General features: G+C 37.3%; 2 protein-coding genes, 1 non-coding gene and 3 pseudogenes across 7 annotated transcripts; 3 read left to right on the top strand and 3 right to left on the bottom strand.

The window, feature by feature from the left end:
* The first annotated feature begins 5,304 nt into the window (after positions 1-5,304).
* On the top strand, positions 5,305-60,384 carry LOC123776419 (splicing factor 3B subunit 4 pseudogene; annotated as a pseudogene). The gene is made up of 3 exons (XR_015722931.1): positions 5,305-5,443; positions 57,172-57,253; positions 58,446-60,384. The product of XR_015722931.1 is annotated as a splicing factor 3B subunit 4 pseudogene (transcript).
* JAK2 (Janus kinase 2) lies at positions 5,308-198,408 on the top strand. Of its 4 annotated transcripts, XM_045772374.2 has the most exons (26): positions 5,312-5,443; positions 16,995-17,064; positions 67,524-67,603; positions 113,683-113,933; positions 129,955-130,078; positions 137,582-137,699; positions 143,472-143,617; positions 149,940-150,261; positions 151,028-151,147; positions 161,730-161,887; positions 163,667-163,778; positions 166,091-166,277; positions 166,938-167,065; positions 169,365-169,499; positions 170,826-170,913; positions 174,466-174,593; positions 175,346-175,484; positions 177,196-177,347; positions 177,498-177,648; positions 178,459-178,595; positions 185,264-185,453; positions 186,038-186,162; positions 186,335-186,507; positions 193,463-193,580; positions 195,385-195,498; positions 195,759-198,408. In XM_045772374.2, exons 4-26 carry the CDS (start codon positions 113,708-113,710, stop codon positions 195,864-195,866), a joined length of 3,399 nt encoding a protein of 1,132 aa, XP_045628330.1. In that variant the 5' UTR covers positions 5,312-5,443; positions 16,995-17,064; positions 67,524-67,603; positions 113,683-113,707; the 3' UTR covers positions 195,867-198,408. The 4 variants fall into 4 exon arrangements, with proteins under 4 accessions (XP_087714938.1, XP_045628330.1, XP_045628331.1 ...); XM_087858812.1 differs by lacking the exon at positions 16,995-17,064 and having other exon boundaries at positions 5,308-5,443; XM_045772375.2 differs by lacking the exons at positions 5,312-5,443; positions 16,995-17,064 and adding an exon at positions 66,662-67,042.
* On the bottom strand, positions 83,556-83,663 carry LOC123776558 (U6 spliceosomal RNA). The gene has a single exon (XR_006775389.1). It is a non-coding gene; the product is annotated as a U6 spliceosomal RNA (small nuclear RNA).
* Positions 116,257-116,348, bottom strand: LOC123776569 (U5 spliceosomal RNA; annotated as a pseudogene).
* Positions 198,409-198,549: 141 nt separating the features above from the next.
* On the top strand, positions 198,550-217,552 carry LOC148107163 (26S proteasome regulatory subunit 10B pseudogene; annotated as a pseudogene).
* On the bottom strand, positions 215,312-224,414 carry INSL6 (insulin like 6). Its single transcript, XM_045772547.2, has 2 exons — positions 224,135-224,414; positions 215,312-215,670 (listed from the first exon to the last, which is right to left on the bottom strand). Exons 1-2 carry the CDS (start codon positions 224,412-224,414, stop codon positions 215,312-215,314), a joined length of 639 nt encoding a protein of 212 aa, XP_045628503.2.
* Between the last annotated feature and the right edge of the window lie 19,379 nt (positions 224,415-243,793).

The raw sequence follows: 243,793 nt of genomic DNA, 5'->3' as shown, positions 1-243,793 counted from the left end.
TTGGCTGGATTATATAGGTAAGTCACTTTTCCAAGAATCCTACGGGTTCCATGTGACCTGAGTTCTCTTAAATTTCGAGCATAGTATCCGCCTATTTAAACAACAACTTTGTAGTCTGTAATATTTCTGGATTACCCTTTTCCTCAGCACTTTGCAAGTATTCTTCTTTTAACATTGCTAAAGAGTTTTTAGAGACTAACTTGGTTATTCCTCCTTGTAGGTGTCTTGCTTCCTCTGTCTATATGCCTGAAATAGTCTTTATTCATGTTTGAAGTTCACTAACTTGGAATCAAATGTTGATTTTTTCTTTTTTTAACATTAGCTCTTCATTTAAAGAGCACTATGGGTTCTTTCAGTCGGTTCTGCCACCATTTCAAGGAAAATCTCTGGTATTATGTTTCTGAATACTTATTTCGATTCCATCAGCTTTTGCAAGGGTACCAGTTATCCTTACAGAGGATTGTCTTTATTTTTCTTCTTATGTATCATCTTTTCTCTTAACTCCCTTAATTTCTTTGTGTTTTCCTTCTGCGTTAACTGATCATCTCTTACATTTCCTTCATGCCACCAATTCAGATTGTTATTGTTTCCACCTTTACCGGGATATCTTTCACATTCGATACCTTTTAAGAGCACTGAGCTGCTTTCCATCCACTTTTCCGTAGACCAAGACTATGGGTGTAGGTGCCAGGGAGGAAATAGCTGGTCTGGGCTGAGTGTAGTCTTTAGTTGGGTTCTGCTTTGTCGGCTGAGATTTTGTGGAACTTCAGAAGAGTGAGATGAAAGATTTCTCTCCACTCAGCCAATCATATGCTGCACTTCAGTTTCTCCGACCCAGCGCAATGCCCTTGTAAATGACAAGCCCAGGCTGCTCTTCCTGTCTCTGTAAATCCTGTCTTTGACTGTTTCCAGGCCTGCGTACTCTTCTTGTATTTCATTTGAACATTGAGCATAATTGCTGAGAGTTCTTATGACATTGTTGACTGACTTATCCTTAGGGCTCCCCTTATTTATTTATTTATTTATTTTACCTTGGTTACCAACCAAGTTTTGAATCTATGACCTAGATCAGTCTTCAATAACATTAAAAGTACCCATGGTGTTTTCTCCTATTTGGTTACGTACTTGGTAAATTTGGGGATTTTCTTCTCTATTTGTTTATTTCAATAATATTGCCAGTGAAGATTCTACGGACCTGCTTTTTATACCTTATGTACCTGGAAATCTGTTTGTGCCATTACTTAACATCTGAGGTCTGTTTTCTTATTTATACAAATAGGAGGAAAGCCAACCATTAAAAGGTAAAACGATTAAGTGAGACTTCTTGAAGGAAATTCTGACTCTCTAAATTGTTTTGAGCCTGGTAGTCCAAGTGTGGCTCCTACTAGGGAATTCTTTAATTCACTTGTCTTATCTCAAGAGCTTTGAGGTCTGTCATCAGTCAGCAGTAAATTCCAGATGTTGGTAAACTTTTTCTGTAAAGAGCCACATAGTAAATATTTTGGACTTTGCAGACCATCTAGTCCCTATTGCAACTATTTTACTGTACTGTTGTAGTATGAAAGGATTGATAGAGGAAATGTAAATGTGTTCCAATAAAACTTTATTTATAGACACTAAAATTTGAATTTCATATTATTCTCACGTCACAAAATATTATTCTTCCTTTGATTTTTTTCCAGCCATTAGAAACATGTAAAAAAAAATTCTTTCCAAATGGGCCATACAAAAACATACACTGAAGCAGATTTGACCCAGAAGATGTGGTTTGCGGATCCTGGTATATATTATCAACAAACACTCCAGGACCTTGCTAAAGAGAATAATCTGGACCCTTGTAACTCCTATTAAAATCCCTTTTGAGAGAAATGAACTTGGGAAATATAACTCAGAGGACATACCATCTATGCACTCTTCTATTAATTTTAGATTCTTTCTTTGAGTCAAGTTCAACCACTGGAAGAGTATTAATGTGGTCTAACCCAAGTCAACTCTAAACAAAATCTCCTTTATTGAATTAAATTTGAATATTATGCTTTCTACTTTTATGAATGGTCACTACAAGATAAAACTTTATTTCAGGGATGCCTGGGTGGCTTAGTTGGTTAGGCATCTGCCTTCAGCTCAGGTCGTGATCCCAGGGTCCTGGGATCAAGTCCTGCATCGGGCTCCTTGCTTAGCAGGGAGCCTGCTTCTCCCACTGCCTGCTGCTGCCCTTGCTTGTGCTCTCTTTCTGTCTGAAAAACAAATAAATAAAATCTTAAAAAATGTTTTTTTTGTTTTCCAGCTTTTGCACTTACCAGGCAACTGTTGTTGAAAACATTCTCCAACAAATCACTCAGTGTTTCTGAATAGTGTCTCCTGCAAGGACTTTCAGAATTCAGTACCAGGAAAACCTCTCCTTCCCTTCGGACATTTTCATAGTTCTTCATCTCAGCTAACTGCACACAATTCTTACTAAACTCTCCTCCTTCCCCTGGCTTCTGAGAAGCCTAGAGTCAGGTCTTAGTCTCTCATAGCAGCAGTGTTCACCCAGGGCCACTGCGAAGAACACCTCCAGGGGCCCCAAATTAGAAGGCTATTGTAGACATTTAGGAGAGAAAACTAATCTCTGGAAAAATAAAGGCCTTCTGAGTCCAGACCTGCTTTGAAGGCCCTCTTCCTTCCGCCTCTTACCCCAGGGGTCTTGAGAAGCCACTGTTCCTTGGAAGAGAGCTATCTTTTATGCTTCCCTAAAATAGATTATTATGTTCTCTTAGAGGAAGATGGCAAAGAACACTTTCTCTGGGAAAAAGATTACCTGAAGGGTCTCCCTGGAAGCTCATCTTGAAAGGACTCACTTTCAGTGTTGGGTTAACTGCACAAAGAAATGCTAGGAACAAGCTACAGGAAACATTTGTCAGAAGCTGGCAGGCCATAACTCTACTTTCTTTATGTTAAAGCGAAATCAGAACATACCTGTGACTCATCCTCAACTCCGAGAGGTCATACGCACACAGGTCAACCTTACTATCATGCAGACACATGCCCACGCCTGTGTAAGACTTGATTGTTTTTACATAAATGCAATCTGTAAATTTTCTAGGAAATGATACTCATTGACTCATCAAAGATTTCTGCAACCCGAATCTTCTAGCGTCAAGGAATAATTGTAAATAGAATTTAGACTAATGTCTTCACAGTTCAGAAGATGATCAGTTGTGTGTGCGTGTAGACTTGAAAAAAGCATAATTCTCTATCTTCATCTACTTTGAGTTTACTTTGTCCCCATATCTGGGTGAAAGGCTACCTCTTTGTTTTTCCTCTTCCTCTCAAAAACACCCCATCATCTCTCCTGAGACCTTTACCAGTGGGACTCTGGGTGGTCACTCTGAATTAGGCACCAGGCTTTCCATACTTCCACCTGCCTAGGTCAGCTGCTAGCAGGTCAAAAGCAAAATATGACTGGTCTTTACATTTGTGGGATTTGTCAAACTCTTCCAAGGATGGAGCGTTCTTAGAGAGGCTCCAGCTCGTTTTACCCCCGAGAATCAAATGTATTGGGACAAGTTTAAATCAGAGGTTAGGAAGGCCTTTCCTTGCATTTGGAGTGAAGATCAGTGTTCATTCTCTCTCCTATAAAATGCCTGCTTACTTGAGTCCAACAGTTTGAATTGAGCTGTTGGCATTAGTTTGCTTCGTCCAGCCTATTTGTGGCTCATTAATCTACTTTGGCTTGACTCTTGGTCATGTGGTCACCTACATGCTGCTACATTGAGAGCGCTGAGCCTTTTACTTGGGAAGAAGGGCACCCTGTACCTACCTTTAGAAAGTCAAGTGGGAACCAGAGAAAAAGAGGCCTTTGGGCTACAACTCTAGGGCTTTCGGAGAATCCCTCTTTTCAATGATTTCCCTTGGGTTTTATTGTTCCTCCTTTCTTTGAGTTGTGGGCCCTGGGGAATTGGGCCAAGAAGGTGATTTTGCTGAAGTTTTCTCCAAGGCACTTGACTTGCTTCTAGTCCAGGCAAATGGAGTCCTCCCAGCACACATACCATGTCATCCAGGTCACTGGGTGTAGGGCTGTAGAGTTAACACCCAACTAGTAAGAAGGGGCAAGTGTGTTTGGGGTCATCTTCATCTGCTCCAGCATCTGTGGTCAGTGGAGCTGTCAGTAGTCCTGGGATCATCAATCTTCAACCTCCCAATCTCTTTTCCCCTGTTCCTTTCTCCTTGTCTTTTCTCCCTCTTTCTGCTCTATCCATTAGAAGCATAACTGATGCCATGTATCGTCTTCCTTCCCTGCCATGTTCCTCCTGTGTTGCTTGTCACAGTGAAGGTGCCACGTTTCTGCTGAAAGCAGACCCCACCATAATCCATGTTTCTCCCCTCCTCATCAAAACCCCTCAAGCTCACCTCCTCTTTAACTCTCCTCTGTCCACTCCTCTTGTCTCCACCCACACCACCTCGAGTTCATTCCTGTCACCCCCACAGCAGCTTCCAGTCCTGCCCCTCCTCATCTTCAGGCCTCCCCTACCCTGGGAACTCATCCTGTTCCTGCAGGACACCCAAGGGGCTCTTGTCTGTGTGCCCACAACACCCCGTGTTTACTCGTGCTGTGAGCAGAACTCTACCCCCCCCCGCTAAACAATAAGCTCATTATTTCTCCTCATTCTTGTATCCCCAGTGCCCAGCCCAGACCTGACACATAGCAGATGCCCAATAACCAGCTGATGAGTGAATGAATGAGATATTTAGGAGAAATTCAGAAAGTTGAGCTTTTACTTGAGGAGAGATAGTGAGGGCATTAAGATACTTTGTAATTGTCTCTTGCACAGGTGTTGAGACATGTTTAACATTGCTACCTGTCTTTATCTTTTTCAAGTTTATAGCACTAATATGTATAGAATTGATACTTTCTTATAATTACAAAGTGCTTCTTTGGCTGTTTTTCGTTCTGTAGTCTGCACTGTATTGATAGAGGGACTTGGAAAACAAGCATGTGTTTTGAATTCCCTTGATTCCTATGTGACTCTCATGGTGTCCCCCGTGGTGCCAGGACCAAGGCAGGCTTGCTCAGATCTGGGCAGTGGACAAGACTTGGCTCTTGGAGGAATTAGCCAGCTTGCTGGATTCGCTGGGTGAAAATGGTTCTTAGTAGGGATGCCAGTAAACGTTGGAAAAAGATCAGTGCTGGGGGAGCCAATGTGGGAACAGCAAGCCAGGAACCAGGAGGGAGATGGACCATGCACACAAGGCTTGTCAGAGACACAGATTCCAGCCAGAGCAGCAGAGATGATATGACCTCCAAAGGATCTTAAGTCTGAACCAGGATTGGGCCATGTATTTTAATGCTGGTTTATGCAAATGATAAGGAGTCCTATAAAAGTCTTGGCCCAGGGAAGCCTGCCTGTCCTGTCAAGCCTTAAAAGAGCCCATTCCAAGGATGGCTAAGGATTTCCAACAGGTCCGTACCATTCGTTCTATTTTACTAGATGCTGCATTCAAATCACATTTGTACTGATATATTTCTCACGATGTATTTTCAAAAAAGGATTTGAGGTGGTTCAGAATAAAAGTGCAGATATGCTAAGATCAACACCAGTAATACAGGTTAAAAGGCAGAAATCCAAGCAGAGAGGAGGAAAACTAATACTATCTTAAAAAATCGTGGCTTAAGGAAATGACATCATGAAGAGCAAAATTTGGCCCTGGGCTTTCCTACAGCGTCAGCAAAATAGAAAGTACCTGGGTTTTATATTTTTTAATCCTTCTTAAATAGTTTCAGAGTTTTGTGTGACTAAAAAAGAGTATCTGTTCATCAGGAGAGGAAATTCTATCTTGGCTATGAGCTCTGAGAGGAATTGCCCTGGAGATCTTTATCTAAGAGGTAATGAGCAATATAATAAATTATTCAGATCTCTAGTATCCTTATTAATGCTCTTTTTGATAATGTTCTGAAAGCAGAGGGTTAAAATCTCTTAATCATGGGTTACATTTCTGCCTTATTTCTATACATTTTTATCTTATATATTTATTGCTATATTTAGAGCATAAATTCAGGATTATTGTTTTTTACCATGATTTATTATGGCTTCTGTTAATAAAATGTCCTGATTTGTTGCTGTAAATGCTTGTCTCTCAATGCTTTTTGCTATAAAATCAACATGATCGGATACCTTACTTGAACCCTTAAAATGTCATCATGTGTCTGCTTATGTTAGCCACATTTCGAGGGATTATTATCACAAATCTTTGCTCAGTTGGTTTGAGTCTCTTCTCTTCCTCCCACCACTGTTTTTAGATTTTATGCTGTCTTTACACATACATTGTTCTCATTCGTTACTGCTGCACATCACAAGTTTACAGACTTTTTGAGGCTCTTGAACTTTTAACTTTCCAGATGGAGTGTGCCGTTTAAACTGGGCACCAGCCCTGTGTGTATCAGCTTCAGGCAAAAATTAATTTAGAGCAGAGCTCTGACATTCCTTTTCTATTCTTGTTTTATATATAATCTGACAAGTGATGCTAAAAGCTAACTGCTTTTTGTAATAACACCGTTTACCACCTTTTTTTAGATGCCTCACCAATGAGTTTTTCACATCTCTGCCTACTCATATTTAAATTCCTGATCATAATCATTACTGGAGATCTCATTCATTTTCTTTAAGACCTGTTGCAACCTGAAGTTTCTGCATCTTTGTCCACAAAACTATGTGATGAAATCATTTTATTTACATATAATTGGCATCATTTTAAAACTTATTTCCTTTGGACTCACAAATGTACTTTGTCAACTTTATTACGGCTTGATACTGGGAAAGGGAATGATTTGGACTTCAATGTCAAAGCAGTCAAGATCTCATATGATTTATTCCTGAATTACCAGGCACAAAGTCTCACTGAAATATTGATTGTTATATTTTATGTACTGCAGCCAAGATGTGGAAGTCAGTCTAGCTTATTACATGAATATTTCTGGATCTGTACTTGGATCTGCAGGAACATGAGAAATTAGGCAAAAGTGGAAGTGGTAATAAGAAATATTCAATAATTCAAAGGATCTGATGAGAGCATCTGGGTCTTTGTGGGAGAGCCTTGGAGGAGTATCTTACAGGCTGAAAAAATATGGCTTATGAAAATGTGGTTGGATACGGAGACCCTCTTGATAATGAATGTTGTTAAGTCTTAATGGAATTTTCTTCTTTAAGAGAAGAGATCCACAACTGGCAGGATGAACTGTAGGGTTTTACTACTCCAGGTGTGGTCCGCAGACCAGCCACATGTGTATTACCTGGGAGCTTGCTGGAACTGCTGGGACTCCACGATGGATACAGCAGTCAGAATCCGTGTTTTAACAAAATGGCCAGGTGGTTTGTATGCACATTAAAGTTTGTGAAGCAAATTGACTTGGAGCACTGTTCTTGATGGTTGCATATCAGAATAAACTGGGGAGTGTGAAAAAATGCTGATGCCTACCTCCAGAGATTCTGACGAGTAGGTCTGAGACGAGGTCCTGACACTGGGGATTTTAACAGTTCCCCAGGTAATTCGCACCTGGGTGGCGCAGTCAGTTGAGCAGCCGGCTCTTGGTTTCGGCTCAGGTCATGATCTCGGGGTCCTGGGATTGAGCCCCGCATCAGGCTCCCCTCTCAACAGGGAGTCTGCTTGAAGGATTCTCTCTCCCCCTGTCCCTGTGCCCCTTCCCCCACTTGCACGCACACTCACTCATGCTCTCTCTCTCTTTCTCTCTGTAAAATAAATAAATCTTTAAAAAAATAAAAAATAAAAGTTCCCCAGATAATTCTAATGTGCAGCAGTTTCCACTGCCTTAGACCTGCCTTAGTGGCTTCTGGGAAGCCCACTGAAGCCCTGACTCAGACAGCCTGGTTGTTTTTATTTTTAATTGTGGTAAAAAAAAAAAATAAATAACATAAAGTTTTCCATTTTAACCATTTTAAGTGTACAGTTCAGTGGCATTAAGTACTTTCACAATGTTGGGTTAACTATCACTGCTATCCATTTCCAGAACTTTTTCACCATGCCAGTCAGAACTCCATACCCAACGAGCAGTTATTCCCCATTTCCCCCTAACCCCGGTCAGTCTGCTTTCTGTCTTTATGTATTGACCTATTTGGGAAAGTTTCACATAAATGGAATCACACAATATGTGGCCTTTTGTGTTTGGTTTATTTCACCTAGAGTGTAATGTTTTCAAGGTGAATCCATATTGCAGCATATACTAGACTTTCCTTCCTTCTTACTGCTGAAAAATATTGCATTGTATGGATATGCCATATTTTGTTTATCTATTCATCTGTTGATGGACTTTTGGCTTTTTTGCACCATATGGCTTTTGTAAACAGTGCTGCTATGGACATTAGTGTACAAGTATTTATTTGATTACTTGCTTTCAATTCTTTTGGGTATATATCCAGGAGTAGAATTGCTGAATCATTTGCTAGCTCTGTTTAGCTGTCCGAGGAGATGCCATACTGTTTTCTATGGTGGCTCCACCATTTTAGTTCCCCCCCAAAATGCATAAGGGTTCTGATTTCTCTACATCCTCTCCAACACTTGTTATTTATTATTATTATTATTTTTACAGTTGCCATCCTGATTGTTTTTTATAGTTAATGTTTATTATATGGGAATAGTTGCCACATAAAATATTCACATGGGTGACCTGCTGACCGTGGATTCTCTTGAAGAGCGACGTTGTGTAGTTGCAGTGGCTTTTGCTTGGGTATGGCACAAACACAGCTGTGGCCCACCACCCTGCTTTTAGCAAGCAGTGGGAGGGAAGCAAGAAGAGCAGTGCTGCCTCACTCTTCTTAAGGGGTTTTACTTAGAGACCCCTAGGTGTTAGGGTCCCAAAGGAATAGATTACTCCCTTCATCCCAGGCCTCCCCAAGGCAATGGTGGCATGTGAATTTCTTCAGGGTTAGAAACTACTCAACTGGTGGGGACTCAGCAGCCTATCGTGTGGGTGCAGGGAGGTAATTCACTTGAATTATCTCAAGTAAGAAGGAGGTATTTTATTTTATTTTATTTTATTTATTTTTTTATTTTTTTTTATTTTTATTAATAATGATTTTTTATTATATTATGTTAGTCACCATACAGTACATCCCCGGTTTTCGATGTAAGGCTCGATGATTCATTAGTTGTGTATAACACCCAGTGCACCATGCAATATGTGCCCTCAGAAGGAGGTATTTTAAGTATAGAGGAGGGGTTGCATCATTTAGCATTCAAGAGAAAACAGAACAATGGAGCCTCCCGGAGACGGGAGCCAGAGGCTGGGTCTGCATCCCGAGACGCTCTGGAGGCCGTGAGTGGAGCTTTCCTATGGGCTTCCATCGTTGATGGATCCTAGCTGCTCTTCGAAAGTCTGTTTGTTTCTGCTGTGCCGTTGTAGTCTTTCTCTTTTTGATGACTGTATTTCCTCTACCTCAACTGTGCTTCATACAAAGCGCAAGTCTTCTCAGGCATTTTTGCAGTTCCTACAGTTGCTGTTGCTAGCTGCCTCATTCCCTTAGTCAAAATTCTCTGGAGATATCAGAAATCTGATTGGTTCAGCTCAACGCCCTATACCGGGTGACGTCAGTCACTGTCAGGCAGTGGTCCTTCTCCTGGTCCAACCAGCTGGCCTACTTGGTGTCCTCGGGCAGGGGCGGCGGTGTGGGGCAGTTGCACATGGAAGGGCGGGAGCGAAGGGCAGACACGATTGGTGCGTCCTGAATAGAATGTGACCCAGATTTGGCCTCTCTGTACCTACTTGCGAACTCAGGTGGATAGTGAATGGTTTTTTTCCATGGGAAGGTACTGATTCATCATAACGCCTGACTTTCCCACCCACTTGTAAAGGCAGTAGTAGACATTTAAGTAGACATTTAAGAAACAGTGAATGGAAGGGTCCAAATCTTCCTATGACTGGTAGGGTTGCCAAAAAGAATACAGGAGACCCAGTCAGATATGAATTTCATATAGGCAATGGATACATTTCAGAGAAGCAATGTTTGTGACATCTTTACACTAAAATAATTGCTCATTGTTTTTGTTACCCTTGTTTTCTAAATCGGGCAACCCTAACTGATAGGAGGTTTTTCAAAGAGAAAGCTACTCTTGAGGTGTGCTATGAAAAGGTCAAGAAGTAGGGAATGGTCTGAGTTATTCCAACTACCTTCTGCAGGTGGGGGGACTTATTTGCACTACAGTATGTCTTTTGCAGTGTCTGTGTTATAATTCGTTTGGTGCTTAACCTTATGCTCTGAAATAAATCACGGCTGCTACTGACAGCTGCTTTATCCCGTGGTGCAGTCCAGCTGGGTAATCTGAGGAGAGGCTAACAAAGGGACTATTCACAGTGCCATGGAGAGTGTGCGGGAAATCACGAGGAAGGAGAGGGGCAGCAACCCAAGGCAGGCACAGTCACCTCATCTCAGCTTTGAGGTCACCTGTCAAGGGACCTCGGCAGCCCAGTGACGACCCTCTTAGATGGGGACCTGGAGAACATATTCCTCGCCTTCCCTCTCCTGCCGTCCTGGGGCTCCCAGGTGACCAAATCCCAGCAGAAGCCTGCACACAGGGAGGTGGAGAACAGGAGGGAAGTGTACAGAGGTTCAAATGGGAAGGAGTTAAGCTTCTCTGCACCAAGCCCTGTTCAGCATCTAATACGGTCACCTTGCTTGATCCTCACAGCAGCTTTATAAGGAAAGAACAACGAGGGTCCCCTGTTACTGATGTGGTAAAGGATGAGTGATACTGAATAACCAGCTCGTGGTCACAGAGTTAGTGAACAGTGTTGGAATCCCAAACTATCCATTCACCTTCGTATCACTGCTCAAGACTTTCTGGTGACATCTTTTCGTTGTTATTATTATTTTTTTAAACTTTTATGGTGTTTTAAAATTGTCGATGTTGCCAACTACTGAAATACTACCGCAGACCTGCTTACAAGCTGGTGTATAAAAGGTGCTCACTCAGTGTTTGTTTACTTTTGGTTTGATTTCAGGCATTGGGGTGGTAGCAGTAAGGGGGGCAGATTTAAATGGGGGCTCCTGGATGTCTCAGTGGGTTAAGCACCTGACTCTTGATTTTGGCTCAGGTCATGATCTCAGAGTCGTGGGATCGAGCCCCGTGTTGGGCTCCATGCTGAACGTGGAGCCTGCTTAAGATTCTCTCTCTCCTGTTCCCTCTGCCCCTCCCCCCACTTGTGTGCTCACTCTCTCTCACCCCCTCCCAAATAAATAAATAAATCTTAGAAAAAAAAAAAGAGTTGGGTCAGTGTGTTGTTGCCTTGTGGGACAACTGATGGAAGGAGGCACCTACTTGGAACCCATGGTTCACTGGCACAAGGCAAGGCCTATCCAGTCAAGGCTCTCCAACATCCCAAAGAGTAATTTTACAGAATCTTGGACTTGCAAGGGACCTTTAGAGGTGATGTCACCTACCACCTCTCCCTAATGCGTGATTCCTCTTCTCGATTTCATCAGTCCTTTGTCCCTAGGGTTGCCTCCGGAGTAAACATACTGAGAGAGTGTCTAATCAAGAGGTTAGGGGAAGGGTCTCCAACTCTCCTGAGTAGTTCTTCTTGCAGCCTAAGATTTCCATTTCACAGCTGAACTGTGATGAGTCTCGGTTTGTCCACTGACACCATGAAGATTCATCTCCATAATCTCCTTGAAAATTTGTAATTTTTCTTGAAGAAGGTGCCAAGTTGTGCTGTTGAAATACATAGTGACTAACTTAGACCCTCCTCCTAATTCAATTAGTTAGACTTCTGATATCTAAAAGTCAGAAGAAGGGAATGTAGATTCAAAGGTTTAATTGTGAGACAAAGCATGAAAGATGATTCAGTCAGTATGTTATTATTGGAAAGTGGAAATAATGGAATGCAAACAGTTTTTATTTCTGGGAAATGAAACAGAAAGAGATAAAAAAAAAAAAAACACCAAGTAACTTAAAAGAAAAAAAAAGTCAAGCCCATTGTCCATGAAAGCTGAAGTCTCTCCTTTTATTTGGAGTTTTGAATCCTTATTCCCCCAGAAAAGTAGTTTTTATTGAGTTTGTGGTTCCCTGAGAATTGCATAAGTTATTTATGCTATTAAGTTTAGTTCAATTTTATATATTTCACAGAACTTATATATATTTTTTCTTCCAACTTTTATGTTTAGAGCTTTTTAGTAGTCAACGAAGATATTTTGAGTTCAAAAATTCCATTTCAGAGGGGGGTTAGGTAAAGGGAGAATTTTGCTCTTTGGACTTGGTTTCATCTCTCAGCCTGTTTCAGGGGCACAGGTGTTGTGGGCCTAAGTTCTGTGTTCACCATATCTGTCCTTGCAACCCCTGACTTCCCCTCAGTCCTGTCACCAGGGCTTCCCCTTCCTGCGCCCGGACACGCGTCTGTACAGCACACACTTACTGCAGGCATCTCTCTCCGACCTGGACTGGGGGGCCTATGGGTAAGAAGGATGTCTCATTTGTCTCAGGAGGCCAGTCTGCTTGGCTCATAGTAGATGCTCAAAAATGTTTGCTGAGAGAAAGGATTCTCTCATCTCCCTGATGGAAGCTTCCTACTGTGGGAGCTTCCCAGTACGCTCTGTATGATTGGGGTGGGGGAGCGGGGCCTACTCCACTGTGGGGCCATGACAGACTTCCTGCTGTTTAGATTCCTGAAATTTCTTACTTTATGCCTCCTTGACTTAAGGCAAACATTAAGGAGGGCACGTATTGCATGGAGCACTGGGTGTTATATGCAAATAATGAATCATGGAACACTACATCAAAAACTAATGATGTACTGTATGGTGACTAACATATCATAATTTTAAAAAGGCAAACAGGAGCTTTACTCCCACTTAAAATGCATATGTCCTCTGAAAAGGTAACTCTTTAAACTTTTTAGAGGCATAAGCCTTACTCTAAACCTTGCATGTTCATGTAAATCCAGAAGGTTAGTGATAGAAGGAAGGTGCCGATGGCCTGAGGGAGGGTGCCAATGAGAGGAAGCTGGGGATAGGGAGGGGAACCTCTAATTAATTTCATGTCACCCGCACCACGCTGGTTTTTAAAGCTTTTCAAAGGGTTCCTTGGGCTGTGAGATGAGAAGAATCCTAAAAATGTCTTCCTTTCCAGATTTAAGCTTTGTAACAAAGGTCTTTAAAGATAATGCCTGGGCCTTGGATGTCTAATTCCAGTGAAAAGAAACATAATCAGGAGTAACTTAACGAAGGTAGAAATGGCAGGTCAGGAAAGACAGTGCTATTAGAGTCTGCTGGTCGTTTGGGGCACAGGCAGAATGGCCTTTCCGACAGACCTTAAATCATGCCAAGTCAGTGAGGTAGCTTAGTCTGCCTGCTGCTAAGATTGGCCCAGGATAATGCTGTGATTTACTGTTGGGAAATAAGTAGGGCAGCTGACTGCCTGGTTAGTGCAGGACTGTCCCCATTCTAGCCCTGGGAGTTCCGTACCTCGGGAAACCCCCAGCCCCCACCAAAGCAGAGCATTTTGGTCACCTTATAAGACCCAAATGTAAGGCTGATTATGTTCTCTTAATTTTAACGATAACACAACTGCTAACTTGGTCTCCAGTGCCTGTGGGAAAAAGATAAATATTTAAATAAGTAAACAACTAGCCCAGTTTGGGAGGATGTCAGCTCTGCTATCTCATTACGATAAGGCAATCTTATAATCAGCAGAGAACTCCCCAATGTGGCTGTAAAAATAACAGCAGTTACATAATTAAACTTCCCTTGTTTAAACCGCTAGGAGACATGGCCAAATTTTAATTGAGGGTGGGAAGATAAATGCCTCACCTGCAAAGATGTTGCATCACACACACACATATACACACACACAATACATTTTTATTTTTCTGGTTTAGCACACTTTTGTTTTAATTAAGGTTCCATCAGTTTTCACCATATTAAGAGAGCACAGTGGGTTGTTCGAGCGGCAGAATATCATTTTAAATGGGAACCTGTAGCTATTGTTTGCTGAAAGTACTGTACTGTGTCATTTACTTTTAAAGTATATTTAGTGAGGCATCCTTTCATTTATAGCCTACCTGCACTGAATATAAACTTTTGAGAGTTAGCATCATTTCTAGAGATGGGAATATGGAGACAGGAGATCTAGAGAGAAGACAGAGCTGCCGAATGACTGCTGGCCTCCTAGTGCCCAATAACACAGAGGCAGTAAGACGGCACAAATCAAATCAATAATAATACCCGCCAAAGTCAACCATCTAAAAAAAATTAAAAACATGTTGCTAAATAACTCTGGGGTTAAGGAGAAAATCAAATGGAAGTTACAAAACACGTAACGATGAAGGGACACAGAAGTATTCCTTTATAAAATCTGTGGTTTATAGTCAACACACTACCCAGAAGGAAAGCTGTAGCCTTAAATATAGGTATTAGAAGATGAGAAATTTTGAAAATAAATTAAGCATAAACTTTCAAATCAAACTTTAACACCTCAGCCCAACAATCAGTCAAACAAAAATAACAAAATGAACACCAAGAAAAGGGGAAAAGGTAAACAGTGTATTGGTAGGAAATCATGCAATAGAAAGGGACAGTGGGGGCAGCTGAACTTGAGGAAGTCGAGGAAGTCGTCCTTTCACGTGGATCTCAGCTGCCTGGATTCTGCCTTAGATACTCACCATCCAGCCCAAGGAATATGGATTAGGGACTTTGAAATGAAGTTGGAAGGAGGACTGCAGGAAATCCATGATGGCACCTCTGCGGGGAGGACTGCCAAGGGGAGGGTAGTAATCAAGATTTCCTAAGATCCATACATCAAGCTGGGCTTGATAATAAATTTTCCTCACTTACAGATGAGAACAATGAAACATTGGGTAGCTTGGTGATTTCATCACGTTCACCAGACAGCAAGTAACAGAGCTTGGATTTACTTGGATTTGAACTCTAAAGGGGCTGTTAATTAGAGTTTAACTTACCACATATTGTCAGTCAAAGATGCCACTGGTTTTAGAAACATCATGTTTTGAAACTCATGTCTGTCTGGGAAGGTAACGGGCTATCGGTCGTTCACATTTTAGAGTGAAATGGTTCAAATGGTTGCTCTCCTCTCAACACCTAGCTGAGGTTACCTGTATTAAAAGAATGGGACATCTGAAATGGTTGGAGAGAGAGGAGTTATACTGTAGGAGGGGACCTGCTTGGAGGTGAAGGCCCTCTTCCGAATATGGGGCAGCAGAGATCTGGATGAGATGGTAAGCAAAAGTACAGAAAGGGAAGTGGGAAGATGCCCAAGATAAAGTCTGACTATTTCAAAATTCTGGCGAGTGTATGCCCCACCCTCAGGAAGAGAAGGACAGCTTCTTCCTCTTTCTCTGTCCTGTACAGATGAGTCCCCTCTTCCTAGGCCCAAGGGAGCCAGGTCCACAGGCTGTGCCAGGGAAAGTAGAGTGGGAAGGGACTTTGAAGCCATCCATCCTCCTCAGTACCAGGCCTCCGTCATACCTATACATGACCCCAAACTACCCCCAACCGTCTTTGCCAGAGCACGGTGATATGAAACTTGCCCCTTCACCAGACAGTCCGGGTGTGATTTGGATTTGAGCTAATTGCTACAGATTTCTTCCTATCATTAGCAAAATCTTGTCTCCTTTAAACCTCCCTTCATTGGTCCTGCTTCTGCCCTCTGTGAGTTATTTGTTCAAATGGAATTTGATCTGTCATGTACTGTTGTTTTTGGCTGATTTGCTAAGTTGATTAGATCCCTCTATAAACTCAATGCTTTTGGATCAAGCTAAATGCTGATAAAATGTTCTAGCGATTATTTTTTCAGAAAGATTTTGCCACTGCTCTGTTTTTTTGCCCATTTTTTTTTTTTTTTTTTAAGAATGCTCCGAGGGACTCCTGGGTAGCTCAGTTGGTTAAAAGTCTGCCTTTGGCTCAGGTCATGACCCCAGGGTCCTGGGATCCAGTCCCACATCAGACTCCCTGCTCAGCGGGGTGCCTGCTTTTCCCTCTGCCTGCCGCTCCCGCTGCTCCTGCTCTCTCTGTCTCTGCCTCTCTATCTCTGACAAATAAATATATAAAATCTTAGGGGGGAAAAAAAAGAATGCTCCCAACTTACATACTCATTCTGCGAGAATTGGTTTATATATAAATCTGTAAAATAACGCACATAAAGCATCCACATAAAAAAAGAAACAATAAGCATATGTTTTCTTATTGATAGGCACGGTTTGAAAGGTACTTCAGTATTTTGTGGTATAATAAAGTAAATAGATCTTGAGAAAAAGAGATTATCTACTTAACCAACATGGGAAAATATTTCACTTCACTTTTAATTCAAAAAGTAACTAATAGAAATGATAATAAAGTACCTTTTTTCTCCCATTCATTTAGCTACAAAACAAAGCAACATTCATAATAATATTGAATATTTGTTAGGAAGGGGTGAAACTAGTACTCTCATACATTATCATTGGTATTACAAAAGTCTATTGGAAATTGATTTAGCAATATCTATCAAGGATTTTAAAATAGTCATATCCTTGGGCCCAGTAGAATCTTTTGGGAATTTGTACTAAAGAAATAATAAGATTAAAAAAATATATGACGAGAATGTGTAACCCATTACAGGAAAGTTATGTGTAATAGCAAAAATGTTGGTCACAGCTTACAAATCCAACAGTAGGAAATGGTTGATTGGATTATGGTACATCCACTCTCTGAGAGATTAGGCAGCCATTACAAATGATGATTATGGAAAAACACATTGTGTAATCTAGATGGTCCTAGTGGAAACAGCTTTGTTAAGTCATTACTGTGAAAGCAGAAAAATACTGAGACTTGAAAATGTTTGTAACCCACAGGAAAAATTCTTACAGTATATAAGCATCATTTATAGGAGACATAACACTGAAATTATTCTTATGGTAGAAAGCTGGGAGTAGAATTTTATAATTAACCAAGATAATAGCTCAATGCCTCATTTTTAAACCAAAAGTGCTATGTAAATTAATTTTCCTCTAGACTGTCGCCAAGAACTGCATCGCTAACCTTGACCAGCAGAAACACAGATCTATTGCTATACTACGCAAATGTAAGTGTAAAAATCCCCTCTCTGAAAATAAGCCTCTCAGGATATACCCAACCTCTGATTCCTCCCTGTGTTGATCCTCCATCAAACTAGAGAGAGACCGCAGAGAAGAACTTCCCAGAGGCAGATTTTTGAAGAACAAGATACTATCGCATCAACCCATCTCCTTTTCTTTGGGATAACAGAGAATACCCTGTTTCCTGTACCCTGAGCTCTGGATGGAAGGAGCACTCCTGTAGCTAGTTGCAAATGAAAGAGGGGGAGAGAGAGGAGACTCTGGCACAGTGAAATTCTTCAGGCCCTGTGACACCCAGAGAGAATTCAGAGTTGGATTGTACTCCGATTCTTTGGTCCGTGGAGTGGAAAGCAGATGGCCTGGTTAAATACACACCTTCTTTCTCTCGCTATTTCTATTCAACTCCTATGGAACCTTTAGGACTTTCACACATTTTTTGTTGACTCTTTGACTCTATTTTTTTCCCTCCAACTTCATTATGGAAGATTATCTAGAGTGTCTGATTTGTCTGGGGTCTCCATTGATAGTAACAAGAAACACTGGCCATTGGGATCTGCAGGATTGTTTGAGTCTCCATAGCTTCTGGTCATTGCAGGTTTGGGGACCAAGAGTTAATTTAAGGATATGAGTGTGTTAGTCAGTTTTCACACATGTGTATGCCCCTGAACACGCGAAACTAGAGCTGAGTAACAAACAGCCCCCAACACTCAGTAGGTCACAAAAACAAGCATTTATTTTCCCTTGTTCATGGGTGTGTAGATGAGCCAGGGCTGCTCTGTTTCTGTTCCAGGTCAGCTAGGTTTGTATCAAAGCTCCAGGTTGGGATCACGTGTGGTCCCTCTGTTTCCAGAATCCTATTAACTGCCCGACACATTCTTTTCCTGGTGGATCACCAAGTACAAGCAGCCGAGTCAAACCACTCAGTTAAGGCCCGTCCTCATGCTTGCTATCCCTCAGTGCGCCAAAGCAAGTGGATGCGTGGCTGTACCCAACATCAGTGATGGGGAAGCAATTCTCATTACAAGTTCACATGAGGGAGGGGCTGCAGAAGTGAGAACAATTCTCTAATTTACCATAGGGGACAATGTATCAACAGATTAATTCCGATACTTCAAAAGGAATACCTACTGACTTTCAGAATAAATAGAATTAGGTCCATGTGTAGAAAGTATCTCATTTTCCAATTAGAGTAATGAAAACTTAATAAAACAGCTCAGTTACCACATGTTTTTAAAAAGAACAGACAATATCATTGTGTTTTAATGACAGTTCCTGGTTCTGATTATGTTGGGTGTCTAGCCAAGTAGAAACTGGTTTGATGGGGCGCCTGGGTGGCTCAGTCGTTAAGCGTCTGCCTTCAGCTCAGGTCATGATCCCAGGGTTCTGGGATCAAGCCCCGCATCGGGCTCCCTGCTTAGCAGGAAGCCTGCTTCTCCCTCTATCACTTCCCCTGTGTGTGTTCCCTCTCTCGCTGCCTCTCTCTCTCTCTGTCAAATAAATAAATAAAATCTTAAAAAAAAAAAAGAAAGAAAGAAACTGGTTTCATTGTAGGTGAGCTTTTGATTTTGGAGTTACACGCACACACACACACGCACACACATATACACACACCCCACTTGTTTTTAGGAGTTTGTAATCAGTGAGTAAAATGTGCCCTGAAAGGAAATCACTTGGTAAGAACCCCTATTTGGTAAGAAAAAGTGACTCAAGAAAAGAAGTTCCTTGTGGTTTTAAACATGAAAATGTTACAGGTCTCTACAAAAATAGGACTTCCTTTAAAAAATAGGCTGATTTAGGGCTAATGTTATAAACTAGAGGTTTCCATTTTAATTTTGCAAAATGATAACACTTCTTGGAAAATTTTTGTATTTCTTTTAATATAAAAAGCAAAGGCAAGGGGTAAATAAAATCTGAGTTCCAGCTAGATAGTTTTGTTCCCATTAGAACAACTTTAAACTCTAGGAAAGAAGAGCTGATAGCTCAGAAGAAACGTGAGAAATGGACTCAAGGAAAAATTGGCTAGGAATTTTTTTTTTCTGTTTGATTTTTAAGTTAATCTTTCTCCAAAATTTTCATGCTTTTCTAAAGACCACCATTCAACATGGATGAAGAGAGGGAAATAGCAGACTGAGTATCATGACTTTAATTTTTCGAAGTGCCTTTGTTTTCTTGTTTTTTAAAGATTTTATTTATTTGTTTGAGAGAAATTGAGCGAGCAAGAGAACAGGAGCAGGGCGGTGAGGGGGATAGGCAGAGGGAGAACCAGACTCCCTGCTGAGCAGGGATTCCAGTGTGGGCTCCATCCAGGACTCCAGGATCATGACCTGAGCCGAAGGCAAAGGCTTAACCGACTGGGTCGCCCAGATGCCCCTTCAAGGTGCCTTTGTATCCATCATTTTATTTTATTTCACAGTATTTCTAAAATGGGCTAGGAATTTTAATATTCATTTTAAAGGTATCTCTAATAGAGAAGTTACATTTTCTAAATGGAATCCAGCAACTACTTAGTGGCTATGATGTAACTAGGCTGTGAGGCTCTTGAGGACATCTAAAATCAGACTCCTACCATCCATGCAATGCCCTATGAATGCTCAAAGAAAATGTGCTTCAAGTAATTTATCCTTATTAAAATAATTTCCCTATGGCGCAGTGATGTTCATTTTCTCATGTCTTTAGTATAAAGTTTACCTTTATAATGGATTAATTGTTTAGCTAGAAAGCTATGTTCTGCTGATTAGTATATGATGAAAAAAACACTTATTTTTTTTTTCTGCTTCATGGAAATGGTAGGAAGTTTTAAAAATATAAAGTGCATTTTTTCTTTATAAAATTAATGTGTACTATTAGAAATAACTTGAAAAATACTCCAGAGTTTTGACATCTGAAGTCAATTGTGTTTCCTTTTATGCGTAACTTTCCCCCAACATTTTATTATGAAAACTGTCAAATATACTGAAAAAGTGAAATATCTGCACAGTGAATTCATGTATACTCACCACCTAGATTCTACGATTAGCAGTTAATTTGCTTCATCACATATTTATCCAACCGTCTATCTGTTGATCCCTCTATCAATCAATCCATCTTACTTTTTTAAAGATTTATTAATTTATTTGAGAGACTGAGTGTGAGCAGGGGGAGGGGCACAGAGAGAGGGAGAGAGAGGATCTCACACAGACTCTGCACTGAGCAGAGAACTTGATGCGGGGCTTCATCTCAGGACCCTGAGATCATGACCTGAGCCGAAACCAAAAGTTGGATCCTTAACCAACTGAGCCACCCAGGCGCCCTAATTCATCTAATTTTTTAAATACATTTTGTAGTAAGTTGTAGACATCAGTATACTTCATCCAGTACTTAGCATGCCAGTCATTAATTAGAGTTCAATATTTACTTATGTGTTTTTGTGATGTAAGCTTTACATATGGTGAATGTCTTTAGTGTGCTATTCAATGAATTTTGGCAACTGAGTATGCTTGGGTAACCCAAAACCCATCACAATAGAGAATATTCCCATCTTCCCAGAGAGTTCAGTCATACTCCTTCTCAGATAATCCCTACATGTCCATTCCTCAGTGTTGTTCAACATAGCTTAGTTTAATAGCAGCATATAAGAATTTCAATTGTTGCACATCTCACTGATATTTGGTATTGTCAGTCTTCTAATTTTAGCCACTCTGATGCATTTACAGCAGTATTTCACTGACTAATTATTTTTTATAGTAATATTTTTTTCTTATATTATGTTAGTCACCATACAGTACATCCCTGGTTTTTGATGTAAAGTTCCATGATTCATTAGTTGCGTAGAACACCCAGTGCACCATGCAATATGTGCCCTCCTTACTACCCATCACCAGCTTATCCCATTCCCCCACCCCCCTCCCCTCTGTAGCCCTCAGTTTGTTTCTCAGAGTCCATAGTCTCTCATGCTTCATTCCCCCTTCTGATTACCCCCCTTTCTTTATCCCTTTCTTCCCCTACTGATCTTCCTAGTTCTTATGTTCCATAGATGAGAGAAACCATATGATAATTGTCTTTCTCTGCTTGACTTATTTCACTTAGCATTATCTCCTCCAGTGCCGTCCATGTTGCAGCAAATGTTGAGAACTCGTTCTGATAGCTGAGTAATATTCCATTGTATGTATGGACCACATCTTCTTAATCCAGTCATCTGTTGAAGGGCATCTCGGCTCCTTCCACGATTTAGCTATTGTGGACAATGCTGCTATGAACATTGGGGTGCATATGGCCCTTCTCTTCACTCTGTCTGTATCTTTGGGGTAAACACCCAGTAGTGCAATGGCTGGATCATAAGGTAGCTCAATTTTTAACTTTTTAAGGGACCTCCACACTGTTTTCCAGAGTGGCTGTACCAACTTGCATTCCCACCAACAATGTAGGAGGGATCCCCTTTCTCCACATCCTCTCCAACATTTGTTGTTTCTTGCCTTGTCCATTTTTGCCATTCTAATTGGCGTAAGGTAGTATCTTAGTGTGGTTTTGATTTGAATTTCCCTGATGGCTAATGATTTTGAACATTTTTTCATGTGTCTGTTAGCCATTTGTATGTCTTCATTGGAAAAGTGTCTGTTCATATCTTCTGCCCATTTTTTGATTTGGTTATTTGTTTCTCGTGTATTGAGTTTGAGAAGTTCTTTATAGATCTTGGATACCAGTCTTTTATCTGTAGTATCATTTGCAAATATATTCTTCCATTCCGTGGGCTGCCTCTTAGTTTTTTTTGACTGTTTCCTTGGCTGTGCAGAAGCTTTTTATTCGATCAAGTCCCACAAGTTCAGTTTATCTTTTGTTTCTCTTGCCTTTGGAGATGTGTCATGAAAAAGGTTGCTTTGGCCGATGTTGTAGAGGTTGCTGCCTATGCCGTCCTCTAGTATTTTGATGGATTCCTGTCTCACATCGAGGTCTTTTATCCATTTAGAGTTTATCTTTGTGTATGGTGTGAGAGAGTGGTCAACTTTCATTCTTTTGCATGTAGCTGACCAATTTTCCCAGCACCATTTATTGAAGAGACTGTCTTTTTTCCACTAGATGTTTTTTCCTGCTTTATCAAAGATTAGTTGCCCAAAGAGCCGAGGGTCCATTTCTGGGTTCTCTATTCTGTTCCATTGGTCTATGTGTCTGTTTTTGTGCCAGTACCATGCTGTCTTTGTGATCACAGCGTTGTAGTACAGCTTGAAATCTGGCATTGTGATGCCCCCAGCTTTGTTTTTCCTTTTCAACAGTTCCTTGGCGATTCGGGGCCTTTTCTGGTTGGTTGTGACCTCTCCCTTTTCATTCATAATTTTATTAATTTGGGTCCTTTCTCTATTTTGGATAAGTCTTGCCAGTGGTTTGCCAATTTTATTTATTCTTTCAAAGAACCAGCTTCTAGTTCTGTTGATCTGCTCTACTGTGCTCCTGGTTTCTAATTCATTGATCTCTGCTCTAATCTTGATCAACTGCTTTCTCATGCGTGGATTAGGCCTGTTTCTCTTTTATAAGAATATAAAAACTGCATTTTAGATTTTTCTATTCTTTTGAGTGAGGCTTGGATGGCTATGTATTTTCCCCTTAGGACTGCCTTTGCAGTGTCCCGTAGGTTTTGGACCATTGTGTTTTCATTCCCGTTGGTCTCCATAAATTGTTTAAATTGATTTTTGATTTCCTGGTTTATCGAATCATTCTCTTTTTTTAATGTTTTTTTATTATATTGTTAGTCACCATACAGTACATCCCTGGTTTCTGATGTAAAGTTCGATGATTCATTAGTTGCGTATAACACCCAGTGCACCATGCAATATGTGCCCTCCCTACTACCCATCACCAGTCTATCCCATTCCCCCACCCCCCTCCCCTCTGATGCCCTCAGTTTGTCATTCTTGAGCAGGATGGTTCTTAGTCTCCAAGTGTTTGAGTTTCTTCCAAATTTTTCCTTGTGGTTGAGTTCCAATTTCAAAGCATTGTGGTCTGAGAATATGCAGGGAATAATTTCAGTCTTTTGGTATCGGTTGAGACCTGTTTTGTCACCCAGAACATGGTCTATTCTTGAGAATGTTCCATGGGCATTAGAATAAAATGAGTATTCTTTGGTTCTGGGGTGTAGTGTTCTATATATCTATGAGGTCCAACTCGTCTAGTATGGCATTCAAAGCTCTTGTTTCTTTGTTGATTTTCTACTTAGGTGATCTATTTATTGCTGATTGTGGAGTGTTGAAGTCCCCTACTATTAACATATTATTATCTATATGTCTCTTTATTCTGGTTAAGAGTTGGCTTGTGTATCTTGATGCTCCCCTGTTAGGGGCATATATATTTATAGTTGTCATATCCACTTGTTGGATACATCCTTTAAGAATAATATAGTGTCCATCTGTATCTCTAACTATAGTCTTTAGTTTAAGATCCAATCTCTCTGGGGGCGCCTGGGTGGCACAGCGGTTAAGTGCCTGCCTTCGGCTCAGGGCGTGATCCCGGTGTTATGGGATCGAGCCCCACATCAGGCTCCTCCGCTAGGAGCCTGCTTCTTCCTCTCCCACTCCCTCTGGTTGTGTTCCCTCTCTCGCTGGCTGTCTCTATCTCTGTCAAATAAATAAATAAAATCTTTAAAAAAAAAAAAAAAGATCCAATCTGTCTGATATGAGAATTGCTACCCCAGCTTTCTTTTGAGGTCCATTGGCATGAAAGATGGTATTCCACCCCTTTACTTTCAGTCTAGATGTATCTTTAGGTTCAAAATGAGTCTCTTGTAGATAGCAAATGGATAGGTCATGTCTTTTTATCCAATCTGCAGCCCTGTGGCGTTATGGGAGCATTTAGGCCATTTACATTGAGAGTGATTATTGAGAGATATGATTTTAATGATGCCATGTTGCCTGTAAAGTCTTTGTTTCTATAGATTGTGACTTTCTGTTCTGTATCACTCTTGGGGCCTTTTTACTTTTATAGAACCCCTCTTAATATCTCCTGTAGGGCTGGTTTCATGGTTACGAAATTGGTCAATGACTGGCGATTCTGTAAGGTCTTTATCTCTCCATCAATTCTGAATGACAGCCTTGCTGGATAAAGGATCCTTGGCTGCATGTTCTTCTCTGAAAAAGCTTTAAAAATGCCCCCCCAACCCTTTCTCTCATTCCAGGTCTGTGCAGACTGGTCTGACGTAATTCTGATACCTTTGCCTTGGTACGTGAGAAATTTCTTTTCCCTGGCTGCTTTCAATACTGTATCCTTGGATCTAATATTTGCGAATTGCACTATGACGTGACGTGGCGTAGGTTTGTCATGGTTGAGCTTGGGAGGGGTCCTCTCTGCTTCTTGGACATGAATGCTTGTTTCCTTTGCTAGATTAGGGAAGTTTTCAGCTACAATTTGTTCAAATATCTCTTCTAGACCTCTGTTTTTCTCCACCCCCTCAGGGATGCCGACGATTCTGACATTGGAATGTTTCATTGAGTCAGTAATCTCCCGTAACCTACATTCTTGAGATTGGATTTTTTTGAGCCAAGTTTCTATTTTAGCTTTCTCTTGTACTAACCCATCCTCCAATTCGCTGATATGTTCTTCTGCCTCATTCACTCTGGCCGTCAGAGCATCTACTTTTAACTGCATTTGATTCATAGAATTTTTAATTTCTGCCAGATTCACTCTCATTTCTGCCCTTAGAGATTCTATATTCTCATTAATATTTTCGTTGATACTTTTTCAAGTCTACACATCATCTTGACCATTGTTACTCTGAACTCCATTTCTGACAATTTGGTTATATCCATATCCATCAGTTCTGTGGCAGAGACCACAGACTTATTGTCTTTTCTTTGGTGGGGGGATTTCTCCTCGTCATTCTGATGAGGAGAGGTTGTGGGGTTGCCCAGAGCCCAAATTATTGACCAGGACCCAGTCAGTGTGCACTTGTTTTATAGGGACCTTTGGGATGTGGGCTTCTTGATTTTTCAGCCTGCCTTCTGGGGGAGGGGCCTGCCACGCTGATACTCAGGCAACCCTATTTGGGTAGAGTCTCCGTGTCCCCTGCCAGGGGGATGGGGATGGGCCGGTATTTCCAGGCTTTTGTTCTCTGGCAGCTTTCCCTGGCGGTTTGCTGTGCCTCTTCTGAGAGTCAGAGCAGCAGTAGCCGAATCTCAGCCTCTGTCTCAGAACAGAGGGATTGCAGATGGTTCTCCACCCGGCATCTCTGGCCACTTTAACTCTGTTTCTGTTGGTGCTGCTAAACCCTACAGCATCCCGGGATGTGCGCCCCACACCCGGCGTCCCAGCCCTCACTTCCAGGGCCGGCGTGTCTCTGTCCTTTGTGTTTCTAACACCACCAGGCGCCAGCCTCCCCCCCCCCCCCCCCCCCCCCCCCCGCGCGCTCCGGAGCTCCGTTTCAGTGTGGTTCGCGCACTGTGGAGCTCGGTTTTCAGACTGGTCGCATGCGTTCCCTGGCTCACAGTCTCAGTCTGCTCTCTCGCGGGTGCCGGTCCGCGAGCCTGCCCGCTCCCCCGTGCAGGTGGCTACCACTTCCCAGCGCCCAAACGCGGCAGCTCCCTCCCCCTTCCGTTTATCTTCCGATATCTGTGCGTGGTTTCACAGCTTCCCGCTTCCTACCTCGGTACTTATCGCTGGAGATGTTCATTTGTAGAGATCCAGATGTATCTTCCTGCGTCTCAGGCTGATTCTGTGGATGTTCAGGATGGTCTGGTACCTATCCAGCTCGACTCAGGGGACCAGCTGAAAAAGGGGACCCCTACTCCTCTGCCATCTTCTGACTAATGATTTTGAGCACGAATTCATGTGTTTGTGGCATTTCTAGATTTTCCTTTGTGAAATCTCAGTTTAAATCTGTTGCCCATTTTTAATTGGGTTGTTTGATTTTTAATATTGAGTTGCAGGGCTTTACATATTTTGGATGACAATCCAATAGATACATATGTCTATAGACATAGATATATATCTATATAATATATATATGATTTGCAGATCTTTTCTCCTTGTCTATGTCCTACCTATTCATTTTCTTAGCAGTGGCTTTTGATGTAGAATATTGGTTCACTGGGTTATGTAGATCTTTCAAATGTTGACAGATTTCATTGTACAAATTTTAAAAATAACATTCTTTAATATCACTACCAATCTTAGCAGAAAAGTTTTAAAGTATTGAAAAACTGTCAAGCCTATGTTGGATGATACAAGGGTTCTAAAATTCTAATTTCTGCTCAAAAGCTTGAATTTTATATTTATATTGTCAGTTTTTCCTCTTAAAGTGACAGGCTTATTTACTTTCTTTTCAAGACAATGTCTGCCATTACCCAATTCTGAATTACCATAGTTTGTTTATCAGTCATTCTTTCAAGCAAAGATGATGCTCTGGTGAAAAAATTGGCTGATTCAGCTCACAACTCAATTACCCAAGTGTTTTTCCTCAAGAAAACCTTCATACTTCAGTGTTCAGCAGAAGTGCTTTATGTGTACTTCTGATTTCATCATACAGAATATTAAAAAGCTATATCTGGGGCCCCTGGCTGGCTCAGTTGGAAGAGCATGCGACTCTTGGTCTCAGTTTGACCCCCACGTTGGACGTAGAGATTACTTAAATAAATAAATAAATAAATAAATAAATAAACAAACAAACAAACTAACTAAAAAAAAAAAAAAGATATATCTAAACAATCCAATGAAAAAGTGAGTGCCAGATCTGAACAGAAGCACTTCACCAAAGAAGAGACAGAGATGGCAAATAAGTATATGAAAAGGTGTTCAAAATCTCATGTCATTAGGGAAATGCAAATTAAAATAATGAAATGTCACTACACACCTATTAGAATGGCTGAAATCCAAAATGCTAACATCACCAAATGTTGGCAAGGTTTGGAAACAACAGGAATTCATTCATTGCTTCTAGGAATGCAAAATGTTATAACACTCTGTAGGACATTCAGCATTTTGTTATAAATCTAAACACAGTCTTAGCATACAATCCAGGAATCACACTCCTTGGTATTTATAAGTAATTTGAAATCATGTCCATGCAAAAACCTGCATTTGAATGTTTATAGCAGCTCTGTGCATAATTGCCAAAACTTGGATGGAACCAAGATGTCCTTCAATGGGTGAGCGGATAAACAGTTATGTCAATATAATGGGATATTTATTTTTCAGCAATATAAAGAAATGACCAACCCATGAAAAGACATGGAAGAACATTAAATGCATATTGATAAGTGAAAGAGGTCAATCTAAAAAGGCTGCATCCTGGATGATTCCAACTATATGGCATTCTGGAAAAAGCAAATCTTTGGAGACAGTAAAATATCAGTTATTTCCAAGAAGTTAAGGGAGAGGGGAAAGGATGAATAGGTGGAGCATGAGGGATTTTTAGGCATTGGAACTCTTTATGATACTGCAATGGTGGATATATGACATACAAAACCCACAGAACTTTACACCTCAAACAACAAACTCTAAACTATGGACTTTAGTTAATAATAATGTATCAATATTGGCTCATCAGTTATAACAAATGGATCACGTTAATGCAAGATGCTAAAAATAGGGCAACTTTGAGTAGGGAAAAGAGAGAGGATGTGGGAACTCTTTGTAGTATGTGCTTAATTTTTCTGTAAACCTAAAACTGCTCTAAGAAAGTCTATTAATTTAAAAAAGATAAATGCTCAAGGGTCAAGATTGGATAAAATTAATAATTTTTACAGATTCATCAAAACATTCTTAAATAAAACCGGCTTTTTCTTTTTTAAAGATTTTTTTTTTTTTTTTATTTATTCGACAGAGATAGAGACAGCCAGCGAGAGAGGGAACACAAGCAGGGGGAGTGGGAGAGGAAGAAGCAGGCTCATAGAGGAGGAGCCTGACGTGGGGCTCGAACCCGGAACGCCGGGATCACGCCCTGAGCCGAAGGCAGACGCTCTAACCGCTGTGCCACCCAGGCGCCCCAGGCTTTTTCTTTTTAAAAAAAAAAGATTTTATTTATTTATTTGAGAGAGAGAGAATGAGCGATGGGGGTGGGGGAGAAAGGGAGAGAAGCACACTCGCCTTTGAGCAGGAAGCCCGACTCGATGCTCAATCCCAGGACCTGGAGATCATGACCCAAGACGAAGGCAGATGCTTAACCAACTGAGCCACCCAGGTGCCCCCCTTTTTTTGTTTGTCTTTTAAATCAGAGTTTTTGGTGGTATAGAGGATAATGACTGTTACTATACTATAGTTTGGTACCACTGCCTTGATTCATAGTAAGGTGCCAACAGTTTGACAGCTATTGCTTTTGCCTTCTTAGTGTAAATGTCAACCAGTGAAAATGGTGCATATTATCTCCATGTTATTTTGAGAAATTTGACCTTGTAAGACTCTACAAAAAGATCTCAGAGATCTCTAGAGGTCCATGGCTCATCTTTTGAGGTCTATTGGACTATGATGTTCCCAGGTGTCATTTTCTTCATATTCAACCTATTTGAAATTTATTGGTATTCTTGAATATGTAAGTTTATGTTTTTACTAAATATGGGGAAATTTCAGCCATTATTTTATCAAACATATTTTTTTTGGTACTCCACTCTTTTTTCTCCTTGTGAGACTTAATTAGATAAATGGTAAGATATTTGGCATCATCCCACAGGTCCCTGAGGCTCTGGTTTTATTTTTTTCCCCAATTTTTGTTTTCTCTTCTTCAGTTTGGATAATTTCTACTAATCTATCTTCAAGTTCACTGACTCTTTCATCTGTCACTGTCAATATGCTTTTAAGCCCACTCAGGAAAATTTAATTTTTTTCACATACTGTAGTTTTACTTCTAGAATACTTCACTGGAATACTTTACTAAAATAGGAAATGATAAAGTATTCTAGTAAAGAATATTTTACTTCTAGAATAGAAAATTTGGTCCTTTTCATAGTTTTATTTTTTTCATGAGATATCCTATCCATTAACTCATTATGAGAGTATTTTCCTTCACATCCTTGAGCATTATTATGATGGCTGCCTTATTTTTCTTTTATGTTTTTTATTTTAATTCCAGTTAGTTAATGTATAGTGTAATATTAGTTTCAGGTACAATATAGTGATTCAACACTGGCATACATCACCTGGTGCTCATCACAGTGCCCTCCTTAATCCCCATCACCTATTTTCACCTATCTTCCCTCTGGTGACCCTTAGTTTGTTCTCTGTAGTGTAGAGTCTTTTTCTTGATTTCTCTCTCTCTCTCTTATTTTTCCCCCTTTGCTTGTTTTTGTTTTTTAAATTCCACATACGAGTGAAATCATATGGTATTTGTCTTTCTCTGACTGACTTATTTTGTTTAGTATAATACCCTCTAGCTCCATATGATGGCTGCTTTCAGTCTTACTGTTTATGCCTATGGCTAAGTCATCTTGGTGTTGGTCTCCATTAATTACCATTTTTTGGGGGAGGGATCAGTCGCATTTTCCTGTTTCTTTGTATGTCTAGTAATTTGGAATTTACCCTGGGCATTGTAGATAATACATTGAAAAGACTTAAATTCTGTTATGTCCCCTTGAAGAGTTCTTATTTTTCTTTTACTTTTACTGGGTAGTTACCTTGGCTGAACTCAAACTCCAAAGTCTGTCTTTCCTGTAGTGGGCAACAGTTAAACTCTGAATCATTGAGCTTAGTTTAGCATGTGTGCTGTGCATGTGTAACTCAGAGGTCAGCAAGAGGCCTTGGGCAAAGTTGCTATGGTCTTTACTGGGATTTATCTCTTCATTTCAAGCTGCCACGTTTGCCCAAAACCATATCACCTAACTCTTTAAACCTGTAAGACTGCATGTTTTATATTGGAGTATTGGCTGCCCAGTTTGGCACTGACTGGGACTTGACCTCAGGCAAAGAGCTGTAAAACCAGGAAATTCCCATTGATATTACCTATTTCCACCTGTAGATTTCCCTTCAATTTCCATCTGCCTTTGCACCAGTGCTTTCAAGTAGTTGTTTTCTTGGTGGGTCTTGATGAATGTTTGTCAATTTTGTCAATGTTTTCAAAGAACAACTTTTGGTTTTATTGATACTTTCAATTGTTTCTATTCTGTATTTAATTTTTATCAGTTCTAATATTTATTATTTCCATTCTTCTGGGAGTTTTGAGTTTAGCTTGCTCTTTTTTTTTTTTTTTTTTTTTTGCCTATTTTGTTAAGGCATAAAGTTACATTATTGATCTGGTAACTTCTTTTTATTAGAATATAATATTTATACATTTTATTTTTATCATGAAGTGATTTCAAAAAGAAGAGAAATTGAGAGAGAGGGAGAGAGAATTATATCCTAAATATCAATATACAATATACTTACAATAAAATATTTCAATAGAGAACCATTCTGTAATCTTTCTGGATCTCATTTTCCAACCTCCCAACCAGAGTTAATCATCATTTTGAATTTGAAGTAGTGGTTACAAATTTTATTTATTGCTTTATACTTCATTATATATGTATACAAATTAAATTAAAACCATGTATATAGTATTGTTTTCTGTTTTAATATTTAAATTGTATCATTATGATGATTCATTCAGCTCTGTACAATTCATTTCCGGACCTGTAGAATGCCTTTGTGTATGCTTATACTAAAATTTATCATCTGTTCTTCTGTCAGTCAATAGACATTTAAATTATTTCTAAATTAAGATTGCACATACTGCTACTGTGAGCATTCTTGTACACATCTGTAAGAGAATATATTTAAGTGTTTTTTTAAGGCATAAACCTAGAGTGGAATGGTTGGTGAAACATATGCAGGGTTCAACTTTACTAGGTGTTCACCAACTTAATTTCCTCGTTTCTTTTCTTTTTTTTCTTTTTAAATGTAAGCATTTACAACTATAAATTCGCTGATGAGTGCTGCTTTCGCTATGTTCTTATAAGTTTGGGTATGTTGTTTTTTTATTTTCATTGATCTCAAAGTATTTTCTCTTTTTTCTTGAGCTAAATAAATGATTATTTTTTTCCAGTTTTATTGAGAAATAATTGAGCTGTATCACCAGCATGATGTTTTGATTTACATATATTGTAGTGATTACCACAGTAGGTTCAGTTAATATCATATAGATACAATGAGAAGAAAAGAAAGAAAAAAGGAAAAAAAAATTTTCTCCTTGTGATGAGAACTTGAAGGATTTACTCTCTTAATGACCATCCTGTATGTCATACGGCAGTGTTAACTATACTCATCATGTTGTGTATAACATCCCTAGCACTTATTTATCTTATAAATGGAAGTTTGTACCTTTTGATTGCCTTCAAAGTATTTTCTAATTTTATTTATGATTTCTTCTCTGACCCATAAGTTGTCTAAGAGTGTGTTGTTTAATTTCTACATATTTGTGAATTTCTATTTTTCCTTCTGTTACTGATTTCTAATTTCATTCCACTGTGGTCAGAGAAGATACTTTGGATGATTTCAATCTTTATAAATTTATTGAGACTTGTTTTGTGATCTAACTTATGCTCTAACTGGAAAATGATCCCTATACACTTGATTAGAATGTGTATTCTGTTGTTGCGTAGAATGTTCTACCTATGTCTGTTTGGTCTAGTTGATGTGTAGTGTTTTTCAAGTCCTTTATTTCCCTATTGGTCTTCTGTCTATTTGTCTATCCTTTATTGAGCATGGACTGTTGGGTCTCCAGCTATTATTGTAGAACTGTGTGTATTTCTTCTTTCAGTTCTGTCAGTTTTGGAGCTCTTTGTAGGTGTATGTAATTTATAATTTTTACAACTCCTTACTGGATTGATTGTGGTTATAATGTCCTTCCTTGTCTCTTGTAATAATTTTTGACTTAAAGTTCATTTTGCCTCATACTGGTATAGCCATCCCAGTTGTGTTTTGGTTACTATTTGCATAGAATTATATTTTTCCAATCTTTTACTTTCAACCTGTTTATGTCTTTGGATAGAAAGTTAGTCCCTTTTAGATAATATATAGTTGGATCATTTTTAAAATTCATTCTGCCAATATCTGCTTTTTATTTGGAGAGTTTGATGCATTTATATTTAAAATACTTACTGATAAGGAAATACTTACTTCTGCTATTTTGCTATTTGTTTTCTGTATGTCTTATACCTTTTCGTTCCTCAATTATTCCATTACTGCCATTTCTTTGTTTATATTTTTTCTATTTTATTGTTTTATGCCATTTTCATTTGTTTTTTTGTATAATTTTTATTTTTTTCCCTTAGTGGTTACCCTGGGGATGGCAATTGACATCTTAACTTTTAACTTCTTTATAAGTTTATAAACTTATATGATAAAGTTTGAATTTATTATCAAGTTAGTTTCAAGAATGTACACAAACTGTGTTTCTTTACTACTTTATCCCTTTCCTCTTTATGTTGTTATTGTTACAATCACATCTTTATCTATTGAGTGCCCATTAACATAGCATTATAATTATTGCTTTATGCACTTATCATATAAATCATACAGAAAGAAAGAAGAGGTACAAACCAAATATACAATACTACTGGTCTTTACATGTACTTATGTAGCTACCATTACCATTGTTCTTTATTTCTTTGTATGGCTTCAAGTTGCTGTCTAGTGTCCTTTCATTTTAGCCTAGAGAAATCCCCTTATCATTTCTTGTAGGGCAGGTGTACTAGTGACAAACTCCCTCAGTCTTTGTTTATCTGGACATCTTAATATGTCCTTCACTTTTAATTAGTGTATTTAGACCATTGATGTTTAAAGAGATTATTGGTATAGTTTAATATCTACAATATTGGTACTGTTTTCTATTCATTGCCCTTGTTCTTTGTTCCTATTTTTGTCTTCCACTCTTTTTCTGCCATTTTTGGTTTTAATTGCACATTTATTGTAAGTCCATTTTCTCCTCTTTCTTAGCATATAAGTCATACTTTTTTTTTTTTTTTACTTTGTTTTGTGATTTCTCCTTGAGTTTGCAATATATGTTTACAACTAATCCAAGTCTACTTTCAAATAACATTGTACTTTGGGGCATCTGGGTGGCTCAGTAGGTTAATCATCTGATTTCAGCTCAGGTCATCATCTCTGGGTCCTGGCATCGAGCCCCTGGTGGAGCCCCTTGTTGAGCCCCATGTTGGGCCCCATGTCGGGCACTGAGTTCAGTGGGGAGTCCACTTGTCCCTCTGCCCCTCCCCCCACTCGTACACACACTCTCTCTCAAATAAATAAAATCTTTAAGAAATAAATAACATTGTACTTCTTCATGCCCAGAACAAGTACTTTACAATAACAAAATATTCCCAATTCCTTCCTCTAGTCATTGCTATCATTTGTTTCACTTATACATAAGCATATACAAGGATATACATAATATTATATGCTTTATATTATATATATGGACATATATATTCAAATACATTGCTGTTATTATTTTGAACAAATTGTTATCCATTAGATCAATTAAGATAAAAAATAAATGTTTTAATTTTATTTTCATTTATTCCTTCTCCAATGCTCTTCCTTTCTTTAAGTAGATCCAAGTTTCTGACCTATATCATTTTCTTCTCTCTGAAGAACTTTTAACATTTCTTACAAGACAGATCTACTGGTGACAAATTCCCTAAATTTTTTGTGTGCAAAAGTTTCTATTTTTCCTTCACTCTTGAAGGATAATTTCACAGGGTACCAAATTCTTGGCTGATATTTTTTTCTCTCTCAACGCTTTGAATGTTTCACTTTCCTCTCTTCTTACTTCATTGGTTTCTTTGGAGAATCAGATGTAATTCGTAATTTTGCTTCTCTATACATGAGATATTTTTTTTCTTCTAGCTTCTTTCAAGATTTTTTTCTTTATCTTTGATTTTTTTTCAATTTGAATATGGTATGCCTAGGTGTAGGGTTCTTTTGTTAAGTTTTTTTGGTTTGGCATTTATCCTGCTTGGTGTTCTCTGAACTTCCTGGATATGTGGTTTTGTATCTGAGATGAACTTGGGGGAAATTCTCAACCATTATTGTTTCAAATATTTCTTCTGTTTCTTTCTCTTTCTTCTCTTTCTGGTGTTTCATTTCACATATACACCTTTTATAATTGTTCCACAGTTATTGGATATTCTATTTTCTTTCTTTCTTTCTTTCTTTCTTTCTTTCTTTCTTTCTTTCTTTCTTTCTTTCTTTCTTTCTTTCTTTCTTTCTTGTTTTTTCTTTTTTTCATTTTTTCACCCCAGTCTTTTTTTATCTCTGCTTTTCCATTTGGGAAGTTTCTATTGATATAGCCTCAAGCTCAGAGATTCTTCCTCAGCTATGTCCAGTCTACTACTGAGCCTATCAAAAGCATTTTTCATTTCTGTTACATTGTTTTTTATTTCTAGCATTTCTTTTTGATTCGTTCTTAGAATTTCCTTCTTTCTGTTTACATTGCCCATCTGTTCTTGCATGCTGTCTATTTTATCCATTAGCGTTCTTAGTATATTAATCATAGTTATTTTAAATTCCTCATCTGGTAATGTCAACATCCCTACCATATCTATATTTGGTTCTGATGCTTGCTGTATCTCCTCAAACTGTTTTTTCCCTTTCATTTTTTTTTAATTTTTAAAAAAGATTTTATTTATTTATTTGACAGAGAGAGAGAGAGAGTGAGAGAGGGAACACAAGCAGGGGCAGAGGGAGAGGGAGAAGCAGGCTTCCTATCAAGCAGGGAACCTGATGCGGGGCTCGATCCCAGGACCCTGGGATCATGACCTGAGCTGAAGGCAGACGCTTAACTACTGAGCCACCCAGGCACCCCATGTTTTTTCCCTTTTAATATGGCTTGCATTTTTTTTGTTCAAAGCCAGACACAATGTAATGGATAAAAGGATATTTGGTAAATAGGCATTTCATGATGTGGTGGTGGGTCTTAGTTTTTTAGTGAGTCTGTGCCAGTGGACTGTGAACTTCACAAATACTTCTCAGTCTCCCTCTCACACCCCATTAGGTAGGACAGGATGGCTAGAAAGGGCTAAAATTGGTTATTTCCCTTTTCCCATGTGAAAGGCTACAATAGGCTGGAGTTGCATATTTCCCTGCCTCCAGGTCGCTCAGGCCTTGATAAAACCCCAATAGCTTAGGCTTTGGTAAAATAGTTTCTCTTGAGACAAGTCTTATTAAGAAAAATAGAATGTTGTGCCATACTTCAAAATGGTTACCTTTCCCCTCCTCCTGCCAGAAACTAAAGGGGATTTTTCTCCAATATTCACTTGAGAACCAAGTCAGTTACAGTTTAGGTTTTTCCTTCCCTGGCACTGGTTCCTTTGAAGATTTCAGCTTGAGAGTTTCTGTTCTAGTTAAGTTTTGATTCTCTGTATCTGCCTGTGTCTTCCATGTTTTGGGTGGCAGTTTGCCCTGTGACCTCACTTCTGTGATGGATCAAAGAAGAGTTATTGATTTTTTTGTTTGTTTGTTCAACTCTTTACTTGTTGTTGGGATGGGGTGATAACGTCCAAGCTCCTTACATGCTGGACTAGAAACTTGCTGTTTCTCTTTGATTTTTGAAAAAGAGTTTTTTAGATATAGACTTCTTGGTGGACTGTTTTTTCTTTCAGCCCTTTAAATATGTCACACACACACACCTGCCCCCACTGCCTCATGGCTCCATGTTTGTGACTGGAAATCAGCTGTTAACCGTATTATGGGTCACTTGTACATGATGAGTTCCTTCCTTCTTGCTGCTTTCAAGATTCCCCCTTTATTCTGGCTTTTGACAATTTGACTTTTATGTGTCTATGTATGAATCTCTTTTAATTTATCCTGCTTGGAATCTCTGAGCTTCTTGGATGTGTGGATTTGTATCTTTCATTGAATTTGGGGGCTTTACAGCTATTATTTCTTCAAATATTCTTTCTGCACCTTTCTCTCCTCCTCTCATTCCAGGACTCCTATTATGTGTATATTAATATACTTGATGGTGTCCCCAAGGTCCCTTAGGCTCTGTTCTTCATTCTTTTCTCTTTCTGCTCCTAAGACTAGATAACTTCAAATAACCTATTCAGATTCATTAATTTTTTTGCCAGTTCAAGTATGCTGTTAAACCCCTCTAGGAATTTTTCCTTCCAATTGTTACAATGTTTAGCTATAGCATTTCTATTTCTGCTATGGATTGAATGTTTGTGTTTTCCCCAAACTTATATGTTGAAATCTAACCCCCTATGTGATAATATTTAAAGGTGAGCCTTGGGGTACCTGGGTGGCTCAGTCGGTTAAGTGTCTACCTTTGGCTCCAGGTCATGATCTCAGGGTCCTGGGATTGAGCCCCTTTCCCTTCTGTTCCTGCTATCTCTCTCTCTCTCTCAAATAAATAAATAAATAAAATCTTTAATAAAAATAAAGGGCTTTTGGTAGGTAATTAGGTCATGGGGATGGAGCCCCATGGATGGGGATTAGTGCTCTTATTAGAAGGTGCTAGATAATTAGCTCACTCTCTTTCCATTATGTTGAGGATACAATGAGAAGTTGGCAGTCTGCAACCTGGAAGAGATTTCTCACCAGAACCTGACCGTATTGGCATCTTTATCTTGGGCTTCCAATGTCCAGAACTGTGAGAAATAAAGTTTTTGTTTATAAGTCACCCACTCTATGGTACTTTGTTTTAGCTGTCCAAACTAAGTTAGTTCCTTTTTATAGTTTCTGTCTCTTTATTGATAGTCTCTGTTGGGTGAGAAATTATTCTCCTGGTTTACTTTAACTTTTTGGGCATATTAAAATGTCGATTTAAAGTCTTTGTTTAGTAAGTCCTGAACTTCCTCATGGAGACAGTTTTTATTAATTTCTTTGCTTCCTTGAAGGGGCCCTACTTACTTATTTCTTTAATGCCTCATAATTTTTTGTTGAAACTGGAATATTTTGAATACTATAATGCAGCAACTATGGAAATATGTTTCTACCCTCTCCCCAGGATCTGTTGTTGTTCCTTGTTGTGGGTTGTTGTTTGCCTGTTAAGTGACTTTCCTAAACCATGTTTGGAAGTGTATTCTTTGTCATTTGTGGCTACTGAAGTCTGTGTTCTATATCTCGTGTTTTGGCAGTTACTCTAAGTCCCTAGGACAACAAAAATAAAAAAAGAGGAAAAGAACCCTCTTCTAGTCTTTGTAGGTTGGTTCTTTGTTAGGGCACTCCTTCAGTGCCTTGCCAGAACTTTGCCTTAGCCTTTGCTTTTTGCTTGCACAGAATTTGCAGGCCAGCTAGAGGTGAAAGCATTGGGTATTGTTGGGTTTTTTTCTGAGCGTGTGTGCTGCTCTGGGTATGCTCATGGCCTTCTTGATTCCCTGGTATACATGGGAGTTTTTAAATTCCCTGTTCCCCCATGTATCTCCTTTCCCAATCCCTTCCATTCTAGTCTGTCTCTTTCTTGTCTCAAGCCTGGTTCCTTGCTCCAGGCTGCTGTGTTTCATACCTTTGCCTTTAAATGCTTTCAGCATAAGTTACCGGGAAGTAGACCCAGCCCTGGGAATGCTCTATGAGTAGGATGGAACAAAGAGGAACCTTTGTGCAGTTCCCTGAGGGAGTTGCCAGAGAGGTTGAAACCCATAACCACGCTGCTTGGAAAATGAGGTTTGTATTTCTTCTTCTGGCACTCACAACCTGCATGAGGGTTGCAGACTGTCATCCTCATGGCCACTTATATTTTTGTTTGTTTTTCTTTATGGAATGATTTTTTTTTTTAGATTTTATTTATTTATTTGACAGAGAGAGAGCACAAGCATATGGAGTGGTAGGCAGAGGGAGAGGGAGAAGCAGGCTCCCTGCTGAGCAGCGAGCCTGACTCAAAGCTGGATCCCAGGACCCTGGGATCATGACCTGAGCCGAAGGCAGATGCTTAACCAACTGAGCCACCCGAAGGACATGGAAAGATTTTTTTAAACTCCAAATTACACTTATTGTATAGACACTGGGCTATTCATTTTATCTATTCTTTTTTTTTTTTTTAAAGATTTTATTTTTAAGTAATTTCTGCACCCAATGTGGGGCTCAAACTTACAACCCCATGATAAAAAGTTACATGCTCTACCTTCTGAGCCAGCCAGGTGTCCCTACCTATTCCTTCTTAAGTGAATTTTGGCAGTGTCTTTCAAGGAGTTTTTCTGTTTCATCTAAGTTATCGAAAGTACTGGTGTTGTGCTGCTCATTATATTCTCTTAATGTCCCTTTAACTATATGATGTGCAGTGATGCCCCTTTCCTTATAAAAGTTTTGGCAGTTTTTGTCTTCTATTTTCTCTTTTTTTATAAGTCTGTCTAAAGTTTATCGGTTTTGTTGATCTTTTAAAATAACCAGCTTGGGGCGCCTGGGTGGCGCAGTCGTTAAGCGTCTGCCTTCGGCTCAGGGCGTGATCCCGGCATTATGGGATTGAGCCCCACATCAGGCTCCTCCACTATGAGCCTGCTTCTTCCTCTCCCACTCCCCCTGCTTGTGTTCCCTCTCTCACTGGCTGTCTCTATCTCTGTCAAATAAATAAATAAAATCTTAAAAAAAAAATAACCAGCTTTTGTTTTTATTGACTTTCTCTACTCTTTTTGTTTTTTTCTTAAGATTTTATTTATTTATTTGAGAGAGAGAGAGAGACAGAGATAGTGAGAGAGAGCATGGACAGGGAGGAGAGGGAGAAGCAGGGTCCCCGCTAAGCAGGGAACCCAACTCAGGGCTTGATTCCAGGACCCTGGGATCATGACCCGAACCGAAGGCAGATGCTTAACTGACTGAGCAACAGGAAGCCCTATTTTTCTGTTTTTAATATCACTGTTTGCTAGTCTTATCTTTATTATTTCTCATCTTCTTTTTGCTTTGGTTTTATTTTGACATTATTTTTCTGTTTTCATGAAGCCAAAGCTTCTATTATTGATTTGAGACCTTTCTTTTTTTCTAATATAATCAATTGATGATACAAATTTCCCTCTAATTACTGCATTAGCTGTGCCCTAAAAATTTTGATATGTTGTGTTTTCATTTTCAGTCATTAGAGCATTTTTCTAATTTCCTTGTGATTTTTTGTTTGTTTGTTTGTTTGATCCATAAATGTACTTAAGATTGTGTTGGTTAATTTCCAAGTTGTCAGTGGGTTTCCAGATAACTTTCTGTTACTGATTTTTAGTTTCAGATGCTCAAAGCTTAATGTTTTTTCTATCTTTTTTCTTTTCTTTTCTTTTCTTTTCTTTTCTTTTCTTTTCTTTTCTTTTCTTTTCCTTTCCTTTCCTTTCCTTTCCTTTCCTTTCCTTTCCTTTCCTTTCCTTTCCAAGATTTTATTTATTTATTTATTTGAGAGCAAGAGCCAGAGAGAGAGCACAGCAGGGGGAACAGCAGAGAGAGAGGGAGAAGCAGACTCCCTGCTGAACAGGGCTCCATCCCGGGACCCTGGGATCATGACCCGAGCTGAAGGCAGATGCTTAACCTACTGAGTCACCCAGGCACCCCAATACTTTCTCTTTATATGGGAGAAGGGTGTGGGGGAGTAGGCAGGATTTCATCCTGTCCACAGTGGCTGCTGATCAGTAAGTGCACATCTATCCTACCATGGGATGCTCTCTCAGTTTCCTACTTAACCTCCGTTATTTATCGCTGTTAATCTGAGGCATGGGGGATGGGAGGTGGGCAATTTAAAACACTGCCGTGCTCTCTTAGCAATAAAGCAACAGCTTCTTTCTTTACGAGGTCTTCTGGTTGTGGTAAGCTTTTGAGCACAGCACAGAGCTGTGCAAAAGTTGATTCTGACTGTTTTAGCCAGTTCCGTAGTAACTTTTGCAGAGCAACAGAGCCCTGGATTCTCTACTCCACCATTTTCAGTTCATGTTATATATTGTAATGAACATAGTTTTGGTTTTTGAATAAAAAGATTGAATAAAAGTCTACCTGGTACATTGGCACAATTTACTCACACTTTTTCTATCATTGAATATTTAGCGTGTTTACAATTTTTTGCTATTTTAGATAAGGCTACAAGGAGCATCTCTGTACATAAAGTGTTTGCCATTTCATTGGATCTTTCTTTAGGCTACATTTCCAAAGGTCTGAGAGTATAACCATTTTAACATTCCTTTTTTTTTTTTTTTTAAGATTTTATTTATTTATTCGACAGAGATAGAGACAGCCAGCGAGAGAGGGAACACAAGCAGGGGGAGTGGGAGAGGAAGAAGCAGGCTCATAGCAGAAGAGCCTGATGTGGGGCTCGATCCCAGATCATCAGGATCACACCCTAAGCCGAAGGCAGACGCTTAACCGCTATGCCACCCAGGTGCCCCCATTTTAACATTCCTAATGCTATTACCAAATTGGTGAAAAGATCCTACCAATTTGTACCCCAACCTCGTAAGTAATTTTAAACTTTGAATTTTTCTACAGTGGTTCTCTTATTGGAAAAAGTCTTTATGGGAGGTAATATATATTTTAACTTAATGAAGTGTTTCTCACACTGCAATGTGCATAAAAATAAACACCAGATTTTGTTAAAATGCAGAGCCTGATGCAGTACCTCTGGGGTGGAGCCCAAGTTCCTGTTTTTCTAACAAGCTCCCAAGTTTTTCTGATGCTGCTGGTCTGGTCCCGTTGCAAGTAGTAAGACTTTTGAGGCTCAAGCTATGATAGAAAAGGAAGTGGGAAAGCCTTTCCTGAGTTCAAAAAGTGAAGCAAGTTTGAGAAATGTCACTTTTTTAAAAAGTCCCAAAGAAAGTAATCTCCCCAAATTGCCTAAATTAAATCACAGAAAAAAAACAAAAAAAAAGGATGAAAGTTTGTTAATGATATTAATGAAGGGAGAAAGAAAAGTAAAACTAGAGACACTGCCTGTGGTTTTGACTAAAATACTCAGGTTGGAGAGCCTCTCCCTGTAAGGAGTGTATTGAGGCTTGAAGCCTGATATTAAAATTGATGTTAAGATAATATTTTATCTAGATAAGTAACATTTTCAGTTTTGTCAATCAAATGCATAAGTCTCTCTGGTATCATGATTTTCTCTGTAGAAATTTCATATAGTACACAAATATACCTAAGACTGTTCTTTCCAAGATAAACAGATGTTTATAAATACCTTTATTTTTCAGTAGGCTAATTTTAAAGATTCTTGCTGTTCTAAACACATTCAAATTTCTTAGTGGGTATTTGGATATTTACTCAAGGCATTCAACCCATCTGCACCCAAGGCGTTGGCTAATTTAATCATCTGATGTCCTAAAAAATAAAGGATAAAATTATATTAAAAATTATTTTATGTTTACATCATTGATCATTGAACATCAAAGTTGTATGCATTATCATCATTAACCTAACAGAGTGACTTTCTTTTTCGTCCTCCCTCATGGGAGTGGGATAAGAGAATTTGGACATGCCGTTTGGCCTTCCTGTGTCTTGAGTCAATTCAATAAGTATTTCTTGGGAGAGTATTTAGGTTCTTTATTACTTTAACTGTGAAATAATTACCACATAATCTCTTTCAGGGAGCAACTTGGCAAACAAATCACTGTGACAGTCCATCTTTTGGTATTCTACAAGTTGTGTTGGGTTGAAATTAATATGACATATTAGAGATTGCAAGGTGAAAAAAATTGTCACTATTTTCTAGTCATTTTTAATTGATGACACAAACAAATGTCAAATTGTTTATTCAAGAAATAGCGGCCTTCAGATGCTCAACATTTTATAAATGGGCTTACCACTATGTTGGAATGGTGAGGACAGATGCCCTTGCAGAGTAATAGTTCTTAGCCTAAAACTTATGCCTCTTTTTAACAAACACAAAATCCCCCCCCCCCCACACACACACAGTTATACACACACACACCATCCAATGCGGCTGATAGTAATCCCTTGCCCTCTTTGCTAATGGTCTGTCTAGAAAGCTCTGGGCCAAGCAGGGTATGACAGTGTTATTTCTTCAGTAGTCAAGTTGTTTAGCTCCCTGAGGATTAAATATTAAGTATTTCAAACATGTGAAGAAATCTAAGTAACTGCATCTAGACTTAATTTAAGGGCCATGTCAATATTAAGAGTCATACTCTTAACATAGTGTTAATTTGCTGGTATTGGCATTGGTGCATTAGAGTTCCATGTGGGACAGTTCATCCCTCATGCCTGGGAGATAAATGAAGGTAAGAATGCTTTTGCTCTATTTTTAAATTCAGTCAATGATTCCATGGAAGTTTCTGCTTCTTTCTTGATACTTTCAATTATTTTGTGGCTCCTCTTCTAACTCCTAATTTTTGCCTTATGGACCTGGACCAGTGTAGTAGGCTGGGGATTCTTGTGCTGAGGCAGGCAAGGTGCTGAAAGGTGAAGAGGGATGGAGGGCTTTGTTGGAGTAGGTTGTGGGGAAGAATGGTCTGTGCTGGGTGGCTCTCTTTAAGTAAACTGGTGGCCTCTATCTGAGTCCTCAAGCCTTCGAGAACTGCTATAGATCTCCACCAGGGAAGAAATGATTGGGGTACAGCTGGCTATGCAAGACCCCAGAAATTAAATATCCAGTGCCTGCTGGATTCCTATATCTTATAGGTAAGAGGTGGTGAGGGCAGTTTATTAATTCTAGTCCAATATTATGCATTTTACCTTAATTTGAGAATGAGTTTATCCGCATCATATACAGTTGTGTTTCAACTGTAGCTCTCCATTGGGATAAACTGGGAAACTTTTTTAAAAAAAGATGTTATTTATTTATTTGAGAGGGAGAGAGAGAGAGAGAGAGAGAGAGAGGAGAGAGAGAGTACAAATGAATGGGGGGAGGAGCAGAGGGAGAGGGTGAAGCAGACTTCCCGCTGAGCAGGGAGCCTGACACAGGGCTTGATCCCAGGACCCTGAGATCATGACCTGAGCCAAAGTCAGATGCTTAGCCGACTGAACCACCCAGGCGCCCCTCAACTGAGAAACTTTTTAAAAACACCAATGCTTGGGCTTCTTTCCAGATCAGTTGAATCAGAGTCAAAAGACAGCAGTTTCCTCTTGGCCTTGGTAATTACCCAAACGCAGCAAGGAGGATGAGAAGCAGAAATGTAAATGCCATTTTCAATAAATTTAGGAGATAACCTATAATCATGTACCACAAAGTTTGAGGAAGGGCTGTGTGAGAGAAGAATCCTCATGGCTGCAGAACTCAGACCACGTCAGCAGAAGATAGTTCTCCAAAGCATGAGGCACACCTTGATTTGAAAGGTAAAAACGTGTTTGGATGAATAGGAGTAGGGTAGGCAAGCTGGCAGCAGAAGCTTCCCTGCAACCCTATTACCTTCTATAGTTCCACCTCCTCTGTATCTAGGTCCCTCCTTCAAGGATCCTAACACTAAGAATCCTTCAACAGTCCCCTACTGGACAAGCCATTAATACTTTTCTGTTGCCCTCACCTACCTCATATCTTCACTTCCTTGCTTACCCAGTTAAAATTCCATGATCGACTATTATAGTCAGTTATTTGCACACACCCTCAACTTCTCTGCCCTGTTTTCACTTCCTCTTACTCACCTTGGAAAACTCCAGCCCTGCTTTAATTGAACTTTCTCCATCCTGAGCTTTGACTTGTGCAGCTGAATGTGGGTGGAGAAAACCCCACGTTTCTGAGTCTCACTTCAATTTCTTGATGTCAGGCAGGCCCCTAACACCGCCTGGTTATCAAACTACATTTCCTTGGTCCTCTCAACCTCCTGCTCTTCTAGATGACTTCATTTTTATCTTCAAAGCCCAACATCTCCACCCCCTCCCACCCAGATTCACTGTCAGTTGATGACCTCATTTCCTATGCATAGAAGAAAAAGAGAATCAAATAGTAAATAGAAGACTCAGCTGTCAGTATGGTAGCCCTATAACCTGACTTCCTTTACTCTCTGGCAGCCATGCCAGAGGGAACCTGCTCGAGGGAAATTGCTGTGAAGTGTGTAGCTGGCTGACAGCCTAGCGCGTGAAGGCAAGAGAGCACGAGTTGTTGTTGTGGGGGGGGGGGCAGAGGGAGAAGCAGGCTCCCCGCTGAGCAGGGAGCCCAATGTGGGACTCGATCCCAGGACCCTAGGACCATGACTTGAGCTGAAGGCATATGCTTAACCCACCGAGCCACCCAGGCGTTCCTTCCCACACACTTCTACTGCCCTTCTTGGGCTTCTCCCAGCCAATGACTGAGAATGGCGAGAGTACTAGAGTCATGTCGTTTTTGCCCCACATGTGATTCCTCTGACGGGGAATCTCTTCTCAAACACTTCCTGTTGACCCATTCAAGACTTTCTGTGTAGCACTGCAGTCTGAGTCTCTTCCTACCCAATCCTCTTTTTTTTCTTTATTTTTTAAAGCTTTATGGAGATATAATTCACATACCATACACTTCACCTATTTACAGTGTTGTCGTTTCTATTATAGTTACAGAATTATGCAACTACCATCACAGTCAATTTTAGAACATGTTCATTATCCAAAAAGGAAACACACCCTTTAGCCTTCACTGTTCAAACTGCCCATCCCCTACAGCCTTGGACAACCACGAATTTACTTTCTGCCTCTATAGATTTGCTCCTTCTGGATAATTCATATAAACACAGTCTTGTAATATGTGGTGTTCTGTGACTGGCTTCTTTCACTTAGCATGTTTTCAAGACCATCCGTATTATAGCATTTATCATTACTTCCTTTTTAGTGCTGAATAACATTCCATTAAATGGATATACCACATTTTACGTATCCCTCCATCAGTTGATAGATACTTGAGTTGTTTCCACTTTTTGCCTATTATGAATAATAGTGCTGTGAACATTTGTATGGAAGTTTTTGTGAGGACATTTGCTTCCATTTCTCTCAGGTGTATTCTTAGGAGTGGAATTGTTGGTCCATAGGATAACTCCATTTTTAACCTTTCCGGGAACTGCCCAAATCTTTTATTTCTTCTTCTCTTTCACAGGTCTCAGACTCGCATCATGGTCTGAAGGCTCTTCTTACCTACCTTCCCACCTTTCTCTTTTATTCTTCACAAGCGTTTCTTCCCAATAAATCTCTTGCACATCTAATTTTATCCCTGCATCTGCTTCTCATAGGACCTAAACTTGCACATCCTGGATGAACGCTCTATGCTCCCATGTAAGGCCAAACGTTTCATTTGTGATCTAGATCTAGTTCCTCTTCCTATTCAAGGACACACATCCAACAATTTCCCTTCTTCCCTCATCATGAATTGTTGCCGGAAATGGCCAGCAATCCCTGTACTGATGGTTGAAAGATTACTCCAGACTTACTGTGAAAGAGAGGAGAAGGCAAGGGGGTCAATGCTCAGAGACGAAGACCTTTTGCTCTTCTTTGCTCCTGCTTTTATTGGTCCTTCAGGATAATCACAAATCCTTATCACTGTTTCTCAAGCTCATGATGTGTGACAAGGGGTCTTACTGGAACTAGGAGGATCTGTTTACGGGAAAGATACAAAATGCTCATCTGCGTGTTTTACAAGTTCTGCTAAACATGGTGATCTAAGGGACAATGCAGACATCCTTTAGATCACAGGGTGGCTGTTGGGGCTAAAAAAGCTTCTGGAAAGCAACTCCCCACGGCATTCCAATGGCAGAGTGGTCACGCAGTCCTCAGCATTTTTCAAAGGCCTGCGCCGTTCTCTGAAACCTTCCATTGCCCCCGGAGGCCTCTGTGTTACATTTTAGCAAGCCAGGTATTATGGCTGATTTCATGCTCTACATTAACTCCAACAATTTACCTTTCTGCTGAACCATTTCATTGGATTACATGCATGCTGTTATTTCTCACGATTAATTGTTTAATTAATTAAATCATTCTTCTCTTGGCTTTGCTTCGCCTTTCAGTACTTCCCACATTTCTCTCTTCTCCTTTAATAAAAATGCCCCCTAATAGTTGTCTCTATCTGCCATCCTCAGTATCTCTGCCCATTCTCTCTTGAATCTATTAGAGAAGGATTTTGCCTCACTAATCTGTAACTGCTTTTGTCAAGGTCATCATCAGTGACCTCCAGTGTTAAATAGAATAGACAATTCTCCATCCTTACGTTACTTGATATAGCAATATTTGATGTAGTTGTTATTAACTTTTCTTTAAAATACTTCATTCGGTTTCCAGATCACCATACTATATTGATTTTTCTCCTATTTTACTGGTCCCTCCTTGTCAATCCCATTTGCTGTTTCCTTGTCATGTCGGCAAACTGTGAACATTGGAGTACACCAGATCTATGTCATTGGACCTCTTCTCTTTTCTATCTAAATCCACATTCATTCTTTTGGTGATTTCACCTAATCCTATGGCTTTAAATATAATCTCTATGCTTATGACTACCAAATTTATATCTTTGGTTCAGACAACTCTCCTAAACTTTAGTCTAGTATAGTTAGCCCCTATCTGACTTCTCCTTTTGTGTAACTAATAAGCTTCTCATGCTTAACATATCCCAAACTGAACTTGTATACCTGCTTCTTACGCAGTCTTTTTCATCTCAGTTAAAGATAACCATCCTTACAGTAGCTCATGCCAAAATCTTGAGTCATCTTTGGTGGCTTTCTTTCTCTTACACCCTAGCTCCAATCTATTAGCAAATCTGTTGATTCTAACTTCAGAACATATTTAGAATGCTGTAATTTGTCACTACTTCCAAGGCTACCACTCTGGTCCAGTCCAAACCATTTCTCACCTGGCCTTTGTGATAGGCTCCTTATTGGTCTCCCCATTTCTACTTTTGGCAGTCTGTTCTCAACACAACATCTAGAATTATCTGATTAAAGTGGAAGTTGGCATACCAACTGTTAAAAGACCTCTTTGGGACAATCAGGTACCTTTTCAATATGAATTAGATAATACATGATATTAAGGAATTATTGGTTTCTTTGTGCTATGATAATGGCATGAATGTTATGTTTTTAAAAAGGGCTTACTAGTTAGAAATACATATAGTTAGAGATGTACACTAAAATATTTACAGGAAAAAATTACATGGTATATGGGGCTTGCAAAAAATGTAAAGGGAGGTAGATAAAAACAAGATTGGCAAATGTTGATAGTTCTGAAGGTGAGTCACAGGCTTAGGAAAAAATTTTTTTATCCTATTTCCAACACTAGAAGAGAGAAGGGAAATACCTCCAAAGTCCTCAAGGGAACTAAGGCACAACCAAGAAATTTATGATAACCACACTTGTTTGGTTTAAGTAGAGAAGAAACAAAAAAACATTTTTGAATGTGTACTACTTAGAGGCTGCTTCTCCCAAACCCTTCTTGAAGAAACCACTAAAGGGTGAACTGACAAATAAACAGAGAAACTATAGCAAAATGGCTGATGAATGTTCCCTCCCTGTTATTGTAGGGGTCAGAATACTGTAAACGTGGAGGTTATAGCTGCAGAACAGAATGTAATTGTTAAAAAGAAACCACGTAAGTTATGAAAACAATTCCAGTACTACCCATTTTTAAGCTCAAATGACATCTACTTTAAGAGAACATCCTTCATGGGGAGACAGCTAACTTCAAATAGCAAATTTAATACTGAGTGGTTATATCATTTTGGGCCAGTTAACTTCACTGCATTTCATTTCTTGTCTGTAAAATAGACATAGTAATCTTTACCTAATAGAATATGCAGCAAAATAATGAAAAGTTCATTCATTCGATAGATAGTTATTGGTACCTATGAGGTACCAGGCACTGTCCTAGGTGCTAGGTATACAGTATGAATATAACATATGTGGATCTCACCTTCTACCTGAGAAGAGACAGACAAGTAAATAAATGAACTATATTGTATGTGAAATGGGAAGAAGTGCTATGGAGAAAACCAAATCAAGGGGCTGGTTAGGGAGTGGAATGCTGGGGGCTGGGAGGCATTGCAATTTTGATTTCATGAATATTTCTTGGCACCTGCTATGTGTCAAACATTGAATGGTATCGGATATACACTGGGGAATGAGACAGGTATTTCTGCCTTCACAGTCTACAAGGGAGTCTTTGGGTTCTTATGCAATGAACTCTTCCTACACCTGTCCTACCAGATAAGAGATAGGTGCATTGCTTGGGGTGCATCATCTTTGCAACCTTTGTGACGTATAGAATGTGGTATTTAGACTTGATGATTGTATCTAATCAGTGACCCTTATGATCTGTAAGTTTCTTCAACACTTCGTGATTTTAGAATTTGTTTTATTTGTATTAAGTTTACCCAATGTTATTTGACTTCAGTTCATTGCCTTGTAACTTAATATAACCTTAATGAAGTTACTGACTTCTGTATGATCTAGGCATTATACAGTAACTGTTTAAATACGCACAAGTTAAATACCTAAGAATAATTGAAGAAAAAATTGGAGTTGTATTTTTTGTAAGGTTTTATTTAAATTTCAATTAGTTAATATACAGTGTAATATTAGTTTCAGGTATGCAATATAGTGATTTATCACTTCCATACAACACCCAGTGCTCATCACAAAAGTGCCCTTCTTAATCCCCATCATCTATTTAACCCATCCCCCCACCTCCCCTCTGGTAACCCTCAGTTTGTTCTCTATAGTTAAGGGTCTGTTTCTTGGTTTTCCTTTCACTCTATTTTTCCCCCTTTGTTTGTTTGTTTTGTTTCTTAAATTCCACATATGAGTAAAATCGTATGGCATTTGTCTTTCTTTGACTGACTTATTTTGCTTAGCATAATACTCTCTAGCTCCATCCATGTTGTTGCAAATGGCGAGAGTTCATTCTTTTTATGGTTGCATAATATTCCATTGCATAAATGTACCACATCTTCTTTATCCATTCATCAATTGATGGACACTTGGATGTTTCCATAATTTGGCTATTGTAGATAATGCTGCTATAAACATTGGGGTGCATGTATCCCTTTGAATTAGTATTTGTGTATTCTTTGGGTAAATACCTAGTAGTGCAATTGCTAGATTGTAGGGTAGTTCTATTTTTAATTTTTTGAGGAACCCCCATACTAGAGTGTCTGTACCAGTTTCCGGTCCTACCCACAGTGCAAGAGAGTTCCCCTTTCTCCATATTCTCACCAGCACCTGTTGTTTCTTGTGTTGTTAATTTGAGCCATTCTGACAGGTGTGAGGCGATAGCTCATTGTAGTGTTGATTTGTTTTCCCTGATGATGAGTGATGTTGAGCATTTTTTCATGTGCCTGTTGGCCATCTGGAGGTCATCTTTGATAAAATGTCTCTATCTTCTGCCCATTTTTTAGTTGGATTATTCATTTTTGGGTTGTTGAGTTTAGAAGTTCTTTATATATTTTGGATACTAATTCTTTATCAAATATGTCATTTGCAATTATCTTCTCCTATTCAGTAGGTTGCCTTTTAGTTTTGTTGATTGTTTCCTTCACTGTGTAGAAGGTTTTTTTTTTTTTTTAAGATTTATTTATTATTTGTTTTAGAGAGAGACAGAGAGAGCATGAGTGGGAGAGGCAGAGGGAGAGGGAGAGACAATCAGAAGCAGACTCCACGCTGAGCACAGAGCCCAATGCAGGACTCAATCTCACGACCCTGAGATCATGATCTGAGCTAAAACCAAGAGCTGGACGCTTAACCGACTGAGCCACCCAGGCACTCGTGTGTAGAAGCTTGTAATTTTGATGTAGTTCCAATAGTTTATTTTTGCTTTTGTTTCCCTTTTCTCAGGAGACATATCTAGAAGGAAGTTACTATGGCTGATGTCAAATAGGTTACTGCCTGTGTTCTCTGCTAGGATTTTAATGGCTTCAGGCCTCACATTTAGGTCTTTAATCCATTTTCAATTTATTTTTGTGTTTGGTGTAAGAAAGTGGACGAGTTTCATTCTTTTGCATGTAGATGTCCAGTTTTCCCAACACCATATGTTGAAGAGACTGTCTTTTTTCCATTGGATATTCTTTCCTGCTTTGTCAAGGATTAATTAATTGACCATATAGTTGTGGGTTCATTTCTGGGTTTTTATTCTATTCTATTGATCTCTGTGTCTATTTTTGTGCCAGTACCATATTGTTTTGATCACTACGGCTTTGTAATGTAACTAGAAGTCTGGAATTGTGATGCCTCTAGCTTTGCTTTTCTCTTTCAAAGTTGCTTTGGCTGTTGAGGGTGTTTGGTGGTTCCATACAAATTTTGGGATTGTTCTAGCTCTGTGAAAAATGCTGTAGGTTTTTTGTTTTTTGTGGGTTCTTTTGCTGTTGGTAGTTTGATAGGGATTGCATTAAATGTGTAGATTGCTTTGGGTAGTATAGACATTTTAACAATATTTGTTCTTCCAATCTGTGAGCATGGAATGTTTTTCCATTTCTTTGCATCATCTTCAATTTTTTTCTTCAGTGTTTTATAGTTTTCAGAGTACAGGTCTTTTACCTTTTTGGTTAAGTTTATTCCTAGGTATCTTATAGTTTTTGGTGTAATTGTAAATAGAATTGATTTCTTAATTTCTCTTTCTGCTGCTTTATTATTGGTGTATGTATAGAAATGCAACAGATTTCTGTACATTGATTTTGTATCCTGTGACTATGCTGAATTCGTGTATCAGTTCTGGCAGTTTTTTTGGTGGAGTCTTTTGGGTTTTCTATATATAGTTTCATGCCATCTGCAAGTAGTAAAAGTTTTATTTCTTCCTTACCAATTCAGATGCCTTTTATTTCCTCTTTCTTTCTTTCTTTCTTTCTTTCTTTCTTTCTTTCTTTCTTTCTTTCTTTTAGAGGGAGGCGGGGCAGGTGAAGAGAAAGAGAGAGAATCTTAAGTAGGCTCTACACCCATTTTGGACCCTGACACGGGGCTTGATCTCACAAGCTGAGATCATGACCTGCACTGAAATCAATAGCTGGTTGCTTAATCAACTGAGCCACCCTGGCACCCCACCTTTTATTTCTTTTTGTTGTCTAACTGCTGTGGCTAAGGCTTCCAGTACCATGTTAAATAACAGTGGTGAGAGTGGACATCCCTGGCTTGTTCCTGAGTGTAGAGGAAAAGCTCTCAGTTTTTCCCCATTGAGAATATTAGCTTTGGGTTTTTCATAGATAGCCTTTATTATATTGAGGTATGTTCCCTCTAAATCTACTTTGTTGAGGCTTTTTATCATGAATGGATGTTGTACTTTATCACATGCTTTTTCTGAGTCCATTGAAATGATCATATGGTTCTCTCTTTTCTCTTATTAATGTGTATTATGTTGATGGATTTGCAAATATTGAACCACCCTTGCAACCCAGGAATAAATCCCACCTGATCGTGGTGAATGATTCTTTTAATGTATTGTTGGATTTGGTTTACGTATTTTATTGAGAATTATTGCATCCATGATCATTAAGGTTATTGGCCAGTAGTTCTCTTTTTAAGTGGGGTCTTTGGTTTTGTCAGGGTAATGCTGGACTCACAGAATGAATTTGGAAGTTTTCCTTCCTTTTCTATTTTTTGGAATAGTTTGAGAAGAATAGGTACTAACTCTTCTTTAAATATTTGATAGAATTCACTTGTGAAGCCCTCTGGCCCTGAACTTTTATTTGTGGGGAGATTTTTGATTACTGATTCAGTTTATTTGCTGGTTATTGGTCTGTTCAAGTTTTCTATTTCTTCCTGTTTTAGTTTTGGTAGTTTATATGTTTCTGGGAATTCATCCATTTCTTCCAGGTTGTCCAGTTTGTTGGCATATAGTTTTTCATAATATACTCTTTTAATTGTATTTTTGTGGCATTGGTTGTTATTTCTCCAGTCTCATTTGTGATTTTATTTATTTGGGTCCTTTCTCTTTTCTTTTTGATAAGTCTAGCCAGGGGGTTATCAATTTTATTAATTCCTTCAAAGAACATGCTCCTGGTTTTATTACTCTATTCTATTTTTCTTTCAGTTTCAATATCACTTATTTCTGCTCTAACCTTTATTATTTCTTTCCTTCTGCTGGCTTTAGACTTCTCTTGTTCTTTTTCTAGCTCCTTTAGGTGTAAGATTAGGTTGTTTATTTGAGATTTTTCCTTCTTGAGGTAGGCCTGTATTGCTATATACTTCCCTCTTAGGATTCGCTTTTGCTGTATCCCAAAGGTTTTGGACCATTGTGTTTTCATTTTCATTTGTTTCCTTGTACTTTTTAAATTTCTTCCTTGATTTCTTTTTTTTTTTTTTAAGATTTTATTTATTTATTTGACAGAGAGAGACAGCCAGCGAGAGAGGGAACACAAGCAGGGGGAGTCGGAGAGGGAGAGGAAGAAGCAGGCTTCCAGCGGAGGAGCCTGATGTGGGGCTCGATCCCAGAACACTGGGATCACGCCCTGAGCCAAAGGCAGACGCTTAACAACTGTGCCACCCAGGCGCCCCTCTTCCTTGATTTCTTGGTTGATCTGTTCATTGTTCTTGGTTGATCTGTTTATGTATTTGTGGTCTTTCCAAATTTTTTCTTGTGGTTGACTTCTAGTTTCATAGCACTGTGGTCGGAAAAGGTGGATGGTATGACTTCAGTCTTTTTGTATTTTTTGAGGCCTGTTTTGTGACTTAATATGTGATCTGTTCTGGAGAATGTTCCATGTGCACTTGAAAAGAATGTATTCTGCTGTTTTGCAATGGAATGTTCTGAATATGTCCATTAAATCCCTCTGGTCCACTCTGTCATTCAAAGCCATCGTTTCCTTGTTTATTTTCTGTTTAGATGATCTGTTGATGTGAGTGGGGTCTTAAAGTGCCCCACTATTATTGTGCTATTATCAGTTAGTTCCTTTATGTTAGCTATTAATTATTTTATACATTTTGGTGCTCCCATGTTGGTGCATAAATATTTACAGTAGCTATTCTTCTTGTTGGATAGTCCCCCTTATGATTATAATCCCCATCTCTGTCTCTTTTTATAGTCTTTGAAGTCCATTTTGTCTGATAGAAGTACAGTCTTTGTTTAAAGTCCATTTTGTCTGATATAAGTATTGCTACTCTGGCTTTCTTTTGACATCCATTTGCATGATAAATGTTTCTTCACTCCTTCACTTTCAATCTGCATTGTCTTTTAGTCTAAAAAGTCCCTCTCTCTCTTTTTTCTTTTTTTTAGAGACAGATAGGAAGACAGCATGTGAGTGGGGGTAGAGGGGCAGAGGGAAAGAGAGAGAATCTTAAGCAGGCTGCACGCTCAGTGTGGAGCCTGACACAGGTTCCATCTCACAACCCTTAGATCATGACCCAAGTCAAAATGTACAGTCAGACGCTTAACCAATGGAGTCTCCCAGGCTTCCCTAAAATGAGTCTCTTGTAGGCAGCATATCGATGGATCTCGGTTGCTTTCTTCCATTCTGACATGCTATATGTTTTGATTAGAGTGTTTAGTCCATTTGCAAGAATTATTTATAGCTATGTATTTATTGCCATTTTATTACTTGTTTTGTCATTTTTTTCTGGAGATTTTCTCTGATCCTTTCTTGTTTTTGTCACTTTTGGTCTCTCCTTTGCATTGAAAGAGTCCCCTTTAATATTTCTTGGAGGGCTGATTTGGTGGTCACAAATTTCTTTAGTTTTTGTTTCTCTGGGAAACTCTTTATCTCTCCTTTTATTCTGAATGATAGCTTTGTTGGTTAGAGTACTTGGCTGCAACTTTTTCCTGTTCAGCACGTTGAATATGTCATACCACTCCCTTTGGCTTGCCATGTTTCTGTTGAGTAATCTCTAGCTTGCCTTATAGGTTCTCCCCCATGTAAGTTAAGGACTTCTTTTGTATTGCTGCTTTTAAGATTTTTTTTATCACTGTATTTTGCAAATTTAATTACAATATATCTTGGTGTTGGCCTGATTTTGTTGATTTTGATGGGAGTTCTCTCTGCTTCCTGGATCTGGATGTCTCTTTCCTTCCACAGATTAGGGAGGCTTTCAGCTATTATTTCTTGAAATAATTTTTCTACCTGTTTTTCTCTCTCTCTTCTCCTTTTGGGACTCCTATAATACAAATGTTATTATGTTCAATGGAATCACTGAGTTCCCTAAGTCTATTCTTGTGTTGCATAATTCTCCTTTGTCCCTTTTTTTCGGCTTCATTATTTTCCATTATTTTTTCTTCTAGGTCACTAATTCGTTCCTCTGCTTCTTCCAGCTTGCTGTTCATTGTATCAACCCTGTTTCCTTTTTTTTTTTTTTTAAGGTTTTATTTATTTATTTGTCAGAGAGAGAGAGAGAGCACAAGCAGGGGGAGTGGCAGGAAGAGGGAGAAGCAAGCTCGCAGGGAGCCTGACACGGGACTTGATTCCAGGAACGTGGGATCATGACCTGATCTGAAGGCAGATGCTTAACTGACTGAGCCACCCAAGTGTCCCTTTTTTTTTTTTTTTTAACGTGTGTGTGTGTGTGTGTGTGTGTGTTTTAAAGATTTTTATTCATTTTAGAGAGAGAGAACGTGAGTGGGGAGAGGGGCAGAGAGAGAGAGAATCTCAAGCAGACTCTCCACTGAGTGCAAAACCCAATGTAGGATTTGATTCCATGACCCTGAAACCATGACCTGAGCTGAAGTCAAGAGCTTAACTGACTGAGCCACCCAGGCGCTCCTGAAGCCTGTTACTAACCTTGTTTATTGCATTCTTCATCTCTGATTGATTCTTTTTTAACTCTTATGTCTCTGTGGTGAAGTTCTCACTGATGTTTTCTATTTTTTTCTCAAGCCCAGCAAGTGTCCTTATGACTGTTGCTTTAAATTCTCCTTCAGACATGTTACATATATCTGTTTTGCTTAGATATCTGGCCTTATCTTATTCTTTCATTTGGGATGAATTCCTCCATCTTGGCATTTTATCTAAGTCTCTGCGTTCTTCTCTGTGTTAGAAAAGGCTGTTATATCCCCTGCTCCTGAAAGTATTGGCTTTATGAAGAAGAGGTCATGTAGTGACTGTTGCTTCAGGGAGTGTCTCTGGTGTGTGCTGTGTGCACTCTGTTGTTATGTTTTGGCTGTTCTATCCTTCAGGCTAGTCATTTGCAGAGGCTGTCCTTGCCTGCTGTGGGCAGTGTTTGGTCCCTGGACTGAATGTGGTGAGTTTTAACTAGGTGTGCTCTGATCTGCTTGTGAAATGAGAGCTGACACCATCTCCACCAGAACTGATGCCCTTTAGAGCTCTCTGGTCTTAATACATGATATGAGCAGGGGTTTGTGTTGGTCCTCTCAGGGAGGGGCCTACCATGCTGGGACTGAGGCAAGGTTGACTGAGAGCGAATAATTTCCTTACACTGTGCCCCAGGCATTTTTTAGATGCTGTTTCCAAGCTGTCTGCCCTGGGTTATCTGCCTGCCTTCTTCCCAGGAGCAGAGCAGTACCCTCAGGGCTTTATCCCACTCAGGCTCACTGACCTTTAAAACTCAGGCTTTAATCCCTACTGGTTGCAAGAACTCATGAAATTCAGCTCTCGCATTTTCCAAGCCAATGGCTTTGGGGAAATGTTCTCCTTGTACATTCCTGTGTATGCTCCTCTCTCTCTCCCTGTCTCTCTTTCTCTCTCTCTTTCTCCCTCTCTCTCCCTCTTGCCCTTTTTTGTGACCATAGCTCCCTCCCCTCTGCATTGTGATCTGATTCTTCTCTAAAACATGTCTCTGCACTTCTTACCTTCTTCAGTGTGGCCTCTTCTCTCCCTTTAGTTGTGGAGTTTGTTCTGTCAGTCTTCAGGTCGATTTCTGGGGTATTTAGGATGATTTGATAGTTATCTAGTTGTATTTGTGCGACAAGAAGAGCCTAGGGTCCTCCTAATTGGCCACCATCTTGAAAATCGAGTTGTTTTCTTAAGGGCATAAAAGTGCATCTAATTTATAACATAAAGCAAAATATTTTAAAACTATCTCTCTCCATCCATCTCTTGTTTCCCTACACATACTGCACCGGCATGAAATGAAGATCTCTTCTTTTTGTTCATCCCTCAAGTCAGGTTCTATATTTGGCCCTTACATATCTTTCATCATTCTCCCCTCCCTCTCTTCTCTGTACCATCTGTTTATTCTGAAAGTCAGTCTAAGCTCATTGGCTGTTTTTTTCTTTTCACTTTATCCATTACATGGATTCCGTACAACAGCAGTTCTTAAACTTTTACATACATCAGAATCATCTGAAAGTCTTGTTAAAACACAAGTGGCTCAGCCTGACCTCCAGAATTTTATACAGGAGATTTGAGTTTGGGCTCAAGTATTTACGTTTCTGACAAATGCCCAGGTAGTACTGACACTTCTCATCCAGGGACCACACTTTGAGAACCACTGCTCTACAACATAGGAGCGTCTGGACCTGTTGCAGCAAACAAGAATCTGTCCCCGGGTAGAAGCCTTAGTTATACATTATGTGTAAATAATGTTACCTGATTCCTTTAGAATTTAATGAGTCACCTTCCATCACCATATTTAGCATTCTTTAAGTAGGAATGTGTATGCAGTAGACTTTGCTATAAGATGACAAGAATAAAGGAAATAGTATTTATTGCTTGATTGCCTATTGAGTAGATAGTAGCGCGTGATAGGCTCTGAAACCAGGCCTTCTAGGGTTCAGTCCTGGCTTTTCAGGATTTCAGGAAGACCCTAGTAAAGTTATTTTGTGCCTCAGTTTCTTCTTTTTGAAATGAAGGTAATGAAATGAAGCATCTCATAGATTTAATTTAACCATCTCAAATGATTTAATATGTGAAAGTCCTTGATGAATGACTGGTGTGTTGTATGTACTCTGATGTCATCTATTATTATTATCAGGAATTTATTGAGTACTTTTTTTTTAAGATTTTATTTATTTATTTGACAGAGAGAGATAGTGAGAGAGGGAACACAAGCAGGGGGAGTGGGAGAGGGAGAAGCAGACTCTCTGCTGAGCAAGGAGCCTGATGCGGGACTCAATCCCAGGACCCTGGGGTCATGACCTGAGCCAAAGGCAAATGTTTTACTGACTGAGCCACCCAGGCCCCCTGTTGAGTGTTTTTAATGTGTTATCTCATTGTAACTTAAAATCAGTCCTAAAAGGTAAGCACCCTTAATATTCTTATAGGGGAGACTAGGAGATAGAAGTTTGGAAAGGTTAAATAACTGATCAAGGTCCCCCGGGGAAGTAAAAATCCTGTGTCTTTGTATGTCACCAGTGTTTGCCCAAAGAAATCATTTTCTCCCATAAGAAAAATGGTATAAGGCAGCTAATTTCAGAACTATATTTAAATGTGATTCAATAATTACTTGCTTGGTCAAGATGGTTGGTGAATTTTATAATCTAATGTTATTGTGCCTCCTCTAAAGTGTGTGAAAGACAAGTGGAGGCAACGATGGGTAGACATACCAGCGAATGTGTGACATTTGTGGAGCACCTGTCACATAACAGGTATTTAATAGATATTTGTTGAACTATTGGAATTAATGTGATTTGGAATAAAAGTTACCTAAAATTAAAAATTCACAATATCCAGAGTTAGTGAGATTATAGAGAAATGGGCATTGATATGTTACTATGAGATTTTTGAAAGTCAATTTGGCAAGAGCCCCCAAATTTTAAATATGTATTTCCTTTGGTCTGGACAGCCCAGTGTCTATTCTAGGGAATACCTCTGTATCCATGAAATATATGTATAATGATGTGCAAATTTAGTACTACTTGTAATAGTGAAAAATTACAAACCTAAATGTTGATAAATGGGGGCATTATTTAATAAATTGTGAGTCACCTGTTTTATTGAACACCATATAAGAGTAAAAAGGCACGAGGGACAGAAGTACATGTTGAATGAAAGATCTCCAGTATGTGTTAAGTGAAGGAATGGTCACAGAAAAAAGTGTAGAATTATCCATTTTGTTTACAGAGCCCAAAACTACATCTATAGGAGATATGCAGGAAAATGCTTAGGAAGAAGTCGGAAAGTGACACACCAGATAGTCATCAGTGATTACCTCTGGCAAGTGAGGAGGGCCAGGAGGAACTTCTCCTTTGTACACTTTACAGTCTATATTATTTGGAACATTTACTTGTGAGATCAAAAAAGAAAAAAAGTAGCTCGCTCAACAAATGTTCTTAGTCTCTTAATAAGGATAATAGATAACGGGATAATAAGGATAATAGATGCGTGATTCTTGCTAAATACTTTATTACTTGTAGTGCTGTTGATTCCCAGAACAAGAGTAGTGAGTAGTACAAGAGCTGAATTGGCGTCTGAGTGGAAAGCACATGAAACTAAAATCTTCATAGTATTAGACTGCCTGACCAAGAGTTTGCCTTTGGACTATTACACCATTTCATGCTTGCTCTCCGACGGATGAAGGTGACGGTGACAGAAAAGAAAGGAAAAACAAAGACAAGCACAAGTAAACAAAAGCACCATTATGCAAAAGGAGAAAGCAAAGAAACAGAATTTTTTTTTTTCTCCAAATGACTGGTCATATCAGTGTTCACTTGGAGACAGTATTAGGTGTGGATAAGAGAAGAGAAAGTTATTCTCAAGGCTTTTCTCAGTTATTTCCTGTATTGCTGTAACTATCACAAACCGGGTGGCTTAGAACAACAGAAATTTATTTTTTCACAGTTCCGGAGGCTAGAAATCTGAACTGAAGGAATTGGCCATGCCATGCTCTCTCTGAAGCCTTCAGAAGAGATTTCGGTTTCTGGCAGCCCGAGGTATTCCTTGGTTCAGAAGCGTCACTCCACTATCCAACTCTCTTTCACGTGGCTGTTTTCGCTTCGCGTGTCTGTCTGCTCCACTTCCCACAAGGACATCGGTCGTGGTGCACCTGGGTGGCTTAGTTGGTCAAGCATCTGACTTCAGCTCAGGTCGTGACCTCAGGGTTCTGGGATCGAGCCCAGTGTCGGGCTCCCTGCTCAGTGGGGAGTCTGCTTGTCCCTCTCCCTCTGCCCCTCCCCTCCTTGTGTGCTCCTTCTCTCAAATAAATAAAATCTTAAAAAAAAAAGACTCCCGTCCTATTGGATTAGAGCCCCCAATGACCTCATCTGAACTTGATTACATCTGCAAAGACCCTATTTCCGTATAAAATCACATTCACAGGTATTGGTGTTTAGGACCTCAACATACCTTCTTGGCAGATACAATTCGTAATTCGTAATTTATAATTCATAACTGAAGTCTGACCAATCATTAGTAACAGTTATTAAAAGTACACGACTTTTGCATAAGACTTGGATTCGGTGGGCTTTAAAGTTCTTCATAGTGGAGACGGCGGTAGCGCTTTTGCCATGGTGTCCAGGCAGATCTCTGAGCAGAACTGGCATGCCACTGTCTGCGTGGGGGGCCTGGACGGGAAGGTTAGCCAGCCGGTGCTGTGGGGGCTAATCTTCCAGGCAGGGCCAGTAGTCAATACCCACATGCCAAAGGATGGAGTCACAGGTCAGCACCCAGGCTACGGCTTTGTGGAATTCTTGAGTGACGAAGATGCTGACTGTGCCATGAAGATCATGGACCTGATCAAACTCTGTGGGAAGGCGGACAAGGCATCAGCTCACAAGAACTTGGATGTGGGGGCCAACATTGTCCTTGGCAATCTGGACCCAGAGCTTGATGAGAAGCTGCTTTATGATATTTCCAGCACCTTTGGGGTGATTTTACAAACCCCCAAGATTATGCGGCACCCTGACACAGGCAACTCCAAAGATTAAGGCTTTCTTAATTTTGCTTCGTTTGGTGCTTTGGAAGCAGCTGTTGAGGCCATGAATGGGCAGTATCTCTGTAACTGCCCTATCACCGTGTCCTATGCCTTTCAGAAGGACTCCAAGGGTGAGCACCATGACTCAGCAGCCGAACAACTTCTGGCAGCCATCAGGTATGCCTCCTCCTTGGTCCCTCCCACCACCACTGCTGCCTCCTGGAGCCCTTCCACCTAGGATACCCCCAGTCATGCCCCCATCATCTACGCCTCCTGGGGCTGGAGGACATGCCCCACCATCCTCAGGAACCCCAGGGTCTGGACATCCTGGACATAGACACTCACATCCTCACCCATTCCCACTGTATGGGATGCTCCATTCAGGGACGTCTGAGATGCAACTGGCCTACCATGGCCCTCATGGCTTAGGACATGCCAGGCCTCCAGACTCTGGGGGGGCAGCCATCACCTCAACCACCACCTGGAATGCCTAATCCAGGACCTCCTTTAGTGGGCATGCCCCCCCTCAATGGCCTCTGTGTGGATCTCCCATGGGTCACCCAGGTCTGTAGCTCACATGGGATGTGTGGAACTTCTCACTGATGCCCCCTCATAGATACACTGGGCTTCCACAACCCCCACTGGATGACTACCAGTGGGGGCTTCTCCCTCCACCCACACCCACCCCCCGACCTCTAGTTCCCCTCCTGGCCCACTTCCAGGCTTCTTTCCTCAGTAATTTCTCATTCTCTTTCCTCCTGTTCTATCTTCCCAGTATCTTTTCAATTCCTTAGACCGATCAGAATTGTAGTAGCTCCCTACAGCTAAGCCACTAATCCCTCTCAGGCTTTTTTTTTTAAGCGTAATTTTTCCACAGGTTTTTTTTTTTTTTCCTATATTGGTCCTAAGTGTTTTTGCAAATGCACAGAAAAAATAAAACTAAACTCCTTCTTAAAAACAAATAAAGTACTTCATAGTCATTCAGCTACAATAATCTCAACAATGGCACAGAATAACATAGCTGTCTCTTCTTAAGAAAACATATTTCAAGTAAACAAATTCAGGCATGAGCCACTGATGGGTCTCAGGTCTCGGAAAGAACTGAGAGGACAGAAGTATGGATAAAGTAAGACCACCCTAAAGAAGGTGCCCCCTCGGCACCAGCCGCCTATGCTGGGGGGAAAACACTGGCTTTCCCTTTGCGCTACTCTCATCACATAGAGATAAAGAGATGCAGCCTCCAAACCTTAGAAGGAGAGGCATGGAGGAGAGACAGGGCGTGGGGAGTGGTCTGTTTGTTGAGCAAATATACTTAAGGACCCATTATAGACTTTTGGGGAATGTAGTCAGGCAGGAGTACAAGTTAAAGTTAAGAACTCTTTTATGCAGCATTTTTTGTCCAGCTATGTATTTCGTAGGTAAAATTGAAATACACAGTTTTTAAATACACCAGTATGATGCTTTAATATCAAATTAGATTTCCCTTGGGTCAGTAGTGTAGCTGAAGTGGAATGACCACTGGAGTGACCATGCAATTACTATAGCTATGGCCCAGAAGATTCACAAAATTTAGTTACAGAGAAAGTTGGGTGAAGCGAGTGAGAAAAGAAAACCCAACAACCCTGAAGGGAGTGATGATTTGGAGGAGGAGGTGAGGGTGAGGAAAATTTCTCTGCAGGGCATAGCCACCATATTCAAAGATAGCTTATTTTTGGCTAACCTATGGGTTCCATGTAATGTCTCAGATTGTGATTAATACTCATATAGTTATGCTTGGCTTCATCATTGAAGATAGACTTGCAAATTTGTGGGCAAATTGGATTTTTAAAAGACGTACATCTTCTGTGTTGTAATTTGAGAGTCTTTTTTTTCTTTTCTTCTCATCAGTGTGTTATGGTATCTGTCTTACTTCAGGTTACTTCGTTGTAAGTACTTCACACTAGTAGATCTAGCTTAAGTAAAAAGGAGAAATTTGTCATAAGGAAATATTTTCAAGATACCAAATACAGGAAGTTTCTTTGGGCCTTATAAGGAGGAGGAAACCGAAACACTATGAGGACTCATTCTTGGTGTGCTTTCTCTCTTTTTTCCTCTCTGCTCTCTTACGTCTGTGTTACTCTTTTTTCCCCACGGCAGATCAGTTCTCTTTGTATCTCCATGTACATAAAGATGGCAACACCACAATGGCAGGTTTAACTTTAGAGCATCAGAATCATCAAGTGAAGAGAAGTAAGGGAGACCCTGATTGGCTCAGCTTGAGTCAGGTGACAACTCATGATGCAATCAAGGGGTGTGGGGCCAGGGTCATGAACAATAACACGGGGGCTAGAGGTTGGCTACTCTGGGTGAAGGGGACCATTCTTAGAGAAAGAGGGCAGAATCCATAATCTAAATAAGAACTCCGGAATTAATGCCCTGTAAATGGTCTTTTTTGCCATTTTGCCAGGGGAATTTCTATTTTTAAGAGTGAATCATGATATGACTCCTTTTAGAAAGAAGAATATTTTTAGTGAATTGGTAACTATACCTCTGTTTTAAGTAAAACTGTTTTTGTAAAGTAGAGCATAACTATAATAGACATTTTGCATATTTCACCAAAGAATTACCCTCACTTGAAGGAGGTTATTAATTCCTGGTTTATAGAGAGGAAAACGTTCGGTTTTCATGCACCAAAGTTAAATGTATCTGGTTATCTCAAGGGAAGGAGGGATCTGTTTGCCAGGAACACCTTTATCTTTGGGACTATAAGGAAGGACGAGAGATTTGATGCAGAGACAGGGATATGCTGGAGTGCACAGGAGGTTTTGGACTACCCCACCCCCATATCTAACCAAACTTTGAAATGAATAATTCTAAAATATCTGGATGGTCCAAAATACAAACACATTGCTTGCTCGTCTGTCTGCCTGATTCACACTCCTGCCTTTGCTTTTTGATTTATATTACCAGACCTGGAATAAATCAGCCTCTCTCCATGGCTACTTCCCTTGCCTTCAGAAAAGTACTCTCCCCTATCTTGGAAAGAAACAAAGTAACTCCCAGTCTATCTCCAACCATTTGCTTGAACCTATTTCCCTTTCCAAGGACTTTTCTGTATCTTTTTTTTTTTCTCTCACATTTTTTTTGCCCCTCTTAAGAATGTTTTTATTATTTCATCATTTAATGCATAGTTTTTTTTTATCCAAATGCAAGTTTTTGCATTTATCTCTGTTACAACTCAGCCCTTATCATTCCAGCCCACACAGTTCTGTGGAATGTGATAAATTGTGACAAATGCTTCAGGATTACTAATAAAATCCAACATATTTCTTATACCTCTCCGCCTGCTGATATCTGTTAATTGACCTTACCACAACTGTAATACACATTTAATAGCTGTGCTAAGAGTTTAAAAATACTTTTTCATCTCGGGGCGCCTGGGTGGCTCAGTCGTTGAGTGTCTGCCTTCGGCTCAGGGCGTCATCCTGGCGTTATGGGATCGAGCCCCACATCAGGCACCTCCACTGGGAGCCTGCTTCTTCCTCTCCCACTCCCCCTGCTTGTGTTCCCTCTCTCTCTGGCTGTCTCTCTCTCTGTCAAATAAATAAATAAAATCTTTTAAAAAAATACTTTTTCATCTAATCTTCAAAATGACTCAGGGAAGATATTATTATCCCCATTATAGTGATGAAGAAATGGAAACTTAGAAAATCTAAATGACTTCCTTGGTGAAGGCTGGGATTCAAACCTGGGTCTGCCAGACTCTCAAGCTTAAGTTCTTAAACCCTTGGCCATGTATTTTCAGCCTTGGCTTTGCATCAAAACCACCTAAGAACTTTCAAAAGACACAGCAGCCAAAGCCCCATCTGACAACATTGTCACAGTCTTGTTGCAGAGTGGTAGTAAGGTCCACTGCTGCCACGTTCTGCTGTAGTGGAAGGACGAGATCTTACTGGTGTGCCATACACGTTGCCCCATAGGTGACAATTAGCTGCTAATTTTTACTTTTAGATATGGCCATGCAATCAGTTTTGAATCTAAATATGTAATCCTCCAACCCACTTCTTATTTCTCCATATTGTGTGAAAGAATGTCATGAAAGACTTGGTCAAATTTGTTCTCTTGGGGTGCTCCTGGGTGGCTCAGTTGGTTAAGCCTCCGGCTCTTGATTTTGACTCAGGTCATGATCTCGGTGTCATGGGATCCAACACCAAGTCGGGCTCCATGCTGGACATGGAGTCAGCTTAAGAGTCTCTCTCTTCCACTCCCTCTGCCCCACTGCCCCATAGTCTCTCTCTAAAAGAAAAAAAAAATTGTTCTCTTGGGATTCTGTTTTATCCTTATCAAAAAGAGGGGTATCAAAATAGGGGTATCTTCCTGAAATGTTTGCCCTGGGAGCAACTTTCTAGCTATGCCACTACCAGAGATCACTTAAAGAGCTAAAAAATTCTCTGCAGGGTGAAAAGAGCTTAATGTTCCAGGGCAGTATTGACTTAAAAATGATACTATCTTAGTGAGAAGAGAGGCTTCCACTCTCTGAATGACACTAAGCAAGTCACTTTATCTCTCTGGGGAGGTAGATAGATTTCTCAATTCTATAAACCCAAGAATAATGTATTTTCTTTCCAGTCCACCTGCCTTCCATATCCAAATAACTTTTATATAAAAAAGTCCCTTTGTAGAGGCTGCTTTCTGGCAAACAGGATTGAGCAGAATGTAGAAAAGGTCCATCAGGGGACCCACCCAAAATACCCAGAGCCCCTAACTGACCAATAGGATATTTACACGTAGGCACAGTTAACCAAAAAAGGGAGACTTCTATACGCTGCCATACCTCTTCATCTTCCCCCTTTAAAAAACACCCACCCACTACCTCCTTGTAGATAGCCCCTCCTTTGCTGTCCTCCCCACAGCTCCCTTTTGGTGTATTCAGTAAACTTCCATCTCCTTTGTTCCACCTTAGGTGAACTCCTTCACCTCTTGTGCCACCAGCTCCCACCTGATCTTCCCCCCACATTTCGGGGTCCCCATCCTACCGAGAGACACCCCATTTAGACACCACACCTTCCATCACAAGAAGCCCTGAATATTTACTTTTTACCGTAGCTTCCCCCTGTAAACAGGCAGTGGCCAGTAATGGTACCATGTCTGGTTGATTAAACATGTACTGTAAAATATAGAAACATCACTCACTGCAGTGAATGCATCTGTACTGTTTCAGAGTTCAAAAAACAGGCATTTTTTTTCTCACAAAAGAGAATGTTTCCATTTCCACGGTTCAGATAGATGATTTTAATCTTAGCTGTGACATGAAGGACAACTCTGCCATTTTATCTTCTTTGCATGGGACTGTGTTCTGGTTTCTACTCCAGTAACAGTTTTCATTTGCAGGAAAAGGGAACTCACATGGTGGTTGCTCTTGTGATTTCAGCCTTTATATTCTAAGCAGATTTTAGATTTGCCATTGACTCACAACTATTTCTGATTCCTTTTTAGATATTAAAAATAAGGACTCTCCAGCGTATTTTGCTTGTAAAACGGTAGCCATAGGAATGCAATTCTCCTGTAAATCCCTCCCTCTTATGAGAAAACAAGAGCCCTAATTCATTATTTACTTTAAAGGAGTCAGTGTGAATTCAAGTCATTTCATAGCCTGCTATCATTTGCTCAAAGACCTTTTGCAATGGGTCTTATGTAAGAAGAAATGCAGGAGTTGCTTTGGTGAGTTGATTTAAAGAAGTCATTAAATTCAAGTTAGACCTGAATCTCAGCATTGTCTGTGAATGGAGAAACAGGGGCTATAAATTGCATCAAGTCTTTCAGATAGAAAGAGGGCTATTAAGTGAAAAAGACCGTACATCGTTGGGTCCCAGGCTACTCCTTTGGACTCATCCCTTTCCACTGCCCTCTCCTTCACTGTCCTCACCCTAATCCTCTCCTTCACTGTCCTCCAGCCACAGTGACCTCTTTCCTGGTCCTTGAACTTGTCGAGCACATTTCTTTTTCAGGGTCTTTGCCTTTGCTAGTCCCTCTGCCTGAAACTCTCTTCCCATGCAGTCACAGGACTGGCTCATTTTCATCCTTCACATCTCTGCTCAAATGTCACTTACTCTGGGAGGTCTGTCTTGGCCACCCTCACTAAAATAGCACACTGCCTCCTCACTTTCTATTCCTTTCCTTTGTATTATTTTTCTTAGTTGCAATTATACACTGGCATATGATTCACTTGAAGTATGCTTGTCACTTTATCAGAATACATCGAACTTTACATCGGAAACCGGGGATGTACTGTATGGTGACTAACATAATAAAAAATCATTTAAAAAAATAGAAAAAAAAAAAAAAGAATACATGCTGTAGTAGAGCAAATAGAATGCGGGTTGCGATTACATAGCAGCATCCTTGGGGCCCTTGCAGCCCAGCACCGGGTAGATGCTATGCGAATATTTGTTGAACGAATGAATGGAGCTCCTGGGGGACGGTGGGCTTTGTTTCTCTTCATTTGCTGGGTCTTGTCGCCAATCCGCAGGCAGCTGGGCGCCTTGTCCCACCCTCACCCTTTTCTCGCAGAGGTGATGGATTGGAGCCAGGCGTTCGGGATTGCACCTGCACAGAACGGCGCCTGTGAACGTTGCCCCAACCGTCGGCGCCACTTCCCCTCGGCCTGGAGGCCTGGACTGGGGAAGGGCGGGTCTGATGCACGCGGAACGTGGAAGCGAAAGCAGAAGGGGAACGAACATCGGTGCACGGGAGGATAGCGTTGTGGTGCCAGGCGGCGTGCAGGGGGCGCCTTCCCGGCCGGGCTGACTCATTCCCAGCCGCCTAACGGGCGGGCGGCGCCCACACACACCCCCATCTGGGGAGGGCCGGGCCCAGCGCCGGCGCCGGGCTCCTGCTGGCTCTGGGGCCGAGGTAGACAGCTCCGGCTCAATTTCCCCGCGCGTTCACTCCCGGGGGACGCCCCGGGAATCTCCGCGCGCTCCCGACGACTTCCTGAGAAGCTTGGGTCGTGCGTGGCCGGTCTCCGCCAGTCGCGGCCAGCTCCGCCGCGCCCGCGCGCCCGGAGAAGGGCGGTGCGGCGGCTCGGCGCACGCGCGCACGCGCAGTCCGGGGGCGCGCGGCCGGGTCCCGCCCCCACCCCCGCCCCGCCCGGGGTCCGCCTCAGTCGGCAGTGAACTGGCCGCCTGAGTGGAGGCAGACTCCGACGCAAATAGGGCGTCCGCGCCAGTATCGCCGGAGGCGCTGAGAAGACGGTGTGGCCCGGGAGAGGGTGGAGACGACGCCTGTGACGACGGGCTTCCCGGCTGCCCGAAGTGGGAGTGGTGTGGGCTGGAGGAAGGAGAGAGGAAGAGGAGCCGAAGGGGGCAGCGGCGGCCGCGGCCAACGGCTTCCCTGAGCGCTGACAGGCTGGGCCGGCGCCCGGCGCTCGGGAGTTGGTGCTGCCGCCTCGGCCGCTCGGCCCCTGGGCCCGGACTCGCGGCGCGCGTCGGGGCGGAGAGCTGCTGCGGCCGCGCGGGGACAGGCCCGGGGCTCGCCGCCCAGGGATGTGAGTGGGAGCCGACCCCGCGCGGGAGGGCCCGAGAGGGCCCAGCCTGGCGGACGCCCGGACCCCTGCCCACGCCGGGGCCCCGCAGATCTCGGCCCGCCGCGGGCTCCGGGTCGGAGCAGCCCCTGCGGGCCTGGGGGCGCGTCCTCGCCGCCGGATCGGTGCAGCTGGTGCGTGCGATTGCTGCGTGGCCTCTGGGTGGGGGGCAGCAGTTGTCGGTCCACCTCCCTCCCACCTCCTGATCCCCGCTCTGCCCCTGCTAGTGGCAGTAAACTTCTCGGCGAGAAAACCTCTTAGAGGGGAAGCCGGCAACGGCGTGTTTTGGTGTTGCTGTTTGCATCCCTGTATGCCTCGTATCCGCCTTCCCTCTCCCTTTATACCTCTTTAAAATGTTCTAGACATCGGAACAGGCTAGGGAAGAGCATCTATTTCCCCTGGATTTCTGCGGTAATAACCGCTGCTTCTTCTTCTTTTTTTTTAGGTTTCAGAAGCAGACGAGGGAACAAGATGTGAACTGTTGGGCTTCTGAAGAAAAAGGCCCTTCCTCCGCTTCCCGCGAAGGTGGGTTTGCGATCCTGGGTGTTGTGCTGTGTCGCGGCGGGGAAGGCGAGTGTGGCGAGCCGGGCGTGCGTGCATAGGAAGGCTGGGAGCGTGTGTAGACAGGCAGGGCTCCTTGCGGTTTACTCCTCTGAAAATGGCAGTGCTGAACTTAGAATGTTGGTCCGGGAGGGCGATTCGGGGGTGTTTACTGTTGCTCTCGCGGATCCTTTAAGAGACATTCACCGCTTCTTTCTCCTCTGATCATACAAGTAACTAGGCTTTGCGGAAGAAGCGTTGCCAGTTACCCTCTCTCCTCGAGCAGCCAGAGATTGTTAATCTTTCAAGGAGGAACGTTTTCAAGTAATAAGAGATACCTACTGGGAGAACACGTTAGCTGTTCTTGCTGGGGTTTCTGCTACCGCATTGAATGCTTCCTGGGTGGTTTTATCTGCTTGAGTTTGCTGTGTCGGTTGAATTTACCCAGTTTGCTTTCCGGTGGTGGTTAATCAGTCAGGAGAAACTCCTTTTCTCTGAATGAAAGGACAGAAGCGGCTGAATATGTCAGAGAGGAGGAGAAATGTGGAGAAGGAAACTAGAAGTGGGAGTAAGAGAGATGACAATTGCTTTTGGTTTCTTAATAGGTTTGTACAAGTGAGTCGTTGGGCTCCTGCAATTATTCTATGCAACACCCAGCAGATTTGAAGATGAATAATCAACTTTTGACCTTTCTTTCCCCACCCCCTTCAGACCTTTTATCACGAGTGTGAAAATCACTAGCTGCATGTGCAAGTATCTGTTAGAGTGTAACATATCCGCAAACTGGATGTGACCAAGACTTGCCTTAATAGTATACGTACTTACCTGTAGAGGAAAGCTACAGTACTTGCTGACTACATAAGAATGTGAAGCTTGTTTTTGCTCGAACTGAATGTCCTGTGTTTGGAGTTCATAGCATGTTAAAATTAAACAAACGCAATAGTGTGTTTCATATATTGGGTTTTCCTAGTGACAGAGATGGGTATCTCAGGTATGGGAAGGGAACATAATATCTTTTCTCTACTTCACCTGGCTGTTGCTGAAAGGTGGGATACTTTTGAGGCAGAATAGGGAAGCGGATTGGCTCTGGAGTCAGATCTGGGTTTGAATCCTGGTGTTCCTGCCACTTAATAGTCTCACTTTTCTTAAAAGGTTGGTGAGGATTCAGGATTCGGTAAGATTATGCATGGGAAGTAGTACAGTGTTTGGTACTGTTGAAGTCTTGGCTATTATCATGGGTCAGGCAGGCAAAGGAGATGTAGAAAAGCGCAAAATTACTCTGCATAAGGGGGTCTGCCAGGGACCAGTGTTTCTTCCTCTTTAGGAGAAGGAGAAAAAGCTCTTACAGGTCTTGAACTGGTCTATGAGGTCTTAGAGCCTTTTTATGGAGAGGTTCCTCTCTTATCTCTCCTTGACACCCCTCCCCCCACCATTGTGCTGTCTCTACCAACTATTGTGCTGCCCTCTTGTGGTTAACTGTGCTAAGAACTTCTTCTGCTCCTCCCCTCTTACATTTCCCCCCCCTCTTTTTAGGCCCCTTGCCTTTGCTCCCAGTTTCCCAAACTGTGTGCTGAGGTGCCTCAGAGCAGCAGTGAACTCAGGCTTGAACTCTTAGTTTGAGGTAGTTCACAGTTTCAACATTTAATTGACACATTCCTTTCCACAATGTCCTGTCTTTGCAAAGCTGTTTTTTTTTAGAGGTTGTGCTGATAAAAAGCAACTACTACATGAGAATCAATGTGATACAGGAAATGAGAGTGTGATGTTGTCCAGTTTGATTCCAAGAAGTTGTACAAGGCTGGACAAGCACTAGGTTGTAAGGATATTAAATGATTTGAATTCACCTACCGAAGCATTTCTTTTGGCCTAGGAGTGCTGTGAAAATAGTACTAAAACTAAGAACTCCCTGAATGGAGAAAGTTGAGGAGCTTTTGCCTTAGCTTTTGGTTGACCTTTCTAATACACACAAAAAATTTTTTAAATGAAAAAACTGCATTTTTTAAATGTTGGTCACTAACTGATTCTTGTCCCCACCAAAAGTATTGGTACAATTACTGGTAAAATTACTGACACAAAGCTAGTACCAGCTGTTCATGGTTTAGTATGTTTCCTCTCCTATTTGATATCTTTATAGCATCTGCCCAGTTCTTTCATTCTGAAACAAATTCTGTTGCTTACTTGTTATTCTAGTCACTTCCTGGTTTTTCTGGTCCTGCTTTTCTAGTATTTTTGAATGTCTCCTTAAACTCACCATGTCCCAAATGAAAAATCATCATTTTTATTTTTATACCCCTTTGGAATTTCCTTCTCTCCTGGTCATATAGGTTTTAAATTAGGTATCATCTGGGATGCCTGGGTGGCTCAGTTGGCTAAATCTGCCTTCAACTCAGGTCATGATCCCAGGGTCCTGGGACTGAGCCCCACGTCGGGCTCCCTGTTCAGCGGGGAGTCTGTTTCTCTCTCTCCTTGCCGCTCCCCCTGCTTGTGTGCATGCTCTCTCTCTGTCAAATAAATAAATAAAATCTTAAAAAAATAATGTTAGGTATCATCTTTAAACTACCTCTTTTCATTCACCTCTTGTATTAACCCATTCAACATTTCCTGTCCATATTTCTTTTGTCCCTCATAGCTCTGCTTACCTCACTTTACCACCAGGACTTGTTTCCTCCACCTAGAATATTGAAAGTCACATCAGCCTCTCAGGATCCAGCATCTCTTTCTTCTGTTAATCCACAGTAGAAATGTCACTAATACTCCTTATTGTGGCATTCCTTTGTCCCCAAATCTTCAGTGGCTTTGCACACTCTACCTGTTAAATTTAACTTCCTCTTCTTGGCTTTCAGGATTCTCTGTCATTATTCCCTGCCCTATTTATTCAGTCTTTAGTCTAAGGACCCTCAAAGAGCACTCTCTGCTGTAGTCTTTTAAGCCGCTTTCCAACATTTTCTAATAATAGTTATGCTTATTTCAGCTTTTAATTTCCATTTATGTTTTCCATCCTTCTTCTACCAAGCCCAGTTCTATATCTGTACCACTCACTATTCCATAATGAAGTAGAGCCTCAGTCTCATATGAAAAAATGAGTATGACTGTAGTACTTTTTCCATAGGGTTGTAGTGAGAATGAAGTGAATTAATACATGAAAAGTCTTCAAGACCAGTGCCTGGCACATTAAACACACCTTAAGTTTTAGCTTTTATTATTGTAATTATTTATTATCACTATTTAAAAAAAATTTTTAGAGATTTTATTTATTTGTTTGAGAGAGCTAGAGAGCACAAGCGGGGTGAAGGGCAGAGGGAGAAGCAGACTCCCCACTGAGCAGGGAGCCTGATGTGGGACTCGATTCCAGGACCCTGGACCATGACCTGAGCTGAAGGCAGACGCTTAACTGACTGAGCCACCCAGGAGCCCCTATCATCACTATTATAATTACTACTGTTGCTATGACTCCCAGTTAAAATTCTACCTCATTTCTGAAACTGTTTCTCACTAAATACTGCTTTTTTCCTTTCTATATTTCTATTGTTCTTTTAAGTCATAGAGGATCTTCACATAGTTTATTTATATATCCTGCTTTGGTTGTTTGATAATTATTTCCCTAGTGTTAACCTTATCTTTTCTAGTTGATTGTATATGCTTTGAGGAACATCTACATAGAGTGCTGAACACATAAGGAGCATTCAGTAAATGCTGTGGATTAAAAAGGAACTTTAGTTAGTCATTGAACAAATATTTATTAATATCTACAATGTGGTAGGTACTTTGCTATGTCCAAAGAAATGCAGAAAAATATAAAGTAGGTTCCTTTCATTGAGAACTTAAAATGTAATTGGGAAGCTAAGTTAAATAATAAAAGTTACAGATATTTGAGACCACTTAGAGTTGAAGTGAGCAAGGAAGGCTCCAGAGATGAGGTAAAATCAAAACTAGGCACAATTTGATTTTGCATAAGTGGAAGGATCTTGTACAGGTGGTAAACAGAAGCAAAATACGCACAGCATTTTCAGAGCTGTACATAAAACAATTTGAAATGAAGGTTTGTATGGCAGGGTAGTAAGAAATCAGTTTGATAATATAGATTGGAATTAGATTATGGATGCCTTTAAGTGCTAGGATGAGAAGAATGTACATTGCTCCATAGGTAACAGAAGCTTTAAAAATTTGGATTGAGGGACGCCTGGGTGGCTCAGTTGTTAAGCGTCTGCCTTCGGCTCAGGGCGTGATCCCGGCATTGTGGGATCGAGCCCCACATCTGGCTCCTCCGCTATGAGCCTGCTTCTTCCTCTCCCACTCCCCCTGCTGTGTTCCCTCTCTCGCTGGCTGTCTCTCTGTCACATAAATAAATAAAAAATCTTAAAAAAAAAATGTTCCTAACATGAAGTCTAGAAAACTAGAAGAAAGAAGAAAATTGCTATAGTTTTCCCATGCAGAAATAGCCACTGTTAATATTTTGTTCTCTCAAGTAAAATAGATGACCTTTGGATTGGACAGTTGGGTGAATAATGGAGACTTCTATCCAAAGCGCTCATCACTGGGACTAAAGATGAGAATTTTAGGCACAATAAAGACAGGAATGTATTTTTGACAGTGATTGTCATTTATCTGTGTCCTTTCATATCACACTATATGGGTGGGTACTGCTATTCCTTGTGGGAATTAGCCTTACACTTACATTACTTGAATGAGTAGACAGACATTCAGTGGTTCTTACTAGACTTTCAGTGGTCTAGCAGGTTCGACAAGTGGTCTCTGGGTGTGTTCTTACTGGTAAAATCTGAATAAAATGATAAGGTATTAATCTGTAAAAGGAAAGAGAAATCCTTGGTAGATAACTTATAGAAGTGAAGGTGGCATGGTTAGAAGTGTTCAGATGAGCAGAGCTGGGAAGGGCAGAAGGAAGCAGTATCTGTTTTTAAAGCCTGTGCAGTATAGCTGTCAGAGGTGGATTAGGTTGAAATAGTCCCTGGGCTATCTCTTTGTTTTGCCGGAATGCTTATTTTGATTTCCCAAGGACATACTTTGGCCTGCTTTTTTGCTATCAGTCCTTGGGATTAGGGTATTCATTATTGCTTACCAAATGACTTTAATAAATTCTGATTATGAAATAAAAGGCCACTAGGTAATATTTTGTTATTTGAAAGTCAGTGTGATTTGAAGAAGTGCACTGTTTTGGAAATCGGGGGGATCAGAAACTGCTCTCAAAATGAGCTGGAGCAACTCTCATGATCATTGAGCCTTTCCCCCCCGATTTGGGAAATGAGGGAATAGAATAAATCTTTTTTAAAAATCTTTGTTTACTTAAGAAACATGGAGTTACATGGTAAAATGTGAATAAACTTAAGTAATGGCTAACTATGGTTTATAGCAAAAAATAGCCTCTTGCTCCTCCCCCATCTCTGATTCCTGTTTTTCAGTAAACCACTTTAGATTTCCTGAGTGTCTTCTGGTGTTTACCTCCACATTTCCAAATAAGAGCCCACCATCAGTAACACCCCTCCTCATCCTGTATCTGTGCCTATACTCTGCCCTTTTCTCATTTATTTATTAAAGATTTTATTTACTTAGAGAACAGGAGAAGGGGGAAGAGTGGAGGGAGAGGGAGAAGTGGACTCCCTGCTGAGTAGGGAGCCCAACGCTGGGCTGGATCCCAGGACCCTGAGATCATGACCTGAGCCGAAGGCAGATGCCTCTGAGCCACTGAGCCAACTGAGCCATGCAGACACCCTTGCCCTTTTCTCCTTTAAAATGAATGAATTGGTCAGTGTCTCATCTAAGTCTTCTCCATCTCCTTGTGTAGAGAAGCCCATCTCCTTTTGCCTTCAAAGACTTTGCTATTGTATTTCTTTCTTTTTCCTGCATTCTCAATTTTTCCCTCTTCTGGCTCATTTCCATGTATCCCGGTTGCTATTGCTGTTTGCTGCTGCAAAACTTAGTGATATAAAACAACTATTTTATTAGGCTCACAGATATTATGGGTCAATAATTCAGATAGGGTACACCAGGAATGCCTTGTTTTTATGCTACAGAATTCTGAATTTCAGAATTGTTGGCTAGGGGTAACTTGAAGGTGGGGGACTAGAATCATTTGGAGGTGCCTTCACTTACGTCATTGATAGTTGTTGCAGGCTGTTGACTGAGATCTCAGGTGGATCTGTTAACTGGAGTGTACATGGGGCCTGGACTTATGGGAGCCTCATTGTAGTTGGCTTTCTTACATGGTGAGTTGGGATTTAAAAGTGAGTGTTTTAGTGAACATGGGTGAGGTGGGGATTAGACTCCACCTGTAACTGGTCACATGTGAAAGAAAACATGTGGGGTGGGAGATATTGTTATGGACATCTCTGGACAATACTACTGCCATAGTTTGCCTTTTTTGGGTACACTTCACATGCGTCTCACATGCAAAATACACTAACCCCCTCCTCAGAGACCTCTAATTTACATCCCATAATGATATCAGCTCAGAATGTTAGTATTCTCATCATCTAAGTCAAGTCCAGATGCTGTTGAGGTTCCTTGGGTATGGTTTCTTGAGAATGATTACTCTTTAACTGAAGACCTGAGAAGAGACAAGGAATATGCCCCCATGTGATTAACGTACAAGATTGGAAAGGCACATGTTAATTGCAGTAGAATTCCTGTTCAAAAACAGGGACAGTTTCTAAATTGTCCAACAGTTCTGAAACCCAGCAGGGCATGTGTTGGCAGTTCCTTGACTAGGTCTGAGTCCTTCTGCCTATCAGTTGTTCCTGGTGGGCCATGGCTACTTCTTTGGTCGTTGATTTCACCTTCTGAATCATTCTTTTTTTCCAAAAAGAACTAATCCGTCTTTGTAGCCCAGTAACCATCTGAACTTGCTTCCTGCCTATAGTTATTCAGGGTCCAAAAGCCTCATTTTAGGTGGTTACTGTCCCTTTCATTCTAAGCTGATATAGCTTAGTTTGTGGACTTCCTGTGTATCAGTTCATAATCTACTCCATTTGACAAAAGCCATACCTACAAATCTCTCAGAGGAGCCTTTTCTTACCTTAGGCTCCCTGTGAGGCTGCTGTGGAACAGGACCCTTAAGATCCTTAGAGAATTTTTTTGCCTGGAAGGATCAGTAAAGTACTAACTTAGATCTTTCTGAGGTTTTAACAGTGGATCTTACAGTCACTCTAGATTTAGTCTTTGCCCTGAAGCTCTTTCTTACTTTAACAACACTTTGCTGGCTGAGAAGGATATTCTGAGCCCTTTACATTTACTTGAAATTGCATTAAAAAAGTGAACGGCTCATTCTTTAGTTCATCTCTCTACTCTCTCAGAAAGGCAGCTAGAAGAAGCCACCTGCTTCTTCAGCATTCCACCTGGAATCTCCTTAACTCATTAGCTATACATTATATTTTCCATGTTACTGTAGGTGATAGTTTTGCCAAACTTTTCACTATTGTATAACAAGGGTCTCCTTTTATTCAGCTTTCCAATAGCATTTTCCTTACTTGCCTTTAAACCCTCACTGACAGCCCTGTTGAGGCCTTTTTGCTTTAAGTCTCCTCAAGCCCCTTTAATTATGTGAACTCAAACCTCAGATGGGTCCTTACTTGTCCCTTGGCTGTACCAGAACTGTCCCCTAACCTGGGGGTTCTTATCATAATTACCTAGAGAGCCGATTGAAGCACAGATTGCTGGGCACCACCTCCAGAGTTTCTGTTTTAGGAGGTCTAGAATGGGACCCAATAATTTGCATTTCTAACAAGTTCCCAGATGATGACGGTAATGTTGGTTTGGGGACCAGACTGAGAATCACTGATTTGAAATGGGTTGGCACAGGAACAGCCCTTTTGTGTCTATGATGTTGCTGTTCACAGCTTTTCTTGATAGGCCTCGTACGGTCTTGGAAACAGGGTTGCTGTGTGCTGAAGAGTCAGACAGTAGCTTTTAGCCTTGCCTGTCTACCTAGTCTTAGGTAGTTCTGCTGTGCTCTTTTTTATTGGTGTACTGTATTCGATTTGTCCCTGATATCTTTGGAGTTTTCCTGAGAAATGAAGTAGTGTAGAATCAACTTATTAAAATACATTTTAAGCCTTTAAAAAAACCAAACAGGTGTTGACAAAGTTTTTCTATTAGGACCAGATAGTAAATATTTTAGGCTTTGTGGGCAAGATTGTCTTGTAGCAACTACTCAACAATACCTTTGTGGTGCACAAGCAACCGTAGACAGTACATAAATGAATGGACTTGTAAAGGTTGATTTACAAAAACAGGCAACTGGCGAATTTGCCCTGTGAGCTAAAGTTTGCCAATTCCCATTTTATACCACTACTTGACTCCACAGTCTCTTCAAGCTACTGCCCCATTGTCCATTCTCTTTAAAACTCTTTGAAAGAGTTGTCTGTATTTTCTCTTCTTTTTATTCACTCAAAAAATTTATCAACTTTTTAAAAAAATATTTTATTTATTTAGAGAGAGTATTTGAGAGAGGGGTGGGACAAAGGGACAGGGAGAGAGAAAATCTCAAGCAGACTCCATGCTGAGCACAGAGCCCATGCGGGGCTCAATCTCATAACCCTGAGACCATGACCTGAGCCAAAACCAAGAGTTGGGTGCTCAACTGACTGAGCCACCCTGGCGGCCCAAATTTATCAACTTTTTGAACAGGTCACACATTTAAATAGAATTCATATGTGTTTTAGAAAAGTGTTTTAGAATTCAAAAATTATTAAATATCTTTGTATCTATGTTAATTTGCATGTATGCAACCATAACTATAGATTAAATAGAAGAGGAATTGCCAATTCAGATGTGGTATATGTTACTAATTTCAATAAGTATTGTTGAATTGATCTTCATAGAAATGCCAGTTTGTACTTTTCTACACCTGTTTTCAGATGGTTTGATCTTTGTTAATTTGAGATGTAAAAAATGGAATCTTGTAATTTTAGTTCGCTTTAAATTTTCCTTTTCTGAGAATTGTTCACTCATATCCTGGCCCATTTTCTTTTCTTCTTCTTCTTTTTTTTTTTTTTTTTTTTTTAAGATTTATTTATTCTAGAAGGAGAGAGAGCCCTTGTGCAAGCACATGCATGTGAGTGAGGGCAGGGACAGAGGGAGAGAATCTCAGGCAGACTCTCAGCTGAGCGTGGAGCCTGCCTGGGGATTCAATCCCAGGACTCTGAGATCATAACCTGAGCTGAAACCAAGAGTCAAAGGCCTAACTGACTAAGTTACCCAGGCACCCCCCGGCCCATTTTCTTTTGGATTGTTGACCTATTACTTTGATTTGTGGGAGCTCTTCCTAGACTAAGGATAATAGCTCTGTGTTGTGAAATAAATTGTAAAATATTCTCTCAGGTTGTCTTCTTATTTTTTTGACTCTGTTCTGTGAGTTTTTTGGTCATGCACACATTTTAGGTTTTTATGCTGTTTTTGTTCGTCATCACATTTATTTATTTATTTATTTATTTATTTATTTATTTATTTATTTATAGGTTATACTTAGATCCCTCTTCTCTACTCTGAAATTATATTTTGAAAGTTTCCCATGCTTTCTTGATCCACCTGGAATTTATATTGGTGCAAGGTATAAGATGGGATCCGACTTTTTCCCTTCGGATGTTTGTTCCAACACTATCTGTTGAATAATCCATCTTTTCTTTTCTGTGGGAAATGCTAATGTTTTTTGAATTGTGTATATAGTTGGGTCCATTTCCAGCCTTTGTTTTGTTCCAGTGGTGGCTCCTGTGAAACTACTGTGATTTCTAGGTTAGGGAATGTTTCTATTAATTTCTTTATTTTCAGGTTCTATACAGTGTTTAGCATATGGAAGGAATTCAAATGTTTGAAAATAAAATGAGTAAGTCAACAGTTTAGGAATATAAGCAGATCTTCGTGCCTATTATTCAATCTAATTATTGAATTTCTTTCTTTACTTTTATTTTACACTTGGATTTAACCTTGGTTTTCTGTTTTTATTTATACTTTTTTGGCTTTATTGTGATGTGGGGTTTTTTTTTATAGTTAATAAATAGGTATTAATTTGTGAGTCTGCTCCTATTAATCTATTTTTGGCCTTAAATTGTTGAAAACTAACAATATGGTTTATCTCTTGTGTATGAAGAGAAGTTTGTCATTTCATAATAGCAATCCACAGGATAGTCCATTTGAGACTTGGATCCCCTGAAGTTCCAGTATATGGGTTTCATAAGGGTGTGACATGACAAGATTTATTAGGAGAGGATTTTAGGACTAGGGAGGGAATGACCCAGAGAAGAAAATAGTGAATTATAGTGTCAGTCAAATTAATGATGGGAAGTTGAGGAAGTGGAAATTCATTCAAAATAGAAAATGCTTCAGTGTCTAGAGAATTTCTGTGTTTATGCATTCCTCATTCTTTGCTTGTTTATCCATAAGTGCTTAATTTTATTTTTTGTTTGATGTATTATAATCTTTAAAGAGTTATTTCAGAGGAATATCTGAAATAATGGTCTTCTGGCGTGGTGTTTTTTCGAAATCATTATGAACTTAAATTCATACTGATTTCAATAACTTAGATTTTTTTTGAATGTCAATAGCAAATGATAGTGTTAAGTTCTTCACTAGTAGAATTAAATTTCCTGTACAATTTTATTTTCTATAGGCAAACTCATTACTTCTTAAAATTAAAAAAAATATTTAAAAAACTTATTGGTGATATAGGCTTGGCATATGATGGTTTTCAAAGGAGCTCTTAAAGGTGACCCCTGCCAACTTTTAAAATGTATTTGAAGCACTTTCCCCCATCTTTATTCACATTTTTTTCTGTGTGTTTTATTTTTGTACATGTATATATATGAAGTATATATATCATATATATATGTATATATATGTATGTATGTATATGTATATATATGCTAAGAAGTAGCTCAAAAGCTCCTCCTAAGACTAAAAATAGGGAAGGGAATGCATTTGTAGAATAATTTATATTTTTTCACCTTTCTGTTTGTGTGCAATTCATGTCTGGTTTCTCAGGAGGAGGTTAAGATTGTTGCCTGTTACATATGTTCCTTTTGTGACTGGCCTCAGGTAAAATGATGGCCTTAGTATCCCTTAAATGTGTAGCTGTTCTCCTTCTGTTCTTTTCCAAAGTTTAAAAATTGACTACGTATTCATCTTAGATCCCTTGCTTCTTATGTGAAAGAATCATAATGTTTTAAAAAATATATATTTGCATGTATTTTATATACTGTTCTAAGAAGCAGTAGTAGTTAACAAGCTTTGAAGAATATCCATTCAAATAGAAAGATTCAAGTGAATAAAAGGGGCTATTTAAAAATTACATTCATCAATCAAAGGGGTAAAAAGAATTGCAAGTGCTTCTTGTGATTGACAGAACTTGCTTAACAAGCTTTGATATCTTTCTGGATGTTTCTGTATAGTGACATGAATATAGAAAAGAATATTCTAATTTGAGCCTATAACTCAGCAATGTATTATGGAGATCTTTCCATTTCAATGATTAGAGATTCATTTCATTTTATGGAATACTTGTATTTTTTTGTGTGTGAAATGCCTGTTCATGTTCTTTGTTTTTTTACTGATTAATTTGATTATTTTAAACCTAATTATATTGAAACTTCATAGTATATGATTTTTTCTCAGCTTTTAAAAAAACTTTTGATTATGATGTTTATAATTTTATGTAGTCTTCAGTCTTTATTTTCTGTATTGTTTTTTGCTTAGATGTTAGGTTTGGAAATGGTATACATAGACAAAAGATTTTTTAGTATAGAAATAGTTAAAGTGGATGGATTTAAAACGCACCAAAGGAATTTACTGAAAATATCCAACTTCACATGTGTAAGGGGGCAAGTAAGAAGAACAAAAGTTAACAGCAGTGATTTTTAGAGTATTTACATATACTTGAAAATGTTTTAAGTCATTTTGAAGGAGTAGGATCCAAATATAAAGAGAAGTATAATGGAAAAGTGGAATAAATGCATATACTCATTGCAAGGATTGTTTCCAGTAACAGTTAAATGAACTTTGAAGTAATGTTTAGATTTTGTTATGTTTACTTTTAGTTGTTTTCTTTTTTTAATTTTCAAGCATATGTTTCCTTAAGGTCAGTTTTTATAAATATTCCATATGTGCTCAAAAATATATATTTGGTGGAAGGTTGTAATATATTGTAATTTTTCTAGTGGATTGTGTGCCTTTTGTTAGTTTATGGGGCCCTTAGATATTGAAGATACCTACTCCTTTTTTGATAAATGAATTTCAGATATTTTCTCTCAGTCCATATCTTTTGGTTTTATTTATGGTCCTTTTCTCTAGAGAGATTGAAAATTTAATGTAATAGATCTTTTTCTTTATTGTACATTTAGAAATTTGAATGACTTCACTGTCATTAATGTGTGTAAGAAGGCCAGTTATGTAGTAAGACAGTAGGGAGAAATGGAGACCTCGGGAAACTGGAGATCCATGTTCTGCCTAAGCCATTGAAATTCAAGTGGTTATAAAAAACACTCTATTTATTTATTTAAAAGATTTTATTTATTTGTTTGTCCGAGAGAGAGAGCGAGAGCGAGAGAGCGCACACACAAGCAGGGGGAGCGGCAGGCAGAGGGAGAAGCAGGCTCTCCACTGAGCAGGGAGCCTGATGTGGGACTCAAACCCAGAATCCTGGGACCATGACCTGAGCTGAAGGCAAATGCTTAACCAGCTGAGCCATCCAGGTGTCCCTAAAGAACACCTTATTAGCCAAAGTAAATATGGACTCATAGAGCCAGTTTGTGTGACTTTCGTTATTATGAGTTTTGTGTTTCTCATTTTGTATAACACAGTTTTTTGTTCCAGGCATAAGTTCTGTCAAAGATTCTTCCAGGGGCGCCTGGGTAGCGCAGTCGTTAAGCGTCTGCCTTCGGCTCAGGGCGTGATTCGGGGCGTTCTGGGATGGAGTCCTCCCAGGGCTCCTCCGCTGGGAGCCTGCTTCTTCCTCTCCCGCTCCCCCTCCTGTGTTCCCTCTCTCGCTGGCTGTCTCTCTGTCGCATAAATAAATAAAATCTTAAAAAAAAAAAGATTCTTCCAGTATTTTTATACTTTATTTTGGAAATATTTTATTTTGTTAAACATTTATTCATAGATAATTTATTTTTTTTAATAAGGTATAAGTTTAGCATGTTTTCTCTGGTTGTACTGTTATGCTAGTGCCTTTTGTAAAAAAAGTATTTTTTTACTGTATTGAAATGTCATTGTTATTATCTTAAGTTCCCATATACACTTGGATTTATTTCTGGATGCTGTTTTGATCCACTGATCTGTGTATGCCAGTACTGTTTTGGTACAGTTTTTTATAGTAGGTTTTAATATATGATGGGGTAAATTTCTACATTACCATTCCTAATGGTAAGAACTTTTAAATGCCTATCAAATCCACACAGAATTTAAAAAGGATCTGCATTTTAAAAAAATACCTCTTTTGCATTTAATCTTGTTTTTAGATGATAACACATGTCGCTATGTAATCAGTGAGATTCTTGTGTTATCCCAGACACTTCTTTATTAGTCCTTTTGTACTATTATAGCGTTTATACAGCTTTTAGAGCATAGTTTAGATAAGGAAAGAGTCTGTGTATGCACAAGTAAAGAAAGATCAGCAAATAACCAGCTACTTTTTGGGTACCTTCTTTTGGTTTAATACATCAAATTCACAAATGTTTTTCTTTAGCAAACATTTCTAGGTTTTGGATAATTAAAGTATGTGATACCTCCCCTCCCACAACCAAAGTACTGTGGTTTTAAAGCATTCAAATCCCCTGCCTTTACAAAATTTAGCTGATGGTTTCATACTAATTCTGCTTTATAACATTTTTGGTCTAATATTTACATTCAAACAAAATGTACAGCATAATGGATTGGATGTTGTGAATATGAGATAAAAACACTTAAAAAGTAGTCTCTTTTTAAAAGGTTTTTTTCCTAAATTAATTTTCCTGTATTCTAGATAACTTTATTTCTAGACTCCATTTTTCTTATGCCATGTTAGGAGGACATTCTGTTTTTGACAAAAGAAGAATGTTCACTCTCTCTTTAAAGAACATATAAAATTCAATCAGTTTAATTGTTATTAAAATTAGCGTAACTCAGTTTTCAAGCAGAAATTGAGGAAGAACAAGTTTTGGACCAAGTAGTCAATAGAGCATAGACCACATTTCCTTTTCTCCTTTTGTTCTCTTTAATAATAGCGTAATTGTATAGCGTGACTGTAGTTGATGCTGTAAGTGGTCCACCCTTATTCCCTGGGAGCTTCAGTATGCTTGAGTGAACTTCTGACTGTTGGTATTTGCATCTCTAACCTGCTGACTCTTCTTGGTAATGTAGGAAGCCATGCTTGCAGGGCTTGTGGCAGGCCAGGAGTGCTGTGAAATTAACACTTCTGGGTGCATCCCTCAGCCACTGACTCTTAGGGGTTGGTATTGTATAAATACTATAGTTGCTCCCTTGGGTGGAATAATTCTCAGACATGTTTTATACTGTTTCCTAGAGCTTTTCTGAGAGATTAAGCCCACAGGGTAGCTGGTTTAAGAGTGCAGTTTTATTGTCTGCCTTCCCTTCCCTATACCACTTCTCTGTTTCTCTGCCATTGTTACCTGAACTTCAAAACTAATCTACTTTCTTTTGAATTCTGTATCAGGTTTTGCTTCTAGGAATATTTAAACTAAGACAGCATGACTTTGGGGGTAGTGTGACCAAACTTCAATGAGAAGTTTCATTTTTCAGCAGTTTTATTTTTCAGCATATATGAATTGCCATACTTTTTTCACGCTTACTGCCTATATGATTGGGAAGGAAAAAAGGGAAAATTAAAGAAAAGAAAAGGAAAAAAGGAAAGAGAGAAAAAACAAAAGAAAACCTCTAGCATTGTCTAATACAATGTGAGGAGAAGGGAAGGTGCTTATCTCTGGGTGAGATTATTTCAGTTTATTGCATTTAATCCTTACAAAAATCCTATGAAGTAGTGGCCATTATTATTATTATTATTATTATTTTAAAAGATAAAAATTGAGCTCAGAAAGATTAAACTGATTTCAGAGAAACATCACAGTGGACAGGATTCAAACCCAGTTCCATTTCAAACTTGGATCCTAACTAAAAGGCTATATTCTTCTTTTCATTTTAGCATTTGAAAAAAATTTTTTTGAAATATTCTTAACATACGGGAAATTAAGAAAATAAAATAGATTATTAACCTGTATCTGCCATCTAGTTTTAACAATATTTGGCTACTTTTTGCTTTAGATCTTATTTTTTTAAAGAAATAAACATTGTAGATACGGTCAAAGCTCATCTACATATTCCTGCTCCTGTGTCTTCCCCATTGACCTCACTAGAGGTAACCACTAGCCTGAAGTTAGTATCATTTTCATGCATATTTTAAACTTTTCCTGCATATATGTATCAGTGAATAATATGGTAGTAGTAAATCATGGGTTTAAACCTTAAATAAATTGTATCATGCAAAAATATCAATCTCTTGCTACAACTTGCCTTTTAAGCCTCACTTATCTTTATGACATTCATTTATCCATATTTTGAGATATAGCTCTAGTTTATTCATAAAATTGTTGAATAATTATGAATTATGAATAATTGTGATTTATTCTGTTGAATAATTATGAATAATGTATGAAGATTCTACCATTTTTTTCTACTGATGAACATTTAGGTTATTTGTTTTATTTTATTATTAATTTTTCATTTTAATTTCAGTATAGTTAACATACAGTGTTATATTAGTTTCAGGTTTATAGTATAGTGATTCAACAATTCCATACATTTCTCAGTGCTCATCACAAGTGCACTCCTTAATCCCCATCACCTATTTCCCCCATCCCCCCACCCTTCTCCCTTCTGATAATCATCAGTTCTTTCTCTATAGTTAAGAGTCTGTTTTCTTGCTTTGTCTCTCTTTTCCCCCAGAAATATGGAATGCTTCATGAATTTGTGTGTCATCCTTGCACAGGGGCCATACTAATCTTCTCTGTATTGTTCTAATTTTAGTATATGTGCTTTTGAAGTGAAGCACTATTTCTGTTTTTTTATTACAAATAATGCTACTGTGAACGTTATGCAGTAGTACATTCATTTCTCTAGGGTTATAACTAGAAATGGAATTTCTGGTTTGTAGGATAGTTATATCTTCAGATTAATTAAATGCGCCTAATTGCTCTCTAAAACCAGCTGTTTGAAGGGTTCTACATCTTCTCATCCACACTTGGTATCTTCAGACTCCTTAATTTTGACAACCTGATGGGTATGATTTGGTATCTTAATTTGCATTTACTTAACTACAAGTGAGATCTACCATCTTTTTTGTTTATTGATCTCTTCATATCTTTTGCTCCTTTTTTCATTGGGGTTTCTTTTGCTTATTGATTTATATTTTGTAGGTACCATCTTTTAGTTTGGCTTATGATCACAAGGATTAGTACCATTTGGCACCTGTCAGCTTGATAAAAATGTCCTTTTTTGGTTAACTTTTCTGTATGGTTTTGTTATGTGTCTCTTCTAAGCATTCTATACCTTGATTTTAAAAAAGGAAATCTAGTCTGGGGTGCCAGGGTGGCTCAGTTGATTAAGCATCTGACTTCAGCTAAGGTCCTGATCTCAGGGTCCTGGAGTCCAGCCCTGCCTCGGGCTCCTTGCTCAGCTGAGAGTCTGTCTGTCCCTCCACCCCTCCTCCTGCTTGTATACACACACACTCTCAGTCTCTCTCTCTCAAAGAAATACATAAAATCTTAAAAAAAAAAAAAAAAAAGAAAAGAAATTCAGTCTGGTGTTCTTTCTCTTCTAGAAGGTGGGTTTCATTGGCTTATTATTTACATTATTGTATTTGTTGACATTTGGACTTAAAATTTTTTTACTATCTTTTCCTTTTAATTTTCTTTTTTTCTGCCTTTTTTGGTTTTTTTTAAGATTTTATTTATTATTTGACAGAGACACAGCAGAGAAGGAACACAGCAGGGGAGTGGGAAAGGAAGAAGCAGGCTCCCAGCGGAGGAGCCCGATGTGGGACTGGATCCTGGAACACCGGGATCACGCCCTGAGTCGAGTAGCACCCCCTTTTCTGCCTTTTTATAGGTTATAGATCTTTCCTTTCAACTGTTAAAAATTTTTAACATGTATACTTAAATATTCACTTTTATTAAAAAGCCCAAAGTTATTTAGTGTACTTCTCCTACTAATAGGCAAGGAGGAATCAAACGCCCTCTGTCATCTTAGTCTCATCTAAAGTTTCAGTTTTACATGTTTCTTTTTAAGTTTTCCATTTTTAAAAACCTGTCAGTACCTAATACCACTTTTACTGTATTTAGAGATCAGAATCTTTAGACAAAAAATTTTGTAGTAAATATTATGAACAACCTTTGCTTTTAAATGCATGTGAGAGATGAATTATAAAATACAAAATAAAATCCGGAACTTCATTTCCTGAAATTTTCTGATTAAGTAACCTGAAAGCACTCATTAAGAAGTGCTACATGAAATATAATGATCATCCTTTAAAAAAGCTTTTCTCTTAGGGAGAATTTTGAACATACAAAAGTAGACATAACAGTATAATGACTTCTTACACACTAATCACTCAGCTGCAGTAGTTCTTATTACCTGTGCCATCTGCCATCTGTTTTCCCATTACTGTTACTTTGAAGCACATTATAGATATCATATTATTTCTTCCATTAATAGTTCAGTATGCATCTCTAAAATATAAGAACACTTTTTAAAATTAAAGACATCATAATTCCTTAATATCTTTAAATATTCAGCAAGCAATCAAATTTCTGAATATCTGACATATCAAAAATGGCTTTTTAAAATGGTTTGGGTTTTTAAAATCGTTTGGTTTTTTTTTTTAAACTAGGTTTGTTTTTTTTTTCTAAACTAGGGTTTTTTTTTTTTTTTTAATTGCCCCTTGTTTTTTTTTCTTTTTTAACCATATTGGTTGTAGTTTCCCACAATCTGGATTTTGCTGATCACATTTTCATGGTGTAGTTTAATGTGTTCCTTTGTTCTCTTCATTTCCTATAAATTGGTATCTTACATACTTGATTGTATTAAAAAATGTCATATACTGCCAGAAAATATTTTCTTATATATTCTTGTCCTACTGTTTCTGCTTTTTCAGCTGATTCCCTTCCAGTCCTTCTTATAGGACCCTTCCAAATTCCCCTTTCCCTTACAAATTCAGTTTTCTATAGCATTAGTCTCCTGTTCTTTACCTTCAATGATGTTGCCTTTCCTAAAGCTATCATGTCATATCTACCCTAGGGTCTGGAGGAAGTATTTACATCGCTGCTTCCACAGGGTAATATTTATCGCTCTATTAAAAAAACAAAAAATCTTGTCCTTTGCGATTAATATGATACAGATTATGTCATCCTCAGTCGCTCCTGTTGTCCTCTGCTGCTCTTTCGTTGCCTACTCCTATGTTGTTAGTTGAGAATTTTTGGCATCTAACCTGGTTTTCCTCTAACCCTTTCTTCTGATATTATCATAGGTGATGTCATTATCCAGGTGAAGAACTCACCTAAAGACACTTTGAAGTTTCTTAATATATTTGACTCTGCAGTGTCCTCCAAACTTGACACCAGTACTCCTTTCTCATAACCTTGTTCTAATGAAACCTTGTTATTATCTCGTTTGTCCATCTTTGAATTTGTAAACTCTTAATTGTACCAATCTCTGGTCATGTTCTTCTGTTTTTTTAGGTCTTTTATATTGTATTCCTGTGCCCTTGATCCTGTCCCTGTCTGTCCTATGGCTATCGCCTTCCCCCCTCCTTCTTTCTTTGGTATTATTATGTTGGCTCCTGCAGTAGCTTAAGAATTACCTCTTGGCTTATTTTTTTGTTCTCCTTTGATCTTCGACCATTAGCAGCTACCGTCTCTTTTCTGCTCTTCACCCTTAAGAATAGCCTTGCTACCTTGATTTCCTTTTTCCTCATTACTCTCTTCTTAAATTTCCCCCCTAGATATTTCATAGACATTGGTTTAAAAAAATCAGATCACACAGAAGAACTTATAATGCAAAAACTATTACAATGAGAAGTTTTATTCTTCCCACTTCAGTTCTTTTCTCCAGAAGGAGTTAGTTTTGACTGTTAACTTCTTGTAGTTCAATCTTGATTTCCCCTCCCCATTTCCTCAAATTATTCATTTCACGTAAGGTAAAGTAGTATATTTAGAACTTGATTTCTTGTTCCAGAAACCATAGGCAGTATTTCTTGATTTCTCACTTTCTAGGATTAATGTACTTCCAAGCTTCTCTTTAGCCACCTCCTTGCTTTCACCTCTCAGCCTCCGGCATTTATATTTTTATGTCCAGATGAACATTTATATTGTGTCTAGTAACCATAATTAGCCCTGGAGTGCTTTGTAGACGATTCTAAATTTGCAAAGCAATGACAGTGCTTATATTATATTGAGGATTGTTACAGAGCCAAGAAGCATGCTATAATTTCGTCAGCTTTCTTGTCAAGTTTTCTTCCACTGGAATTGCCTTTTTTCTCCTTTCTTTTAGTTTTCCTTTTTTATCTTCTGTGGGTGTGTTGTGTTAATGTTGTGTTTTGTATTTGTCTTTAACTCCTTCATGGCAGCCTAGTACCCACTTTTTTCTGAAGTCTTCTTTCCAGCATCCCTTTGCTGGGCTGGGTGCTTTAGGCCTGCTGCCCAGCTGTCTGTCACCATGTGACTTAACTACACTACTGTCCAGGGTTGAATCTGTTTTCTGGACCTGATGTCATCTTTTTTATTTACTCCTGTGGTTTGATTGGTATGTTATATCTTAAGAAAGTAACTTCTGAAATGCTGCTTTTGAGGTAAACTTTGAATATTTAAATATTTGAAAAATCACTTTATTCTGCTGGGTAAGAATTCTAAGTTGAAAACCATGCATGAGGTTAGAAAATAAAAATAATGACACAAAATGAAAGGAAAAACTATGTTTACCCTTCAGATCCTTTCCCTAGTTTTTTGCTAACTTCTTAATTGCTAAATTCAGTGAATTTTTCCCCCTTCTGTTTCTGTCTTATTTAACCTCTTCATGGTATTTGACAGCTCTTCTCATGACACTCTTTTCTTTCTTTTTTTTTCTTTAAAGGAACTTTAGTTTTATTAAAATACATACAAAAAAGCACACTAATCAGAAGTATACATATAGCACAGTGAATTTTTACGAAGTGAACACTTCCAGCTTTTCTCCTGATTCTTGACCATTTCTTTTCAAGCATCTGCTACATTCCTCTTTATGTTCCCCCATTTCTGACAGTTCTAGATAGTTCTTTAATGTTTGGACTACAAGGACTTGGTCTCTAACCCTCTTCTCATCTTGTGTACCTTATGTATATCTTTATGCCTAATGGCTTTAAAAATCTGTAACAAAAACACAAAATGTTTCCCTTAGCCTTTAGAAATCTAGCTGCCTATATGATATCTCAATCTGGATGTATCATAGGTAACTTAGTTTCATTATGTGCCAAACTGAATTCATCATTCCTCCAAAGCTATTCTTCCATCCTACTCTGTGAATTGTGACACTGAACACCCAGCCTCTCAAACTCCAAGCCAAGAAATGATTCTTAATTCCTCATATAGCAAGCTGATAACTATTAATCTTCCTTGTAATTGTCTAATAGGTGCTTCATATTGCAAATATCTAAAATCCACTTTCCATTCAAACTTACTTTTCTTTCCTATCTTGGTGCTTAGCATTGCTTTCTTTATACCTAGTTGCTCAGTCGGAAATCTCAAATGCAGGTTAGATTCCTGCTTTTCTCCCCGATGTCCAGTTAGTAATAAAGGTAGATCTTTGCGGCAAATCTCTGTAGTACACAGCCCTGTCCTTTCACCCTGTGCATAGTTCCTGCAACACTTTATGTATCGTTTTATATCTGTCCACATTATTTCCTTTCTGCTCCAGATGAAGAGCTTTTGAGGCAAAAGGTTATATCTTTCTTTTGGAAAATGTTGAAAGTGTAAATGAACATGAGGTTAGCTGAATGAAGAGAGATGATATAACATGTAAACAGAAAAGTGTTGGAATACATTTAGACTAGAAAATTGGACATGAACAAGTTTAAAAATTCCAGAATTTGTCTTAAACCAACAAACATGGTACATATCTGTTTTATCTAGGTTTTGGCTGAATTACTCCTAAAATATCTTTGTAAAGAGGGGAAATATATAAGTAAGCACAGTGTAATGACAGTTTATCTTGTTTTGTCAAGGATTCATAAAGCAGCACTTTATATTTTACTGTATCACCAGGAAATTTCTTTGAGAGTTATGGATTATTGTGGTATATTCTCCAAAATAAACTCCATTCTTTGAACATTGATTTTAAGTGATTTTTTCTACTTTTAATTTTTTATAAATAATAATAGAGAATAATGGAAACCAACATACCCTTGAAGGAAAAAAAGCTAATTTCCAACAAATTAATTAGAATATATTCCAAATATTAGCTATTAGCAATCAATATAAAAATATTTTATGAAATGGATACCAGAGTTGTTTTAAAGTTAGCCTAAAGGCTAATTAGGACATTTTTAGTAGTATATCAAAGAAAAATTCTACTTAATGAAAGAGGTGATAAAAACAAAAACTAAGGAAAATAACATGGACACCAGAAAACAGGTTTTTAGGAAAGTGTCCTTTTATTTTAGATGGAAGTGTATAGTAAAGCCAGTTTCTTAAACTGACAAACAAAAGTAGGTGAGGCTAAAAAATAATTGATACTCCTTGCTGTTGCCTTTTTAGCTGTCATGCCTCAAGTGTTAGTTTAGCCTTTGAGGAGTGTAGGGACACAGAAAAAGAGGTACATTAATTCAGTAGCATTCTACTCCTGTAGTGCTCAGTCAGTGTTTGTCATTACTGTGGGAATTATATTTGATAAAAAAATATCTGAGACCTTTTTTTCACAATAGTAGCTGAAAAGTAGATCCAAATTCTTATTCACTGATGATTTCTGTTGAAGACATGATGTTCCCATTATCATTGACAAGAAGCTCAAATTGGACTTTCTTTGCCCTTGTGCAATTCATGTTATGTAACTTTTCTTGGCTGTCCCTATACTTGGATGTTTGATTATGGTTAGGGAGGTATTGCGTTAGATGTAATTGGCCAAATGTGAACTTTAAAAGTATGTCTGGCAGCCGCATATCTGGTAGAAACCAACAAATCTAAAGTAGGAATGAGAAGAGGTAAAGACAGCAAAAGTTTGTTTTGATGCTAACAGGTATCTGAGGGAATTGTTTCACATTTTCTGACTCTTCTAAGAATAGGCATACTTTTTTAAAAACAGTTTTATTCAGACATAATTCACATACCATACATTTTGCCCCAACCATACGTTTTTTGTTTTAAATTGTAGAAGTAAAACTAGAATCTATATGAAAATGAATAGTGAGAAATTGTGTTTAGATATCATCCCCAACTGCTTTAGTGATTTAGTGGTTTTATATTTTTCTCAGACCATTCTCAAAGAACTTTCTAGGCTTATTGGGTTAGGATGAGGGATTTAGAGGATGACAACCATTTGTCTTCTAGAATGGTATTGTAGATAAGGAACAGAAGGAAAGTTCTCCATGTTATAGGTTTTTCCATTCATAACTTTTTTCTTCACTAGTTTCTGTGACTTTGAGCTAAGAAACCACATGGGATCCAACAGGCTTAAAGAGTAAGAGTCTATTTTTGTGCTGTGCTTTAATATTTTTGCCTCTTTTATCAGAAACTGCTAAAATTAGTAATCAGACCTCGGGATTAAAATTGGTGAGGGAATATCTTTTTGGGTGCATTTCTTTTGAAAAACAGTGTGCTTTTGTGGGAAATCCTTTTGATTTAAACCTGTGTGGGCTTAAAGATAACATATCTTTTTGACTGGGTTTCCATGGAAGCAATACTTTGCATGAATGCAGGATAAGGGAGTCCTGGAAAGGCAGCAGTTCAAAGAAAAGATTTATTTACTAAAGTTTTTTTTTTTTTTTTGACAGTAGTTTATTTAATTTCATAGGTAGTTTTTGCTCTTATTATTAAATGCCCTTTTTCACATGACTCGATTAATTTATTTGGATTTTTTTTCCTTACATAGTGTAGAAAAGCTGTAAGTCCTGCTAAATTGCATCACAGAGATTTACTATCAGTTCAAAAAAAAAAAAAACAAAAAACAAAGCAAAACATAGTACGTAAAATTTGCCATTTGTTGATGTAAGGAATCAGCTCTACTAGTTGTAATTCAGTTGCATTAATTTGGTGAATTTATAGGGGTGGCTCCTGAAGTTATTTATTTCAGAGACTTGATACGGTTGGGAAGGAGTTGAATATACTAAAAATTATTCTTAAAACCAACCTTTTGAATATTTATTTATTTATTGGAAAGGAGAAAGCTGTCTTTATTCACAGATAGTGTATTCAAGCAATTACAAAAAAAATTCCAAGGAATCCACAAAATGACTAATAAAATTACTATGAGAATTTACGTAAGCTGTAAGGATGTGTCAGATCGCACAAACCAGTTGCATTTCTACCAATAATAAACAGTTGGAAAAAATATTTTTAGACATTACTTGTAATAGATTAAAAAGAAAAATAACAGAAAATTAATAGAAGATGTTTAAGACTTTTATACTGAAAGCTACAAAGCACCAGAGAAACAAATTAAGGAAGATATGAAAGTGTTTTAAAAGCTGAGATTTGGAGAAGCGCAGTGCATCAGTTTAGATTTGGTTTGGCTGCATATAACCAAAATTACAAGTAATAGTGGATTTATGTTTCTCTCAAGTAAGAGAAGATTATGCTGGACATTTGGCTCCATGATTATCAGGAAACTAGTTACCAGCTATCTTTTTCTTTTTCCAACCTTTACCCTGACTTCCATCCTCAGGATCACATTGTGGTTGCAAGAGGGCCATTATAGCTCCAACCATGGTGTGTTCATTCTGGGTAGCCTAAAGGAGGAAAGGGCAACAAAAAAGAATGCCACTTTGTAGCTAAATCAGCAAAGAGTGGAGGAATTACTGCATCATAGTGTGGATATATGTGTAGTCGGCACCCAATGGGTGCAAAAGCATCTGGCCCCGGGGTCCCAAACAGACAATTTCTGCCCTTCAGTGCTGACAAAATTAAAGGCAGAGAGATGAGAGGTAGTGAAACAAGAAAGTATCACTGGAAATAGAGTAGGCCAACATCTCAAAGACTATTTCCCAAGTCCTGAAAATACTTGTAGGTTTATGTAAGGCAAATGTGGGACAAAGGTAGGTGGGCAGGCGTGTGGGCAGTAAAGGTCAAGTAGATCATTGTCTTGGGGTCAGTCACGCAGGGTCTTGATGGCATCATGGCAGTCATTCTTGCTTGAGGGGGTGGTTTTGGTTCCCATCACAGGATGCTAACACCCCCCTGCCCCAGGTCTTTTCCTAAGTTAAAAAATAAGCTGGAAAGAATTTAGTCAGTTGGAAAATACACACTAAGGTCAAGTGGAAGTAGGTAAAGTCCCCTTTCATACGTATAACTTTGTAAGAAACTTGTCAGTTTTACAAAGTGGTTGCTCAGTTTTACATTCCCCTCAGGAGTGAGAGTTCCAGTTGCTCTACAACTTTTTTAACGTTTGTCGTCATTAGTCTTTTTAAATTTTTGCCATCCTAATGGGTATGTGTTGGTATCTAATGGTTTTAATTTGTATTTCACTGAATTGTTGGTATTTAGAAGTTTTTCATGGGGTTTTGGGCAGTTTTTAAAAATCTCCATTTGTAAAGTTTGTTTAAATATTTGGGTGTTTTTTTTTTTTTTTTACTATTGGATTATAAGAGTTTCTTCTGTATTCTAAATATAGATCCTTTGATATATGTATGTATTGCACATATTTTCTCCCCGTCTTGACTATCATTTTCTTAACAGTCTTTTGGTCAGCAGAAACTTTTAAGTTTTGGTAATATCTGACTTGGCACTTTTTTTTTTTTAAATGGCTAGTACTTTGTGTGTGTCTTATCTAAGAAACCATTATAACTCTAAGGATGATCAATGGACCGTATGTGTGTGGTTTTATTTCTGGACTGCCTGTTCTGTTCCATTAATCTATTTGTGTATTCTTATGCCAGTACCATATGTATTGATTATTGTAGTTTTATAGACAGTCTAGAGATCAAGTAGTGTAAATCATTCAGCTTTGTTCCTTTTAAAAATTGTTTTGACTTTTCTAGACTCTTTGCATTTCTGTGTACATTTTAGACTTAGCTTTTCAATTTTTGTAAAAATGCCTGATGGGATTTTGATGGGGATTGCATTAAGTCTGTATTTCAGTTTGAGGAGAACTGACAGATTAGCAAGCTAAAATCTTCTAGTCCATAAAAATTATTTAGGTTTTCTTTAATTTTTCTCAGGTTTTATACTTTTCATTTCATGTTAAATTAGAACATCTTTCATCATTTGTATCTCTGCATATTTCATTTTTTGGTGCTATCATGACTAGTATCTTTAAAATTTTATTTTGCAGTTGATTGTTGTTGGTATATACTTTAAAGTGTAGATTTTATTATTCAGGTATGGTGAGGCCAATAGATCAGGAGATAATTACCATTGATAAGATAATTGTTACATTCACAGATCCCAAGAGGAGGGGTTATACCATGCATACCAAGAGGGCCCACACGGGGAAACATCAGGGTCAGTCAGGATGCAGAGAGAGTGAGGGGAAAATGTAGACAAGAAGCTTTTATGGTAGTTTTTGTGGGACACGTCAGCTGAGGCAAGGTAAGCATGTTGAGGATTGGATAGTCTGAATAATTTCAGTGGGCTCTAGGGCATAGGAGCTGTCCCTAATTGTCTTCATACTTGGTCCTAGGAGGATTAAGGCCCAGAGTGTAAGAACTCGGTAGCGGAGGTGGTTGGGACTGTGGGCTCTGCACTGGTTGGTTTGTAGATGAAAGGTGCCCTCTCAAGGGAGTTCTTTACTATCTTTAAGAGTTGGCTAGGCGTGGAAGGGTAGTCCCTCCAGGATCAGCAAGGCCCGAAGATAATGAAAGTATCAAAAATATAGAATAAAGAGCATAATTAAAACAGTACATAGGAATACAGTTGGTTTTGTTTATTTTGTGATGTTGTATCCCATGATATTGGTAAGTTATAAGTTCTAGTAAATCCATTGTAGAATTGTATGGATTTTCTGTGTATACTACCATGTTGTCTGTATATAAAGATAGTATTATTTCTTTATTTTCAGTCTTTATGTCCTTTAGTTCTTTTTCTTACCTAATTGCATTGGCTAGAACCTTCAGTGCTGATTAGAAATGATGATCGTGGACATCCTTGCCTTGTTTCTTATCTTCTAGAGAAAGCATTCAATATGTAATCATTAAATATGATGTTAGCTTAAGATTGTAGAAGGTGTTTATTTTATTGAGAAAGTTCCCTTCTTTTCCTAAATTGTTGACAAAGATTTTCATCATAAATTGGTTTTGACTTTTGTCAAATGCTTTTATGCAACTATTGAAATGATCATGTGGTTTTGCTATATCGTGTTAATAAGGTAAATTACATTGATTCACTTTCAGATGTTAAACCAACCTGTATTCCTGGGGTTACCCCAGTTGGTCTTGATTTTCTGACTTTTTTATGTGGTGCTGGTTTCATGTTCTATTGTTTTGTTATATTCATGAGAAACATTTGTCTTTTGTGATACTCACATGTGGTTTTGGCATCAGGGTAATGATTATAAAATGATTTAGAAAGTACTTCCTGTTTCTCTGTTTTTGGTAAGAGTTTGTATAGAATTTTTTTTTTTCTTTAAATGTTGACAGACTTTACCAGTGAACTTGATTTGGTCTGGAGTTTTCTTTGTGGATAGATTTTTAATGAAAAATTTGATTCATTGAACAGATATGATACAATTCATGTTTTCTGTTTTCTTCCTATATCAGTTTTGGTAATTTCTGTCTTTCATGGAATTTGTCCATTACATCTAAGTTGTTGAAATCATTCGGCATAAATCATTATAGATCCTTTTCCTATTACTATCTGTAAGATCTGTAGGGATGTTCTGTTTTTATTCCTGCTAATGATAATTCGTGGGTTTTTTTCTGACTTTCAAAATTGACCATTCTGCTTAAAGATTTGTAAATTTTATTAGTTGTTTCCCAAAACTGACTTTTGGTGTTATTGATTTTCTCTGTTGTTTTCTCTGCTCGTCATGCCTACTTTCTTCTCCTTTTTCTGGTTTCTTTTTTTAGCTACTTAGGAAGTTTAGATCATTGATTCCAGATCATCTTCCTTACCATAAGCATTTAAAGATACACATTTCCCTTTAAACACCGTGTTAGCTGTATCTTAAAAATTTTCCTTTTTTGATGGTTTTTCTTTCTTTTTTTTTAGTATGTAGTAACATTTTTATTTCTCCATTAGCCAATAAGCAAAGTATAACATCATTTTCTCCATTTTCTTTGGATAATTAATCAGTTCTTAACATTTTCTTGAAAGGATTTTGTGGTCAGTGCCCAGCAGTAAAACTTCTTTTAAATTTTATTTTTAAGGTCGTATCTCTTCCAGCTTCATGTCCATAGATTCCCATTGTATCTGATGCCTTGCTTTATTTCCAAGACATAGAATGTTTCCTGGTACATAGAATGCACTCAAAAGTATTTATGAAGGAGTAAAGAAATGAATGGATCTTCCTAATATCTCGTCACAATGTCTTTACATCTCTGCTCTCCATTTTGTGTGAGGGTTATAATTTTGTATTAGTCTGGAGAACCAATCAAATTGAATAGGGTGTGCCCCACAAGCTGAAGCCCTGATTATGTTTAGCGTCTATCCAGTCAGGGTATGTTCCCTTGGAATGTAACCCTTATTAGGTTTACTAACAGTTTTCCGGGTATAAGGGAGGCCAAAGAGTCATTGTTCTAAGAAGAAACAGACAAATTTGGGACATTGGAAGAAGAGGAATTGGCTGCTTACCTGTGGAACTTGCCACAGAATCTCTTTGGCTTCACCATCTCCTCCTACTCTGAGTCCTGGTATGTCCTCCGAACAGTGAGATGTGAACTGGCCTCAATCCTTAAAATTATGTAAGTTCTATCTCTCTTTAGACATCTGTCACATCAAAGCAGCTTTTTTTTTTTTTTTTAAGAGTTTATTTATTAGTTAGAGAGCGCCTGAGAGAGAAAGTGTGTGTGTGCACACTGCAGGTGGGGACAGGAACAGAGGGAGAGGACAAGCAGACTCCCTGCTGAGCGTGGAGCCCTTTGTGGGGATCAGTCTCAGGACCCTGAGATCATGACCTGAGCAGAAACCTAGATTCAGGCGGCTAATCGACTGAGCCACCCAGGTGCCCTTCAAAGCAGCTTCTTATGATCTTTATATTTCATTGTGTCAATATTTGCTTTACCATTTTCCTTTCCCATTTTTGGCTGTTTGTGTCCTCTTTCCATTCTGGTCTTGAACTACTTAATTATTTTAACTTTCTACCCTAAGATCCTTGATCTGTACTGTCTAATAATTTAACTACCCAACACATGTAACTGTAAAATTTAGAGTAATACAATTAAATAGTTAGACTCCATATCTCAGTGGTAGTGGTCAAATTTTAAGTATTCTGTAACCACAGGTGTAGCAGTTATTGTATTGTACAGTACAGATACAGAACATTTCCTTTATCTTAGAAAATTCTATTGGCATGGTGATCTACATCTTATGTTTTTATTATTTTTTGTTGTAAATACTTCATTTTTTACTTCCCTGAATTAATTTCCTTTTATGGATTTCATCAGGTGATTTTCATTTTTTAAAACATCTTTAGCTATGTGCTTAATTTAATCATTTTAAAATTAATGTATATTTAAGACTAATACTTTCATGTGAATATTGTTTTAGGTTTGCCCCATTTGTACTTATACATAGCTGTATTCAAATGTTACTATTTTTCATAATGCACTGAAAAATGTTTGCGTCAGCTTTAAAAGAGATTTCCCCCCCTTAATTTTTAGTTGATAGATTGTTTTTTCTATGATTGTTGTTTTCTGGCATTATTTCATTATTTATAGGGCTGTTGCATATTCCTTTTTAAAAAAATATGAGGTTTTCCTCCATCTTGGTACATAAACCATTTGTATGCAGTGTCCATTATGCACTTTGAAAATAGATCTCTTTCATGGTATGCTGCTTTCATAGATAAAATTCTAGAGTAATTGTAAACTTAAATCTAATTTTGCCACTCCTGAATTGCTTTGAATGTGTTAGATGTTGAAAATCATGAAAGATTGAACTTTGATTTGTAATCCAATCTGAGATGATATATTTCTTCATTTTCAGTATTAATTGATATATATTTATTTTGGTTTAATACTTTCTTCATATTTAAAGCTACTTTCTTATACCCTATGATTTGTCTTTGCTTAATTGTGAATTGCTAAAATGTAAGGCACAAGGAGGCAAACCACTTCAGTTATGTCAACTGCTGTATCATTAGCACCTGGAATAGTGCCTAGACCATCACTGGTGTTGAATTTTGAGAGAGCTCACTGAATAACATCACTTTCCAGACTAGTTCTGAACTGAAAAAAAGGGAACTGGCAGGTGAGTGAGTATAAGTAGATATCATTTGTTTTTATTGACAGATCTGTTGAGGAACACAGTTTTGCTGTGGAGGAACAAAGGTCCTTAGATTGCTAATCCTTTAAAATATTAAGGCATTATTGAGGAAGCAGAATGCCTCCTTCCACGTAGCTCTTTGAGATCTGGGGGAAGAACCTATGGTGTGCAGTCACCCATCCTGAAGTCACCAAAGATACAAAAGTCATTATTCCTGCTTTAGTGAGAAGTTAGTCAATACATTTTTGCATGAATTACTGAATAATTTAGAACCGTTAATTAGGTTTTGCTAGTTCTTTTAAAGATTGCTTGTATTGCTGTGGTTTTGAAATGTATTTAATCCCTATTTTCTGAGATAGTTTATCAAGTTTATTGATCTTTTCAAAGAACCATCTCCTGGTTTCATTGATTTGTTCTATTGGTTTTTTACTTTCTGTATAATTTATCTGTAATCTTTATTATTATTTGCTGGGTTTAGATTTTGTTTGTTCTTCTTTTTCTAGCTCCTTTAGGTATATGGTTAGGTTATTTGAGATTTTTCTTGCTTCTTGATGTAGGCTTGTATTGCTATAAACTTTCCTGTTAGAACCACTTTTGTTGAATCCCAAAGACCCTTAAAAAAAAGATAAAGAACCAATCAAAGATGAAGAACACAATAAATGAAATAAAAAATACACTTGATGGAATAAATAGCAGGCTAGGTGAAGCAGAGGAATGAATTAATGATCTGGAATACAGAGTAATGGAAAGGAACCCAGCTGAGCAAAGGAGAGGAGAGAAAATTCTGCAAATTCAGAATAGTCTTAGGGAACTCAGGGACTCCGTCAAGCACAATAACATTTACATTGTAGGGCTCTCACAAGAAGAACAGAGAGGAAAGTGGGCAGAAAATTTATTTGAAGAAATAATAGTGGAAAACTTCCCTAATTGGGGGATGCAAACAGATATCCAGATCCAGGAAGCACAGAGATCCCTCCCTCACCCCAAATTCAACCCAAGGAGGTCCACACCAAGACACATAGTAATTAAAATGGCAAAAAGTAGCAATAAAGGAAAAAAATTAAAAACAGCAAGAGAAGACAGTTACATACAAGGGAAACCTCGTATGGCTATCAGTGGATTTTTCAGCAGAAACTTTGCAGGCCAGAAGGGAGTGACGTGATATATTCAAAGTGCTAAAAGGGAAAAATCTGCAGCCAATAACACTCTGTCCAGCAAGGCTATCATTCAGAATAGAAGAATAGATAAAGTGTTTCTCAGACAAACAAAAACTTTTATAAAGAAATAAAAGGATGTAAAATATGACATTACCTAAATATACCTGAAACTTTAGGGTGGGAGAAGAGGAGTAAAGAATGGGTTCAAACTTAAGTGACTATCAACTTAATATAGATGCTGCTATAGGAAGAAGTTGTTATGTGTGAACCTAATGGTAACCACAAATCAAAAACCAGTAATAGATATGCAAGGAATAAGGAGAAGGAAATCCAAGTATATCACTAAAGAAAGCCAACAAACCATGAAAGAGAGCAGGAGAAGAAAGAATCAGAGAAAATCTATGGAAACAAGCACAAAACAGATAACAAAATGGCAATAAATACATATCAATGTTAACCTCGAATGTAAATGGACTGAACACTCCAATCAAAAGAGATAGGGTGACAGAATGGATAAGAAAAGTAAGACCCGTCTATATGCTGCGTGCAAGAGACTCCTCTCAGACTGAAAGACACCTGCAGATTGAAAATGGGGAGGTGGAGAAACATTTATCATGCAAATGAATGTTAAAAGAAAGCCAGAGTAGCAATACTTATATAAGACAAAATAGCCTTTAAAACAAAGACTGTAATGAGACAAAGAAGAACACTATATAATAATAAAGGGGACAGTCCAACAAGAAGATACAACAATTGTAGAGGCACCTGGGTTGCTCTGTCATTTAAGTGTCTGCTTTTGGCTGAGGTCCTGATCCCAGGGTGCTGGGATCAAGGCCTATGTCGGGCTCCCTGCTTAGCAGGGACTCAGCTCCTCTTTCTCCCTCTGCCCTGCTTATGCTCTGTCTCTTTCTCTCAAATAAATAAATAAAATCTTTTAAAAAAAGGAGGATATAACAATTGTAAATATTTATGCATCTGACATGGTAGCACATACGTAAAAGTTAAGACATAAAAGTTAATAACAAAAAGGAAATAATTGATAGTAATACAAAAATAATAGGGGACTTTAACACTCCACTTATATTAGTGTTCAAATGATCCAAACAAAATCAACAAGGAAACAATTGTTTTGAATCACATACTGGACCAGATGGGTTTAATGGACATATTCAGAACATTATATCCTAAAACAGCAGAATATATATTCTTTTCAAGTGCACGTGGAACATTCTCCAGCATAGATCACATATTATGCCACAAAACAGACCTCAACAAATACAAGATTGAAGTCATACCACACCTTTTCTGACCAAAGCACTATGAAACTGGAAGCCAGTCACACGCACACACACACACACACACACAAATCGAAAGAGCACGAATACATGGAGGTTAAATAATACACTACTTAACAGTGAATGGGTCAACCAAGAAATCAAAAAAGAAATAAAAAAATACATGGAGACAAACGCAAATGAAAACACAGCAGGCCAGAATCTTTGGTATGTAGCAAAAGTGGTTCTAAGAGATAAGCTCATAACAATACTTGCAAAGAAAAATCTCAACGACCTAAATTTATACCTAAAGGAAGTAGAAAAAGATTAAGCAAAACCCAAACCTAGTAAAATGAAGGAAATAACGAAGATTAGAGCAGAAATAAATTATATAGAAACCAGGAAAAAAACCAAACAATAGAACAGACCAATGAAACCAAGAGTTGGTTCTTTGAAAAGATCAACAAAATTGATAAACCTCTAGTCAGACTCATCTAAAGAGAGAGAACACCCAAATAAACAACATCACTAATGAAAGAGGAGAAATAACAACCAATACAACAGAAATGCAAACAGTTGTAACAGAATATTATGAAAACCTATATGCCAATAATTGGACAACCTAGAAGAAATGGATAAATTCCTAGAAACCTCTAGCCTTCCAAAACTGAAGCAGGAAGAAATAGAAAAATTGAACAGACCAGTTACCGGCAATGAAATTGAATCTGTAATAACCTCCCCACCCCCGCCCTTGCCCCCATCCCCGTGCCAAAAGCCCAGGACCAGAGGGTGTCACAGGCACGTTCTGCCAAACATTTAGAGTTAATAATACCTATTGTTCTCACACTATTCCAAAAAAATAAAAGAGGATGGAAAACTTTTAAATTCATTCTATGAGGCCAGTATCACCTTGATACCAAAACCAAATAAAGACATCACAAAAAAAAAAAAAAGAGAGAGAGAGAGGAACTACAGGACAGTATCTCTCATTAATATAGATGCAGAAATCCTCAGCAAAATATTAGGAAGTCAAATACAACAATTCATTCAAAAAATTATATCCCATGGCCAAACAGGATTTATTCCTGGGGTGCAAGGGTGGTAAGATATTTACAAAATAACCAGTGTGATACAGCACCTCAATAAGAGAAAGTATAAAAACCATATGATCATTTCAATAGACACAGAGAAAACATTTGACAAAGTATATTCATTCATGATAAAAACCCTCTGCAAAATAGATCTAGAGGGAACATACCTCAACATAATAAGGACCTTATATGAAAAACCCGCAGTCAACATCATCCTCATTGGTGAAAAACTGAAGCTTTTCCCCTAAGGTCAGGACAAGGATGTCTAATCTCAATATTTTTACTTGCATAGTACTGGAATTCCTAGTGACAGCAGTTAGATAACATAAAAAAATAAAAGGCATCCAAATTGGTAAGGAAGAAGTAAAACTCTCACTTTTGCAGATGACATGATACTATGTATAGAAAACCCTAAAGACTCCACCAAAAACTGGTAGATCAGATAAATGGATTCAGTAAAGTCGCAGGATACAAAATCAATGTACAGAAATCTGTTCCATTCCTGTGTGCTAGTAGTGAAGCAGTAGTAAGTGAAATTAAGAAAAAAATCCCATTTACAATTGCACCAAAACTAGCAAAATACCTAGGAATAAACTTAACCAAAGAGGTGAAGGACCTGTGCTCTGGAAACTACGAAACACAGATGAAAGAAGTTGAAGATGATGCAAAGAAAGACAGGCCATGTTGATGGATTGGAAGAACAAATATTGTTAAAATGTCTATACTCCCAAAATGATGTATAGATTTAATGTAACCCCTATCAAAATACCAACAGCATTTTTCACAGAACTGGAACAAATGATTCTAAAATTGGTAGGGAACCAAAGAATAGCCAAAGCGATTTTGAAAAAGAGCAAAGCTGGAGGTATCCCTCTCCCAGATTTCAAATTATACTACAAAGCTATAGTAATGAAAACAGTATGATACTGGCATAAAAATAGACCTATAGATCAATGGAATAGAACAGAAAACCCAGAAATAAACCCACAGTTATATGGTCAACTAATCTCTGACAAGGGAGAAAAGAATGACTATACAATAGGAAAAAGACAGTGTCTTCAACAAATGGTGTTGGTGAAACTGGACAGCTACATGTGAAAGAATGAAACTGAACCACTTTCACTATACACAAAAATAAACTGAAAATGGATTAAAGACCTAAATGTGAGACCTGAAACCATAAAAATCCTTGAAGAGAGCACAGGCAGTGATTTCTCTGACATCAGCCGTAGCAACATTTTTTCTATGTATGTCTCCTGAGGGAAAGGAAATAAAAGCAAAAATAAACTATTGGGACTACATCAAAATAAAAAGCTTCTGCACAGCAAAGGAGACAGTCCACAATACTAGAAGGCCACCTACCGAATGGGAGAAGGTATTTGCAAATGACGTATCTGATAAGAGGTGGTATCCAAAATATGTAAAGAACCTATACAACTCACCACCCAAAAACCAAATCACCCAATTAAAAAATGGGAAGAAGACATGAACAGACATTTCCCCAAAGAAGACATGCAAATGGCCAGTAGACATATGAAAAGATGCTCAACATTACCTTTTATCAGGGAAATGCAAATCAAAATATATCACCTCACTTCTCAGAATGGCTAAAAATCAACAACACAAGAAACAACAGGTGTTGGCAAGGGTGTGGAGAAAGAGGAATCCTCTTGTACTGTTGGTGGGAATGCAAACTTGTATAGCCACTGTTTTCCATAGTGGCTGTACCAATTTACATTCCCACCAACAGTGTTCAGGGGTTCCCTTTTCTCCACATCCTTACCAACACTTATTTTTTGTCTTTTTTTTTTTTTTAAAGATTTTATTTATTTATTTGACAGAGACAGAGACAGCCAGCGAGAGAGGGAACACAAGCAGGGGGAGTGGGAGAGGAGGAAGCAGGCTCATAGCAGAGGAGCCTGATGTGGGGCTCGATCCCGGAATGCCGGGATCACGCCCTGAGCCGAAGGCAGACGCTTAACCGCTATGCCACCCAGGCGCCCCTATTTTTTGTCTTTTTGACAATAGCCTGACAGGTGTGAGGTAATATGTGTGTTTTGATTTGCATTTCCCTGATAATTAGTGATGCTCAGCATCTGTTCATGTTCCTGTTGGCTGTCTGTATGTCTTCTCTGGCAATGTCTATTCAAAGTCAAAGAGCTTCAGTCCATGTTTTCTTCTACTAATTTTATGGTTTCAGGTCTTACATTCAAGTTATTAACCCATTTTGAATTTATTTTTGTATATGGTGTAAGATAGTGGTCCAGTTTCATTTATCTGTGTGTAGTGGATTAGTTTTTCCAGTACCAATTATTGAAGAAACTGTCCTTCTCCATTATATATTCTTACCTCCTTTGTCATAGGCTAATTGACCATATATGTGTAGGTTTATTTCTGGGCTCTCTGTTTAATTCTTTTGATCGGTGTGTCTGTTTTCATACTACTGCTTTGATTACTATAGCTTTGTACTGTAGTGTGAAGTCTGGGAGAGTGATACCTCCAGCTTTGTTCTTCTTTCTCAAGATTTCTTTGGTTATTTGGGGGTCTTTTGTTGTTCCGTGTAAATTTTAGGGTTCTAATTCTGTGAATAATGCCTTTGGTATTATGATGAGGATTTCATTGAATTTGTAGATTCCTTAGGGTAATATGTACATTTTCACATTAATAATTCTTCCAGTTTATGAACAATATATGTTTCCATTTTTGTTTTCAATTTCTTTCATCAATGTCTTGTACTTTTCAAGAACATAATTCTTATAAATTCAGGCTTTTCAAATTTAATCTTTTCGAATTCACTAAATTTATAGATGAGACTGGCACATGATATAACAGTGAATGTTCCATGTGCACTTGAAGAGGATGTACATTCTGCATTTGTTGGATATAGCGTGCTGTAACTGTTTAGCTGGTTAATGATGTTCAGGTCTTCAAAATTCTTACTTATTTTTTCCATCTGTTCTATTTTTGTTAATTCTGGACAGGAGTATTAAAATTTTAGCTATTAGTGTTGTTTTGCCTATTTCTCTCTTTAGCTTTTTGCTTCATGTGACTTGAAACTATTATATGCATATAAGAAGTCTAATATATAAATCTATTTATTGTAGTTTTTTAATGTCTTGTTTTACGAGATGCCATGAAGGTATTCATTTTTTTCCTGGAATGTTTATTGTATGACTGTTTACATATTGGTGAGTTATCCATCTCAATATCATTGTATGGTATAAATTGGAGGTCAACATTTCTGTTTTCCCTTGCCATTTAAAAGTCATTTGACTGAGAAACTTTTATTGTGAAGACCAACATTTCTCCACCAAAATGCAGTTGATACATATGTTCTAAGTTAGGTTACCTTATGTGTGGATATTTTTCTCAACTCTGTTTGTTCCTTTGGTCTATTTTTCTGTATTTATGCCAATACCAACTTGACTTAATTACTCTAACTTCATAGTAAATCTTGATGTCTGGTCACATAAATCCTCTATGTTAGCTCTTCTAGATTATTTTGACTCTTGTAATCTTTTGTCTTCCATGTAGATGTTAACTTGTAAATTCCCATAACTGCCAAGATTCTAATTGGGACTGTGTTGAATCTATAGATCAATTTAGAGAGGAGTTGATAACTGATCAATATTGAGTTTTCCTGTAGTCTTATATCTATGTGTTCTATTCTTCAGCTGGCCTTTATTTTTTCTAACAATGTTTTATAGTTTTTATTACAGAATTCTTATAGATATTTCAATAGATTTATTCCTAAAGATTTGACTTTTTGTTACTATTGTTAGTGATACTGTTTTTAATCTTCATTTTTTAAGTTGTTTCTGGTATAAGGAAGTCAATTATTAAGTTTTGTATATTGATTTTGTAGGTACTATGCTTACTAAATTCACTTAATGTTATATTCTTTAAATTTTTCTGCATATGTAGTCATATCATCTGTGAATATGATAGTATTACTTCTTCCTTTCTAATTATACCTTTTATTTCTGTTTCTTGCCTTATTGAGCGTTAAAAGGTTGAGTGGAAGTCATGATGTTAGATATTAAGTTTTTGAATTCAAGAAGGATGAGATCAATATTGCACCATTAGGTATTTTAATTCAAGATCTTTCATAGTTACTTTTTATCAGAATGAGGAAGTTTGCTTTTTAGCTAGTTTAGCTGAGAGTTTCTAATCACAAACCATTATTGAATTTCATCAGTCAGTTTCTACATCTATTGAAATGGTCATATATTACTTTTCTCATGTATTCTAATATGTGGTAAATTCTGTTGATTGATTTTTGAATGTTAAAATAACTTTGTATATCTGGGGTACACGAACCCAGTCAGGATTTGTTAGCTTTTTAAAATACTACTAGATTCAATGTGCTAGTATTTTATTGTTTTTTTTCATATATGTTTATAAGAGATATTTACATATAATATTTCTTGTCACAACCTTATTACATTTTGGTATTATGTTTGTATCCTTAAAATATGTGGAGAAGTGTTTTCTAATTTCTAGTTACTGAAATAGTTTGTGTAAGCTCTTTATTCTTGGAGATGTTTGGAAAAATTCACTAAGAAAGTCAACGAGTATTAAATTTTCTTTGTGGAAGAGTTTTAAGATATATATTCAGTATATTTAATAAATATTAGAATTTTGAAATTATCTTTCTTCCTTTGTCAGTTTTGTTAAGTTGTGTTTCTCAGTAAACTTGTTCATTTCTTCAAAAATTTCAAATATTATGGAGGATATTCCTATATTAATATATATTTTTAATATTTGAAACTCTGATAATGGTGTCTAATTTCCAATTCTTGATATTGGTCATTTATGTTTTCTCTTTTTAAAAAATCATTGTTAGTGTTTTATCAATTTTATTAATGTTTAAAAAGCCAACTTTTTTTTTCACCACTGATTTCTGCTCTTAATACACTGTTTGCTGGGCCCTTGCTCTGAGAGCAGTTCCCCGACCTTGCCAAGGTCCAGGATACATGGCTACTCCGAGCTGAGAGCCCACTCCTGGGCTCACTGATGGCCCCCGACTTCCCTATTCTAATGCCTGGGAACTCTACCACACTCAGGCACCCCCGGTCTTCCTGTGACCCAGGGTTCCTGAGACCACACTGTCCCATCTAGGATTCTGCCCAACTTCACCAGCTGAGCACCTTTCAGGCAGGGACGTCCCTCACTAGAGCAGAGACTTCGGAAAGTTCTGATTTTGTGCTCCACTGTTGTATCACTTTCTGGTTAGGCTTATGGAGGCTCCCTCCCCTCAAGGTTTATCTTCCTCATATATTGCCTCGGATTCACTTCGCATCTCCCACCTTGCAGAAGGTGGTCTTTTTTCTATTTGTAGAGTTGCGCTGTTCTTTTCTTAGATCTCTGTTGAGTTCACAGGTGTTCGGAATGATTGCATAGCTATGTAGCTGAATTCCTGGGGCCAGATGAAACTAAGGTCTCCTACTCCTCTGCCATCTTGGACTATCTCTAAATGCACTTCTTAATTAATTCTCATCAGATTGTTAAGAGTGTTGATTCAGAGAGTAAAAAGAGTGGGTAGTGATAAAGGTTGGTTTCACTTTTTTATGTGATCTTCTCAGCGTTGTTATTTCTTCAGTATTTTTAAGAATTATGTAAATTAATCATAGTATATACAACATTAAGCCAACAGTATGGGTCTTATGGAGATAAAATGGTTGCTTGCTCCATTGTTCATATTTTGAGTATATTCCTTTAGTATTTGTTGAGAATTGCATTATAGTGTAACATGTGGTTTACTTTCAGGAATATTCCAGGTGCATTTGAAAAGGATGTGTCGTTGGTGTTCTCTTTTGACTATATTTTTCAGTGAAATATAGGAGGTGGTAATTAGGAGTTGGAGTGGCAGTTTTGGTGATAGAGGAGAAAGGCTAAGGTATGAGATAGTTTAGAAAAGTGGGAGAGTAAATGGATTCAGGAAATACAAATTTATAGGTGAGCAGCACTAATGGCCCATTTGTATGAATTTAAAGATAGACCAATCTCAGTGCATATGTATTTTCATGAGCCATATTTATATGTATAGGTGGAAGCTCTGAGTACTCAGAGTTAAAATTTGAACTCTTTTAGAGTTTCCTTGTTATCTTTGGTGTTCTGACTGTTTATTTTTATCTGTGTAAGTAAAAATCTTTTTAAAACCAAACCTTATCTCCTCTCAGAAGATTCTTTACTGTGAACCTAGGCATCTTTAACACCAGTGAAATTTCTTTTGATTTCTAAATGTTTTTTCTTGTTTATGTTCTTTTTTCTTCCATCTAGCGCTCTTAGAGTTACACTTTCTTGATTATTGCCCCCCTCTTTCTTAGTTTTTTGCTCATATTTCTCTCTCTTGATCTAGGAGATCAGGAGTTTGTCTTGAATTTGCCTTCCAAATTATTTGATATCTTCAGTTGTATTATTCAGTGTTTTCATTGAATTGTCATAATTTTTTTGTAGCTAACTATTTTCTTTATCTGCTCCTTTTAAATGAACCTTTAATGATGCTTTATGTTTTCAAAATATTCCTAATCTCTCTGAGGATATTAAGGATAATTTTTTAAATTTAAATTCAATTAGCCAACATATAGTACATCATTAGTTTCAGGTGTAGTGTTCAATGATTCATCAGTGTGTATAACACCCAGCGCTCAACACATCATGTGCCCTCCTTATTGCCCATCACCCAGTTACCCCATCCCCCCACCCCCAGCTTCCCTTCCGCAACCCTCAGTTTGTTTCCCAGAATCAAGAGTCTCTCATGGTTTGTCTCCCTCTCTGGTTTCCTCCCATTCAGTTTTTCCTCCCTTCCCCTATGATCCTCTGTGCTATTTCTTATATTCCCCATATGAACAATATGATAATTGTCTTTCTCTGATTGACTTATTTCACTTAGCATGATACCCTCCAGTTCCATCCACATCGATGTAAATGATAGGTATTCAAAACACTGTATTATCTTTGTTTCTTCTGGAGTTAGCTGTTTTGCTGCTCATTTTCCCCCTCCTCTTTTATGCTTTTTTTCCTGTCCCCCTTCACCTCCAATATATGATGATCCTTGATTATCACTGCGTATTTATGGTTTTTGTTTGTGTAGACTATTTTTAATGCCTGTTAATACCTTCTTCTGTGTGTATTTTAAATAGAGTCTTTATTTCCTCCATTCTACTGTCTCTGTCATCTGTTCCTGTCTACTTTTTATCTTCCATCAGTTCTTTGAAATTTCGGATTTTGCTGATAGCACTGTTTCTTATTTTTCCAAGCTCTCATGAATTTATTCACATGTACTTTTTATTTTACTCCTTTTCATCCTTTTGGCTACTTTTGTCATCTCTTTTGCTTTTACATCTATTATAAATTTCACTGTACATTGTTATCATGCTTTTAAACACTTGTTAATGGTCTTTTAAAGAATTTAAGAAAGGAAAGAAAAATAGAATGTTATAATTACCCACGTATTTACTATTTTTGAGGTCTCCATTCCATTCTACAAATCTAAGTTCGTATCTGGTATCATTTGCCTTAATCCAGAGAACTTTTTTTTAGCATTTCTTAAAGTTTGGGGTTTTTTTTTTTGGCGATGTGTTCTCTCAGCATCCATTTATCTGAAAATATATTTGTTTATCTTAAATTTTAAAGGTCATTTTTGTGGACTATAGAATTTTAGGTTAAACATCTCCTTTTCCTCCCCAGCAGCATATTGTCTGCCAGCCTCCATTGTTTCTGAAGAGATGTCAGTTGTAAGTCTTATCGTGGCTCTCCTGTATGTATGTGGCTACTTTTAAGATTTTTCTCTTTGATTTTTAGCAATTTGATTATGATATGGCTAGATATGGATTTTTACGAATTGGGGATACATGAACTGTTTGTAGTCATGGTTTGAGGTTTTCAAATTTAGAAAAAATTTAGCGAATATTTTTCCAGATATTTCTTCTGTCTTGTTCACATGTGTTAGATTGCTCAGTATTGTAGAAGTCCTATGGTTTCTATATCTTCATGCATTTATCTTTTAATGTAGATTCTTCTACACGTGTATCATAGTAAACATATTTTATAAAATAAATTCCAACATTTGAGTTTGCAGTCAGTCCATTTCTACATATTTTATCTCTTGACTCTATATCACATTTTTTCTTTATGTTAAATAAGTTTCAGTTGACTGTTGTCTGTTGTGGATGATATCTTGTATAAACTCTGGGTGATGTGGATTTCAGTCTTTCTTCAAAGTGTAGAGCTTTGTTCTAACAGCTAGAAGTTCACCTTGATCCTGTGGAGACTTGATATTAGGCTTTGTTAGGACTGTCCATTCCAGTTTTGTCCTTATTTCTGGTATGTGGCTCCTATTCCTCAAATGTAGCTTTTCTGGAGTTTCAATGAAAAGGCTGAGTGTTTACCAATTCTTTCTACATCCAAACTCTGATTCTCCAGGACAGGTAGCTAATGAAATCTCTTCCTATTTCTTTTAGATTTCTAGATTTCTTTTATTCCCTCTCCCTGGGCTTTTTGGATTTTCATCACATGCATGTGGATTCAGGAGTCAGCCCCTCAACTCTCTTTTTTTTCCCAGGATTTCTGCCTTCAATTTCTATCTGATTTAGCAGCTCCAAAGTTTATTCCTTGATTCTTCTAGCCAGTAAGACTACAGCTTTGTATAAGAGCTCTGTCCTCTTTTCCAGCAACCACTTGGGCACTACAAAGACTTTGTAGTTCCCTCAGGATAAAAGATGGATAAATGTGGACTTCAGTGTTTTCCCTTCGGTCGAGGGTCACATCTCCTCCAGCTCCTGTCTGCTTTTGTTTGCTTGTCAATGTCTTCAGTGTTTTTAGGGTAGTTTTGTTCTAGAGTTTATAATTGTTATCAGTAGGTTGTATGGGTTTGTATAGGATATCAAAAACAAATCAAGAAGAAGGAAGTATGTACACAGATACACAGAGGAATATTATTCAGCCTTGAAAAAGGAGTACACATTATTTGCAACAACGTGCAAGAATCTCAGGGGCAAGTGAAATAAGTTAGAATGACAAATACTGCATGGTACCACTTATATGTGTAATTTTAAAAGAGTCTAACTTTAAGAAACAGATGGTAGGAAAATCTTGCTAGGGGCTGGGATTTGAGAGAAATTGGTAAAAGGCTATAGATTTTCAGTTATAAGATAGATAAGTTTTAAAGATCTAATATAATTTGACTATAGTTGTGAAAATTGTATTGTATAATTGACATTTTTCTCAGAAAATAGAAGTTAAGTGTCCTCACTGGAGTAAAAAAAAGTACCTTCATGAGCTGACGGATGTGCTAACTCAGTGCTGGGGAATCATTTCACAGTGTATACAATGTAAATCATCATGTCATATACTCTTAGTGTCTTATAATTTTGTCAGTTATATTTCAGTATGGTAGGAAAAAGGTTTTTTTCAAACAGACTACAACTAAAAAATCATTAGGGCCTCGAGAGACTTACTAAAAGACACATTTCTTTTTTTTTTTTTAATAATAATTTTTTTTATGTTATGTTAGTCACCATACAGTACATCCTTAGTTTTTGATGTAGTTTCCATGATTCATTATTTGCGTATAACACCCAGGGCACCATGCAATACGTGCCCTCCTTACTACCCATCACCGGCCTATCCCAATCCCCCACCTCTCTCTCCTCTGAAGCCCTCAGTTTGTTTCCCAGAGTCCACAGTCTCTCATGGTTCATTCCCCCTTCTGTTTACCCCCCCTTCATTCTTCCCTTCCTTCTCCTACTGATCTTCCTGCTATTTCTTATGTTCCATAAATGAGTGAAACCATATGATAATTGTCTTTCTCTGCTTGACTTACTTCGCTTAGCATTATCTCCTCCAGTCCCGTCCATGTTGCTGCAAATGTTGGGTAATCTTTCTGATGGCTGAGTAATATTCCATTGTATATATGGACCACATCTTCTTAATCCAGTCATCTGTTGAAGGGCATCTCGGCTCCTTCCACAATTTAGCTATTGTGGACAATGCTGCTATGAACATTGGGGTGCATATGGCCCTTCTCTTCACCATGTCTGTCTCTTTGGGGTAAGTACTCAGTAGTGCAATTGCTGGATCATAGGGTAGCTCAATTTTTAACTTTTTAAGGGACCTCCACACTGTTGTCCACAGTGGCTGTACCAACTTGCATTCCCACCAACAGTGTAAGAGGGATCCCCTTTCTCCACATCCTCTCCAACATTTGTTGTTTCCTGTCTTGTACATTTTTGCCATTCTAAGTGGCGTAAGGTGGTATCTCAATGTGGTTTTGATTTGAATTTCCCTGATTTCTGCCCATTTTTTTATTTGATTATTTGTTTCTCATGTATTGAGTTTGAGAAGTTCTTTATAGATCTTGGATACCAGTCTAAAAGACACATTTCAGCAGAAAAAAGTTCAGAAGGAAAGCATAGGATCCAAAACAATGGTGAGCACAAATTGATGAAATTCTTGCAAATTTGCCTCTTAATGGCTAGGAGTTCATTTTAGATGGTGTTCTCTACTTGAGTAAAAAAGAGTGTAATAAATGAAAAAAAATTTTTAAAAATTGTTATTTTTGAACGAATTAAAATTGTTTAGGTTTGTGTATTCAATAGCAGGTGGACTTCAAAAAATCTTGTGGTTTTAACAATTGCCAGTTTCTTGTTTCTTTTTTCTCTACTCACTGGAAGTCCCCAGTTATTTGAAGAACTAAGTATTAACTCTAGTATTTCCTCTAATCGATTAAGGTCCTTATAGTTAGAAACAGAGCTAAATTTCACCTTGCGTTTCACTTAATCATAGTTTTTCATTCCTCTAATGTCTATACTTAGTATAGTGCTTGGCAGTCAGTAAATGCTGTATGCAGATGTTTGCTATCATTTTCCCTTTCTCCCTTCACATGGCTCTGCTCGTGATTTAAATGAGTACATCTGTAGGGGCGCCTGGGTGGTACAGCGGTTAAGCGTCTGCCTTCGGCTCAGGGCGTGATCCCGGCGTTGTGGGATCGAGCCCCACGTCAGGCTCCTCTGCTGTGAGCCTGGTTCTTCCTCTCCCACTCCCCCTGCTTGTGTTCCCTCTCTCGCTGGCTGTCTCTATCTCTGTCGAATAAATAAATAAAATCTTTAAAAAAAAATAAATGAGTACATCTATGCGAAAGGTGGTCAGATTTTTAGCTGTTTCAAATATCAATCTCATGTTTTAGCTGCTAGCTAAATTATTGTGTAATTGCCCTACTTTCATTTCTAAACAAAAGTGCGTAAAGCAGCAGTCTTGATTCTCCTCACCTGCCAGTGTCAAGGGGCAAAGTGTTCATTTCCTCGTTTCCGTTAATGGTATTATAGATCTCCCAAACCTGAAATCTTCCCGCTGTCTTTTACTCCTGGCTTTAAAAACACCTTTTTTAAATTTGAGTATAGTTGTACACAGTGTTGCATTAGTATCAGGTGTGCAGCATAGTGATTCAGCATCTCTATACGTTACGTTGTGCTCACCACAAGCTTAGCCATCAGCACTATGGCACTGTTGTACGCTGTTACAATAGTATTAACTGTAATCTCTGTGCTGTGCCTTTTACTCCTGTGACTTACTCATCCCATACCTGGACTCCTGGCTTCTTCTGTATTCAGTTTGTTACCAGGTTGCCTGAATTCTTGCTGTCACATTACCATTCATCATTCAACTGTTGGCGGTTTCAGTTCAGGATCTTACTACTATCCAGACTATTGAAGTAGCTTTTTAACTGTTTCGGTTTCAGCTTTCTCATTGATCATTGACTGTAGGATAATGTTTAACTTCTTTGATCTGATCTATTTATTTATGTATTTATTTATTGAGTTCCATGCTCAACGTGTGGCTTGAACTCACGACCCTGAGATTAAGAGTTGCACACTCTACCAACTGAGCCAGCCAAATGCCCCTTAAATTCTTTGATCTGATATTCAGAGTTTTCTTAGTTTTGCACGTTATAACAGTTAAGATTGCATTCATTTACAAATTATAAGATGTTTGGTGGTAGATAGGTGATTCTCGACATTGATTTGGATGCTTAAGTTTGCTAGGTCTTTTATTCTTTTGTCATTTCCTTCCTGGTTGCTTCATGGTTTTAAAGTGACTGTCCTACCCTATATTTATGCTCAGAGGCAGGTAGGAAGAAAGTAAAGGGGGGAAAGCAAAAAGCAGAAGGGAAGCCAAGTCAGCCTCCTTTTAAGGAGTGCTCCTGGAAGTACCACCAAGCAACCTCCACTTAAATCTAATTTGTTGAAACTGGTTCACATGGCTATCCATCTGTGGGGAAGTACAGTTCTTTGGAGAGTATGTTGCTCTCCCCAAAGAAATTGGGCTCTATCAAGGAAGAAGGAAAAATGTATTTTGGGTATGTAGTTGCAGTTTGCCACAAATATCTTTTTTAAAAATCCTTTCCTAAATGGTATAACTTCTTAAATACTGTACTTCAGCCCAGTAAATTAGAATAGATCTTGTACCTTCCTACTTCTCAGCACAGTTCTACTCTGTCATTCATATAAATCCAGTCTGTTGTACAGAATCAGTTTTTAAATGTGACCTCTCTAATAAAACTCACCAGTTTAAACCCAGTTTGAAATGTTATTTACCCCCTCTAGACACCAATGAGCAATTGTCACAGTAATTCATTTATTGAGAATTTATGTTGCCTAGTGGGATCCCTTCTCCTGTTGCCTGTGACTAATTTTGTTGTTTGTTTTGTTAATATTACATGTCTGTATTAGGTTTCCTCAGTTAAGTTGTAAACTTCAGCTTTATGGTCCTTGTCCACAGGAAGTTTATAATGTCAATGTCTCTCACTGTGCTTTGTATATAGTAGTACACAATATTTATTCAGTTAATGAATTTAACAAAGTCACTGCTTTCAGTGAAGCCTTCTTTGTATATGAGGGATGCCTTATCAGTATCACTTTCTTTTGTAACTTACTGTTTTTTTCTTAATAGGCAAATGTTCTGAAAAAAATTCTGCATGGGAATGGCTTGCCTTACAATGACAGAAATGGAAGGAACATCCGTATCTCCTGTACATCAGAATGGTGATATTCCTGGAAACGCTAATCCCGTGAAGGACATAGAACCGCTCCTACAGGTGTATCTTTATCATTCTCTTGAGAAAGCTGAAGGAGAGTATCTGAAGTTTCCAACTGGGGAGTATGTTGCGGAAGATATTTGTGTTGCTGCTTCTAAAGCTTGTGGTAAATACCTTAAAAAATTATTTTCTCCTTGTTAATAGATCATCACTTCAATTATGCTACTCTAATGCCATGTACATATATAATGTATTATTTTTTATCTTTAAAAATGCTTATATGGCAGTATGCTTTCAAAGCAAGAGCTGCCAGAGCTTGGAGACCTGCTTGCTGCCTGGTGCTGCCTCACACTGAGGGCTTTGTAGGTGCTGAGCTCCTTGGTTGCCCCAGGTGCAGCTCTCGAAGTCCAGCCGCTGCCCGCCACAGGGTTCAGGTGGTAAACCTTGATGGAGTGTGCGTTTCCAGCAGGGAAGAGTGCACAGGCCCAGGGAGCATGATTTCAAAGGATGGAGCCCCACAAATCCACTGGGGCTGGGCAGCCGGAAGCATTGGGGCTAACCTTTGGTAAAGCTACAAGGACAGAAACCTTGTCCCAGTGTGTCCTGTAGGCAAGACCTCTGCCCTGGTGGACAAGGAGAACAGATTGTCATGTCAGAGAGGATTATTCTTGAGCCTTAGGTCTAATGGAATTTGCCCTGTTTGGTTTTAGACTTGCTTGGGACCTGTCACTCCTTTTATTCTGCTCGCTTTTGGAGGAGAAATGTCTATCTTATGCCTGTCCTAGCATCATATTTTGGAAGCATTTAAATTGTTCGATTTCACAGATTCACAGGAGTGCAGTTTGCTTAAGAATGAATGGTACCTTGAGTCTCACCCAAATATGCTTTAGTTGATATTCAGATGAGTCTGTGAACTTGAGACTTTCGAGTTGATGCTGGAATGAGTTAAGACTTTTGGGGCTGCTGGATGGAGTGAATATATTTTGAATGTGAAAAGGATGTAAATTTTGGGGTACTAGGGCAAAATGGTAAGTTTCTATTGCTATGTCTTCACGTCTGCTTATCTTTTTTCTGCAGTTTTTACTCTAGAAGCTTTATTTGGATTGCTTTTTAATAATTTCCATTGCCTCATCATGTTCATGTTTTGCTCTACCTTCTTTACTAGATGAAATATATTGCAGTACCTGATTTAACTTTGTTAATTGGTAATTCTGCCATCTCTGTCATTTCCAGGTATCCTTCTACTGATTGATGTTTCTTCTGGTTTTAGGTCATATTTTCCTGCTTTTTTGAATGCCTACAATTTTTGGTTGGATGCTGGGTATTGTGATATAAATTTGCAATTTACATTGTTGCCTGCTGGATTTTTCTTTTCCTTCTTTCTTTCTTTCTCTCTCTCTCTTTCTTTCTTTCTTTCTTTCTTTCTTTCTTTCTTTCTTTCTTTCTCTCTCTCTCTCTCTCTCTTTCTTTCTTTCTTTCTTTCTCTTTTGTTCTTTCAGAAGTAGCTTTTTTTTAAAAGATTTTATTTATTTATTTGTCAGAGAGAGAGAGAGAGCATGCTGCACAAGCAGGGGGAGAGGCAGGCAGAGGGAGAAGCAGGCTCCTCACTGAGCAAAGAGCCCGATGTGGGACTCGATCCCAGGACCCTAGGATCATGACCTCAGCTAAAGGCAGACACTTAACTGAGTGAGCCACCCAGGTGTCCCTGTTGTATTCTTTAAATAGTAATGGACTTCGTTCTGGCACGTGGTTAGGTAATTGGTGATTTACTTAGCTGCTTTTGAGATCTTCTCCTCCTTCTCTTTCTTCTTCCTTCGTTAAAAAGTCCAATATTTCTAGTATATTCACAGAACCATGCAACTATCATATCAGTTTTCAGCACCCCCGGAAGGAAACCACTTACCCATCGAAATTATTTTCCATTTCTTTCCCAGCTCCCCCAACAACAACTCTACTTATATCTCTAAGAATTTATTTGGAACATTCAAACAGAATCATACCATATGTGTTTTTTTGTGACAAGGAGTTGAATTCCTGAGTCATATTGTAACTTTGTGAGGAACTGCCAGAATATTTTCAAGGCACCTACATCATTTTACATTTCTACCAGCAGTGTATGAAGGTCCCAGTTTTTCTGCATCCTGGTCAACACTCGTTATTACCTGTCTTTTTGATGAATGACATACTAGTGGGTGTGAAGTTGTATCTCATTGTGTTTTTTTGAAAAAATGTTAATGATAAATGATTCACATATCATACATTTCATACTTTTAAAAGTGTACCTTTCAGTGGTTTTTAATATCACCAGTCACTTTTAGAACATTTTTTCACCCCAAAAGAAACTCTGTGTTTATTGGCTATCACTCTTCAACCCCCTCATCCCTCTCCAGCCTCAGGCATCCCCTAATCTATATTCTGTCTCAATACATTTGTTTGTCTAGATATTTCATATAGATGGGATCATATAATATGTGGCCTTTTCTTACTAGCTTTTTATACTCATATATAATAGCCCCCTGCCATGGAAATCTTTAGTAAAAGGTGAAAGATTTATGTGATCTGAAGAGAAACTCCAGAGTATTTTACTCATACAATTTTTGTGAAGTTCATCCATATTGTACCATCTGTCAGCACTTCATTCTTTTATGGCTGAAGAATATGCTACTGTATGGATGATGCCACACATTATTTAACCATTGATCATTTGCTGGACATTTTGGCTCTTTTAGTCTTTGTCTATCATAAATAATATTCCTGTGAACATTGTGTACAATGTTGTGTACAGTGTGGACAATTTTACTTCTGTGTGTATACCCAGAAGTGGAATTATGGGTCAAATGGTAACTCTATGTTTAATTTTTTGAGGAACTCCCAGACTGTTTTCCAAAGTGGCTGCACCATTTTATATTCATACCAGTAGTGTGTCAGGGTTCTGATTACTCCACATCCCTGATAACACTTGTTATATGACCTTATAAAACTTATATCCATTCTAATGGGTATAAAATGCTATCTTATTGTAGTTTTGATTTTTTTTCCTGATTACCAATTTTTTTAGTATCTTTGCATCGTTTATTGGCAGTTTGTGCGTCTTTGGAGAAATGTCTATTCATATCCTTTGTCCACTTTTTAAAAGGCTTTTTGTTTGTTTGTTGTTGAGTTAATAGTTGTATTTTCTAGATACAGATCTGTATCGAATATATGATTTGGAAGTCTTTTCTCCCATTTTATGTTTTGTCTTTTCACTGTCTGAATCTGGTAGTGTCCTTTGAAGCACAGATTTTTCATTCTAATGAAACCTTGTTTATTATTTTTGTTGTTGTTGCTTGTGTTTTTGTGTCATATCTAAGAATCCATTACCAAATCCAAGTTCATGAAGATTTGCCCTTGTAGTTTCTTCTAGGAGTTTTATTGTTGTAGTTTTCTTCACTTTGAGTTCATTTTTGCAGCTGGTTTGAGGTACAGGTCCAGTGTCATTCTTTTGCATGTGAGTATCTATGTGTTACTGACTTCTTCCATTTTATATAGTGTTTCTAAGATTCATCTATGTCGTACCATGTATTAGTACATTATTCTTTTATGGCTGAATAATATTCAGCTAAATAGTATCAAATACATGATACAACACGGATGAACCTTGTAAATATTATAGGAAGTGTAAAAAGCCAGTAACAAATGGATATCTACATGCAAATCCCAGCTCCATTTGATGAAGAAGATATGATTTCCCTGCTCAGTAGTCTCAGAACCCTTCCAAAGTATCATTTGGCCATACATGAGTGGGTTTGTTTCTGGATTTTCGGTTCTGCTGTCTATATGTCTTAATGCCAGTACCATACTCTCTGCATTATTATAGCTTTGTAGTTAAGTTTTATAATCAGGAAGTGTGAGTTTTCCAACTTTCTTGTTCTTTTTCAAGATTGTTGTATTTTTAATTTTTTAAAAATCTCTTTTATTAGATGTTGTGTTAGAGTTTTTGTACTGTTCTTTTAGGGTTACCCTAGCTATCACAATGTACATTTTTGGCTTATTACAATCTTAAGCCTAGTGTGTTATAATTTTCTAAACAAGTCAAGAACTTGAGAGCAGTTTAACTCCATTTACTTCTCTTCACTTTTGGTACTATTGTTGTTTTACTTCTGTAGACATCATAAACACCACAGGGCACTTACATTATTGTTGCTTTAATAGTCATTCTTTTGTATTTACCCTTTCCCTTGTTCTTTATTCTTTCCTGTACTCCCATGCTTCCGTCTGTCATCATTTTCCTTCGGCCTAAAGAACTCCTTTTAGTATTTCGGTATTGCAGGTCTGCTGCTGACAGACACCTTCAGCTCTTATTCATCTGAGAATGTCTTTTCTTTTTGCTTTTTGTTTTGTTTTGTTTTTGTTTTTGAAAGATATTGTCACAAGGTATAGAATTCTTGGTTGGCCTCCCCCCCCCGCCCCGCCCTTTCATTCAGTGTTCTTAACATGTCCTATTCATTCATTGTCTTTTGGCTTCCATGGTTTTTGTTGAAAAGCTACCTATTAGTCTTTTATTTCTTCTTTGAAGGTAATATGTTTCTATGCTCTGGTTACTTTTAAGATTTTTCTTTCTGTTGTTCATCTTCAGCTGTTTGTGGTGTACCTATGTGTTGTTTTCTTTGTCTTCATTTTGCTTTGGGCTCTCTGATCTTGCTGAATTTGTAGGTCAGTATCCGTTTAGCTTTGGAAAATTCTTGGCCATTCTGTTACATGTGAATTAGATCCGTTTGACAGGTCTTAAATGCCTTTTATACTCTCTTCAGTTATTTCCGTTCTGTTATTTTTTTGTCCTTCGATTTGGGTACTTTTTATTGACTTGTTTTCGTGTTGACTAATTCTATCTTCTGTAGTATATTGTGTGCTGTTAAATCCATCTATTGGTCCATGGTTTAGTAGCATCAGTATCACCGGGGAGGTTGTTAGAAATGCATTATCTCAGGCCCCATCCCAAATCAGTGAATAAGAAACTTTCTTTTTCAACAAAACCATGCTTTTCAACATAAACCATGGAACCAAAAGACAGTCTCCAGGTTGTTATAATGATGAACATTAAATTTTGAAAAGTACTGGTATAGCTCATTCTAGCTCATTTAGTTAGGGAGAAGAAAAAAAAACTATTTATATAGTTTATGAAGCCCAGTTAGAATATACTCTTGGGTTCTTTACAGTGGAACCCATGTTATGTGCCATGTACTTTGCTAAGTACTTTATTCATATTATGGCATTTTATCCTTCTAACTATCCTGTGAATTTAGTTTTCTGTCCTTATTCTTTAGATGATGGAAGTATAAGCTTAGATTAACTACCACAAGTTTGCCTAGCTAGTAAATGGCTGAGCTCAGACTTAACTCATATCAGACTTTAAGCTAATGCTATATAGGTTATCATTGTTTAAACTGGCATACTTTTGAGGTGAAAAGATATGCTGTTAATAATTATGCTGGAACAGTAGACAAACCAAACCTACCGTGGTCCAGCCAGGTTATATACTCATCCTGTCTGTAGCTCTATGCCATATAGCACCTCTCTTTTCTTTTCTGTTTAGCTGTTTTAGCTTCAGGAGCATTTACAGCTGATCCTCTGTGTTTGTATACATTTTATGTATTCTGCCTGCAATTACATAGAATAACTAAATCCTCATGTGTTTTCAGTTTATGTATTACCTCTTTAGAAGCCTTTACTGAAGTCTTTACTTCATTTGACTCTCTTGATAAATGCTTTTACCTCTGTTAAAACCAGAGCTGAATAGAAGTTAAAGGGATGAAAATGTATTTTACTTAATAAACCATTGTAATAGGGAAGATATTCCAGTATAGAAGCGAGCTTGACTGAATACAGCCTGAACAGATGAGGTTTTATAGCCAATGAGAAAGATTGACGGGGGCATTGGTGAATGGAAAATTACTAAGAGTAGACATCAAGTCTGGGGGGGATTCTGGGTCAACCAACCTAATATGATTCTTGCTGTAGGCAGGCCAAGGTGATCAGATATCATCTGGTGGATAATAGAGGTGGGGAGTTTGATTGGATATTAAAGGTGGGGAACTCTTGCTAAATACACTTAGCAGGATTCTTGCTAAAACTTGATTCTACATGGAAGAACATGTATGAGCCTTGTTGGGGAGGGTTCAGAGGAGCCTTGCTAAAATTTGGTCAAGCAAAGAATCTTTCATCTCTCCCCTGTACTACTTTGTTTTCTTATGGTCTTTACTGTCATTGCACTTACTCTTTTGAATTGTAGTTCCCCAGTGGCGTCACTGAGTCATCTGCTACAACATGAGATCCTTAAAGTTGGGCACTATTTTTAGTTTTGTATTTCCTGTACTCCTCCTGTGCTTATTATGGAATAGGGACTTTGTTAATATTAGTGGGATGATGACTATTGCTCTAGAATGATATGGAACTGAATCACAGTTATAATGGCTTGGAAAATAAGAAGCACATTAAAGTGCTTTTAATAAGTAAAAATACAAATAATTTGGACTTGGTGTATAGGGAAAGAAAGAGTTAAAAATGACTAAGGTTTCTGTGTGGTCCTATTTTTTCGATATAATGTATATCTCAAATACAACGTCATTGCTTTTTCATGCTTTCTAGGAAAACCCAATTAACATGAACTAAGAAAAATGAAATAAGTATTAATATATAATTGCCATTTTGGAGTAAGATACCAGTGTGACTAAACATGACTATAAGCACTTTCTTTTGTTATTTGTTTGCAGGGCTGACTTGACCATTTTTCTTTTGGTGTGTATCCCACTTTTTCTGACCCTTTTGTGCCAATTTATATAAATACATTCATAATACCTATAATTAAGGTATGCAGTCCAATTTGAAGAAATCATTATTCATCATTTTAAAAAAATCCTGGTGATTCATTGATATGAATTCACTTTTCCTGCTTTGTATGATTATGCTATTGTTTGAAAATCATGACCATTGTCTTCTTTTAAAAAAATCCCTGTTATCATATGCTAAGAGTAATGGTTCCATATACGGTTTTGTTTGCATGATTACATTTAAACTAAATGCTACTTTTTTGTTAAGATTCTCTTCCCAGTGTTTTCTCTTCCCAGGGTCATCTCATATCAGGTCTATTATGGCCCTTTCCTGGACATTTTCATCCCTTGCTCTGTCTCTCATATACCTAGAACACTGGCTGTGTGAAGTATTTTGTGGGGAGAGGAGAGGTGGTAGGTAGATAAAGGAAGTAATATGTGCAAGGCACTGAGACGTGAGATTACCATGCTAACTACTTCGTTGATTGGATGATGTTATTCAAATTTTCAAGTTTAAAGTATTTTTTAGTGCATAATTAGCCTAGATCAAAATAGTATTCAGATAAAATAACTATTTCTCAAGTTATTTGAATGGCATTATTTCCTGTCATGGTTATTTTAAAATTCAGAGGATGACAAGCCATCATTCTCTATAGTTTCAAGGTGATTTATGTGATGAACTCTTATTTTCGTATTGATTAGTATCTTTTTTTATTTCTTTTTCCTGTTTCCTTTTTTTTTTTTTGACAAGAGGACTTACCATTTTTATTTAATGAATTATTTTTTAAAAAGAAGGTTTTTCTCTACTGTACTCTTAACCTTCCTTTTCCCTCTGTCCCATCCTAGTAACCGGGGCAATAATCTCTTGTGATTCCTTCTATAGTTTTTTACATGATCATATAAATATATATAGAAACATAATCCCCCTCCCTCCTATACACACAGTCATTAGGATTTTTAGGTTATTATTTTATAAAATAAAATCATATTTTATGCTTCTTGCCTTTATCACAAAAACATACATTGTGAAAAATCTGTTTAAGCCACACACTTTTGCACTAATTCTTTTTATTGAGTTTCCTAATACTTTGCTCCATGGATTGTACTACCATAATTTTTTCGATTTTTCTACTCTTGATTTTACATTCTCTTACTGTACTGTGCTTTGAGGGGTACATTGCTGGGTTGAAAGGTTGACATTTCTAGCAATTACATAACATAGTCCCTTTACACTATCACCTAATCAGACCTAGATGTTATCCCTCTTATTTGTGCTAGCTGAATCGTATAAAGTGATATCACATAATTTTATTTTGCATTTTTTTTCAATACTGGGTATTACCATCCTTTCACATGTTTATTAATTATTATTACTCATGTATTTGCTCTGTTGTGAGTAACTTATATCCATTTTTGCCATTTTCACTTTTATTTTGCATTTTTTAATAATAATTTTTTATTATGTTATGTTAGTCACCATACAATACATCCCAAGTTCTTGATGTAAGGTTCCATGATTCATTACTTGCGTATAACACCCAGTGCACCATGCAGTATGTGCCCTCCTTAATACCCATCACCGGCCTCCCCTCTAAAGCCCTCAGTTTGTTTCCCAGAGTCCATAGTCTCTCATGGTTCATTCCCCCTTCTTTTTATTCCCCTTCCTTCTTCCCTTTCTTCTCCTACTGATCTTCCTACTTCTTATGTTCCATAAATGAGTGAAACCATATGATACTTGTCTTTCTCTGCTTGACTAATTTCACTTAGCATTATCTCCTCCAGTGCCGTCCATGTTGCTGCAAATGTTGTTTAATCGTTCTTTTTGATGGCTGAGTAATATTCCATTGTATGTATGGACCACATCTTCTTAATCCAGTCATCTGCTGAAGGGCGTCTCGGCTCCTTCCACAATTTGGCTATTGTGGACAGTGCTGCTATGAACATTGGGGTGCATATGGCCCTTCTCTTCACTACGTCTGTATCTTTGGGTAAATACCCAGTAGTGCAGTGGCTGGATCATAGGGTAGCTCAATTTTTAACTTTTTAAGGGACCTCCACACTGTTGTCCACAGTGGCTGTACCAACTTGCATTCCCACCAACAGTGTAAGAGGGATCCCCTTTCTCCACATCCTCTCCAACATTTGTTGTTTCCTGCCTTGTCCATTTTTGCCATTCTAACTGGCGTAAGGTGGTATCTCAATGTGGTTTTGATTTGAATTTCCCTGCTGGCTAATGATTTTGAACATTTTTTCATGCGTCTGTTAGCCATTTGTATGTCTTCATTGGAAAAGCATCTGTTCATATCTTCTGCCCATTTTTTGATTTGATTATTTATTTCACGTGTATTGAGTTTGAGAAGTTCTTTGTAGATCTTAGATACTAATCTTTTATCTGTAGTGTCATTTGCAGATATCTTCTCCCATTCCTTGGGCTGCCTCTTGGTTTTTTTGACTGTTTCCTTGGCTGTGCAGAGGCTTTTTATCTTGATCAAGTCTCACAAGTTCATTTTTTGTTTGTTTGTTTCTCTTGCCTTTGGAGATGTGTCATGAAAAAAGTTGCAGTGGCTAATGTTAAAGAGGTTGCAGCCTATGCAACCTCTCCTCTAGGATTTTGATGGATTCCTGTCTCACATCAAGGTCTTTCATCCATTTGGAGGTTATCTTTGTGTATGGTGTGAGAGAGTGGTTAAGTTTCATTCTTTTGCATATAGTTGTCCAATTTTCCCAGCACCGTTTATTGAAGAGACTGTCTTTTTTCCACTGGATGTTTTTTCTTGCTTTGTCAAAGATTAGTTGCCCAAAGAGCTGAGGGTCCATTTCTGGGTTCTCTATTCTGTTCCATTGGTCTATGTGTCTGTTTTTGTGCCAGTATCATGCTGTCTTTGTGATCACAGCTTTGTAGTATAGCTTGAAATCCGGCTTTGTGATGCCCCCAGCTTTGTTTTTCCTTTTCAACAATTCCTTGGCGATACAGGGCCTTTTCTGGTTCTACACAAATTTAAGGGCTGTTTGTTCCAGTTCTTTGAAAACTGTCATTGGTATTTTGATCGGCATGGCATTGAAAGTGTAGATTGCTCTGGGTAGCATAGAGATTTTAACTATGTTTATTCTTCCGATCCATGAGCATGGAATAGTTTTCCATCTTTTTGTGTCTTCTTCAATGTCTTTCAAGAGTGATTTGTAATTTCTAGAATATAGATCCTTTACGTCTCTGGTTAAGTTAATTCTGAGATAATGTATGATTTTTGGTGCTATTGTAAATGGAATCGATTCCCTAATTTCTCTTTCTTCAGTCTCACTGTTCATGTATAGAAATGCCACTGATTTCTGAGCATTGATTTTGTATACCACCACATTACTGAATTGCTCTATAAGTTCTAGTAGTTTGGGGGTGGAGTCTTTTGGGTTTTCCATATAGAGTATCATGTCATCTGCGAAGAGAGACAGTTTGACTTCTTCTTTGCTGATTTGAATACCTTTTATCCCTTTTTCTTGTCTGATTGCTGTTGCAAGGACTTCTAGTACTATGTTGAATAATAATGGCGAGAGTGGGCATTCTTGTCGTGTTCCTGATCTTAAGGGAAAGGCTTTTAGCTTTTCCCCATTGAGAATGATATTCGCTGTAGGCTTTTCATAGATGGTTTTTATAAAATTGAGGAATGTACCCTCTATCCCCACAGTCTGAAGGGTTTTAATCAAGAAAGGATGCTGTATTTTGTGAAATGCTTTTTCTGCATCAATTGAGAGGATTATATGTTTCTTGACTCTTTTCTTGTTGATATGATCTATCACATTGATCGATTTGTAAATGTTGAACCACCCTTGTATCCCAGGGATGAATCCCACTTGGTCATGATGGATAATCCTTTTAATGTACTGTTGAATCCTATTAGCTAGGATCTTGTTGAGAATTTTGGCATCCATATTCATTGGGGATATCAGTTTGTAATTCTCCTTTTTGATGGGGTCTTTCTGGTTTGGGGATCAAGGTAATACTGGCCTCATAGAATGAGTTTGGTAGTTTTCCTTCTGTTTCTATTTTTTGAAATAGCTTCAGGAGAATAGGTATTATTTCTTCTTTGAATGTTTGGTAGAATTCCCCGGGGAATCCGTCAGGTGCTAGACTATTGTTTTTGGGGAGGTTTTTGATCACTGCTTCAATCTCTTCATAATTAATCAGTCTGTTTTAAACATCAGTTTCTTCCTGTTTAGTCTTGGTAGTTTATAGGTTTCCAGGAAGGCATCCATTTCTTCCAGGTTGTTTAATGTATTGGCATTAAACCTGTTGATAAAAGTTTCTAATGATACTTCTTCTTTCATTGGTGTTGGTCGTGACCTCTCCCCTTTCATTCATAATTTTATTAATTTGGGTCCTTTCTCTATTCTTTTGAATAAGTCTGGCCAGTGGCTTATCGATCTTATTTATTCTTTCAAAGAACCAGCTTCTAGTTCTGTTAATCTGCTCTACTGTGCTCCTGGTTTCTAATTCATTGATCTCTGCTCTACTCTTGTTCAACTGCTTTCTCCTGTGTGAGTTAGGCCTGTTCTGTTCTAGCTCCAGCTTCTTGAGGTGAGAATATAAAAACTGCATTTTAGATTTTTCTATTCTTTTGAGTGAGGTTCGGATGGCTATATATTTTCCCCTTATGACCGCCTTTGCATTGGCCCATAGGTTTTGACTGATGTGTTTTCATTCTCATTGTTCTCCATAAATTGTTCAAATTGATTTTTAATTTCCTGCTTTACCCAATCATTCTTGAGCAGGATGGTTCTTAGTTTCCAAGTGTTTGAGTTTCTTCCAATTTTTTTCTTGTGATTGAGTTCTAATTTCAAAGCATTGTGGTCTGAGAATATGCAGGGAATAATCTCAGTCTTTTGGTATCGGTTGAGACCTGTTTTGTGACCCAGTATATGGTCTGTTCTGGAGAAAGTTCCAGGTGCATTCAAAAATAATGTGTATTCTGTTGTTCTGGAGTGTAGTGTTCTGTATATATGTATGAGGTCCATCTGGTCCAGTATATCGTTCACATCTCTTGTGTCTTTGTTAATTTTCTGCTTAGGTGATCTGTCTGTTGCTGATAGTGGAGTGTTGAGGTCCCCTACTATTAATGTATTATTATCTATATGTCTCTTTATTCTTGATAAGAGTTGGCTTGTGTATCTAGCTGCTCCCCTGTTGGGGGCATAGATATTTATAATTGTCATATCCACTTGTTGGATACATCCTTTAAGAATTATATAGTGTCCTTCTGTTTCTCTAACTACAGTCTTTAGTTTAAAATCTAATCTGTCTGATATGAGAATTGCTACCCCAGCTTTCTTTTGAGATCCATTGGCATGAAAAATGGTTTTCCATCCCTTCACTTTCAGTCTGGATGTATCTTTAGGTTCAAGATGAGTCTCTTGTAGACAGCAAACGGATGGGTCATGTCTTTTTATCCTGTCTGCAACCCTGTGGTGTTTTATGGGAGCATTTAGGCCATTCACATTGAGAGTGATTATTGAGAGATATGATTTTAATGATGTCATGTTGCCTGTGAAGTCTTTGTTTCTATAGATTGTAAATTTCTATTCTGTATCACTCTTGGGGCCCTTTTACTTTTATAGAACCCCCCTTAATATCTCATGTAGGGCTGGTTTGGTGGTTACGAATTCCTTCAGTTTCTGCCAATCTTGGAAGATCCTTATCTCCCCATCAATTCTGAATGACAGCCTTGCTGGATAAAGGATCCTTGGCTGCATGGTCTTCTCAGATAGAGCTTCAAAAATATCCTGCCAACCCTTCCTGGCCTGCCAGGTCTCTGTAGACAGGTCTGACGTTATTTTAATATTTTTCCCTCTATACGTAAGGATTTTCTTCCCCCTGGCCACTTTCAATACTGTATCCTTGGATGTAATATTTGCAAAATGCACTATGATGTGACGTGGTGTAGGCCTGTTCTCATTTATCTTGGGAGGGGTCCTCTCTGCCTCTTAGACACGAATGCTTGTTTCCTTTGCCTGATTAGGGAAGTTCTCAGCTACAGTTTCTTCAAATATCTCTTCTAGTCCTCTATCTGTTCACCCCTTCGGGGATGCTGATGATTCTGACATTGGAACGTTTCATTGAGTCAGTAATCTCCTGTAATCTACATTCTTGAGATTGGATTTTTTTGAGCTAAGTTTCTGTTTTAACTTTCTCTTCTACCCTCCCATCCTCCAATTCACTAATTAGTTCTTCTGCCTCATTTACCCTGACCGCCAGAACGTCTAGTTTTAACTGCATTTGATTCATAGCGTTCTTAATTTCTTCCAGATTCGCTCTCATTTCTGCCCTTAGAGATTCTATATTTTCATTAATATTTTTGTTAATATTTTTTCAAGCCTACACATCATCTTGACTATTGTTACTCTGAACTCCATTTCTGACAATTTGGTTATATCCATATCCATCAGTTCTGTGGCAGGGGCCACAGACTCATTATCTTTTCTTTGGTGGGGGGATTTCTCCTCCTCGTCATTCTGATGGGGAGAGGTTGCGGGGTTGCCCAGAGCCCAAATTATTGACCAGGATCTAGGCAGTGTGCACTTGTTTTATAGGAACCTTAGGGATATGGGCTTCTTGATTTTTCAGCCTGCCTTCTGGGGGAGGGGCCTGCCACGCTGATATTCAGGCAACCCTGTTTGGGTAGAGTCGCCGTGTCCCCTGCGAGGGGGGATGGGGATGGGCACAATGTGAGCTGGTATTTCCAGGGTTTTGGTCTCTGGCTGCTTTCCCTGGTGGTTTTCTGTGGCTCTTCTGAGAGTCAGAGCAGCAGTGGCCGTATCCTAGCCTCTGTCTCAGAACAGAGAGATCACAGTCTGCTCTCCACTCTGCTCTCTTGGCCACTTTAACTCTGTTTCTGTCAGTGATGCTAAAAACCCTGCAGCATCCCGAGTTGTGTGCCCCACAGCCGCTCTTCCAGCCCTCATTTACAGGGCTGGGACTTCTCTGTCCTTTGTGCTTCTAACACCGCCAGCCGCCCTGGTTCCCGCGTGCTCTTGAGCTCCCTGTTTCAGTGTGGTTTGCGCGAGCTCCGGAGCGCCGGTTTTCAGTCAGGACGCGCGCGTGCGCTCCTGAGCTCTTGGTTTCAGTCTAGTTCGACTGTGGGCTCAGGAGCTCCGGTTTTCAGTCTGGATGCCTGCCCGCTCCCGAGCTCGAGCTCCCGCTATCAGTCTGGCTCCAGTGAGCGCTCCAGAGCTCCAGTTTTTAGTGTGGTTGCGCGTTCCCGGGCTCACGGCCTCAGTCTGCTTTCTCTTGGGTACTGTTCTGCGATTCCAGCCCGCTTCCCAGTGCAGGTGGCTACTGCTTCCTGGCGCCCAAGCGCAGTGGCTCCCTCCCCCTTCCGTTTACCTTCCGATATCTGTGCGCGGATTCATGGCTCCCCACTTGGTACCTCAATACTCAGCGCTGGAGATGTTCGTTTGTAGAGATCCAGATGTATCTTCCTGCGTCTCAGGCTGATTCTGTGGCTTTTCAGGATGGTCTGGTACATATCCAGCTCGACTCGGGACCAGCTGAAAAAGGGTCCCCTACTCCTCCATCTTTTTTCCCAGTCCTATTTTGCATTTTTAATCCTGATTTTTATTGTAAAATATTTAAAGTAATACTTTGCATAGAAGAATACAATAAATATCAGTATAGTCACCACACAAGTTTTCAAATTTATTATTTTGCCATTTTCGGACATTCCTCTGATTCATTGTTGTGATGAATTACATTAATTTTTCCAATTTAGCCATCTCTGCTGTTGTAAGATAAATTAACTTTGTCCTAATTTTCTTTAAAGAAACATTATGGGATTTGGTTTGCTGATAATTAAAATGTTTTGGATTTTTATATCTATTCATTTATAATGTCTGGATGGTTTTGGGGTCACAGTCAAAGTGAACTCACAAATTATGTCAATTTCCCTGTTCTCTCTTTCTTTTCTCTGTAATAGTACACCAAAGACTAGAATTGTGGTTTTTTAATGTATTGAGTTAGATAACTTAGATCATTCTGGTATTTTGTGATACAATCAGATTAAAGGTACAATTTTCCCTCTTAAGTATCAGTTTGGTTATAGCCCATAATTTTATTTTTATTTATATTTTTTAAAAGATACATTTAGTTTAGGGAGAAAGAGAGTTGGGGGGGAGGGGCAGAGGGAGAGCATCTTCAGGCAGACTCTGCGCTGAGCACAGAACCTAACACGGGCTCTGTCTCACAACCAATGAGATCATGATCTGAGCTGAAACCAAGAGTCGGCCACTTAATCTAGTGAGCCACCCAGGTGCCCCTGTGCCATAATTTTTAATACATGTTATTAATCATCATTTATTATAAATGCTGTTTAGTTTCTGTTATAATTTCTCCTATGACCTATGAGATATTTAGAAGTGTGTAAAATACAAGAATGAATGCAAGGATACAGTTTAAAAGTTGTTACTTTTATATGTAACTTACTGAAATTATTACATATCTATGAGTAAACAGTTGTGAGAATTTTAATAAAAATTTTAAATCCTTGTCAGTGTGTCAAGTTGGTGTCATTTTTGTCTACAGTGGAAAAGAATGAAAACATGACTTGAATAAATACACTTTGGTTTTTTTGAGGCATATGTTTTTAAATACATAGGGTTAAACATGTTTTTAAGTATTCATTTCTGATTTAGTTGAAGTGTAGTTAGAGAACATGGTATGTGTGATTATTCTCTGGCACTTTGGGAGACTTATTCTTAGACTCCAAATGTTTGGGATGTGTGTTTGTATATATGTGTGAATGTTCTCTGTGTGCTGAGAAATAATGTGCATTAATTAATTGTGTGGCTTTGCTGTTTTATATGTTTTTTAAAAAGTTCAGTAGCCTTCAAACCTTTGTTAATGTATCTCCTAAAATAGCTTTGAAAAAAATCACATACCCTTGCTGTTTAAGTTGACATTTAAAATTTTTCATCGTAAGTTTAAATAGTGGAGAAAATATAGTTACTAGTGCACTGTGTAAAATTTGACATTTAAAAATAAAACTGTTGTGCTATTCTCTTAAATGTATCCAGTGACCTCTAAATATTTTAGTTGATACCTTCATTAAAAACACACACGCATTTGAATCGACCTTTTTATGCAAGACAACTAAAAAATTTGGATAAAATGTTTTAAAAAAATCTGCTTGAAAGAGTTCCGGCAATCATACGTTAAAATGTAGGGAAAAAGATTTAATTAAGAATTCAGTTGTAAGCCATGTTGAAGCAAAAGCTGTCGACTGCCACTGCATTTGTGCTGATTAAGAGTGGTTATTTCAACGCCATTACAAATTACAGATGTTATATAAATGTACTTGTTACTATCTGTAATTGTTTCTTTTTCTACTTCTTTCCTAGGAATCACACCTGTGTATCATAGTATGTTTGCTTTAATGAGTGAAACAGAAAGGATCTGGTATCCGCCCAACCATGTCTTCCATATAGATGAGTCAACCAGACACAATGTACTCTACAGAATAAGGTACTTTCTCCAATAAAGTGACTCATTTAATGTTTGAAAGGCAAAGTGAGAGGAATTATCAAACATATTTTTAAATTGCAAGGTACTTGATAATAGAGACCAGAACTTCATTTAAGATATTTTGTCCACCAGAGGACATGTTTTTACTTATTTTTTCACTGGAATGCTCTGAGCTTTTCTGGTAGGATGCTACTTTACCACTTATGATTATAATTAAATTTAAAAATGATGAGAATGGCCTTTACTAACAAAATCCTGAATGTTTGGAATATTGTTAGTTTCCCAAGAAATCCAGTGTTTTGTGCAATAAAATGTAATCTCTCATCTCTTTTTAATAGTTTTTTTAGAGTTGAAGTGAAGGAAAGATATGATTTTGCCAGTGTTTATTTACAGCCTCAAATTATTAGTTAATTCATTTCATGATTTATGGAAATATGTAATACCAATATAGAGAAATCCAGAGGTACTTTTCCACTCAAAAGAATAAAACAAAGAAATAAGTTTGATCTGTGGCTCTTATGAAATAGATTCATTCCATGCAGAGTCAGTGTTGCATAGTAAAAAAGCACATGGACTCATTCATGATCTTAAAAAGGAAAGAAAAGGAAGCCTTAAAAAACTAAGACTCAGGAGAAACATCCTTACTGTGGTAAAGGGTATTCACCAAAAGCAGGAGGCAAATAATATTTTCAAATGGTAAGATGTTAGAAGCAATCTCTGTAAAATCAAAAACAAGATAGAAAACAAAGATGGCCACCACCACTGCTTCTATTTAGGATTTTAGTGGAATTGCTAACAAGTACAGTAAGACAAGAAAAATAAATAAAATATTTAATAATTGAGAACAAGGAAACAAAGAGTCATTATTTAGAGATGATATGATTGTTAACATAGACAATGTAAGCAAATTTATAGGCATAAATAATAAACATTCAGAAGAGTGCTAGATCTGTATGATCAGTATGTTAAAAAAATCAACTATGTCTATACTCCACAAACAGAGAAGAGGTCATTTAAAATAACTAGTAGCAACGAAAAATGCAAAGTACCTAGGATTAAATCCATCCAAAGTTATGTAAGACTTCTATGCAGGTTTGAAGACTTAACAAAGTTGAATTTAAAAGAAGCATGCTAACATGCTACGTATGATTGACAAACTATCAGCATCTTAATAATATTTTCTTTATCACTTTCTGTAATGACTATACTTTCTGCAATTAGCAAGTGTATCTTTTGATTTGAAAAGGTCTGTGGAACAGAGGTCTATAGTCTAAAAAGATTTTTACAGAAAACTGTAAAAGACCAGTAGTTAATATTTTAGGCTATATTATCTCTGTTTTAACTATTTAGTTCTGTTATATAATGTGAAAGCAGCCATGAATAATAAGTAAATGAATGGACATGACTGTGTTCCAATAAAACTTTATTTATAAAAACTTAACAGTGGACCAGAATGGGACTGTGGGACAGAGTTTGCTGAACTCTTAAGAATTAAAAATTGTTTCTCTTATCAAATTCATGATTTTTTCCTATTCTACATGCTGTTTATAAGAGGCACACTTTACATTAAAAGCCACAAGTAAACTAAAAGTAAAGGATTGAAAAAGATATAAGAGGCCCTCAGTAACCAAAAAGGAGCTGGAGCAGCTATATTAATATCAGACAAGATTGATTTGAAAGATATAAATTGTTACTAGAGACAAAGAAGGGACATTTTATAATGGTAAAAGAGTTAATGAGTGAGGAAAACAAATAATATTTGTTTATAATTGTTATAAATTGTATCTGATGACAGAGCTCCAAAATTCATTAAGCTAACAGCTGACAGAATTGAAGGGGAAAATAGATAATTCCACAATAGTAGTTGGAGACTTTAATATATGACTTTCAGTAATGGATAGGACAACTAGACAAAAGACCGGCAAGATCAAGGAAGACTAGAGCAGCACTATAAACCAGTTAGATGTGCTCATATAGCACACTCCACCCAGCAACAGCGAAATCAACATTCTTCCCAAGTGCACATGGCACATTCTCTGGGATACACCACACAGTAGTCTACAAAATGAATCTGAATAAGTTTTAAAAGATTGGAATCACATAAAATTTGTTCTTTGACTGCCGTGGAATTAATTTAGAAATCATTAACAGAAGGAAAACTGGAAAATTCACTAATATGTGGTAATTAAAACAGTTCTGAATAACCACTTGGTCAAAGAAAAAATTCACAAGGGAAAATAGAATATACTTTGATATGACTGAAAATGAACACATCGACTTATGGTATGCAGTTTAAACAGTGCTTAGATGAGAATTCATAGCTATGCACACCTATATTAAAAAAGGAAAAAGTTCTCAAATCAAGCACATTCTACTTTAATAAAGTAGAAAAAGAAGAGTAAATAAAACGCAAAGCAAGTCAAAGGAAGGAAATAATGAAGATCAGAGTAGAAATAAATGAAAAAGAGAAAAGAAAACAACAGAAAATCAAGAAACCAAAAGTTGGTTCTTTGAAAAGATCAAAACTATTGATAAGTCTTTAGTTAGATTGACCAAGATAAAAAGGGAAGCTTAAATTATTAAAATCAGGAAGAGAGAACATCAATCACTGTGACATTACAGAAATAAAGATTATAGGGAGCAATTGAATGCCAATAAATTACATAACCAAAATGAAGTGAACAAATGCCTAGAAAGACCAAACTATAGGAACTGCCAAAAGAAGAAACAGAAAATCTGATAGACCTCTCGTAAGTACAGACATTGAATTAATAATTAAAAAAAAATTTCCCACAAAGAAAAGCTCAGGCCCTAGTGCCTTCAATGGTAAATTCTATCAAACATTTAAAGAAAAATTAATACGAATCATTCACAAAAAATGGAAAGAAAGGAACATTTCCTAACTCATTCTGTGAGTTCAGTATTACCCTACTATCAAATCCAGACAGACATCCAGAAGAAAAGAAAACTATAGGTCAATATCCCTTATAAATACACGTATAAAGGTCTTCAGAATACTAGCAAACCAAGCCCAGCAATATATAAAAAGGATTAAATACCATGACTAAGTGGGATTTATTCTAAGAAATACAAGGTTGCTTTAATATCCCCAAATCAGTCACTATAATGCACCATATTAGTTAAATAAAGGACCAAAACCACATGATCATCTCAATAGAAACAGAAAAAACATTTGACACTATCTAACACCCTCTTAGGATAAAAATACTCAATGGAGGAACTTCCTCAGTCTCATAAAGTGCAAAAATCCCAAAGCTAACATTATCCATGATGGTGAAAGACTGATTGCTTTCTCCCAGGGATCTGGAACAAGACAAAGATACCTGTTTTTACCACTTCTGTTTAACACTATACTATATATTCTAGCCAGGGAAAAGAGAAAGAAATAAAAAGGCATATTGGAAAAGAAGTAAAACAATCTCTTTATAGATGATATGATCTTGTATATAAAAAATCCTAAGGAGGAGCAGCACCTGGGTGGCTCGATTAGCTTGGTCATGATCTCAGGATCCCAGGCTCGAGCCCCAAGTCGGGCTCCACACTCAGTGGGGAGTCTGCTTGAGGATTCTCTCTTTTTGTCCGTTCCCCCATTCTCTTTCTCTCTCTCAAATAAATAATTCTTGAAAAAAATCCTAAGGAATTAATAAGCTACTAGAACTAAATAAATGAGCTTAGTCATTTGGAGGATAGAAGATCAATATACAAAAATTGGTTGTATTTCTATACACTAGCAGTAAACAATGCAAATGTGAAATTAAGAAAACAGTTCCATTTACAATAGCATTTAAAGAAGTACTTAGGCATAAGCCTCACAAAAGAAGTGCAAAAACTATCCATTGAGAAAAGTAAGATATCATTGAAGGAATTTATTTATTTTTTAAAGATTTTATTTACTTATTTGAGAGAGAGAGAGTGCACAAGCGAGAACACAAGCCGGGGGAGCAGCAGAGGGAGAGGGAGAAGCAGTCTCCCCACTGAGCAGGGAGTCTGACGTGGGGCTCGATCTCAGGATCCTGAGATCATGACCTGAGTCAAATGCAGCCACTTAACTAACTGAGCCACCCAGATGGCCCACTGAAAGAATTTAAAGAAATACTTACCTAAATGGAAAGATATCTCATGTTTATGGATCAGAAGACTTAAATATTGTTAAGTGGAAATACTCAAGTTGATCTGTATATTCAGTACAGTCTCTGTTGAAATCCTAACTGTCTTTACTGCAGAAATTGACAAGTTAGTGGTAAAATTCATATAAAAATCAAAAGGACTTGAAATAGTCAAAACAATCTTGAAAAAGAACAAAGTTGGAAGATTTACACTTCCTAATTTCAAAGCTTACTCCACATAATCCAGACAGTGTGGTACTGGCTTAAGGGTAGGTACATAGGTTAATGGAATAGAACTAAGAGTGCAAAAATAACCCCTGATATTATGGTGATTGATATTTGACAAGAGTGCTAAGACAGTTCATGGGGAGGAATGCTCTTTTCAACACATGCTGCTGGGACAACTGAATATCCGCATGTATAGTAATGAAGTTAGATCACTAACTCACATTATATACAAAACATTTACTTAAAATAAATCATAAACCTAAATCTAAGAGCTAAAACTGTACAACTCTTAGAAGACAATATAGGAGTATATCTTTGTATACTTAGGAGTAGGCAGTGGTTTCTTCAGTATGGTACCAAAAGCTCAAGTGACACAAGAGAAATAGATTAATTGGGATTCATCAAAATACATGTTTGTACATCAAAGGATGCTGTCAAGAATGTGAAAAACCCACAGAGAAGATGTTTGTAATCATATCTAATAAAGGTTTTATATCTGGAATACATAAAGAACTCTTGTTCAACAGTACAATGACAGATAACCCAATGAAAATATGGACAAAGGGTTTCAATAGCATTTTTCTAAATAAGACATACAAATAGCCAGTAAGCACATGAAAAGATGCTCAACATTATTATTCTTTAGAGGAATGTAAATCATAAACACAACAGGATACCACTTCACCCATTAGGATGACAAAGGTGTAAAAGATGGACAATAGTAAGTTATGAATTTTTCAAATTATCACTTTTTGAGTAGAGCAGAGGGTGCTACATAGTGATCCATGCTTCAACAACAGAGAACAAGAGAAACCAAAGTAGAAAAGTCCTGGAGGAAGTACCCTGCAGGCCTCCAGGGGCCATATGGGGAAATCAAGGCGGATTACAGAGAGAGACACAGGACCCAGGGCACATGCCTTTAGTAGGTTTTGTGGGTGGAGTGCTTTGGGTTCCAAATTCAATTCAAGCCAAAAGAGCTGGTCTTTGGAAAGCCACATGGGAATCTTATTGAAGGGACTTCTATAAGGGTTAGGTGCTGGGAGACAGGAGAGACTGTTGGGAAGTTGTATCAGAAACTTACATTTCCTTGTGACTCAGTGGGCTGTTCTCTAGGACATGCACTTGCATGAGGAGGCTAGTGTCAGTTTAAGGTCACTGCAGGCCTCTTGGCTAACCAAAACAGATGCCAAGGCAGCAATGCCAAAGACTAACTTAGCTAAACTCTCCACATGTGTTGGCAATGATGTGTACTATTGAGATGCTCATATTGGTTGCTTTTGGAGATGTGAACTAGTACAGCCACTTTTTAAAACAGTTTGCTGTTCCTCAAAAAGATGAACATAGAATTAACATATGATCCATCAGTTCCACCCCCAAGTATGTATGCAGGAGCAATGAAAACATACACACACACACACCCTTATACATATTGTTCTTAGCATTATCCACAATAGCAAAAAGATGGAAACAACCCAAGTGTCCATGAAGTGATGAATGAAGAAGCAAAATGCGGTTTATCCATACAAGGAAATATTAACTGGGCATTAAAAAGGAACAAAGTGCTTATGCTTGCTATAATGTGAATAGTCCTTGAAGATATGCTTAGTGAGAGAAGGTAGAAAAAGGCCACATATTATATGATTCCATTTATATAAAATGTTCAGAATAAGCAAATTTATAGAGAGAGACTAGTGGGAACTTAGGGCTGGGAAGTAGGTGGAGTGATTTGGGTGTGACTGATGATAGATACGGAGTTTCTTTTAATGGGGATGAAAATGTTCTAAAATTAGACTGTGGGGATGTTTGTACAGTGCTAGGAATATACTAAAAAGCATTGAATTGTATGCTTAAATGGGTGAACTTGAAGGTATGTGAATTATATCTCAATAAAGGTGTAAATAAAGCAATATAGAATATTTTTTGTTTCTTTGAAGGACAGGTTTTTTAACCTATTTTATTCATTCATTCATTTGCATTGAAGTGTAGTTGACATTAGCTGAAGGTAGACAACACAGTGATTTGACAATTATATATATTATAAAATGTTCACCATGGTAAATGTAGTTGCCATCTGTCACCATACAAAGTTATTACAATATTATTGACTATAATCCCTACGTTGTACTTTTTATCCCCATGACTTATTTATTTTATAACTGGAAGTTTGTACCTCTTAATTCCGTTTCACCTGTTCTCCCCTCTCCCAACAACCACTAGTTTTTTTCTCTGTATATATTAGTCTGTTCCTTTTTAACTTTTTTGTTCATTTGTTTTGCTTTTTAGATTCCACATATAAGTGAAATATGATATTAGTCTTTCTCTGACTTATTTCATTTAGCATAATACCCTTTAGGTCTACTGGCAACATTTCATTCTTTATGGCTGAGTAATACTCCATTGTATATATACACGATACCTTCTTTACTCATCTCTTGATGGACACTTAGGTTGCTTCCATATCTTGGTTATTGTAAATTATGCTGCAGTGAGCATAGGGGTGCCTATATCATTTCAAATTGGTGTTTTCATTTTCTTCGGATAAATACCCAGTAGTGGAATTATATACCCAGTTGTATGATAATTCCATTCTTAGTATTTTGAGAGCCTCCATACTGTTTTCCATTGTGGCTGTGCCAATTTACAGCCCCACCAATAGTGCGTGGAGTGTCTCTTTTCTGCACATCTTTGCCAGCACTTGTTACTTCTTGTCTTTTTGATACTGGCCATTCTGACTGGTATGAAATTATATCTTATTGTGATAACCTCCATTTCTTAAAAAAAAAGAAGCAATTATTTGTTTTTATGCCAAATTAGTATTTTCAGTTTCCTTTACTGATATTACTGGATTAATATTTAAAAATTTTTGTTAATATTTTATTTCTATGTTTCTCTGTTTCCTATTATTGATTCTGCATTCTGCACATAGAAGCAGGCAGCATATTAATTTTACGCTTAGGTTTTTTAATTTTCTGTTTACATTACCATGGTCTTATCCAGATTTTCTTTTGTCCCCAACTTGTATTTAACACTGTTAGCTGTGTTTTCTGGTTATGGGATAATATCTTTCAGTATGCTGGAAGCGGTTGTATGTACACAGTTTGTTTATATTTGAACTCTTTGGAGGCTGATTGAATGTTTTGTCTCATAGATTTTACTTTCCTTACTGGTATTGTAATGGCAGCAACAGAACCTATCGGCATGGAATATCTCGAGGTGCTGAAGCTCCTCTTCTTGACGACTTTGTCATGGCTTACCTTTTTGCTCAGGTATAATTATGTTATCTTACTTGTATATGTGTTAAATGTTAAGAATCTTGCTGTGTAGTATAGCTCTTCATCAGGAAAATCTTCACAGATGGGAAAACTGATGTTCTGTCTTGCATAGCAGGCACAGAAAAGTAACAAAGTTGAGTCTTTTTATGACTAATTTTTAATCCCATAACTTATAAATAATAGAATTTATTTTATAAAGGTTCCTTTAATTGGCCCTTCTGAATTTTTTTCTTTTTTAATGTCTTAGGACATTTTAAGGATTTCACAAAGTTTAGATTGAGTTATACAACAGGATTCATGTTGATATAAGTGTCTAGAATATAAGACAGCAAAATTTCCTCAGAGAAATTTTTTTGAATTCCTGAACAATTTCAGACTTAAATAGTGGATAGTAAAATGTAAAGAAAGTAAGAAACTCAATAAAAAGTGAGTTACAGTAGTTTGTTTAGGTCCTTGTAAGACGCTGACGTTACTTGATCTGAGAGCTGTGTTCCAGTTATTTGTTTATTAATACTATTATATTAAATTTTCATAGTGTATTTGAACATTTTGTAATGCTTTCTTATCTATTACCTTAATTTAAACAGTAATTGAAATGTTCCATCATTAAATAACTTGTGTTTTTATGTGCCACAAGACTGAGGAGTAGAAACTAAAGAAAGAAAAAAGATATTAGTGCTTTTGGGTAAGGATATGCTCTTATTATCCCCAAGATGTCATATTAAGGAGCTCTGAATCAGATTTGCTGATATCATAGGAAATTACCCCACAGATCCCCATGGCTTAGATTTTTGAGATGTCTAGGAAGACTGGTTCAGTTTGTGAGCAAGACATTGATAAGTATTCCTCTTTTTGGTGTATGAGAACAAGCAACTTTTTTTTTTATTCTGGTAAAATATACTTAATAAAAGTTACCATTTTAACCATTTTTAAGTGACAGATTGATGGCATTAAATTACATTCACAGTGTTGTGTAACCATCACCATGATTCATCTTTAGCACATTTTTCATCTTTTTAGACTGAAACTTCATACCTGCTAAACAGTAACTCACCATGCCCTTCTGGCACCTGGCAGCCACCTTTCTACTTTCTGTCTCTGTGGATTTGCCCATTCCCGGTGCCTCACATAAGTGGTATCATGCAACATTTGCTCTATTGTGACTGACATATTTCTCTTAGTAAAATGTCTTCAAGGTCTTCCATGTCATAGCATGTATTAGAATTTCCTTCTTTTTAAGGGTGAATAATATTCCATTGTAGATAATCATATTTTATCCATTTATCTATTAATAGGTACTTGGGTAGCTTCCACTTTTTGGCTCTTAAGAATAACACTGCTATGAACATGGGTATACAAATATCTCTTTAAGATCCTGCTTTCAGTTCCTTTGGATATATATCCAGAAGTGGAATTACTGGATTATTTGGTAATTCTATGTTTATTTTATTTTATTTTTTGAGGAACTGTACCCTCTTTTCTATGGCAGCTGTCCCGTTTTACATTCCACCAGCAGTGCATAAGTGTTCCAATTTCTCCACATCCTTGACAACACTTACTGTTTTTCTGGTAATAGCCGTTTTGTGGAGTGGGGAGTGATATCTTGCTGTGTTTTTGATTTGCATTTCCCTAATGATTACTGATGTTGAACATTTTTGTTAAGCTTTTTGACCATTCACATATCTTCTTTGGGGAAATTTCTGTTTATGTCCTTTACCCATTTTTAAATCAGGTTGTTGTCAAGTTGTAAGTGTTCTTTATATATTCTGGATATTAAGCTATGTGATTTGCACATATTTTCTCCCATTCTGTCAGTTGCCTTTCACATCTGTTGATGTGTCCTGTGATGCCCAAAGGTTTTTAATTTTGATGTAATCTGATTTCTTTTTTCTTTCTGATATCATGAAGCCTTCCCCCCCTATATTTTCTTTTAAGTGTTTGTTTTAGCTCTTATGTTTAGATCTTTGGTCTATTTTGAGTTAACTTTTTGTTGGTGGTGCAAGGTAAGGCCCAATATCATTCTTTTGCATGTGTATATCCAGTTTTTTCAGCTCATTTGTTGAAAGACTGTACTTTCTCTATTGACTGGTCCTGGTATTCTTGTCAAAAGTAATTTGACCACCACCCAACTTCTATATAGCTTCCTTTGTTTCAGTAGTCATTAAGAAAAGAGAAAGAGAGGCTTTTGAGAATAGATACTATGAGGTTATGACTTTCTGTTGCTTTTATGATTATATCGTCTGTGCTGCAGAACTGGTTTTATTTTGGTGGCATGCTAGTTTAAATCCCATTAATAAGACAGTTTTCCTAAACTGTTCAACTGCTTTACCGTAATACTGTGATATATAATACTTTTGATCTAGAAAAAATATGGATGATTTCTAATTTTAGTCTTCCTAGGAAGGATTTTCTCATCTAGGACAGCAAAATAATTTCACAATAGAATCCTAAATTGTATCTAGATAATAAATACCACATGTAATTTTTCTATTTCTTAATGTTTCTATTTCTCTAACCCTGTGCCCAGAAAATACAGAAGGTAGTAATTAACTTATCCAGATTATGTTGATATCACAATGGATTATATGCATTTTATAGAATAAATAAAGCATGTTTGACCAATGACATCATCAGAGTATAAGATTATGTTGATATTTTGAAATCACTAAAAATAGTTCAGCCACTAAACTATGAAGTACATTAAGACACTACAATAGAAAGGTGGATTTGGAAAAGGTAAGCCAATAAAAGCCAAAAGTTAGATGTTCCTTTTAAATTCATTTTCTTCTGAGGATTGCCTTGATATCGTCAAATATGGTGACTCAGCAAATAATTTGCTGCCATGTAAACAGTCTTTAATGAATTCATACATATTCGGCAAAAAAATGTATATTCACTCCATGTTGTTTCTTTGGTTCATTTCTGACCTTGTGACTATAACTGTTTTCTTATTTTTCTGGGTGAATGCAGATAAAATTTTTTGGTTCAAATGTTGTCAGCTACCCAAATGAAAAACTACTTTAAAAAATTTTTTTTATTTAAATTCAATTATCCAGCGTGTAGTACATTAGTTTTTGATATAATGTTTAACGATTCAGTAGTTGCGTATAACACCCAGTGCTCATCATATCACGTGCCCTTCTTAATGCCCATCATCCAGTTACCCCATCCCCCCACCCACCTCCTAGAGACTCTTGACTCCAGAAAACTACTTTTCTACAGTTACAATTAAAGGGATTTTTTATTGTTACACACTGCATTTTTTAAGGAAGGCTAGTTTAAGATAGTATGCTTTGGTATTTGGGACTCTTTCAATTGTAGTTTTTCTCTAATGGGCATTTGGTTGATTATGTCTTAATACTGCTCTTAATGGTTTTTCATATCTTTATTTTCTTTTGGGTATAAGTTCCACAGAATATCTTCATGAACATAATTTATTATACTCTGATCCTGTATAGAACATGGAACAAAAGCAAGGTATTACAAAGAATCTACCTAGCTATCAGTTACCTTTCTTTTTTAAATTTAAATTCAGTTAATTAACATATAATGTATTATTTGTTTTAGGGGTACAGGTCTGTGGTTCATCAGTCTTATATAATACCAAGTGCTTGTTACAACACATACTCTCCCCAATGTCCACCACCCAATTACCACATCCCCCTACGCCCCCTCCCCTCCAGCAACCCTCAGTTTGTTTCCTAAGATTAAGAGTCTTTTATGGTTTTTCTCCTTCTCTGGTTTCTTCTTATTTCATTTTTTCCTCTCTTCCCCTATGATCCTCTGCCTTGTTTCTTAAATTCCACTTAACAGTGAGATCATATATAATTATCTTTCTCCGATTGACTTATTTCACTTAGCATAATACCCTCTAGTTCCATCTACGTTGTTGCAAATGGCAAGATTTTATTTTTTTTGATGACTAAGTAATATTCTATTATATGTATATACCACATCTTCTTTATTCATTCATCTGTTGATGGACATCTGGGCTCTTTCCATAGTTTGGCTATTGTAGACATTGCTGCTATAAACATTGGGGTGCAGTTGCCCCTTTGGATCACTACATTTGTATCTTCGGGTAAATACCTAGTAGTGCAATTGCTGGATCATAGGGTAGCTTTATTTTCAACATTTTGAGGAACCTCCATACTGTTTTCCAGAGTTAGCCATCAGTTATCTTAATCAGAATAATTTACTTGCCCATTTCTAAAAGTGTGGTGAGATAAGTGTTGGCAAAACAAAATCTAACTCCTTCCCTGAATTAACTTTGTGTTACCAATATTAGACTTTTGTTTTGGTTAATACTGGTTATTTCATGGTTTGTGCCTTTTAAATAATATAGTTTCTTTTTTTTGGTACTAAAATGCCTTCTAATGTATTAATAGGAAGTTAATAAACAAATATACTTTTAAATGTGTATTTATTTATTTTAATAAAATTATTTTTTTATTTTTTAAAGATTTTATTGTTTGAGAGAGAAACATCATGAGCAGTTGGGGGGGGGGCAGAGGGAGAAGGAGAGCAGACTCCCTGCTAAGCAGGAATGCAGCTCAATCCCAGGACCCTGAGATCATAACAGAGTGAACCACTCAGGTGCCCCTATTTTTTTTTAATAAAATTATTTTTGAAGAATTTGTGTTAAACTTTAATTTTGTGAGATAAGTTGTCACATTAAAAGAAAGGAGATACATACATGAAATAAAGAGAATGGCTCTATATTTCTCTTATTCAGTTTAAAACCTTGGTTAACGGGTGCCTGGGCACTTCAGTCGTTTAAGCATCCACCTTTGGCTCAGATCATGATCTCGGGGTCCTGGAATTGAGCCCCCCCATTGTCAGGCTCCCTGCTCAGTGGGAAGTCTGCTTCTCCCTCTCCCTCTCCTCCTGCTTGTGCTCTCTCTCTGTCACTATCTCTGTCTCTCTCAAATAAATAACTAAATAAAATCTTTAGAAAATAATGAAATAAAACTTGGAAAAGTAAGTTGGAGTCAAAATGTAGGTACCCTTGAATGACTTGATCCTAAAAAGCAATAGACAACCATTTTCTTAAAACATAAGTTTCTCAGAGCACCTTCTCTTAAAGCATCATGCCTCTTCCACTGGTAGAAGTATCAATGATGAAAGTGCTTTAAGAAAATAAAGTATATTCAGGGAGACTCATTAAGAAGCTGCTGTAGTGGTTCAGATATGAGATAATAAGTATCTGATGTAGGGAGTTTTGAGTTTTCCATGAAATGTTCCCTGATTATCTCAACTGGGTATAGTTGCAACTCCTTTTACATTCCTGAAGCATCTGTTGTGTGGCACTTAGTATACTGAGTATCTGCATTATAATATTTTGTTTACGTGTTTAGCTCCCCTATTAGATTTTAGTCTTCTTGAGGGTTGAAGCCCATCTTATATTTTTTGTATCTCACACAGTCCTACTTAGTGTAATGCTTTGAACAAATTTAAACTAGGTACCTATTTAATTAGCTAATATCTATTTTAATTTAGGTAATTTTTATGTAGAAGATATAATTTGAAGATACAAGCAGTGAAATAGGTTGACATCATATGTACTATGTAATGGGGAACACAGTCTAAATCAGTTCCCATTGACAATAAAACTTTCACTAAAATTTTATGGCAAATAATTGAAAAATCAATGAAGGAGTTCTTTTTTAAATGCATATGTTCTAGAAATTATAGGTTAAAATACAATAGATTAAAATGTGATAGTGAAATTTAAGAGATATTTCCTTCTAAATTTTTTTCCTGTAGTGGCGGCATGATTTTTTACATGGATGGATAAAAATACCTGTGACCCATGAAACACAGGAAGAATGTCTTGGAATGGCTGTGTTAGATATGATGAGACTAGCCAAAGAGAAGGATCAAACCCCACTGGACATCTATAGCTCTATCAGGTAGTTTCCTTTTGCAAATTCATATACATAAATGTGAAAGTTGGAGTTTTTCTATATTTAATTGCATTTTCTGTGTCAAAATTTTTTGATTTTATAATAATTAAAAGTCATATGGGTAACTTTTCTTCCTCGTGTATAACACATAGTTTGTGAGGTAAAAGAAATTATTTTTTCTTTTTTTCTTCCAGTTTTATTGATATATACTTGTCGTGTAGCACTGTATAAGTTTAAGGTGTACAACATCACGATTTGACTTTCATGTATTTGTGAAATAATTACCAAAAAAAGTTTAGTTAATATCCATCATCTCATATACATACAAAAAAAAAAGAGAGAAAGAAAAAAATTTTTTTCCTTATGATGAGAACTGTTAGGATCTACTCTGTTAAAAACTTTAGTATATACCATATAGTGGTGTTACCTATAGTGATCATATTGTACATTATATCCTTAGTACTGATTTATCTTAGAACTAAAAAAAAATATTGAATGAAGTGGAGTACTACAGAAAATATCACAGATATTTGACACCTATTAATTATTTGATTCATTTATTCTAAAAAGTGTAAGTAAAGTTAGGGGAATGAAAAGAACACCTGGAGGCATAATTCTGATAGCAGATCCTCAAATTGTCTGTCTAAATAATTCTGAAGCAGTATTTCTCAAATATCGGCTCATATTTTACTTGAGTTAGTATCACCTGAAGTGCCTGTTAAAATTGAAGATTTCTGAGTGCTACCCAAGAATTTGGAACTAGTAAATCTGAGGGACAGCCCATAAATGGAGATCTTCACAAGCTCTGGGGAATTGTCCTTAAAATTTCCGCTTTATTGTAGTATCATTGACATATAAAATTGTGAGGTGACTGGAAGTGTCCATCGTGGTGGCTTGCTGTATGTATACACGCTGAAAGAACTCCCCCATCTGGTTCATTAGCACATCCATCACCTCACATACGTATCTTTTCTACTTACCTTTTTTTTTTTTTTTTTTTGGTGAGAATGTTTAAACACTCCTCTCAGCAAATTTCGGTTCTACGGTACAGTTTTATCAGAGTCACCATGTTTTACATTAGATCCCTAGACTTTATTCATGTTGTAACTGATCCAGCAGATTCTTTTATCAGTGATCCACACTCCACATTCTCCAAATTACTCTTGTGCGTATTGAATCTTGTCATGTCTAACAGGATTTTTTGAAATACTTCTCCTATAGCCCAGCTTTAATGGCTGTAAGACTTCTACTCTTTTTAAAGGTGCATATGATTATTATAAGAGTTTGTTGAGTTTTTTTTAAGTTTGAAGGCTAAACATATGCTTTACATATTGCATATTTAGGATTAGAAGTCTGAGGGATTAGAAGTTATGAGTCTGGTTAAAACTCCTTGTATTTCTTGAAATCCTTCTCTCAATAACTGGTTTTAGTCATTCCTTTACTAAGTGCCTTAAAAACAGTTACATACCCAAATTGAATGGTATCAGTTTCTGTTTCCTCTTTGGTTTTAAGTATTCTTGTTTTGTTTTCAGAAGTCTGTTAAGTCTTAACCATAAAGTTCACCCATTTAAAATGTACAACTCAAGATTTTTTTATTATTGAGTTGTAAGAGTTTTTACATATTTTGGGTACAAATCTCCAGATGAAAATTATTATATTTATAATTTGTGAATATATTCCTCATTCTTTGGATTGTTTTTTCACTTTCTTGAAAGTATCATTCATAATACAAAAGTTTAAATTTTGAGGTAGTCTGTTTTTTCTTTTGTTTCTTGTGCCATGACATTTTAATATTAGATAAATAATTTCGGCCTGTCCTGAAGCGAATCATGCCTGCCTTGCTTGCCTTTTTAATATAATTTAACTCAACTGATATTTTCTGAATTCACATTTAGTGCTTATTTCTGAGAAATAATCAAGAAACTCTACTCAGTGTTAAAATATTCAAGATTGATGGGAGAGTAGATAAATGATTAGTTGTTGGCAGAATGAAATAAACTGTTTTGTTCCCAGAAATACCCAGTAGGATATGGATCTCTGATTAGTATAATTAAATACATATTCCTTCCCCGACTTAAAAAAAAATGCACGTAAGGTGCATCTTCGTGTGTCTGTGCCTGTGTGTTAGCTGTGTCTGTGCCTGTGTGTTAGCTGTGTCTGTGCCTGTGTGTTAGCTGTGTCTGTGTCTGTGAGCACATGCCTCTGTGTGTGTGCATTAGATGCTTTTCTGTACGCCAACTCCTAATTGGACATTATGGCTTAGGTATTAGAGTACAGAAAGTAAAGGAAAGCATAAAATTTTTGTGTTTTCATTCTTCATCTGCTCTTTAAAATCCTAAGTCTGCTAAAGGGTGGGAAGAAGAGAACTGGAGAATGCAGAGAGCTTAAAGGAGACTGCTGAATTTGTAAACATTAAGCCTGGACCAAAGCCACTTACATAGCAACTGAGCTATTCACCTCATCTCGCTGGACTCCCTTTCTAAAAAACTAAGTAAATAATAACGTGTCCAGTGGTCTACTCCAACTATAATAATAAGATGCAGATTTCATTTTATAGTAAAAAGATAGTATACAGTTTCTAAGACAAGGTTCAATTTCAGAGCCTTTTGGAGCCTCAATTTTAGCATTCTTTAAAAACTCAATTTAAGAAAAGCATGAGGAAAAAATATTTTTTATGCTTCAAGAGTTAATAACTTTTCTCTTGAAAAAATTTTAGTGGTTCTAACAAGTCTGGTTCTGATAGCATGACACTGAAGTGGATTGACCATGTTCAAGAACCACAGATTCGGAGCGCCTGGGTGGCTCAGTTGTTAAGCGTCTGCCTTGGGCTCAGGTCATGATCCCAGGGTCCTGGGATCGAGCCCCGCATCAGGCTCCCTGCTCAGTGGGGAGCCTGCTTCTCTCTCTCCCACTCCCCCTGCTTGTGTTCTTTCTCTCGCTGTATCTGTCAAATAAATAAAATCTTAAAAAAAAAAGAAAGACATGCAGATTCCTGTGGTATTCCCAAAGGAGATATGTCTGGTCCCTTATGCAGGCATCAACGTGGAAAGCTTTGTTTTATGTTGTTATTTTAAACTCTTTTTATATCCAAATAAGCCTTATAAAACCTTATTAAAGCCTTATTAAAAAGTAGCCATTGGTGGCTATGTAATTTTGCATTTTTGTAAAGTGTTTATATAAATTGTATTCAGATTTAATGAGTCTCTTGGTAACTAATGTTTTTGACAGAAGAGGTTAAGCAAGAATCATTTGTATTCTGATTCTGTTTTTTAAGTCTTTTCAGTGTTTATTCTAAACTTCCTGAGGCTCTCCTCTATGCTCTCTAGACTTTTATTACATTTTATATATCTGTTTATTTAGAAATATATAATTGTTAGGAACAGAGTGTGACTTTTGAGATCTGAAAAAAAGAGTAGAATTTATTGGGCAGAGAGAGGGGAGTGATGGAGTGTGTAGAGACTCATGGAAAAGGCCTTGAGGCAGAAGGGAGCATGGGAAGAGTGAAGAGAGTCAGTATGGCACTAGAGCCCAAAGAGTTAGGAGGAGGCAAAGCAGGGGCTAGACCAGAACCTACCGAACTTTAGAGCCATGTTGACAAGGTTACGAGCACTCAGAAACCATGCAACGGTATTAAGCAATCGTGAAATGATTAGATTTGTGATTTTAATAGATCCCCATGAGTCCAGTACAGAAAACAAAATCAGACAGTGGTAAGAGTAAATGGAAATACCAGTTGCCCAGAGACTAAGGCCATTGCAGTATTTTCCTACAGGAGAAGCAGTTAGTAATGAGTTAGTAATGAAAAAAATGGGCAGCTAAGAGAAGTATTTAGAAGATAAACTCGGGAATGTGGTGATGAATGGAATAGTGGAAATCAAAGGAAAAGGCGGCATCAGGGATGATTCCTGGGTCTTAGGTGAATTGCAGTGCTATTTACTTAGATAGGAAATGCTGTAAGAGGATCTTTTAGGGGAGGACATCAGCAGCACTTGTGAGTTTGGTTTGACACATCGTTTATGGAGCTTTTGAGACATTTAAGGTAAATGTATAGATTGACTTGCCCATGGAAGATAGGGGTACAGAGTTTAGAGGTCCGTGCTGGAGACAGATATCAGAGTCATTTGCATGTAGAGAATCTAGAGAGAAAGAGTATAAATAAGAAGAGGAGAGGGCCTTATGTCTTGAGGAACTTCAAATTAGTCACCAGGTAGGAGTGAACCTGAAAAGAAGATTGAGAAGTATCCCAAGAGACAGGAATAAAGTCAGGAAAGCTAAGGGGAGAAAGTTGAAGGAGAGAATGGTCAGCAGTGTTGCATGCTGCTGAAGAATGACAAGGGAGATGAATATGGGTATTTGGTTTTAGCAACATGAAAGTTTTTCTTTATTATAGCAAAAGCATTTTCTATGAAATGATGGAGCAGAAGCCAGACTGGAGTGAATTGAAGAGTAGATGGAAATGGCTGTATGAACTCTTTCAAAATCAGGCTAGATAGGCTATAGCTGAAGGGATATGTGGGACAAAGAAATTTTACATTTAAGGTGGGATGAACGTTAGTGTTTTGTGGATGGAAGAGAAATAAGAGTAAAAGTCCCCAGAGGGTGAATGTGTATTAGAGGAAGAAAGAGGTTATAGGTAATTACGTGTCCAAGAAGTGGCTTTACCTTGCTGGTTTATACCTCATTTTTTTGTAACAGGTGGGGAGGAGGAGGGAATGAATGTAGTTGTCTGTAGATTTGCTAGCAGAATGTTGAGGGAGCTCTGCGTAGAGATGAAGTCATTTGCTGAATGTAAGGAGGAATACAGCTGAGGTTTAAGGCAGAAGAAAGGTAGGCATTTTGAGAAAATTGGAGAGGGTTTGACATAGTTGTGGAACTTGGGAGAATTAGTTGAACAGAGAAGTGTTGTAAAAGTGATGGTCTTCCTGAAAGCGTGTTTGAAATTGGTGATTACGAATTTATACTGCCCTGTCTACCTTGTCAAATGACTCTCCAAGCAGCTCTGCTACTTGAGTACAAAACTGAGTGTTCCTCAGCTTGGTTCAGGCAGAGTACAGAAGGGAAGAAGCAGTGGTATGCTAATAAATGCTTAACAACTGGTTGTTAAAAAAAAAACCCAAAGATCTGATTTGTCACCTTTGCTGATATCCATGGTGTAAATCCTGCCTATGGCCAGTTTCAGGGTATCAGCCTGATGTGCCTGAATGTAGAACTGGGAAGAGATGAGCAATAGCAAGTCTTTTTCACCAGTCATGTATGAGAGATGTAAACAACCTCAAAAGCATAGGTAGGTGTAAAATGTAAAAATTTAAAATGTAAAATAATTAGGAAATGATACATTTTGGGTTATTACCTACATTTTTATTATAATTTATTTGTAACTTTATAGAACTTAAATTTTAATGACAGCTCTTTAACAGTCAACTGAACAGTCTTAAAATGTAAGCCCTCAGCATGAGCCAGCTTGAACACTAGCTATAAATACTCAAATACAGGATAGAGTGAGAAGTGATATTATGGAGTGGTGCACAGAATACTATCAGACAAAGGGAGGGGCATCTAACATACTCACAGAGAAAGGTTGCCTGGATTTGATGATGCTTGAGCTGAGACTTTTGGAATGAGTTTAGAGGCAACCAAATAGGAGATGGGTGATGGGAAGAAGGATTAGCATAGGTGAAGGCATGGAAATTTAATGCAGTTGTACCTTCAGAAATAAAATGCTCTTCATTTGTCAGATATGACAAGAGGGAAGTTATCTCTCTTCTTTAGGATATTTCCCATAGAGATAGAAGTACAAAAGTGTCAGAACATTTCTGAGTAGAATTGTTTTGATGGCAAAGGAATTATTAAGAGTTATTGAAAAAGGCCTAGAAAATAATGTATACAAAAGAAGTATGTTTGCATAATGAACAACTGTAGCATCCATCAAAATGTAACAGTTTCCAGAATTCAGATAAATTTTGGTGTACAGCATCATAGGAAATATTTGTAACACGGTGCCAAAAAATTGATATTTAAGATAATCAGAGAAAATGAAATTTTAGAGACTCCATTATTAACTAGACTAAGTCTTCATTTCATTAGGGAAAGAGAATTAACATATCCTATTCCAAACATTTATGGTAACTCAAAGAATTTTTATATGTATTCATGTCATCAGACAAAACCTTCATATTGTACAGGTGGTGGCTGTGTCACCTTTCTCCACTTGACCACTGTGCTGCAGCTCCTACCTATCGTGGAGAAAGGTGGTAATTTCTCTTTCTTTGTCATTTTAGATTTATCTTCCAATTTGTTTTGTTTTTCTGCGTGTGCTCTTTATCCCCAGCTACAAGACATTCTTACCAAAATGTGTTCGAGCAAAGATCCAAGACTATCATATTTTGACAAGGAAACGAATAAGGTACAGGTTTCGCAGATTTATTGAGCAGTTCAGCCATTGCAAAGCCACTGCCAGAAACTTGAAACTTAAGTATCTTATAAATCTGGAAACTCTTCAGTCTGCCTTCTACACAGAGCAGTTTGAAGTAAAAGAACCTGGAAGTGGTCCTTCAGGTGAGGAGATTTTTGCAACCATTATAATAACTGGAAACGGTGGAATTCAGTGGTCAAGAGGGAAACATAAAGAAAGTGAGACACTGACAGAACAGGTAATCCTTAATGATACGTTCTCATTCTTTGTTAATTTAAGTGAATGGCAATAGAGCAGAGTAATTTTACTCATTGGAAACGTGGTCTTGCAATTCTCTTCTCTCATTGATAGAAGTGGAAGTTTTTAATAGTGTGAAACCATCAAGGTCATATCTGTAATTCTTTTCTCATTGTTCTTAAATGGTTTTTTATTTAGTTTTTTTTATGACAAGTATTAGTAATGGTATTACAGTTTTCAAAAAGGCTTGAATTCTAAAAGTGATTTTTAAGGTAGTTTTGCCTCTTTTTAAAATTTTGCTCTTATTGATAATAGTCACAATCATAAAATTTAATTGGAGAAGATTAATTTTAATTGATTTACAATGATGTATAAGTTAGTTTTTTTAAGTTTTACACTATAAGTTTTAAGTTTGTTCATATCTGTGTTGTTCTTAGATCGCTATTAGAGATTTATCTTTACCTTCATTCTTTGGTGGTTTGAACTTTCAGTTTTCTGACAATGGTTCCTATTGATGTTGATTGGATTGAAGGGAACTGCAGCATAGTTAGATTGCTGGTACCTTTTAATGCTCTCATTTTTAAGTCAAAGCAAGATAAGGTTAAGTCTTAGGGTTAGATTATTGAGGGAGAAAATCCGATTTGGTTATTGTCAATACTTTCTTATTTTAAAGAATTTGGAATGAATATTATGTTCTTTGTAAGTTTTGTTTTAAAATGGCTCCCTTAGTTTTACTTGTTTTTAATTTCAAATGCTCTTAATTATAGGATTTACAGTTATATTGTGACTTTCCTGATATTATTGATGTTACTATTAAGCAAGCAAGCCAAGAAGGCTCAAATGAAAGTAGAATTGTAACTATCCATAAGCAAGATGGTAAAAACCTGGTAAGTTTGCTTTATAACCAAATAATCATTATGTTTATTGTCAGAAATAAGTATTTTAGAATCTTAATACCAAAGTTATTTTCTCCTAGGAATTCTGATGATAGTTTTAAATATAACTCTAAACATAAACATCAGTTTAGTAAGGTTTTGGTTACATCTAGCTTTTTTTTTTTTTTTAAGATTTTATTTATTCGACAGAGATAGAGACAGCCAGCGAGAGAGGGAACACAAGCAGGGGGAGTGGGAGAGGAAGAAGCAGGCTCATAGCAGAGGAGCCTGATGTGGGGCTCGATCCCAGAACGCTGGGATCACGCCCTGAGCCGAAGGCAGATGCTTAACCGCTGTGCCACCCAGGCGCCCCTACATCTAGCTTTTATATCACTACCAACACTATCTTCCCAGAGTTTCTTGAACATTAATGTATTTCGTGTGTTCACATCTTCTGCCCAATTTTTGACTTGTTCGTTTTTTGGGTGTTGAGTTTGACAAGTTCTTTATAGATCTTGGATACTAGCCCTTTATCTATAATGTCATTTGCAAATATCTTCTCCCATTCCGTGGGTTGCCTCTTTGTTTTGTTGACTGTTTCCTTTGCTGTGCAGAAGCTTTTTATCTTGACGAAGCCAAAAAGTTCATTTTTGTTTTTGTTTCCCTTGCCTTTGAAGACTGTCATGAAGGAAGTTGCTGTGGCCGATGTTGAAGAAGTTACTATATATGTTCTCCTCTAGGATTTTGGTGGATTCCTGTCTCAAATTGAGGTCTTTCATCCATTTAGAGTTTATCTTTGTGGATGGTGTAAGAAAATGGTTGAGTTTCATTCTTCTGTATATAGCTGTCCAATTTTCCCAGCACCATTTATTGAAAAGACTGTCTTTTTTCCATTAGATATTTTTTCCTGCTTTGTTGAAGATTAGTTGACCATAGAGTTGAGAGTCCATATCTGGGCTCTCTGTTCTGTTCCGTTGATCTGTGTGTCTGTTTTTGTGCCAGTACCATGCTGTCTTGGTGAGCACAGCTTTGTAACATAGCTTGAAATCAGGCAACGTGATGCCCTCAGCTTTGTTTTTCTTTTTTAACATTTCCTTGCAGATTTGGGGTCTTTTCTGGTTCCATACAAATTTTAGGATTGTTTGTTCCAGTTCTTTGAAAAATGCCATTGGTATTTTGATTGGGATGGCGTTGAAAGTATAGATTGCTCTGGGCAGCATAGAGATTTTAACAATGTTTATTCTTCCGATCCTTGAACATGGAATGTTTTTACATCTTTTTGTGTCTTCTTCAATTTCTTTCATGAGTGTTCTGTAGTTTCTAGAGTATAGATCCTTTACCTCTTTGGTTAGGTTTATTCCAAGGTATTTCCTAATTTTTCTTTCTACAGTTACATTGTTAGTGTATAGAAATGCAACTGATTTCTGTGCATTGATTTTGTATCCTGCCACATTTCTGAATTGCTATATGAGTTCTAGTAATTTGGGGTTTTCCACATAAAGTATCATATCATCTGTGAAGAGAGAGAGTTTGACTTCTTCTTTGCCAGTTTGAATACCTTTTATTTCATTTTGTTGTCTGCTGATGCTAGGGCTTCTAGTACTATGTTGAACAATAGTGATGATTGTTGTGTTCTTGACCTTAAGGGAAAAGCTCTCAGCTTTTCCCCATTGAGAATGAGCTTTTCATAGATGGTTTTTATGAATTTGAGGAATATTCCTCTATCCCTACACTCTGAAGAGTTTTAATCAGGAAAGGATGCTGTATTTTGTCAAATGCTTTTTCTGCATCGAGAGGATCATGTGGTTTTTATCTCTTCTCTTTATTAATGTGTTCTATCAGATTGATTGATTTGTGAATGTTGAACCACCCTTGCATCCCAGGAATAAATCCCACCTGGTGGTAATGGATTATCATTTTAATGTACTGTTGGATCCTGTTAGCTAGGATCTTGTTGAGAATTTTGGCATCCGTATGCATCAGGGATATTGGTCTGTAATTGTCCTTTTTGATGGGGTCTTTTTCTGGTTTTGGGATCAAGGTGATGCTGGCCTCATAGAACAAGTTTGGAAGTTTTCCTTCTGTTTCTGTTTTTTTGAAACAGCTTCAGGAGAATAGGTATTATGTCTTCTTTAAATCTTTGGTAGAATTCCCCTGGGAATCCATCAGGCCCTGGACTCTTGTTTTTTGGGAGGTTTTTGATCACTGCTTCAATTTCGTTACTGGTTATTGGTCTATTTGGATTGTCAATTTCTTCTTGTTTCAGTCTTGGTAGTTTATAGGTTTCCAGGAAGGCATCTATTTCTTCAGGTTGCTTAATTTATTAGCATATAGTTGTTTATAATAATTTCTAATAATTGTTTCTATTTCCTTGGTGTTAGTTGTGATCTCTCCCCTTTCATTTATGATTTTATTAATTTGGGTCCTTTCTCTTTTCTTTCGGATAAGTCTGGCCAGAGGTTTATTGATCTTACTAATTCTTTCAAAGAACCAGCTTCTAGTTTCGTTGATCTGCTCTACTGTATTTCTGGTTTCTAATTCATTGAACTCTGCTCTAATCTTTAATATTTCTCTGCTCCTGTTGGCTTAGGCTTTATTTGTTGTTCTTTCTCCAGTTCTTTAAGGTGTAAAGTTGGCTTGTGTATTTGGGATTTTTCTGTTTTTTTGAGTGAGACTTGGATGGCTGTGTATTTCTCCCTTAGGACCGCCTTTGCAGTATCCTGTAGGTTTTGGACTGATGTGTTTTCATTTTCATTGGTTTCCATGAATTGTTTAAGTTCTTCTTTGATTTCCTGATTGACCCAAACATTCTTTTTTTTTTTTTAAAGATTTTATTTATTTATTCATTCAACAGAGATAGAGACAGCCAGCGAGAGAGGGAACACAAGCAGGGGGAGTGGGAGAGGAAGAAGCAGGCTCATAGTGGAAGAGCCTGATGTGGGGCTCGATCCCAGAACGCTAGGATCACGCCCTGAGCCGAAGGCAGACGCTCAACCGCTGTGCCACCCAGGCACCCCTGACCCAAACATTCTTAAGCAGGATGATCTTTAGCTTTCAAGTGTTTGAATTTCTTCCAAATTTTTTCTTCTGATTGAGTTCCAGTTTCAAAGCATTGTGGTCTGAGAATATGCAGGGAATAACGCCAGTCTTTTGGTATCGGTTGAGACCTGATTTGTGACCCAGTATGTGATCTTCTCTGGAGAACGTTCCGTGTGCACTAGAGAAGAATGAGTATTCTATTGTTTTAGGGTGGGATGTTCTGTATATATCTACAAAGTCCATCTGGTCCGATGTGTCCTTCAAAGCTCTTGTTTCTTTGTTGATTTTCTGCTTCGATGATCCATCTGTTGCTGAGAGTGGAGTGTTGAGGTCCCCTACTATTAATGTATTATTATCAATATGTTTCTTTATTTTGGTTAACAGTTGGTTTATGTAGTTGGCTGCTCCCATAATGGGGGCATAGATATTTACAGTTGTTAGATTTTTTTGTTGTATAGCTCCTTTAAGTATGATATAGTGTCCCTCTCCATCTCTTACTATAATCTTTGGTTTAAAATCTAATTTGTCTGATATGAGAATTGCTACCCCAGCTTTCTTTTGAGGTCCGTTGGCATGATAAATAGTTTTCCTTCCACTCACTTTCAATCTGGAGGTGTTTTTAGGTTCAAAATGAGTCTGCTGTAGACAGCATATGGATGGGTCCTGCTTTTTTTTTTTTTTTTTTTTTTTTATCCAATCTGAAACCCTGTGCCATTTGATGGGAGCATTCAGCCTTTTCACGTTGAGAGTAACTATTGAAAGATAGGAATTTAGTGCCATCATATTGTCTGTAAAGACCCTGTTTCTATAGATTGTCTCTGTAAATTTCTGGTCTATATTACTCTTGGGGTGTTTCTTCTTTTATAGGATCCCCCTTAATATTTCTTGAAGGGCTGGCTTGGTGGTCACATATTTTTTCATTTCTGCCAGTCCTGGAAGCTCTTTATCTCTCTGTCCGTTCTAAATGACAGCCTTGCTGGCTAAAGTATCCTTGTCTGCATATTCTTCTCATTTAGTACCCTGAATATGTCTTGCCAGTCCTTTCTGGCTTGCCAGGTCTCTGTGGACAGGTCTGACATTATTCTGATGTTCCTTCCTCTGTACGTAAGAAATCTCTTCCCCCTAGCCGCTTTCAAGACTGTGTCCTTGGAGCTAAGATTTGCGAGTTGTACTATTAATGTTGGGTCTTTGGTCTGTTCGCATTGATCTTTGGACACGAATGCTTGTTTCCTTCCCCAGATTAGGGAAGTTGTCAGCTGTAATTTGCTCAAATATATCTTTTAGACCTCTCTCGTTCTCCACCCCCTCAGGGATCCCAGTAATTCTGACATTAGAACATTTCATGGCATCATTAATCTCTCTCAGTTTGATCTCTTGGGCTTTTAATCTGTTTTTTCCGAAGCCTCTTCAGTTTCCTTCTTTTATATCATCTTATCTTCTAGGTCACTACTTTGTTCTTCTGCCGCATTTACCCTGGCAGTCAGAGTATCCAGTTTAGACTGTATTTCATTCATAGCATTTTTAAGTTCGGCCTGATTAGCTCTCATTTCTGCCCTATATTGTCTGTATTGTCAGTTCTATATTGTAGCTAATATTTTTCTCAACCCTAGATATCAACTTCATAATTGTTACTCTGAAGTCCACTTCTGACATCTTGCTTATGTCCTTATCCATTAGGTCTGTGGTAGAGGCCACAGTCTCTGATTCTTTTCTTTGTTGGGGGTTCCTCTTAATAGTCTTTCTTGTTGAGGGGTGGTTGAGGGAATGTACAGTGCCCAAAGTATTAACCACAACCCAAAACCCTGTTTTATAGGGACCTTAGGGTTGTTGTCCTCTTTTTTTTTCCCAGACTGTCTTCCGGAGAAGGGGCCTGTTGCACTGTTACTCAGGCAACCCTCCTTGGGCAGAGGTGCCCTGCCCCCTGTCAGGGGTGGGGGCGGGTGGTTTCTGTGAAAACCATTTTTTTGGGGCTTTTGTTCTCTGGCAGCTTTCCCTGGCAGCTTTCCACACCTCTTCCAAGAGTCGGAGCGGAAGTGACTGCATCCAAACCTCTGTCTCAGAGCAGAGAAATCGCAGTCTGCTCTTCACTGAGCTCTCTAGGCTACACTGTCTCCCATTTCTGTCTGTGCTCCTAAAAACCGCAGTCTCCCAGGTGGTGCGCCCCACAGCAACATTCCCAGAGGTGGAACCCTGGGCCGGGCACATCTCTGCCCTTTGTGCTTCTAAAACCGCGAGCCACCCTGGTTCAGGCGCACGCACCCACAGCTCCTGGATCCTGTCTGGGGGCTGCACTAAAGTCCTTTCCCCACTGCCGTGGGTCTGCCAGTCTGTGCCCGTCCCCAGCGTGGGACGCTTTTGCTCTCTGGTGTTATATCACCTTCCTGGGACCAGCTTATGGCGGCTCCCTCCCCCTTCTGTTTATCTTCGGATATCTGCCGTGCAGAATCACTGCTCCCCGCTTCATACCTCGAGACCATTGGAGATATTCTGTTTATAGAGATCCAGATGTATATTCTTACATCTCAGGCTGATTTTGTGGGTGTTTAGAATGGTTTAGTAGATATCCAGCTAAATTCAGGGGACTGCTTGAAATAGGGTCCCCTACTCCTCTGCCATCTTTTCCATCTTGGATATTACCAGTTTTTAAATATTTTACCAAACTGTTGGGACAGAAATTGCTATCCTGTGTTATATTTCATTTCCTTAATTAGAACCTGAGATGGAGAAATTTCTCATGTGTTTACAAACCAGCTGTTTGTATCTCTCGCCTGTGGATTGTCTTTCATATCCTTTGACTAATTTTCTTTTCTGTTTTTAATTGATTTATAGCTTTTTTTCTCAATATATATTGAATATTAATCCTTTGATGTACAGATTTATAATTCCCCAGTCTTTTAACATTATCTTTTTTAGTACCTATTTAAAAAAAATTTTTTTTTTGAGAGAGAGAGAGAGAGAGCTTGAGTAGGGGTGGGGAGGGGCGGAGGGAGGGGAGAAAATCTTTTTTTTTTTTTTTTATTAATAATGATTTTTTATTATATTATGTTAGTCACCATACAGTACATCCCCGGTTTTCGATGTAAGGCTCGATGATTCATTAGTTGTGTATAACACCCAGTGCACCATGCAATATGTGCCCTCCTTACTACCCATCACCGGTCTATCCCATTCCCCCACCCCCCTCCCCTCTGTAGCCCTCAGTTTGTTTCTCATAGTCCATAGTCTCTCATGTTTCATTCCCCCTTCTGATTACCCCCCCTTTCTTTATCCCTTTCTTCCCCTACTGATCATTCTAGTTCTTATGTTCCATAGATGAGAGAAATCATATGATAGTTGTCTTTCTCTGCTTGACTTATTTCACTAAGCATTATCTCCTCCAGTGCCGTCCATGTTGTAGCAAATGTTGAGAACTCATTCTTTCTGATTGCTGAGTAATATTCCATTGTATATATGGACCACAACTTCTTAATCCAGTCATCTGTTGCAGGGCATCTCGGCTCCTTCCACGATTTAGCTATTGTGGACATTGCTGCTATGAACATTGGGGTGCATATGGCCCTTCTCTTCACTACGTCTGTATCTTTAGGGTAAACACGCAGTAGTGCAATGGCTGGATCATAGGGTAGCTCAATTTTTAACTTTTTAAGGGACCTCCACACGGTTTTCCAGAGTGGCTGTACCAACTTGCATTCCCACCAACAATGTAGGAGGGATCCCCTTTCTCCACATCCTCTCCAACAATTGTTGTTTCTTGCCTTGTCTATTTTTGCCATTCTAACTGGCGTAAGGTGGTATCTCAGTGTGGTTTTGATTTGAATTTCCTTGATGGCTAATGATTTTGAACATTTTTTCATGTGTCTGTTAGCCATTTGTATGTCTTCATTGGAAAAGTGTCTGTTCATATCTTCTGCCCATTTTTTGATTTGTTTATTTGTTTCTCATGTATTGAGTTTGAGAAGTTCTTTGTAGATCTTGGATACCAGTCCTTTATCTGTAGTGTCATTTGCAAATATATTCTCCCATTCCGTGGGCTGCCTCTTAGTTTTTCTGACTGTTTCCTTGGATGTGCAGAAACTTTTAATCTTGATGAAGTCCCATAAATTCATTTTATCTTTTGTTTCTCTTGCCTTTGGGGATGTGTCATGAAAAAGGTTGCTTTGGCTGATGTCGTAGAGGTTGCTGCCTATGTTCTCCTCTAGAATTTTGATGGATTCCTGTCTCACATCGAGGTCTTTCATCCATTTGGAGTTTATTTTTGTGTATGGTGTGAGATAGTGGTCAAGTTTCATTCTTTTGCATGTAGCTGTCCAATTTTCCCAGCACCATTTATTGAAGAGACTGTCTTTTTCCCACCGGATGTTTTTTCCTGCTTTATCAAATATTAGTTGCCCAAAGAGCTGAGGGTCCATTTCTGGGCTCTCTATTCTGTTCCATTGGTCTATGTGTCTGTTTTTGTGCCAGTACCATGCTGTCTTTGTGATCACAGCTTTGTAGTACAGCTCGAAATCCGGCATTGTGATGCCCCCAGCTTTGTTTTTCCTTTTCAACAGTTCCTTGGAGATTCGGGGTCTTTTCTGGTTCCATACAAATTTAAGGACTATTTGTTCCAGTTCTTTGAAAAACGTTCTCGGTATTTTGATCGGGATAGCATTGAAAGTGTAGATTGCTCTGGGTAGCATGGACATTTTAACTATGTTAATTCTTCCAATCCATGAGCATGGAATATCTTTCCATCTTTTTATGTCTTCCTCAATGTCTTTTAAGAGTGATTTATAGTTTCTAGAATAAAGGTCCTTTACGTCTCTGGTTAAGTTAATTCCAAGGTAACGTATGGTTTTTGGTGCTATTGTAAATGGGATGGATTCCCTGATTTCTCTTTCTTCGTTCTCGTTATTCGTGTACAGAAATGCAACTGATTTCTGAGCATTGATTTTGTATCCCGCCACGTTACTGAATTGCTCTATAACTTCTAATAGTTTGGGAGTGGCTTCTTTTGGGTTTTCCATATAGAGTATCATGTCGTCTGCGAAGAGAGACATTTTGACTTCTTCTTTGCCGATTTGAATACCTTTGATCCCTTTTTGTTGTCTGATTGCTGTTGCAAGGACTTCTAGTACTATGTTGAATAATAGTGGCGAGAGTGGGCATCCTTGTCGTGTTCCTGATCTTAAGGGAAAGGCTTCCAGCTTTTCCCCATTGAGAATAATATTTGCAGTAGGCTTTTCATAGATGGCTTTTATGAGATTGAGAAATGTACCTTCTATTCCTACACTCTGAAGGGTTTTAATCAGGAAAGGATGCTGTATTTTGTCAAATGCTTTTTCGGCATCGATTGAGAGGATCATATGGTTCTTGAGTCTTTTCTTGTTGATATGATGTATCACGCTGATTGATTTGCGAATATTGAACCACGCTTGCATCCCAGGTATGAATCCCACTTGATCGTGGTGGATAATCCTTTTAATGAACTGTTGGATTCTATTAGCAAGTATCTTGTTGAGGATTTTGGCGTCCATATTCATTAGGGAAATCGGTCTGTAATTCTCCTTTTTGAGGGGGTCTTTGCCTGGTTTGGGGATCAAGGTAATATTGGGAGAGGGAGAAAATCTTAAGCAAGCTCCATGCCCAGTGTGGAGCTGGACATGGGCTCAGTCTCACAACCCTGAGGTCATGTCTTGAGCCAAAATCTAGAGTTGGACCCTTAACCAACTGAGCCACCCAGGCATCCCAAGTACCTATTTTTATGGCCTAATTGTGTTAGGTAAATACCTATTATAGTTCTGCTACATCACACACTCCTCTCATTATGCTTTTTGGTATAAGACTGTATTCTGTGTTCTCATTATGACTAAGTATTGTTCACTGCTGAGGCAAGTAGTATTCTGTAATCACATTTCCATTCTTGTGCAAGCTTTTGTTTTTCTGGGGGTTAATCATTACTTCAACTTTTTTTCCTTTGTATCTGTCTTTTCTCTGTATCTTGTTCTATTCCCTGTGAGAACTCTACGAAGTAGCTCACTTCTCTAGCTTTCACTAGCTTTCACATAGTCAAACATTATATCACTTCTGTTTCTTTCCTGGAAAAGTCCCTTCTTGATCACTGGTTTTGCTATCTCATCTGGACTGGAAGCTCTTTAGACCATGCACAGCTGTAATCCTTGGGCTTCCTTCTCTTATCATCCTGGGAATTATCTTGTCTCTCTTTTCTTGGACTCCTGGTTTTCTGAGTCTCTTATTTGTCTTGTTTTTCTGCCGGTACCTGTTGGTATTTTTGTTGGGATTGTGACTAATTAGAAAATTAATTTAGGGAGGATTTTTACAACTTTATGATGTTGAATTTTCCTATCCAAGAACATGGTAAATCTCTGTATTCAAATAAAAAGTTGCATTTTAACAATAGTGTTTTGAAGTTTTTCTAAAAATGATTTTGCACATTTTTTGGTGAAGTTTAATCCTAGATACTACTTGTGTGTGTGTGTGCTGGTATAAATGAGGCTATTTTTTTTCATTATATAGTCTAATCGACTATTTTTTATGTATGTGGAAACTCTTTTTTGTATCCTGCTATCTTAATGAATTATCTTTGTGTTGTAGTAGTTTTATAGTTGTCCTCTTTTGGGTTCCTCAAGTATACAGTCATGTAATCTGCAAATTGAGATAGTTTTACCTCCTTGTTTCCAATTTCTATTCTTATATTTCTTTCTGTGGCCTAATTATGTTAATTAAATACAATGCAATGCATTATTAAGTACTGGGCTTTCTATCTTATTCCTGATTTTTAGGAGAAGTCGCTTCTTCCATTAAATAAGGTGTTTTTCCATTAAATTAGATGTTGCATTTTAGACTGATTATATGCTCACTTATGTATGTAGGATACAATCATAACATACCTATATATGATTTTGGTTTATACTATATACCTTTGAACTTATAGGATGCATGTTTTAACCTTAGCAATGTATAGTTCGTATGTAAAAATAAATGCTCATTATTTCTAATTAGGACCAACTTTTATATCAGATTAGATAGACTTCTAATTGAGATGACTGACATATTTGTCTAGTAGGGTTATTGGAAAATATAGTTAAATCATGGATGAAAAGTGAACTGGAAAGATGTGATAAGCTCATATTTGAGAGGGTCTTAAATATCATACACAAGAATTTATAATTCAGATTGGGTAATTGGGAACCATAAAAGACATTTGAGCAATTTAGAAGAAAATTAATTTAGGGGAATTAATCTAACAACATGAAGTGAAGAGAATTTTCAGTATGTAACATGCAGTTGACTTTTTTATTTTTTAATTTTTTAAAGATTTTTAAAAAAATTTATTTATTTGACAGAGATAGATAGCCAGCGAGAGAGGGAATACAAGCAGGGGGAGTGGGAGAGGAAGAAGCAGGCTCCCAGCGGAGGAGCCCTATGTGGGACTCGATCCCGCTGGGATCATGCCCTTAGCCGAAGGCAGATGCCTAATGACTGCGCTACCCAGGCACCCTGCAGTTGACTTTTTAAATGATACTTATTATTTCCTTTTCTTTTCTCTGTTTAGGAAATTGAACTTAGCTCATTAAGAGAAGCTTTGTCCTTTGTGTCATTAATTGATGGCTATTATAGATTAACTGCAGACGCACATCATTACCTCTGTAAAGAAGTAGCACCTCCAATGGTCCTTGAAAATATACAAAGCAACTGTCATGGCCCAATTTTGTGAGTAATACCGACTTTAAAAGTAAATTTTTAAAAAAGTCAATGAGATACTGACAAAAAGAATTTTATATAGTGAAATGATACACATAAGTTTAGGAGTTGAGGAACAAAATACTACCTTAATGTGACTGAAATTTCTTTTTTTTTTTTTTTAAACAAAAGTCAATCAGTTTACATAATAAGTAGAATTATTTAGAATATCATTTGCAATCTGTATCCCAATCTATAATACTTCTAAATTGTACAGTCTGACATTTTGTTGCCTCGGTGCGTTTAAGTAATTCTCAGGTGTTAATTTTTTTTAAAAAATCCTCTAATTTATATTTCATTAATCTTGAAATACTGCAGAGGAACCGCAATGCAAAATTTGATAACCATTATTATTTTTGGATAATCCAGCTCCTTCTACTCAAAGCTTTGAATACAAGATGTATATGATATCCCTATTTCTAAGACTAATCCTGTGTAGTACTTTCTGCAAGATGAAAATGAAGATCTTCTATTTCTCTGCTGTGTAATACAGTAGCCACTAGTGTAACTGAGGAAATGAATTTTAATTTATTTATTTATCAATTTTTTTTAAGTAGGCTCCATGCTGGGTGAGGCTTGAACTCACAACCCTGAGATCAAGACTGAGCTGAAATCAGGAGTCAGATGCTTAACTGACTAAGCCACCCACATGCCCTAAGGAACTGGATTTTTAAATTTAATTTAGTAACTTTGTATTTAAATGGCAACCTGTGGCTACTAGCTACCATACAGATCTGCACAGTTGTAGACCTTTACTTTAATACTGGATAAAGCCAACTATCGTGCATAATGTCTGTTTTGCCCAAGTCCTAGTTATCTGTCAGCCAGTATATACTTAGCGATTGGCACCAGGCTTGAAAGCCTTGAGCAGAAGTAGTCTGGGTTTGTAGGCCTTAACCTACCCTTAATTAAATATTTGCAGAAACATATCCTGACTGATGTTTAAGACTTGATTCTGTCTATACCTCTTACCTGTTTAATAATAAGTATTGTTATAAAAAAGTTACACTACTTGAACATTCTATAACTTAGGTGTTTAGTATTTAAAAACTCCTACTATTCATTCATTCATGTGTTATTTATCCATACGTCAAGCATTCTTTCATTTATTTATAGAACATTTACTGAGTACCTAATATGTTACGCTGGTTTATGTATGAGAAATACAGTGATGAATGAAACGGATTTTTCCTGCTTTCATATAGATTACATTTTGACTTTTCTTTCAAGGTGTTCAGCTTCAATAAAACATATAGCACATTTTGAAAATCAGTAGTCTTTGTCACTTGCCATAGGTCTTCTATTACACTTTGGCATTATATTAAATGTTAAAATAATGCATATAAATTTTTATATTAGTAATTCACATGGTAGAAGAGACATAAGTGTTTTACAATATATTGTTTGCATGGTTAAATGAGGTTTTATGGGAGTGAGTATGGTTTTAAAATACTAAATTTTTAATTAGAAGGCAGAAAATACAAATGAATGAAATGTTCTTAGTGATTTTGTGTGTTGTATTAATACCTTTTATTTGTTTTTAAAATCCATTGAATTGGCTTGAACTTATTGCAAAATAGCTTGGTGCTGCAATGTTTGTCCTTGTAAGATAACTGATAAACATATAAAGTAGAGGAAACATAAAAATTCTGAGACTTCTAGATCTGACTTTTGATCTCTTAGATGACATTTTGGTCTTAATGTCATGGCACTTGCACATTATCATTCAAGTTACTTCTTTGCCTTTAGAATGGATTTCGCCATCAGTAAACTGAAGAAAGCAGGTAATCAGACTGGACTCTATGTACTTCGATGCAGTCCTAAGGACTTTAATAAGTATTTTCTGACTTTTGCTGTCGAGGTCAGTATTTCACATTAATGGTAACATCTTTTTTTCTTTTAATTTTATTTCCCATTCTACTCGCCTCCTCTGGCAAAGGTAACATCTTTATTTAGTCTGTGTAATTTCCCCTTCATATTGATCTACCACTGTGTCTTTTTTTAATACTCAGAGTTATAACTCTGGATATGGTAACTTAGCATAATAATGCTTAGTTTACCTCAGGGATTCTGTATCAGTAAACAAGATATAATTTCTAGGATTTATATAAAAATATGAAATTCTTTATCTTTATTTGGAATTTATTTTATTTTTTGATATTTGGATGTTACTATTTTTTCAAGTCTCTTCAAGTCTCTTTTTACAAAAATGAAGATCTTTACCAAAACACATAGAATTAAATGAATCAAAAGCAAATTTTGCTTTGACTGGTGATGGTTACAGGATTAGAGTGAAATAGGTCAATAACAAACATAGCACTTTTAACTAGTGGTTTTCCAGTATTAAGAATAATGCTCTACATTGTGTATATCTTAAGGATAAAACTACAATAAAACCACACTGTTGATACAGATAATTTTGGATCTTGTCTAAAACTGTTTATTACCCAAAATATTTAAAAAGATACTATCACTTATAAGGCAGTTTCGTGGTATAAATCTTGAGAAACCTTATAGCAGCTTCCAAAATTTATCTTACTCTTCAAAAGTATAGAAAGTAAGGATTTGGTTATTCAATTATTTTAATTTTTAGAAAATTCTTTCATATTAGCATATAGAGTAGATTAATTGTCCATAAATACATAAGGTAGGTTACTCAATACATTTAGCACTGTATAATACTAATAATCTATCCTAATTACATTGTATCTTTTTACTGTAATATGTAACAGTCCATTATATTCAGTTATCAATTCAAAATGTATTTTTTTATGTTTACTATATTTGCTCAGCCTAGTATGAGGGCTGTTATATTAAAGAGTATATGATATAACCCTGCTTTAAGAAATGTATCTTTTGGAAAAAGTAGGAAGATATACTTAAAAAGTATTAAATTGATCATTGTAATTATTCATTATAGACAAATGTAGACAATAACAGAAAGGGTTACCAGTAAGAAAGTGCTTTATTTTTTTTAAGATTTTATTTATTTATTTGAGACAGAGAGAGATAGTGAGCACAGGGAGAGGGACAGAGAGAGAGAGGGAGAAGCAGGGAACCTGATGCGGGACTCCATCCCAGGACCCTGAGATCATGACCTGAGCTGCCGCTTAACTGACTGAGCCAACGAGGTGTCCAGGCAAGCACTTTTAGGGTGGGAAGGACTTATTTTATAAATGGTTCCAAGGAGGTTGAATATACTAATAAGCTCAAAAAATGGATGAAGAAGTTCATAGTATAGTACATAAAACAAACATTGAAAAGCTGAAGAATATTAAAATCAGCGTATGAGAGGTAACTGTGCAGATACAGTAGTGGCACAATGATTGGGTAATCACCTTTGCTTTTGAGATGGTTGTTAAGAAGGGTTGTTAGGAAGGACCTCGCAGAAAAGATGGTACTTGAACTGAGTGTTAAGAAATGTCTAAAAGTCCATTGCTCAGAAGGAGAGAATGTATATTCATAGGCAGAGAGTTAGCGTGTACATTTTTTTTTTAAAGATTTTATTTATTTATTCAACAGAGATAGAGACAGCCAGCGAGAGAGGGAACACAAGCAGGGGGAGTGGGAGAGGAAGAAGCAGGCTCACAGCGGAGGAGCCTGATGTGGGGCTCGATCCCAGAACGCCGGGATCACGCCCTGAGCCGAAGGCAGACGCTTAACCGCTGTGCCACCCAGGCGCCCCTAGCGTGTACATTTATCAAGGCATGAAACAACATGGCGTTTGCTTGAAATTTTTAAAGTCGCTTAGTATACCTAGAACATAGGTTGTATGTTGGCACTGGCAGAAAGTGAAGTTGGAGATGGATGGAATCAGAAGCCAGCTCATGGAAGTCCTCATGTTCTAAAATAGTTTTAGATTTTATCTTGTAAATGATGAAAAACTGTTAAGGATGGTATTACTATTGTTAATTATCATTGCTTTCTTACTGGCTTTTTAAGAAAATCAACTGTTAAGCCATTTATGGTAGGGTACATAATTATAATCAGATTAGATACCTTTTTGAGGAACCGGGCACTCCTATCACCTTATACCAGTACTGTGTTAGGATTCACAGCTCAAATGTCTAAATGTTCTCTTGGCTGGTTTTATGATAACATTTTTGTCACAGTAATTACTGTTTTGACCATTGTAATTTTGCCCTCTGTCTCTTTATAATTAAACTTATATAGCGAGAAAATGTCATTGAATATAAGCACTGTTTGATTACGAAAAATGAGAATGGAGAATACAACCTCAGTGGAACCAAGAAGAACTTCAGTAATCTTAAAGATCTTTTGAATTGCTACCAAATGGAAACTGTTCGCTCAGACAGTATAATTTTCCAGTTTACTAAATGCTGTCCCCCAAAGTTGAAAGGTAAAATAATTTTCTTGTTAGTTGTAAAATACTGGTCATGGATTGTGTATATGGTAGAAGGCATCTTCAGTATATTGCTGTCAAAGGAAATATAAAAGAAGCAGCTCCAAAAACCAAATTTTGTCTCATTCTCTTACATAAGCATCGTCAGATAGAATTGTTCAGTTTGATTTAGGTTGTCTAGACATGACCTGAAATTCTATAATTCTGAAATGGCGTCTAAGAAATGGTAACTGCATGGTATAAAATCCGTCACTTACTTATTGAACTGAAAGACTCCACTACCAAATTCTCATATGTTGTTCTAAGTAAAAACTTTCATACTCTTTTAGAATTTTAATTTCTATAGTTTTAAAATAAAGATAGTAAGATTGGAAATCCCTTGAAGTAACAGGTTTATTAAAAATTATTAAATTATTCATGATGAATTGTATTAGTTAAGGAAATCATTACAATTTTGAATGTTTGAAATAACTGGTTAAAATACATCAAAGTGCAATGAGTAAATTCCTAAAATAAATTTATTAAAAAAATTAACAATAAGTTGTTAAGTGTTTCTTATATATAGAACACATTTTATTTTACTCCTTTGGAGCAGTTTATATCCTCAATGTGTTTTGGTTATATACATTTTTTCATTGTTTTTTTTTTTTTAAACAGATAAATCAAACCTTCTGGTCTTCAGAACCAATGGTGTTTCTGATGTTCCAACATCACCAACATTACAGAGGCATAATAATGTGAACCAAATGGTGTTTCACAAAATCAGAAATGAAGATTTGATGTTTGTAAGTCATTAGATGCTAATTATTGTCTTTTTTGTCCTTTTAAAGCAACTCTTTTCTTAATTTCCTATCCCACATTGCATTCATGTGACATTTAGAATTATTCTGTTATAACCTATAAATTCAAAAATTTATTTCAGTTTAAATATTTTTATTTCTTGTGTAAATGTGATTATCAAACGAGTTAGAAATTAGCAAAACTAATTATTTTAAGAATGGAATTTTATTCTCTTCTTAAGAATTTAAAAATATTCCTTTATGAATCTTAAGTTAAAAATTAAAAATTAAAAATCTTCGTCTACAAAAGACCTGTGTCTTAATTCTTTTTTTTATTGTTGTTGCGATGATTTATTTTATTTTTTTAAATTAAATTTAATTTTTTTTTTGATGTAAAGTTCAATGATTCATTAGTTGGGTATAACACACAGTGCACCATGCAATACGTGCCCTCCTTACTACCCATCACCAGCCTATCCCATTCCCCCAACCCCCCTCCCCTCTGAAGCCCTCAGTTTGTTTCTCAGAGTCCATAGTCTCTCTTGCTTCATTCTGAAGTTCTCAGGAAAGTAAGGGAAATGCAAGGGGTTAAAAATAAAGAAGGAACTGACAACAAAGAGTACATAAGAGCTGATGTTCAGGCTGCGGGATGATGTCCGGGGGTCGGGATTAGTTTCACTGATGGAGGGAATTAAGATCTAAAAGCAACACAAAGAAGGGCCAAGCCTTAAGACCTGCACAAGACCAGGAGTTAAAAGCGAGACCATCTGTTTTAACCCTCAAGTAAACGCATCCTCAGTGAAACAACATGGATTCTGAAAAATTGACCCACTAGAAAAAGAAGAAAAGGAGTTCTGTTTTAGTTGGGCTCTTGGCAAAAAGTCCCTCCTGAGAATTTGTAACTGTAATCTTTTCAGTTTAGATTTCTTTATACCATCTGCATAGTCTGAAAAACCCTAAGCCAATAAATTAAAATAAAAAGTGGTATTCTCCTAGTAGTACCCTGTGATGCTTGGAAGAAGCAAATACAAAATCTTTTTGGAAGAACTTACTCTTGACCTGGGTCATCCCAGATCCCCTCAGATAAACTACTCTAAACATGAGCTGTTAGTCAAAAATTTTAAAACATACAGGGAAATAACTCAGGATTAAATTAAGCAAGAGTCAGCAGACCAACAAACATCAAAATGAGACCTCCAAGAACTTCATAAAACAGACTTTTCATATTGACATATAAATGTTTAAATACATATATATGTACAACATATATGAATATGTATTTAAAGATACAAATGGAATTGAAAACGTGGAAGAGAATCAAGATATTATCAAAAAGACCAGAACAATTTGGAGGAAGAAAGTATAGAAATGAAAAAATATGCTCATTGACATTAAACAAAATAGGTTAGAAGGCAGATTACTCATGGTTGAAGGGAGAATTAGTGAATTGCAAAATAGACCTGAAAAATATTCAGATGCAGCAGATAGGGAGGAAGAAATGGAAATTATGAAAGAGAGACTAAGGGACATGGAGAGGGGAATGAGAAAGACCAAATGATGTCTGAGTCAAATAAGGGAACAGTAGATAATTATACAGAATTATAAAGACAGGCATCCTCACGTGAGTAACAGCAAACAAGGAGTTGCTCCATGACCTAATATCACACAACTAGAAACAGTAGAACTTCAGTTTGAACACGGGCAGCCCCGCTTCAGAGCACAGTCTTTCAACAATTATTTTGTAAGGATGTGCAAGAAATACTAGTAATAGTAGTAATGACCAACACTTACTGAGCATTTACTATGTGTCCTCAACTGTACTCAGTGCTTTCATGTATTCGTTCATTTATTGTTCATAACAATAATAGGGAAAAATGATTACCCCTGTTCCTCAAATGAGGAGACCAGGACAGCTGCAGCAGAGAGAGGTACAGTAGCCTGTCCAAGGTCACACCGCTAGCAAGTGGGGTAGGGACCAGTCTCCATTGTACTTCCACAGACCATACTGTACTGCCTTTCTCTATCATGAAAGGCAAACAAAGAAAAATATTCATATGTAAATAAGTGTGGGTAAACACTGACACTATGGAAAAGTGATAATGATAGTTAATTTCAGGGGGTTTAAGAACATGGTGGAACCGAAATGCACTTTATTCATTAATCCTTCTATTCTGTCTTTTATTACAGAATACAATTAATATTTGCTCATGGATTTTTAAAAACCCTGTGTCATTACACATACTTCCTAATTCCTACATCTTTTTTCATCTTTACTCATTCTTTTTTTCCCTTTTATCTTTTGAAGAATGAAAGCCTTGGTCAAGGCACTTTTACAAAAATTTTTAAAGGTATAAGAAGAGAAGTAGGAGACTATGGTCAACTCCATGAAACAGAAGTTCTTTTAAAAGTTCTGGATAAAGCACACAGAAACTACTCAGAGGTATGTATATTCTTTGTATAGCTCATGTAGTTTCTGATATTTAAACATATGCTCCCATATTGACACAACACATTCATGGATGCAGCTTTTCAAAACTGCAATTTTTAAAAAGTATATATAGCAAGTACCTTTCTAAGGATGCTTTCTGGGGGAGGCTATAGAAACTTACAGAATTTTTTTTTTAAAGATTTTGTTTATTTGTCAGAGAGAGAGAGAGAGAGAGCGCGTAAGCAGGGGGAGCAGCAGGCAAAGAGAAAAGCAGGCTCCCCACTGAGCAGGGAGCCTGACGTGGGACTTGATCCCAGGACCCTGGGATCATGACCTGAGCCGAAGGCTGACGCTTAACCAGTTGAGCCACCCAGGCATCCCTAGAATTTTCTTTTATAATAACTTATTTCCAAACTAATTACTCTTAGCCTTGTATTATGGGTATTACTACATCTCTGCATATATTAAGGCAGGAGCTTTCAAACTTGGCTCTCCAAAGTTTTATGGGTTCCACAGATTTCCTTCGCAGTTTATTTTTAAAAAGAATTTTGAAAGTCACTGTACTAAGGAACACTGTAGGTGAAATATGGGTGCCTCTGGGCATCCTCTAGAGATGCTAGCCAGCAGAAAGCCAGTTGTTAGTTGCCAGGGTCCTTCACGTAGCAAGGCATCACCAAACACGACGAAACAAACATTTAAAATGTCTTAATGACATGTCTTAAAATGTCTTACGTGATATTAGTGGAAGGTGACGTGAAACGTCCGAGTGAGAGTTTTTCTAATCCAGAATACCACAGTGTTGATGATTGTGAACTTCAACAACTGTACCCAGAAGTTCTAGTCAAAGGTTGGTTGAGTTAGAGTGATACTAATACCATGCCGGTCTCCTGACGTAATTGTCATGATATTTTATCTGCACAGAGATCATTCTTAATCCTTTGAGAAGTTATTTGAAGCTCTCATCCATTTACTTGAGTCCTTAGCACTGTCTCTGGTGTCCGCCTCCGTGCTCCACCCCAGGTGCTAGGGGTCCAGGGCCGTTGCTCCTACAGCATTCGTGTTGCCCTGTACCGCCATTGCTCTCTCTTTCTTTGCTGTCTCTTATTCCAGGCTAACTCAGGGGTTTCCTCAGAATGAACTCTAGCATCGCATCAAGGTTGTTAGCCGTCGCAGGTCCATATAAGGAAACCAAAGCATGTTGTAGCCTTATCTGTAGTCCTGCTGAGGATAGGAGAAAGTGCATGTCTCTTACAGCAGACAGTATCTTTCTGACCTATGAACTTTTATAGACACAAACAATAATTCTTTTGCATTTTTGTATGTTGTTCTTTTCCTTAGTCTTTCTTTGAAGCAGCAAGCATGATGAGCCAGCTTTCTCACAAGCATCTGGTTTTAAATTATGGAGTATGTGTCTGTGGGGAGGAGAGTAAGTAAAACTACAGACTGCTTAATGTTATGCCTTCTCAGAGCATCTGTTTTTGTCTATATAGAAAATTCAGTTTCAGGATCATAACTAAGTATCACTATAAACCATAATTTAAGAAGACTTAAATATTGTTGAAACCAAAAATATCGAAAACTGTTCAGTTATGTCTTCTAAAAAAAAAAAAAAAGGAAACCAGTGAATGAAAGTAAAATGCAGAAAATAGTTAATGTACCTTACGTTAAAATGCACAAACAGTAGAGTGTTAGAGTAAACAAATGTCTTACAACTTTCCTGGTAACCATAGCAATACTGATTATGGCTTTTTAGAATTATAAATATATATATATAAATAAATGATAGACTGAAGTTTTAATGAAACGACTAAAATGATGTTGATATTTGATATATTCTGTGTCTAAATTTAGACTGTTCATAAAAACTCATGAAGTTTACATTCAGAAAATTACTTATGTAATTCTTTTTCCATTAATAATGTGGATTAAATATGCATCCATACTTATGTAACATTTCTTCATATCTTTGAAAATTGACAGTCTTTCAAAGGCAGTGATTTTCAAGTCTGTTCTGTGGAGGTATTTCAGGTGCCTCGGGGTTGATGAAGTAAGAGTAAATCTAACTACAGTTGTGGAGACTTCTCACTTATTCCCAACTAGAGTAGTTCTGTATTTATCTTTTTAATTTATTGATATTTCTCATAATTTTCCATTTTGGGGAAGAAAGAATACATTTTTTAAAAAAAACTTTGAAAACAGTGTTTCAGAGCATGTAATTCCAGTTCTTATGCATGCTTTTATATTTATTTCATTGATTCTGTGATACACTTTTTTCACATTTAAAAATACCTGAAAATGGGAAGTGTGATATAATCAATGACATGTCATAATTTAATTTTTTTCTTTTATGACACATAAAATAATGAGACATGATAATCAGTGGTATCTGTGAAATGTTATAGGTCTTAAATGCCGCGTAAAAGGTTTTATTAAACTTTTGTTCATTGTAACTCTTAGATATTTATTTTTTTTCTTTTATTTCTTTTTTTGACACTTGCCATGACATAAATTTACCTGTGGTCAGTACTTAATTATTGGTATATAGATTGTTCTCTAAATTAACTTTGGGCAACAAAACATTCATTAAATTTGTTTTAGTTACCCAGCAAGGTCCAAAGTCACTAATTTTTGTTACTAACAACAAAGTTGTTATATACCAAGTGTGAACTAAGTAATTTTAATATTAGATCAAGCAGAATCACAATTTGAGGTAAGATCACACATTTTATTTATTTTTATTTTATTTTTATTTTTATTTGTGGGAGGAAGGGGCCAAGGGAGAGGGGGAGAGACAATCCTGAACAGGCTCCATGCCTAGCACAGAGCCTGACTCCGGGCTCAACGCAGGTCTCGATCACACAGCCCTGAGATCATGACCTGAGCTGAAGTCAAGAGTCAGAGGGTTGACCAACTGAGCCACCCAGGTGCCCCAAGATCATGCATTTTATTTCATTTTTTAATTTTTTTTTATTTTTTTATTTTTTTAAATATTTTATTTATTTATTTGACAGAAATAGAGACAGCCAGCGAGAGAGGGAACACAGGCAGGGGGAGTGGGAGAGGAAGAAGCAGGCTCCTAGCAGAGGAGCCTGACGTGGGGCTCGATCCCATAACGCCAGGATCACGCCCTGAGCCGAAGGCAGCCGCTTAACCGCTGTGCCACCCAGGCGCCCCTATTTCATTTTTTTAAAGGTTTTATTTATTTATATGAGAGAGAGGGAGAGAGGAGAGAGAGCACACAAGCAGGGCGAGGGGCAGAGGAAGAGGGAGAAGCAGATTCCTCGTTGAGTGGGGAGCCTCACGTGGGACTCAATCCTGGCACTCCAGGATCATGACCTGAGCTGAAGGCAGATGCTTAACCGGCTGAGCCACCCAGGTGTCCCAAGATTATTCATTTTGAAACAAATTTGAAACATAGGCATGTGTGAAATATAGGCACTTAACTTACTGGGCCAGGAACTAACATGGATTATGGTGTGAAAGTCTGTCAGAGTTTCTTTAAAGATATATACATCATGATGCCATGTTTAAATTTTTTGCTTGAATTTTTTTGGGTTTTTATTTTATCTTGATTTTCCATTTTTATAATTAAAAAATCCAAATCCTTTTTTTTTCTCATTTGTATAACTTATTGTTTATGCGTTAGAAACCATAAACTAATCTCAATAAATTTAGATTTGAAATTGAGAACCTGAGCTTACTGTTTACAAATTAATACTAGATGACTATAAATAAACCCTACACCCAGTTCAGTTATTAAACAGCATGTCTTAATGTAGAAACAGTCTTGGCTTTCAGGACCTTGGTCCATACCAGCAGGGCTGGAAATTTTTATCTGCTTTAAAGGTAGTCAGGACTGTTTCTAGAAGCAAAATATATCTTAATAGTGTATTTAAAATACACTTCTAAAGATAATGCAAAACTAAGTTTTGCTTTTTTGCAGCATAAATTAAAAGGGTGAATGGAGTTCAAACTCAAATTCTCCTTAATGCCTGCAAGAGTAGACATTGCTATAAATTTTTATGTGTAGAAGAAGAATTTCAGGAAGTTTTGATACCTAAATGCAGTATTCCCTCCTTATCTGCAGCATATTGTTCCAAGACCCCGCAGTGGATGCCTGAAACTGAGGATAGTACCCAGTCTTATATGCATGAAGTTTTTTCCTATACATACATACCTGTGATAAAGCTTACTTCATAAATTAGGCACAATAAGAGATGACAACAATAAGTATTAATAAAATAGAACAATTATAACAATCTACTGTAATAAAAGTTTATGTGAATGTGGTCTCTCTCAAAATATATTTATACTGTACTCACACTTCTTTGTCTTGTGATGATGTGAGATGTTAAAATGCATATGTGCTGAGATGCAGTGAGGTGAATGACGTAGGTAGGCACTGTGACACAGCATTAGGTTATCACCTCCTGACAGTAAGTTGGAAAGAGATCATCTGCTTCTGAACTTGTTGACTATGGGTAGCTGAAACCATGGAAAGCAAAACCACGGATAAGCAGGGGACATTACTGTAGTTTCATGGAAGAGAAATTAACTTGGTGAGAAATTTTCATCAGTTTAAAAGAAGCAGCTGTAATTCGGTACTAATACAGAAAGGTATGCTGGAGTAATATTATGTATATGTAAATATAAAAATATATAGTAACATTATGGTAATGACAGTATAAGCTTATAATATTTATTATATGTTATATATAATTATGTAATATATGTAATTATATATAGTATTGTGTATATGTAATTGTTTAAATTCATGTATCTTGCTGTTGTGAATAAACTAAACCCCAAAATACAATGGTATATAGCTGTTAAGCTTTCTTTTCATTAGTGAATTTTGCATAATGTAATCTCTTTACCTGTAATACCCACATGTAACTGTATATTTATAAAAGTTTAAAATTATATATATTTTTATTGTGTGTGTACTTGAGCCTTTTATTTTTATATTTTAATGCAGATATTCTGGTTCAAGAGTTTGTAAAATTTGGATCATTAGATACATATCTGAAAAAGAATAAAAATTCTATAAATATATTATGGAAACTTGAAGTGGCTAAACAGTTGGCATGGGCCATGCATTTTCTAGTAAGTAATAAGTATAATTTTTTATCAAAAACTTACTTTTCTATCTTATGGAGCAATGTAGAAAGGTTCTTGACTCAGGAACAAGAAATATGTAAATAAATGCTGAGTCATTTAAAATAATCTGTTAGTTGATGAAAGAGATTATTTTAGACATATATTTATTTATGTAAAATCATGTTTTTGAAAGAGTTTTGTCATTCCATCAATCTCTTAACATTACTGATGAACAGTCTATAGTTTGTGTCACTTGGGTTTAGAGAATTTAATCAAAAATATGCAGAAACTTGTGCTTGTTATGGACAGCAGAAAATCCCTTGTTATGGTATTTGTGGGCAGTTGGACATTATATCCAGTGAGAAAGCAGTATTGCCATAGAGGCAGAATACCAGAGGGCCAGCAGTGATCAGACCCCTCAGAGTGAGCCCGTATCTTCCCGCCAAACAGACACAGTATTTACATACTGTGTAGAAATGCGTACTGTTTAAAATCTCAGGTTTAGAAAGTGAAGTGACATTGGGTAGTTTTAATATATTCTTTTCATTATGGGCATAGGTTATTGTATCATTTGAAAAGTAAAACAGCACAGTGCTGCCGTAGACCTTTATTTCAAAGCGTGCTTCCAAATTAATGTTTATTAGTTAACACTGTCCTTTTTTTTTTTTTCTTTAAATCCATGTTGGGACCTTGGATATACTAAGTTTTCAAATATTTGTAGATTGATACTTGAATGTCTGTACATTTAACTTTAATAGGAAGAAAAAGCACTTATTCATGGAAATGTGTGTGCCAAAAATATTCTGCTTATCAGAGAAGAAGACAGGAAGACAGGAAATCCTCCTTTCATCAAACTTAGTGATCCTGGCATTAGTATTACAGTTTTGCCAAAGGACAGTAAGTACTACAGGAATCTCTTTAACTTTTTTTTTTTTTTAATTTGAGTATAGTCGACCCACAGTGTTACATTAGTTTCAGGTGTACACCACTAGCGATTCTACATCTCTACTTGGACAGTAGTATAAAAAGCATGTTGTTAATTTTTTCCTGAACCTCTTTTATTGACATGCTCTTGATTAACAATAAAATTTAACTACCATTTTTAGCAGTCCAAATTAAGTTATAGTTACATCCTAGTCTCTGTCCATTTTTTCTTTCTTATAGGCATTTTATCATGGACTGCAAAGTGATTGTTTAAAACAGTTTTAATCCCTACTTGAATGGAAGTTCAGATTTTATCCATTTTTAATGTGAAATTTTCTAATACATTCTTTGAGCCACAAGTAAATTATCTAAATTTTTCTTTCTTCAGTCACTGAGTAAAAATTTGAGAAGATACATTATCTACTTTGAGATCTTATTTAATTGTCCAGCTAATTCTGACTTTTAAAAACTTTTTGAAAAATCTTTCTTTTGTGTTTATTAGCCTTCTGTTTAATACTAATAAAGTAAAAATTTCAGTCACATAGTTGAGAGGGTTTTTTTGGTACAAATAATGTTGTAATTGTATCTCATTATCTTAGCTAATTTCTCTAATTGAATGTTCTAAATGCAGACTCTAAATTGATCAACTTTTGTGCATTGATTTGAGCCAACAGTATTGACCCTTGATAGCTTATCTGACAGTGAAAACAGGTAATAGGGCGGAAAATGTTACAGGATCTTAGAACCTATATTAAGGGAAATTTTACTCTTTGAAATGAAAATGAAGAAGGAGAAAATTTATTCGTATGGTTAAAGAGAAAGGAACCTGTACTGTTTAATCTCTTAATTATACAGCAAAAAGATTCATTTTGCTTTACCAAAATATACCAAAAGATGCAACAGATTATCCTTCATCCTTATATATCATTTTATTTACTATATCTATGTATTCATGCCAGGTTACCAGAAGGTGGATTTAAGATTGCTCCCTCCTTCCTTGAATGGCATTTTTCCGATGGGGTCAAAGACCATAGCAACTTTATTGGGAAATTCCACGATCTTAGCAGAAACTACTTATATCAATTCTGTATTCATAGTATCTTGGTATAACTCAGTCATTCATCTGCCTATTGGTCCTTGTTTTCTCATGTATAAGTTAGAATTGCCACTGCTGTTTAATCATTAGAACAGCTCAGAATGATGTTAACATTACCTTTACTACTTACACATCGTAAAGAAGTAAAAAAAGAATCTAAAGGCAGTTTAGAACAAATTTTATGGAAAAAACTGTTTTTGAATGCACAACTCATAGGAAGGGGTCGGGAGAGTAGGACACGAGTGAGACATGATGGCTTAATGGAAGGAGGTTTAGTTGATCCAGGATTTGTTGTATAAGATTCTAATTCTCTCCATGCTACTAGCAAATCTTGTGACTTTGGGCGAATTATTCAGTCCTTATGGGACTCAGTGTTAATCTTAAAGCTGAGATATTAAATTAGATGCTACCAAAGGTCCCTTTTAGCTCATAAGTGTATACATCTACTTGTGTGATGAACACAGCACACAACCCCAAACAAATAAAAAAGACCTGATTATTCAAATCAGTTTAAAAATTATTTGCATACAAAAGAGTTATTTACTTGTGGGAACTATTTCACCATACTTTGTTCCTATCATTTGAAAGTTCTTCAGGAGAGAATACCATGGGTACCACCTGAATGCATTGAAAATCCTAAAAATCTAAATTTGGCAACAGACAAATGGAGTTTTGGTACCACTTTGTGGGAAATCTGCAGTGGAGGAGATAAGCCTCTGAGTGCTTTGGATTCTCAAAGAGTAAGTTTATATTGACTGTGAAGTTGGAATTACTCTGTGATCCTTGATTTTCATTCGTATGACTTGATATCTTTTTAGCCAATCTGATGTTAAAAAAGAAGCTCAATATCACATTCTACAATTTATTCTCATCTGGTTCTTTAATTATAGAAGCTACAGTTTTATGAAGATAGGCACCAGCTTCCTGCACCAAAGTGGACAGAATTAGCAAATCTTATTAATAATTGTATGGATTATGAACCAGATTTTAGACCTTCTTTCAGAGCCATCATACGAGATCTTAATAGTTTGTTTACTCCAGGTATGTATTGATGGAATAGTCTTATTGATTTTCCAGATATCTTTCTATCTTTATTGTATTTAACAAATCTTTACTAATTTTGTAATCTCTTCCAAGAAGTTCCTTGATGTCTCCTTTTTTTTTTTAGTTTTTATTTTAATTCCAGTTTTATTTTAATTCAGGTGTACAATATAGTGAACCTTGATGTCTTTTAGACCCTCTTAGTTTCTTATGTTCATACGACTTTTCCTACTTTATAAATATTCTAGTCTTCTTGATTAAACAGTATCTCCATTTTTAACAGAGGCTTCTTCTTCAGTAACCTGGTTTTGGTTTACCAGTTAATGAATAGTGTACTATAGAAGTCTATTTGGCTTATTTGATGTTTTAAAAGCAATTTTTTAAACTACTCATATATTTTATAATTGAGTGGTTTTCTAGACATGAGGTAGATTTGTTTTTGTTTGTCCAGTCCTTTAAAATATGTAACTAAATGTACAGATGTCTGACCCAGAGGTATTTCCTATTCCAATACTAATTGCCATTCTCATCAAAAAAATCAAAGTAATGTAATCTTACTTTATAAATACTAAAACTACTTATTTTGGAAATTATTTATCCTTTGCAAAGTCTTTCTTAAAAGCCTGTTAGGTTATGGGTAATAAAAAGAGATTTGTTAATACAGCTTAAACTATTAGAGTTGTACTGTGTCAATTTGTATGTAGTATTTCTAACTCATTCTGATTATTTTGGTTAGCTTGAATATATATCATTTTAACTGAGAAAATATAATTTGCCAGCTCATGGTAGTAATATACTTTATTTCTCCAGATTATGAACTATTAACAGAAAATGACATGTTACCAAATATGAGAATAGGTGCCCTAGGGTTTTCCGGTGCTTTTGAAGACCGAGACCCTACACAGTTTGAAGAGAGACACTTGAAATTTCTACAGCAACTTGGCAAGGTAAGATGTCAGAAGTTTTTTAAATTGTTAGCGTATAATCCTAGAACATTTTATTTAGAAAATAAAGGCTTTAGGGACAACTGGGTGGCTCTCAAAGGTCCAACTCTTGATCTCAGCTTAGGTCTTGATCTCAGGGTCAGTAGTTCAAGCCCTGGATTGGGGCCCAGCATGGAGCCTACTTTAAAAAAAAGAAAAGAAAAGAAAGGCTCTAGAGATTCTCTAAGATTCGCTTTATACAACATTTAGAGAGTGTTTATAGAAAAAAGGTTTAGTCATCAGATGTTGGAGAAATGCTGTGTTAAATAAATAGCTTTTTTCACTGGAGAACCTCTTGGAACCTTTCACATGTAATGTGCATTGACCATCTTTAAAGGATGATAATTAGGCAGTATTTCTCCTATTGATTTGACCATGGGACTCTTTCTTGGTAGAGGTGCTTTGGTTATGCAATAGAGAAAGGAACAATTAAACCTTTCTACCCATCTCCTTTTTTAGTCATCTCAGGGTGAAATAATTAATCTCATTGTCCAGAGTCTAGATGTTGACTGGACTGTGTTTGTTAACAAGACAGAGTCTCTATCTGCTAAAAGTCACACAGTCATGCCTGGCCTATATATTTTAAGTAAGACCAGGAAAAGCTTAGTTCTTAGCAGGTCTTAAAGTGGTAAACTTTCTTTCTTCTCCTAAGTTTGTTAGTGTAGACTTCTGTACCTTGTGGCTTACAAATTGGAAAGAGAAGATTCAGGCATTTTGGGTGTATTAGTTATCTATTTCTGTGTAACAAATTACCCTAAAACTTAATAGCCAAAACCAAACATTTATTATCATCTAGGTTAGGAATTAGAAATTTGGGAGCAACTTATCTGGGTGGTTCTACCTCAGGGTCTTTCACTAGATTGCAGTCAAGTTGTTGTCCAGGCTTTGCAGTCTCATCTGAAGGCTTGACTGGGGGGAGATTTACTTCCAAGCTCACTCACATGGCTATTGACAGACCTCAGAATATCTGCTTCCCATATTACTTATGTGGGCCTTTCTGCAGGGCTGCCTCACAGCATGGCAGCTGAGAGCAAACACCTCAGGTGGGAGCCATGGTCTTTTTATAACCTAATCTCAGGAGTGGCATCTCATCGCATTTGCCATATCCTGTTCATTATAAATGGGTTGATACATTCAGACTATAATCAAGGGGAAGGGATTATAAAAGAGCATGAATGTCAAAGGTAGAGAACATTGGAAGATATCTTAGGGGCTGCCAGTCACAGTGTGCATCTTGGCCATAACTCTATGTTGATACTATTAATTTCTTGTTAGTATACATTGTGTCCAAAACTTACTAAACCTTTTTGTCATCTACCCCCCTGACGTTCCACCCGCCCCCCCCCCCCAGATTTATCTATTGACATCTCAGAAAGTGATCTTTAGGACAGTTTGGGAAGTCATGCTTTCAGCTTAAGAGTAACATCTTCATTTCACAATGAGAAAAATTAAGGTCCAGAGAGGTTAAGAAACTTGTCTATGGTCAAATAGCTAGGTAATAGCTGATGTGGGATCAGAACCTTCCCCTATTCCTACTCCTGTGCTATCTCTACTATCTCACTTATGTATTTGTTTTTGTGTATGTGAGTATGCTTCAGTTGCAGTATCTTCTATTGTTATCTTTTTGGGGCAAGTCATAGTATATGAAGAGATAAAATAATTGTTTTATTTCCACCAGGGATTACATTGCAAACAATAAATTGTTTATGGAAAAGGCAGAAATTAGTGTAACATGACTTATTCATGGGTTTATTGTTGAATACATCTTGGTTTATTGTTAATTATATGCAAATATTTTCATGACCAGAAACACTAGTCATTAGACTAGTCACCATAGTCACCAGTCACAAAATCATGAAAACCTTAAAAATTATTTTCTGTTATTCTGAACAAGCCATTTAATTTCTCTCATCCTTAGATCCAGCCTTTAATGTGTATTATTATATATCCTAGAGATCTTTTTTGATAGACTATACAGAAAGTTTTAGAAAATAAAATTCAACTGATTTGAAGTAAAGGGAATAATCTATAGGGAAATTTGATTATGTTCAGTTGATGTGGCTATTTTTAATAAGCTTAATTCTTATACTTTTATATTTTCCCAGCTATTAATGTGAACATGAATATATGAACATTTGTTTGATTAAGACCATTTTCTAGGAAAAAATCAGTGTTTCAAATTCCAAAATCCAAAGTAGATTCCTTCACTTTAGGAGTTAGAACTCTTTAAACCAGTGGATGAAAATCTAAAGGGCAATCTAGAAATGAGACATCTTTGGGAGGGTCTGAATTACTTCTAGATTTTTGGTTTTTTTCCCCCTGAAATGGCGTGGCTTTTATATGCAAATATTTGAGTTCTTACAAAATACGAGGTGCTCTGCTGGTCACCGTGGATATGGGATATAGCAGTTGCCTTAGTAGAGTTTACGACTTAGTTTGGAGGAGGTAGATTGCAACTAACAATTATAGAGCAGTGTGATAAGTACATACTGTATTTAAATTTCATACTGATCACAATTTCTAAAATTTTCATAATATGTGAATTGGTACAAGTGTCAGTATTGTAATTTCATGTATATTTATGAACTATTCAAATAATGAGATATCACATAGTATTCTAATTACAGGTTGCTTTTTCATGTAAAATTCAACTAACATGGGCCTTATGTAATTTTGGTTATTTTAAGAATTTTTTAAAAATAGGATGCAACACTGTGGTATTATTCAGTAATTGATTGGAATTTGGTTAGAATTATCCAGAAAGTATTCCTAAGTTAAACAGTTACACGGTAAATTGTAGTCTACTTATTTATTTAAGAATATTATAAAATTATTTTCAGGAATATTATCTGACATTATTAGGGTATGTTTCTTTTTTTAGAGAATTCCTTATTCTTCATAATTACCCCTTTATTTATCCTTTATTAAATGTTAATGTGCTTTTTCATAGACTGAGGTGGTATTTCATTGTGGTTTTGATTTGTATTTCCCTGATGCCAAGTGATGTTGAGCATTTTTTGAAACATAATTCTAAAAGTGAATATACTATATTTACAACATACCCCATTATTGCAGCTTTGAGTTATTTTCCTTTTGCTTTTTAGCATTTTTAGTTTTTTTCATAGTTCTTTGGATTTAACATTATTTTAAACATAATGTAAATTGAGGAGACTGTAAGGATGGCATTTTCAAAATATATTTACAACCAAGTATATTTCTCAGTAATTTAGTTCGTAGGAAATTAAAGGAAAATGGTATGGTCTTTAGTTAGTAATAGCTATTTTAATGTGGCTATTTCCTAGCTGTATTTAATACTATAATATTAATTTCATCTTTCCTTATTTGAAGAATTGATGTGTTCAGTGGGCTGTCTAGCTATTTGTATTGCTTTATTGAATCTAAATCCAAAATGCCATCCCTACAAAAGTGCTCACCTGTCACCTTTTCATTTTATAAAAACATAGCTCTTAGTATACTGTGTTCCCTTTTTCTTTTCAATTTGCAGCATGGTAAAAATATTCAAAGGAGGGATTTGTACTTAAAGTTATTTCCATATTTTTTAAGACAACTGAAATAATGGTATATTTTAATTTAATACTCATAAAAAGAGCTAAGAAAATATTGCAGAACCTTTCGTCTGCTACTTGAATTCTAAAATGAGTGTTTTTGTGATCTTACTTTATACTTGTGCCCTCATATTCTTATAGTCTTTACTCTTCACCTCATTTAAAACCTACATTTTTTGAAATCCTCTTTATTTCCTCTTCCTCCATGGTACAGATCTGGGACACACAGATCTGGACCTTGCTGCTACTACTCTTCAGACATCAGACTATCAGGCATCATTAACAGTCCTGTGTGAATATGGTTACTGTTCTCTCCTCATTATTGGCCAGCATCTTGGTCGATGCTCCACATTCCTTGAGAACTTGTGGTACTCGTTGTTTTCATCTTCACCTTGCCCCTGCCATTATTTTGGGCACCTGTTCGATACCCTTTTTAAATTCCTCAACCTCTCTACCTCAAATCTGTGTCTGTGTTAAATGAGTGCACTCTGAATTCTATAATCCCTTATAATAATCTTCCTTATGAAATATCAGACCCTGAAATCTCCCTCTCTGACTATAACTTTGTACCTTTAGTTTCTTCCCAACACATAAATCCTTCCTTGATAGCTCTGTTATTGCTAGGGTCTTTGACACTTTCTTCTTCCTGAAGCCTATTAGCTACCGTCTAGATTCAGCTCTCCTTTCCCACACTAGGTAGACCTCCTGGTAGACCATTTAAACTCTGCTTCCACTAGTATCCACAGTTCTGTCACCTTCCCTCCCTTGATGATCTGTTTTACTTTCCCAGTCGTTTCCTCTAGGAACAGGAAAATTCTCATTTTTTTTCTATCTGTGTTTTCATCTCTCAAACACTGAGAAAAAATCAGATATAAATGTTTATTGTCTCCATTGCAAACTGATTTCAAACATTGACTGGATTGGTAGTTCTTTTATTCTCCCTGATTTGATTTCTCCTGTGGTACCCATTCCAAACATTTTCATTCCCTTCTGGTTTCCTGTCCTAAATCTATTTCTTCACTCTCAGTGTTTGCCTTTATCTTCTTCCAAAAGAAAATAGAGGCATTCCAAATTAAAACAGTGAGGTTGATTTGTGCCTATCAACTTGACAAAGATTTAGAAAAATTACAGTGCTTAGTGTTGGTAGGAATATGATAAAATTGACATTTTTTCCATTGCTATTAGAACTTAAATCAGTGTCCCTTTCAAGAGAGCTTCTGCTGCAGCAGGTATCAGGGGCCTTTGAAATTTCCGTATCCTTTGAATTGCTAATTCCACTTTTAAGAAAAGTATCCTTAATAGAGATGCACACAGGTATTTATGAATATCATTGAAATGACATGAATATATTTTTAAAACTTTTCTTAACGTTATATATTTTTATTTTCAATTTAAAAAATCAGTACATTCATAATATACAGTAATTAAAAATAATATTTTCAAGAAGTATACAGTGGCATTGGAAAATAAATTTTATGGGTACATTATTAAGTAGGGAGAAAGAATATTATAAAACTCTGTTATTTCCCACTTGTGTTTTTAAAAATATGTTTTGGAATAATTTCTTAATAAGGAAATATGAAATAGGTATTTTATTATCCTCCATTTTAAGGCGGAGATAGCTGGTATTACAGAGGGAATGACTTGCCAGGGTCCCAGAGAGAATAAGTGGGGGACCAAGATTCTAGCCCCAATCATGAGACTCCAGAGTCGCAGGTCTTATCCACTTCACTGTGTGGTCTTTGTAATTAGAGACTTAATTCTGAGACTAACATATGGTCTAGTTTTTTTTTTTTTAATTGACTTTTAAGTATATAACTGGAAATACAGTCACTTAGACTCTTGTAGCTCCAGGACTACATTGTTTTTATTTTTTAGAAATGCAGTAATACCATAATATACTAGTTTGATTAATGCAAAAAACTAATATTTAATTTTAAATGTTATGTATCAACTTACCAATTCTATATGGATAATAAGTCTTAAGTAAAAAGAGTAGATTTCATTAAAGACTGACCTTTAAAAAAATGTGGGAACATCCCCATAGGGTAAAAATTTCTTCTTCTTCTTTTTTTTTTTTTTTTTTAAGATTTTATTTATTTATTTGAGAGAAGGAGGTGGGGGAGCCCAGAAGAAAAGTGAAAGGGAGAAGCAGACCCCTTGCTTAGTAGAGAGCCCAACATGGGCCTCCATCCCAGGACCCTGAGATCATGATTTGAGCCAAAGGCAGATGCTTAACCGACTGAGCCACCCAGGCACCCCTAAAATGTCTTCTTTCCTTGAGCAAAATAAATCAGCCTTTCTGTTAGTCTGCTCAGGCTGCCATAACAAAATACCGTCACTTGGGGCTTGAACAACAGATATTTATTTCTTGTAGTTTTGGAGGCTGAAAGCCAAAGATTAAGGTGCCTGCAGGGTTCAGTTTCTAGTGAGGACTCTCTTCTTACCTTCTAAATGACCACCTTCTTGGCTGTGTCTTCACATGGCAGAGATCTCTGGTGTCTTTTCCTCTTTTTATAAAGTCACCAGCCATATCGGAATAAGGCCTCGCCTTTATGATCTCATTTAACCTTTATCACCTCGTTGCTGGTCCTGTCTTCAAATACACTCACTTTGGGGGTTAAGGTTTTATCATAGGAATTTGGGGGGAATACAGACATTCAGTCCATAACAGACCCTTCCTTGTTCCATCCACTGTCAGTGATATCAAAGGGTATATTGTGAAGAAGCAAAGATCTTCCTGGAAGTTAGTGATAGAGATTTAGGAATTCCCTGACATGTCTCTTGGCTTATCTTAATTCGTGTTCATGATTTGTTTAAATGCTTTTTTGAAGTTGTTGGTATTTCAGCCTGTAATTTCTTTTTAAGAAATTAAATTTATAGATTTACTACCTACCTGTTAAAATATCATTTCCTTTTCTTATCCTGAAAGTTGCCTAATGTAAGTTTAGAGATAGATCTGCTAATTCTAGCTACTGTATACTGAATTGTCTGTATAATTTGAATTTATTAGTAATTTGTCGAGAAGACTTTGAGATCTCTCTCCTAATGTAATGTGTTGTGTAGGGTAATTTTGGCAGTGTGGAGATGTGCCGGTATGACCCTCTGCAAGACAACACTGGGGAGGTGGTGGCTGTGAAGAAGCTCCAGCACAGTACTGAAGAGCACCTGAGAGACTTTGAAAGGGAAATTGAAATCCTCAAATCGCTGCAGCATGACAACATTGTAAAGTACAAAGGAGTGTGCTACAGTGCTGGTATGTTGCCCATTGAAACCTAGTTTGAACTCAGGTATGTCCTTGGCATCCTGAATGATGGAAACATAAAATGTCTCAAGATCTGGACTTATCCAGTACCAGTGCCCAAGGAAAGAAGCTTTTATGTGACTGGAGATTGTGCTTGCAGATGGTGAGCTAGAACTACAGGAAGTCTTCTTTCCACTGAGGATGGTGCTTACCATGCTTGCTTCAGCTTACCAAGAGACTATCATTTTTAAATAAACAAATTGTCTTTGCTCACATTTTCTGTGAAAATATTTTTTTAATTAGATACTTTTTGTTCAATACAGATGAGGAGAAAGGAAATTTTCTCATCAGCTTATCTGGGTTTGCATAAAGGGTTACACAAGATTAAACCGTAACTATTTTTTGAGCTTCTTTTTATAACTTTTTGATTCAAAAAGCCTGTGTTCTTAACTACTACATCACTTAATTTATAATCAAGTTTTGTCATCTTAGAGTTTATAGATATTTTTAAGTCATTTGTGTATGGTTGTTTTCTAATATTTTATCAGTAAAATACAGCAAAGTAAAACATTGTGTTCCCATTTATATGTTAAAAGGTCGGCGTAATCTAAGATTAATTATGGAATATTTACCATATGGAAGTTTACGAGACTATCTCCAAAAACATAAAGAACGGATAGATCATAAAAAACTTCTGCAGTATACATCTCAGATATGCAAGGTACTTAATATCCTGGCTACTTCTCGTAAATAAAAAGAGCATGCTGAAGTAATTGTTGCAAAGTCCTCTAGAGTTTTTCTTATATAATTAAGGAAGTATATAGAGGAAAGACCATTTAAATTGTTTGTGTTTATAAAACTTAGCAGAAATAAAAGTGTTATTTTATCCATAGGGCATGGAGTATCTTGGTACAAAAAGGTATATCCACAGGGATCTGGCAACAAGGAATATATTGGTGGAAAACGAAAACAGAGTTAAAATTGGAGATTTTGGGTTAACCAAAGTCTTGCCACAAGACAAAGAATATTACAAAGTAAAAGAACCTGGTGAAAGTCCCATATTCTGGTGAGTATATTTTGGTACAATAAAGTAAGATTTTAGAGCATTAACTTCAAATTTTATTTTTATTAGTATTAATAGTTTGTCATTTATATACTTACAATAATAGCAAAAATTTATCATGCTTACATTGGGCTAAATACATTTCAAGGATTATCTCATCTAATCTTTGTAACAACCCTTGGAGAATATGTATTATTATCTCTGTCTTGAGTATGAGGAAACTGAAGTGTAGACAGGTTAAATAGCTTGCTCAAGGTTATATGACCAATAAATGGTAGAATTGGGATTCAAACCCAGATAGTCTGTTCTCAGAATTTGTGCTTTTAAGCTTTCTTAACTATGATGGTGATTTAATCTGGCATTAAATGAACATTTTGTAGCAGCTTGAAGCTAAAGGTAATTTTTGATCTTCAGTTAAAATTGTGAGTTGCAAGGAACATACAGACCTAATTTTTTATGTAGTATACATTGTTGTTTTATTGCTTTGTGCTTTGTTGCAAAGTCTTCTTTTTTATGTCTTAGTTCATTTATGGTGCATTCTGTTTTATAGGAATGAATTGCTGAAACTATATTTATTTTTTTATTTTTTATTTTTAATGATTTTATATTATGTTAGTCACCATACAGTACATCCCTGGTTTCCAATGTAAAGTTCGATGATTCATTAGTTGTGTATAACACCCAGTGCACCATGCAATACGTGCCCTCCTTACTACCCATCACCGGTCTATCCCATTCCCCCACCCCCCTCCCCTCTGAGGCCCTCAGTTTGTTTCTCATAGTCCATAGTCTCTCATGTTTCATTCCCCCTTCTGATTACCCCCTTTTCTTTATCCCTTTCTTCCCCTACCAATCATCCTGAAACTATATTTAAATGTTTAAATTTGGAATACGTTCCAAGTAGACTTTAATTCTGGTTTATTCATCTGAAATAATACTATTAAGATTACGTTGTTTAAATCAGATGTTAGTGTTAAGGGTTGAGTTTTATTTTAGTTAAGTATGTTTTATTAACATTTTGCATTTCTGACTCAAAAGTTAGAATTACAAATATAAACAATGTAGCTGTCAATTTATAAATATTTGTCTGAGATTCATCAGAATTATTAGAAATATATAGATTATTTAGTTAGCTACTAAGTTCATTGATCATCCATATATGTTAGTTATCTTTTTTTTTTAAAGGTGGTATTCATTTATTTGAATGAGAGAGAGAGAGAGATTGAGATCATGAGCAGAGGGCAAGGGTAGAGCAGAGGGGGAGGGTAGAGGGAGAAGCAAACTCCCCGCTGAGCAGGGAACCCCATACGGGACTCGATCTGAGGACCCCAGGATCATGACCTGAGCTGAAGGCAGACCCTTAACTGACTGAACCACCCACGCGCCCCGCTTAGTTATCTTCATTTATTTTGTATCTGTAAGTTTTACAACTTATCCCAGCTATTATAAATTGTTAGTCTGGAAGGAAATTAGGTAAGAAAGCACCAGTGATTTAGAACAAATGGATTATTTACACAGAAGAATAATATATAATGGCGTTGTGAATATTTTAAAGAAAAGTCCTTATCTTTTAGAGATGCATACTGAAGTAATTATGTTTGAAATTCTCTCCTGTCCAGAATTCATTTCCTATAAATCCAGTGCAGTGGAGATGGTGAACAGTCCATAAAACAAGGCAGGCAGTAAATTTAACTAAATGACATGTACATGGTTGTTTATTGTTCTCTAATTTCTGTGTGTTTGAAATTTTTCTTAATAATAACACTTCTGAGGAACATCTTGGTGATAATCAATAGCATTACCATCATCTAATTATTTTTAAGGTATAAGTGAAATTAGAAAATAAGACTCATTTAAACTTAACTATCTACTTTGGTTATATCCCCAGTGATACATGAATTTCATTCTTTTTTTCCAGGATGAGAAATTAAAGAAGTAATGGAACTATATGAATTTCCAGTGATTTGGGCATACTTAACGAATACACTTTAATAAACACTTATTAAGTACCTACTGTTCCAAACACCATAGAAGGAACTTGGGATATGAAGATAGGGTCAATATCAGGAAGGGGGGGTGGGGAAAGCAACTGTGCCCAGTTACTAGGAAGGCCAAACTGAAAGGAACGTTTGATGTGGCAGGCATATTCAGTTGACAGGTCCACTACCCACTATCCCTTCCCTTTAAGGCTCATAGTTTAGGAAAAATCAAATGTATGGTCAAACATTGCAATGTAGTATATAAGTGTAATAATGAAGAAGGCGATGGGAAAACATAAGAATGCAAATAATTCTGCTGAGGGTTTAAATTAATCAGAGAAAAGCGCAACTAAGAAATGACATTTCAACTATTGATTAATAGTTTACCGGGTAGAGAAGAAGAAAGGCATTCCATGAGGAGGGAGAAAACTTGTTTGTGTAAATAAGTAGATAGGAATGGAAGGAGTTCTGTTATAAAAATATTCATTTCTGTGAGTCCTTCTGAGATAAGTAGCAAAAAAGTATATCTGATGTACCATTAAAATTTATCTGTTAGCTGGCACTTTCATTTTTTTAGTTCTTTTTTGAATTTTATTGAAATTTATTGAAATTTTATTGAAAACAAAGAATTAAACCACTTGATTTTGAGAAGAGAAATCATTAGAGTTATTCCTTTTCTCAGTTTCTGGGGAGTATACCAAAAGTTTTTCAAAAATCTGACTTCATTTTTCAGTTGAAGTAAGTGTATTAAAATTGTGAAATTGTAAAATTAAAATTAAAAAAAATAAATCCAGAGCACATGTATAGAGGCATGTTTATAACAAAGCTAACAAAGCATATTCACCAGAGCACCTTTCTTTCAAGATTACTTCTTTTCTAATTTTAAATGTGCAGTTTCATGCTTAATTTTATTTTTTCTGTTATAAAGAAAGCTCTTAAGTTATGTAAACTTTCGGCCCTGTATTTCTCCCTGCATATCTGGAAATCACAAGGACAGTCAAGATAAACTTCAGATGATAAGTATAGTATAATTAATTTTAGATTGTTATGAAAATAAATCATTTCTCATTATTTGGTTTATAATAAATAATGCAGAATAAAATGTAGCTCAGATTATAATGTATATGGTAAAAGGTCTAGTATTCCTTCAGTAAATGTGTTGGGAAGAGGTATGTATCAAACTCTGATATTTGACTTTGGAGAATTATTAAATAAGTTAGTATAAAAATCAGAAATAACATTTTTATCATGATCAAAATTTTCCTATGTATTTAATGGAGAAGAAAGCTATCTACTGCTAAAAACTAACCAGATGAGTTATATTAGCAAGTATTAAATGTTTTATATAACGTAATGAGGCTAAATTTTGTATAAATATTTCAGAATATGAATTGATAAAATAGGTTTTAACTGGGGGCACCTCAGTGGCTCAGTCGGTTAAGCGTCTGATTCTTGATCTCAGTTCAGCTCTTGATCCTCAAGGTCATGAGTTCAAGCCCTGTGTTGGGCTCCACACTGAGTGTGGAGCCTACTTAAAAAAAAAAATAGGTTTAACTAATTAATTGAATAATGAACACTAAATCTGAAAGGGGATGCATACAATTTTTATCCATGAGATTTAGCCATCATACCATTTTTAAAAAGATTTTATTTATTTATTTATTTATTTATTTATTTATTTATTTATTTATTTATTTATTTATTTATTTGAAAGAGCACAAGCAGGGCTGAGGCAGAGGGGCAGAGGGATAAGGAGAAGCCTACTCCCCACTGAGCAGGGAGCCTGATGTAGGGCTCGATCCCAGGATCCTGAGATCATGACCTGAGCTGAAGTCAGGCACTTAACTGACTGAGCCACCCAGGTGCCCCTAGCCATATCCTTTAAACAATAATAATTTCATTTCAAAGAATCCTTGTTTACCTATATTGCTTTTCGTGTTCAAAAGTGCTCTTTTTTAAAGCTAACAACATGTTCCAGCATATCCTAGGGGCTGATATTAAGAAGAACTAAAGGAAAAATGCTTCTGCTAAAATATTTTAATTGTTGAAGCAGGCTTTGGGACTCATGGAGGATCCTTAACTATTCTTGCTGTAGAGTATCCCTTGGAAAATCTTTGTAAATACTTGGGGTTACTCTTCACCTGGTTTGAAGATCTCTGTACTATACATGTGGTAAAGATCTGACCTTAGATTGTAACAACGGTATTGGGTTAGGAGACTGATTTGATATATTTTTAAGATATATTCTAAAGGCACTTGATGGCTCATTAGCTATTGGATTAAAAGATGAGTCAAAAATTATTCTTGAGATTTCCACCTGGGAAATAAGGTAGATTGTTGATGCCATTCATTGCATAGGGAAAGTAAAATAGCAGGTTTTGGAAAAGTGGGGATGGAGTTCTCTTTGCCACCACTTTATTTAATATGGAAATGTTCAGTAAGTCAAAGCACAAAAGAAAGGTCAAAGATGCAGTCATAAATTTAGAAGATGTTAGTATTTAGGTGGGCGAATACTATCTAATGGAAAGTTTTTGACAAAAAGGTAGAGGTCTGATAATGGAACCTTGGGAAACCCAAATTTAGAAGATGGAGAAAAGGGAAAGTGTTGGGAAAATATAATTAAAAGTGAAATTTCCTCCCAACCCAGAAAACCTCTGCACAAAGATAGAAGAGAAAGAAAAGTTTTATTACTGAGTAAGCCTTCATCCTGAAAGTCATGGCATCACAAGCAGTCTGCTAAGAGATTGCAAAGACAGAAATCTCACCGTTTTATGTGGCCAATCAGATTCAACCCATTACATAATGTTCACAAGATAAACAGTAGCTAGTCCTCAAGTAAGAGGACTTGGCGGCACCCTTTGTCACACATAATTTATTCTAAGTTCACTTGGTATTTGGAGTGACCATCTGCCTTAGCTAATTGGCATTATCCATAGGAAAAACAAACTTCTCATATCTTTATGATAGGAGATAGTTTTGCAACTTGGGAAGAGGCACCTGCCAGAAGTTAAACTCTTAGCCCTCACAAAAACTGGGAGGTCAAGGTGCTACTTGTTTGATGATTACATTCCAGAGAGATGGTTCCCAGGTTCTTGAGAAAGACATTCTTGGATCATAAAGTTGGCAAGAGGCTTTTAAGCAAAAGCTTTTCTTTAAAAAAAAATTTACATTTCAAAGAGACAAAGAATTTACAGTGATAAATTTTCTGAAGTAAATGCTCTAAGAAAAGAGGAGGAAGAGTTTTTTCCCTCATTTTCAACAGCGAGAATTATTTTTTTCTTTTTTGATTTGTATTTATCCTTTCATGAGGGGGGAAACTATAGACAGTGCTTTCATGAAAACCAAAGGAAGAGACTGTTATGCAAGTGTTGGGGGAATAGAGTATCTTCAAGAAGGTTGTATTTCATTTGTGAGATAAAACTAACATACAGTCAAAAATAACATAACTATGTGAAAAATTTTTTGAGACTAAGTGTAAAAAATAGCCTGGTTAACTGTATAGTATGGACAATAAATGTTATAGAAATTCAGTAGCATGAGGTCATTAAGACCTTGAGTAGCAGAGAAAGATCTGTGGAAGTGAGGAAACTCAAATTGGATTTTTTTTTTAACATTTTATTTATTTATTCGACAGAGATAGAGATAGCCAGCAAGAGAGGGAACACAAGCAGGGGGAGTGGGAGAGGAAGAAGCAGGCTCATAGCAGAGGAGCCTGATGTGGGGCTCGATCCCATAACGCCGGGATCACGCCCTGAGCCGAAGGCAGATGCTTAACCGCTGTGCAACCCAGGCACCCCTCAAATTGGATTTTGAAGGAGAGATTAGATTTATGTAATTCATATGTCTAATCTCATTAGTCTAAATCAGATCTTTGTCACCGTCCTCTGTAGTAGGGATAAACGTAGCAATGGAACCATGATATTCACAGTCATTAGCCAAAATCCTCTCCCGGATAGTGTTGGTACTTGAGTGGACAATGACACCATTTTCCCCTGTGACTTTCTGTTTTCTGTGTTTCTTGTCATAATCGCCCCTTCTGATTAACAGGTTCTTTCTTTTATGTTTATAGCTTCAAGTCCAATTTAGAAGCCTTTTTTTTTTCTCTAGGAGACTTATCTTGATTCGTTTAAAGTTTTAACTTGCAAGGAGCAGCTCCCCCCACCTCCCCCCAGTTCCTAGAAGGTACTTTGTAGTTAACTTTAGTGTTACTTACAAAGACGAAAATAAATTCTTTGGATCTGAGTTATCTTTGGGTGCCAGAGGTTCCCAAGACCGCCCTCAGGTTTGATGACTCACTGGGAGGACTCCTAGGACTCCACACACAGTCATGGCATGGCTATGATTCATTTCAGAGAAAGGGTATGAAGCAAATCAGTGAAGGGAAGAGCCATTTGGGACAAAAGCTGGAGGAAACCAAGCACAAAGCTTCCAAGAATCCTCTCCTGGAAAAGCCACACGGGGCATGTTTATTTCCCCCAGCCGTGAATCCTGACAGCATACTCTCTGCCTGGCATGTACCAAAATTCCAGACTCCCAGAAGGAAAGCAGGTGTTCAGTATAACCATATTGTTTGCAGGAACACTTTGGGCCCAGTGAGCCACTCTTCTCACTTAGGGAACTATGGCAACCCTTCTGAAATCGAAGTTCCCAGGCACCAGTCAGTTGTCAACAGTGCAAGCAAGGTTTATGAGGATGGCAGCCTCAGGCCTGCTTATGTTAACTCTTTTCTGTACACTCTACCCTCTCTTTTTAGTCCAGTGATTTTCAGGTAGAATCGAGAGTTGGCATATCAAGTAACTTTTTTTTTTTTTAATGAAATGTAGTTGATACAGGTTACATTAGTTTCAGGTGTACAACATTTTGATTCAAGGAGTCTCTGTGTTATACTCTGCTCACCACAACTGTAGCTACTCTCTGTCACCATACAAAGCTATTACAAGTCAAGTAACTGTCTTAAAAATGCTTTTCGTATGTTACAGGTATGCTCCGGAATCACTGACGGAGAGCAAGTTTTCTGTGGCTTCAGATGTCTGGAGCTTTGGAGTGGTTCTGTATGAACTTTTCACGTATATTGAGAAGAGTAAAAGTCCCCCAGCGGTTAGTGTGCTTTTTATTTACTTTGGACTTCTCTTAACGTGGGAAAAGCTTTTTCCAAAGAATAATAGTAATAAAAATAGTAATAATAATAATAATCCTAACCTTAGGACTCATTATCTTATTGCTTATTTGTAAGACAACATCCAACAAAGTAACCTTAAACTTATTCATTAAATTAACTTGCATTTTTAAAAAGGGAGGGGATTGGAGTGGAAAATAAACAAGTAAGTAAGTAAATAAAAGGGAGGGAGTTGTATAGTCTCTTTATATTATTTTTTTTAAAGATTTTATTTATTTATTCGACAGAGACGGAGACAGACAGCGAGAGAGGGAACACAAGCAGGGGGAGTGGGAGAGGAAGGAGCAGGCTCATAGCAGAGGAGCCTGATGTGGGGCTCGATCCCATAACACTGGGATCACGCCCTGAGCTGAAGGCCGACGCTTAACTGCTGTGCCACCCAGGCGCCCCTCTTTATATTATTTTTAGTAAATCTAATACATTTATTCATTCTAGAAATTATTGAAAAAGTTAAATGTTTAAAAATAATTTTTCCTGTTCTAGAATTTTTTAAATAAAGGAAACCATGAAAAAGAAAATAAATATCATCTCTAATTCATCTTCTTAAGATAACCATTTTTATATTGTATGTTTTCTTCCATGCTTTTTAAAATTTTATATATGAAAGTGAAATTTTATCAAAAATATTTCTTTTATAAAATAAAGGTCATACTCTACAGTTTGCTGTCCTGCATTTTCATTAAGTCATATAGCATGGATATTTTACCTATATTTGTAAATATTTTCTACAAATATGACTTCTCTAACTTCTGGGTAGCATTTTATTGTGATACAATTTCTGGACAGTTCTTTTCCATTTTTCAGTATTAATTTTAAATAAAACTTCAGTGAACGTAGTGAACATCCTTATGTATAAATATTTATCTCTCGTCACCTTAGAATTAAAGTGTAATTATAGGTAAAAGATTATGAACTCTTTTAAAGGTTTTTGATTATTTCAGAATGCTTTCCAGAAAAGTTGTACCAGATGGTAACAGTGCATAAGAGTTTACAGTTTATCATTTGCCAGTATTGACCATTATATGTTTATGTAGTTTTGTCAAATTGATAGAAGTTATATTTATTTGATTTTAATTTGTACTTCTCCTAATAGTGTAATTGAGTACATAGTTACTGGATATTTGAAGTGAATATATATATATGTGTGTGTGCATTATCTCATGTGCTTTGCCCATTTTTGTATTCGTAATTTTTCTTACCTGCTTATAGTAACTCTCTATAAATAAGCGTTGTGTTTATTATAAATATTTCTCTAGCTTATGGTTCAGACTTTAATTTTAGGAATTTTTAACAAATAAACATTTTCTCTCCATTGCATTTATGCTTAAATATGTATTCTGCATTATCTTTTTATTATGTCCTTTTTTACAGTCAACATTTTATTTCAGTTGAAATATAATATTTTATGTTAAAGCAATAATAAAGAAAACAAAGTAAATATATTTTAGTTCACTTATTTTGGGCCTTTCTCAGGGAATTTGTGCCAAGTATATCATAGTTATGGAAATGGCATGATAGGGATTCCACATTCAATTATCTTTTCTGAAATATGACTGAAAAGGAAGGTTTTGATGCCCCAAATAGTTGGTTTTTAAAAGGTCTCCAACATATCAGAAAACATACACATACACAACTTTTCACATTTACTAGAAGTTGGGAAAGCTGGTTCAAATTAAATATACCAAAAAAAAAAAAATCTCATTGAAAGGTGGGTTTGTATTACAGGAATTTATGCGTATGATTGGCAATGACAAACAAGGACAGATGATTGTGTTTCATTTGATAGAACTCCTAAAGAATAATGGAAGATTACCAAGACCAGATGGATGCCCAGATGAGGTAACAAAAAAAATTTTTTTTTTATCCACATTCATCAGGATTTTTATTTCCTTTTCACACAAGGATTTTAGGTCACTTTATGACATTTAATTTGCTGAGCTCTTGGATAAATAGTATCATCTATATGACTGGATCTAGGGATAACAATGACATTTGCCTACGTAGGAAAATTAAGTGGGAGTTCTCAATTTATGTCTTCCACCAATTAAAAGATGGTACTTTGTGTTCATTGTAATTGTGGTTTATTCTCTCCTTTCTAGATTTATTTGATCATGACAGAATGCTGGAACAATAATGTCAATCAACGCCCCTCTTTTAGAGACCTAGCTCTTCGAGTTGATCAAATAAGGGACAACATGGCTGGATGAAAGAAATGAACTTCACTCTGAGACCAAAACAGACTTATAGAACAAAGTTTTGTATTTCACATTACCGTGGACTATTATTACGTATACCATTGTTATGTAAATCATGATGCTAGCCAGGAAAGATGTGGAAATATCCGTTCAAAACTTTCAAAGTTTAGTGAGTTTTTCTTCATGAGGACGTCAGTAAAAGACTTGATGAAAAGTCCTTAGCAAAGAATTTTGTTTCACAAACCTAATCAGTCAGTTAACATCGCTTTTCTTTGGCAAAAGAAAAAAATAGACTTTTTTCAACTCAGAATTTTGAAAGATGAAAAAATTGTAATGTAAATTTTGCAATGCTGAAGATGCACAGAATGCGTATGTACAGTTTTTACCATAGTGAATGTATAATGCCTTGGCATCTTGTGTTACGTTTTACACAAGGGCTGGTATTCACTGATAATGTTTCCTAATTTTTCCATAGTTGATCTACGATAATGTCACTCTACAAATTATGATGCTCAGATAATTGAATAAGCACCTTGTGTTCTTGTTCATCTATATCACTGGCCAGCAATATAAGCAGATGTACACTTTTAGCTTGTAGTTCTATATACTGTAAATATTTTTCAAAGCAAAGGGAACAAATGTTTAGTTTCATTTGTATAGGAAATTTCCCTGACCCTAAAGAATACATTTTGAAATGGAACAAGTTTACAAAGATATAACACAATCTATTTTCTTATTTGTCTCCCTCGTATCTGTTTGTGGTGAGTATGTTTTTAAAACAGACCTATCTCCAAATTTTTTGAAGACTACAGTGAATAGTTTTCTTTTAAAATTTTGAGATTACGAATGCCAGGAGTATTGTCATCCATTTAGCTGTTGGCTGCTAATAAGATTTTTCAATCCCTGGGACCTTTGGTCATGCATTAAATTTAAGCGTAAGCCATAAAATAGGTTGTTTTTAAAATGTGTAACATGCTTATTAAGATGCATAATAGGTTAGGAATTTTTTTTCTAAAGAATATATATTTTAGGGGTTTCACAAATCTCTTGCAGTTGTAGAAGAGATTTCCTTTTGTTAGATTCTCATATACAAGGGAGAAATGAGAATAAATTGGTTAAAAACGTATGCTTGTTAATTTTATTCAAGAATGCCAGTAGAAAATTAATAATGTATGTCTTTAAGACGAATGAGAGATACATATTTTTAATTAAGTATAAAGCATTACTTGTTGTTATCGTCTTTTGTTTTAGTGCTACTCCAATGTGGAAACTATACCTAAAATATGGTGTGTGGGGGGGTTGTGTGTGTTATTTATACAAAGTTTAAAATAGTATTTCAGTTAAAAAGAAAAGTTTATTTTCAGTGTTATATGCTATTTTTTTAAACTTGTACTTAAGACTTTTGATTATCTATTTTTTGGAGCTGGCTTTGAAATGCAAATTATATAAGAAAAAAATGCCTCACACATAAAGTTTGAGATTTTTTTTGGTTGGAAGGAAGGAAAGGGAAGAAATGCTTTTTACATTAGCTTTAAAGCATTTTAGTAGTTACCAAATGCAGAAAACACTTAAAACGATAGTATATTAGATTTTAAATAAGATTTCTGATATTTTGATGAAAGTCGAATATAATTTTTGTTTAATTTGTGGACTCCTCAAGGATCTGTACACATAATGCAATTAAGAGATCTTCCGTGCTGCTGCTTTTCAAGTCAAAAGTAGCATATCATACAATATGCTTGATTTCAGAAACTTAAGTACTTAAAAGCAGATTTTTAAAGGTTTATAACATTTTGTTTGTTTTTAAAACAAAGGTATTAACTAGATTGCTTAAAATTTTTTTCTCTAAATGTTTCAGTTTTTAGTTTTAGAGAAAATAATCCCACATAAACATTCTGAAGTTTTTAGAGTGGGATGACTACCTTAGTGTAAAATTCTTAAGTTTGCAAGAGAATGATTATTCATTGAAGATTTGCGATGTTTTAGATTTTTATTCTGACTATACATAAGAAGTTACCCTGCAGCTCTTCACTTGGTTCTGCACCAGAAATAGGTAAGTAAGTATTGTACCAGTTAATGCCAAAATGTTTCTTTAAACTAATATTCTTTAGAAATGAGGGTAAAGATTTTCTTCGAATTCTGTAATTCTGTAAATATTTCAGTATATTAAGTTATACAATCTTTATATAAATAATTCCCTACATCCATGGCTACTTACTTTGGGAAATAGTCACTTCCTCACGTTACTATATGTATGCTGCCGGTCGCACTATACTTTGCTGTGGAAGAGTGCTTTCTTACAACTTAAGACTTCTGCTTTAAAGTCAAGTGGAATTTTTTATCACAGATATAACTTCTGATATTTAAATTTTATTTAAATACTTTATTGTGGACTAGACATAAGAAAGTACCTACAGTTCTCTACCTGGGGAGCCATTCTCCGTGGGAGTGGCATTACGTGGCCCGTTTATTGAGACTGTGTTGTTTTCTTTATTGTGCCTTTAGCATGTTTCCACAAAATTGAAATATTGGTGTAATAAATATTCAGAAGTTATTTTCTTTTTTATTGTCACCTAACCAAGGAAGTGGAGGTATACACACTGACACAGGGATATGCAGAGAAAGCCTTCTGTAAAAAATAGTAAACTTACCTTTTGATTTTTTAAGAAGTGGTTCCTAAGATTGTTAACAACTAATATGCTCCTTATGAACATCGCTGTATCCACTACAGTTCTGGCATTTAAATGATTTCTAATGAAAGCTTTTTTTTCTAATTTTCAGTATAACTTATTATAGATCTTTCGGTTTGCTGTATTAGAATAAATAACAACAGTAAGTATAAGTCAGCAGGATTATCCAAACAAACGACTAGGTTATATGTGATAAGCTTCCTTTTATTTAAGAAAAAAAATATCCGTGTATGGATCTGAGAAAATACTTGGCATTTACTCATCTATTTGGGTTGGCTGTACTTAATTTCACGATAATTATTAGCACTAAGTGTTTCATGATGCTGACAGAAACATTTGGAGAGATTTCAGAATGACAAAGAATAGAATTTAAAAACTTTCATATTAATCAAATTCATGTAATATGCATACCAGATAACCTTTAACTTTTAATATGAATCAAACTTTTAGTACAATGCACATTATATCCTAAATATTAAAATATTTAATTTTGTAATCTTACCAATTTTGTTTTACTTTATCACAGTATGTTGTTTTTTAGATTAAGAAGAAGTTAATTTCTATTGTACTTACGCCATATGGGATTGCTTGGTTGGTGCAGACCCTAAAATACTGCTCTTTTTCAGCCTTCCAAATTTATAAGGAAATGCCTTATCTCCAGCTGAAACACCAGTCTTTATAAATATAGTTGTAAAAGTTGTTAATGATCATTATTCCATCATAAGTCCTTTTTGCCTAGCAAATTGCCTGGCATCTTACTTTTAAAAGTAACTGTAGCAGGTTTATAATATAAGAGCATTAAAAGAGCTTTAAGAGTCCCTATTCAGCTACCCATATTCTTAGACTTTGTAAATGGTTTTAATTTTAATACTTGCCTAGGAAGCACGCCTTTACATGCTATTTATTGGGGTCAAGCAGGTCAGCTTGGAGCAGTGTGAATAGAAGCTTAGCTTTTAGATCTGTTTGTAAACAACAAGAAACAGAGCAAAGACGGCATAGCAGGTATTACAGAAGCAGCAGGCAGCTGAGAAGGCAAATTATCAGTTGCAGATGATAAGACAGTATCAGAACAAGTACTAGAAACACAAAGGAAAGTATGCAATGGAAAGATTTTTTGATCAATTATCCTTTCAAAAACAGTTGTATACATAGATGAAAATGTTTAGATGCTTTTCACAGAAAAAATAATTAAGTGGATAGTATTTTTAATGAGTAAGTTTAGGTTTTTTTTATCTTTTTTATTTTTTAGTTTAAGTTCTTTGAGTTTTTAATTTTTTAAAAAAATATTTTATTCATTTAAGAGAGATAGAGAGAGAATCATCAGGGGAGGGGGCAGAGGGAGAGGGAGAAGCAGACTCCCAGCTGAGCAGGAGCCTGATGAATGTGGGATTCAGTCCCAGGACCCCAGGATCTGACCTGAGCCGAAGGCAGACGCTTAACCGGCTGAGCCACCCAGGCGTCCCAGTTTAGGTTCTTTTAAATGCTTGGAGTATATATGAATCCTAGAGTATGAATTTTCTAGTAGCATGAAGTATAAGATTCTGAGTCAGAATTTATTTACTGAAATTGAAAGTATTAGAGATTAAAGAAATCGTAGTAAAGAAAATGGATACAAAATGAGAAAGACGAATCTAACACTCAAGGCACTCAATTATGAAAATATCTATTTGAAATTTTCTTTTTTGACTACTTAAAATACACATATGCTTTCTTCTGCATAATAGTTTTGTTGAACGTTGCTGTAGCAATGAATCTTTATAGCTATCCCAAATTTTAAGTATATTAAAACAAAATTTATTATTTTTTAGTAGCATTTTTGACCCCTCGATTTTTGTTTGGAGGAAAAGTAAAAAGAAAATTGTTTGCAAAATCAAAGACTTCGCTTTGATTCTTAGGAACAAATAACTGAATTCACTAACACTTTTAATCTGCATAACCAAGGTGTCTCGGCCCTTGATGTGCAAACTGCTGGGTGGCTCAAAGCTAAATGACATATCGGAAGTGGTTTGTGTTAAATATTTGCACTTACTACTATTCAGAAAGCATTTTAAAAACAAAATAACAGTCACTATTTCCCATAAATTCTGCCAGAAGTTTTCTCTCTTTTTAAAAAATGTTTTATTTTATTTTTTATTTTTTGAAGATTTTTATTTAGTTATTTGTCAGAGTGAGCACAGGTAGGGGGAGGAGCAGGCAGAGGGAGAGGCAGCTTCCCCGCTGAGCAAGGGGCCTGATGTGGAACTCGATCTCAGGACCCTGAGATCATGACCTGAGCCAAAAGCAGATGCTTAACCACCTGAGCCAACCAGGCGTCCAGTCCATGTTTCCATCAGTAATTTTGAGGATAATTTGTATCTCCCGGTATCATTTTTTTTCCTTTCTGTTAGTGCAGTTTGTTGAATAGGTGTTCTTGATAATATGAGTAAAGGTATTGTTGACAATGAAAACTGAAACTGAATTTTACCTTTTTATTGAAGGACTTGGAAAAATGTTGAAATCTAGAACTCTGAATGCACCATTGTAAATTCTTTAAGAGGCCCCATTTATTTCTAAAACTATTATTATGGAGGAAGAATTTTTCAAAAATTGGGACTATTGTAGAGGACAGTTCTTTTCCTAAAAATGGTTTGTAAATCTGAGACCTAAGAAACAGTGAGTATATATTACTTTTTTACTTTAAATTTACTTATTTTAAATTTATTTTTAATTTACTATAATAAGTGTGTAAGATTACCATACAAATAACTCAATCAAATGCCAAAAGTACTTCGGCTCTAGTAATTACCTAGGTCATTTTCTTATAGTTCTCCAGCTTGCCATTTAACAGTCACATTCTTAGTGGAATTCTTTCTCCTCTCTTAAAAAAAAAAAAAAAAAAAAAGACTATATCCTCATTGTATATCACTTCAGATCTTCCTACATAAGTATTCACTTATCAGTACTAACATTGCAAGCTACCTTCTCCTTTGAAGTTGCATCAGGTAGTTCATGTTAATAGTTGTATTAGGGAAGCCATTACCTCTTAAGTATCTTGATAAAATCCTAAATCCCACTCATGTATCAAGAATAAAGAAGAGTAGATAAACTAGTTATGGATATAGGCAAAGGAATCCTGGATAACCTTATGTGAGGGTGAATCCTGATGGTATATCAACTTAGAATTCCCTGTTAAATAAACATTCAAACAAAACTAAGAGAAAAAAAAATTTAATTATGTTGCAGCTCTGAGAAGATTATCCCTAATCATGGTGTTTGGGGGATCTTAGTTTGGTGTGGCCCCAAACAATCTCAGATATAAAGGACCCGTAAGAAGGTATTTTGGGCCTGGACTTAGTATGAGAGTTAGAGTTGCATATACCACTTCTCTTTAGAACATGTTTTTTCAAGAGCTATCACCTCTAAGAGGATTAATACTGGTATTTGGGGGATGAAAAATCTTACTCTTTTTAAGTATAAAGCACAGAAATACATGCAGCACATGAACAGATATGCAGTGCTTTTAAAATTTCATGATGGAGAAGATGAGGGAGAAAATGGCTAAAAAGTTCCCCGGGGAGGGGAAAAGAGAAATAATACAAAGACAGTTGAGAAACATTGCTCTAGAAGGTACTCTTATGGACATGGGCCAAACCAGCACTACCTCAAAAACGACCTCAGGAAAGGGAAGATATGTCAGTGTCAGAACAGCTGAGCATATGAGATCTTTAAGCAAATATTCCAAATAGTGTATCTGAATTAAGAATTAGATGACATATAATCTTTCTAAAAAGTCATCTAATTTTAACCTCTCTAGAATTTAATGGTTTTTCCTTAACAGATATAAAAATTGGGTCTTCTTCAGTGGAGATAAATCCCTGAGTACCATTTTGTTGTCTTGTTTTTACATTTCACAATAAATAAGATTTAATAATCCTCTCAAAAAACTTAACAAGGTATTTTGATAATATGCAACATATTAACAATTTGTTTCTTGGTCAGACAAGGAGATAATAAAGTACTTTTTGATATTAAAACCATGTCCTGTTATTGTATATTAAAGTCAAAAATAAAATTTCTACACAGAAAAAGGAAAGAAACAAGCAATGCCAAGTAAAGATCATATTTATTCTATGAAATTTACCCAGAAGACAAAGTACACATTTTTGACTGAAAAATGCTACAGTTTTTGGTTTGGTTTGGTAGCCATCCTATTGGGTGTGAAGTGGTACAGCAACCTGGTTTTGATTTGCATTTCACTAATGATGAATGATGTTGGGCATCTTTTCACGTGCAATTTATTGGCCATTTGTGTATCTTTGGGGAAATGACTATTTAAGTCCTTTGCCCATTTTAAAATTGAGTTTTGTGTTAAGTTATAGGAGTTCTTTGTATTCTGGATATTAACCCCTCATCAGGTATATAATTTACAAGTATTTTTTCCCATTCAGTGGGTTACCATTTTACTCTGTTGATTTGTGTCCTATGAAGAACAAAAGTTTTCAATTTTGATGTATTCCAATTTATCTCTTCTTTTGGTATCATATCCAAGAAATCATTGCCAAATCCAGTGTCGTGAAGCTTTTTCCCTATGTTTGCTTCCAAGTATTTTATAGCTTTGGCCCTTAACATTTTATGTCTTCAATCCATTTTGAGTTAATTTTTTCATATGGTGTGAGGTAAGGGTTCAACTTCATTTTTTTGCATGTCGATTTGCAGTTTTCCCAGCAACATTTGTGGAAGAGTGTCCTTTCCCCACTGAATGATCTTGGGGCACCCATGTTGAGAAATCATTTGACCATGTATGTGAGAGTTTATTTCTGTTTTATTCCAATAGTCTATATGTTTTTCTTTATGCCAGGACCATACTGTATTGATTATTAGTAGTTTTTATAGTTAAGTTTTGAAATCAGGAAGTGTGAGCCCTGCAACTTTGTTGTTCTTTTTCAAAATTGTTTTGGCTTTTTGGTGTCCCTTGAGATCCATATGAATTTTAAAATGGGTTTTTCTATTTCTGCAAAAGATAGATTTTTGATAGGGATTACATTAAATCTGTGTATCATTTTGGTACCCTCTTTGTGGATTATCTCATTTTATCCCTACACTTGGTAGGTACTATTATTTTTCTCATTTTAAGTGTGTGGAAACTGAAGTTTAGCAATATACAATAAATTCCAAGCCCCATGTTTAGAAGGAAGAAATGCTGCAGTTTGAACAAAGCCAGAGTTCATAACCGTTTCACTATGTTGCCTTTCACCGCTTTGGCAGCACAGCTTTAAAGCAGCAATACACTTAGATAAGCTTTCTGCAGTGATCCATGGTTATATCGCCCAGGTGGCAAGATGACAAAATCATTTCAGTTCCCAGTAGAAACCATTTGAATATATTTTTAGCTGTGTTGCTACACATTCTACGCCCCAAACAAAAGAATTTAAGTGGACAACAATTTGATAAAAGTATAGAAAGTAACTCTTTGTGGAAGGAGCAGTATAAAAGACAATACTGCATTTTCCTAGATGATGAGAGAAAGTTGAGTGTAAATGAATTTTTTAAAAAGTTTGGACTGGATGAGCTTTGCCTTTGAGAGTACTCTGCCAAAAGACCAGGAAGTATTATTTAAATCGTACACTTTCAAGTCTAGACATATCTTTGGTTGCTTGAGGAACTGAACCATGTTTTCCAAAGTCACCATAATATTTGCTACATGAAGGAGGATTACTGGAGTGTGAGGAAAGAATCAGAGATTTAGATGAAACCATTTTGTAGCTGGGGAAGCTAAATCCAAAGCTGTTACCTTAACTTGCCCATGTCACAGACCTGGTCAGGAGCAAAGCCAGACAAGAGCCCAGGACTTGTGACTTTGATGCTTTTTATACTCAATGTGCTGAATTACCTTATTTTTAAAGAAACGTGCCAAGGTTGTAAACAAACCATAAACTATGTATTTAATCTTTTAACAGATCTTTTTTTGAGGACCTACAATGAACAAGGCACTATGCTGAACATTGTTGGTGAAAAAAATGTTCAGATGTATCCTCAAGGGATTTTTAATTGAGAAGGGACCAACAAGTATCTTTAGCATTAAAAAGACAACTTGCAAATATATCTAGGGAAAAACCCCAGAACAGTAAGTAGCAGCACATCTCTAAAAGGATGTTTCCTCTGATGAATTTGCAGTACAGGGATATCAGCGGTAGGTAAAAAATGAAGCCGCATCAGTTATGTATATAGTATAGCAAATAGATATTTAATATATTTGAATCAAATCAATAATCTGGAAAGTGTTAACCTACAACCAAGTTTGCAAAAGTATTTTTGTATCGTGGTGAATGATCAGAGAATTAGACCAAGTAAAGCCATATGTAAGAACTATTCACAGCTAGCAGTTCAGAACTCTGAGGCAGAACTTACCATATTTTCTGCAGAAAACAGCCTCCCTTCCTAATGTACTTAGTCATAATAATGACACCACAATTCCCTTAAGTCGTCAGAACTCAGAACCCCTGAGTAAAAACCTTTGATTATTTTTTTTTATCTCTTGCACTCTTTCCATTTTTCCTTCTCACTGCCTCCTTCACCAGTCTCTTCCTTTGTACTCCCTTATAACTTCATGTCTAGACTATCGTAATAACCTACTTAGTCTTCCTATCTTCTCTCAGTCCTACATGTCACTGTCAGGTCATTCTTCCCATAACAAAGTTTTATTTTTTTTTTAATTTTTTTAAAGATTATATTTTATTTATTTACTTGACAGAGAGACAGCCAGCAAGAGAGGGAACACAAGCAGGGGGAGTGGGAGTGGAAGAAGCAGGCTCCCAGCAGAGGAGCCTGATGTGGGGCTCAGTCCCAGGACTCTGGAATCACGCCCTGAGCCAAAGGCAGACGCTTAACGACTGAGCCACCCAGGCGCCCCAGTAACAAAGTTTTAACCGTTACCACTTTTCTGCTCCAGCCTCCCCATTTCCTATAGCATGGAGTCTATCACCTCAGACTGTCACCAGAGGCAAAGCCATATTTTAACATCAAAAGGGAATCTGATGTAGGGCTTGCCCTATTGGCTGGTGAGGAAGAAAGTACTTCCCTCCCCACCCTTTTTAAAGACACTATCCTTTGACCACCTTTCCACTTCTCTCCTGGTATTATTTTCACACTGCTTTCACTAGCATCTTTTTTTCTTTTTAAAAAATTTTTATTTAAGTTCAGTTTAGTTAACATATAGTATATTAGCAATTTCAGGGGTAGAATTTAGTGATTTATCAGTTGCATACAACACCCAGTGCTCATTACATCCAAGTGTGTCCTCCTTAATGCCCATCACCCAGTTACCCCATCGCCCCACCCATCTCCCCTCATGCAACCCTCAGTGTGTTTCCTACAGTTAAGAGTCTCTTATGGTTTGCCTCCCTTTGTTTTCATCTTATTTTTCCTTCCCTTCTGCTATGTTCATTTGTTTTGTTTCTTAAATTCCACATATGAGTGAAATCATATGGTATTTGTCTTTCTCTGACTTAATTTTGCTTAGCATAATACCCTCTAGTTCCAGCCACGTCATTCCAATTGCAAGATTTCATTCTTTTTGATGGCTGAGTAACATCCCTTTGTGTTTATATATCACATCTTCTTTATCCATTCATCAGTTGGTGGACATCTGGGCTCTTTCCATATTTGGGCTATTGTGGACATTGCTTCTATAAACATTGGGGTGCATGTGAACCTTTGAGTCACTATGATTGTATCCTTTGGATAAATACCTAGAAGTGCAGTTGCTAGGTGATAGGGTAGTTCTATTTTTGACTTTTTGAGAACCTCCATAGTTTGCATTCCCACCAACAGTGTAAGAAGGTTCCCCTTTCTTCCCCTCCTTGCCAACACCTGTTGTATCCGGAGTTGTTCATTTTAACCATTCTGACTGGTGTGAGATAGTATCTCATTGTGGTTTTGATTTGTATTTCCCTGACGTCAAGTGATGTTGAGCATTTTTTTTCATGTGTGTGTTGGCCATTTGGATGTCTTCATTGGAGAAGTGTCTGTTCATGTCTTTTGCCCATTTCTTGACTGAATTTTTTGGGTTTTGGGTATTGAGTTTGGAAAGTTCTTTATAGATTTTGGGTACTAGCTTTTTATCTGATAAGACATTTACAAATATCTTTTCCCATTCTGTTGGTTGTCTTTTGGCTTTGTAGACTGTTTCCTTTGCTGTGCAAAAGCTTTTTATCTTGATGAAATCCCAATAGTTCATTTTTGCCCCTGTTTCTCTTGCCTTTAGAGATGTGTCTAGCAAGAAGTTGCTGCAGCCAAGGTCAAAGAGGTTGCTGTGTGTGTTCTCCTCTAGGATTTTGATGGATTCCAGTCTCACATTTAGGTCTTTCATCCATTTTGAGTCTATTTTTGTGTGTGGTGTAAGAAAGTGGTTCAGTTTCATTCATCTGTCTGTGGCTGTCCAATTTTCCCAACACCATTTGTTGAAGAGACTGTCTTTTTTCCATTGGATATTCTTTCCTCCTTTGTTTTTTTTTTTTTTTTAAAGATTTTATTTATTTATTCGACAGAGATAGAGACAGCCAGAGAGAGAGGGAACACAAGCAGGGGGAGTGGGAGAGGAAGAAGCAGGCTCATAGCAGAGGAGCCTGATGTGGGGCTCGATCCCACAACGCAGGGATCACGCCCTGAGCCAAAGGCAGACACTTAACCGCTGTGCCACCCAGGCACCCCTCTTTCCTCCTTTGTTGAAGATTACTTGGCCATAGAGTTAAGGGTCCATTTCTGGGTTCTCTATTCTGTTATGTGTCTGTCTCTGTGCCAGAATCATACTGTCTTGTTTGATTACAGCTTTGTAATACAGCTTGAGGTCTGAAATTGTGATGCTTTCAGCTTTGGTTTTCTTTTTCAACATTCCTTTGGCTATTAGGAGTCTTTTTCTGGTTCCATACAAATTTTAGGATTGTTTGTTCCAGCTCTGCGAAAAGTGCTTGATGGTATTTTGATAGGGATTGCTATGAATGTGTAGATTTCTTTGGGTAGCAGACATTTTAGCAATGTTTGTTCTTCAAATCCATGAGCATGGATTGTTTTCCATTTCTTTGTGTTTTCCTCAATTTCATTCATAAGTGTTTTACAATTTTCAGAGTACAGATCTTCGCTTTGGTTAGGTTTATTCCTAGGTTATCTTACGGTTTTTGGTGCAGTTGTAAATGGGATCAGTTCCTTGATTTCTCTTTCTTCTGGCTCATTGTTAGTATATAGAAATGCACCTGACTTCTGTGCGCTGATTTTACATCCTATGACTTTGCTGAATTCCTGTATCAGTTCTAGCAATTTTTTGGTGGAACCTTTCAGGTTTTCTACATAGAGTATCATGTCGTCTGCGAAGAGTGAAATTTTGACTTCTTTGCCAATTTGAATGCCTTTTTTCCCTTTTTGTTGTCTGATTGCTGAGGCTAGGACTTCAAGTACTATGTTGAACAACAGTTTTACCATATTCTTAACAACCGTTATGTCAACATACTTTAAATTATTGAAAAAGTACCACGTTTCAGGAGAATTATGCCCAGGAGGGATAACTCTCTCTCTGCTCCCCTTATAAACCAGGCTTCTGTCTGTCATTCCAAGACCTTCAACATGTGTTCCAAACTGCCTTACCTAGATTTGTTTCTTCTTACTCCTCAACAGTAACTTTCCAATCCAGCCAAACTGGTTTATTCACCACTCATTCCCTAAAAGTGTCTTGTATTAGACTAGAGAGTTATGGATAGAAATGGAAAGAAGTAGAAACAGATCCAACTGATGGATTGGATGGGAGGGGTGACAGAAAAGAACAAATCAAGGATGTTTCCTTGGTTTTGGTTTGATGGGTGAGCTATTTACTTATGGAGGAGGAAGGAGTTTAGACAGAATTCCATTTGGGACATGTTGAGATGCCTATTATATTTCTAAGTAGAGATGTCACATAGGTAATCATTTAAAATAACGGATATAGTTAAGGTAACTTAAGGAAGTGTTTTTAGAGAACGGAAGCAAATAGAGGATCAGGTTCTGAGACAATCTAACATTTAGAGGTTAGATAGAGGATGAGTCAGCAAAGAAAGACAGAGTGGTCAGTGAAAGAGGAAAACAAGCAGAGTGGAGTTTCATGAAAGCAAGAGAAATGTGTTTTAAGTGGGAAAACGTGGTCAGTCTTTTTTTTTTTTTTTTTCAAGAGAGGGGTGGGGAGGGGCAGAGGGAAAGAGAGAATCTTTAGCAAGGGGCCTCCATCTCACACCCCTGAGATCATGACCCGAGCTGAAATCAAGAGTCAGATGCTTCGCTGAGCCACCCAGGTGCCCCATGGTCAGTCATTTTGAATGTTATTTACTGAAGCACCGAGTAATAGGAGTTTTGTTCACTCACCATTGTAATTGGCCTTAGTGAACTGATGGTACATTCAGTATAGGTGGAGGACAGCTTCCAGACTGGATTGGACTGAAGAGGTTATAAGGTTGGTAAGGAATTAAAGACAGTAAGTGTAGATTACCATTTGAGAAGTTTTGCCATGAAGGGGAACAGGAAAATAAAGTGATAGTGGGCAAGAAAATAAGATTCTTGGTTTTTATTTGGGAGATATTACATCAAGTTTATATGCTGATGGAGTGAGCCATAAAGAAAGAGAAAGACTGATGGGGGTGCAAATTATAAAGGGAGGAAAATTTTGAATGGGATCCAGAGCACAAGAGAGAAATGAGTCTTTAATACGTCAGGGACACTTCTCCACCCGAGGGAAGATTGTACAAGGCGGTAAATATAGGTTTGTAGATTTGGTAGTAGAAACATGAGAGCATTTTCCTGTGATTAACTGTGTATTCTACTGAAGTTTGAAGTGAAACTACTAACCAAAACTGGTAATTTCATGGTACACCCATGTCTGGTTTGATTACTATATTTTTTCAAAGATGTATTTATTTATTTTAGAGAGAGCATGTGCACGGGAGTTTGGGGGGTGCAGAGGGAGAGAATCTCAAGCAGGCTTCCTGCTGAGTGTGGAGCCCGATACGGGGCTCAATCTCACAATCCCTGAGATCGTGACCTGAGCTGCAGTCACGAGTCAGACACTTAACTGACTGAGCCGCCCAGGCGCTGCTCTTCTTTCTTTTTGATTACCTTGAAAGATAATTGGGATGAGCAGAGCCATCCATCCCTCGCCTTCCAGTGCTGCTGTCCTTCATTCTATTTCTCCCACCCCAATGGCCATGGCCATTCTTGGCATTTCCTATGAGTGATGGTATCTCATCATGGCAGACCATAGACATAATGAGGTTCAAGGCTATCACAAGAAAAGATGGTGGAACACAAGAAGATCAACAACTATCTTAAATAGTTAAGGGAACTTAAAAGGAGTTACCAGTCAGTATGAATAGCCTGAAAATGATCCAAAGGACATACAATCACCCAAATCTTGGCAAACTGGGTGAAGTACCTAAGAAGTTAACTGAAGAAAAATTCATTGTTAAATGAACCAAGATATGTTGTTTGTTGTCATTGTCAGCTTGAAAAAATTAAGCTGAAGTCAGGAACAAGAGTTGTTTTGTTTGTGATTACATTGATATTTGCCAAGATCCACTGGTTTACAGCATGTCTCATAAGGACCTAGGGAATATTTCTTCTTGTGACGTGGAGGGGTTATCAGAACGGATCAGAGAATTCAGAGACTGTAGAACTACCTCTTACAAACCTAGAATTATTTCAGCTTAGGGATATCTACAAAAGGCTGTTTGTTATATGGGCCAACAGTTAAGGAAAACACTAATAGCAAGAGCTGCTGTTAGCCAGCTGGAATGCGAATTTCTTAGTATCCAATTCTATTGTAGACAAGTACATGGATGAAAGTGCACATTTGATCAGAGAAATGTTTACACCAAGAATCATCAGTCATGCATCATTTTTATGGATTAAAAAAAGATGCCATTGGTGGATACTGGTTTCCTAGAAGTACTTCAGCTGATGGATTCAGAGAACTTTATGCAGTTACACAAATGGATGGATATGATCCTCTGCACAGTTAAAATAATCATGACGACAAACAAGTACAGTGGATCCTGCTTTGGTGTCTCCAGATAAATAGAAAAGATTCACATTAATTTATTTATAAGCAAGGTTAGATATCTCGAAAATCTATGGAGGCACCATTACAAAGCATTTACAAAGCCTTCAGATGGCTCTAATGGAGCAGACCTGAAAAATGTTTGCACTGAACCAGGCATATTTACAATTCATGCTGATCATGAGTTTGTAGTACAGAAAGACTTCATGAAAGCAATCAGAAGTAGCTGATTTTAAGTAGCTAGGGTCTAAATTAGACTACAAACCGGATTTCTAAGAAGCTAGAATATAAAGTGAACTACAGATTTTTGATGGCTGCATGACACATTGGCTTAATGTAAAAATCGGTTGAAAATGTATGCAATGGCAATAATCTTATTAAATGTGTATGAATAAATTTAAAACAAAATAATAAAAATATGTGGTTCGTAATAGATGTAGAAGTAAAAGGATATAGCACAAATAGAAGAAAAGACAAGACGGGGAGTTAAGTATACTGCTGACAAGGTCTTAAACTGCTTGTGAAGTGATACTATTTGAAGGTAATCTGTGATAAAGATGCATATTGTAAACTCTAGGGTAACCACTAAATATCAAAATTAAAAATTAAGAGAAATAGCTAACAGCTAACTAATAGAAGTGATAAAATGGAATTATTAAAGAAAAGTCAACCCAATAGAATGCAAGGAGAAAAAAGAACAGAAATCAAATAGGACAAATAAAAAATAGCAGGAACATAATAGATTTAAACCCAAACCATATTGATAATTATATTAATCAATTATCTAAACATTCCAAAAAGATATATGTTGTCAAATGTAATGAAAATGCAAGAACGAAGTACATGCTGTTCACAAGGAACCAACTTGAAATATAAAGATGAAGATACTTTTTTAGCCAAAAGTAAAAGAGTGGAAAAATCATATATAATGGAAATGCTAATCAGTAAGTTGGGAGTGGCTGTATTAATATCAGGAATATTACCAATGATAAAGGGAGACCTAATAACCAAAAGCAATTCATGCCATGCACCTAGTATCAGCATTTTGAAATACATGAAATATAAATAACCTAAAAGGATAAATAGACAAATACACAATTCCAGACATTTCAACACTTCTACTAATTGACAGAACAAGAAGAACACAAGATCAGTAAATACATAGAACATTGCAATCAGCCAACTTGACCTAATTGACATTTACAGAACACTCCACCAAACAACAGCAGAATATATACATTCATGTCAAGTACAGATAAAATAATCATCAAGATGAAACATATGCTGGGCCATAAAACAATTCTCAAGAAATTTTAAAAGATTGATATTCTTCTCTGTCAACAGCATAATTTATGAAGACCTCTTACAATTCATTAATTAAACTAAAAACAGGCAAAAGATTTGTACAAACACAAAAGAAGATGCATGAATGAAAAATAAGCATATGAAAAGAGGCTCAACATCATTAGTCATGAGGAAATGCAAATTAAAACCACAGTAAGCTAGCACAACACTCACGAGAATAGCTAAAATTAAAAAGACTATGTCAAGATATATGTAAGTCAGGATTCACATAGTCTTTTTCACTTTATGGCTAAGTATATTCGAAAGCCAGATTTGTAAAAAACATAAACATAAAAATTTGAAAGACTGATAATACTAAGTGTTGGTGAAAAGATGGAGCAACTGGATCTCAGAAAAAGCACTTGACAATTTCTTATGAAGTTAAATATACACTTATATGCCACAGCATTGCCACTCCTACATGTTTATGCAAGAGAAATAAAAACATGCTCACAGTAAAACTTGTACATGAGTGTTCATAGCAGCCTTATTCCTAATACAATGGGATGCTATGCAAAAAGCGAAAGGAACAAAGTACTGATGCAACAATACTGATGTATCTCAGAAAACTTATGCTGAGTGAAATGAGCCAGACCTAAGAGTATGTACTGTAGGACTCCATTTATATTAAATTTTACAAAAGGAAAGACATCCATAATGATAACGGTAATCTGGGCCTGGATTGACTTGCAAATGGGCAAGCCATAACTAATCATTTAGAGTTTCCTTTTAAGATGAAATTGTTTACCACCATCCTTGCCCTAAAACAATTCAAAACCACTTTCTGAAACACTGTCAGGGGCTTTATCATTCAAGCCCACCCAAGAAAACAGAAACCACATCAGGTATTTTAACAGTAAATTTAATATAAAATGTTAGACTTGCATTAGAGGACTGAAAAAGAAAAAAGTCAAATAGTAAGATAACACAAATTAAAAACAAAAACGAAAAACTACAACTTTAGGAAGCAGCTACCATGCCTACACAAAGGAAAGAATTTGAGGTTATCAAAACCTAGAAGCTTGGAGGAAGGGCACTATGGAGCTGGGAGCAGATCTCTGCCTGCCCAGCTGGTGCTGGTACTGCGGGAGCTTGGGGGAGGGCCCCCCAGAGATGGGACTCAGACCTTTGAGGAAGGGGCATCAGACACCTGGGATTGGTATTTCTGAGGGAAGGGGATGAAGCTGGTTGTGGAAGTTGAGGACAAAACAAGCAAAGCTGTCACTACCAGTAGGCAGAAATGCTGTTGGGTGATGCTGAAAGAAACAGGGAGCAAGAGGGGAAGGGTCCTCTCTAGTGCCCCACTGGCAGAATCTAACAGGAAGCCAGCTGGTAAAGGAAAAGTGTGGTTTACAGGATCCAAGTCTCAGCATCACAAAGCAGAATAAAGAACAGGAGATTTAGGGCTGGAAGCCAATACAGAAGTCAAAACAAAGGCCAAATAAATGGCCTGAGCTCCAAACAAAAATATGTGGATAATTTCTGTTCATGATTTTATTGACATCAGGAGTATTGAACAAGATGCTAGGATTAAATCTTGATCCAGCTCTATCACTAACTGGCAAGTAACTGAACATAAAGGAGACTCAATAAGGTGCTTAATATCAAAGTATCTCAGCTTTCTTTCATTTTTTCCTGCTTCAGGATTGCTCTAAGGAGTCCATAAGAAAAATGTGAGTGTTCTATGCAAATGCACAAAATCATTGTTAGCACAATTATAAATATTAAAGGATAGGCATTAAACCAAAAAACAAATTAATATATACCCTAACATACAAATTATTGAAGTGTGTAGGGAAGTATTCAGCTATGCAAATAGCACACTTGGTTAATCTCATGCTTTTTTTTTTTAAGAGTGGGGAGAGGGAGAATCTCAAGCAGGCTCCACACCCAGCATGGGTCTCGATTTCACAACACTGAGATGATGACCTCAGCTGAAATCAAAAGTTGGATGCTTAACTGACTGAGCCACCCAGGTGCCCCAATCTCATGCCTTTCTAATTTTGACTTTTGATGTGTGTATATCAGTAAACTAATAAACTGTATTTTTATTTTTAAACTACAGGGACAAACCTATAATTCAAAGCGGGCTCAAGTGCACTGCTGCATTCTAGCCTAAGCACAGGCAGTTCTTAGTGGTGCGTTTCCATCTACCACGAAACCGTGATGTAATCTGTCATTTTGTATCTAGGCAGGCGGCTCCCCATATTTAGAAAGACAACTGAATGTAGACTACCCAGGAACTGGTAAAAAAGTTCAGACATATTTATTAAGGCATTTTAAGTGTATACGATAATAGATACATGTGAAAAAGAACCTTTGTCCTAAGAAATAACAGCGCCAAATAGGAATAAAAGTTTTAATTGTAAAGAACATTACAGTACATATTTGAGAAAGAAACTAGAGAAAGATTTCAAATGATGCTTACCTCCTATCAATGGTGGAAAGTAAGAATTCCACTTTGAATTCTTTGGAATAAGTTTTTCTCTAATTTGTACCATTAAAAATATTTCACATGTGGACAGAAAGTGGAAAAATACACCACGAACTTAGTGTTACAACATCTTATTGAGTTGAAATATGCAGGCACATAAGTCATAGGATTTTGACAGTATTCCATAGGACTATTACCAGTGGTTCTCGACCTTTAACCGACTTCAGAATGAGCTGGAGGGCCTGTAACAACGCAGATCACTGAGCCCCACACCCAGGGTTTCTGATTCAGCAAGTCTGGGTGGACTTGAGAACTGCATTTCTAACAAGTTCCCAGGTGCTGCTGACACTGCTAGCTAGGTCAGCACTCTATTCTGACGAGCCAAAACAGAGTATCACATTATATCAGTACCTTCAAAGCAGTGTATCTTGGAGAGATTTTGCAAGTTAGAGACATTCCCTGAACTCTCTTTAAGTCCTCAGTAGAAACAGAAGATTTCTGACCAGTTACTAAAATAAAACTCAAGGAATTAAAAGAGTACGTACTATCACAGTATAAGGGCTCCTACTAGGAGTGGTAGCTGGTTAGTTATTTTTAAGATGGTGGGACAGACTCACTGGCATACTGGAGTGAGCTTAATAGTCACCGGGCATTAGTCTGTGTGTCATAGAGATGGAATGCAGAACATACCATAATCTATTTAAATGCAGCCTGAGAGAGTTCCAAGCACCTCCAGTAACATCTTCAAATATAAAAATATATGAAAAATTGGGGTTAACAAAATTACCAAAGATTCCTATTATTACCGTAAAGTATTGCTAAGTACCTGCAAATACTTTCAGATGGTGTTCACAGCAAAGAACCTACAAGGACAATTACCAAAAATAAAGTAAAATAAATATATTAAGCTTTTATTAAGTTAGTATAATTCCTATGATGGTTAGTATATCTCAGTCACAAATGATGGGACTTGTTTCTGTAAGTTTTTATATTCAACATATGGAAAACATGCGATGCTGAGTTCTTCTATTGTACATCCTTTAAGACAACACTTTTCTGAGTATCCTCTGCGTTTTCTTTGGGGATGATTCCCCCAAAACACATTGCGTAAGGTTTTAATTTTGTTTGTATCTTTCTTCTGAAATTCTGAAATTTCATGAATATACTGATTGGTATCTTGTGATGAGGAAAATTCTCTTGTCTTATCAGGTGGCAAGTTGGCCCTTATATATCTATACTCAGGCAGTGGTGACATCTCCAAACTGTTAATCGCTTCTTCCTCAGAGGCAGAAGTAGAGACTGTTGAGAGACAAGAAAAAAATCCTACTTTATTAAAATCTTCCTTTAGATGAAAAGTTAATCATAATACTAGAATACTAAAGTCCACTAATTATTTTTTTTAAGATTTATTTATTTATTTGAGAGAGAGAGAGCATGAGCATACCAGCGTGGGGAGGGGCAGAGGGAGAGGGAGAGAATCTCAAGCAGACTCCGTGCTGAGTGCGGAGCCTGATGCAGGGCTTGATCTCACAATGCTGAGATCATGACCAGAGCAGAAACCAAGAGTTGGAAGCTCAACCGATTGTGCCACCCAGGGGCCCCTAAAGTCTGCTAATTATTAAAAAACAAGTAATTACATTTTGAATAATAAAATGGTTTTCAAAAGCAATGTATATATCTTAACTAAAATGGTTTTAAGTAGTGTTTTCCTATAAAAAAGCTTAAAAATTTTTGCACATTTTTTATGCAAAGACATTTTTTATTGAGATATCATTCACATGTCATAAAATTCAGTATTTTAAAGCATACAATTCAGTGTTTTTTAGTATATTCACAAGGTTATGCAACCATCACCACTATCTAATTCCAGAACATTGGTGTCAGCCCCAAGAGAAGCCCCATACCCGTGAACAGTCATTCCTGTTTCCCTCTTCCTCCAGCCTCGGGCAACCACTGACTTACTTTTCATTTCTAAGTATTTGCCTATTTTGGAAATGAAATCATACCACACACATGTGGCCATTTATATCTGATTTCTTTCACATATCTATGTTGTAGCATGTATCAGCATTTTATTCCTTTTATGCCTGAATAGTTTTCCATTGTATGGATATATCACATTTTGTTGATACATTTATCAGTTGATGGACATTTGGGTTGTTTCTACCTTTTGGCTATTATGAATAGTGCTGCTGTGAATATTCACATACAAGTTTTTGTGTGAAAATATGTCTGTAATTTTCTTGGGTATAAATCTAGTAGTAGAACTGCCAGATCTTAAGGTTAATTTGTTTAATTTTCTGAGAAACCATTTTCCACAGTGACTACATCATTTTATAGTCCCACCATTGATATATTAGGATTTGAGTTGCTCCACACCCTCATTAACACTTGAGTTTTCCATTTTTGATCATGGCCATCCTAGTGGATGGGAGGTGATATCCCACTGTGGTTTTGATTTGCATTTACCTACTGACAAATGATGTTGAGCATCTCTTTGTGTGCTTATTGTAGATCCTCTTTGTAGAAATGTCTATTCAAATCCTTTGCCCATTTCTACTTGGGTTACAGTAGTCCCCCCTTATTGGCAGTTTCTCTTTCCCTGCTGTCTGTTCCCTGCAGTCAACTCTGGTCTGGAAGCAGATGATCCCCCTTCTGACAGAACATCAGACGGTCAGTAGTAGCCTAATGCTATGTCACAATGACTATGTTATTAACCTCACTTCATCTCAGCACATAGGCATTTTATTATTTCACATCACCACAAGAAGGGTGAGGACAGATAACATATTTTGAGAGACAGAGAACACATTCATGTAACTTTTATTACAGTGTATTATTATAATTGTTATATTTTATTATTGTTGATATCTTACTGTGCCTTATTTATAAATTAACCTTTATTGTAGGTATGCATGTATAGGAAAAAACAACATATGCAAGGTTTGGTACTTACTATCCCTGGTTTCAGGTATCCACGAGGGGTCTTGAAGTATATACCCTGCAGATAAGGGGGAACTACTGTATTTGTCTTTTTTTGCATATTTTATAACCATTTTGTTGTTGAATTATGAAGAGTTGAAGAAGTGGCGATATGCTCAATGAACTGACTGCTGTTACACTGCTCTTAACTTATTCAGTATTACTGGAAAGAAATTAAAATAAATTCAGAAGGTAATTACTTGGAGGCTTTTTGGATTTCCGTCATTGCCCTTGCCTATCTACTGTCCCTTCTAGGAGGATACATTTGCCTGTAACCACTGCTATAGAGCCAGCCCTTAGACAGCCATGCTCTGAACTATAAGACCACCCTACAGCCACAGTTGAACCGTGACTACAGGTTGTTACTACCTGACCCCAAAGAAATCAATGTACTATGGTGGCCAACAATCCATGCCATGTGAAAACATGAGTTGGCCCAATCAATGTCCTCTCTCTGAAGATAGAACTAAGAAGTGGTGAGAAACAGAACTGAAAGGGTACTATGAAGCTTGTCATGACAAGCTAAAGTCATAAAGAAACATATATTGGAGGAGAAAAGATTCAGAGAGGGAGAGAAAAAGAGAGAAGGTAGTTTTTAAAGCTGATGTGATTCCTCAGGCTTTCCAGAGACTTTCAAAGTTCTTTCCTAGATCTTGTTTCTGTAATAGCTATATCCCCCACCATTTTTTCTCGAAATTATTTAGGTGAATCCCTGTACCTTGTAGTTAGAGTCCTTTTAGAACACTATTTACTAACTTTGTATTTAAAATGTGTAAGCTGAATTGTGGAACATTAACACTTTAGGATAGATATTAAAGATACTGAATACTAAGTCATCTAAGACAGATATAAATATGTGATGAATTAAGATGTGTCATAATTAATAGAGTACACGGGAAAAAGTAAATTAGACTGTGCAGGCAAATTGAAAAAAGAGCTTCCTGTTGGGATGTGCCATGTTCTGTTACTCAAAGGGTAAAAAAAGACAATAAAAAGGAAACTTTTACATGAATGAAGGCAGCTAAAGACCAATTAATGAAAACTATATGTCAAACTGGGGAGGTAGAGAGAAACAAGCTCTACTCACCAGAAAACAGGAAAGGTTAAACATGAGCATTCAGATCTATGAATTTGAAAAAGAACAACAAAGAGGACCCACAGTAGTAAGAAGGTAAGAAATCAGTGAAATACAGAACCAAAACACTATAAATGTTTAGAAACCCAAAACTTGGTTCTTTAAAAGGATTAATAAAATAAATACAACCCTAGCCAGACTAATCAAGAAAGAAGAGATGAAAAGGAACAACAAAAAAGAACAACAAATAAAACTGAGTATTTAAAATAAATGAATATTATGAGTGTTATATATTTAAAAATCAAGATGAAATGGATGAATCCTTAGAAAAATACAAGATGCCTTTATTGGCACAGAAAATTTAAAAAGACAGACATAGATGATTTTAGAGGTAGGGTCTACCTGCTTTTCAAGAACAGTAAGTTCTAATCACATACAGGTTGTTCCAAGAAAAGAGGAAAAGAGCAAAAGCTGCCCAGCATATTTTATGAACCTAGTATATTCTTTATTCCAAAACTAGGTAAGAACAATATGATTTAAAAAAAAAACACTCATGTGAGCCCATTTACTTATAAATGTTTATTTGGAAGTCCTAAAAAAGATATTAGTTAACTGAATCCATAAACATATTTTACAAATATATTAAGAAAGTGTTTATTCCAAAAATGCAAAGATAGGTCAAGATGCCCAAATCTATCAGTCCAATTTACCACATGACTAGATTCCCATACTCTCAATCGGGTTTGCTTTCTACTTTATAAGAAAATGAAAGCAATCATAAGAGAACTTGCATTTGGGCCCTTCACTATTTTTTTTTATTCTTTTAACATCTGTACCCATACATTCTGCCTTCCTACCTATTTACATAGGTGAACTATTCACTCTAAAGCCAGTTCCTCCATTTAGGGACCATATCTCTTCTCCTCTTGCCGACTCCAGGGCATCACTCCAGCAATGCTCTCTATACCCTTCATCATCAACTCTTCACTCCTATAAGCAAAAAAATGTTATTTCTCCCACTTAAAAAAAAGCCAAAACCACTCCTCTTGGCCCTGTTTACCTTGCCAGTTACCATCCTGCTTGTTTTCTCCCCTCTGTAGCAAAACTCCTTGACTGTTTTCTAGTACTGATTAATTCCTCTTCTCTCCTTCTGCCTTGAACCCTCTCTAATCAGGCTTATGTTCCATCGCTGCCCCAAAACTTCTCTTTTCAAGGTCACGAATGATCTCTATATTACTAAACTGAACAACCAATTCTCATCTTATCTGACTCATCAGAAACATTCCTTCTTGATACACTTTCTTAACTTCGTTTCTAGGACACCACCTTCTTCCCACCTGTCTATTTGTTTCTTTTCTATCTGCTTTGCAATACTTCCTCCAACTGTTAAATGCTGATGTCTCCCGGGGCTCAGTCCTTGGCACTCCTCTCTATGTATACTTCTCTTGGTGATCTCATCCAGTCTTATGGCTCCGACAATCATCTATACACCTACGACTCCTAAATTCCTATCTTTAAGTGAGATTATTTCCATAACCCAGATTCACATATATCCTTCTTCCTACTCATCGTCTCCACTTCAGTGTCTCAAACTCAACATGTTCAAAACTCCATCCGAGTTTATCAGACCTCAGTTGATAGAAACCCTATCCTTCCAGATGTTTAAAGCAAAAACTTTGGGATCACATTAAAAATATATATTAGAATCATTTTTGACTTCTCTTTTTTCTCATATTTCACATAAAATCTGTCCAAATATATCTGGAATAAAACAATTTCCACTACCACCACTGCTCCTGTCTCATCCGGCTGCTATCACCTCTACTACCGCACCCCCAGAGCAAGCTTCCGCTTCTGCTCTTGCCTCCCTATAGCTTGTCCTCAATGCAGTAGCCAGAGTGATGCCTTTAAAATGTCAATTAATGTCACTCCCGGCTCCACGCACATGTGCTATCTTGGTCTCTCTCTCTCTCTAAAAAATAAATCTTTGAAAAATACCATTTATGTATATCTTAAAAAATCATGCACAGGAAAAAAATGCACAATCTGCCAAAAAACAAAAAATAAAAACACATAATAAACACTTTGGAATTGTTGCCTATGAGAGGAGAACAGGAGTAGAAAAAGGAGATATGTGAAGACTAATCATATTTTTTTTTAAGATTTTATTTATGTGAGAGAGAGAACAAGCAGGGGGAGGGGCAGAGGGAAAGGGAAAAGCAGACTCCCCACTGAGCAGGGAGCCCAATGTGGGACTCGATCCCAGGACCCTGAGTTCATGACTTGAGCCGAAGGCAGATGCTTAACTGAGCCACCCAGCGGCCCCAAGACTAATCATCTTCTAACACACTGTGTAATGTACTTATGCTTACTATCTATCTTCACTATTCTATAAGCTTCAGGAGGGCAGAAGTCTTCACTGCTACCTGAGTAAAACTCTTCACTCTTATACTCCAAGCACCAAGAAAAATACCCAGCATGTGATAGGCATTCAAATTTTGCTGAATTAATATATAAAGAAAGGGGTCCTGCATAGCCCATTTGTGATAACGATATCTAAAAAACAAGAATAGATGTGTAGGGAATATGACTGATCCAACTGGAATAGGGGTTATGGATTATGAAAAGCTGGTGATGAAGCATTAATGATTTCACCTGGCACTAAGAGCTAGGAAGCACCATACTCAGCCAGAATTTAGAAATATAATGGGGTAGGTCTTGGAGACATAGCCCATATCCTTAAGGATCCACTATCAAGAAGCACACAATTTCAGATTCAAGTTATATATGAGTAGTTCTGAAAAACATTTTAAAATATCAGTGCACTAAACTATCTTTTCCTGTGTCAGACTCAAATAGATAATCAGAAGATTAAAATTGTTGATAATTGACTTGATCTAACATAGAAATGTATCTTGCTAGTACAAGCTAATAAAAGTTAACTTTTCAGCCACATTCAAATGAAAAAGAAATGGCATAATTATATATTCTATATTGAGAACATGTACCTCTTCTCTATGACTTCTAATTATTCATTGGAAATTAACAGGATATATTGAATGTTATCTTTCCCTATAGGTCAATAATTTTTTAATTAATTTTTTTAAAGATTTTATTTATTTAATTGAGAGAGAGGAGAGAGTGAGTACAAGTGGGGTAGGGGTGCAGAGGGAGAGGCAGACTGTCGCTGAGCAGGGAGGCTGAGGCAGGTTCCATCCCAGGACTCTGAGATCATGACCTGAGCCAAAGGCAGACACCTAACCAAATAACCCACCCAGGTGCCACTAGGTCAATAATTTTTAAAAATTTACCACAAATACATATTGATAACTTAAATCCATTTTTCATTCTTCCACACATTGTAAAACGACTATGGCTTTATGGCCACATGACATTTCCACTTTAGAAAACTGTCCTTTACATAGTTGCCACAGTAACATGTTTCATTGGTATGACAATTCTAGAATGCTGTAAGATACATTTTTATTTCCTACAAATCTTGTTTCACTGCAGCTCTCTCCTCATTGAATTAATGACACTTATCTCTCCAGGGAAGTGTGAATAACACCTAAAGCAAAGCAGTCATTAATCAGCTCTGAGTTTCAGTTTATGTGCTACTGAAGCAAGCACAGCTTTGAGTTTTAAAGTTGGTTCTTATAAAAATTAATAGTCTCCAGAGCAGGCTTTGTTGAGAAAAGGGATTCTAGGCTCTTTTTAAATAACAAACTCAAGCTTGGATGTCTGAATGTAAAATTTTGACTACGGTATAGGTAGTGAGAGCAGCATCAGGTCTCTCTGGGAGCTTGCAAAAACGAAGACGCTCAGGGCCCCACCCACTGAATCACAACCTGTACATTAACAGTATTCCCCAGGTGAATCATATGCACATGAAAGTGTGAGAATCGCTGAAATAAAGTACAAGTGGATGACTGGGGGGAGACGCTTCTTCCATTATAAAAGCAAAATAAAGTAAGTTTATATGTAGGTAGGTTTGATGGTAGAAAATGATCAAGAATCAGTCTGATGGTTTCCATTCTTTGTCTTTCAAAGTTTTCATTCCCTTAGCAGCAATAGAAGAATGGAGTAAGTTCCATTCATTCATTGGTTCATTTAGTAAGTTAAAATGAGTGCCTATAATGTGGGAGGCAATTTTAGTTTGTCTCCGTCATCTACATCGGGTGTTTTTTGGCATGATAGTCCACTCCTTTCCTTAATTTCAGAAATCTTGCCTCTTGCAAAATTTGTCCAAATCAAATTAAAGTAATTGAATGACTTTAAAATACAATAATTTCAATGACACTATGCTATGGACAGCCTATAGAAAGTGCATTTTCTTTTAAAATGACAAACCATGTTGGTACTAAAATGTAAATATACAGTTAGAAGGTAACAATGAATCTGAAACAGGAATATTCTTCCTAAAGACTGCTTAAAAGCATTAAGTATACATTCAATATATATTAAGCAATACTGTGTTCTAGGCCTTCTGCAAGGCGTTTCAGATAAAAACATGCATGAAATAGAGGCGCCTGGGTGGCTCAGTCGTTAGGCATCTGCCTTCGGCTCAGGGCGTGATCCCGGTGTTCCGGGATCCCGCCCCCGCATCGGGCTCCTCCCCTGGGAGCCTGCTTTCTTCCTCTCCCACTCCCCCTGCTTGTGTTCCCTTTCTCGCTGGCTGTCTCTCTGTCAAATAACTAAATAAAAAATATTTTAAAAAAATACATGCATGAAATAAGCCCTATAATATGGTCTGGTATACAGGACTGGCCTTAAGGGAGAGACTTTTTGCGCACACAGACCCAGCACTGAGGAGGACCTTGCATTTTCTTTAACGCTCTGTTGTCAAGTCTTGAAATTCTCAAAAATTTCATCTTGTAAGTGAAGTGTTAAGTACATGAGCTTTTAAGTGAAATCTGTTGGGAGAATAGACCATGTGTATGAGCAGAGGAGATAACATACAAAGAAAGGGGGGGAGGAAGCTTTATATTTTAGTACCTTTATTGGCCCTTTCCTGCTTTTGAACAAGGGGCCCTGCATTTTTGTTCCGCACCTGGGTTGGGCCAATTATGTGGCTGGTCCTGATGATGGTCAAGTAGATCTATCTATGTGTTAGATATTGTGGTAGACAGAATGGAGTGAGTAGCTATGAAGGGGTCAGTGGTGACTTCACAGGGAAAATGAAACCTCAGAGGCTCCGAAGGACAAAGTGGGGTTTGCCAGGTGACAAGTGAACTCAGATGGTTAAGGGTCTGCCTTCTGCTCAGGTCATGATCCCAGGGTCCTGAGATCCAGCCCCACATTCCTCTCCCTGCTCAGCGGGGAGTCTGTTTCTCCTCCCACTCCTTGGGTCCTGCTCCCCCTGCTCATGCTCTCTCTTTGTCTCTCTCTCTGAAATAAATAAAATATTTAAAACAAACAAAAACAGCAACAAAAACAAGTGTACTCCAGAAAAGGAAAGCTAAGGAAGAAGCCGCATTCTTACATAAATGTATACATTTATATGTGTACACTTATTTCGTCTAGGTTTTTTAAAAAAGCTTCATTGAGGTTTTCCCTATCCGCGATATATCGGCTTATAAAAATTCTTATTTATCTGTGTACTAGGCACAAATTCCATTTCCTGGGGAAACTCACCATCTGGCACAGCAGATTGGGGTAAAAGAAAGTACAAGGATGAGCAAACATGCCTTCGGTTTATGTTTTTACCTGGGTTAGTGCCTCTCGCCCAAGCCGGGAAAGTGGTTTGGGAGCTTTCCAACCGGTCTGGGATGAAGGTTTCAATCTCGTTGTCCTGGGGAAACAGTGGCGGCATGGGGGTTTCCTCTTCGAAGTAGCTCCAATTGACATTGCCACAGAGTTTTACTATTTCCTTCAGGAGGTGCCTGCCGCACAGCCTCCTGGCTCTGCTGATTTCGCTCAGCTCAAGGGAGAACCGAACTAACAGGAGCCCCAGCGACAGCAGACACACGCAGAGGAGCCGCGGCATCCCTGGGCCCCCGCCGCCAGGTCCACCGCGCGGTCTAACTGTCGCGGGTCCCGCTCCTCCCAGCACCTGCCCCCTCCCGCCAGGTCCGAGCTGCGCACGCGCGCCTGGCAGTCTGGCGAGCGCGTGCGGACCTCGCGAGAACGCCCAGGCGCGAGGCGGGAGGCGCGAGGTGCGAGATGGCCGCGAGCTGGCTTTTTGAGCTCCCCCGGGGTCCTCAGAGCATGGTAGGTAGCGGGCTCCAGTTCTTGAAATCCTTGATTCGTTTTCTCTGCCCTCCCCACTAAGGAAGAGCATCCGAGACCTGTGGGGCCCTCTTTAACCGGTAAAATCAGAAAAGGTGTTGCTCCTCATAGCGGAGTGCATTTCCCGCCCGTTTGCCTGGTTGGTAATGGGGCGTCGCTTCCTCAGAAACACCTTTTTTCGTTTACCCCCTGATGTACATCGCGGGAGGTTCGTTCAAGTTTATTGGTGCGCGTGTTTGATAACCTCTTCCAGCAAGTCCCCAAGCGCCCTGCAGGCACAGCCAGGCCGGTGTTTGAGCCCCGGGGCAGCTCGGGGGCCCCGCGCGCCGTCGGTATCGGAGGGGCTGGAGCCTGGACGCGCTGGAAGGCGCTGGAAGGTGCGCGTCTCAGCCCGATTCAGAGCGCGCTCGGGAGATGCCCGCCCGCTCGCCGGAGAGCAATGGCCCTGAGCCTCGATCTCTGGACCCGGAGCAGTAGCTGGGATGCTGACCTGCTACGGTCGGCGATAGAGGAGACAGGACTGTCTGTAACTAGCTTATGACAGGGACCCCGCGGGTTTGCCTCTTAAGAATCCCAGTATTTTGCTAAACCAGGAGGGAAGGGAGAGGGAAGTGCGCGCGGTGGGGACGGGTGGCTTGGTCGTTTTGGAGATCTGATTGGTGCCTTGGTTCGGGAGGACGCACTAGCGGCCACCAGGGGGCAGTCGGGGGCTGCTCGGGGAGGAGGCGTGATTCCCCGCGGGGGCGGGGGTGTCCAAGCCCGGTGGAGGCCCGCGCGCGTCCCTGTGGTGTCGGAAAGGTCTCCTGCTCCTTTCTGCCGTCCGCCTCCGGGTCTTCGTCTCCGTGGTCCGTTTCCCCAGCGTTAGCCTGCTGCCCAGTGGCACCCAGGAGCGCTGTTCAGTTAGCTGGACTTGGAGTTTTTCAAAGGCCAACGTGATTTGATTAGAACGATGGCATTACCTTCCTTAAAACACAGCCACTGTCCAAATTGTGGTGCGCTGTGAGTTGCAGCCAGAGCTCCACCGGGGGAGCCCTGTGAGAACGGAAAAAATTCCTTATGTGGAGAGGAAGACTTGAAACAGTTCTGCTGACCTCTAGTGAGGGAGGCAAGCACTTGAATTGAGGGGACCACTCAGGCTCGGGTGGTAGGTGTCTCGGTGGGGAGCCGCAGGAAACTATGGGGACTGAATGCTTTGGTGCTAAGACCCTGGTTTCAAACACAGCATAATGGGGGAGCTCTGTTAGAATAGTGTCTGACGCTAGATTCCCAAACCAGTGACAGAATTGGATTTATATTGGTTTGTTAAAACTAAAGAAGAGGGGCTCCCGTGACTGGGTGACTCTTGAACTCAGGGTCGTGAGTTCAAGCCCCACGTTGGGCGTGGAGCGTACTTCAAAACAAAACAAAACAAAGTCTAAAGAAGCTGGGTATTTCTTGCACAGCAAAAACTGTGCTTGCAAATTTGTACCTGTTAACACAAGGACACATATTCTTTTAGGAATAAGAAAGGAATGGCTTATATCTCACACAGGCAGGTAAAGGGGTTATGTTTTGGGGGCACTTTTCCATCTATAATGGAGGAGAAAGTAGGCTAGGAAAAGTGTGTGTGGAAGATGAGAGTAACTGAGTCATTGGATGGTGGTGAAAGACCTCAGTGTCGTCAGTTCAATGTGACAAGAGAACTAGTGGGGTGGAGAGGCGACCTTGGAGCAAATGGAGCTCTGGAATTGACAATGAGCAGTGTGCTGGAGTACAAATAAGATGAATGGAAGTGGTAAAATCAGGAAGGTTCCATGGTGAAAGTGTAGCTCTTGAAAAATCTTGACTTTCTCCCTGAAGAGTTGCATTCTATCAGTCTCTGCTTCCTCAGTGAGAAAAAGCTCTTTAAGGTGACCTCAGGGAGTAACATGATGACCCTCAGAGGCTTGGTTGTGATTAGACACGTCTCAGGATTTGGGATACAGGAATTGGTGTCTTCATCTCTTGTAATTCTGACTAAAACTAAGATGATACCATGCTGGTTTACCATTCTAACAAATGTTCATATCATTTCACAGGTTATTTTGTGTACATAAATGTTCTGTAAATTCTAAAATGGTGAGCCTGAATGTGTTCCTTTACCAATCTAGCTCTTTTCTAAGATAAAACATTAAGCTTCTTATTCAGTTATCTAATTGACTATCCATTTATGTTGCTTAAAAATACTTACTTGAATCTCTTAAAAACATGAAAGTACTCTAACTTGAAAAATAATTGCATTTATTTGCACCCCCAAATCCAAATGTATTTGGTAATGAACCTGACTGTTTTCAAACATGATTTCAATAAGACAAAGAAGTCACTTGGGGTCAAATAGAAAACTGCAAGGTTTGTGGTTTAATGTTAACATGGTCTACATTGGCAAGATCAATTAAAACTTTTTATTACTTTTGTATGTACCTGGTGTTAGGTGTGTATAAAATGAGTTATGTTGGTGAAATAATTAAGCTTTTTATAATCACTAGGAAGTTAATAAGGTTAAAATGCAATTGGTGCAATGACAGCATTAATTAAAAAAAAACAGATTCTTTAGCGTTAAAGGGTTGATTTTTGAGAGGAAACATTGTAGAGAGATTATGTACTATTTACAGAGCAAATGAAGAATGTAAACACTAATAATGATTTCTCATGTTCTAGTAATCAGTCATGATTGATTTGTGTTTTATTTTTAATGATTTTTTATTATGTTAGTCACCATGCAGTACATCCCTGGTTTCCGATGTAAGGCTCGATGATTCATTAGTTGTGTATAACACCCAGTGCACCATGCAAGCCAGTCATGATTGATTTGGACATTGATAAATGCATCGTGGAGAATATACATGAAGATAGGTGAAAAATCAACAATTACTGTATATTGTGCATATTTTCAGAAAACTTTTGTTACAACCTTTTTTTTTTTTTAACAACATAATTATATTGATAACTGCCTTCTCCTTTTGTTGGGAAAGCAGTACCTCCCTCAAAGATGACTGCTTGTCAGTGTTGTCTTCAGCTCTGGTGGCAAATTAGGAATATTCTGTGACATCATTTTAAGGTTCCTGTATGTTGGCTAATGGAAGGTGACAAGATTTTCTTTTAAGTTTAAAAAGACAGGTGGGAGGTGTGAAAAAACATGTCAAGGAGAATCAGGAAAATTATAAAATTTTGTGTAGGCCAAATGTAAACAGTTGCCTCAAGATAATTTAAGTTACAACAGAATCAACAAGTGTCCTAATGTCTAAACAGCTTCCTTATAGTTGGGCAGTGTGACCTAGTACAGTATTACCAAGGTTCTCTTGCCTCTGACTAATCCTAGGACTGTGCTAAAGCTTGCACAGTGATACTTTGAACTTCCCTGACACTATTTTGATAGATTACTACTTCCATCTGCATGTGTTGCGTGGGGCTGAGCCCAGGCAGCCAGTGAGGTCTTGAGCGAGGCCCTGTAGGCTGCCCTTCACATTGGTGGGCAGCAGCCAACAGGAGGTGCAGACCAGCAGGGGCAGGAGCTCTCACTCGTAGCAGCTCTTCCTAGATGTTGGAGAACCTCTTATGGTGTTTCTCACACATAATCATCATGATATCTAGGAATTCGATGTCACGTATTCACCTTTTCATTGTTTACGCACTAGGCCATGCTCTCTCTAAAGAGTTGCCTCAGCAGCAGGTGAGATCAAAACAGGTCCAGCATCCTGGACTTGGTCTCTCCAGCCTTTCTCTAGAGACTGCAGCTGCTGTTGCCTACTGCCTTCATCTGTGTCCCTATCCTGGGTTTCAGATACTCTCCCTTCCTGGCTCCAGGTCGCTTTTATAGCACTTGGCTTAACATTCAGGTCTTGAGTCAAGGGTCCCAGCTCCACCCCTTTCCCCAACAGCTTGCAAAAACTTTGCTTTCTCAACACTTTCACCCTCTGCACCCCCTTCTCACATCCCCTTACTCTTTGTGCTCTCAGTATTCTTCTACTCCTTGCTTGTTTTAAAATTTGAATTTACATCTTCTTCTTCCCTCCTTTACAAATATTTTTATGCTTACTTAAATATTTTTGGTTTTTAATGTCATCTTATTTAAATATATGTTATGGTTATTATAGAAAATATAGTTAAAAAATAAAATTGGGGGCACCTGGGTGTCTCAGTCGGTTATGCGTCTACCTTTGGCTCAGGTCATGATCTCAACAAGCCCTGCATTGTGCTCTCTTCTCAGCGGGGAGCTTGCTTCTCCCTCTCCCTCTGCATCTCCCCCTGCTTGTGCTCTCTCTCTCTGTCTCTCTCTTTCTGTCAAATAAATAAAACCTAAAAAAAAAAATAAAAAAATAAAATTGACCTGTAAACTCATTAGCTAGAGATTGTCTTGGTTTAACACTTACTGTATAACCTATTATTTTTCCAGATTACCCCATTTATTTGTATTTCATCTTCAAGCAGTAAAAAATGCACAATGATTAGATTGATTTCTATACTGCCTTGTACATCCATTGTTCACAAAAGAAAACTGATGATATTTAAACCAAGTTCTATGAAAAGTACTAAAATTCCCCAAATATCACTTTAGGTTTGTACAATAATGTATAAAGTTTACATGGACTTTTCCATTCCTTATTGCAGAGGGCTGGAATCCTAAGCTTAGTAGGAACTTCTGCTCTCTTGAGATCCTGATAAGGATTAGGAAAACACATGAACCTCTGGTGTTGTCTCTTAAGTCTTCGCACTGGATCAAAGATCTTATAGTTGTAGGTAATCAGACTGTTACCACTTTCTACCAATTTCTTGTTTTCTTTTGACTTTTCAGGGTGATTGGTGAGTTGTTACCAGCTATCTGGATATTTTTTTATTTGAAATTGTAATTGTTATCTCTAGATACTGGAAAACACAGACACACACAGAGACACACACACACGACAAAGAAAAATCGATAGGATTTCACAATCCCAGGAAGGATATGCTGGTAACACATATACATGTAAGAACCTTGTATCTTTATGATGGACTTATGGTATTCTATGTTTATTGTATTTTGTGATTAGGTTTTTAATCGCTTTTTAAACATTTTAAAATTTAAATTCAATTTAATTAACATATACTGTATTATTAGTTTCAGGGGTAGAGTTTAGTGATTCATCAGTTGCATACAACACCCAGTGCTCATTACTTCAAGTGCCCTCCTTAATGCCCATCACCCAGTAACCCCAACTCCCACCCACCTCCCCTCCAGCAACCCTCAGTTTGTTTCCTGTAGTTAACAGAGCCTCTTATGCATTTTTCCCCTCTGTTTTTCTCTTATTTTACTTTTCCTTCCCTTCCCCTAGGTTCACCTGTTTTGTTTCTTAAATTCCACATATGAATGAAATAATATGGTACTTGTCTTTCTCTAATTGCTTTATTTCAGTTAGCGTAATACCCTCTAGTTCCATCCATGTGGTTGCAAATAACAAATTTCATTCTTTTTGATGGCTAAGTAATATTCCATTGTGTATATATACCACCTCTTCTTTATCCATTCCTCAGTTAATGGACATCTGGGTTTGATTTTTAAATTTTTAAATTAAATGGGGAAATGGGCTGGGGGAAATGGGATCATTAGATGATTCGCAAGATATACATAAACTTGTAAATACAAATAAGATCACATGTTTATAAACCTAATTTATTTGTGTTCAAAATCTAGTCAGAATAGATCTCTTCCACCCAGATAAGCCTGAGGGCTTGATGGAAGTTATAGTACTTTTGAAATAAACTAATAAATACTCTCAGTTTCCAATAAAAATATGTAATTAGGGGGCGCCTGGGTGGCACAGCGGTTAAGCGTCTGCCTTCGGCTCAGGGCGTGATTCCGGCGTTATGGGATCGAGCCCCACATCAGGCTCCTCCACTATGAGCCTGCTTCTTCCTCTCCCACTCCCCCTGCTTGTGTTCCCTCTCTCGCTGGCTGTCTCTATCTCTGTCAAATAAATAAATAAAATCTTTTAAAAAAATATGTAATTAGGTCCCTCATAATTGGAGTAAGGCCATCTGTCAAATACTGGGCATTGTGTAACTTCACATAATATCTGTCTAGAGCTATGGGATAGTCAGACTAGTCACTTTGGATACATTTTCATTATGACAAGCAGTTTGGAGGAGGCTTTTAAAAACTGAGGTTTTGAAGGTATTTTTATGGGTTGACTAACTTCGGATAATAGGCCATGTGCAATAATGTTTTATAAAGTAATTGTTTAGAAATGAATTTCCAGGTGTCTTTTCATATCATGCTGAAAATTCTTTAAACCATTGTTTTCTGTTTCATGTGTTCTAGATATTAACCCTTGTATAATTTTATCCCATTTTGTGACTTTTTATTTCATTCTCTTGATAGTGTCCTTTGATACACAAATGTTGAAAAATTTTTTCTCTGAAATTTACTTCTTTGTATAATTAACATACAATGTTATATTAGTGTCAGGTGTACAACAGTTTTTTAAAGTTTATTATATTATGTTAGTCACCATACAGTACATCATTAGGTTTTGATGTAATGTTCCATGATTCATTGTTAGGTGTACAACGTATTAATTTGACAATTCTATACATTACTCAGTGCTATTCAGGATAAGTGTAGTCACCATCTCTGACCATACAATGTTATTACAATATTATTGACTATTCCCTCTACTGTACTTTACATCTCCATGACTTATTTATTATCTGACTGGAAGTTTGTACTTCTTAATATCCTTTGTCTATTTTGCCCTATAGCCCTTCCTGCTACCTCTGCTGGCAACCAACAGTTTGTTCGTTGTATTCATGGGTCTCTTTCTGCTCTGTTTGTTCTGTTTTTTTTAGATTCCACATATCAGTTAAATGATAAGGTGTTTGTCTTTCTCTGTCTGACTTATTTCATTTAGCATAATACCCTCTAGATGCATCTGTATTGTCACAAATAGCAAGATCTCATCCTTTTTTTTTTTTTTTGATTGGGTAATATTCCATTGGGGGTGTGTGTGTGTGTATATCACCTCTTCTTTATCTATTCATCTATCAGTGGATACTTGAGTTGCTTCCATATCTTGGCTATTATAAATAATACTGCAATAAATATAGGGATGCATATGTCTTTTTGAATTACTGTTTTTGTTTTCTTTGGGTAAATACCTAGTAGTGGAATTACTGGATCATATGGTATTTCCATCTTTAATTTTTTTGAGGAATTTTCATACTGTTTTCTACAGTGGCTGTACCAATTTCCATTCCCACTGTAGTCCATGAGGGTTTCCTTTTCTCCACATCTTCACTGGCACTTGTTATTTATTGTCTTTTTGATACTAGTCATTCTGACTGGTGTGAGATGACATCTCATTGTGGTTTTGATGTACATCTCCTTGATGATAGTGATATTGAGCATCTTTTCACGTGTGTATTGGCCATCTGTATGTCTTTGGGAAAATGTCTATTCAGGTCCTGTGCCCATTTTTAAATTGGAATGTTTGTTTGTTTTGGTGTTGTATAAGTTCCTTATATATTTTTGATATTAACCTCTTAATCGGATATATCATTTGCAAATATCTTCTCCCCTTCAGTAGGTTGCCTTTTTGTTTTGTTGATGGTTTCTTTGCTGTACAAAACCCTTTTATTTTGGTGTAGTCCCAATAGTTTATGTTTGCTTTTGTTTCCCTTGCCTGAGGAAACATATCCATAAATATGTTGCTCAGGGCAATGTCCAAGAGAACAAATGTTTTAAATTTTGATCAGGTCCATTATATCTGTTTTCTTTTGTTGTCTGTGCTTTTGGTGTGATATCTATGAAATCATTGCCACATCCAGTGTCAACCAGATTTTCTCCTAATAATTTTATTTTTAGCTCTTACATTTAGGTCTCTGACATATTTTAGTTAAATTTTATGTACCATGTGAGGTCAGTGTCCAGGTCCTTCTTTTGCAGGTGGGTATCCAGTTTTCCCAGCCCACCACTAGTTGACAATATTGTCCTTTCCCTATTAAATGATCTTGGCACCCTTTTCAAAAACCATTTGACCAAACCAAGAGTTTATTCTGGGCTCTCTGTTCTGTTCCATTGATTTATATGACTGTCTTTTTGTCAGTACCTCACCATTTTGATTACTGAAGCTGAAGCTCTGTAGAAAGTTTTGAAATCAGGCTTAAGGAAAAAAGAAATTTCTTCTTATTTATCTTAGTTCTATTTTTGCAAAAAAGTCATTGACATTTTGATAGGGATGACACTGAACCTGTACATCACTTTGGATAGTATTGACTTCACAATAGTATTAAGACTTCTGATCCACAAACATATATTTGTTTTCATTTATTTCTGCTTTCTTTAATTCTTTTAACAATGTTTTGTAGGTTTCTTCTTGTTTAAGTCATTTCTAAGTGTTGTATTGTTTTTGATGCTCTTGTAAATGGAATTGTCTTCTCCATTGCATTTATGGATGTTCATTGTTAGCGTATATAAATATAGCCTGTTTTTGTATGTTGATTTTGTATACTGATACTTTATTGAAATTGTTTATTAGCTCTAGCAGTTTTGTGGAATCTTTAGGTATTTCTTTGTATAAGATCATATCATCTTCAGGCAGAGAATATTTTATTTATTCTTTTCCAATCTACATGCCTTTTTTTTTCCTTTCTCTTATCTAATTTTTCCAGCTACTATATTGAATTGAAAGGGTGAGAGTGATCTTTTCCTTTTTCCTGATCTTAGGGGATAAACTTTCAGTCCTTCACTATTGAGAATGATGTTAAGTTAGATTTTTCATACATAGTATTCATCATGTTGAGGAAGAGTTTTTCTATTCCTAGTTGGTTAGTTGTTGTTTTTTTTATCATGAAATGATATTGAATTTTGTCAAATTCTTTTATGCCATGTTCCCCCATCATTCTATTAATGTGGTATATTACGTTAATTGATTTTTGTATGTTGAACTGTCATTACATTCCAGGAATAAATCTCAGTTAGTCATGAGGGATCCTTTCAGTATTCTGTGGAATTCAGTTTGCTGTTTTTTGTTGAGGATTTTGTCATCAATATCCATAAAGGATATTGGTCTGTAGTGTTCTTTTCTATGTAGTGTCTTTGGCTTTGGTATCAGAGTAATGTTGGTCCCTGCAAATGAGTTAGGAAGTGTTCAACCTCTTCAATATTTTAGAAAAATTTGAGAAGGTTTGGTTTTAATTCTTCTTTAAATGTTTGGTAGAATTCACCAGTGAAACCATTTTGTTCTGGGCTTTTTTGTTGTTGGTGGTGGTGGTGCCAGATTTTGATTACTGATTCAGTATCCTTACTAGGTATAGAGTTACTGAGATTTTCTATTTCTTCATGATTGTTTTTGGTAGATTAGTTTGCTTCTAAGAATATATTCATTTCATCTTGTTATCCCCTTTTTGTGCATATAATAGTTAATAGTATTCTGTTACAATACCTTTTACTACAGTAAATACCTTGTACAATACCTTGTACAATCAATAGCATTATCCCAAGTTTCATTTCTGATTTTAGTAAGTGGAGTCTTCTCGTTCTTCTTTAATCAGTCTGCTGAGTGTTTGTCACTTTTGTTGATCTTTTCAACAAAAATTAAAATATCCAACTTTTGTGGTTGAGTTATCTATTTTTCCACTGAATTTTATCAGTGTTTGCTTCATATATTTTGGGGCTCTGGAGATTGTTACAGGTATGTTTGTAACTGTTATATATTCTTAATTAATAAGTACTTTTCTTAATATTTAATGTTCTCATTGTTGCTTGTAACAGTTTTTGACTAGAAATCTATTTTATTTGATATGAGTATAGAGTCTCAGTGTACTCAGTCTGCTAAACAAAACATCACAGACTGGGTGGCTTAAAAACAACATTTCTGTCTCACTGTTCCAGAAGCTGAAAGTCTGAATTCAGGGTGCTAGCATGGTTCAGTTCTGGTGAAGGCTCTGCTGGTTTCAGACTGTCAACTCCTTGCTGTGTTCTCACACAGTGGAAGGGGCTAGGGAGCTCTGTGGGGTTTCTTTTATAAAAAATATTAATCCCTTTCATGAGCGTTACACTATCATGACCTAAGCACCTCCCCCAAAGCCCTATTTCTTAATACCATCACATAGAGGATCAAGATTTCAACATAAGAATTTCAAAGGGCACACAAACTTTCAGGCCATAGCATACAGCAGTTCTAGCTCTCTTTGGTTGATGTTTATCATCTTTTAACTTTCAACCTATTTGTGTCTTTAGATTTAAAGTGAGTTTATTATAGACTGGATATACTTACATTATATTTACTCATTCATTCGGCCAGTCTCAGCCTTTTGAATGAAAAGTTTTATCCATTTATATTTAAAATATTACTGATAAGGAAAAGCTTACTTTTTCCATATTTCTATTTCTTTTCTGTATGTCATAAAGCTCTTTTGTCCCTATTTGCTTCATTACTGCCTTATTTCCTGTTGATTTTTTTTGTAATGATATATGTTCATTTACTTCTCATTTTCTTTTGTGTATATTCTATACATATTTTTTTTTGTGCTCACCATGGGGACTGCAGACAATGTAGTACTGAAATTGCATCTAATTTTAATTGATATCAATTTAACTTCAAATCCATACAAAATTTCTACTTCTATACAAATCCATTCTTGCAATTTTATATAATTGATGTCACAAATCACCTCTTTTTACATTGTGTACACAGTACCATGCTTTTGTAATTATTTTTATGTCTGTGTCTTTTAAATCCTATATAAAACGAAAAAAGGAATTTCAAACTACAATTACAGCAATAGTGGTTTTTATATCTGCCTATGTGTTTACTTTTAAGAGAGATTTTTATTTCTTAATATGCTTTTGAGTTATATCAAGTATGTTTTTATTTTGACCTGAAGGCCTCCCTTTAGCATTTTTTTAGGGCAGATGTTGTGGTAGTAAATTCCCTCAACTTCTGCTTATCTGAGATGCCTCATTTTTTCTTTTACTTTCAAAGGACAATTGGATGGACATGGAAGTCTTGGTTGACAGTTTTATCTTCAGCACTTTATTTTTTTTAAATTTTTTATTATGTTATGTTAGTCACCATACAGTACATCCTTAGTTTTTGATGTAGTGTTTCATGATACATTGTTTGCATATAACACCCAGTGCTCCATGCAGTATGTGCCCTCCTTAATACCCATCACTGGCCTATCCCAGTCCTCCACCCGCCTCCCCTCTGAGGGACTCAGTTTGATTCCCAGAGTCCATAGTGTATCATGGTTCATTCCCCCTTCTGTTTGCCCCTCCTTCATTCTTCTCTTCCTTCTCCTACCGATCTCCCTGCTATTTCTTTTTTTTTTTTTTAATGTTCTCCCATTCTTTTAAGTTACCTTTCGAGATTTTTTTTTAAAGATTTTATTTATTTATTCGACAGAGATAGAGACAGCCAGCGAGAGAGGGAACACAAGCAGGGGGAGTGGGAGAGGAAGAAGCAGGCTCATAGCAGAGGAGCCTGACGTGGGGCTCGATCCCAGAACGCCGGGATCACGCCCTGAGCCGAGGGCAGACGCTTAACTGCTGTGCCACCCAGGTGCCCCTCCCTGCTATTTCTTATGTTCCATAAATGAGTGAAACCATATGATAATTGTCTTTCTCTGTTTGACTTATTTCACTTAGCATAATCTCCTCCAGTCCCGTCCATGTTGCTGTAAATGTTGGGTATGTTCTTTCTGATGGCTAATATTCCATTGTATATATGGACCATGTCTTCTTTATCCATTTGTCTGCTGAATGGCATCTCAGCTTCTTCCACAATTTAGCTATTGTGGACAATGCTGCTATGAACATTGGGGTGCATATGGCCCTTCTCTTCACTACGTCTGTCTCTTTGGGGTAAATACCCAGTAGTGCAATGGCTGGATCATAGGGAAGCTCTATTTTTAACTTTTTGGTCCAGGGACCTCCACACTGTTTTCCAAAGTGGCTGTACCAACTTGCATTCCCACCAACAGTGTAAGAGGGATCCCCTTTCTCCACATCCTCTCCAACATTTGTTGTTTCTTGCCTTGTCCATTTTTGCCATTCTAACTGGCGTAAGGTGGTGTCTCAATGTGGTTTTGATTTGAATTTCCCTGCTGGCTAATGATTTTGAACATTTTTTCATGTGTCTGTTAGCCATTTGTATGTCTTCATTGGAAAAGTGTCTGTTCATATCTTCTGCCCATTTTTTGATTTGGTTATTTGTTTCTCATGTATTGAGTTTGAGAAATTCTTTGTAGATCTTGGATACCAGTCTTTTATCTGTAGTGTCATTTGCGAATATATTGTCCCATTCCGTGGGCTGCCTCTTAGTTTTTTTGACTGTTTCCTTGGCTGTGCAGAAGCTTTTTATCTTGATGAAGTCCCACAAGTTCAGTTTTTCTTTTGTTTCTCTTGCCTTTGGAGATGCGTCATGAAAAAAGTTGCAGTGGCTGATGTCAAGGAGGTTGCAGCCTATGTTCTCCTCTATGATTTTGATGGATTCCTGTCTCACGTCGAGGTCTTTCATCCATTTGGAGTTTATCTTTGTGTATGGTGTGAGAGAGTGGTCAAGTTTCATTCTTTTACATGTAGCTGTCCAATTTTCCCAGCACCATTTATTGGAGAGACTGTCTTTTTTCCACTGGATGTTTTTTTCCTGCTTTGTCAAAGATTAGTTGCCCAAAGAGCCAAGGGTCCATTGCTGGGTTCTCTATTCTGTTCCATTGGTCTATGTGTCTGTTTTCTGTGCCAGTACCATACTGTCTTTGTGATCACAGCTTTGTAGTAGAGCTTGAAATCCGGCAATGTGATGCCCCCAGCTTTGTTTTTCCTTTTCAACAATTCCTTGGCGATTCGGGGCCTTTTCTGGTTCCACACAAATTTAAGGGCTGTTTGTTCCAGTTCTTTGAAAACTGTCATTGGTATTTTGATCGGGATGGCATTGAAAGTGTAGATTGCTCTGGGTAGCATAGACATTTTAACTATGTTTATTCTTCCGATCCATGAGCATGGAATAGTTTTCCATCTTTTTGTATCTTCTTCAATGTCTTTCAAGAGTGTTTTGTAGTTTCTAGAATATAGGTCCTTTACGTCTCTGGTTAAGTTAATTCTGAGATAACGTATGATTTTTGGTGCTATTGTAAATGGAATCGATTCCCTAATTTCTCTTTCTTCAGTCTCACTGTTCGTGTATAGAAATGCCACTCATTTCTGAGTATTGATTTTGTATACCACCGCATTACTGAATTGCTCTATAAGCTCTAGTAGTTTGGGGGTGGAGTCTTTTGGGGTTTTCCACATAGAGTATCATGTCATTTGCAAAGAGAGACAGTTCGACTTCTTCTTTGCCGATTTGGATACCTTTTATCCCTTTTTGTTGTCTGATTGCTGTTGCAAGGACTTCTCATACTATGTTGAATAATAATGGCAAGAGTGGACATCCTTGTCGTGTTCCTGATCTTAAGGGAAAGGCTTTCAGCTTTTCCCCACTGAGAATGATATTCACTGTAGGCTTTTCATGGATGGTTTTTATGAAATTGAGGAATGTACCCTCTATCCCTACACTCTGAAAGGTTTTAATCAGGAAAGGATGCTGTATTTTGTGAAATGCTTTTTCTGCATCAATTGAGAGGATTATATGGTTCTTGACTCTTTTCTTGTTGATATGATCTATCACACTGATTGATTTGCGAATGTTGAACTATGCTTGCATCCCAGGGATGAATCCCACTTGTTCATGATGGGTAATCCTTTTAAAGTACTGTTGGATCCTATTAGCTAGGATCTTGTTGAGAATTTTGGCGTCCATATTCATCAGGGATATCGGTCTGTAATTCTCCTTTTTGATGGGGTCTTTGCCAGGTTTGGGGATCAAGGTAATACTGGCCTCATAGAATGAGTGTCGTAGTTTTCCTTTTGTTTCTATTTTTTGAAACAGGTTCAGGAGAATAGGTATTATTTCTTCTTTGAAAGTTTGGTAGAATTCCCTGGGGAATCCGTCCGGCCCTGGACTCTTGTTTTTCGGGAGGTTTTTGATCACTGCTTCAACCTCTTCAAAATTAATTGGTCTGTTTAAAAAATAAATGTCTTGGGGCGCCTGGGTAGCACAGCGGTTAATCGTCTGCCTTTGGCTCAGGGTGTGATCCTGGCGTTACGGGATCGAGTCCCACATCAGGCTCTTCCGCTATGAGCCTGCTTCTTCCTCTCCCACTCCCCCTGCTTGTGTTCCCTCTCTCGCTGGCTGTCTCTCTCTGTCGAATAAATAAATAAAATCTTAAAAAAAATAAAAAATAAAAAATAAAAAATAAATAAAAAATAAATGTCTTCATGTTTCAGTCTTGGTAGTTTATAGGTTTCCAGGAAGGCATCCATTTCTTCCAGGTTGTTTAATGTATTGGCATAAAGCTGTTGATAAAAGTTTCTAATGATACTTCCTATTTCATTGGTGTTGGTTGTGACCTCTCCCCTTTCATTCATAATTTTATTAATTTGGGTCCTTTCTCTATTCTTTTGAATAAGTCTGGCCAGTGGCTTATCGATCTTATTTATTCTCTCAAAGAACCAGCTTCTAGTTCTGTTGATCTGTTCTACTATGCTCCTGGTTTCTAATTCATTGATCTCTGCTCTAGTCTTGATCAACTGCTTTCTTGTGCGTGGGTTAGGCCTGTTCTGTTCTAGCTCCAGCTTCTTGAGGTGAGAATATAAAAACTGCATTTTAGATTTTTCTGTTCTTTTGAGTGAGGCTTGGATGGTATGTATTTTCCCTTAAGACTGCCTTTGCAGTGTCCCATAGGTTTTTGACCAATGTGTTTTCATTTTTGTTGGTCTCCAAAAATTGTTTGATCTCCTTCTTAATTACCTGGCTTACCCAATCATTCTTAAGCCAGATGGTTCTTAGTTTCCAAGTGTTTGTATTTCTTCCAAATTTTTCCTTGTGATTGAGTTCCAGTTTCAAAGCATTGTGGTCTGAGAATATGCAGGGAATAATCTCAGTCTTTTGGTATCAGTTGAGACCTGTTTTGTGACCCAGTATATGGTCTATTCTGGAGAAAGTTCCATGTGCATTCAAAAAGAATGAGTATTCTGTTGTTCTGGAGTGTAGTGTTCTGTATATATCTATGAGGTCCATCTGGTCCAGTATGTCATTCAATGCTCTTGTTTCTTTGTTGATTTTCTGCTTAGGTGATCTGTCTATTGCTGAGAGCAGAGTTTTGAGTTCCCCTAGTATTAACATATTACTATGTCTCTTTATTCTGGTTAAGAGTTGGCTTGTGTATCTAGCTACTCCCCTGTTGGGGATATAGATATTTATAATTGTCATATCCACTTGTTGGATACATCCTTTAAGAATAATATAGTGTCCTTCTCTATCTCTAACTACAGTCTTTAGTATAAAATCTAATCTGTCTGATATGAGAATTGCTACACCAGCTTTCTTTTGAGATCCATTGGCATGAAAAATGGTTCTCCATCCCTTCACTTTCAGTCTGGATGTATCTTTAGGTTCAAAATGAATATCTTGTAGACAGCATATGGATCGGTCATGTCTTTTTAATCCAATCTGCAACCCTGTGGTGTTTTATGGGAGCATTTAGGCCATTCACATTCAGAGTGATTATTGAGAGATATGATTTTAATGATGTCATGTTGTCTGTGAAGTCTTTGTTTCTATAGATTGTAAATTTCTGTTCTGTATCACTCTTGAGGCCTTTTTACCTTTATAGAACCCCCCCTTAATATCCATGTATGGCTGATTTGGTGGTTACAAATTCCTTCAGTTTCTGCCAGTCTTGGAAGGTCCTTGTCTCTCCATCAATTCTGAATGACAGCCTTGCTGGATAAAGGATCCTTGGCTGCATGTTCTTCTCAGATAGAGCTTTGAAAATACCTTGCCAACCCTTCCTGGCTTGCCAGGTCTCTGCAGACGGGTCTGACGTTATTCTAATATTTTTCCCTCTGTAGGTAAGGATTTTCTTCCCCCCTGGCCGCTTTCAAGATTGTATCGTTGGGGGGCGCCTGGGTGGCACAGCGGTTAAGCGTCTGCCTTCGGCTCAGGGCGTGATCCCAGCGTTATGGGATCGAGCCCCATATCAGGCTCCTCTGCTATGAGCCTGCTTCTTCCTCTCCCACTCCCCCTGCTTGTGTTCCCTCTCTCACTGGCTGTCTCTATCTCTGTCGAATAAATAAATAAAATCTTTAAAAAAAAAAAAGATTGTATCGTTGGATCTATGATTTGCGAATTACACTATGACGTGACATGGCGTAGGCCTGTCTCATTGATCTTGGGAAAGGTCCTCTTTGCCTCTTGGACATGAATGCTTGTTTCCTTTGCTAGGTTAGGGGAGTTCTCAGCTATAATTTGTTCAAATATCTCTTCTAGACTCTTTCTTTCTCCACCCCCTCCGGGATGCTGATGATTCTGACATTGGAACGTTTCATTGAGTCAGTAATCTCCCGTAATCTACATTCTTGAGATTGAATTTTTTTGACCCAAGTTTCTGTTTTAACTTTCTCTTCTACCATCCCATCTTCTAGTTCATTAATTCGTTCTTCTGCCTCATTTACCCTGGCCGTCAGTGTATGTAGTTGAGACTGCATTTGATTCATAGCATTTTTAATTTCTGCCAGATTCGCTCTCATCTCCGCCCTTAGAGATTCTATGTTCTTGTTAATATTTTCATTAATATTTTTTTCAATCCTACACATCATCTTGACCATTGTTACTCTGAACTCCATTTCTGACAATTTGGTTATATCCATATCCATCAGTTCTGTGGCAGAGGCTACAGTCTCTGTCTCCTTTCTTTGCTGAGGGTTTCTCCTCCTCATCATTCTGATGAGAAGAGATTGCGGGGATGCACAGAGTCCAAATTATTGACCAGGACCCAGGCAGTGTGCGCTTGCTTTATAGGACCTTAGGGATGTGGGCTTCTTGATTTTTCAGCCTGCCTTCTGGGGGAGGGGCCTGCCGCACTGATATTCAGGCAACCCTGTTTGGGTAGAGTCACCCCGTCCCCTGTGAGGGGGGATGAGGTTGGGCACAATGTGAACCGATATTTCCAGGCTTTTGTTCTCTGGCGGCTTTCCATGGTGGTTTTCTGTACCTCTTCTGAGCATCAGAGCAGCAGTGGCTGTATCCTAGCCTCTGTCTCAGAACAAAGAGATTGCAGTCCGCTCTCCCCTGAGCTCTCCTGGCCACTCGAACTCTGTTTCCATCGGTGATGCTAAGAACCCTGCAGCCTCCCGGGATGTGCGCCCCACAGCCCCTCTCCCAGCCCTTGTTTCCAGGGCCGGCAGGTCTCTGTCCTTTGTGCTTCTAACACCGCCAGCCGCCCCCAGTTCCCGTGTGTGCTCCCGAGCTCCGTTTCAGTGTGGTTCATGTGCGCTCTTAAGCGCCAGTTTTCCGTCTGGTTGCATGTGCGCTCCCAAGCTCCTGGTTTCAGTCTAGTTCAAGTGTGCGCTCCGGATCTCAGGTTTTCAGTTTGGACGCGTGCATGCTCCCGAGCTCCCGGTTTCAGTCGGTTCCAGTGAGCGCTCCGAAGCTCCGCTTTTCAGTCTCGTAGCGCACGCATTCCCGGGGTCACAGTCTCAGTCTGCTTCCTTGCGGGTGCTGGTCTGTGAGTCCAGCCGGCTCCCCAGTGCAGGTGGCTACGTATCCATTCACCTATTGAAGGACATCTTGGTTGCATCTAAGATTTGGCAATTATGAATAAAGATGCTACAGATATTTGTGTGCATGTTTTCGTGTGGACATAAGCTTTCAACTCCTTGGGTAAATATCAAGGAACACAATTACTAGATTGTGTGGTAAGAATATGTACTTTTGAAAAAACTTAAACTGTTTGCCAAAGTGGCTGTCCCATTTTGCATTCCCACCAGCAATGAATTACAGGTCCTGCTACTTACTTCATATCCTCACCAGCATTTGATATCGTAAGTGTTCTGGATTTTTCCCATTCTAATAGGCGTGCAACAGTATCTCATTGTTTTAATTTGAAATTCCCTAATGATATATGATGTTGAGCATCTTTTCATATCCATCTTATCAGCCAGCAGTATATTATTTGGTGGAAATGTCTGTTCATATCTTTTGCTAATTTCTTAATCGGTCTCTTTGTTTTCTTTTTGTTGAATTTTAAGAGTGCTTGTACACTTTGGATACCAGTCTTTATCAGAAACATGTTTATACATCTATAGCTTGTTTCATTTTCCAACGAGTGTCTTTCACAGAAAAGAAGGCTCACGTTTTAATAAAGTCCAAAGTACCAATTTTTACTTTCATGAATCATGTTTTAGTATTATATCTAAAAGGTCACTGATGATTCATTCACATGTAGAATTTAAGAAATAAAACAAATGAAGAAAAAAGAGACAAAGAAACAGACTTTTAACTACAAAGAGCAAACTGATGGTTACCAGAGGAGAGACTGTTGGAGGGGTGGGGAAAATATGTGATGGGGATTAAGGATTACAGAGTACATTTAACTCACTGAGCAGTTAGTTAGTAATTCACAGAATTGTTGAACCACTGTAGTGTTCACCTGAAACTAATATATCACTGTACATTAATTATACTGGAATTAAATAAATAAAAAATTTTAAGAAAAATATAAAAATAAAAGACCATGGCAAACCCACATCACTTGGATTTTCTGCTATGTTATATTCTAGGATTTTTATAGTTTTGCATTTTTTATAATGATTTTTTATTTATTATTTTTTTAAATGATTTTTTATTATATTATGTTAGTCACCATACAGCACATCCCTAGTTTTTGATGTAAAGTTCCATGATTCATTACTTGCATTTTTATGGTAAAATACAAATTACATAAAATTTACCATTTTAGCTATTTTTAAGTGTATACTTTATTGGCATAAAGTGCATTCACACTGTTGTACAACTGTCACTACTATCCAAGTCTAGAACTTTTTCATTATCTCATACTGAACCTCTGTACTCATTAAACAAGAACTCCCCATTCCACCACTGTGAGCCCCTCATAACTATTACTCTACTCTCTGTCACTATGAAATTGGGTATTCCAGATACCTCATATAAGTGGAATTATATAATATTTGTCCTTCTGTGTCTGGCTTATTTCACTTACCATAATGTTTTTATAGTTCACCCACATGTAGCATGTATCAGA

The sequence above is a fragment of the Ursus americanus genome, chromosome 34 (genome assembly GCF_024610735.1).
Source record: "Ursus americanus isolate L20-20 chromosome 34, mUrsAme1.1.p, whole genome shotgun sequence".
NCBI lineage: Eukaryota > Metazoa > Chordata > Mammalia > Carnivora > Ursidae > Ursus > Ursus americanus.
This window is presented reverse-complemented; position numbering and strand designations above follow the sequence as displayed.

Coding starts and splice junctions, on each gene's coding strand:
- JAK2 (XM_087858812.1), top strand. CDS start 113,708: ATGGGAATGGCTTGCCTTACAATGACAGAAATGGAAGGAACATCCGTA. Junction 130,079..137,581: donor AATGTACTCTACAGAATAAG/GTACTTTCTCCA, acceptor TTTGTCTCATAG/ATTTTACTTTCCTTACTGGT. Junction 193,581..195,384: donor AGAGTAAAAGTCCCCCAGCG/GTTAGTGTGCTT, acceptor TTTGTATTACAG/GAATTTATGCGTATGATTGG.
- INSL6 (XM_045772547.2), bottom strand. CDS start 224,414: ATGCCGCGGCTCCTCTGCGTGTGTCTGCTGTCGCTGGGGCTCCTGTTA. Junction 215,671..224,134: donor GGCGAGAGGCACTAACCCAG/GTAAAAACATAA, acceptor GTCTCTCAACAG/TCTCTACTTCTGCCTCTGAG.